The 263654-nt window shown below is 59.6% G+C and overlaps 25 protein-coding genes and 1 long non-coding RNA gene across 57 annotated transcripts in view; 14 read left to right on the top strand and 12 right to left on the bottom strand.

Moving 5' to 3' along the window:
• Positions 1–1417: 1417 nt before the first annotated feature.
• On the bottom strand, positions 1418–34943 carry CTNND1 (catenin delta 1). Of its 18 annotated transcripts, none has more exons than XM_068944468.1 (21): positions 34713–34846; positions 18844–18962; positions 17664–17976; positions 16438–16509; positions 15985–16143; positions 15250–15782; positions 10810–11273; positions 10515–10698; positions 10101–10218; positions 9391–9544; positions 8971–8988; positions 8651–8719; positions 6922–7049; positions 5653–5803; positions 5201–5393; positions 4972–5086; positions 4162–4249; positions 3751–3798; positions 3522–3619; positions 3286–3357; positions 1418–3078 (listed from the first exon to the last, which is right to left on the bottom strand). In XM_068944468.1, the coding sequence occupies exons 3-21, from the start codon at positions 17856–17858 to the stop codon at positions 3070–3072; spliced, it is 2868 nt and encodes a 955-aa protein (XP_068800569.1). In that variant the 5' UTR covers positions 17859–17976; positions 18844–18962; positions 34713–34846; the 3' UTR covers positions 1418–3069. The 18 variants fall into 18 exon arrangements, with proteins under 18 accessions (XP_068800569.1, XP_068800568.1, XP_068800567.1 ...); XM_068944467.1 differs by having other exon boundaries at positions 1418–3081; XM_068944466.1 differs by having other exon boundaries at positions 3286–3360.
• Positions 34944–37223: 2280 nt separating this feature from the next.
• Positions 37224–45415, top strand: BTBD18 (BTB domain containing 18). Its single transcript, XM_068944095.1, has 6 exons — positions 37224–37529; positions 38432–38684; positions 39239–43554; positions 44110–44368; positions 44504–45050; positions 45133–45415. The coding sequence occupies exons 4-6, from the start codon at positions 44239–44241 to the stop codon at positions 45413–45415; spliced, it is 960 nt and encodes a 319-aa protein (XP_068800196.1). The 5' UTR covers positions 37224–37529; positions 38432–38684; positions 39239–43554; positions 44110–44238.
• Positions 45416–45521: 106 nt separating this feature from the next.
• Positions 45522–47802, bottom strand: SELENOH (selenoprotein H). The gene is made up of 4 exons (XM_068944483.1): positions 47672–47802; positions 47356–47490; positions 45997–46142; positions 45522–45886 (listed from the first exon to the last, which is right to left on the bottom strand). The coding sequence occupies exons 2-4, from the start codon at positions 47487–47489 to the stop codon at positions 45786–45788; spliced, it is 381 nt and encodes a 126-aa protein (XP_068800584.1). The 5' UTR covers position 47490; positions 47672–47802; the 3' UTR covers positions 45522–45785.
• A 364-nt stretch (positions 47803–48166) lies between these two features.
• On the bottom strand, positions 48167–50785 carry TMX2 (thioredoxin related transmembrane protein 2). The gene is made up of 8 exons (XM_068944480.1): positions 50432–50785; positions 49973–50033; positions 49682–49795; positions 49341–49417; positions 49137–49243; positions 48992–49057; positions 48737–48866; positions 48167–48543 (listed from the first exon to the last, which is right to left on the bottom strand). Exons 1-8 carry the CDS (start codon positions 50768–50770, stop codon positions 48397–48399), a joined length of 1041 nt encoding a protein of 346 aa, XP_068800581.1. The 5' UTR covers positions 50771–50785; the 3' UTR covers positions 48167–48396.
• Positions 50786–50939: 154 nt separating this feature from the next.
• On the top strand, positions 50940–53457 carry MED19 (mediator complex subunit 19). The gene is made up of 5 exons (XM_068944481.1): positions 50940–51157; positions 51499–51755; positions 51865–51961; positions 52050–52144; positions 52372–53457. The coding sequence occupies exons 1-5, from the start codon at positions 50959–50961 to the stop codon at positions 52438–52440; spliced, it is 717 nt and encodes a 238-aa protein (XP_068800582.1). The 5' UTR covers positions 50940–50958; the 3' UTR covers positions 52441–53457.
• Positions 53428–78055, bottom strand: ZDHHC5 (zinc finger DHHC-type palmitoyltransferase 5). Of its 2 annotated transcripts, XM_068944478.1 has the most exons (12): positions 77916–78055; positions 69267–70666; positions 60597–60718; positions 59958–60115; positions 59608–59780; positions 59379–59481; positions 58702–58793; positions 58452–58584; positions 57890–58013; positions 56671–56783; positions 55550–56445; positions 53428–55086 (listed from the first exon to the last, which is right to left on the bottom strand). In XM_068944478.1, exons 2-12 carry the CDS (start codon positions 69368–69370, stop codon positions 54921–54923), a joined length of 2184 nt encoding a protein of 727 aa, XP_068800579.1. In that variant the 5' UTR covers positions 69371–70666; positions 77916–78055; the 3' UTR covers positions 53428–54920. The 2 variants fall into 2 exon arrangements, with proteins under 2 accessions (XP_068800579.1, XP_068800580.1); XM_068944479.1 differs by lacking the exons at positions 69267–70666; positions 77916–78055 and adding an exon at positions 63677–63787.
• An 837-nt stretch (positions 78056–78892) lies between these two features.
• Positions 78893–82247, bottom strand: CLP1 (cleavage factor polyribonucleotide kinase subunit 1). The gene is made up of 3 exons (XM_068944484.1): positions 82089–82247; positions 81040–81656; positions 78893–79866 (listed from the first exon to the last, which is right to left on the bottom strand). The coding sequence occupies exons 2-3, from the start codon at positions 81643–81645 to the stop codon at positions 79195–79197; spliced, it is 1278 nt and encodes a 425-aa protein (XP_068800585.1). The 5' UTR covers positions 81646–81656; positions 82089–82247; the 3' UTR covers positions 78893–79194.
• A 912-nt stretch (positions 82248–83159) lies between these two features.
• SERPING1 (serpin family G member 1) lies at positions 83160–89141 on the bottom strand. Its single transcript, XM_068944485.1, has 8 exons — positions 88988–89141; positions 88756–88825; positions 88090–88642; positions 87036–87173; positions 86728–86931; positions 85811–85953; positions 85114–85333; positions 83160–84081 (listed from the first exon to the last, which is right to left on the bottom strand). Exons 2-8 carry the CDS (start codon positions 88813–88815, stop codon positions 83831–83833), a joined length of 1569 nt encoding a protein of 522 aa, XP_068800586.1. The 5' UTR covers positions 88816–88825; positions 88988–89141; the 3' UTR covers positions 83160–83830.
• Positions 89142–90881: 1740 nt separating this feature from the next.
• UBE2L6 (ubiquitin conjugating enzyme E2 L6) lies at positions 90882–92607 on the top strand. Its single transcript, XM_068944486.1, has 4 exons — positions 90882–90984; positions 91352–91441; positions 92045–92231; positions 92318–92607. Exons 1-4 carry the CDS (start codon positions 90958–90960, stop codon positions 92482–92484), a joined length of 471 nt encoding a protein of 156 aa, XP_068800587.1. The 5' UTR covers positions 90882–90957; the 3' UTR covers positions 92485–92607.
• Positions 92608–92647: 40 nt separating this feature from the next.
• Positions 92648–96333, bottom strand: SMTNL1 (smoothelin like 1). Its single transcript, XM_068944096.1, has 6 exons — positions 95166–96333; positions 94635–94668; positions 93999–94097; positions 93165–93267; positions 92931–93082; positions 92648–92846 (listed from the first exon to the last, which is right to left on the bottom strand). The coding sequence occupies exons 1-6, from the start codon at positions 96331–96333 to the stop codon at positions 92702–92704; spliced, it is 1701 nt and encodes a 566-aa protein (XP_068800197.1). The 3' UTR covers positions 92648–92701.
• A 2356-nt stretch (positions 96334–98689) lies between these two features.
• On the top strand, positions 98690–99777 carry TIMM10 (translocase of inner mitochondrial membrane 10). Its single transcript, XM_068944488.1, has 2 exons — positions 98690–98867; positions 99506–99777. The coding sequence occupies exons 1-2, from the start codon at positions 98797–98799 to the stop codon at positions 99705–99707; spliced, it is 273 nt and encodes a 90-aa protein (XP_068800589.1). The 5' UTR covers positions 98690–98796; the 3' UTR covers positions 99708–99777.
• A 1203-nt stretch (positions 99778–100980) lies between these two features.
• RTN4RL2 (reticulon 4 receptor like 2) lies at positions 100981–106075 on the bottom strand. The gene is made up of 3 exons (XM_068944487.1): positions 105972–106075; positions 103198–103682; positions 100981–101881 (listed from the first exon to the last, which is right to left on the bottom strand). Exons 1-3 carry the CDS (start codon positions 106003–106005, stop codon positions 101144–101146), a joined length of 1257 nt encoding a protein of 418 aa, XP_068800588.1. The 5' UTR covers positions 106006–106075; the 3' UTR covers positions 100981–101143.
• Positions 106076–108284: 2209 nt separating this feature from the next.
• Positions 108285–120382, top strand: SLC43A3 (solute carrier family 43 member 3). 3 transcript variants are annotated; one of them, XM_068944489.1, is made up of 13 exons: positions 108285–108326; positions 111715–111933; positions 113775–113904; positions 114455–114501; positions 114602–114678; positions 114786–114878; positions 116025–116164; positions 116252–116379; positions 117023–117178; positions 117302–117406; positions 117494–117680; positions 117754–117877; positions 120133–120382. In XM_068944489.1, exons 2-13 carry the CDS (start codon positions 111732–111734, stop codon positions 120286–120288), a joined length of 1545 nt encoding a protein of 514 aa, XP_068800590.1. In that variant the 5' UTR covers positions 108285–108326; positions 111715–111731; the 3' UTR covers positions 120289–120382. The 3 variants fall into 3 exon arrangements, with proteins under 3 accessions (XP_068800590.1, XP_068800591.1, XP_068800592.1); XM_068944490.1 differs by lacking the exon at positions 108285–108326 and adding an exon at positions 111222–111458; XM_068944491.1 differs by lacking the exon at positions 108285–108326 and having other exon boundaries at positions 111644–111933; positions 117767–117877; positions 120133–120380.
• Positions 120383–123153: 2771 nt separating this feature from the next.
• PRG2 (proteoglycan 2, pro eosinophil major basic protein) lies at positions 123154–125917 on the top strand. Its single transcript, XM_068944052.1, has 5 exons — positions 123154–123315; positions 123399–123565; positions 123653–123787; positions 124404–124515; positions 125740–125917. Exons 1-5 carry the CDS (start codon positions 123183–123185, stop codon positions 125796–125798), a joined length of 606 nt encoding a protein of 201 aa, XP_068800153.1. The 5' UTR covers positions 123154–123182; the 3' UTR covers positions 125799–125917.
• Positions 125918–128053: 2136 nt separating this feature from the next.
• P2RX3 (purinergic receptor P2X 3) lies at positions 128054–132684 on the bottom strand. 3 transcript variants are annotated; one of them, XM_068944497.1, is made up of 12 exons: positions 132488–132684; positions 131259–131394; positions 131086–131178; positions 130900–130969; positions 130695–130791; positions 130532–130609; positions 130282–130423; positions 129525–129652; positions 129360–129453; positions 129192–129257; positions 128413–128448; positions 128054–128298 (listed from the first exon to the last, which is right to left on the bottom strand). In XM_068944497.1, exons 1-12 carry the CDS (start codon positions 132625–132627, stop codon positions 128203–128205), a joined length of 1176 nt encoding a protein of 391 aa, XP_068800598.1. In that variant the 5' UTR covers positions 132628–132684; the 3' UTR covers positions 128054–128202. The 3 variants fall into 3 exon arrangements, with proteins under 3 accessions (XP_068800598.1, XP_068800596.1, XP_068800597.1); XM_068944495.1 differs by having other exon boundaries at positions 128413–128490; XM_068944496.1 differs by having other exon boundaries at positions 128413–128490; positions 130695–130788; positions 131086–131157; positions 132488–132681.
• Positions 132685–133857: 1173 nt separating this feature from the next.
• Positions 133858–143032, top strand: SSRP1 (structure specific recognition protein 1). The gene is made up of 17 exons (XM_068944493.1): positions 133858–133941; positions 134752–134948; positions 135617–135802; positions 136188–136293; positions 137025–137215; positions 137299–137529; positions 137625–137728; positions 137951–138079; positions 138494–138715; positions 138915–138987; positions 139534–139672; positions 139833–139878; positions 140639–140762; positions 141298–141468; positions 141836–141927; positions 142104–142287; positions 142659–143032. Exons 2-17 carry the CDS (start codon positions 134895–134897, stop codon positions 142725–142727), a joined length of 2121 nt encoding a protein of 706 aa, XP_068800594.1. The 5' UTR covers positions 133858–133941; positions 134752–134894; the 3' UTR covers positions 142728–143032.
• Positions 143033–145032: 2000 nt separating this feature from the next.
• On the top strand, positions 145033–158108 carry TNKS1BP1 (tankyrase 1 binding protein 1). The gene is made up of 12 exons (XM_068944492.1): positions 145033–145172; positions 146005–146148; positions 146354–146999; positions 147827–147899; positions 148882–150222; positions 150783–153109; positions 154411–154765; positions 155040–155172; positions 155323–155465; positions 155706–155872; positions 157320–157395; positions 157720–158108. Exons 2-11 carry the CDS (start codon positions 146052–146054, stop codon positions 157378–157380), a joined length of 5343 nt encoding a protein of 1780 aa, XP_068800593.1. The 5' UTR covers positions 145033–145172; positions 146005–146051; the 3' UTR covers positions 157381–157395; positions 157720–158108.
• Positions 158109–158235: 127 nt separating this feature from the next.
• LOC138067302 (uncharacterized) lies at positions 158236–159566 on the top strand. The gene is made up of 3 exons (XR_011141179.1): positions 158236–158330; positions 158533–158600; positions 158885–159566. It is a non-coding gene; the product is annotated as an uncharacterized lncRNA (long non-coding RNA).
• Positions 159567–159896: 330 nt separating this feature from the next.
• Positions 159897–161285, top strand: APLNR (apelin receptor). Its single transcript, XM_068944053.1, has one exon. It carries the CDS (start codon positions 159992–159994, stop codon positions 161117–161119), a length of 1128 nt encoding a protein of 375 aa, XP_068800154.1. The 5' UTR covers positions 159897–159991; the 3' UTR covers positions 161120–161285.
• A 4255-nt stretch (positions 161286–165540) lies between these two features.
• On the bottom strand, positions 165541–168788 carry LRRC55 (leucine rich repeat containing 55). Of its 2 annotated transcripts, XM_068944502.1 has the most exons (3): positions 168695–168788; positions 167497–168340; positions 165541–166587 (listed from the first exon to the last, which is right to left on the bottom strand). In XM_068944502.1, exons 2-3 carry the CDS (start codon positions 168101–168103, stop codon positions 166352–166354), a joined length of 843 nt encoding a protein of 280 aa, XP_068800603.1. In that variant the 5' UTR covers positions 168104–168340; positions 168695–168788; the 3' UTR covers positions 165541–166351. The 2 variants fall into 2 exon arrangements, with proteins under 2 accessions (XP_068800603.1, XP_068800602.1); XM_068944501.1 differs by lacking the exon at positions 168695–168788 and having other exon boundaries at positions 167497–168543.
• Positions 168789–172922: 4134 nt separating this feature from the next.
• NLRP6 (NLR family pyrin domain containing 6) lies at positions 172923–182432 on the top strand. 2 transcript variants are annotated; one of them, XM_068944498.1, is made up of 10 exons: positions 172923–173241; positions 173477–173515; positions 173820–175542; positions 176257–176346; positions 176689–176862; positions 178542–178712; positions 179039–179209; positions 179892–180062; positions 180742–180912; positions 181771–182432. In XM_068944498.1, exons 1-10 carry the CDS (start codon positions 172923–172925, stop codon positions 181859–181861), a joined length of 3120 nt encoding a protein of 1039 aa, XP_068800599.1. In that variant the 3' UTR covers positions 181862–182432. The 2 variants fall into 2 exon arrangements, with proteins under 2 accessions (XP_068800599.1, XP_068800600.1); XM_068944499.1 differs by lacking the exon at positions 179039–179209 and having other exon boundaries at positions 181771–182420.
• A 5809-nt stretch (positions 182433–188241) lies between these two features.
• On the bottom strand, positions 188242–206442 carry LOC104149775 (inner centromere protein A). The gene is made up of 19 exons (XM_068944500.1): positions 206099–206442; positions 205660–205773; positions 202239–202975; positions 201004–201055; positions 200251–200284; positions 198941–199040; positions 198114–198204; positions 196871–197006; positions 196660–196794; positions 196021–196032; positions 195284–195393; positions 194757–194868; positions 193236–193346; positions 192756–192886; positions 192473–192551; positions 191392–191499; positions 191022–191132; positions 189160–189316; positions 188242–188576 (listed from the first exon to the last, which is right to left on the bottom strand). The coding sequence occupies exons 1-19, from the start codon at positions 206233–206235 to the stop codon at positions 188371–188373; spliced, it is 2673 nt and encodes an 890-aa protein (XP_068800601.1). The 5' UTR covers positions 206236–206442; the 3' UTR covers positions 188242–188370.
• Positions 206443–206685: 243 nt separating this feature from the next.
• On the top strand, positions 206686–223759 carry INCENP (inner centromere protein). Of its 6 annotated transcripts, XM_068944504.1 has the most exons (18): positions 206687–207073; positions 207210–207323; positions 208187–208977; positions 210984–211035; positions 211171–211204; positions 213549–213627; positions 214205–214256; positions 214590–214707; positions 214795–214929; positions 215211–215320; positions 215709–215829; positions 216558–216680; positions 217291–217463; positions 217733–217823; positions 219304–219417; positions 220556–220715; positions 221452–221699; positions 221923–223759. In XM_068944504.1, the coding sequence occupies exons 1-17, from the start codon at positions 206937–206939 to the stop codon at positions 221664–221666; spliced, it is 2619 nt and encodes an 872-aa protein (XP_068800605.1). In that variant the 5' UTR covers positions 206687–206936; the 3' UTR covers positions 221667–221699; positions 221923–223759. The 6 variants fall into 6 exon arrangements, with proteins under 6 accessions (XP_068800607.1, XP_068800608.1, XP_068800605.1 ...); XM_068944506.1 differs by lacking the exon at positions 221923–223759 and having other exon boundaries at positions 206686–207073; positions 217733–217808; positions 221452–221804; XM_068944507.1 differs by lacking the exon at positions 221923–223759 and having other exon boundaries at positions 206686–207073; positions 217733–217808; positions 219307–219417; positions 221452–221804.
• Positions 223760–246922: 23163 nt separating this feature from the next.
• SCGB1D2 (secretoglobin family 1D member 2) lies at positions 246923–249328 on the top strand. The gene is made up of 3 exons (XM_068944054.1): positions 246923–247107; positions 248079–248263; positions 249074–249328. The coding sequence occupies exons 1-3, from the start codon at positions 247053–247055 to the stop codon at positions 249095–249097; spliced, it is 264 nt and encodes an 87-aa protein (XP_068800155.1). The 5' UTR covers positions 246923–247052; the 3' UTR covers positions 249098–249328.
• Positions 249329–250421: 1093 nt separating this feature from the next.
• Positions 250422–258904, top strand: CIMAP1A (ciliary microtubule associated protein 1A). The gene is made up of 7 exons (XM_068944055.1): positions 250422–250775; positions 252734–252860; positions 253411–253611; positions 254047–254148; positions 255314–255435; positions 256880–257020; positions 258309–258904. The coding sequence occupies exons 2-7, from the start codon at positions 252755–252757 to the stop codon at positions 258393–258395; spliced, it is 759 nt and encodes a 252-aa protein (XP_068800156.1). The 5' UTR covers positions 250422–250775; positions 252734–252754; the 3' UTR covers positions 258396–258904.
• A 1148-nt stretch (positions 258905–260052) lies between these two features.
• BET1L (Bet1 golgi vesicular membrane trafficking protein like) overlaps positions 260053–263654 on the bottom strand; it is a 6969-nt gene continuing 3367 nt past the window's right edge. For all 3 annotated transcript variants that reach the window (XM_068944511.1, XM_068944510.1, XM_068944512.1), the window contains exon 4: positions 260053–262358. In XM_068944511.1, the coding sequence (XP_068800612.1) occupies positions 262191–262358 (168 nt within the window). In that variant the 3' untranslated portion in view covers positions 260053–262190. The remainder of the gene's footprint in view (positions 262359–263654) is intronic.

The following is a 263654-nucleotide window of genomic DNA, read 5'->3' on the forward strand; positions in this document are numbered from 1 at the left end:
TCTCCGCCATCGGGCCGCTTTTTGGACAAAGCAAACCTGGCCGTGCTGGTCCACGGCACCTTCGCAGCTGCCTCTGGGCGTCAAAAAATGGGGGCTTCTGCAGGACGCCCCAATCTCTGCCCACCCGCGGGCAAAAACCCCCAAAACCCTGAGTGACGCAAACCCCAGAGGAAGCGAGGCTGGAGCAGAAGCGAAAGCACGTGCGCGGCCCGGCCTCTGCCGCTGTCTCCCCGCGCTACCGCCCTGCTCGTCCGCTATGGGCGACTTGGGTAAGCGAAGCCCCTCTCGAGGGGGCGGCCAGGGGGCCCGAGCTGTCACCGAAAACGGCCTTGCAAAGAGCGCTGGGAGGCGGGAAAGGAGCTGCGCCGGGGCCGGGGGCCGTCGGCAGCCCCGGGACAGCGAGCGAGGAGACGGGCTGCAGACACGCTGCAAGGAAGGTGCGAGGACGTCCCTTCGTCCCCCCATCCCCAGCATCGTCCCTTTGTCCAGACACCTCCAGCACTGTCCCCCTGTCTAGACATCGTCCCTTCATCCTCCCACCCCCAGCGTTGTCCCTTCATTCAGCCATCCCCACCATCGTCCATTTATCCCCCCACCCCCAGCATTGTCCCCCCATCCAGCCATCCCCAGCATTGTCCCTTTGTCCCCCCGTCCCCAGCATCATCCCCCCCAGCCCGACAGCCCCGGCCCCCCTCTCCCTGCTGTCAGCCAAGGAATAAAACGCCCGGCTCTGCCTCTGCTCCCCTTGCCGCCGCCTTCGGGGGCGAACGCGCCGGCCGCCCCCTCCACCGGGCTCGCGGCCGGCTTCGGGCTCCCCCCAGGAGAGCTCGGAGGGCCGCACCGAGGCCGCAGCCCGCCCAAATATTACCCCCCTTCCACGGAGACACGGTTCAGATGGGGACGTGGCTGGTGTCCAGCCGCCATCCCGGCTCTGCGCTTCCCCCCGGGGTGCGGGGCACGGCCCTGCTTTCGGGAAGGCGCCAGGGCAAAAAGGTTGCGGCGCAGGGCCGCAGCAGCACCCCCTCGCCTCGACCGGTTGTTGGGATTCCTTCCCCTTTTTACACCTACTTTTAGGTAAAAGCAAGCCGAGCAAATGGGGATTTGCGTGACCTTTTTTTAAACATGGGCGGGGGGGGAAAAAAAACCACAGTCCAGCCCAAGAAAGCGGCGGGTGCAGAGCGGCGTCTTCTACAGCAAAGCCCGAGCAGGTGCCCCTTCGAACGGGAGCGCCAAGAGAAAAGCCGCTTCATCAAACCTAAGTAAAATTTAAAGAAACCAAAAACCCCCCTAAGAACTAAAAGATAAAAAACAGTCCTGGGTCCCCAAAAGCCCGGGCCCCGCAGACGGGGGCTGCGGTGGCCCCAAGGGAGCGCCGTACCGCCCGCCTTCTTTCAGCACCCAGCAACAGCAACTCGCCCACACTTTAAAAACTTTATTTATATAAAAAAATCATTTTGTTTTAAAAGCGTTACAAGAGTGTGCACAGGAATCAGACAACGAACAGCAGGTTCCCCCCCCGGCTCCCCCGCTTGCCCCCGGCAGAGCCGGAGGGGGGCGGAGGAAGGAAGGGGGAAGCTTTCTTTTTGGTTCATCTGGAATTAAAAATTAGAGGGGGGGGGGGAAGAAGAGGAATTAGTGTTTTACATACGTAAGAAACAAAAAGACGAGTTAGACCCCAGAACAAAACCAAGCCGAGGCGAGAGGGGGCCGGAGCCGGGGAGCGAGAGGCACAGATTGCGCCCGCTGCAGCCTGCTCCCTCTCTGTGCAGCGGGTGCAGGCCCACGGGGAGGGGGGGGGGTGTCCCCCCCCTCAGCTTGAACTACAGACCAGGGAAGGGCTCCAGTTTGCAGCTTGGCAAGGAGGCTTCCAGTTGCACAGGGAGAAAAGAAGATGGCAGCACTCCGGTTCCCAGCAGCGCTGCAGCCAGTTCAGGCCGGCAGCGGGGAAGGGAAGCGCTGGGCCCTGCCGGGAGCCTAACAACCACCCCCTCGGCCCAGCTAAGCCGGACAGTACGATTCAAAGAGCTATTTCACAGTGGCAGAGAAAGGCACGTGTCGAGAGAAAGGGAGAGGGGCGCCGGGGGATGAAACGGGGTGGGGGGGAGCGCGGCTCGCCACCTTGGCGCCCCTGCCAGCACCCGCTCCAGTACTTCGCTCAGTCCCTAAGAAACCTCTCCACCCCCAAAAGCCCTGCCGCGTCCCTTCCTTCCGCAAGGACCTACCTGGCCTCCCCCCCCTGCCAGCCCGGGGAGACCCCATCTTGCTCCCACACTGACCGTCTTCCCACATTAGGATCCCTCCTCATTCAGCCAGCCAAGTTGGGGGGGGGGGGGGCTGGCGACCCCGTCCAGACCTCTCTGCTCCCCCCACCGCAGAGCGAGGCTGCCGGGTCAGAACCCGATTTCCCCTTCCCGCACCCCTAAAAACCTCATCTAGAGCAAAGCAAGAGAAGTTATTGCTGTTTCTCCTTCCCCAACAACTCCAGCCCCCGCCTTGCCCAAACCGCCCCCCCAACGCCGCTGCCAGGGAGGGATGCTCCAAGTCGTCCCCGCAGCCTTGGCTGAAGGGCGATCCCGCACAAAAACACATCCCGGAGGCAACAAAAAGAAGTTGCTGGGGGGGAAGGTCTCAGTCCCTGTGCCCGACGCGGGCCGGGCCGACGTCTCTCCGGGCGGAGGGCAGGCACGGGAGAGAAGGCAGTTCCTGGTGAAGGCAGAGAGGCGGAGGCGTTTCGCAGCGTGCACGCCGGCCGATGCGGCGCAGTCAGGCAGCAGAGTTTACTCCCTGGAGGAAGGAGGCGGCGGAGGACAGGGAAGGAGGAAGAAATATCGATAGAGACGTCCCAGAAGAGGGAGGTGCAGCTGTCTAGAGGAGGCAGAGCGGCCTGGGCTGCCCCCACCCCAGCAGGGACCAGGCCCAGTCATTTGGCTGGCTAGTTGGCACAAACAGTCCAGCAAAAAAACCAAAAATAAGACAAGGTAAAAATCAGTCCATTCCACCACGAAGAGTTATTTTATATATATATATAATATATTATCAACCCAAACTGAGTGGAGGCAGGGACGGCAGCTAGATCTTCTGCTGTGGAGAAAGAGGGAGAGACGTTAGCATGCCCAGAGCGCGAGCAAGCGGAGACACGTGAGCCCGGCCGCTGCTGGATGGAGGCGGCGATTGGAGGCAGCAACGTTCAGAGCAGAATTTGGCTGGCCAAAGCACCCCTAATTGAGAGAGCGCAGCAGGATCTGTCAACGCTGTTCAGATTGGGCAGGGCACTGCGGGACATACCGACACGGGGTAAGACATGGCAACGTCCTCCTCCGCCTCCTCTACCTCAGGCTGCGATTCCTGCCCCTCCTCCTGCTGCAGACACACGGGGGTTAGTAGGGGTGATGGAGCAAGTGGGGGGTTAGTTGCGGGAGCCCAGTTCTCCCCTCCTCCTGGCCAGCCAGGACCAGTGTTGTCCCCCTGAACCCTCCCCCCCTGCCCAGTCCGCTCTTCTCTCGTTAGGAGGAGCCTCTCACCATCAACGGTGCTGCCTTCACCGGCTCCATATCTCCAAGGTCACCGGATCGGTCCAACGTCCTGCTGTGGTCCCTCTCGTTGAGTGTGGAATAGTTGTCTGGAGCAGGACAGCGGACAGTCAGATCGCACCACCTCGACGGGAGCCTGCATCCTCCCCAAAGAGGAGAGCTCTGCCCCTTCCTGGCACACCGAGCAGGCGAAACGCCCCTCCTCCAGCCCCTCTCCTACCTGGTCCCATGTTGCTCATCTGGATCTCCTCCCGGGAGGATTTCTTGTCTACAAGGATGGGAGAACAGCAGGTCAGACACTGCCCTGCAGCCACGAGTGGCGCGGGGCCGCTGCTTCCCTCAGCCGGCTGAGACCAGACTGAGCTGCCAACTCGACCTGCACCGCTGCCCCAAAAGGTGTTACAGGACTTATGTAAGCTCTGGCCATCATTTCTAGCAGCGAGAAACCATCTGAAGGCCAGGCCGACAGCTTTGGGTTAAGTAGCCACAGCTTCCAAGAAGGCCAGGGAGTGGGGAGCAGGGAGGGGAGGAAGGCTGGCAGTTCTGGGTAACCACAAGCTAGGAGAAGATAGTGGGGACAGGTAGATGTTCCCATGGCCTGGGGCACCCTTGCCAAAAGGAGGACGCGTACCTGCTTTTTGGTTTCGGTCAATGAGAGGCAAGGTGCTGTCATCAAAAGAGTTGCCACCCTGGGTCCGAGAGGTGTTGCTTAGGTTCACCTGGAGTACCAGACAGCAACTGCTCACACAGGGGCAGATACCCCTTCTCCATCACGACATGCAGCCCCTTCCAGTCCCCCCCCCTCCAAAAAGTCAGGATGGACCCAGGAACACCCTCCTCCCACAGCCCAGGAGCAAGGGCTGAAGCAATCAGGGGGTGCTCTGGACCCTCTAAGGCCTGGCAGGCCAGAGGCAGCCTGGTGGAGCAGGGTTTGATTTGGATGCTGAACTTCTCCTCCTCCCTAAAGGGTTCAAGTAGCTAGTTTTACTGCTCTCATGTGCACCCACAACACCCACATGAAAAGGCAGAGCTGGACCGGGGCTGGGTCATAGCAGCACCCAGCCTTTATGAGGCAGGGACGGTCCCAGCTTTTGGGGAAGAAACGGAGCGCTGAGCACCCTGATTTCCAGCACTGCCACAACAGCATTAACTCTGCAAGCTTCCCTGGCTGCAGATCTGAATGCTCACGTGTGGGCCAAGGGGCTGAACAGCTCTGCAGACCATTTCTTCCTCAGCAAAGACTTTTCCCCTGCCAGCCATCCCCTGGGTAGCAGCAGACAGGACAATTTCAAGCGACTCCAGTCCCCTCCCCAGTGAGAGATTAAGGAGGCAAAAATCCAGCACTGCTGGGAACAGAGCTCAAGGGGCACCCTTCTCCCTGTAGCACTGATCCCACCCACCGCCCCAGCCAGCAACAGGGTGCTTGCAACCATCCCCATACCTGGAAATCGGACTTCTTCCAGCCTTCCTTCTCCAGTGGCTTCCGCAGTTCTTTATAGCCCCAGACTGTCTGCAAGACGAGGGCAGCAGCTCGGACTTCTCTCTCCGAGCGGTTCCTAGAAAGAGGCAAGGGAAGAGATGTTTGGCAATACCCTCAAGCCTTGAGGGAGCCTCTGGGAAAGCCAAGGGAAGAAAACCTCCTTCTCTGCCCCTCACACCACAGAGCCTACCCCGATTTGTTGATCAGCACCAACTTCTCAATCCCCTGCGTTTCCCGCAGCTTCTTGGCCGCCTCAAGGTTGTCCACTATGACTTCATTGATGGTGCTGAGGATTGACACTACTGTGTCCTCAGAAAGGTTTTTGGCTGGCGTCTGCTGGCCTCCAGGCAGGTTCTTCACTAGGTTGGGGATAGCATGTTTACCTGAGAAGGGGAAAGAGTTAGGCACGAGCAGGAGAATTAGAAATAGCCAACAGCTTCGGCACTTTTCCTCAATGGAGTCCATCACGTGCCACTCTGGGAGAGGAGCAATAGATAGATAGATCCTGGGTCAATGCTGGCTGATGCCAGGCCCACATACTTCAACTGCCCAGGATGTAGAGAGAAGAGGTTCCTGCCTGCCCCAGGGAGACAGGGAAAGCGTGACCAGCCCTCGCCACACCAGGCCCTCCACAGCCCTCACCTATCAGCTCTTTGTTACGCAAGTCGACAGCCAGGTTGCGCAGGGCTCCGGACGCAGCTTTCACAACGCGCTCGCTGTCGTTGGTCAGGAGGTCGGCAATGGCGGAGAGCCCCTTCTCCTGGCGAAGCGCTGAACGGATGCACCGTCCGTACTACAGGGGGGGAGAGAGGGTAGAGCGCCACGGTGTAACCTGGGCAGGCACAGCCTCTTTCTGCTCCTGGCAATGGGGATATGACTGGGAGCCGTGTAGCCCACCTTGATCTTCGCAAGAAGGATCCCTGGCTTCAGCCCAACAGGGAGAGAGACCATAAAGGCCCCATTCCTGCCCCAGGATGAAATATCTCATGTCTTAAGCAGGGTCACAAAGACATCATCCACACGAGAGCCGTTCCAAGCCTCTCCTAGGCCCAAACAGACCTGAGCCTGGTAACACAGCAAGCAGAGGGGCATGCAGGACTGAGCCTCGCTCTGGGGCACCCAAGGGACATATGTAGCACGGCAGTGCTAGACCCAAAGGGCACACCGTTCTGGCACTATCAGTCAGCCGTAATTCATGCTGTGGCCCATCAGCCCCGACGGGGGGAAGCTGGGCAGTAGATGCTCTGACAGACAGACAGCCACCTTATCCTCCCTGTGTGCACGGCCCTGCGCAGAGGTGGCTGCTTCAGGGCAAACCCAGAGGCTTGGCAAGCTGTAAGTTACTGGCACTGCACACTGCCAGGCCCAGATCACCTCAGCCATGTCTAAGCCCAAGCTTTGCGATTCCTTGTTCCCAGACCTGTAACCTGGTAAGCCCTGGGGGGTTATGTCTGAACAGGAAGGTGCCAATTCACAGCAGGGAGTCTGAGGTCAAAGCCCTCCTGCAGGCCAGGCAAGCAAGATTTCCCAGCCGGTCTCTTCATGCACGCAAGTGAGGGCTGAAGAGCAGGACCGTCCAGCACTAGGCATTAGCCTCAACCTTTCATTCCCTTCTCTCAGTCTAGACAGCTGAAGGAGTGACAGGGAACAGGCTGCAGGCAAGGAGACCTACGGGCAGTCCTCAGGAAAACAAAGCTGGCAGGGAGCACAGAGCCATTAACAGCACAGGAGACACGGCCCACATCTGAATCGTGCTGCTGAATGATGTCTTCTTGGGCGTGACGTCACGCACGACAAGTGGCCCTCTACAGCTCTGCCGGTACCTGAGGCTGCTGCCTCCCCGCTCCCCAAGGCCCCCTTTCCCTGCAAGGCCAATGAACTCGGACATGCCCACCTCCACGAGGCACTCACCGTCCAACGGCCAGCACACAGATTCTGAATGGCTCCTGCCGAAGCCTCTAAGATAGCTGGAGTCTTGCTTTCCTTTAACAGAGAGATGTATATCCGGACCACTTCTGGCTGGAAGAGTAGCTCATAGCCTGCCAAAGGGACACAAAGCAGGAGAAGTTACCCAAGGGCTCTGCCAGCACCGAGACCAAGCAACTGACTTGTTCAAAGGAGTCCCACCAGACACCCAAGGCCTGAAGCTTTTAGCCTAGAGGCTGGACGCTCAGCACACAGAGGCCAGACTGCCCCACGCTGCAGGAAAACCAGACCCCCAGCACCAGTCGGGGTCAGGCTGGAGGCTGTGCCTGCAGGCTCCAAGACGCACGGCGGCTCAGGAGAGGTTCTGGGCTGAGCCACGGCACTATCAGCAGCAGAACGTCCTCAATTTTAGTTTAACACCTGGCTAAGAGGTACCACATCCAGGCCAGGGCACGTACTGGGGCAGCAAGCTCAGCAGCTGGGCGCTGCGGTAGCAAAAGGCTCATCTGTTGCTCTCGGCACCAGTGGCAGCATCTCACGCTTGCACAGGAAGAAGGGGAAACACCCTGTGAGAGTGGCTGCTAAGGAACAGGCTGGAAGAGGCTTGGGTTCAGCTCGTCCTCACAGACTGAGGGCGCCAGGTCTCCGCAGGACCAGGTCTCTAGCAGGTAGACAGCAATAAGGCCTCCAAGCATCAACTCCTTTCCATGCAAATACATGCTGAGAAGTGGCTTCTAAAGCAGCGTTTTAGCTTGCTTCTCCCCTTCTCTAATCTACCGCCACTGCCCAGTGGCCAAGCAGAGATGGGGTCAAAGTTTGCAGCTGCGTGGCCAGATTTTCCATCTTGCTCTAGGAGTTTTGCATCCATCCTGACAGGTGACTCCTCCAGTTCCTCCACCGAGGCGGACGCCGATTCTTTCCCCACAGGGTGAAGCAGCTGCGAGCGTCTGATGGCACGCTTGCCGCACTACAAGACTCAAGTTGCACCAGCCACAACTCAGGTCAGCCTGGCAGGGGCACAGTTGCATATTCAAGCTGCTCACAAGGACAGGGAAGCTGAGGACGGACGTGAAACTCCTCCAGCGCAGGTCAATTCTTTGTATTCCTTAGAGGCCCCAGGGTCCTCCCAGGAAGCACAGGGTGTTTTGAGGCAAAGCACAGAGCCAAACTCAAGCCCTGGGCTCGAGTTTGCCCACTGCTCTGCCAGTGGGGAGGCACTTGTAGCCCTCAGAAGTTAGAAGTCTCTCCCCTGAAGGCTTCTCAGAATGATCCTTCCTCACATTTGTGTTGGAGAGCAGCATTTCCGGTTGTAAAGTCTTTCAGGACCAGAAGAGAAGCGCAGGCCAGGGAATAAGTCACCCCGAGAAGTCTACGACACGACAGAGAACTACCCTTCCCAAGGCTGCATCTCCATGCTGTTCCTCAGTCCAAGGCAACAGCTCCCTCAGCAGCCCTAGCAAACATCTTCAGGCAGCGCTGACCTCTGCCAAACACAAGAGGCCTCTTTCAGTAGGATCCACCTTCAAAGGTGCCTGTGGCAGAGCTAGTGTTTTAACAGGAACTTGGGCAACCAAAAACAGCACTTCCAAGTCTAACTTCCATCCATTTGGGAGGCTCACTTCAGTAGGAAGCCAACCCAGCCCTTCTCCAGGGCTGCTTGTGGAAAAGGAGGCCTGTGCACCTGAACCCTGCAAAGACGCACTAGGGAACGTACCTTTGGCTGGAGCTGTTCTTTTAGGGAAATCCACTGTATCGGCACCAAGGTCTTCTGGGGTTTTTTTACCTTCAAAGAGCAAGCACAGAGGCATAAGACACCTCTTCCCACCCATCTCAGCCCAATAGCTTATCGCCACCTGCTACAGGAACAAGCCCAGAGGCAAGGCGAAGCTAAGCTACCAGCATGCCCCAGGATGGGACGACAAGGGCACCACCATGGTGCAGGCAGCACATGCCCAACTGGGGTGGAACAGAGGAGACAGCTAGAGAAAGCACCCAATCAAACCACAGAAAAATTAAAACCAAGAGCACACTCACCTCTGGAGAACCATTCGTCTATTGGCGAAGCGGAGAGAAGGACAGGAGAGAGGGGAGGCAGGAGGAGAGAAGTGCCGACAGCATCATGGGGCAGATCATTTGGCAAGAAAGCAAAGGGAAGGGACAACACAGGAGAGAGGGGAAAGGTGTGGAGTTAGTAGAGATCCAGCCATCACCATCCCACCACCACAGAAACCCACCAGGAGACCATTAGCTTGTGTCACACGCTTTGGACGAGGCAAGCAGTAACTCCCAAAGCCAGGGGAGGCGCAAATCACCGCGTCTCCAGAGAAAGCTGCAATTTAGCCTTCACGCAAGAGATGCCAGAGTAGGAGCATAGAGACTCCACACCGCCCTCAAGCCCCGCTGAGGGGGACGTCCTTATCCCACCTCCCTCCACGCAGACACCATCCAACGAACCTTTGCCCTTCTTGGCACCAAAGCAGCTGGCAGCATGGGGCCCGGTGTTGTTGGCAGGGACCAAGGGTGTCTCCTGGTAGCGCTCAGCATGGGGGATCTCACGATGGACTTGGTAGGACAAGTTTCTCAGCAGGCACACGCAGTTCTCCACCAGCTAGAGAGAGCCAGAGAGTTTGGCTCAGAGCAGCACATGCTCACCCCACAGCTGCCTGAGTGAGGGCCACATCTTGACCATAGCTTACAACGCAGAGCTAGACCAAGCGGAGCTGAACTGGGGCCAGGCAGCTCCATCTCAGATGGATCTGAAGCAGACAGCGGTGGGTCAAGGCAAATTGGGAGCCGTGAGCCAGGAGATACCAGCGTGGGATAAGAGGATTGTTACACTCTCACTGGTGTATTCCTATTGCCCACTGCAGACTGACAGCTGGACTCGTCCAGATCAAACACCTTGGTCTCACCCCACAGAGCTTCTGTCTTCGCAAGAGGGTTTGAGAAAGATGAGAGCTTGGCTTGGGTTTTCCAGCTAGCCCTGTCACCTCAAAGTCTTCCTAGTCTAGGTGAAGCCCTGGACTCCCCCTCTCCATTCTTGGTCCTTCTTGAGAAGCCCACCTGCAGCCACCACCAACAGCAGAGAGCTGCTGGGGTTGGCTGACAAGGGCCAAGCGCTGCGGGCCCTGGTCCCACTCCGTCCACCACCCCCACCACGGTACCTTGCTGTCCGAGTCCTTCTGGCCGATCTCGGACTGGACGATGTAGATCAGGGCATCCACCAGCCCGTCACACTCCCGCAGCTTCCGACGGGCCTCGCTCCGCTCCGAGCTCACGTTCCTGGCAGGCAGGAGACACCAGTCATGGGCGAGACTGCTGCGGGCCAGAGAGCAGCAGCCCCCACCTGGCAGAGCTCCAACCTGAGGAAGATCCCTCTGGCTCCTCTCTACAGAGAGGAGCTTCTCCTTTGTCAAGGGCTGTGTCACCACTCGCCATCCTAGAGGAGCAGCTCCTCCACAGACAGCATGGTGGTCTCACAAGGCTACCGGAAGCCGCCACCTCCTGCTCTGGGAAGGAGGGTTACAGCAGCCCCAACCCGCGCCAGCTCTCAGTTGAGATCTAGTCCCCCCCCGTACCTAAGGCAGCCAGCGGTGTTAGTGAGCACAGACTCCCACTCGATATGGCGGGGTTTCGAGTCCTCATTGGGTTCCCGCTCCCAGCCTGAGCGGGGAATGACCACCTCATCAGTCAGGGCGTGCAGTGCATGATCCACAATGGCCATCTTGATGGAGTCGTGCGAGGACAGATTCCACAGCGTTCCTGCAATGCCACGCAAGGGAGGCGCTTGGTCAGACCACAAGGACGCAAAACCTGCACCGTTCGCCCCTCACCCAAAGGATCAGCCCCTCCTTCCCTCCCTGAAGCAGTTACCTGTGATAACCTCTGTGAGGTCCATGTCATGGGCCTTCCGCAACAGGCGCACCAGGGCAGGTACCCCATCGCAGTTCTTGATGGCAATCTTGTTGTCTTGGTCCTTGCCAAAGGAGATGTTCTTGAGGGCCCCGCAGGCCCCAAAATGCACCTCTTTCTTGGGGTGGTCCAGCAATCCCACCAGCACAGGAATGCCCTTCAGCTTGCGCACCTCCGTCTTCACCTTGTCATTGCGGTAGCAGAGGTGCTGCAGGTAGGCGGCCGCGTTGGACTTGACAGCGTCCAGCCGGAAACTCAGCATGGCTATTACCTCCGGCAGCTCCGGCTGGCGCCAGTTGCCTGGGGCCGGGGCTCCCTTACGTAGGCTGTCCAGACTAGCCAAGCTGCCCCGCTCATGCTGAGCCAAGGGGGCCCAGTAGTACCGGTCAGGGGCCACTTCGTCCACCAGCATGTCTTCGTAACTCCTAGGAGAGGGGACAGCCAGCGTCAGCACGAGCCCTAGACTTGCAGGGGATGCTGTGCCCTGCCTCAAGCCATCAGGAGACGGGATGGAGGCCAGGCTCCAGAGCAGTCTCGTGGCACCTTCCTGCTCCCCTTTGCAGCCGCACAGGAGCGTAGGCCCCAGCTGGAGTCTAGAGCCGGCACCTCCTTCCCTGCAGGAGCCTCCCCAGGACAGCTCGGGAAGCAGAAGATTCCCCAGCGGATGGGGACAGCCCTGGCAGCAGTTCTGCTCCCTTCCCACCCGCCCCACCCTGCTGGATTTGGCTTTGGTTCAAGACACACAATCCCAGTCTCCGCAGAAACTCTACAGAGGCATGACCCAGTCCCAAGGCTCGAGCAGCCCACATAAAGGCAAGAATAAATATTTGGGCTCGTGGCCACTAGAGGGCAAGTTCATACCACACCAAGGAGCCAGGACAAGTAACTAGAGAACTCCCCAGGGCTTCGGGCAGCTTAAAGTGCTTCATGCAAGCCAGCCTGTTACACCATCATTAAGTGGGTACAGCAAGAGAGCAGAGTCTGGTTTCAGGCCGTCCAGTTCTTTTGCTGCCCTGCCTGGCCTGGAACCAACACTGTACCCAGACATCTGAGCCGCCCCACCGCGGTCCAGGACACGCAAGCTGCTGCCTAACCCAACCGCTCTAAGTATTTCAGAGCGTCTGCCTCATCACATCTAGAGCAAAGACTTCCCCCAGGATGAGGCTCCGAAACGCGTTGCCTTCGGATGGCCAGCAACATGTCGGGGCTGCGTAACTGCACAGGAGACAGGCTTATCCAGGCATCAGGAGACACCCCTGGTGCCCCCGCACACACGCGTACACACTCAGAAGCCCTGCTACTTGCCTCATTTTTTGTCATCACTAGTAAGTCCGCCCGCTAAACATAATCTTTCCCCCATCCAGGCAGAGGAATGCGGCACTTTCCCCCAGAAGGGGGACGGGAGGGGATGCTGCTCTCAGACGGACAGGCCCCATTGCTGCAGTCGGATCTGAAGCCCCAGGGTGCTGCCGCAAAGCACTGCGGGGAGCCCAAGGTGAGCTAGCATCCTCCGCCTCCCACCTGCCCACCTTCACGTTCACCCTTTTCACACCAAGATCAGGTGTGGGAAGCTCCCTGCCACCAAGCAGGCAGGGCAAGTTGCTGTAAGGGCAGGTTCTGCTCCTTACACCAACCGCCCCTGCTACAGCCTGCGGTACGGGACTCGCCGAAAACCACGAGCCCTGGGGAGCAGCCACACCTCCGCGGTCAAGCCATCCTCAGGTGTTGCTGTACAGCTGGCCACACGGGGCTACTACGGTTGGTGGCAGCGTGCCGCTAGGCCAGCTTCAGGATGTCTCAACGGGGCGACGCGCCGGCCGCGCGGCCTGGCTACTCGGAGATGCTAAGGAGCGCGGCCTCTCCAGGGAGCTGCCCCGGCTGCTGCAGGGCGCTGCGCTCGACGCTTCACGCTGACCAGCGAGGCCGCCCCAGGCCGAGGCAGGAGCCAGACGCAGCCCATGACAGCCAGCACCACAAACAAGCCACCCGACACTTGTCAATGCGGCACGGGGTCAAAGTCAGCCAAGATTCAAGCGCCCCAACGGGGAGCTCCTGGCCAACAGCGAGGGCGAGTCGATGCCGGATCCCCTCCCCGGGCACCATCCAAGAGCAGATGGGGGTAGCAGAGATGGGTGAAGCATGTCCTCCGCTGTGGCTGGAGCTCCCTCCTACCTCCCGGGCAGGCAGGGAGCTCCGAGGAGAGCCACAGGAGAGGGACCCGCGCGCTCACGGCCGATCACAGCCGGCACGCGCTGCGCCTCTCGGCTCAACGGGCTCTTTCGTCTCCCGCGCGCCTGGCGAGCTGCCTCCCTGAAGGAAGTCATTAAGGGCCAGGCCCCTGCTCAAGACAAACATCTCGGAGGCAGGGGGGATGCTGATCTTGCCTGTTCCCATTCCTACAAACCAGGCGGCTGAGCGCGGATGGTAACTGAGAAGGCAGGGGCCAAGCCAAGCTCAACAGCGCCTGGATTCCACAGATTGCTGCAGCCGGTATCGGTCTGCGTGGGGAGGGAGAGCTCGGCTGCGGGGCCGCAGCGCGAGGGTCCTACCGAGGCCCCCCCCCCCCAATCTCCCGTATCCAGCAGTGTCCCTGCAGGACAAGGTGCAGGGCTCTTACTAGGGCTGCGCCCCGGCTGTCAGGCTGGGCTCAGAGACGGCTCCTTTTTCCCTCCTCAAACGTGCCCTGAGGATCCCGAACCCACCCCTGTACAGCTGTGGCTCTCCCCTATGCCTGGCTCCACCTCCAGCTCATCTAACTCCTTCCCTTGAAGGCCTGGAGGGAAGGCAGGAAGGCAAACGGCTGCCGCTCAGCCCAGCAGAGAGACCTTAGGGTCTCGAAAGCCGAGCCGTTCAGACCAAGCGATCCAGGGCAGGCTCCTGCCTCTGCACGCTGGACAGGACACGAACGCAGGGAAGGTTTGCAAGCCGGAGCCTTCCGTCTCGGCTGCACTCCTGCCTTTTGGCATTCGGTCCCCTCGGCAGCTCGAGGCTGGAGTAAAGCAGCCCTAAGTCAGGCACGCCTGCTTAACCCCTTCCGGCCAAGTTGCTCACGAAGGGACCAGCCGCGAAGGCCACGTGCTCCAAACTGCTAACGTTGGCATTTCAGAGCTGTTTGAGTCAGCGCAGGCGGCGGGGGCAGCTGCCTTGCCCTCTCCTCCAGCCGACACAAGCTTCGCGAGGCAAAGCAGGTTGGGGAATCAATCCGAGTGAATAACCGCCCAGACTGGTTCAACACAGCAGCAGAAACGCTTGTGCTGGCACAAGCCGAAAGGACGGACAAAGCTCCTCCTTTAGTGGCTGCAGCAGCCAAGAGCTACTGTGGATTTATAGTACGTGTCTGGAGACAGGCAGATCTCGGGCAGGGGCTGGTGAGCGCTGCCTTTCCCTAGGGTCTCTACCTCCTGCCTCTCTTTTATGCCCTAGGAGTTCAGGGAGCCTGTGATCAGCCTGTCCCGCCCTCCTCGGCACCATCGGGAGGCCCACATCCGTCCCAACGGCCCCCTCCCCACCTCTGGGATCCAGGCCTGCTCCCTTGCTGCGCTCCTACCACACCACCATCCAGCCGCCAGCCTCTCCCCAAACCTCACCCTGCCACAAAGGCGGCGAGCGGAGCAGGCTGGGAGGCTTAAATCAGCCGCGCTCATTTGTACGCAGGACGTTGCCGGTACAGCACACTAGCAGTCGCTGCCTGAGGCACGCAACATCCCAGAACATCGGCCAGCATCTCCGAAGGGGCAGCTAAAGGACCCCCGAGACCCTCCTCCTCCGGCATCCCTTGGGCAGCTGCAGCCTGGCAGGGCGGTGGCTCCGGCCGTCAAGCCGGAGGAGCCACCGATCACCCACAGCCAAATGAGGGGGAGAAGCTGCTCACTGCCAAACAGGTTGAGCAGCTTCTCCCGCCTTGCAACAGGGCTGCGCTGCAAGAACGCTCCCCGGGGCACCGCGGGGCTGAGCCTCGCTCGCCCCAGCCCTCAGCTCAGCACAAAGGCTCCTCCGGGGCTGCGACGCCCAGCCTGGATCAGGCGCTGTTCCCAGCGGTATAAACAAGCAGCAGGACGGATTTCGCGATGCCTGATCCCACCCAACTGCAGAGCGGCCACCTCCCTCCGGAGCCTGCCGTCCCACTGGCAGAACAAGTAGCGCAGGAGAGGGAAGAGCCTGGAGCTATGTCCAACCGCCCTGCGGAACTCCTTGCTGCAGGACGACCAGCTCAATTAGCGCCAAGTTTTAACCACCAATTAAACACACAATTAGGAGCGGATGCAAGTTTTCTCCTGCACGAGCCATAGGTGACTCAGTTCATGTACTGTCTCCACGATCCTCCTTTCTCTTGAAGAGGATGAAGTTGTAGGGACACCGTGCTAGTATTCCTCCACCCCCCCACACCTGGTCCCCCAATACCTGAGCCGACGCCGGGGGTCAGAAGGGGTCCCTGCCCGCCTGGCCGTGCCATAGTCAGACATAAGCCCGTAGTCCACGTCTTCGAAGCCCACGCTACGCTGGTCATCCTCCAGGCCGTACGGCTCAGGGTGGAAGTGGTTGAGGTCCATGTTGCTGCCCCCAACGCGCACTTGAGGCTGGGGGCCATAGACGTCCTGGCGGCTGGGGGCCCGGTAGGTGTCCATGGAGGGGCGGTAGCGCTCGTCGATGCGGGTGACACGGGACAGGCTGCCGTAGCTGTGATCGCTGCCTGGGTAGCCGTCCTCATAGGGGCGGCCATAGCCATCGGGGTAGTGGTAGTTGCGAGGGAGGGTGGCCGTGCCTGGCTGGCTCAAGTAGCCGCCAGGGCCCCCGTTGCCATTCTTGCGGAAGTTCCTGTCCATGGTCTGGACATAGTTGCTGGTGACTGGGGAGGTTTCCAAGGGTAACCCATCGGGTCCCACAGGGACCTGCTGGACTGTCCGGGTGGTCACGGTCTTCACCACTTTCTTCACCTAGAAGGATGGACATTGGGAATGCTCCAGTCAGGAAGCCCTGTCCCCCACCACCCCTGCGTCCCCAGATTCTACCCCCAGCCCTGCACCTTGCTCCAGTTTCACACCCCTTTCAGCTCGGGGCACGACGAGCTGGCAGTCATCACTGCCATAACAACCCAGCCAGAGCCCATGCCATCCATGCCCTGCCCCAGGCTTGTACCGTGGTCTCCGTGCGTCGGGTCGTCCCGTCGTCCGATGTCTCCACGGACACCACCGACATGGCCCCTTCTGGGTCCTCCTCCATGGTGTACGTCTCCTCCACGATCTGGCCTGGGTCCTGCATTCTGGGGATCGTGCTGTACAAGAGGTGGCTGTGGTCCTGAGGGAGCAGGAGGCGGCAGGCAGTCAGCCCCCACTGCCCTCCCTGGAGTCAGTGGCCAAGAGAGGAGGAGATCTCACCCACCAGGGAGCCTCGCTGTCCCTGCTCATGAAGGAAGATACCAACTTACCCCCACCCCAACCCTTCTAGGCCAGGGTGGCCGCATTTGGGTATCCATTTGGGTATCTCTCTCTCCAGACTAGGGTTGGGACACTGCCCCAAGCACCCCCCCGCCACGACCTTCCTCCCCCGGCAGGCAGGCTGCCTACAGCCAGAGGGCTCGGCTCCCCTTACCTGTGGCCCGTTGAGTTTCAGATCTGGGAACTTCTGCCTCTCCAGGTCAGCATCGCCCAAGAAACGGCCGTTCTGAAACGCACATCACCACAGCAGGCGGTTACTGGAGTGCTGCTCCTCTCTCTGCCAGGATCCTGTATATCCTCCCTCTCCTGTTAGCCCTAGGCCCTTGAGCAGGCCATCTCCAGCATCCTACCAAGACACCCAACACATGCCCCACATCTTGCTCCCAGAAGAAAAGAGCAAGCTCCCCAGAGGCTTGTGCAACACACAGCAAACCATCGCCCAGTCCAGCCTGGCCAAACATCAAAGGACGTACTGCTCAACCCACCCCAGCTCTCCCACGGCACCTACATCCAACTCGCACAGACATCCAGTCTCCTGACAGACAGGCCAAGAGCACTCCCCATTCCCCAACGCTGCCCTGAAGACCTTCCGCATCTCCTAACGCAGGAGCGTTGCAAGTCATATCCCAGAGGGGATACCTACTGGGAGAGCTGCTGAGGGAGCGGTGTGGATGCTCGGCAGCTGATCACAGACTGCTAGTTTGACTTGCTCACCCTCCCACCCCCATCTTTTCCTTCCCTGCCTGACCCGTACGTCTCTCCTAGCAGCATCACCTTTCACAATCAGAAAGTTGACCACCTTCTGCCCAGCACGGCATGCTAGCCTTCTGAGAGCCCCCCTCCCAAAAAGAGGGCCCAGAAAAGTGAGAACAGGAGACAGATCTCAAGTCAAGGCAGATGAAACCACATCTCAAGCCCTATAAAGGAAAGGAGCCTCTCCCAGCCCTGGTTTGGCTGTTTGGGGAATAATCTGAGACTCCAGGGACTCTCCACTGCCCCATGAGAGGAGGAAAACAGACACACACCCCCACAACTGTACACCAGCCCTTGCATTTCAGCCACCTTCCAAGAAGCCGAGCGCAGCGGGGAGAGAAGATGCCCAGGTACCAAATACAGATAAGCCTGCTGAAGTGCTCACAAAACTCCCCAGAAAAACTCTGGCTGCCAGGTAGATTTGCACGTCCCCAGATCACCTTCAGCTCCAGCACACGTACAGCACTGTCGGCCTTACAAGACCAACCTAGCCTTCCTCCGTATCACATATCCGAGGAGGGCTGAAGAAAAGGAGCCTGGCCCAGGGCTGCCCCCACTCAGGCAGCATCAACGCAGATGGGGGCTCCGGGAGCCGCCGCACCCGCCGCTGCCAAGGGGGTTTTTTACCTGGTGCCGCCGGGTGAGCGTGCCGTTGGCCAAGCCCGGGCCAGCGTCCTGCGGGGAGACCCGGACTCGTTCCAGCTGAGCCGACACATGGCGCCGTTCTTCCTCAAGCGCCCGGGTCAGCTTCTCGAACTGCGCCTCCTGCTCCTTGACAGAGGCAAGGATGCTGGCGGTCGACTCCACTTCCGAGTCGTCCATGGGTGACGGGTGCCCGGGATGGGCAGGGCGGGGGGCGCAGGGAGGCACAAGTGAAGGTGGCTTGGTGTCAGGGTGAGGGGAAGAAAAATAACCCAGAAGGGGGGAGCCACTCTCTTCACTGCACATGATTTGGGGAGAGGAAAGGAAGAGAGAAGAGGGGTCAGAAGAAATGGATTTCATTAAGACAGATTCTCAGAACAAGGAGGGGAAAAAAAAGTTCTTATGCCAATAACACCCACTTCCACCCACCAGAAATGCGGGAAGGGGGTCTTGGAGCAGCACAGCTCCAGGCGTGGCTCAAACAGCCCCCACTGGCATTTAAGCTTGGAGAAGCATCGTTTTGGCAGCAGAAGGGCCTGCACCCCCCACCACACCAAAGATAGGGGGTCAAGCCAGGTTCAGGAGAACTGTTATGTACTGAGGAGAACTGTTACTCCTCATAAGAGCCTTCCTCAGGCTGTGGGAAGTCTTCTCCTAGAAAGGGCCCCATGTAGCTGCTAGCAGGAGGGGAGGGCACATCCCAGACCTGGGCAGAGCATGGGACATCGTCCTGCAGAACGAGCACTAACCCAAACCCCACTGTTTCCTTTGGGGAAGGACAGAGGGAGATGGTTGTGTTATTCATTCCGCTCCCTCCTTGCCAGGAGGGGGAAAGTGAGCTGTAAAATGAAGGTTTGGGGGGGGGGGGGGGCGACACAGCCATGCTCCACAGCTCCCTTCTACCTAGGAGAGGGTAGAAAGTGGGACGGGATCCCCCCAAAGGGGACCCCGCAAGCCTCTTTGCCAGCTATCAAAACCCACCACCCTCCAGGTCCTGGCCAGGGCTCCCACAACGCTGCAGCCTTCCCAGGAGGCCTCTGGCCCACCCGTCTAGGGGCAGGCAGTGACTTGGAGCCCTCAGACATCCCCTCCCAAAAGAAAACAGCAAATAAGAGCACCACAATCAATGTTTTGACAGAGAGAGGCAATTTTGTTCCATACAGACCTGTCAGAGGAGGAGGTTCGGGTTTGATTGGCAAAGGCACAGGGCAGCCAGGTCTAGGCGCAGAGAGTCATGGGAGAAACAGCCCAGCCACCACAGTGAGGAAGCAGGAGGGAAGAGAGCTGCAGAGACAGCAGGAAAGTGGGGTCAAAAAAAAAAAATCACATGAGTGAACTTAAAACAGAAGGTAGGGAAGGGCACACTGAGATTTGGGCAAGGGGCTCGTCTCGGCAGCCAGTTCTCCCCCCTCGCCCCGAGCGATAGGGCTTTGTCCAGAGACGGCTGGCACGGTTGAAGACGCAGCACTGCGTTCTCGCAGCGGCCCCCCACCCCAGACACCTCGCTGACGGGTTAAACAGCCCAGGAGCAGAGGGGTGGGGTGGGCTCAGCCCTCAGCGCAGCACGGCTGAGTCCCGGCAAGCCTGCCAGAGGTTTTTCCCAAACTCATGCAGTCACGGCAGGCGTGTGGCAACTCGTCAGAGCCAGGCGGCCGGCACAGAAGCTGCTTTCCCACGCTCTCCGGCGCGGCATCGGCTCTGCCCGTTGCCCCAGCAGCGGCCGTAACGGCAACCGCAGGCCGGCACCGGGATCACACGCAGCATCGCCCTTCCAGCGGCCCTGCTCTCCCCGTGGCTCTTGGGACCCAGCCCACAGCAGACGCTGGTTCAGAGGAACTCAAAGCGGATATCGGCCTTCATTTCCCTATCTCAAATGAACCCGTAGCAAGCCCTTCTTGCAAAAGCCCCCGCCCCGCTCCCAGCGGGGAGCTCCTATCCGCGGCCCTAGCGCTCCCAAGGCTTCCCCCGGGCGCGCGCAGCACATCACCGCTCTGCCTTGGCTTTTATCAGACACCGTGGCACTGAGTCCAGGGGAGCGGGGTGGATTTTCTTCCATTTGCTTTGGAGGCTGCCTACAGCACACGTGAACATCTGGTCACCTCCACCCTGCAATCCACCTTCATCAATTAAAAAAAAAAAAAATCGTGCCCATGCTGTGCCCAGCAGAGATGAGGCCCTTGCTGCTCCAAGTTCTCACCTGCCCCATATATTCCCGGAGATCCTCTCTGCAGAGGAGGTTTGGTGCCACCCCAAGCAGTGCTGACACATCCCAACTCTCACCCTTGAGTCAAACAGTCCCCACCTTCGACAGGCATCCGTGCCACCAGAACAGGGATGCAGCTCCTCAGCCTTCAGGGACTCACTGAAGCTCGGTGACAGCCCACACCGACACGGGAGCAGGTCTGCAGGGCCGGACCCCATAGACTTTCCTGCAAAGAGGCTGCACTGGAAGCACCCACGCACCCAGGAGATCCAGCCAGCAAGGTGCTGGGGGCAAACTGCCCAGAGAGCCAGCCTGGTCCTTCTCCCCTAGAGGGGGCAGAACTCCTTGCCACATCTCAAGCTCCTCCAGCAGGTCAGAACAGTGCTACCATCCAGACCCTCTGTGGGAGCACTCAGAAGCCCAGCCAGGAGCCGCCTTGGCTTGTTCCGATTCGGGAGCATTCGTTTCCAGAACAGTATTTTTGCCAAGACCTTTAGAAGACGGAGAGACCGCCGGACCGAGAAGGAATCCTCTCCCCGAGATGCGACTGCCATACGGCTACACCGCCTCTCCACCCAACAGCTCCCTAGCGTCTCCTCGACCATCTCCAGCTCTCCACATGGAGGAGGTAGATTTTTTGGGGGTGCATGAGGACACAACACCAGCGTCCTGGCTTCAATCAGATGTAGCTTCGCATCTCGGCTCTTCCAGATCTTGCGAGCGGTCTCATTTGCGCGCGAGCAGCCTCAATACTGAGTAGGGACTGGCAGGGCTCGCCTCCGCAGAAAGGCATGTAGAAGAGAGGCAGCAAGGCCAGCAGATTCCTCCGGCCCTGTCTGGCTGCCAGGCAGGCCCCGCGCAGGCAGCGACACCTCCCCAGCCCCGGGTCCCCACCTCCGCGCGTCCCCTGGGAACGTGGAAGCTAACAATGAAACTCACGGGGCTGTTACGGGCCCCAGATAAGGGGCCAGAGCAGCCATGAGGCTGTTTCCTTCCCGTCCTTTGCACGGGGAGTAAACACACAGCAGCGAGGGGAAGCAATGGGACCAGTCCCTCACCCACTACCTCTCCCTGTACTGCCGCACTCACAAACGCCTCTCCAGCCCAGAGAGGGGGACACGCAGGGACACACGCAAGTCCCCCTTCTCCTTCTGGTCCCCAGGGGAGAGTAGAAAGCCTCTGGGAGGCGAGCCAGCCAAAAGGCTCTCAGCCTGCAGCTCTGCAGGCCCCTCAACGCCGGGGGATCCTCCGGAGTCTTTCCTCGGCCAGCCGAGGCTCTCTCCACAGCATCAGGCTGCTACCCGCGTTAAGCGGCACGGCTGACCCTCGGAGCACGCTGGAGCCTACCCCGCGCGCAGGCATGTCACTCCTGCCCTGCACAGTCGGCACAGCTCCGTCATCGCAGGCAAGAAGTGCCAGCAAGGAGCGAGGCAGGGCCAGAGGGCGCCGACAGTCCGAAGGGGCTCTTCCAGCTCTCCTCCTCAGGGCCTCTGCCATGAGGACGTGCCACCTACCTCCATTCTTATTCCAGCCATCTTGTCTTCATCGATTCAGGATTAAAGACTAATTACTATGAAGCAGTGCCAGGTCCAGAGAGGTTAGCGAGAGCTTTCCCCAACTCTGCCCACAGGCACACGCCAGCACAATCGCAGGCTGGAGCACAGCCTTCACCCTCACAGCTGGCTCACGCGCAAACCCCAAACAGCCACCTCCGCCTTACACCCTCCCAGCTGCAGAGGAGCTGCCCTAAATCCCCCCAGCCTGCCTCCTCTGGGCACACACGCCAGCGTTTCGAGACCCGCACGTAGCACAGTCCTTCACCACCTCCTCATGCCAGCTCAGGGCCCGGGCCCTCTTCAGCAGAAGAAACACAGGGAGAGGAGAGCCCCAGCTGCGCTGTCTGATCCCGCCAACCAACAAGCCGCCTGTGACAGCCCGAAGCCAAGTAAGCTGGATCCCGCAAGGCAGAGGGGGAAATTCCAGGGATCGTTCTGTGCTTGTGCCCTACCACCCCCCCACTTCCCCAGCCTCTGAAGATGCAACTACAGAGCATTTTTCCAGAGCCAGACCCTGACCATCTTTGAGGACAGCTACAAGCAAGCCTTTTCATCATGACAGAGGCACTTGCTGACACACCCGTTACTTAAAAACCCCAGCAAGCCAAAAATATTCTGGCTGGCTTGGTTCAGGGCAAAACAAAAAGCCTAGAGACAAACACACCCAGGGGCAGCTTCTGCCCCCAGGCAGAAAGAGCACCAGAGCATTTCTCCCGCTGCTATCAATAAGAGGGGACCCTGGTGACCAACAAAACCATCCAGAAAGCTTCATATCCGATTCACCTGGCCTTATCTTACCTCCCAACTTCCCTCCAACAGGATACACCCCTATGCTGAGCCCAGAGGTTTTGCGCTCAAGCGCATCTACAAGAGATGTCCAAGGTACGATGCCTTTGGGGTCTCTTCCCCTTGCTTCTAGGGAGGCAGGCTATGAGCTGATTTGCCTGCATAGAGCTTCCCACCAAAGCAACCCACAAAAGCCTTCCTGGGTAAACTAAAGGGTCATTAATAGCAAAAAAGCAAAAAAAAATCCCCCCCCCCCAACACACACACTTTTCACCCTGACCAAGCTGTCCAGAGCTCTTCCACTGGAGGCACCCTTAGCCATAGGGCATTCCCCCTAGCCCCCCTTCCTCTGTTTCTCACAGGGTTACCTTCCTCCAAGCCGAATCCCTTGCCTGGAAAAATAACTTTGAGGGCCAGACCACAGTTGTAGCCCATCTAGAGTTCCCACCGCACCATCCTCTGCTGGAGGATGGGAGTTCAAGCCTTGAAGTCTTCTCACCAAGAATGCTTCCCTGCTGGCCAGGGAGGAACCAGGATGGAGCCAGCAGCCAGGGAACCATACCCCAGGCCAGGGAGGACGGACAAGATCCTGCAGATAGGACGCAAATAGGAGGCTTGACAGGCAGCACCTGCCACAGCGAGCAGAGCACCAGCCACCTTGAGCAGGTAGCCCTCCGCTTGGGTCTTCACAAGAGCTGGTCCAGTCTTGAAGGCTGGTCCGCTCTTGAAGGCAGTCCTGCAACCAAAGCCTTCAGAGGGCTACTACCTGATGGCCCTGGGGTGCCTGTATTTAAACCACTCCCTCAGCACAGGGGATTTTGGACAAAGTCCAGCCCAAGCACCTCCAAAGCCAGAATCCACCTCCACTACGTTGGCCCAACCTAGCTCTGATGCATGAGGTGCTCCTAACAGCCCTCCGTCACTTGGTGAGAGGGCAAACGGAGCTGCGTCAGCTCCGACGGCTGTGTTTCAGCACCCCCTTCGCTTTCCTGCTTGTTCGTGTCACACCCCCCCCCAACACCTGTTAAGCACATGGCAAGGTCCATCACCACAGCAGGACAGCCACTCACAGCCCTCCTGCTGCTGTGAGACATGAGCCACGTCTCTGCAGGCCTCCCGGCAGCTGCGCTTAAGAGCACAGGACGGACATGGCCCCTCGCTGGGGTTCAGATCACACAGCTAGATGAGAAGTTGCTGGGACACAAGGAGATCAGGGGTCTCGGGCCAACTAGATGGACCTGATAGGCTGAAGGTTGAGAGAACTTGCTCCCACTCCAATACAATCCCCAGCATTTACTAGACAAGAAAAACAGCAAAATCACTCGAGTAATTAGCCTTGCCCCATCCATTTGAGGGACTCAAAGGAAAGCCAGCTGGCCGGTTGCCCGGCAGAAGGGAACATCAACAGCTCTCAGCTCCAGACCCCTGTCTTCTCTCAAGAGAGGGCAACAGATTCTCCAGGTTCCAGTTGCATATCCTGATGCACTTAGTAAAAACAGAAAGCCCATCAATAATTCAAGCCCGCAACTGTCCGAGCACTCGCAGTGCATTACACTTGCTTGCGCTGCACGGGTTCATATCCCTCCTAATTCACCACAGGCTCCTGGTCAGTCCAAATTAGCGAAAAAACAAATGAACCAACATCTTTGGCATCTTTCCACATCCCTGAGTGCAGAGCCAGGCTCACAAGCAGGCACAAATAAATCCTCAGACCTTACCCTGCCCAAGGGGGCAACGCTAACCCTAGCCAAGGCACAGAGAACCAGCATGGTAACAGGTAGAGAACTTGCAAGTCCAAGCTTTTCCCAGCCCCATCTTGCATGCTTCCACATTCAGTTCGGAGGAGCCCAGCAGTCTCATTTGAGCACATCCTCCATCCCCGCAGCAGCACAGAGGGCCCTACTGCACAGAAAGGCCACAGCAAAACCAGAGCAGTTGATCCAGAAGCTCCCAGGAAAGAGCTCCCAACTCCCCGTTAGGGGGAAAGAAGGCGAGTTTTGACCACACCTATTTCTCACCCACCGCCCCAGCAACGTGCCCGCATCTCACACCAACAGCTCTGACCGCAGACCAGCCCATTTGGGAGGAACCCACTCGCCTGGACAGGTGCATCTTGGCATGGAGGTTGTGCAAGCCAGGGGTGGGCTCAGGATCCTGGCCCGCTCTGTCCAAGCCCCACGAGCGCCAGCTCGAGGGGAGGAGGACACCGTCTCCTACCGAGAGGCAGCTACAACCACAAGACAATCTCTTAATCCCTCCTTGTGCATCCCTCAGTCCTGATCCTGCTTTGGTTGCTGTCTTCAGCTCCACGACCACCACCCCTCACGGCCCAACGGCCCTCCCTGAAGGCAGGTTATAGAAAACACATACGATGGACTTCGGACATGCTGGCGCGTGGCCAGACGGCCCTCCCAGCACGGGAAAGGCCTGCTCCTCGCAGGCGGGTCGGACACCGCCTGGGGCGCCTACCTGCGCTGGCACAACCCCACCCTGACCAGCCAAAAGCCAGGCCCAAACCACCGGGCCCTGGCAAGAGCTGGATGGGGGAAAACCATGAGGAGCGCCAGCCTTCGGCTGCAGCGGGAGGAGAGCCGCTCTCCTCCGACCGTCAAGCGCAACTAGTCCGACCGGCAGCGGGACTGCGGTCTGGTCTCTCTCGCCCTCCACCGTGATGAAGGCCACGTACCTAAATTAGGAAAGACTCCCTCCAGAGAGGGAGTTACCTGCGCGGATGCAAGCAAGGACACAACACCACACCTTATAAGGGAAAGGGCCAGCAGCCAAAGGAGGATGATAAGGAGGGAAGAGATAAGAGCCAGGGTGGGGCCCGCACACCAGACAGGAGGGGAGGAAGCAGACGCGGCCCCCACTCCCCGGAGAGAGCAGGGGCCCAAGAATGCGCTGATACAGATCAGGGCTGAAGGACAGGTCCGTACACAGCCAGCGGTTGGGAAACCACAGCAGGCCATCACCAGGGAAGGGACAGGCACCGCAGCCGGGGGACGCGGCAGGCGCTTGCTTGGCCGAGATCCCTAAAGCGGTGCCTTCTGCTACCCCAGCGGGTCAAAGAGTCGAGCTCTTCCCTCCATACCCCAACCGGGGCTGTCAGGGCTCCCTCCGAAGAAGGGGAAGTGGCCAAGCCGGGCTGGCAGGAGCAAGGAACAGCGTGGGGACGGCCACAGAGAGAAAGGCTCGTTGGGCTGGTATGTCAGCAATCCGGCTCCAGGGCAGCTGTCCTGCCGGGCGCTCAAAGCGGGGGCCTGTGCACACGCGAGGGGCTAGGGGGCCGTGCTGCAGGAGGAGCTCGCTCCCGGCCAGGCAGCGGCGAGCGCTCCAGGGGGGCCGACAGAGCTGCAAACTCTCCGGCCCAATCCCGCGGCCGGGGAAACACGGGCGGCCGGCAGGAAAGCCGTACCTGCGGAGATGGAGAGACGGAGAGAGATGGAGAGCCTCCCTCGGCGAGGACAAGCCGCCCTCCCAGCGGGCAGGCGGCCAGGCCACCGCGCTCTAGGCGGAGACACCATCCCCGCTCCCCAAGCGGGGCCGGGCGCACCCCCTCGTTCCTGCCAGCAGCACCCTAGCAGCCGGGTAGCACCAGGGGGTCCCCACCCCGGGGGAGACGCCAGCCTCCCCTCCCAGCGGGCACCAGCCCCACTAGTGGTTCACACTCCTAGCCCCCCTCCCCACTGCCCCAGGCACAGGAGTTTCACATGTTGGGAGCCCTTTAGCAGCACAAAGGCGGCTCTCTCTCCTCTGTGGGAATTTGCAGCTGAGCGGCTCTCCGGGGACAAAGGGATTTCACAGGCACATCCACAGCCGGCCGGCCTCCCTCCCTCCCCCCGGCGTTCCCGCTTCCTGTCCCAGTAGCGCCAGACCTCAGGGGCGCAGCAACAAACAAACACCAAGTGCCGGATTCCGGGAACGGGGCCAGCGCATTCCCGGGGCAGGCCGCGCTCCGGCGGCCGGCGGCCTCCCGCTTCACCGGGGCGGCTCCTGGGCGCCCCTGGGGGAGCAGCCTCCCCCCCCCCCCCCAAGCTCTGCCGCCCCAGCGGGGTTGCGGGGCAACTCGCCATCTCCTCGCCCGGCTGCGGGTGCAGCAGGCGCTTTGGACGAGACAGCCCCTGCGGGACCCCACGGCGGCATGCCGCAGCCACCTCTCTCCCTCCTGCAGCGTCCCTGGCCTTCACCCCGTCTCTCTCTCTCTCCCCCTCCGCCTCCCACTGCCGGGCTGAACTTTCCCATTCAGCCGCCCCTCTCCCGCGACGAAAGCAAACATCACCCCGGCGCTGCAGAGATAAGGGCCGTGCTAGCAGAGCCGAGGGAGCAAAGTCCCTCTCGCTTAAGCCTCCGAGGCCGCAGCGTCACAGGAGCTGCCTCCCGCCAAGCTCAGGCGGGAGGGGACGAGGGTACGGCAGAGGGGGGCGAAGCCCCACCAAACCCCGACCCCTCTGCCAAGGGTTCACATCTGCCGCCGGCCGCCCCCAAACCGAGCGGCCACAGCCCCGCGGCCGGCGCTGCCAGTCGTGTTAAGCCTCCCTCCGGCGGGCCGCAGGCACAAGCGCCCGCCGCTAGCGGCCACCCGGACGGCCCCTGCCCGTAAGGCCTGCGACGCGGACGACTCTGTGCCAGCCCGGCACGCCGGGTTTCACGCCCGCGTTCCTGTCGCGGGGCCCTCGCTCCATCCGCACGTCCCTCTTCCCATCAAAGCCACTTGAGATCATTTCTCCTTTCAGCGCTCGCGGCCAGGCTAGTACCGGGCCCAGCCCTCAGCTCTGCGCTCCTGGCACCTTCGAGGGCTGGCGGAAGCGCGAAGGCACGGGGGAACCGGGAGCATAGCGGGACGAACTGGGAATCAAACCAGCAGGCACGTGCGCCAGGTGGGAACCGCACCGCTCGACTCGTCCAGAGAGCACCCAGCCAGGGAACCGAGCCATCACGTTTTCCTCCCTCGGGAAGGGTTTAAGCCACCAAGCAAACAGCAGGAAGAGGGCAGGACCGCGCAGGGCCCCCTCCCACCATCCCACTGATCTCCCCATCCATCCCTGCCCAGACAAAGCAGGATGCTCCAGAGGCGGCTCCTGTCCCGTCCGTCCCCCCCCCACCGCCGAACCCAAACAGGGCGCCTTTTCCTCTCTGCCCGTCCCTCACCTGAGCCCTCAAGCCAGTCAAGTCACACACCTCGCCTCCCCACGCTGAGCAAACAGGCAGCTGGTGAAGTCATGTTTAGCATGGGAGCGGCAAGGAGGGAAGTCGCTGAGATTAAGCCGGGAAGCCTTCTCAGCGGGCAGGCGGCCCGAGGGGGCAGCCCAGGAGAAGCAGGGCCCCCTCCCCTCGGTCATCCCAGACTCCCTCGGCAGGTAGGGCAGCTGAGTCACAGCACCAGGCACCCAGGGGTGGCGAGGGAGCAGACGGGCCCGCGAAAAACGCCCGCCCCGATCGGCATGACCTCATCGGATGCCCCCGCTCTCTAATTGCATGTGCGCGTCTCCGCTCGGAGATGGATTTAGAGGGCCCTGACGAGAGGAATAATGAACGGGTAAAGGAAAGCCATAGGAGAAGCATCAGGCAAGAGCCAAGGACTGAATCACCCCTGGGGGATGGGAAAAGGGCTGCTGCCCTGTTCCAGGGCTGTAAAGGGGCAGCGGGAGGTCCCATACGGTGCTCCCGAGGCCCCTCGTCGCACCCGAGCGTACACGCGGGCTGCCACGACCCAGAGCCCACGCAGGACCAACGAGACAGCAGGCCAGGCCCACGCTGGGACAGGCAGCGGGACTTCATCCCCTCCCCAGCCTGCTGCTCGAACCCCTTCTCGGCGCCGCTCCCCCCCAACCCCGCTCGCTGGGGAGCGGCTTCCCAGGCTCCCGCGCAGGCCGAGGGGAAGGAAACCTGCGTTTCCTGCTGAGACGGGAAGTGACATCGTGACTTCCCTTTCCCGTAAGCTTCTAAACACAACGTCCTGCCAAGCACCGCTCCCACCCTGCACGCAGACGCCCTGGAACCAGGCCGGGAAGGCCAGGCGCAGGCACAGCCAGCCACCCCCCTCGCCGCCAGCCGGTCCAGGTAGGGCCAAGCAACAGCCACCCCGCCTCGGCCGGCCACGCCAGGGAGGAGGTCAGCGCTGCCCACCCAGGAGACCAGGTGTCCAGCCAGCTCTCCAAAGGAAGGAGGCAGCCGCACCGTCTCGCTGGGAAGCATCCTACCTCCAGGAAACACACCTGAGGACTTGCCGTCTGCAGTGGTAGCTCGCTCCTGCCCAGGGCAGGGAGCATCCTGTAAGCAGAGGGTGGAAGAAGCTGGATTCCCACCCCAGGGAGCCTCCCATGGGGACCTAGCTGTGGCCAGCAGACCCAGAAGATGAGCTTAACGTCCGTCCTCCCTCCCCCTCCAAGGGGGGGAAGGCAAAAGCACTGTGCTCCCTGCACAACATCCGCTCACCAAAGCCGCGAGCAAGGGTGTGCTGCTTGTCCCCAGCCTCCTCTCACCCATCTCGCCTGCTGGCTTTACACAGCTCTGCGGGACACAAGCATTCAAGCCTGCCTGCCGGCCAACAGGGAGACACTGGGTTACCCAGCACCGGGGGGTTTCCAAGGCTCAAGGAAGCAGGATGAAGACAGCCGCGGGTAGCCAAGCGCAGCTCTGCTCGGCAGGCAGTGCCGCAAACAGCCCTCATGCCATCAGGTTGCTTCCCAGCCTCGCTCCCTGGTCCCATCCACCTGCCACGCCGCCACAGCTCTCGCCTGGCTTGCCCAGGGCTGCTCCTCTCACTGCAAAACAAGGGGGAAAACGGAAAAGGGAAATGGTTTTCTACCCAAGCCAGTTGCTAAAGACAGAAGTAGCGCACGGACGGAGAGAGAGAGCAGGCTCCCTGCTTGCCAGTGTCCTTTTGGAGGGGAGCTACAGGATCCTGGGAGCTCCCTCCCGCAGGTAAGAGCGTCAAAGAGAAGACTCTCACAGAGGAGGGATGAGAGTTACAGAGCAGTCCTGGGGCAGGCCTTCCCACATCAGAAAGGATTTCTCCCAGAAACACCCCCAGGCTGTCCCCCTCCTCCCCTGTCAGATCCTGGCTAGCGCAAAGGACGGACGACACTTCTCTCCCCCCCTCCCCACGGGCCTCGAAGCGAGTCAGCCCGCCCGCAGCCAGAGGCGGGCAGGGCAAACAGCCGCGCATGCAGCAACATGCTCAGAAGAATGTGTTACCCCACTGGGCAAGGGGCCTGCCAGGAACATGCAAACACGACCAGTGACCCACCCTTCTAGGTCGGAAAAACTCGTCTTTGCAGTTCGACACGCTCCCTCCCGCCGATCGCGGCAACCCACACGCACAAGCTGCCCGGCTGGAGCAGCGCCACTGCCTCCCCCTTCCTACGGGGCCAGCAGGAGAGGTACTGAGAGCGCTGGAGGGGAAGCAGCGGAGAGATCCTGGAGCTATCCTCGGACAAGATCAGCCAGAGCACCACGTGAGACAGGGGTGAGAGGAAAACTCAGCTGAGGACAGAGAGACACCTTCCTCCTCCTGGCCAGGGTGGGAATCAGTTCTCCATATTCATCTACTCTGAGGCTATCCAACTCCTACACTAGGCCGCTCCACTCCCGAGAGGGAGCCCATCCCCCTCGCTCGCCCCAGGTAATCGCTCTCCTACCGAGGAGGTGCTCGTGCTGTTGCAAAAGCTGCACGAAACAGGAGAGCAACTCGCCTTGCTGCCTCCTTCCCCTCCCGTGTCCCAGCCGCCTTCCACCCCACCCCTGGGATCACACAGGCAACCCTTGCCTGCGCTCCCCACTCTCAAGGAAGTGGGGAACGCAGGTAAGACCCACGGAGCTTCCAGCTTTCTCTTGCTCAAGATGGGCCGGCAGCAGGAAACCAGTGAACTTTGAGCAGCGTTTGTTATAATTGAGGCCAACGCCCAGAGGAATAGGAGCAGTCGGGGTTGGGATGGAGACATGATAACAGCTCCTGCCCTTGCATGCGTGAACCCAGCAAACTGCCTCCGCCAAAGCCAACCCAGCCAGCGCCTGGTCCGGAACAGCAAGCCCTTGTACCAGTCCTGGAGTCGCAGCCATTTTAAGCTGGTGCTCAAGAGCTGCGCTGCCCCTCCAGCCGGACTGTAGGTTAGTTGTTCTCAGAGCATGCTCACTCCCATCTGCTCACCCAGCCCCTCAGGCCTCTGCCCCAGCACCTGCCCTCCCCAAGACCTGGCCTGGCTAATCTGCGGCTCCCAGTGCAGCTCCTCGCTATGCGATCAGCAGCAGGGCTGAGCGGGCATGTGACAGTGAGCAAGCCGTGTCCTGGCAGCAGGAGAAGCCATCAGAGAGGTCAGCTCCAGTCCCCACACCAGGGCACAGAGCAGCTACCAGAACTGCTTTCAGAGCTGCCTGTTCCCCCTGCTCCAGAAGGCTCACACGTAACTCCCAGCCCGGCACAGCTTGGGCCGGTCACACCCGGCCTGGACGACCCCTCAGGACTGTTTTGCTAAACATCAGAGGCCAGAGGCAGGATGCTCGTGTGCCTACCAGCTGCGCCGACAGCATTTCTCCAGCCCCAAAGGCACCCCTGCTTTCTGCCACACAGACAGGCCAGCGCTGTGGTTTCACAACAACTTTAGGCCAGCCTAGCTGGCAAAAGAAATCCTGCCCTCCCATCAGCTCGAGCACTGGAGCGACGAACCGGATCACTGTTAAGACGGGGGCGGGGGGGTGTGGAAAAAACACTTAGGACCCTGAGCCCCTGCTTGCACAAGCATTTTTGCAGTGGACAACAGACCAGAGCTCAACAGCGTCAAAGCACCGTGGCCCTGCAGCACAAGGTTATGGGAACAGGAACAAGGTCCCCGATATGAGCTGCTCCGCAGCAACTGCCCGCTCGTACCCTCCGTCCTCTCCGAGGGAAGCCTCTCCCTTGAAGGCAGAAGAAGCCCGCACAGAGGCTGCCTGCAGAGCAGCCGAGACTGTCTGTTCCCACCTCCGTCAGCCCAAACTCACGCGTCTGACCCTTCAGCACAGTGAGGACCCAGGGAGAACGGCCCGGACATCCCAGCACCTGACCGACGCTGCTCCGGGCTGGTGCGCGCACCAAGGCGGAGAGGATAGGCACCTTTCAAAGGGTTCATCTATCTTGGCACACCGCCTGGCAGCTTGTGCTACTTAGTCACTGATTTCCACCCCGCCACCCACATCCCGCAGCCACCCTGTCTCACCCCTCTACTCAGTGTGGTTTCGATATGGGGCCACAATGAGGAAGCGGTAGCACTAGTGGGGAAGCCTCTCTCCACCCCGTTTCCTCTATAGAGGAACGGGGACAGAGAGAAGTACTGAGCACTAGCAGGAGGATCACGTGGCACCCGCCACTGCCCTGAACCCCACTCAACATGCTGAGGTCATGTGAAAACACGAGAGAGTTCATTAAGCCACTGGTCAGCTGCCTCCATCAGTCCGTCCCCACGGACTAGTTACCAGGCAAGCTAGACCCAGGGACCTGCACACCTATGCTGAACCCACATAGCGCAGCACAAGCATCGGTTTGGGGGGGGGGGGGGAAAGCAAGGCAGATTAGCAACAGGCACAAGATAAGCAGGAGACCGATTGACTCATGATCCAAAGCTGCAACTATCAGCCTGCTGCTGGGAGTCCCCAGTACACTAGTTCTGAAAGAACAAGTTTCCTCCAAACAGCCTCTTAGGCCTGTACAAGAACAAAAGCTGAAGAGGAGGTTGTGGCCACCTTGGGAAACTCCAGGACTTTGGTCTAAAGCCTGCAAAGCCAGTCCCTTTCCAACAGCCTCGTGTTGAGACACATTCTTGCACTGTGTGCCAGAGGACGGTTTCCTCCACCAGCCAAGCCCTGTGTCGCACACAGAGCTCTGAAGCTGCCTGAATCACCCAACAGGTTTGGTTTTGTCACCTCATCCAGGCAACACCTGCTGCCTTTTATGGACCCAAACCAGCCTGGTGCTTCCGCCCCTCACTGTCAACAAGGCAGAAATAAGGAAAAACAACAATAGAGCAGGGATTAAGGGGTTTTTTTAGGCCAGGATAAAAGCTCTGCATATCCCTCAAGACAGTATCACCACAATCTTGAGTAAGGGCTCTGCGCTTGCCAGTAGTAAAAGGCCAGACAGTTATGATGGGTTGCTGGGAAGAGAAACCAAGAGATTTAACTAGGACTCTTCCCTAAGGCTACAGGCACCGGTAAACTATTTTGAGGACTCAGCCTTCCAGGCATGATCCAAGCTATGCTACGCTTCGCTGGGCGTCCTAAACCACCCCAATACAAACACAATGGATCGAGGTTTTATCTCCGTGTCAGAAGTTGAAGGAGGGAGAGAAAACAAGGGACGCTTGATTGCAGGCTGGGCTGAAGCATCTGCCTCGGACTCTTAGTCCGTCTTTAGGGAAGGGAGGATCTCGAGGGCTACCGAACCACAAAGATCTGGGCCTGACCTCAGAGTCAGACGGGAGGAGGCTCGCCCCTCCGCAGCAGCCCAGCGGAGCCCAGCAAAGCCGTCCAGCACGCTCCACTAAACAAGCCACTTTCATCCTCCCACCCCTTCCCGGAAGGCTCCTTGCAAAATTCCAACAACTGCTGCACATCGCGAAGGACAGTCATTTGCATGCAACCGAGTCCCAGCCAAGTTCAATCAAGTGTAAAAAAAACACACTCCTTAAGTGCATGAGTAAACAGTCAGAAACAAGTAAGAGAACCTGCCTCAAGTGCCGAGAGCAGGATGGTACAGACAAGGTAACTGGGGAAGCCGAAAACATCCCCCGTTAGGGCTCTTGCTGACATAGCTTTCCACAGCTCTCCTGCTGCACCAGGGAACCCTGCCTCCAGCCGAAAGCTGGGGCCACAGCAGGCCCCGGGGAGCCGTGACGCACAGAAGCATGCACTGCGGGCAGCAGGAGACAGGAGCGAGCCACCACCAAACACTGCGACTGTCCCCAGCTGCTCTCTCCTATCTCCCCACATCCAGAGCAGCGCCCCGGAGAAAAAGAGCAAGACACTGAAACAGAAACCTCAGACTCGAGCAGTAAACACCGGGTATGCGATTCCCACGGTACCTGGGTCCTGGTGGTGCTGAGCTTCAGTATTTCGCTCCCTGCCAAGCTGAGGACAAGCCTGTTTTCAACTCCACATCAAGTGCAGGGCAGCCAAGTAACACCACAGGCAGGACAACAGGTAAGAGACCAAGCAGCAGACGGCTGTACTTCACATACCACCACAACGAGCCACGTGCCTAGATGGTCTCAGATGTGCCCAGACTCTGCCCTCTCGCTTCCCAGCGGCCGGGCAGAAGAGCTCTGTGCAAGGCTGGGTGCCACAGCCCCAAGACAAGGGTGTCCAACTCTGCCGCGAGCACGCCACAGACTCTTTCCCAGGGGAAAGGATAATCCCGGCCCTCCAAAAAAAAAGCCCTGCTCACCCCGCCGTCTCAGGAGTCCCTGCTTTGTCACAGGCTTCGTGCAAGAGCTTGGGCACGGAGCCCTTCCCGGGGAGGGAGGCACCTCCAGGAGATCCACCCCTCTCGCTAACAATCAGAGGAAGCTTTGTTGTCCGGGCTCCCTCACTCAAAGCCCAGGGGCATAGCGGAGATGCCCAGCATCCCTTCTGCAAGGGAGGCAAGCGTGCCTGTGCCTCTCTCTCTCACCGCTGTCCGAGGGCCACCCAAACTTGATTGCGTTTACCCCAAGATAAGCCTCTCCTCCGCAACACTCCCAGAGCCCTCACGTTGCAAGAGAAAGGCAGTATCAGAGAAGGTTATCGACTCCTAGCACAAAAGGCAGCGGACGGTGGGGAGGGAGGAAGCAGATCTCTTGCTAAGTGACAGGGCGGCCAACGGGAGCTGAAGAAAAACAGCCTGCTGAGCCCGGGGCTCCGGGGAACTGACCGTGGCAGGGCTGTTCCCCACCTGGAAGCGTTTCGGTGTCACCTGCCAGCCAGGCGGACACGTCTGGTTTTTAAGATCAGAGCTGTTCTATTCAGGGGACCCGCTGCGGGAGAAGAGGGTGTGTGGGGGGGGGGGGTTGTGCTCCACCCCACATACTTGACCCTCCCTAGGCACAGAAGTCCCCTTCCCCGCGAGAACAAAGGCGCAGACAACCGAGATAGCGGCAGACAGGCGAGCAAGGCAGATAAGAGAGTTTCCAGCTCGCCAGGGCGCTCCCCCACCCCCCTGCCCCGCCGGCCCCGAGCCCTCCCACGCAGCTGCCAACGGCGCGGCGCAGCCCCGCCGCCCCCCGCCCACGAACGGGCCGGCGCGGCCCCCTCGCTGCCCGCACGGAGCGGGGCGGCGGCAGCCCCGGGGCGCTGGCACACGCGCGCCCTTTGTCTGCGGGCCGGGCAGCGGCGACACGCGCGACGCTCAGCCCCGCGGGGCCTTTGTGCCCCTCCCTGCCGCCCCCGGCGGCAGCCGGCCCCGCGGCGGCTGCTCCTTCCCCCCACCCCACCCCCGGCGCTGCCGGCCCCGCTCGCCCCGGCGGCGGCGGCGGGACTTACCGTGGCCGGTCCTCGGAGGAGGGTTGGGGGGGGGGGGGGAAGGAAGGGGCGGCGCGCTCCGCGGGGTCCCGCCGCGGCGGAGGCGGCGAGGAGACACGGGAGCGGCGGCAGGACCGGGCGGCGGCCCGGGTGCCCCGCCGGGCCGGGGGGAGCGGAGCCGGGAGCGGGCCGGGGCCGGCAGGGAGGGAGGGAGGGGGCAGCGGGGCCGGGCCGCGCCGTGCGCCCCGCGCCGCTCCCGCACCTAAAATGGAAGTTGCTCCGGCGGGGCGGGGCGGGGCGGGGCCGCGGGGCGGGGCCGCCCCCGCGCACGTCAGCGCGCCGCGAGCCAATGGCCGCCGCCCCCGGCGCCGCCCGGCCCGCCAATGGCCGCCGCCATTGTAAGGGGGTCCCGCCGCGGCGGGGTGGTAACAACGGGGAGGGGGGCGGGGGCTGCCTCAAGAGGGGGGATCCTGCCCCCAAGGAGGGGGGATCCTGCCCCCAAGGAGGGGGGGATCCAGCCCCCAAGGAGGGGGAAACCTGCCCCCAAGGAGGGGGGATCCTGCCCCCAAGGAGGGGGGGATCCAGCCCCCAAGGAGGGGGAAACCTGCCCCCAAGGAGGGGGGGATCCTGCCCCCAAGGGGGGGGGATCCTGCCCCCAAGGAGGGGGGGGATCCAGCCCCCAAGGAGGGGGGGATCCTGCCCCCAAGGAGGGGGGGATATCTGCCCCCAAGGAGGGGGGGATATCTGCCCCAAGGGGGGGGGGATCCTGCCCCCAAGGAGGGGGGAACCTGCCCCCAAGGAGGGGGGGATCCAGCCCCCAAGGAGGGGGGGATCCAGCCCCCAAGGAGGGGGGAACCTGCCCCCAAGGAGGGGGGAACCTGCCCCCAAGGAGGGGGAGGATCCTGCTCCCAAGGAGGGGGAGGATCCTGCTCCCAAGGAGGGGGGATATCTGCTCCCAAGGAGGGGGGAACCTGTCCCCAAGGAGGGGGGGATATCTGCCCCAAGGGGGGGGGATCCTGCTCCCAAGCAGGGGGATCCCTGCCCCCAAGGAGGGGGGGGGATCTTGCCCTAGGGGCTGTCTTTGCTCCTGGGGGGTGGATCTGCCCCCAGGAGGGTAGTTGCCCTTGGTAGGTTATCTGCCCCCAGGGGGGATCCTGCCCCCAGGACGGGACGTGCGCCAGGGGCGAAGAACTGCCCGGCGGAGGAGCTCTGTCCCTGGGAGGAAGAGCTGCCCCCAGGGCAGGGGGTCCGCCCCCGGGCACAGCAAGCTGCTCCCCGGGCTGGGGCTCTGCCCCCCGGCAGGAGCGGCAGGGCGAGGAGGTCTCTGGGCAAAGCCCTTCCCCACCTCGGCAGCTCCTTCGGGCAGAGCGGCAGCGGATCCCCCTCCCGGCCTGGCACGCGCCCACGGGCCCTGCGCGACGGCCCCGGGCCCTGCGGCGGGGAAGGAGCGTACGCGGCACCCGTGGGGCTCAGCCCTCCCCGGGCTGGGGGTGGAGGAAGAAACGCGACAGTAGTCGGGGGGGAACTCCCTGGACGTGGGGCGACGGAGAAGGGCGGCGAACCCGCCGTGGGAGGCGATACCCTTGCCCCCTCCGCGGAAAGCCCGCAAACGCTCGCGCGTGTGAAGCACCACCGCTACCCCTGCGGGCCGCCTCCGAAGCCCAGGGGATCATCGCAGGCCGAGCCTGTCTCCCATCCTGCCGCCGGACCCCCGTGCGCCCCCCCAGGCCCTGCTGCCCCTCCGGATTTGCGTGCGGCGGCGCCCTGCCCCATCGGCTTGCGCTCTGGCAGCCTGTGCGTCATGCTTGGCTCAGGAACGCTTCCAGGGGCTGCTCTTCCCATTAAAGTTTTCAGTTGTTTCTTACTCCATCCCAGCTCCTTTTGCCTCCCCCGCCAGCCGCTGCCTCCGTCCTGACAAAACTGAGAGTTTGAGAGCGATCCCGATAAGGCAAGATGTGGCTAGCAAGGGACTGACGCAGCCCGCGCCGGTAACGGGGGCTGCCTCGCCTGCGTGCGACCCCCTGAGACCGCGGGTGGAGGAACGCAGCCTGGGCGGCCGGGGCTAAACACCTCATCTAGACGTGGGTGACCTGAAGGCCCAGCACCAGCAGGCGCGTCCCCGGTAAGGGGAGCAGGGGCGGATTTCAGAAAGCCCCTTGCGTGGCCAAGGCCGTGTGGGCCGCCGAAGGACTGCAAACACAGGGAATGGCTGTTACGAGTCCCATCAAAGCAAAGATGAGATAAGCCATTGGGAAGGGGTCTAGTGGGGAAGGCGCGGGGTCTTCGCGCGCCGCTAAAGCAATCGCGCCTTTCACAGTAGACTTGGAAAGAATCAAACGCAAACAACAACCCAGCTAAATTAATCCTGCTTTGCCCCCTCTTCCAAGGTACTAAATCAAACAGTGTTGCAATCGCTGCTGGGTCACAGAAATAATACAAGGGGATCTGGGTAGATACAGAGAGCCGGGGCCGGAAGTAGCAACAGGAGATTTAATAATTACAGCTAACGCAGCTGGAGAAATACAATTCCGAAATGCCGTACTCCACAAAAGAGAGTTACTCAGCTTGGCAAGGAAGTGGCGCCACTTCCCAGGGCCCAGGCTCCGCCGCTGACACTATATGGGAGCTGATTCAGAGTCGAGGGTGTACTGATAGCTCAAATGGGAGACCGGCAGCCTCTTCTTTGCTGTAAGCACTCTCGCACGCGCACCTTTGTGCTCTTCCAGTAACGGAGATTTTCCCCTTTTTTAACAAAGGTCTGGAAGCGATGCAGAGCCTGCCTGTTTCCAGGTTAAGCGTCACTCACCTGAGAGAAGTCCTGATCCAGATCCCCCGAAGGTGACATTCATCCACCTTGTCTCTGGTTCTGGGCTGGCTGGATTCAGTGACTGGGGAGAATCCTGTCGGGTCCTGAGTGCCAAATTACTAGTAAGATAACGGCAGGAGGAAAAGAGTCGATTAAAGTCTTGGGTGGGGATGGGTGATTCTAGGAGTAAATATGCATAGCCTGGTTAAGCAAGGAGGAGGTGGGGGAGATGCGATAGCAGCCTGCAAATGTTTGAAGAAGGTAATCCCCCAGCCAGGGGTGGAGGTTGCCGAGGGTGCTGCAAAAAGGCCTAAGGAGGAGAAATGGGATTAAGTTAACGTGAAGGACACATTTAGAGAGATTATCAGGGCGGGCGGGGGACTCCCAAACCCTCCCTGACGTTACATCAATAAAACATTCTTCAACGTGCTGGCTGGAAAGAGAGCAGGGGCGGGGGGGGTTCAGGGATGGCGGGACCTCTGCCTCTCACAGACAGCAGGAGGTTTCTCTGTCCCACGGCACAGGCGAACTGAGACCTTCTTCCTGCGCCCCTTTCGTCCTCACCCCTGCCTGATCCTCGTCTCCCAAAATCGGGAAGACACGGCCCCCCTCAGCCCTGTGGCTTGAGTGAGAACTGCTCCTGGATCACGGCTAATCCCTCGCTGCCCTCCTCTTTTCCACGCGAGCCACTCGACGCGCTGGAAGAAGGCACTTTTGTGAGTTGGCTGGACTTGGCCAGGGAGTTCAAAGATACAACGGGAGGTACAACAGGCTCGCGGTGGGGCGCACGCGGGAGCCTGGCACGATCACACAAACCTTGTGCCTTCAGGAAGCCAGGCTTAAAAAGCCAGCCATGAAACCTACAGCATCGTTATGGTGGGAGTCACCAGATGGAGCTGTTCCACGTCAGCTCACAAATTATTTCAATCCACAGGTGGATTTCGAGCGTTGCCTCCAGTGCCCTTCTTTCACCCCATCGCTGTCCCAATTTGCCCAGGCTGCGTGACAGGGAGAGCTGGTCTCCTGACACGTCTCTGCCCCTCAGGGGAGCGGGTGGCCAAGAGCAGGGTGCTCAAACCGTGCTAGGCTTTGCCCCGGAGAAAAAGCATGAGGCACACACGCCGCGCGCCCCGACACGCGACAGGGGAGAGCGCGCGGCAGACGGCTGCCCCTGACACGGACGACAGGTAAGCGGCCACCAGCGCACAAAGCCTGGGGCGTCCTTCTGGCGTGCCTGATACACGGCTGCGTTGCTGCTGTTGCAATCAGCCCAGAAATTTAACAGCCTTTAGAGTCTTTGGAGAGTTTCTTCCAAAATTAAACAGTAGAAACGCACCATCGTGAACACACCTACGTTGGCTCTGAATTGCAGCTAGAGTCAGACCTCTTTGAGGCCCGAGTGAGTGCCTCTGTGGTCCTGAGGGCTGCAGGGCTGAACTGGACGGGGTCTAATAGGACATTTTCATCCCTACGTCCTGATTCAGGAGCGGCCTGGCAGCAGCCAGAACACCCAGTAATACGTGCTTACTTTTGAAGGCAGATTGAATCCTGATCCTCCGGCTTCGGCTCACCCAGCAGCAGATAATGCTCTTGTTTGAACAGAAGTACTGTGGCAGATGAGTCCCATCCCACCGCTTCCTGAGGAGGACAGAAGAGATGTGTCAGTAGCATGGGAAAACCTGCCCTCTTTTCACAGTAATTATGTGTAATAACATCTTACGCATCCCCTTTCATCCTACAGCGCTGTCAATGCCTTATCCAGACGAGACGCCCAGAAAACGCAGCTACCGCCGGAATAGAGCAAGACGACTTGTTTACAAGACAGACCACTGCTCCGCAGCAGCGGAGGGCAGGAGGAAGAGGAAGCTGCCGTCTCCAGGTCCAGCGCAGGCAGTTCAGAAAGGTGGCCTGCATTGTTCTAAATCAGGATAACGAGGCACTTCCGCGGCCCCTTTCCTATGGTAATCCCAACAGGTTGTTGTCTTCCCCCCCTGCAAAAGGGGAAGCGCGGCTGCGGGGAGGTTGAAACGACTCACCCGACTCACCCACCCGTCAGAAGCCCGCATTAAACAGGCGGAGGGAAGCCGCGGCTGCCTCAGCTTTTCAGCCCTAATTCTAACACGCCAGCCAAGAAAGCAACTCAGATTTCAGCCCAGTCCACCCCAACATCGCCCTGGAAGCTCCGCGTGCCCTGCATGGTGCTGAGCCAGAGGCTGAGCGCGGTACCTGCATCCCTCCCGCCTGCCTCCTGCTGTGCCAGGCCTCCTGTTAACCTCTGAAACCTGACCTAGCTGCACCCTGCTGCGCTTCTGGACCATCAAGTTCCTGTTACATCTTTCGCTCAGATGTCTGAATGACTGAAGCACGCGCAGAAATCTCCTTCCCTCCCAGGCCTGCAGCGTTCGGTCGCTGTTTACAGTCTCTTCTTCTTCCTCTCTCCACCTCTAGCCCTTTCCTCGCAATAGACCCCAGCCCTCACCTCTCCTTTCCGGGGCAGAAGCAGCAAAATCAGAGAAACCGCCCGAAAACGGGAAACAAGAGGCAGCTCCTGCACTGTAGAGTCTAGCAAGGAAAGCAAAAGGGGCCATCACTGGAAGATAATCACAACTGTGAGACCCAGGCTAAGAATTTTTTTTCTCTTAAGGAAATCAGGAGCCCAGCATCTCCTGATTTGAAGGGTATAGGAGACATGGGAAAGACGCCCCTTGTCCTGTGGAGATGCCTCTCTCCCCATCGACTGCAGAGGGAGCCCGGATAACCAGTTAATGCTTAGGCCTTGTCCAGACGGAGATACCGTCCCTTCCCCTCCCCTCCCCTCCGAGTCCCAGGAGGAGATAAACGCAGCTCGACTCCCCCGAGCCACCCAGGGCTCTGCCAAGCCACAGGCCGCAGATGGGCGCATGAGAGGGCACAGGCCCCACAGTTCCGGCCCAGCAAAGCAAAGACCTGGCTGGGGCACACCAACATGCTCTCCCGAGCCTTGTTCCTGCCGTTTTCGCCGCGTAGACAGCAAAGCTTAAGAAGGAAAGAAGGCATTGCTGTAGACCTGGATCTCATCAGGGTCTGGCTTTGGGCATAGGTGGGGTGCCTGCCTGCTCCCACGAGTGGGGGACTGCTCCTGCATCCCACAGTTTAGGTACAACCCCAGATAATTAACTTTTGGACACCCAAAGGAAAGAATCAGTCTTAAAACATTTTGCTGGCATGGCGATGAGAGTTAGAGTCGAGTATTTTTAGCCAGGGATTCTGGCTGAAAGCGTGGCCTTGGGGATAAAGGGAGAGGAGGCCATGGGACAAAAGGGTGTTGGCGCTTTTTCCAGCATAGATTATTTGGCTTTGGGTACTGGTAAAAGTTACACTAATAAAAGGCCTCTTTTGTGTGCAGGCTGTATCTACAATGGGAGTGTTTGCTGGTATTGCCGGATCATATATCAGTAACTTTTTAAGGGCAGACAAGGCCATCGGAGAGGAGGGAGAGGTAGCACCGTGGCTGTTGGGGTCGGAGTTTCGCAGCGGCGAGGCTCTGAGGACTTTTGCATGACGGGGATTAGCCCTGCGGCCTTTGCGAAATACCAAAAACGCCTCAAACCAAAGGGCCCGTCACCTGTGCTGGACCCAGGATTTTCTGTCGCCGCCTGAAAGCGGCTCTGTTGGCACGTCAGGCCAGAGCGCCCTTCTGAGTCACGCAGGCGGCGAATAACGAGCGCGATTCAAAGGCAGCCCGTTCTGCTGGCAGGCCCGAAGGGTACTGCGCCCGGTCCCCCGGCGCCCTGACCGCTTCACACGCTCTCCTTCTGCCACGGGAAACATGCCTTCCCTTTTTGCCCGCTGCGACTGCCGGGCTTCGCTTCCCAGTCGCTATCACGAGACACACGGGACAGCTTTCGGGGCCGTTGAGGTCTGTCTCTGCAGGACGCCGGGACGCCCTCGTCCACGGCACACCCCGAGGGGCTGTGCCCGGTTCCACGTGAAGGACGTTCTCTGCGGGCAGGGGAGGCTTGCACAGGAAGAGCGGACTCTGCCCTTTAACGCTTTGCTTTCCCGATCCCTGGCCAGCAGCAGCGTGAACGGGAGGTCGCGCAGGAGCCGCTTACCACAGCGCGAGCATAACTACCACCTCTGAAGCCAGGAGCCTGTCCCTCCCGCGGCGTCCGCGGCCTAACCTCTGTCAGACCGTGAGGCCTCAGAGCCTCCCAAGCCTCGGGGACGTACCACGCACGGGCAAAACAGGGCAGCCGCTAAGCCGCACGCTCCGTCTCCCTTTGTGGCCGTACAGGTGCCTGGGGTTCGGCTTAGACTGAGGACAGCAAGTCCTGTCTCCGGGCCAGCAAGGGGCACGCAGCGAAGATTCACCCATCGCCAAACAATCAGGATTTTGCCTCACCTGCTGATCAGTCGCTCGGTCGCAGGGGGAAGCCTCTCTGATATCAGCGCTTTGGAATTTTTTAATTTAACTTTGCGTTGGCTCGCTTTCTTTCACTTGACTTCTCTGGCCTGCTCGGCTCACCCAGCTGAAAAGCAATTTCCAGCGTTAACGTCCCCCCGATCGCCAGCTCCTGATCAGAGCATCTGCTTATAAGTCAAGCCTGGCTGGAGAAGGAGTTTTCTCTCGGTTCCTCTGCCGTTCCCCACTGAATGAACTCCCCCTCTCTTTACTCTGCAATCTCAGCATGGTTGGGGCATGACGTAAAAAACTATGAAGCAGCGGGGAAGGCTGGACTGCTAAGCATACCCTAAAACCACTCGTATGTTCTCTTTCGGGCTGCGGAGGCTGCTTTTCCAAACTCCACAGCCACGCTGAGCATCTCTTCAGCACACCGCTGGCGAGCCAGGTCCTGGGATCGCAGCTGGCGACGCGCCACGGAGGTCTCCACAGGGATTTCCCAGGGATGGGGATCAAGACGGGCGGGGGACGAAGTGGACCCGCGGACCGATTACCACGCTGAGAATCAACAGGCAGATTTAAAAAACAGAGTGAGCAGAGTCAAGCTCTGGAATCCACATACACGCACCTAAATCCGTAACTTTTTTAGCCGTATCCTTTTGCTCCCAATGAATTCGAGCTTTCCAAGCAACAACTGCGATTATTATAATTCCAAGAGCTTGCAGGGGGCGGGGAGGAAACATCTTCTGTACTTTTCTTCTATTTTTATGAGCACATGATAGCACTTTGATACAAAATTACGTGTTTCACTGCTTCCCTTGGTATTTACAGCCTCAGTCAAAGCCACCCGAGGTCAGCGGAAAGGCTGCCACTAACCTCAGTAGCCTCTGGCCCAGACCCACAACCAGTCACTTTCCTCCTTGGTTGGCATCTGCTCTGCACACAGCAAAGATTGAGAAAAGCACCCTCACATGTCGAAACACATGAAAAGCCATCTGCAAAGCCACAGAAAACATTAGGGGATGACACTGCATTTAACTAGTTGCAAAAAACTTTGTAGATTAAAAATCTACAGTGTTGTTTAGACTCTCATTCTTCTTTAGCTCTTAAAATTTCCACCCACTTTGGTTGTTTGTAAGAGCGGCTAATAACTCCAGGCAATCGGGCTGGGATTACTCTAACTGTTGTTCCTGTGTGCGGAGTGACTGACGCAGATGTTTCTACAATGGATGCTTTATAAACTGACAAAACACATTTCAAATCCTGTAAGCAGGCAGCGTCGCTTGCACGAAGGCTGGTTTCCGAAATACCCACCATCAATCCTCCCCTTTTTGCCCAGCGTTTGTGTGCGGCTCCGTCTTCCTCACAGGCGTCAGGAAACCGTGAAAACGCCACGTCTCACGCACAAGGCCACAACGCGTTTTCTAAGCCCAAAGCAAAGCTCCGAGCGGGGCGCCGACCGAGCGGACGCACGACCAGTTGTAGCGCCGCCACGCCGGGAAGAGCTTCTTGGCAAACAGCAGGCCCTCATCCCAGTTATTTCTCTCTTGTCCGCGGTGCTTAAACCCCTTAGCGACAGGGCTGAAGATCCAACACGGCGAGACAACGCGGCGCGCCCTTGAAAAGGCCTTCGCCTCAGGGAGGCCGCCGTAAGCCACAGAGGCCTGGGACGGGTATTTCCCTCAGCAACACCCCCCCTCCCCCCACCAGAAAGGAGCCGCTCCGGCCACTCTGGCACCTGCAGTCACGACTCCGCCAGCCGTGGGCCCCCGCGGGGCGGCAGAGAGGGAGGGAAAGGCGGAAGGCGGCGCGGCGCCATGTCGCGAGCAGCGGCGCCATGTCGCGAGCAACGGCCGTCGTCGCCGTCCGCCGGCGGTGGCACCGCCCTCCCTCGAGGAGTTCCCGCCAGAAGCGGAAGCCGCGCTGGGATTGGCTGGCGGGGCGGGCCAATGGCGGGGCGGTTGCTGGGCAGGTTCCCTCGCGGGGAACGTTCTGGGGAGGGGCGGGGCGGGGCGGAGTGAGGCGCGCACGCGCGTGGGCACGCGGGCGCGGGCAGGCGCCGCCCGCCCCGCTTCCTCCCTCCTCCCACTCGGCACTTCCGCCCGCGTGGGTGCGTGGCGGGCGGGCGAGGCCGGGAGCCGGGGGGCCACCCACGCGGGCCTGCCCCTCGCAGGGCGCCGCCGTGGGCGCCTCGCCCCCCCACGCAGCGCTCCTCTCTGCACCCCCAGCTGCAGCGCGTCCACCAACGCCACCGCGGAGGCCGCCGCGAGGAGGGCGAGAACCCCCCCCCCGCCCCCACGAGGAAGGCCCACGGGTGACACGCCGCCGCCACCCGCTCCCTCGCGGCAGGGGCGCCCATGGGCTCGCCGGCGGCCGGGCCGCGGCTGCTGTACCGCAGCTCCCGCCTGCTGCGCGCCGCCTTCCTCCAGCTGCACCGGCAGCAGCAGCGGGCCGACGTCTTCTGCGACGTGCTGCTGCAAGCGGAAGGTGAGCGAGCCGGAGGGACCGCCGCCGCCCCCTTCCCCCCCACCCCAAATCACCCCCCCCCTCCTCGGCCGGAGCGGGACCGGCGCAGAGCGGGGTGGGCAGGGGGGCTGCCACGGGCCCGCCGTTGCTTTGCAGGCCAAGCGGTGCCGGCTCACTGCTGCGTCCTGTCCGTGTGCAGCCCCTTCTTCATGGAGCGGTTGGCTGCGGAGCTGCCGCCCCGGGGTCGCAGGGTGGTGCTGGAGCTGACCGGCTTGAAGATCGGGGCGCTGCGCAAGCTGGTGGATTTCCTCTACACGGCCGAGCTGGAGGCGTCGCGGGAGGAGGCGCAGGAGGTGCTGGCGGCCGCCCGGCAGCTCCGCGTGGCCGAGCTCGAGTCGCTGCAGCTGAAAGGCGGCCGGTTGGTGAAACCCGGCCCCAGCTGGCGGCTCGACCGCGGTTGCTTGCGGACCCCCCGACCCGCCTCCCCGGGGGGCTGCGGGAAGCCGGCCGGCGCTCCGCCGCAGGGGCAGACCCCACCGGTGACCAAGCGAGCCGGCTGCCCCGGTCCCGTGGGGCCCGTCAAGCTCAGGAAGGCGGTGAGCCGCGGTTGCTGGGAGGTGGTGCAGGAGGAGAGGTGCCCGCCGGGGCCGCGTCCCGCCGGGCTGGAGCCGGAGACGCCGGCGGGGGGCGACGCCGAACCCCGGCCCGGCCCGGCCCGGCCCGGCCCCCGCCGTGGGGCAGCCGCCCGCCGGCCGGCGCTCTCTGCCCCGCGCCCACCGCCCCAGGAAACCGGCGCGGGTGCCCCCCGCCGCCAGGCAAAGCCGCGAGCCAGCGGGGGCCCGGGACCCCCTGCAGCGGGACCCGCCGCAGCGGGACCCCCCGAAGGGCCGGGGGCTACCGAGCCAGCCTAAAAGGGGCGACCCGGCCGGCGGGGGGCCGCCGACCGGCCCCGGGGGGGCCGAGGCGGAGGAGATCGACGTGGGCGCCACCGAGCCCCGCTTGCCCCCCGGCGCTGTCTGCGTCCGGCCCAGCCCGTCCTCCGAGTCGGACGTGGATGTCCTGAGTTAGGGGCGCCCCGAGGCATCGCCCCGCTGCGGGGGGGGGGGGGGTTACGAGGGCAGCAGCGGGACTCGCGTTTCGTTGGAAATAAAGAAAAAAGCGTTGGAGCGGCGAGCGCTGTCCGCGTGCCCCTGCAGCAGGAAAGGCAGCCGCGCCGCGGGGAGGTGGCACAGATTTATTGCGAGACGACCCAAAACGCGACAAACCGCCATCGGGATGGGGGGGGGGAAGCATCGGCGAGCAGAGCGCAGGGGTGCTAGCGACGGGACGGGGTGGGGAGCTGCGGCGTCAGAGACGAGACTGGGGCCGGCCGGCCGGGGCCCCCCCACTTCATCGCGCCTCCTCATGGACGCTCCCCCCGGTTCCTCGCCGCTGGCCTCTAGGCCAGGCTGCTCTTCAGGGCCTCCACCACGGCGGCGGGCTGCGGGAACTTGAGCGTGCGGGGCGGCCCCTTGCCGATGCCGCTCCACAGCTCCACGGCTGCGGGCGACAAGGGGGTCGGGGTCAGCGCCGGGGGGGGGGGGGGGGGAAGCCCCCGGCCCGCCCGACGTGTCCCCCCCACCCGCCCACCCGCCCCCGTCCCCGCTCACTGCTGCCGTCCTCCTTCACCAGGGACACCTCGAAGCTGTTCCGGCGCGGCGGCGCGGGGTTGATCTCCACGGCCAGGTGGGCCACGGCCCCCCGCAGGGCTTCGCTCACCGCCGCCGCCTTGCGCCCGAACACCCGTCAGCTCTTGCTGCGGGGGGGGGGGGGGGGGTTACGGTGGTGGGAGGGTGGTGGGCAGCACCCCCCTGCCCAGCAGCCGCCCGTCCAGCACACCCCCCTCGCCCAGCAGCCCCCATCCAGCACACCCCCCTCGCCCAGCAGCCCCCATCCAGCACACCCCCCGCACCCAGCATCCCCCCTCCCCTCGCCCAGCAGCCCCCATCCAGCACACCCCCCTCACCCAGCAGCCCCCATCCAGCACACCCCCTCCACCCAGCAGCCCCCCTCCCCTCGCCCAGCAGCCCCCATCCAGCACACCCCCCCCACCCAGCAGCCCCCCTCCCCTCGCCCAGCAGCCCCCATCCAGCACACCCCCCTCGCCCAGCAGCCCCCATCCAGCACACCCCCTCCACCCAGCAGCCCCCCTCCCCTCGCCCAGCAGCCCCCATCCAGCACACCCCCCCCACCCAGCAGCCCCCCTCCCCTCGCCCAGCAGCCCCCATCCAGCACACCCCCCTCGCCCAGCAGCCCCCATCCAGCACACCCCCCTCGCCCAGCAGCCCCCCCACCCAGCAGCCCCCCTCCCCTCACCCAGCAGCCCCCATCCAGCACACCCCCTCCACCCAGCAGCCCCCCTCCCCTCGCCCAGCAGCCCCTATCCAGCACACCCCCCTCACCCAGCAGCCCCCATCCAGCACACCCCCTCCACCCAGCAGCCCCCCTCCCCTCGCCCAGCAGCCCCCATCCAGCACACCCCCCTCGCCCAGCAGCCCCCATCCAGCACACCCCCTCCACCCAGCAGCCCCCCTCCCCTCGCCCAGCAGCCCCCATCCAGCACACCCCCTCCACCCAGCAGCCCCCATCCAGCACACCCCCCTCACCCAGCAGCCCCCATCCAGCACACCCCCCCCACCCAGCAGCCCCCCTCCCCTCGCGCAGCAGCCCCCATCCAGCACACCCCCCTCGCCCAGCAGCCCCCATCCAGCACACCCCCCTCGCCCAGCAGCCCCCCCACCCAGCAGCCCCCCTCCCCTCGCCCAGCAGCCCCCATCCAGCACACCCCCCCCACCCAGCAGCCCCCCTCCCCTCGCGCAGCAGCCCCCATCCAGCACACCCCCCTCGCGCAGCAGCCCCCATCCAGCCCCCCTCCCCTCGCCCAGCAGCCCCCATCCAGCAGCCCCCCTCCCCTCGCCCCGCACCCCCCCCCCGCCCAGCAGCCCCGGCGGCCTGGGCGCAGCGCTCACCAGTGCTCGATGACCACGCGGGGGCCGCTCCCCCCGGGGCCGCCCCGGACCCGCTTCTGCGGCGCATCCGCTTCCTCCTCTGCCCGGACCTCGGTCGCCTCCGGGGCGCCGCGCTTCTTGCGCCGGGGAGCCATGCTGGGGAGAGCCGGGGCGGGCTGAGCGCCGGGGGGGCCCCGCCGGGCGGATAGCAAGGGAGGAGGAGCCCCGGGAGCGGGCCGCGGCTGGGGGGGGGGGGGGGGGCGAGGTTCCCCCCCACCCGAGGAAGGCCGGGGACCCCCCGGGGGCGGGGAGGGGAGAGCCGCGGAGCCGCCGCTACCTGCCGCGCTGCTCTGCGCCGCGCCGAGCCGGGCCGGGCACGTGGCGGGGCGCGGGGAACCGCTGCGGGCTGAGCCACCGGCACCGCCGCCGGCGGGGGGAACACGGGGCAGAGCGGCGCGGCGCAGCCCGCCGGTGCGAGCGGGCCGCCGCGGCCCCCCCCGCCGCACGGCGGCCGGACACTCCGTCACCGCTCGCCCGCTTCACCGCCCGCGGGCACCCCGGGGCGAGGGGGGGAATTTGGGGGGGGGTTGGAGCAACCCCCCCCCATGGGGCACAGTGGTTCCGCCCGCTCCCCCCGCCCCCTTCCCGCGGTTATGTAGCCAGCGCGGAAGGCGCAGCCAATCACGACGCGGCAGCCGCGGCGTGGCCAAGCCCCTCAGCGCCCACGTGATTTCCCCCCCCCCCCACGCACACCGGGGAGCGGTCCCCTCCCGCCGCCGCCGCCGCCGCCGCCGCCGCCGCCGCCGCCGCCGCGCAGCACAGGGACACGGCGGGGCGCTGCGGGCGTTTATTGACAGCCATGAGGATGAGCGTTCACCGGTGCGGGGCGGCTCTGCCCCGCCGCCTCCCAGCCCCCGCGGGCACGGGGCCGGGGCGCCTCGTACCGGGCCCCACACCCCACTGCACCGGGCGGCCGCGGTGACCCCCTGGGTGGCGCGGGGTGCAGGTCCCTCCTGCAACTTGGGGGGTGAGGGGGGGGGGCAACAGCAGCGTTGTCAGCTTCTACTTGTCCTTCTTGGTCTCCCCGTTGGCCAGGCCGGCGGCCGCCTGCGCCTCGGGCGCCTCCTCGGGCCCCTCATCCCGCGGCTTCGACTGCTTCTTGGCTTTGTGGTAGAGCTCGTTGAGGTTGAACTCCCTGATCACGTTCTCCTGCAGCCCAGATGGGCCGGGTGTCAGCACCCGCCAGCATCTCCCACACCTTCCTCCCCCCCCCCCCCCCCCCACAGCCCCGAGTGCCCTTCCCGCAGTGCTGGGAGCCACCAGCCACCTCCGGGGCCGGGTGCTGAACCGCGTCGTGCCCCAGAGGCTGGAGGACGCCAAGGGCTGGAAGGTCTCCACCCACCTCTGAGAAGGTCCAGGACACGGCTCGACCTTTCTTATCGATCTGTGGGCGACGCATGGTCTCCGTCCCGCCCTGGAAGAGGATGAGGGTGGGCAGCTGCTTGGTGAGGGGCGAGGTGCTGACTTTATACCTGCGGGAGGCGGACGGTGAGCCTGCGGGAGCTGCAGGGGCCCGGGGGCCCCCCAGACGTTCCCCCTTCTGCCCGGATAGGGGCTCTGCTGATGGGGGCCGTCCCCTTCCCCCGTCCCCGCAGACCTGGTGCTGACGTCCGTGTACCGGCCCACATCCACCTTCCCGAAGTGCAGCCCCGAGCAGTTGTACCTGGCGGAGAGACGCAGCTGAGAGCGCCGAGCATGACTGTGTCTCCCCCCCGCCCCAAACCCTGGTGGGCGCCGCTCACTTGAGAGAGAGGTCGGCGAAGATGGGGGCGAAGGACTGGCACTCGCTGGACCAGTTGGCGAAGAACTCGATGATCCAGGTCACCCGCTTGTCTCGTTCCAGCTCCTCCTGCCGCACGGGGTCACGGCTTGGCGGGGCGCGGCGGGGCGCAGCGCCCCCTCCGGCGCCGCCGTGCCCCGGCCCGGCCCGCAGAGGACATACTCACGTCTATGGTCTTGTCGTTGAAATACTTGATGTACTCGGGACCCATGTAGAGGGGCGGCTTGCAGGTCATCAGGAACACTGTAACGACAGCGCCCGTGAACCCGCTGCCTGGACGGGCCTGTTCCCGCAGGGAAGAGGCCCTTACCCTCACCCACACACCCGTTGCCCCCCGCCCCGAAAGCGGCCAAGAGAGCCAGGCTCGGTTCAGGATGAGGTTCCTCTTTCCCCGGACTACCCCTCTGGGCCTGTACGGAGGAGCGCTATGGACACCCTGTGCTCGGGGCAAGCGGAGCCGGGGGGCACCGCTGCGGCCCCTGGTGCCCCCATCCCCGCGGGTCTCACCTATGCACAGCGTGAGGTAGAGCAGGCCCATGCGGATGTCGAGACGGAAGAAGAGGATGGCGTTGGCCACTTTGCTGAACATGAAGATGTTGCCGATGTGCTGCTCCACAGTGACTGGGGGAGAGGGGTGAGAGCCAGGGCCAGATTCCCCCATCCCCTCTCAGCCGCCACTCCCCGAACTCCCCCCCTTCCTCTGGCTCCTACTCCATCCAGCTCTGCAGGGGATGGTCCACAAGCAGGCCCTGCCCCGCAGCCCCCCGCGCCCACCCAACAACGCAGGCCCCGACTCACTGGAGCGGCGGTTCTTCATCATCACGATGGCACTGAGGAACATGAGGATCTCCACCTCCCGCTGGGCACAGGAGAGAGGAGGTGAGCAGGAGGCACCCACCAGACCCTGCGGCCCTACCGCCCGCCCAGAGCCAGGGCGCTCCCAGCCCAGCCTGCCACAGGGACCTGGCGGCTGTGCCCCCCGCCACCGCTGCTCCCCCGTGCCATCCCTCAGCTCCTCTCCCTCCCGAGCACCGAGAGGCGGCCTGCGAGCACAGCCAGGAAAGGGGGCCGCCGTCCCCGAGGCGCTCAGGGAGCCCCCAAGCGGCGGGCCGGGGCTGGCAGAGCACTGCCGGCGGGCGCCAGGCCCGGCCCTCCCTCGGCAGCGCCGGGGAGCCGCGAGGAGAGCGGGCCCGGGGGCAGGAAGGACGTCGGGGACAGGCGGGACACGGGGCTCGGGCGGGCGGCAGCCCGCCTCACCCAGTCAAAGTCGCAGGGGTTGCCGTCCTCCCGCTGCGAGGGCAGGCCGCGGCAGAGCGGCGGCAGCTTGCGGACGAGCAGGAAGGCGGTGGCGAGCAGCGCCGAGAGCGGGTAGTAGGGCCGCGCCAGCCAGCGGCACAGCGCCGGCATCGAGTACAGCAGCGCCAGCAGCGGCGCCACCACCGCCATCTTCCCTCCGCTCGCCGCCGAGCTCTGCCGGCCACCGTACGGCCGGAGCGGGGCTCTTCTTATTGGGCCGGCCTCCTGCTCGTCAGCGGTGGGCGGGGCTCCTCCGCCGCTGGCCAATGGCGCGGCCCCGCTGCCAAGCTCTTCCGACATCCAGCCGCAGAAGGCGGGGAGGCGGCCAATCAGGATACTCGGTCCGCGCCGCACGTAGCAACGGGGGGGAAGGGGCGGGCCGTAGGCAGCGTTCAACCAATCTAAGCCGAGTGCCTGGGGCGCGGCTCTCCCCCCATAGGGTGGGGCGGTGCGGCCAGCCCGCCCCCGGCGCGGGGCACGCTGGGAGCATGGAGAATTTCTCGGCGCTCTTCGGCGGGGCCGAGCCGCCGCCCGCCGCCGCCGCCGCCGCGCTGGGCTTCGGACCGGCCAAGGCGGCGGGGCCCGGGGCCGGGCCGCCCCCCGCCGCCGCCGCGCCGCCGCCCGGCGAGGACGCGGCCCGCAAGGCCGCCGCCGCCGGCCCCTTCTACCTGCTGCGGGAGCTGCCAGGTACGGGGCGGGGCTCGCGGGGCGCTCCGCCAATCAACGCGCGGGAGGCGGGCGCCGCCCGCGATAGGCGGGGCGCTCCGCCAATTGGCCGCGCGGAAGCGGCACCGGGCTTCCGGAGGGGGGTAACGGACAGCGCGGTGGGCCAATAAGGTGCGGGGGGGGGAGAGGGAGAACGAGGCGCAAACTGACAGCCCGGCCGGCTAATGGGATGCAAGAGGAGGGGCGGGGCTGAGCGGCGCACCACCCAATAGGGGAAGGGCGCGGGACTGGGGCCTCGCAGAGGTATCCCATAGTGCTTTGCCCTGGCTCCCGCCAACATGGACGGCGGTGGGGGCGGGCAGGCACCACGGAGCTGACGGGCAGCACCAACCTCATCACGCACTACAACCTGGAGCACGCCTACAACAAGTTCTGCGGCAAGAAGGTGAAGGAGAAACTCAGCAACTTCCTCCCCGACCTGCCGGGCATGATCGACCTGCCCGGCTCCCACGACAACAGCAGCCTGCGCTCCCTCATCGAGAAGCCCCCCATCTGCGGCAGCTCCTTCACCCCCCTCACCGGCACCATGCTCACCGGCTTCCGCCTCCACGCCGGCCCGGTGAGCCCCGGCGCTGCCAGGCCCAGAGGCAGCGCGGAGGGAGGGAGGGAGGGAGGCCTGGCGCGGGCTGACGGGCCCCCTCGCCCTCTCTGTCTCTCTCTCTGGGCAGCTGCCGGAGCAGTGCCGGCTCATGCACATCCAGCCGCCCAAGAAGAAGAACAAGCACAAGCACAAGCAGAGCCGCACCCAGGATCCCGTCCCCCCGGGTAAGGGACGCGCCTGGCTCCCGCAGCACCCCTCACCACGAGAAGCCCGCTGGGCACCCCACTGACCCAGCTCTCTCCCTTCCTTCAGAAACCCCCTCGGACTCTGACCACAAGAAGAAAAAGAAGAAAAAAGAGGAGGATCCTGAGCGGAAGAGGAAGAAGAAGGAAAAGAAGAAAAAGAAGGTAGGTGGGGAGAGCCAGGCTCTCACCCACGGCCCCTGTGGGCCCAGGCCCTCCCCGCGCGCCCCCCCAGGAGCTGCCTGGCCCCGGGAGCTGCCGAGCAGCCCTTCCCCGGGCCGCTGATCAGCAGGAGGTTGGAGGGGGCTGAGTGACGCTGGGAGGGCGCCGGTGGCGGGCGGGCTCCGCTCGGGGCTCACGGGGACGCGTGTGCCTCTGTCCCTCCTTGCCAGAACCGGCACAGCCCGGAGCACCCGGGCGTGGGCAGCTCCCAGGCCAGCAGCAGCAGCAGCCTGCGGTGAGGCGTCCGCTCCGTGGATCTCCCAGCCGACGGGAACGGCCTCAGCTCACCCGAGACGGACTCGTCCCTCCTGCCGGGCTCGGTGGGGGCACTCGGGCTGGCCTGTCCCCCCGGCGGAGAGGACGTCCCCAAAGCACCCACGTGCGCTTCCTGCGGAGGGCAGGAGTCACGGACTCCGCTGGAACCGCTGTGGGGAGTTGCTGCCTGTGGCCTTTTATACCAAAACAACGCGGTGCATCGGGCTCTCTTTTTTTATTCACTTTTTAATTAAAAAGGCTCTGCTCCGAGGAGGGGCTGGTGACTGTGGCTGCTGCCACCGTCGGCCCTTGTGCCAGGGCGCGGAGCGGACACGTGGGGCGTGAGTGAGCGGTGCTGCCTTAGGGAGCAGGCGTGGGGGGGAAACTGAGGCAGAAGGGGGAGGGGGGAGCCCGGGGCAGGATCTGACTGCCGGGAAAGAGGGGTCCTACCTTGGCTGCGGCTGCTCAGCTGAATACAGAACCCCTCCACTCCGCTGAGCGGCGCTTCGCTGAGGACAGCGGCGACCCCGGCGAGGTGCCGAGGCCGGCAGCGAGCCCCAGGGCAGGTGTCGCAGCGCTGGAAGCGCCGGCCAGCTGCGACAGCGGCCGAGGAGCGGCCGTAGGGCGTCCCTTCGGTCCCCGAAGCGGCTCAGGCTCCTGCGCGACTGTGCCCTGGAAGCCGCTTACGTCGGACACCCGAGAAGCCCGACTCGGCCCCTTGACAAAACGCTGACCTGTGGCGGGAGCGGAGTTTGCCCACGGGCGCCCGTCCTCAAATCGGGGTAATCCCTACGGTGAGGGCGGCCCGGCCCGGAGGCACTACACCTTAGCGCTGCTGGGCTTGGGGGCCCCTCGCTGCTCTGCTGCGGCCCAGCTTTCTCTCCCCCTTGCGCGGTGGGAGGGAAAGGTGAGCCGCAGGAGGGGCCCCTCTATCCCTGGATGCTAAACAAAGCACACGCGTGGCTCCTGCGATGGCTCATTAAATCTCCTTTTATTCCTCATTTTAAAATGGCTAATTAAAAAAAAAAAAAAATCCAATGGCTCTGCAGAGGCCACAGGAGACATATTGCCGTAGAGAAAGAGTCGAGTAGTGCCTAAAGTTTCACTGCACCTGCACAAGTTGGGTAGCCCTTTGGGGGGGGGGGGAGGTGATGGGGGAGCGCTGGACTCCTCGGCTGCTTTTTTTTGGCATGGGATGAGAAAAATATTGCTTTACGGGGCTGTGCCCCGCTGGCCTTCCTCTTTCCCCGAACGGAAATTAAAAACAACCGTGTGACAGCGAGGAAAACTCTTAACGGACCTGACAAAACAAGACTAAAAGGAAAAAAAAAAAACCTGGGGAAACATTTAAAAAAAAAAAAAACAGCTAAAACCATGAGCGCGGCCAGGCTGGTGAGCACAAGGGTTTCTGTCCAGGGCCCTGGCCTCTGCGCGAGCCTGGCGCCCCGCGGGCCTGCCCGGCGCGTGAGCTCACCCTTCGCTTGGGAGAGCAGCGCAGTAGGCAGCAGCCTCAGCCCGTCCTCATCCTCCTCCTCCTCCCCAGGTGGGAGAGGAGCTCGAGCACCTGAGGCTTAAAAAGGAAAGAAAAAGAGGATAGCCCTCACCTAAAAGCACCTCGGCATCAGGCCAGCGCGGCCTTCGCCCTTCGCGGCAACCCCGGCGCGGCGCGGCGCGGCCCGCCCGCGGCCCTCCGTTCGTCCCCTCCTCGGCCAGGAGGGCGAGCGGGGGACGCGCCGAACCACAGGCACCGCTTCTCTGCCGACAAACGCCACGGTCCGCCCCAGTCCCTCCTCCCGCTCGGGAGGAGAAGAGGGAAGGAGTAGTTTCCTCCTCTCCCTGGGTAAAATATATAATTTCTTCTTCTTTTTTTTTTTTTTAATATTTATATTTATATATATATATAGATATTTATATATACACACACCTGGTAACTCAGAAAGAGGAAAAAAAATAGAATCCGTAACAATAATAATAAAAAAAAGTATTCTGGTTTAAAAACAATCCATTCCTACCACGCTAGGCGAGCGATTGATTGCACAAGGCCCACAAGTGGCTGGCCCAGCTGAGACGGTGCCGGGGCGCGAGGCGGCGGGACAGGGCACCCGCCTCCCCCCGGGGCGGCCGCCGTGAGCCCCCGGCCCCCACGGCAGCGCTCGCGCCGGCTGCAGTCCCTCGGCGGGGCGGAGGACGAGCGGCCCCCCGGCTCGGTTGTGTGTGTGTGTGTGTGTGTGTGTGTGTCGCAGCCCCCAAGTCCCGGGGAGGGGCGTAAAAAGAAAAAGCTCTGGGGCTCTCGGCCCGTCTCCCTTTGCCCACCTCCCCCTTTCCCCCCCCTCCTCCGCCCGGAAGCGGGTCGGAGTCTAAAAAAGCGTCCGTGCACGTGGGAGCCGGGGGCACCCGGTGCCCGCCGCGGCCTTTTGGTACGCGCCGGGGAGGAGGTGAGCGGGGAAGAGCGGCTCTGCCCCCCTCATACAGAGATCTCGTACGTGGTCCCCCCCACGCCGGAGACCTTCTTGACTCCTCCGCGGGTCGGGCTGCTCAGGGGCACCGGCCCCGGGCTGGGGGCGGCCGGGCCCAGGCTCTTGGGCTGCCCGTTGGACTTGCTGTAGGCTGTTCTCATCTGCACCTCGTCCCTAGGAAAGGAAGGACACAGCGGCGTGAAAAAAGAGGGGGGCGTGCGTGCCGGGGTTGGGGGGGGGACAGGGGCGACGAGGAGGAAGGGACGGCACTTTCCCACGCTCCAGCTTCCACCCGAGGGGACGCCTCCCACAACAGCCCTGCCCTCGCCGGGGACGCGCGGCGCCCCTCGAGCTGCCCCAAGAGCCTGGAGGGGCGCGCGAGGTTGCCCGCGGACGCCCGGGAGTGGCAACGGCTCTTCCCCGGGGAGGGGAAGGGTTTCGGTCGCTCCGGCGCGAGGGGCGCTTCTCAGGCAGCCACCCTCGCTCTCGCCGGCGCGTGCTGGGACGGAGGGCGGGCAGGGAAGGCGGCGGGCGCCGGCAGAGGCCGGGAAGAGGCCGGAGTCGCCCAAGGAGGGCCGCCCCGTGCGGAGTCGGGGCAACGCTTTACAGCGGCGAGGCGGGCGGCGCTGGTACTTACTTTGGTGCCAGTAACGGCTGCAAGGCCACCTCCTCCGTCTCGGGGACGCCGGCCTGAGACGCTGGTTTTTGGCTGCTGTAAGACACGGATTTGCCCAGGTGGGGGGCGGCGGCGGCGGGCTGGTCGGGGGAGCCCAGCGAGCGCACGCGCAGCGCGTGGGGGGGCTCGGGCTTGCCGAAGCGGGGGGGGGCCGGGCGGGTGAGCGGGTTCTTGCCCAGAGGCGAACGCTTCGAATCGTCCGAGGAAGAGCTGGTGCGGGGAGCGTTGCTGGAACCCGGCGTCGACTGGATGCCCGAGTCGGCCAGCCCCGCGTCGTCCTCCCTGCCCGGCGGCCCCGGGGCGGGCGGCTGCTGCAGCAGCTTCTCCCGCTCCTGAATGGAAGCCACGATGTGACGGGAGAGATTGTCATAGCGCACGGGCGAGGGCTCGCGGGGCGGCGCGTGCTTGGGGGAGACGGCGCTGGTGAAACGGCCGTGCAGGTCGGTCTCTCGCTGCTGGGCGATGCGGGCCGAGAGGAAAGGCGAGGTGTAACCCATCGGCGGGTCGGGCTCCGGGCCGGCCTGCACCGACTCGAAGTCGGGGCTGTCGGAGGGCGTGAGCAGGCTGTCGTACGACAGGCTCCCGTTGCGCGTCTGGTTCACCAGGCTCTTGTAGGAGGTGGAGGTGGTGCCCTCCGAGCGGATGGACTGCAGGTGGCCCATCTCGAAGCCCGTGCCCTGGGCTGACTTGAGGCTGGAGGAGCGGGAGCCGCTGGACAGCGGATCGAAGTGAAAGCTCTTGCCGAAGGTGGGCGAGCGGAAGCTCTCGGGCTCCAGGCTCGGCTCCGAGCGGTAGCTGGGCTTGCGGCTGCTCTCGCAGATGGAGTTGGGCTCCTTGAGGCTGTTCACTCGGCTCAGCTGAGGGAAGGGAAGCGGCACCGTCGCTCACGGAAAGGCACACACCTCCCCAAGCTCTCAGCGCCCACCCAACCACCCCGACTCTCCCCCGCCAGGGAGTTTCTCCCTCTCCAGAAAGCCACGGGCAGGAACTCGGCAGCATCCCCTCGAGGGCCAGCTCTCCCGGACGCAGGACAGAGCCCAGCCCGCCCCTCGGCGCGGGGCCGGCCCCGGGCGCAGCGTTACCTTGGCGCTGGTGGAGTGAGGCAGGGCAGCGGAGCTGCTGCTGCTGCTGTAGCCGGGGCGGTACTTGTACATGGTGGGAGTCGGAGGGCTGTCCTTGCCTAGCAAGCTGCTGTCTGCAGGCAGCGGAGGGGGGAAAAAAAGAGAGAAAGACGCTCGCACGTGCACCGCGGCTGCTCCCCGAGGCTGCGCGGAGGACGAAACGCTACGCGCTGCCCTCCCCTCCCTTCCCCAAAAACGGGCTCCGAGCCGGGGGGGTGCACACACACACCACAGGGGCCGAGAAAGAGGGACGGGCTCAAGGAGAGGCGCACCGGGGATGGATGAAACGGGGCAGGATGGCAGCGGTGGGAGGAAACGTGTCCTCAACGCAACGTGTTTCAGGTAAGCGCTTCCCTGTCCCTGTGCGGCTTGATTTCCGGCCCTGCAGAGGTCCCGGCCCAGGCTGGGTGACCCCCAAGGGTCCGGGGAGGGGGGCTGCACCGCACAGAGGTGGCGGAGGAAGAGCCGGGCGGCAGCCTGCCCTGGCAGCCCACGGACGGGCTGGCTGGTCCGTCTCACTCACGCAAACGTGGCGGCCGTTCTCCGGGGAGCCGGGGCCAGGCAGCGCCGAGCCCCAGCACGGAGCGCCGGGGACAGGGGACACCGAGAGCTGCGGGCCCCACGGACCTACTGCGGGAAGCCGCCCACTTCCAAGCTCTGCCCTTCACATCCCACTTGCACATCCCACGCAGGCGTCTCCGAGCACCGTTTGGCTGGCGCTCAGGGAAGCGGGGAAAGCAAGTCACGTGGGCTTCAAGAAACGCGCTCTTTGCCACCAAGCCAGGCCTCCCCTTCCTCTGCCTCCTTCGCTCGGGCCGCGCTCCTGCGCCTGCCTACAGCACGGCAGCCGGCAAGCCTGCCCCTCGCGGGCCGCCGCAGCTCACAGCGACTCCGGACGAGCACCGCGCTGCTGAGAAACGACCGAGGAGCCCAAACAGTGCCGGCTTGGCCTCTCCCACGGAGCAGAGCCTGCTGTAAACATCCCACAGCCTTCTCCAAGCACAGGGCCACGTACGCCAGCCCAGAGACGCAGGCACGTCCTGCCCCGTGATGCAGCGGCGCCGATGTGCTTCGGGTCTGCCCGGCAGCCTGCTCTGCCAACGGCTCGGGCTCCTGTCTGCCTGGCACAGGCCTGGGCTCCCTCCCAGCGGCTGCCTGGGACCCTGCATGCCTTCCTTACCCTCGTTGGTGGCCAGGGTTAAGTGTGTCCTCAGGCCCGTGTAGCGGCTGAGGTCTGGCTTAGGTGGGGGTGGTGGCTCGGCATCAGCAGACTGGCTCTCCGTCACCTCGAGGCTTCCTTTGGACTGCAGAGACAAAGCGCAGAGGCAGGATCAGAGGGGAGGGGTGCGGGTGGCCAAGGCCTCAGCCCTCCCCTCGGCGGGCAGTGGCGTTTCGTGGGCTCTCGCTGCCCTCCGGGGCCATCCGACGTACTGAGCGCTTGAACGCGGCGCAGGTGCTGGGAAGCGCTGAGGAAAGGGGACCTCCAAACAACGCTGCGAGGTGGGGAGGACAGGACGGGGAAGGGCGACGGAGGGTGCAAAGCCTCATGCGGTCACGGCCGCATGGGGGGGGGGGACACAACACGGCTTCCGTCCCGTGGGGACACACAGAGCAGGACGACACGGAGGGGGACGGGGGAGCACAACAAGGCCCACTCGGTTCTTTACTCACGGATGATGGCTCGCCCCCCCGGGCTCCTCGGGGGGCCCAGCACGGGGAGCGCTAATCTCCCCCTTCCTCACCTTTGTCCTCTTCAGCTCGGTCTGGATACCATTGTCCATGATCTTGACAGCAATCTGACCATCTGACACCTCGGGCCGCAAGAAGGGGGGTCTCACCAGCACCGTCTGCTCGGCCTTCGGGCGCCCAAGGTACCTAGCGAAACCCAGGGAGAGAGGGGGGAGGAATATCAAGGCCTGGAGCTCAGCACGGGGCTGTCTGGCCGGAGGTGGCAGGGCCGAGGGTGGCCCCGCTGCGCTGCGCCAGGCTTACCTGGGGGCCGGGGAGCTGCAGAGGACCCGGCTGACGTTCTTACAGCAACCGTTGGTGAAGGGGTTGACGCCACCGCGGAACTTGCCCGTCACCTGCGGGACAGGTTGCACGTTTAGTGGTGGTGGAAGGGACCTCAGGAGGTCTCTGGGCTGAGCTCCTGCCCAAAGCAAGGCCGGTCAGAGCAGGTCGCTTAGGTTTCTCCGGTTGAGCTACAAATATCGCCAAGGATGCAGAGTCCCTCCTTTTTGAGCCCCTGTTCCAGCGCTTGGCTACCCTTGTACGGGAAAAGATTTTCCTAATGTCTAACAGCAAGTTTCCTTGTTTTCAAATTGTGCCTGTTGCCTCTTGCCACCTCCGAGAAGAGCCTGGCTCCATCTTCTCTACAACCACCCATCCCATGGAGGACAGCAGCAGTAAGATCCCCCTTTGCGTTCTCTTCTCCAGGTCACACAGACCCGGCTCACAGCCTCTCCCCAGCAAGTGCTTCAGCCCCCACCCATCTTGGGGGCCTTCGCTGGACTCAGTCCAGTCTGTCCATGTTCATCTTCTACCGGGAAGCCCCCAACTAGACACAGTATCCAGGTGTGGTCCTACGAGCGTCGAAGATGGGCTGCAGCAGGAGGAAGGCCCATACCAAACATGGGCTGAGCAGCCCCACATCGCCCCAGTACACGTACCTGTTCGTTGGTAGTACGGCCCCTCGCCACGAGCACCACGTGGAAACCCGTAAGGCCAGCGACAGGAATGAAGAACAAGCCGGCCACGCACATCACGGCCATACTGCCAGCAGGCAACTAAGGAAAAGCCACAGCTCTGCTCCGCAGCGCACCATCCCCAGCCCCGCCGATCACCTCCCCCTTAGACCCCCTCCCGCAGCCCCACCAAGCTGGGAGCGCAAGAGGATACGTGACTGCCATGCGGACTCCGGAGAGCTCCTCCACCTGGTAGAGGACGTAGAGCAGGCCAAAGCCAAACACGCCCATGATGTGCGTGGTGAGTGACAGCAGGAAGAGGAAGAAGTAACGGTAGTTGCGTCGCCCAATGCAGTTGTTCACCCAGGGGCAGTGATGATCAAACTCCTGTCGGCGAGGAGAAGACACAGTGAGGGGCTTGGCTGGGGGTGCTTCTTCCCTGCATCATGTATTTTGGGACTAGCGCTTAAACTTTATGCGGCAGCCTGCACAGGCCTGGCACGGCACAGGGACCCGCTGTCAGCTCGGGGGTGAGCAGAGACCCGGCCCACCGCGGTTCCTCACCTCCACACAGTTGTCGCAGACGCTGCAGTGGGAGCAGCGTGGCGGCCGGTAGAAGCGGCAGGTCGCACACCACTTCATGCGCACCTGAATGCCCCTGATCTCCACCGTCTTGTAAAGCGGAGCTCGGAAGTCGTCCTCCTTGTCCTCGTCTTCCTCAGCTACCGGGGGAAAACACCAGCGACGCGTCAGGGCGTGGGGGAAGGTGACATCCGACCGCAGCCAGCCCCCTACCCTGCTGAGCTGGAGATCCCCAGCCGTGCTCTCCTCTGTCACCATCCCAGGCAAACACCAGGCCTGGGGACCGGCCAGGGACCATGGAATACAGGCAGACCAGGAGAGATTCTCCCAGGCCCTGTCCCACCACCGCAACACCCGCCTGAGCACCAGGTACCCAGTACGGGACGTCGGAGTTTATGCTCCTTTTGCCACCTGACCCACAAGGCTGGATATCGATCCCAACCAACCTTCCCTGCAGCGTGTGTCACAATCTGACCCCACGTGGGCAGGGCAAGGTGGGTTCTCCCCAAGCCCTCTGGGATCAGGCCGCGCTAGGGTCCATGCTCTTCACGCAACGGAAGGCGGGGAGAGCGGAAGGAGCTAGCTCTACCCTCGACACCTCGCGAGCTGAGCGACACTCACCTCGTGGGAATATGCCTGGGTCCATGAAGGTGGCCATGCTGAAGTTGGCCAGCACGAAGAGGAAGACGACAGCATTGTAGATGGGAATGACTGGGGAGACGTACAGGCTGAGCCCCGGGCACCTGCCGACACAAACGCAGAGCTGGTGAGACACTCAAACCTCGCTCTACTTGCGGCTCTCGCCCTTCGCGTAGCCTCCCAGCTTGCCCCGCTCTCGCGGAGCCCGAGCTCGGACGGTGCCCTCAGAGCCACCACCCTCCGCACCCCGTCCCCTCTCCCAGCGCCCGGCCCAGCGGGGATGAAAGGCAGGGCGCGGACGTGCCCGACGCCGGGCAGAGCCGTCCCGGCCGCGCTCGGCGCCGCTCCAGACTGGAAGCCCGCACTCCACGCTCTGGCCAGGTGGGTCGTATTTCCCACCCTGGCACTCGAGCCGGGCAGTCCTGCGGCTGAAAAAACACAGGGTAACGCTGGAAAATTCCCAACGTGCGGCTATTTGCCTTTCCCCGCTCCCGCGGCCCCCTCTTCTCCAGCGCGGCCGGAGCGAGGGCAGGAGCCGCAGCGCTCGGCGGCGAGGACAGGCCGAGCCAGCCCGACTGGCGGCGTCACGCAGCCAGCGAGGTCGGCGACCTCGGCGCGCTGCCGCGACGGCCCGGGGGACGAAAAGGAGGGCGCTTGCTCCTCGCGCCGGCCACGAGCCGCCCGGGCTTCGGCTTGGATTTGTCCCACCAGCAAGCACCCGCGGCAGACGGCGCCCCACAAGCGCGGGGTTCACGGCCCACCCCGCCGCGGCGGCCGGGCGGCTCGTCGGAGCCTCGTGCGACCTGTCGGTGCCCGGCTGGGGAGCAGGCCGGGAGGCACCCGAACGTCCTCGCAAGGGAGGCCAGCCCTGGCCTGGAGGCTTCTCCGGCCACTGCCCTCCGGAGGGGAAAGGGAAGAGGAGGCAGCGGGAGGGGGCTCCGAGGAGGGCGCAGCTCCGACCCACACTTCGCTCAGCAAGCAACGCCGTAAGCCAGGATTTAAAGCGCAGCGGCAGCGTAGGGAAGGCGTCGAGCGGGTTGGCAAAACTACCCGCCGCGGAGCGGGGACAGGATCCCTCGCAGGGACGAGGGGATTTTCTCAGGGCGAAACCAGTGACAGCTCCGATACCTGCAGAGCCACTCCTGCTCCCCACGTCCACAGACGTCTCCCGCGGCACGCAGCGACCCCCGGCACCAGGCCGGCCGGCCGGCTGCTCTGCCGCGGGCCCAACACGGCGGCCGGGGGAATCACCACCCTCGCTCCCTGCCCCGGCAGGACGCAGGCCCGAGACAGCGGGCTTCCCCCTCGAAGGCGCCAGCGTAATACCCTAATCTGCTTTGCTGCTGGGAGTTTAATCCCGCAGATCTAGGACAGCATCTGTCCCTCTCTTCCCTCCCGGCGCCAGAGCCACCCGTGATAAACACGGATGGATTCAGGCAGCAAGAGCAGAGGGGGCAGAGCGCAGCGCTCGCCGAACAAGGGCGGCATATGGTGCCAGCGCTGTAATCCCCCGCGGCCCCCGAGCAGGTAACAGCGCGCAGCGGCCCCGTCGCCTCCTCCATCGCCACCCGCTGCAGCTCAGCTAGGTAGAGGCCAGCCGTCTTCGGCCTCTCCCCGGCAAGGGTCACGCCGACGGGGCCGGGCCACCCAGCCAGGGCTCCCAGAGCAGCCCGCGGCCGGCCCGAGCCCGTCGCCAGAGGCTCGATTTGCAGGGCACCCTGGGCGACGTCTCCCCAGCTCGACCCAGCCGGGAGAGCGTCTCCCCGGCGCTTCACCAAGAGCTCCGCGGGGCAAGCAAGGGCTCCTTTACAACCCGCACGGCGCCAGCCGGGCCGCCTCGGCCTCCTCCGCCACCTCCTCCGGGGTAGCGCCGGGCACGGCTGGGACGGACCGACGAGGAGGAGACCCCTCCGCCGCGCGAGGTAGCGGGCAGAGCGGTGCCCCTTTGAGAAGAAGGAGCCGGGAGGAACGTCCCCCTTTACCTTGGGATTAAGCGGAGAAAGTCGAGTCCTGCTGCTTCAGGTCTTCCCGGGACTCGGCACCGTGCACGGCAGCCCCGGGCCCTCTCCTGGCGCAGGGAAGCGGCGGCGGCTTTGGCAGCCGGGGCGAGCCCGGCAGGGCTCCCGCAGCCCCCAGCTACCCCCTCGGCAGCGAAAGGAGGGCAGCAAGGGGGGTCCGCTCATGCCCTGCGCTCCCCCGCCACCGCTCGGAGGCCAGGGCGCTAACGCTGAGCAGCTTCCCAAGGGCCCAGGCTCTACAGCTTCAGAGAAGGGGGGAAGATTCGTTAGCTGCCCCCGTCTCTCGGTCTCGGGAGGACCGGATACTGTATTTACTTCCCTGCCTGGTCTCGCCATGCGGCGGCCGCTTTTGGGGGGGGGGGGGGGAGGGAGGGAGGGGGTCCGGACCCCACGTCGCTGAGCTGAGCGCCTCGACGGGACAGGAGCCTCCGAGGCTCTGCTCTCGGCTGAGCTGCGGAGACAGGAGGGGCAGAGGGGAGACTGCTGGACGAAGAGGGGCTTGGGAAAAGCCACTCCAAAAACCCCGAGCAAGGAGCTCCTCTCGCTAGGAAAGCGCAACGCAGCCCAGTTCTTTACTTGAAAGGGATGGAGAGGAGCCAGGGAGACCCAGTCAAGCCTACACCACCGCAACGAGGGAAAGGCCAAAAGCAAGGCTGAGCCAAACACGCAGCCCAGATCCTCGAAAGACGGACCCTGGCGAGGCAGGAGAGCCGGACAGAGCTGCCTCAACGGAGGCCAGCGCAGAGGAAAAGCTCTGCAGCAGATAGAGCACAAGCAGACTCGGACACCTCAGCACCGAGAAGGAAGCGACCGCATCTTTAAAAGAGAGACCAACGATAGCAGGTCAAAAGGAGAAGACCTGCCTGAGGACATCGAGGCAGCACGATCTCCCCGTTTCAGCCCAGCTCGGCTCCGAGGGGCTGCGTGGTGAGAGCTGCCGAGGGCTCGCTCCTCGCTGCCGCCTCCGAACGGAGCCTCGAGCCTCCGCTTCGAGCGGGCACGAGCCTCAAGGCAGGGCCGCGATCATTCGGAGAGCAAACCTACCAGACAAACGCCGCAGTTTGATGGGAGACTGAACTTGAGCCGTCGGAAAGGAGACCTGATTGGAGAAGCTGGTGGAGCACCTCGGGGCCGGCTTACACCCCTGTCCTTATCAGGTCTTGCTAGATGCTTGCAACCGGACAGGCAAGCTGCCAGAGGCTGTTCTGCGCAGAGTGAACTTTATACCCCGAACAACAGGCCGGGGATGCAAAGCCAGCCCAGGCGGGGATTTCGGGAACCGGGCCAGGCAATACCCCATCCCACGTGCACAACACCCTGCCCGGAGACCGCAGGGAACCACAGCTTGTGACGCTAGCCTCTGACCGAGCGCTCCCAGGTCCCAAGCACGGTGCTGGAGGTCCGGTTCCCCGCTCGCCTGCCGCTCCCAAACGCGGCAGCCAGCGGACGCCGAGCTGCTGCCCTCCCTCCTACCCCGTCGCAGGCACCTGCCCTCCGGAGACCCCACCGCCAGGAGCTGGGCGCCCAGCCCGGGGCTCCACGCGAGGCACCGAGCCCTCTCCTGGGAAGCAGGAATCCTCACGCCTTACAGACCCCACACGTCACTCGAGCCAAGCGGCCCGCTGGCGTTCGTGCTCGCACGGCCCCAACCGCTGGGGAGTCTCCTCCCCGGCACCGAAGCCGCCCCACGGGAGGCGAGACAGCCCTACGGCGGACACGCGGTGTGTAGCCGATCCCCGAGGGGAAACCTCGCTATAAGAGGCGGCAACGCACGCCTGCCTGTCGCCCTCCCGGGCGGACGCAGCACGGAGCTGCGTGTCCTGCCTCAACGCCAAGGACTAGCTAAGGGAGCGCAGCCTCCTCCTCCTCCTCCTCCTCCTCCTCTGCAAGCTAGGTGAGGAGGAGGCAGGCTCTTCGCCATCGTGGCCACGCAAGTCCCGGAGCGCCCATCAAGCGCGCTCTCCAAATTCAGATGCCAAACACACCCGTTTCTGGAAGAGCTGTCGAGACTTGTCCCTGGCAGCACATGAAAGCAATCATGGAAACTCAGCAGTCCCAGCCTGCCAGGCAAACTGAGTCACGTCTTGATCCGAGACACAGGGGTTCTGCCACTAGTCGCACCGGGAAAAGGCCACTGCTCTCCAGCCTGGGCTACCGAATGGTTTCCCCGGCACGGCAGGCCAGAGACAGCGCAGGCTCAGAGCCACCCCCAGCCCCTCTTGCCCCCGGCCGGTGCCAGATCACTCCACCTGCCCCCGCCGGGAAGGAAGTTGGCCCCGAGGACACCGTTCCCCCACCCTGCCTGCACCGCTGGACTCCGACCTGCCACGGCGAGCGACGAGGAGCAGGCGCCGTGCCAGGGACACGTTCACCTGCCTGACCCTCGGCAGAAGGGGCGGACTCGCGGCCTTTGCAGCTCTCTCGACGGCCTTGCTGCAAAACAACCTCTGCTCGCCGTGCCGGTGCCACAAGTTCGGGTCCAACGGCGACCAAGTGCTCCACGGTGTGCCAGAGCCACCACCGACGCCAGGGACCGGCAAATCCTACCTTGGTATCCCTCTCCTCTTACCTGTCTCTTCTCTCTCTTCCATCAGCTCTGGAAAGAGGTGGAAGCTCCTTTCCTGGACAGAGCCCTTGAGAGAGAAGTACGCGTCCCTGAGCCTTCCTCGGTGGCAGGACAGCTAGGAGGAGTGCAGGGGAGTCTGTGCGCCTTCTACCACCTTCCTGAATAAAGCGCAGCACCGGGAGCTCACAAAACCTCGGGGGAGCCTGCAAGACGCTTCGCTTTGCGGTCAGATGGCAAGATCCACGCAGCAAAGGGGGAACTCCCACTTCGCACCTAGCCAGCGCGTTTATACCGCTCAGCGCCCAAAAGAAGAGGGCGGTAGGGTGACAGCAAGAGACAGCAGCAGCAGCTGCTTGTATACAGACCCAAAAGCCATCGCAGCCTGTTAGGGAAGTGGGGAGCCACACTGAAGAGCCACCACGCAGCACCGGGGAGAGCAAGAGTCTTGAGACGAACACAAAGGAGAGGCCAATTCACAAGGAAAGAGATGCAGGAAGGGACAAACTGACCCAAAAGGGGGTTCCCAGGGTTAAAACCACACGTGTTCAAGACGCTAACAAATGAGAGGCTCGTTCTTCCTTCCAGAGGGTGAACCGGGAACGTTCCCCTTTCCTGCTTTCACACTCAATCCAACGCTCGCTCAGTAAAACCAACCTTCGCTCACTTCAACTGCCACCGTGTTTCGCAGCATCTCCTAATTAATCAATTAAATGGAGTTCTTGGCCCAGGGCTGTAAATCCTGGGCCAGTCTGGACAGACCAAAAGGAAGGCGCCCAGCTGATACGCTAGAAATAACACCTCAGAAAGAGACGTGCAACTACAGAGCCTTTCAAGGAGCTCATACGTGGCTATAGCAAACCCAGGCTAACCTCAACCTGGCGACGAAGGAGCCCCGCGGGAGCTATCACATAGAGCCCTCTGCCTCTCCCTGGTTTAACAACGCGCATTTAACCTCCCAAAGTACATGCGTCAGGCCCAACGCCAACAACGTAACCCTCAGAAAACGTGCCAGGCGCTGCAAGCGCTTCTGGAGGGGGCTGGGCTCGCTTTCATGTGAGCCTACAGACTACGGAGAGGCGTCAAGCTGCTCGCAGCCGCTGCGCTGCACCGTCACCTCCGGAAAACGCGAGACGGGGGAAGAGGGACGCAGCAGTTCCCAGGAGATCAGTTCTCCGGGTCTCCAGCAAGAGGCAGAACTCGTTTGTAGCTTCGGATGTTCCTTCCGTTGCCGTTCCGGTAGCTACACAGAAAAAGGCCCCAGGAGAATTTTAAAGCCAGGGAGTAATGCAAATTCCCTTCTCCCCTCCCCAGGCAACCCGCGCTGTGTTTTGCCGCTCTGCTGGAGATTGGATTTAGTGTTTTAAAGTAGGTTAAATAACATCCACTGACCTACAATTAAAGCAGCTCTGCCCAGGTGTTCCCGCTCTGAACAAACCTGCTCAACGGCACACGCGTTTGATCACATCAGCGCCGCGCGCCGCGCTGATAAGCGGCTCCTATCGGGCTCCTGGCTGACGTGAGAGCTCGCCGCTGGATACCGCAGGCTCGACAACAGCGGCGGCGGAGATGGGTTTGGCGGGGGTCGGGCGGCTCCTGCTATTCCCATCACGACAGAAAACAGAGGCGCGCTTGCTAGGCCGAGCACGGGGCGTCACGCGCGGCACCCCTGCGGGGACGTCACCCGCCCCCTTCCCTTCTCCTCCAGCTGCCCCGGACTGGTGGCACCGAGGCAGTTACTTCGTACAGGCGTTTGACAGCCCACAGCAGCAAAACCTCCAGCCCCGCGAGCCCTCGAAGCCGACAGCAACGCCCGTCTGATAACTGCTCTGTATCTTGGCACCGGCGCTGGCGCAGGCTCCTGAACGACACCACCAGCTGCCTCCCGTCACTGGAAGCAGTAAATCAAACCAGCTCTGGCCTTTAGTCATCAAATTACCTTTTTATTGCCCGGTTGCTGCCACGCGTTAAAGCTGCAGTGACCTTCCAGCCGCCGACAGCTTCATCGGACGGCGCGGCAGCCCGTCCTGCCCTTCTCTCTCCGCTTGCGAACGGAGCAGCTGCTGCGCTGCGGCCTCCTCCCCGGAGCTGCCTCCCACGGCTCGCTCCTCGCCAGCTAATCCCCACGGCTCCGGCAGGCAGCTTCAGGCGCTAAAACCCTTCAGCAGGGAAAGCTCTCGCCAGGTGAAGGTGCTCCGCCAGAGCGAGCCGCGTTAGGAGGGCGGAGAAGGACGCTCGGCCCGGAAACGCGCCTCCCTCCCTGCCCGGTGAGGACCCCTCGGGGAAGAGCCCGAGGTCACCAGCGGGAAGAGAAAGCGAAGCAGGGAGGCACTTGAGCAGGGAGGGGATAAAGGAGCTGGCCTCATCTTCTGCCTCCCCCTGGAGAGGCTCCGAAAGGACACGGCGCGCCCGCCGCGGCCTCGGGCCACCCGCCTTCGGTGCGCTTGTGAAGCCTGAGCACCCTCTCCAAGTAGGCTGCGCGCCGCAAGCACTTCCCCTCTCCGCAGGGTTGGGGCGGGAGAAAGCCTAACTTCTGGACGGGACGAGGAAAGAGAGATCGAGGCTCCAGAAGAAAAGCCCAGCCGAGGCCGGCTGCGCCCCACTGCAGGGATGCAGGCAACCGTTGCCTTCCTCTGCCCGGCCCGGCCCAGCGGCCGCGACGCCGGCGCGTGCGCCCCTAGGCCAGCAGCCAGCACGTCTCGGCGCTGGCCCAACGATCCCAACGCTTCTCAAACCCTTTGGACGTTGTCACCATCAAGCCCTCCGAAGGCGTTAATACTGAGCGACGCCTCCCTGTCTTAGGGATCTCTCCGCTTTCCCCGCCGTAACACACCCCCCCAATTCGATCCAACTCCTGGGAGCGCATTGCTATCCCGCAGGATTTGGCGGCTGGTCCCAGTTGCTGCGCTCCGGCATTCCTGCCCGGGGTGACGTTCGGCAGGGCCGTGCCGCTCCCCGGGAGCGGCGCGCGGCACACGCAGGCCTGCCGCTCGAGCGCAGGTCCCGCTGCGATCACACCGGCGTGGAGCGCACCCCGCCGCGGTGCTCTCCCGAAACACGAGCGGCTTGCGCAAGCCGCCTCTTCTCCCGGCGCCTCGAGGTCCTTCTCCCCCCACCTGCCACCAGACCAGAACTGGCTCAACTCTGTCCTGAATGAGTATTCATAAGCTATTTGCCACACTGGAAGGGAAAAGAAGTTGAAGTGGCAACAGCCTCACCCCTCCCTCTTCTAGCCCGGGGAGATGCCTACAGCATGGCCTGGCCCTTTCCATTTTACACCCTGGCTTTTCCCTACTTGCCACCTGATGTGACCCCAAGTGTCTGCCTTGGGGCCCTGGTGACTCACAGGCAGGTCAGTTCCTTCAGGTCCTCTCCAGAAACATCAGCCCCCTCGCGTTTCATAAGGACAAGGCTGAGATCAACGGCAGTGAAAGACCCACGCAGGGGGTGGGGGGGCAAAGTGCTTCTCCTTGAACTTTCCTCTGCGGCTCACAAGTCAGTGCAGAAACTCGAAAAGTAACACGCAGCCCGCCCCAGTCCACCAAGCCACTTGGGTTGGCTCCAAAGGAGAAAATTCTGCATGTGACTTGTCACATACAGGTCGCAAACTAATTCCTAGCCTGGCTGATTTGTGACAGAATTGCCAGTAAGACAAGTAAGTTGTGAGTTATGGAAATATTCAAAAACAGGAGAAAACAGGCTGCCAGGAACCAGAGTTGAGCGATGGCAAGGTGCCTTGCTGGGATTCACTGTGTCCCATTTCCTCTGGCTCACCTCACGGGAAAACCAAGTGAAACAGGCCAAGCTCAGCTGAGCTTGAATTGCCGCTAAGGACCACAGGGCTATTCTGGTGCTTTAAAACCCCCAGTGCACCCTTCAGCGTCCAGAATACGCCATCCCTCCCGTTATTATGGCAGTCCTGAGACGAAGCTAGAGCTCCTCTGTCAAATAACCACCACGCGGTCTCTGCCTCACCCCCCAGCCTTGACCACAAGTCACCGCATCGAGGGGGTTAGGACCCCACTTCTCGCATCGCCCTCCCCCTTCTTTGGTTGAGTAGCCGGGACTCACGTGAAGGCAAAGAAGAGGGTGGTGGCTCCCACTAGGAAGATGGCAGCAGCTGAGACTGGGACGTATTTGCTGGGTTTGAACCTCTTTCCAGATGCTGCTGGCATGTTGGAGCTCTGGTGGGGGATCCGCTCTGCAGCATAGCCCAGGCCCAGCTGGAGTCAGAACAAACACGAAAAGGGGAGGGGAGACGGAAGGGGGTAAACCACTGCCCAACTTCCTAAATTACTCTTTGAGCGAGTTCTGAACAGAGCAGACAGTCTGCAGGAGTCCACCACGGTCTCTGGAGTGAGAAGCCCAAGAGCGCAGCCAGAAGAATCCACGCTATTCTCTGCCCTCCAAGCGTTTGAGGGCGCGGGGAAGGAGATTTAAAAACGTTAAAAACTCAGAACGGAGAACTGGATTTGGATTTAAAACAACCGTTGGGGTAGGAATGCTGAGAGCTCTTAAGAGCTTCCCTCAGTCAGGCAACAGCCTGCAAGAAGCAGGTCCCCACGAAGCTTATGGTGGCACCCAGACTTCAAAGAGAAGGCAAGCGTTTCTAGGCTAGGGCGACGGGAAGGTGACGAGCAAAACTTGCAGCACTGTGAGATGAGGAGCTGGGTGCACCTTCCCACCCAGCAAGCACCCTGGGAACGAGCAAGATATCGGTAGACTTCTTGCAAAAAGCCACTCCGGAGGTCTCAAGGAAGCCACTTCTCCTTTTTGATCTGCCCTTTGATATCCAGCAGTCCCCTCCGGTTGCTGCACAGGAGGAGGGGGTTGCAAGCAATCTGCCCAGCTTCCTTGCAAAGCTCTGCTGCCTCCTCCTCCTCCTCCCCCTCGCCGAAGGCAGTTGCAGAAACACTCTCCCTGATTTCACCAGGATCTGGGACTGGCTGGCTGGCGGTGGCTGTTTAATTTTATTTATTTCTCTCTTGACTGTTAAAGCCGAGTAACAGCTGGTGCAAGGTTTGAGCTGTAAATCCTTTCTTTGCAAGGGGGGCTGGAGGGGAAGGTCCAGTGGAATGTGCGTTTTCGTCCTCTTCCTACTTGTTCCTCTCTCCTGACCCTCTAGGCCTTTCAGCGGGCTGAGTCTTCACTCGGTTGTTATGAATCAACATGAATTTCATCAAAGCTTGTCTGTAGCAACCATCTCTAAGAAGCACAGGGTAGGTTAAGTGAGGGATCCGGAGGAGAGTTTTTCAAGGAGCACTTTTACAACCCCCCAAGACAACCGATGACGGAAACTAGGCCTGTCTCGTCCATGGTCTGAGGGGTGCGGAGGGAGATCTCAGTCTGTTCCAAGGTGCTCCATTTTTTCCTCCCCTCCCCTGAATAAAATTGTTCCTCATTAATCCATTGGTTTTAAAAACATCTACATAAAAACATTAAAACCTGGCATCTGGAACGCCACACCTCACCTAGAAAAAAAAAACAAACAAAAATAATTCAAATTAGCAAGGCAAGAGAAGAGAAACAGTCACGTTACGTACTAGAATAACACAGAGCTCCCCAGGACACCGAGCATGCATTTATTCAAGGAGGGGAAACGCAGCCTGGCAGATTTCAAACCACGTTCGCAAGTCGGGAGATGCTGATTTCCAAGCCCAGCTCTGACACAGATCGACGCCGCAGCCCCGGGCACATCACCTAACATCAGCGTCCCTTTTCACATCTGCAAAACTGGAGTAATGACCGCCCCGTGGAGGCTGTCATTAGCTACGGGATCCTCCGCTGCAGTCTGCCGTCTCACTTCCCATCCTCAAGGCCCTTTACACGCGCGCGGCGGGGAAGGCGCTGAGCACTCTCGGCGAGCGCCATCCCCTACTCCGCGCGGAGAAAACCAAGCCAAATAACCTGCCCGAGACCGCGGAAGAAATCTGTGCTGAGCCCGGAGCACGATGAGGGACCCTAAGACTCCTCGGCCAACGCTCGTACCTTTCCGCAGTAATAACTCAAGTCCTAACGCCGCGAAACGCCTGCTCCCTTGAGGCGAAGGGACTAATCAGAGGCTTAGAGGCTTAATGTGAGGGTGGAGGCTGAAAAAGGAAAAGATAGCCAGGAATCTCGTCCCCTTCCCCCTCGAGGGTGCAAGACGAGCAAGGCCCGTGGAAAACGCCAACCTCTTGACTGGACAAGGTGCTTGTAGCTCTGGACAAAGGAGAGCTCAGTTCGCACCAGACAGCCCTGTTTTATGCTGCCTCTGAGAGCATGTCACCCTTGATTGATCGTGAGGGTGTAGGAGGGTGGGACAGATTACTTCAATACAGAAAACGGGGAAAAACAAACCTTCCTGAAAACGCAGGCAGGAGGCTGCAACCTGCCCCAAACTCCAAGCGCCCGTGAACCCATCACAGCTCAGGAACAAGCTGGACATAGATTATATTTCATCGATTATTGTTGTTATAGCAACTTTGCCTCGGCTCCAACTTCATTTGTCATACGTTCTCCACTTCGCTGCCTCCTTGTTTCGGCACGAAGCCTCCATTACGTTACAGATCCAAATACAGGGCCCCAACGACTTGTTCACTTTTTCACTCCGGTTTTGCCCTCTTTTGCTCCTCAAAGTTTTTTTCTTAGGGGTGGACAGGGAAAACTTAGTGCCCACTAAAACATTCACAAAGGTTGAGAGAACTGCAGCCCAAAATTCAAGGCGCGTTTAATGACCGGAATATATTCCAATTAAATCAGTTCAGTCACAAAACAAGGCGGCAGTCCCTCGGGCTGACTAATCAAGAAACCTCTCCCACTGCAGAGGAGCTCTGCCTTTGCAGAAACTAAGCTGCTCTTTTAAAACCAAGTTTTCAGCCCTTGTGACTAAAAGGAAACCTGGCATAACGCGACGGTGTTGTACTGATGTTCCTGAATCTGCAGGCAGAAAGCTCCAGTTTCACCTCGCCGGCAGCCCTCGACTCTGGCAAGTTTAAGAGTAAAACCAGCAAAAATAGGCATTTTCCCTGCCAGGAGCAGGGCTCCCCGGTAAGCAGGTGCTCCACAGCTTCACTCGAGCATCTCCTAAATACAATTCTGGGTTGCGACAACCCACAACACAAATGAGGCAACCTTAACTTTCGGGGAAAAGGCCAACCTCTCCCAAAGACAACCACTCCTGTGCTATCAGAAAGTAATTTTAATCTGAAGTAACTGCTGCTCTATTACAGATGGAGAGTTATTCTAGCAATAGGTTACTCTGAAGTTTAAAGATGACATCACTGCTAATTACTTCAGCAGAAACAAGCTGCTAACATGCTCATCTGCTGTAACAGAACATCCCAGGCCTTTGAAAAGTGCCTCCATAAAAACAAAGCCACACCTCAAATTCAAACACACTAGCAAACTTGAGAAGTTTTTCCTTTAATATTCCCCCACTGGAGATCCTCCCCTTTTCCATCGCTTTCCTTATGCAATGCAGTTAGTATTCTCCTCGATCAAGACAGATGTTTCCCAAAACCACTTCCCCCCGGAAAGCCAGGCTGCCTTCCCCAGACCCTGTCTCAGGGCGACCCAGGTCCTGCTCAATTCTGCCTGCGTCGTTACCAAGCCCCACTTAACGAGAGGTGCAGGAAATGAAGCCAAGTGCTCTTCATACTGGGCGATTCAGCACGTTCTGGCGTTCGCAAAGGTCCACGCGCCTTTGCAAGCAACACCTCAGTGAGGGGCGACACCACTATCATCCCCAGCTCCTAGCTGCCTTCACCCAAGAATAAACCCACAACTCAACGACCCAACGAAACGTCCCTTCGCTCGTCACGCCCAGCTTCCAAAGCCATTACACGACTCAGACTCCCTCCCCAAGCCCCGTGCTGAGCTGGTCCCCTCTGGAGCCCACCAGCACCATTCACCAGTCCGCTACGGAAACCACCCTCCCGCAAAGGCCCGATCAGATCGGCGCTGCAGACGTACCGCGCGCAGCCTGTCGAGCCCACAAGCCAAAAGCGGGAAACCGAATCCAGGACGCCTGCATGTCCTGACCATGAGGCAACAGGTCTCATCCTCTGACAGTTGGGATTATTCAGATCACTGAAGCACTTTGCAGCTGTACCGTCAGGGGTGCAGCAAGGCATCGCATGCTAAAGTGCCTGCTGCGCAGTTGCCAAGGTATCTTTTCCCTTCTTTTTAGGCAGGGAGAAGAGAGTAAAAACTATCTGGCTCACTTAAACCCGACTATCCTTGCCATTTAACCTGGCGTCAAGGAGAAACACGAGCTACGCGCAAAACCCACCCCCAACTTCAAACAAATTCTTCTGATTTGGGCCACGTTCACATTGATTCTCCCAAATACATGGTCTCTCACTTAGCCTCCTCTTTCCGCAATGTTGCCACCCGCCTACCTCTGGTCCCTCTCCCTTCTTTCCAGACCCTCTCTCTTACTTTGTCCCTACCCATGAAGGCCCGCTCACAGACTTCCCTGCTCTAAAAAGTCCCTACCGCAACTTGCTTACCTGAGAAGTACAAGCGCTCTGCTCCTGTCTCCGACTCTCTTCCCTCCGCCACTTCCAGCCCAACGACTCCTCCTTTCCACGCTTCTCTGGACCTGCCCTCAACTCAGCCCCACGCCTTTCTCCTCCCAATCAAGCTTCCCTGGGTTTGTGTGTCACTGATCGCTCCCTTTTCCTTCCCCTTTGGGAATTCTGGCTGCTCTTCCCATCTTGGCACCCCTTTTCTAGGGTATCTTTGCCTTGCTCCTCTACGTTCAGCACCTCCAGAGCACGAGTCCGGGCTTCTCTCACCCCTACGGACTCAGCCAGCACCAACAGAAAGTTCCCAAACAAACCACTCCCTTGTTCCCGCTCTCCGGTCCCACAGCGAGCCTTAGCACCTGACAGCGTCTCATCTGCTCTCTGATGTTTTTCCAATACTTCAGTTTTCCAGCGGCAACCCTTTTTCCAGGCTCGCCACCACGCCGTTTGCTCTACTCCCGCTCTGTGTCCACGTTCTTTTTTCCAGGCTCGTGGGTTCCCCTCTACCAATATGAGGGGGCTGCTTCTGCCTTCTCTCAAGTCCACTGCCGGGCACTTTATCGTTTCCACATTTTCTCCCTCAGGACATTTCAAGTGCAACTGCTGTCACCTTCCATTTCTCTTTCAGTCCGAATCTCCTTTTCTTCGGTTAAGGTCCTGTATAGTCTCTGATTTCCTCTTTTTCCAGCACCTGCATCTTGAAGCTCTGCACTCTTTCTTTCCTTCCTCCTGTTCTCTCCACCCTGCTTTACTCAGTCCGCTGCAAGCCCCGTCTCTCCTCGACTCACAGTTTTCTCTAGCAACGCCTCTGCATGTAGCCGGTAGAGTTGCTGTGGTTCAACCTTTCTGAAGCATCAGACAGGACAAGAAACACGCTTCACCACGCTCTTCCCATCTTCGTCGGGTTAGGGAAAACATCCATAACCATCTCACAACGTTCTCTTGCTTACTTCAATTACTGTCGATAACCACTGCAGTTCCTCAAAGTCCTGCTACCCCGGAAGGAAGGAACATGCACATTAACATTACAGACTTCCCTTAAACACGCCGCCTTTCATTACTGCCTGAGGAAAGGAGCGAGCTCCATCTCAGTTACTAGTCCCCAGACATGTGTCACTTCACCAGCCATAACCGTCATCCCCAGCTACCTACTTACTCCAAACCAGTCCAACTGAGTTTCCATAGCACAGGTCAAACAGAAACAATTCCTTCCATGTGATGCAATTCCCAGGCAGGGCAGATCCAGGATCACAGGAAGACAAGATGTGCTCTACCTGTTCCCATTGTGTTTTGATTAACTACACCTAGGAGTTACTCAGAGAGGCCAACTCCAGGGCTAGTTGCTCTCTATCGTCCTGAGCCTCGGTACCCTCAACCTTTCACAGCTAAAACCAAGCGAGGCGGCCAGCCCGACGTCGCAGACTCCCCCGTTTTGGCACAGAATCCTTGATTGATGCTTACACCAAAGCAGAAGAGAGTTGCACAATCAGCTCTCGTCTACCACTGATATTTAAGAACTGTCAGAATCAGGAGAGAGAGCAAGAGCGTTCTTAAACCTGCCAACTGAATCAGACCAAATGTCTCACTCTGCAGACTATCAACAGGAGAACACCACTTTTCTCTGCGACCTTCCCTGTCTTCCAGCAAGGAGAGGCACTGATGAGATCTGAAATACGTCCCAGCCAGGACCCACTCTGTCATTTCAATCACAGAACCTGGAGAGTGAGAAGAAGTCAAAGACAAGTATCTTTTTAACATGGACGACACAACTGGATTTCGGTAACAGAGATGCATACCACAACTTAAAATCAAAAGCAAAAATATTCTTGCATTGATAAGAGTTTAACGTCAGACAGCTGGATGCTACGTGGAAAGGTAAATATTAACATTCCCATAGCAACATGAAGCTGCACGGCTTCCCCATATACAACAATTTTCTTATCATCTGTATCGTGGTAATACTGGACTACAGAAGTCAGGCCCTCTTGCGCTCAGCACTGTACAGAAACGTGAGCCCCCCGCCTCAAAGAGACTATTTGGTGACGTTTTCCTGCGTTTAATTCGCAAGGAGAATATACAGTCACGCTGTGTGCTTTCATTGTGGGGAAATTAGGAAACCCGTCTAGAACTAAACTTCCATGGCTTCCCTCATGTTTTCAGGCAAATAGCCTAAGTTTTGCATTATTGCATTTTTGTGCAGTTAGGTGTCCCATTTTCTTCTAAAGGGGAGTAAGAAAACAGAAGAGGGACAAATATTTTCTTCCAGAGAACAGCTAACGAAGCCAGCATCCACTCAGTACTTATCTCCTGGCCTGGCTTATACCACTCCCGTTCTTTTTCTTCTGTCCATCTTACAGTGATTTACACAGGATTAGCCCCGTTTTACAGACAAAGCAGGGAAGTAGGATGCCTCTATGCCTTCAACGCATCCACATCTCATTCAGCGTATCACAGCGAGCAAGGACTAAAGCCCAGCTCTCTTGCCATTGTGTTATCAGAAGCAACCGTCAGGGACTGAAACAATGGGCACAGCAATAGAGGTGTGAATTTCCCAAAATAGGCCTTGTCTAAAATAGGAGTTAAAGGTCTCCTGTTAGACCCAGTCAGCTTCGTTTAATTATCACTGTCACAGCCTCTAGTCAAGGCTACCTCCTACCTCAGAAACCAACAGGAATTAAAGCCCCCTGCTAAAAAACAATTGCTGTCTCGACTGGAAGGCAGAGAAGGTGATAATTAGATTAAGCCTGCTAAGTTGATCCAAGATCAACTCTCCTCATTTGGATCTAGACGAGGCTCTAGTCATATTTTATACCCCAGAAAAACTCCAGGAGCATCAAGGGTAGAAAGCGTGCTTCCCTAAATGCCCCATTTGGGATATATGATGGAGTGAAAACTAGAACTCCTAGAGGAAACCGCTTCCTACGAAGTCACCAGTAAGGCAACGCTATAAACGCAAAAGAAGTCCCTCTTTCCTGCATCAGCAAGATGGGCGGGAGGGCGGAGATTTGGGGGTTTTAATCTCATCTAAGGGAGATGCCACCAAACACACAGAGGCAACAAATTGAGCTTTACACATCTCACATCCATCCTTTAAAACTTCCGAGTAAAAGTCAGGTTGAACACTGGCCAACGCAACCTATTACACCACCAAAAACCACAGAACGTAACGTGGAAACGTGTTTTGAGGCGTAACTCGGATTTAGACAAGGCAGCAGCACACAGAACAGGGCGCTGTCAGAGCCTGAGGTTTTAACTTCTGGCCACTGGCAGGCCACGAGAATCAGAACACGTAAGTCCAGACACCAGGCTGTCAGAAAATAAAGTTGTAGAGACTTTATCAAAGGTATTAGGGCTACTGGCAGCGAGGACGGTCCCAGTTAGAGGACAGCAAACGTGTCCTGGAACGGAAAACTTTCACACGGACGCAACTGTTCCACCCGCTCAGCCAGGAAGGAGTCACTCACAGAATAACGCTGCCTACTTCGAGGGCTGTAACCACGACGGCTCCTAAAGCAGAGGGATCGAAAAGCAAAAGCAACCGATCCCAGCACGGAAGGACAACGAACGACGACCTCCGCCTATCCAGGGGCGAGCTCCGGACGCAGGCAACGGGGGAAACGAAGCCGCTGGCAGGTGCACGTACGCCCGCCGCCCCCAGCCTCTCAAACACCAGCGCTCCCCATCCTCCAGGCCCGCAGGACTCGCGGCGCTACCGCACCCACGGCAGGGCCACCGGCGCGGCCCAGCAATCCCCCCCCCCAACACCCCCAACCCCGGCCGTGGGGGGGGGGGGGGCAACACCTGCCCTTGCAGAGGGCAGCTGGGGGGAGGTGAGGGGAGAAGGGGCTTCAGGCGGGGAGCCCGGGGGGGAAGGCACCGGCGGTCACCGCTGGCCCAGCAGGAAGGCGACATCTTAGCCAGGAGCAGAAGGAAGCAGAGTTCCTGTTAAGGAGGTGCTGCCTTAACCCGCCGGGCCGTTAAGCAGGGGCAGGGGGGACGGCGGAGCGGGCAGGGCCGCCGCCGCCGCCGCCACGGGGGACCGGCTCCGCGGGGGCACAGCCGGCCGGAACCGGCGGAGGGAACCGCCTCGGGCTGCCGCCCCCCCGCCCCCCCCCTCCCCGGGGCCGGGCACACGGCGGGCGAGGCCGGAGGAAAGCGGGGGGAGCGGGGGAAGGGGCCCGGAGGCGGCCGGGGGCCCGCTGTGACTCACCGGGCGGCGCGGCGCGGCCCGGCCCGGCCCGGAGGCGGCTGGGAAGGGCCGCGCGCAACGCTGCCGGCCACGAACCGTCGCGGCGCTCGGCGGCCGGCCACGACGTCACGGGGGCCGCGCCTGCGCACCGGCCGGAAACCGGGCCCCGGCGGCGGCGGCGGCGGTGGCGGCGGCAGCGTCGCGCGCGCCCCCGCCCGCCACACCTCATTGGGCCGCGCGCCGCGGGGAACCGCCTGGAAGTAGGCGAGGGGGGAGAGCGGCGCGCATGCGCGCGGGTGGGAGGAAGAGGGGGGGAAGGTGGTGGTGGGAGGCGGTGCGCATGCGTCGGGAGGGGGTGGGCGGGCGCATGCGCGGAACGTACCACCCTCGCGGCGGGTGGCGGCGCGCACTGCGCAGCTGCGGGGGGGGCCGCCGCTCCTCCCCCGCCGCGGCCCGTGGCACAGCCCGGGAGGGGGGGCGCCCCCCCCATGGCACAACCGAGGGGTCGGTGGTCGCCGTGTCCCCCGCCTCCAGCTCCCCCCCCTCCCCGTGCTCCGGGGGCACCACTGGCCTCACAGGCGCAGGGTCCACACCCGGGGTGGGCAGGGGACCCCCTGCCCGAAGGCAGCCCCGGGGTCTGGGTGCCCCCCGGGTGCCCCGTCTGCCCCTGAGGCAGGGGGCTGCTCCCCCTCTTTGGGGGGGGGGTCTCCCTCCTACCCGGGTCATTAAAGACAGCAGGCCACGGGGGTGAGGGTCATGTTCTTCTACGCTCCCCCCCCTCCCCGCAGAGCTCAGGGGAGTAAGTCGGAGAGGAAAGACATGGCTTCTGCTCCCACCGTCTCCCCAGCCTCAGCTTCCCCCACCAAAGCCTCTCTCTGTTTTATCAGCAGCGCAGGATTCCCATCGCTCGGCCTTGAGCTGCTCTTCTCCTTACCTGCCCCCTCCGCTTTGCCCCACTGCTGAGGCACCGGGACAAAAGTTCACAGGGCACGGAAAAGCAAAAGGCTAGGAAATTTAATAACAAAAGTTATAAAAGGATATTAAAAAAAAGATCGAGCAGCGAGCCTCTTGTATGAGAGGGCTCAGCAGTGCTCGCTGGCACGTGAGAAGGGGAGAAGTGGCCAGACTTCGGGGCCAGAAACCTGCTGGATGAAGAAGAAAGGACACAGGCAAGCAGACAACTTCCAGCCGCGCAGGATGACCCAGCTGGCAGATGTTTCCTTGCTCCCCTGGAAGTCTGAGGTGTGGGGCTGCCCCCTCTGTTTCTCCCGTCTCCGAGGAGACTCCCTATTTTCTGCTTCTACTTCAGATCCATGAAGCGAATGTCCATGATGAGGAGGAAGTTCTTGGGCAGCGGGCGAGGGGCAGGCGACAGCACGGTGAAGACCTGGCGCTCCAGGTCCACGCCGGTGACCACGATGAAGCCGGCCACGCTCGTCTCCGAGATGTTGTCGTCGGGGCTGTCGGCCATGCTGACGCTCAGCAGGTGGTGCACCATGTCCCGCCCCGGCGTCACCGGCACCAGCTTGAGCTGGTTGTCCTCCTGCGACATGCCCAGGGGGAGGCAGGAGTCCGGGATGGTGGGAGCCCCCACCTTGTAGATCTTGACGTCAGAGAACTTGACGTCAAAGGCGTGGGGGTAGAAGCAACCCCGGAAGCCGTAGAAATACTCCCTGATGCGGTCGTCTCGGCACTCCCGCCGGAAGTCCTTGGAGCGCTCCACCACCCCACCGGATTTGGGGAGCAGCACCGTGCGCACAAAGTGGGGCAGGTCCCTCTTCAGCTCGTTGTAGAGCCGCTCTTGGTCCAGCACCACCACCACGTCCACCTCGAAGGCAGAGGCGGCGTGCACCAGCGCCTGGTACCCCGAGCCCTTCACCCAGCCGCACGTGTTGATGACGCAGCCGCTTACCGACGCTCGGCGGTTCACTTCACACCGCTGGTTGAAGACGTCTGCCAGGCGGGATGTGATCTGTGAGGAAGAAAGGGCAGAAATATTAGGACAGAGAGATCTCTTCGGGCACGCCAGGAGCTGAATCCCCCTTCCACCTGTACCCCCTTCTCAGGGCTGCTGCCATTAGGAGCCCCGGAGCAGACAAGATGGCAACACCTTCTCTGGCAGAGGAGGAACAGGGAGGAGACGGGATCCGTTGCTGCTCTGCACTCTGACCCCTCCACGCTTTCCCCAGCTGGGCTACCACAGTATTTCAGCATCCCAGATATCTCCCCTGCTGTGCTTACGCTTGCCGCCTCCTTTGAGATCCTCAAAGCCACAGCACGTGAGTAGGACCACATTGGTCCTGACTGGGTAAAAGGCTCAGGGGAGCAACTGAGAAGCTTCTATCCCCAAACAGCAAGAGACATTGGCAATGACAGACACTTTTTTTTTTTTTTTTTAAAGGAGGACATGTGAGCCTGGTCACCTTCTGCAGTCCATTTCTACCCAGCTCCCCATGCAGCTGTAGGGATGGTAGAAAGTACATCTCTGCCCACCCTTTTTCACATCTATTTATGGGCCTGCTGTCCACGAATGCATTAAGTCCCTCTTGACCCCGCCGATTCTGTCTGCCTCCGCAGCCTGCTGTGACAGCTGTGTACAGAAGAGCTTGTTTTTATTTGCTCTAAACCAATTTCCAGCTGGTTTCATCGGACGTCCCGTATTTCCTCTGTTGCAAGCTGCGGTGACTAACAGTTCCCCGTTTGGCTCACCTAGCAGCTGTACGATTTTGTAAACCCGTCAGACTCCCTCAGCCCTCTCCTCTCTGGACTGAAAGGCTGCGGCCTTCTTAGTCTCTCCTAACACAGCTACTCCATCCCCTTGATACAGTTACGCCTCTCTGCACCTTCTCAAACTTCACAACGTCTTTCTTGAGCAGGAGCGCCCGGAAGCAGGCACGACACTGAAGCGCACCATGGTTTTACGTAGCAGCAAAACAGATCAGAGTCTCCCAGAATAAGTAAGGCGGAAGGGAGCTCTAGCCCTAGCCCTAGCCCTGCCCCAAACAGGGCTGACTACCAAGCCAGATCAGGTTGCTCAGGGTTTAACCTGCAAAAGCCTCCAAAAGCGGTGCAGCCCCGTGCCCGGGCCCTACCGCAGGGCTGCACCGTTCCCAGACCCCCCCCCGGGCCCCCCCCCCATACTCACCTTATTGTACAGCTTGATGTTGGTGCCAGGCGTGGTGGAGCCGAAGTGATAAACCAGCGGGGCCTGCAGGGAGAAGCCCTCCTCCACGTCGGCAGGGCGCTCAATGTAGAGGGCCCCCATGGTGCCGGGGATGGAGACGGAGCCCTGGCCCACGTCCAGCTCCACAAAGGTGGGCCGGCGCCCCAGGCGCACGGCGTAGTTCAGCAGCAGGCGGCACACGGTCGACTTGCCCACGTCCGTGGGGCCCACCACCATGACGCGGGGCCCCCGCTCGTCCTCGCGCTCCGCCTGCCGGCGCATCTGCTCCAGGGCCGTGTGGGTGTTGAGGTAGAGCAGCATGGGGGTGTCCTTGGAGACGTAGGCCACCTCGGTGCGCCCGCTGAGCTGCACGGTGCAGCCGTGCCAGGTGAAGACGGCCACCTTGGCGCCGGCGTCGAAGGTGAACTTCTTGTTGCGGGTGAGCTCGGTGCCGAAGACCTCTGCCATGCCGGTGAGCAGCTCCAGCTGCACCGTCTGCGAGGCCTCCACCTCGAACCGCAACTCCGTCTCCCGCTCCAGCTCGAACTTGGCCACCTGCTTCTTCTCGTCGCCGCCATCGTCCGCCATCGCTTGGCCCTCTGCGGGGCAGCGCAGGCTGTCAGCGGCGGGGCACGGCAGCTCCTTCCCCAGCCCTGCTGGGGGAGCTGCCCCTGCTCCTTCCCCCCACCCAGCCCCAGCTCTGCCCGCACCACCTCAGCGTCCCCGACCCTCCTCCAGCCGGATTTGGGAATCCCTGGCCCGCTCCGGGGGGGGGTCCTCGGCCCATTTAGGGGGCCCCTGCCCGACTCGCGGGTCTCCAGCCTGCTCCAGGGGACCCCAGTCCACTTAGGGGGCCCCGACTCGCCTTGCGAGTCCCCGGCCCGCTCCAGGGGGCCCCCAGGCTTCCCCCGGCCCGCTCCAGGGGGTCCCCGCCCCAACCCCGGCCCGGCTCGGGGGTCTCGCCCTGCCCCAGGCGCGGGGGGGGGGGCACCCCCGTGGCCGGCCCGGCGCCTCCCCCCCCACCCTCTTACCGGGGCGCTCGCGGAGCCGGCGCACTTCCGGCCCCCGCGGGGGGGCGTCTCTAGGCCGCGCCGGAAGTGAGGTCACGCGGGCGACCCCGCGCCGGACCCATGAGGGGGCAAGTCGGAGGGGGCGTTGCCAGGGCACCCGCGCGCGGCGCCTCCTGGGTGACGCGTCCCCCTCGGCGGCCGCGCGGCCCCCTTCCCCCCCAGCGCGCAGGCGCGGCGGCGCGCGGCGCCCCCTGGGAGACGTAGTCCAGGGCGCTGCCCCGCGGGGGCCGATCGCGCTCCCGGCTCATTTGCATATATTTGCATGTCAGGCTTGGGACCTCCCCCTCCCCGCGCGCGCCGTGCGTCACGCGTTCTTTGGCATGCCATTTGCATCTCCTTAGAACGTGCCCGCGGCCCCGTGGGAAAGGCGCCGGGCTCATCTGCATCTCATTTGCATGCCATTTGCATGCCGCCCTCCCTTCCCTGCCCCGGGTCTCATCTGCATTTGATTTGCGTGCGGCCGGGGCGTGGGGTCCCGCCAGCGCCGCGGGGCCATCGGGCGCGCGGTGACGTCATGGCACGGGGTGACGTCATAGCGCGGGCGGTGACGTCAGGGGGACCGTGATTCCGACCCCTCCCCCCCCGCCGCCGGGACGAGACGGTGAGCACGGGGCCCCGGGAGGCCGTCCGCTTTCACCTCCCCCCCCCCAACCCACACACCCACTGCTGTGATGAGCTGGGCCGGTCTCAGCTGGTGGCGGCAGCAGGGTAGGGGGGTAACAGCCGGGGGGGGGGATGCAGGAGGGCGATGGGTGCTGGGCACGGTGCTCCCCGTTTGACCCCCGCCCCTTTTTTTGTTGTTGTTGCTGCAAGACCACCCTGGGCTGGAAATCCGTGATGAGTGCCGCCCCCCCACCCCACCCCCCGAGCCCACCAGCTCCCCGAAAAGCTGTCCCACCGGCGCTCATGGCGCCTCTCCCCGTCCCACATGGTGAAGGAGAAGGGCTGGGAGTGAGGACCCGGCGGCGTCACCCCCCACCCCGGCCCACCCCGGCCCACCCTTGTACCAGGAATAAAGGCTTTTTTTCTAGGAAAGCGCCAGGCGTGCGTGGCCCCCGGGGCTCTGCGCCTTTATTGGGGCTGGGCAGGGAAATGGAGGCCCTGGGGGGGGAGGGAGGGAGGAAGGGGAGGAGGAGGGTGGGAAGGGGAGGAGGGAGGGGAGGAGGAGGAGGGTGGGAAGGAGGGAGGAAGGAGGGAAAGAAGGAGGGAGAGGAGGAAGGGGAGGAGGGAGGGGAGGAGGTAGGAAGAAAGGGAGAGAGAAGGGGAAGGAGGCAGGTGGGAAGGAGGGAGGGAAGGAGGAAGAAAGGGAGAGAAGGAAGGAGGAGGGTGGGAAGGGGGGAGGGAAGGAAGGCGGTGGGGAGGTGGGAATGGAGTAAGGAGGGAGGGAAGGAAAGGAGGGAGGGGAAGAAAGAGGGTAGGAAGGAGGCAGAGGAGGAGGGAGGGAGGAAGGAGGGAGGCAGGGAGGGAAGGGGGCAGAGGAGGAGGGAGGGAGGGAAGGGGCAGAGGAGGAGGAAGGGAGGAGGAAGGGAGGGAAGGAGGCAGAGGAGGAGGGAGGGAGGAAGGTAAAGAGGAGGGAGAGGAGGAGGAGGGTAGGAAGGAGGCAGAGGAGGAGGGCGGGAGGGAGGAAGGAGGCAGGGAAGCGGCGGGCAGGAGGGCCGGCCACGGGCGCCGGAGGAACCGGGTGCCGGTGGGGGGGACGGGCGTCAGGGCCGGGGGTCGCTGAGGCGGCCCATGAAGAGGGGGAGCCGGCGCGCGTCGTCCCACAGCACGAAGAGGAAGGGCCGCAGGGCCTCGAGGACGTGGGCGGTGCGGGCCAGCGAGGTGGCCACGGCGGCCGCCGCCTCCACGCCGGCCTCGTCCAGCGCCAGCACGGCCCGGTGCCGCGCCGTGTCCACCGCCACCGCCTGCCCCCGCGCCAGCCCGCACAGCTCCGCGTCCAGGAACAGCCCGTAGTCTGCGGGGACGGGCGTCAGGCGGCGCCGCGCGGCGGGGGGACCCCGGGGGACCCAGGGGCACAGGGACACCGGGGAGCGCAGGAGGATACTGGGGAACCTGGGGACTCCGGGGGCACTGGGGACACCGGGGGGGGGGGGACACATGGGGCACCCGGGGACACCGGGGATGCTGGGGACACACCAAGATGCCAGGAGGCACTGGGGAAACCAGGGATACTGGGAGCACTGAGGACACCAGGTTGCTGGGGGACAGCAAGGGAAACCTGGGACGTTGTGGGCCCTGGGGGACATCAGTGGACACTGGGGTGCTGGGGGACATTGGGCCACCAGGAATACTGAGGGCACACCATGGGCACTGGAAGACATCAAGAGATAGAAGAGTCGGGGGGGGAACATTGGGGGCACCAGGGTGCTGAGGGACACCATGGGCACTGGAGGACATCAAGAGATAGAAGAGTCGAGGGGGGACATTGGGGGCACCAGGGTGCTGAGAGACACCATGGGCACTGGAGGACATCAAGAGATAGAAGAGTCGAGGGGGGACATTGGGGGCACCAGGGTGCTGAGAGACACCATGGGCACTGGAGGACATCAAGAGATAGAAGAGTTGGGGAGGGGGGAACATTGGGGGCATCAGGGTGGTGAGGGACACCATGGGCACTGGAGGACATCAAGAGATAGAAGAGTCGGGGGGGCATCGTGGGCACTAGGGGACATCAAGGGACAGGAGGGCTTGGGGGGGACGCTGTGGGCACCAAGGAACCCTGGGACACGGAGGGTCTCTGTGGGCCACCAAGGAGCACCAAGGGGGGATGAGGACAAGGGGGGCCCCAGGGACAGGGGAGGGGGCAGCTGCACGGGGCCATGCAGGGTCAAGGGCCTGGGAGGTGCCAGCCCCCTCCTGGAGGGGGCATCACTTCCTGCACAGGGTGTGATGTCATGCCGGGCTAATTCCTGCACGGGAAGTGATGTCATGCCTCCCCCCCCCAGAAAATAATGACCCCTCGCAGGTTGGGGGGGGTCATACTCACCCATCTCATGGACGATGGCCATGACGTCCTGGGAGAGGTCGAGGCGGAAGCGGGGCAGGGCCAGCACGGTGGCCCGGGGCGGGATGGCGGCCGCCTTGTGCAGGAGGGCGAGGAAGGCGGCGGGGCTGAGCGCCCGCTCCAGCGCCTCCAGCGCCCCCAGGGCGCCCTGCGGCAGCAGCAGCACCAGGCTCAGGCCCTGGCTCAGCTGGAGCCGCCCCACCTGCGGGAGGGATGGACGTCAGCGCTGGCGTCCCCCAGCAGCAGTGCGGTGCTCTGCAAGGGGGCGGCCGGCCGTGGCCGCTGCCTGCCCCGCGGGCTGCTACAGGCAGCCAAGTCATGACCCAGCATGGCTGCTAGTTGGCTCTATGGGAAGTGAGGTCATGACCCAGCATGGCTGCTAGTTGGCTCCACAGGAAGTGAGGTCATGACCCAGCATGGCTGCTGCTGCTGGGCTCTATGGGAAGTGAGGTCATGACCCAGCATGGCTGCTGCTGCTGGGCTCTATGGGAAGTGAGGTCATGACCCAGCATGGCTGCTGCTATACTCCACAAGAAGTGAGGTCACAACCCAGAATGGCCCCTGCTTGGCTCCTTAGGAAATGAGGTCATAACCTAGCATGGCCGCTGCTTGGTTCTGCAGGAAATGAGGTCACGGCCCAGCATGGCTGCTGCAGGCCCTGCGGGAGGCGAGGCCATACCTGGGCCCGCAGGCTGGGCTCGATGAAGGAGGTCACGGGGTACTTCTTGCTGGTCATGGTGGGGACGAGAACGGACGGGCGCCCTGGGCGCAGGAAGGGCTGCGGCATGGTGTCCTTGACCTGGAACGGCGTCTGCCACTTGCCTGTGGGGACAGGGCGGCCACGGGAGGCTGCGGGGGCGCCCGCGGGGGGCTCCCAGGGCGGGGGGCTCCTTGTTGGACCTCCGCGCCACCGAGGACACTTGCCGCGCACGGGCCGCAGCTCGCCCAAGGCCAGGCTCTAGGGTGGATGCCAGGGCCAATGGCAGAGCCAAGCCCCGGAGCAGGTCCCAGGGCAGGTCCCAGAGCAGATTCCCAGAGGAGGTTCCAGGGAAGGTCCCCAGGGCAGATCCCAAGGCTAAGCCCCAGAGCAGGTCCCAGAGCAGATTCCCAGAGCAGGTCCCAGGGCAGATCCCAAGGCAGGTACCAGAGCAGGTCACAAAGTAGATCCCCAGGGCAGATCCCAGGGCAGATCCCAAGGCCAATCCCCAGAGCAGGTCCCAGGACAGGTCCCAGGGCAGGTCCCAGAGGAGACTCCCGGAGGAGGTCCCAGGGCAGATCCAAGACCAAGCCCCAGAGCAGGTCCCAGGGCAGGTCCCAGGGCAGGTCCCAGAGCAGACTCCCAGAGGAGGTCCCAGGGCAGATCCCAGGGCAGGTCCCAGAGCAGACTCCCGGAGGAGGTCCCAGGGCAGATCCAAGACCAAGCCCCAGAGCAGGTCCCAGGGCAGGTCCCAGAGGAGGTTCCCAGGGCAGATCCCAAGGCTGATCCCCAGAGCAGGTCCCAGGGTAGATCCCAGAGGAGGTTCCCAGGGCAGGTCCCGGGGCAGGTCCCGGGGCAGGTCCCAGGGCAGGTCCCGGGAGTGGCAGGCCAGGCCGTACCCTGGAAGTAGACAGCGCTGAGCAGCACCAGCTGGGGGTCGGGGGGCAGCTCGTCGAGGAGGCGCGGCAGGCGCCCCTGGGTGGCATCGCGCACCCACTTGTTGATGCGCAGCAGGTCGAGGCTCTCGTTGCCGCTCAGCACCCAGGGCCGGGCCTCGTAGAAGCGCCACGACTCGTTCAGGAAGCGGGAGGTGAGGTGCAGCTCTGCCACGGGCGGCGCGTCAGCCTCTGCCTCGGTTTCCCCGTCCCACCCTGAGGACGTGCGCCCGGTGCCTCCTGGCACCCCGGGCACCTCGAGCAGGGCTCACCTTTGTGGTGGAAGATCTGCGAGGCGGAGAGGAGGCCCGGGGACTTGGTGAGCTGGCGGAGGGAGCGGTGCACGCAGGGCAGCTCTGGCGGGTAGGCCAGCACGGCGCCCAGGCGCTCCTGGGTCTCACCGCGGGCGCCTGCGGGCACATGCTGGGCTCAGCACCCCATGCGTTGGCGCGGGCGTCACAGCCGTCTGCGCGCATACGAGTTTGCGGCAGTCGGGCATGCACGTAACGGCGCTGTGCGGGCATGGGGTGCCACACGCTGACGCCTGGTGGTCGTGCACCCGAGTCACTCGCGCGGGTGGCCGTGAGCGTGCTTGCTGCGGTGCCCATAGCAGCGCCCGTGGTGGTGCCCATAGCAGTGCCCATAGCAGGGCCCGTAGCAGTGCCCCATAGCAGTGCCCATTGTGGTCACCACAGCAGTGCCCATAGCAGAGCCCGTGGTGGTGCCCGTGGTGGTACCCGTGGTGGTGCCCATAGCAGTGCCCATGGTGGTGCCCACAGCAGCACGCATAGCAGTGCCCATAGCAGTGCCCATGGCAGTGCCCACAAACTCATATGTAGCTGTTCCCATGGTGGTGCCCACAGTGGTGCCCGTGGTGGTGCCCATAGCGGTGCCCACAGCGGTGCCCATAGCGGTGCCCACAGCGGTGCCCATAGCAGTGCTCATTGCCATCACCATAGCCGTGCCCGTTGTGGTCACTATAGCAGTGCCCATAGCAGTGCCCATAGCAGTGCTTATTGCCATCACCATAGTTGTGCCCATGGTGGTCACCATAGCAGTGCCCATGGTGGTGCCCACAGTGGTGCCCATGGTGGTGCCCACAGCAGTGCCCACAGTGGTACCCATAGCAGTGCTCATTGCCATCACCATAGCCGTGTCCATGGTGGTCACTATAGCAGCGCCCATGGTGGTGCCCATCACAGTGCTCGTAGCAGTACCCCACAGCGGTGCCCATTGTGGTCACCATAGCAGTGCCCACAGTGGTGCCCACAGTGGTGCCCATTGCAGTGCTTGTAGCAGTGAGCGTGGCATTGCCCTGCCCCTCACCCAGCAGGAGGTGTGACAGCGCCAAGGCCACGTTGATGGGTGAGAAGAGCAGGTTGGAGCCAGGGTCGGTGGCCTCTGCCATCCGCTGGTAGAAGCGCAGGGCAAAGGTGCTCAGCGCCTCAGCCACCGCAGCTGTCTGTGCCCCTGTGGGTGCCCCACAGGCCTCAGCCGGCTCCTCGTCCCCTGGGCACGGTGGGGCAGTCGTGCCTGGGGCGCTGGTGGGCCCCTCCGTGGTTGTGGGCACAGGTGCTGCTGTGGTCCTGCTGGCCAGGGTGACTGCATCCTCGGGCGGCCCCTCCGGCTCCGTGGGGCTGGGGTGGGTGCTTGCTGGCCCCGTGGCCCCCTCTGTGCCCGGGCTGGGACTCTCCGTGACGTTGAGGGCTGCAGCCAAGCTGGGCACCGTTTCGGGGTGGGCTTTGGTCCCAGGTAGAGGTGGGCTTGTCGTCCCAGTGTCCTCCTCTGTGCCCGGGCGGTCGGCAGGGGGTGGCACCAGCTGCACCGGCTGCAGTTTGGTCAGCTTCAGCCCTTGGGGAGAGGCCTCCAGCACAGGGCCCTGGGTGCAGAGACCCTGGGTGAGGGTGGTCAGGGGTCCCTGGGTGCAGACACCCCAGGTGAGGGTAGGCAAGGGGGCCCAGGGTGCCCCTGTGTCCGCAGGGCAGCACTTACCGGGGTGACGGATGCTGCGGCCACAGCGGCCAAGCACGCCAAGGGCAGCCAGAGCTTCATGGTGGACGTCCTGGTGGGTAACACAGGTCAGGGTCCAGCTGGACACCCTGGGGGGCCCAGCACCACCCACGGGGACTCAGCAACCCCTGCTCCCCGTCCCCAGCATCCCCCCTCCCCCTTCCCAGGGAGGTTGGGGCAGGGGCAGGAGGAGGAGGACCCCCCCCGGGCCCACCTAAGTGCCCGGCAGCAGGTCAGGTCCCTGTGTGTCCGCCCGGGAGCAGAGGGGAACTGGCCTGACGAACTGGCCAGACGCGGCCCAATGTGGTTAAAGATTAAGGAGGGCGGGTGGCCGCCGAGGCTTCCTGTAAATCAGCCGGTCTGGCAGCATGGGGGGGTGCTTGGGGGCCGGGCCACGGGGTGGGCCAGGAGGCGGTGCCTGCATCAGGGTGCACCCCCCCCCTTCCAGCCCTTCCCGTTACCCAGCTTGGCTCTCCCTCCACTGCTCAGCGCTGGGTGCTGGAGGACCCACCCTCTTGGGTAGGCTTCCTTTGGGAGTGGGGTGGGGCAGGCTAGCCACTCAACTGCCCCAGCTCTATGGCCCTGTGGTGACAAGTAGTGCCTGATAGCTGCTGTGTCTTCACGCCGCTGGGGATGATCCAGCAGAAGGCCTGCTCACACTTCTACAGCACCTCTGGTCGCTCCAGGAGAGTCTGGCCCCTCTTTGGCTCATCTCTATGATCCCGTGGCAAGGGCATGAACCCTTGTGCCGTAGCGCCCCAGGCCCGGAGCTGAGGTTGTTTCCTCCAGGCTGGCTTCCTTGCCCCCAGGCAAGCTGGGGTGTCCCTCGGCAGCGGATCTGACCCCCAACCGGAGTGTTGGCCCTAGGGAAGCGATGAGGGTGAAGCTGGAGGAGAAGAGCTCCCTCAGTGCCCTGGCCGTGGGGCTGACCCCCAGCACGGGCCCAGAAGAGGCCAGGCCAGCAGCAGGGTCAACACCCTCCTTGTGCTGCAAAACAGCACACTGGCGGGGGGTGGCGGTGGGATGGGACCCACGTGAAGACGCTTCGGGGAGTGTCTGGGGGGCACCGCTGAGCAGGGGTGGGAACCAGCATCCCCAAGCTTTCCCTGCCAACTGCCAGCCCCTTGGCCCCCTGCCCCACCACTTGAGGGGCCACATGTGGTCTGGCTACTCAACCTCTCCTCTCTGTGGTCCCAGGCAAGGTGTTTGGGGGATTGAGCCCCCTAACTGCCCTCCCACCCCCACGTAAGACAGCCCAGCTGGCTGCCTCTGGGCACCGGTGAGATATGGGGCATGTGGGGCTGTAACTGCCTGGCTTCCCCAGCCTGGTGGGAGCAGGCAGGTTCCCCTAACCCCGCTTCTCTGCAGCCGTGCAGCTGGGGTCAGCCTTGGGCCTTCAACCCTGCTGGAGCTTTGGGGCTTAGGGCTACCTGGGGCATGTCTGGCCCCTTGGTTCCAATCGCTATGGCCTGAGGGTGGCCAAGGGCATGTCTGGTCCCTCAGTGTCCCCTCCTCCAACTCTATGGCTCGCAGGGGGATCAAGAGCACATCTAGTCCCCCAATACCTACCTCTGCAGTCCCGAGGGAAACAAACACCTCTAGCCCCACAACCCTGATCACCATGGCCCCCCAAGGAGGCCAAAGGCATGTCTGGCCTTTTAATCCCTGACTATCTCCATGGCCCCCAGGGAGTCTGAAGGCCTATCTGGCCCCTCACCCCACCCATCTCCATGGCCCCCAGGGAGCCTGAAGGCCTATCTGGCCCCTCACCCCACCCATCTCCATGGCCCCCAGGGAGCCTGAAGGCCTATCTGGCCCCTCAACGCACCCATCTCCATGGCCCCCAGGGAGTCTGAAGGCCTATCTGGCCCCTCAACGCACCCATCTCCATGGCCCCCCAGGGAGTCTGAAGGCCTATCTGGCCCCTCACCCCACCCATCTCCATGGCCCCCAGGGAGGTCTGGCCCCTCAACGCACCCATCTCCATGGCCCCCCAGGGAGCCTGAAGGCCTGTCTGGCCCCCCAACCCACCCATCTCCATGGCCCCCCAGGGAGCCTGAAGGCCTGTCTGGCCCCGCCCCCACTAGGCCCCACCCCACCCTGCGGGGGCGTGGCCTGCACGGAGCCCCTCCCCGGGACAGGAGCAGCTGCAGCACCCCAACCAGGCTGGACACGGTCTTGGACATGGCTGGGAGCAGGAGGCTGGCCAAGGTGGGCGGGGGGCGCCGGGACGGGGCGCCGGGGGGCAGGCCCAGCGGTGCCCCGGGGGGCCGGCTCTGGGATGTGGGGGTCGGTTCGGGGGTGCGGCGGTAGCTCCGCTGGGGGGTGCCGGTGCCAGCAGCGGGCTGAGGGGCGCAGGTAGCGGGGTGCGGGGGGCGGGGGGGGACCAGGAGTGCCGGTACCGGCGGTGCCGGTAGCGGGGGGCCGGTACCGCGTCCCAACCCGGCGGCGGGCGAGCTCCAGTTTCGGTTCTCCGACGGGACCTCCCCGCCGGAGGGGCGGGGCCGGGAGGTGCCCCGCCCCCGAGGGGGCGTGTCCTCCGCGGAGGCCCCGCCCCCCTGACGCGTGCCGCCCGCAGGAGCTGGAGGAGGCGCGGCGGTGGGAAGGGGCGTGCGAGCTGGGCCCGCTGGGGGGCAGCGTGCTGCGCTGGGGGGGGCTGCTGCTGCCCGTGAGTGCGGGCCGGGGGGCGCTGGGGGGGATCCCCGGGGGGGGCTGGGGGAGCTGGGGGGGATGACCAGGGGGTGCCCTGGGGGGAGGCTGGGGGTGCTGGGGGGGATCCCCGGGGGGTGCCCTGGGGGGGGCTGGGGGGGATCCCTCGGGGGGTGCCCTGGGGGGGCTGGGGGCGCTGGGGGGGGATCCCCGGGGGGGCTGGGGGTGCTGGGGGGGATCCCCGGGGGGGGCTGGGGGAGCTGGGGGGGATGACCAGGGGGTGCCCTGGGGGGAGGCTGGGGGTGCTGGGGGGGATCCCTTGGGGTGTGCCCGGGGGGGGCTGGGGGCACTGGGGGGGATCCCTCGGGGGGTGCCCAGGGGGGGCTGGGGGCGCTGGGGGGGATCCCTCGGGGGGTCTCCTGGGGGCAGGGTGGGGGCTCTGGGTGGAGGATCTCCTCTGAGGGTGGGGGCACAGAGGGGGGACCCTCGGGGGGGGCTGAGGGGGTGGGCTGAAGGTCCTGGACACGGGGTGCCCACCTTGCTGGGGGGGGGCCCTCCCTTGCACTGCCCCGGGGGCAGGGCACGGTGTGGGGCTGAGGTGCCCCCCCCCTTGCCACGGCAGAACAACCCCCCCTACAACGTGGGCGCCTTCCGCTTCGAGCTCGCCTTCTCCCCGCATTACCCCCTGGTGCCCCCCAGCGTCACCTTCCGGACCCAGATCTACCATCCCGGCGTGGACCAGCAGGGCCGCGTGTGCCAGCCCCTCACCACCACCGAGCACTGGTCGCCCACCACCCGCGCCCTCCACGGTGGGTACCACGCGCCGGCCGGGCTGGGGGGACACGCGGGGCGCACCCCTCCGTTCCTGCGCTGACACCCCCCCTAATTCCCGCAGTGCTCCAGGACCTGCTGCTGCTGGTGGACAGCCTGGACCTCCAGCGCGTGCTGCGGGAGGACCTGGCCCGCGAGCTGGCCGCCGACCCCGAGCTCTTCCGGCGCAAGGCGGAGGAGCACGCCCGCCTCCACAGCAAGCAGCGCCCCGCTGCCGCTGCCCCCCGCTGAGCCCCCTCCCCAACCCGAGGGCACCACCTCGGCACCCTCCCTGCCCAGGCTGGTCCCGGCGCAGGCATCGCTCCGTGGGACCTCGCCAACGTAAGCCGAGAAATAAAGTCCTTCCCGGCGTGCCGTGATGGGCCAACAAAGCCTTTACTGGGGGGGCAAAGGAGGGGAGAAAGCGCTGGGGTGGGGGGCGCCCACCGGGCGGCGCTGGGAGCAGCCCTCAGCGCTTCTTGGTCTTCACCAGCCCCTTGGCCACCAGGCTGCGGTAGAGTTCCTGCACGTAGGTGTAGACGCACTTGGCGTCGGGCACCTTCAGCCTCACCATGTCGTCCACCTCCAGCAGCGGGGCGCAGTCGGCCCGGTCCCTGCGGCAGGGGCAGCCGTGGGGCGGGTGCCGAGGGGCGGCTGTGGGGCCGGGGTTTGGTGGTGGTGGTGGGACGGACACTCACTGCGCGGTGGCGAAGGCCAGGGTGAAGTTCTCGCGGCGGTTGTGGGGCACCAAGCTGGCGTAGTCGAAGGCGTCGGGGAAGAAGCTGTGGATGAGGGCGCAGAAGGCCAGGCCCGTGCCCCAGCTCCCCGAAAAGTTCTGGATGTCGACGTGCTGCCGGGGCAGGTGGGGGGGAACGTCACGGCTCGGCCCCGCGCGCGCCCCCACCCCGCCGCCCCCCCCGCCGCCCGCTCACCTCGTAGCCGCGGGTCCTGGCGCGGCACCACTCCAGCAGCATGGCCTTCACCGTGTTGGCGCCCCCCACGCGCTTCAGGTGGGGGGCCGGGCCCGTGGCCGCCCTGGGGCCGGGGGGCCATGGGGCTGGGTGCTGTGGGGCCGGGCGACCCTCCTCGCCGCCCCGTCGCTCCCCCAGTACCTCCCATTGGCCCGTTCGCCCCTCCCCAGTATCTCCCTGTTGGCCCATCCCTCCCCCAATATCTCCCCATTGGCCCATCCCTCTCCCAGTACCTCCCCACTGGCCCATTTCTCCCCCTCTGGCTCTCCCCAGGGGCTCCCCATTGGCCCATGGTCCTCCAGTATCTCCCCATTGGTCCATGGCTCCCCCCAGTATGGCTTCCCGTTGGCCCATTGCTCTGCCCATATCCCCCCATTGGCCCATTTCCGCCCTCCCTAGGTGCTCCCCATTGGTCCATCGTCCCCCAGTATCTCCCCATTGGTCCATGGCTCCCCCCAGTATGGCTTCCCATTGGCCCATCGCTCTCCCCATATCCCCCCATTGGCCCATTTCCACCCTCCCTAGGTGCTCCCCATTGGCCCATGGTCCCCCCGGCGGCTCCCCATTGGCCCATGGCTCCCCCCAGCGTGGTTTCCCGTTGGCCCATGGCTCCCCCAGTATCTCCCCATTGGCCTGTTGCCCCCTCAACAGTGATTCCCCATTGGCCAACTGTTGCCCCCAGGTGCCTCCCCATTGGCCCAGCGCTCAGCCACGGTGCCCCCCCATTGGCCGGCAGCCCCCCCGGCGGCTCCCCATTGGTGCCCCGTGGGCCCCCCGCACCCCAGCCCCACTCACCCTCCGAACTTCTCCAGGATGGCGCTGCGCCCCTGCGCCCGGGTGCCCACCGGCACCCGCCCCCCGACCCGGTGCCCCGGCGCCCCCCCGGCTGCCCCCCTGTGGGCACAGAGCCAGCGTGGGGTGGGGGGCATGGGGCGGGGGGACCAGGGGTGATAGCCAGGGGGTATGGCAGGGGGATGCCAGCCATGGGGCATGGGGCCATGGGGTGCAGGTCATGGGGTGGCAGCCGTGGGGTGGCAGCCGTTGGGCATGGGGCCATGGGGCGCAGGCCATGGGGTGGCAGCTGTGGGGTGGCAGCTGTCGGGCATGGGGCCATGGGACACAGGCCATGGGGTAGCAGCCGTGGGGTGGCAGCTGTCAGGCATGGGGCCATGGGGCGCAGGCTGTGGGGTGGCAGCTGTGGGGCACAGGTCATGGGGTGGCAGCCGTGGGGTGGCAGCCGTCGGGCATGGGGCCATGGGGTGCCAGCCATGGGGCACAGGCCGTGGGATGGTGGCCGTGTGGCTTGGGGTCACGGGGCGCAGGCCATGGGGTGCCAGGCGTGGGGCAGCCAGGTCGCGGGGTGCAGGTGCTGGGCATGGGTGCCGCGGTTGGGGGGGTGGGGGGCAGCCGGGGGGCCCGGCCCACGCTCACCTCTGCCGGCCCCCCGAGCCCGCGACGGCGCCAGCTGTGGGGAGAGCAGAGGGGTCGGGGGCGCCCGGGGGGGGGAACGGGGCAGCTCTAGGGCATCCCGGGGGGATGTGGGAGCTATAGGGCATCCCGGGGGAGATGGGGGTCCCGGGGGGGTGGAACGGGGCAGCTATAGGAGATCCTGGGGGAACGGGGGTCCTGGGTGGGCAGGTGGGTTGGGGCAGCTATAGGGGATCCCAGGGGGATGGCAGAGCTATAGGGGACCCCGGGGGCATGGGGCAGCTATAGGGCATCCCAGGGGGACAGGGGAACTATAGGGGATCCCAGGGGGATAGCGGAGCTATAGGGGATCCCAGGGGCATGGGGCAGCTATAGGGGATCCTATAGGGGGATGGTAGAGCTATAGGGGACCCCTGGGGGCGTGGGGCAGCTATAGGGGATCCCAGGGGGGTGGTGGAGCTATAGGGGACCCCTGGGGGGGATCGTACGGGGCCCCCGGAGGTGCGGTGCCCTCCCTGGCAGCCCGGCACTCACCGGTGGGGGCGGTGGGGGCCGCAGGAGAGGTGGGCGACACGGGGGACGCCGGGGGGGACGTGGGGCTGGCGGGCCCGAACTCGGGCCACAGCTCGTCGTCCTCGTCCTGCTGCCACGTGGGGCCCTGCTGGCCCGGGGGGGGCTCGGCCGCCGCCCCGGCCCCCCGCTGCGCTGCCCCGGCCTCCATCCCAGCCCCGGCCTCCCTCCCCGCAGCCTCTGCTGTCCCGGCCTCCCTCCCAGCAGCCTCTGCTGTCCCGGCCTCGCTCCCAGCAGCCTCTGCTGTCCTGGCCTCGCTCCCAGCAGCCTCTGCTCCTTTAGCCTCCCTCCCAGCAGCCTCTGCTGTCCCGGCCTCGCTCCCAGCAGCCTCTGCTCCTTTAGCCTCCCTCCCAGCAGCCTCTGCTGCCTCGGCCTCCCTCCCAGCAGCCTCTGCTCCCTTCGCCTCGCTCCCAGCAGCCTCTGCTCCTTTAGCCTCCCTCCCAGCAGCCTCTGCTGTCCCGGCCTCGCTCCCAGCAGCCTCTGCTCCTTTAGCCTCCCTCCCAGCAGCCTCTGCTGCCTCGGCCTCCCTCCCAGCAGCCTCTGCTCCCTTCGCCTCGCTCCCAGCAGCCTCTGCTCCTTTAGCCTCCCTCCCAGCAGCCTCTGCTGCCTCGGCCTCGCTCCCAGCAGCCTCTGCTCCTTTAGCCTCGCTCCCAGCAGCCTCTGCTCCTTTAGCCTCCCTCCCAGCAGCCTCTGCTCCATTCGCCTTGCTCCCAGCAGCCTCTGCTGCCTCGGCCTCCCTCCCAGCAGCCTCTGCTCCCTTCGCCTCGCTCCCAGCAGCCTCTGCTCCTTTAGCCTCCCTCCCAGGATCCTTTGCTGCCTCAGCCTCACTCCCAGCAGCCTCTGCTCCCTTCGCCTCCCTCCCAGCAGCCTCTGCTGCCCCGGCCTCCCTCCCAGCAGCCTCTGCTGCCTTCACCTCACTCCCAGCAGCCTCTGCTGCCTCGGCCTCGCTCCCAGGATCCTTTGCTGCCTCGGCCTTGCCCCCCGCCACCCCATCCGCCCCCGCCGTGGGCCCCCCCGCAGCAGTGCCCCCCTCCTGCCCCTCAGGCCCCCCCCCCGCAGCAGGCGGCAGCGCCGTGGGGCAGGCGGGGGGCTCGGGGGCAGCGGGCGGCCGGGCAGCTCCCTCGGGCTCCATGTCTGCGACGGCAGCACCGGGGGGGCCGTGCCAGGGGGCTGAGCGGGGCGAAAAGCCCCGGCCAGGTGCCTTCCCCCGTGGCACCCCACGGCGGGCCCCGCCCCACGGCCCCCAGCCCCAAGCGGTGCCCCACAGCAGCCCCCATGCCACAACCCCCAGCCCCATGCAGTGCCCCACAGTGGCCCCAGACCCCCAGCCCCAAGCAGTGCCCCACAGCAGCCCCTGCCTCACGGCCCCAAGTGGTGCCCCACAGCAGCCCCCACCCCACGGCCCCAAGTGGTGCCCAAAGGCAGCCCCTGCCCCACAGCCCCAAGCGGCGCCCCCCCGGTAGCCCCTGCCCCACGGCCCCAAGCGATGCCCCACAGCAGCCCCTGCCCCATGGCCCCAAGCAGTGCCCCATGGCAGCCCCTGCTCCATAGCTCCCAGCCCCAAGCAGTGCCCCACAGCAGCCCCTGCCCTACAGCCCCAAGCGGCACCCCATGGCAGCCCCTGCCCCCCGGCCCCAAGCGGTGCCCCCCAGCAGCCCCCACCCCCCGGCCCCAAGCGGTGCCCCACGGCAGCCCCCACCCCCCGGCCCCAAGCGGTGCCCCATGGCAGCCCCCACCCCACAGCCCCAAGCGGTGCCCCACGGCAGCCCCCACCCCACAGCCCCAAGCAGTGCCCCATGGCAGCCCCCACCCCACGGCCCCCAGCCCCCAGCGGTGCCCCCCGGCCGCTGCCCTCAGTGCCCCCCACTGCCGGCCCCACTCACCGGTGCTGGCGCCGCGGCCGGCCCCACTCGCTGCCTATTTTTACCCGGCGGAACAGGTGCCCCTTTCATGCAGGCCGGGGGGGGGCCGGGCTGGGGCCCGCGGGGACAGGCAGGGACATGGGGCACGCGGGGGGACAGGCGTGCGGGGAGCTGGCCGGGCCCGGGGTCGCCCACGCGGGCCCGGGACAGGGACGTGGCGGGGGCGCCCGGCTGCGGGGACACAGGGACGAAGGGACGAGGTGGGGGGGGCAGGCGCGTACGGGGGACAGGGGGGACAAGGGGGGATGAGGGGGACAGGGACCACCCCCCATACAGAGCCATGGGGACATAGGGGGTCATGGGGGAATGGGGGGGGGGACAGGAACCCTCCCACAGGGCCGTGGGGACATGGGGGGACAGGGACCCCCCCCCAGGGCCATGGGGACATGGCGGACATGGGGGGACAGGGACCCCCCCCCAGGGCCATGGGGACAAGGGGGGACAGGGAACTCCCCCCAGGGCCATGGGGACAAGGGGGGACAGGGACCCCCCCCCAGGGCCATGGGGACATGGCGGACATGGGGGGACAGGGACCCCCCCCAGGGCCATGGGGACAAGGGGGGACAGGGAACTCCCCACAGGGCCATGGGGACAAGGGGGGACAGGGAACTCCCCCCAGGGCCATGGGGACATGGGGGACATGGGGGGACAGGGACCCCCCCCAGGGCCATGGGGACAAGGGGGGACAGGGACCCCCCCCAGGGCCATGGGGACATGGCGGACATGGGGGGACAGGGAACTCCCCACAGGGCCATGGGGACATGGGGGGACAGGGACCCCCCCCCCAGGGCCATGGGGACAAGGGGGGACAGGGAACTCCCCCCAGGGCCATGGGGACATGGCGGACATGGGGGGACAGGGAACTCCCCACAGGGCCATGGGGACAAGGGGGAACAGGGACCCCCCCAGGGCCATGGGGACATGGCGGACATGGGGGGACAGGGACCTCCCCCCAGGGCCATGGGGACACACGGGGATGGGGGGTACAGGAACCCCCCCCCTGCAAGGCCATGGGGACTCGGGGGGACAGGGGAGGACAGGGAACCCCCCCACAGGGTCATAGGGACATGGGGGACATGGGAGGGACAGGGACACCCCCATAGAGCCATGCAGAAGGGGGGACATGAGGGGACCCCCCATGGGGCCGTGGGGACGCAAGGGGACGGGGGGGGACTGAGACCCCCCACAGGACCGTGGGGACACAGAGGGGACGGGGGGGGACTGAGACCCCCCCCCACGGGGCCGGGGGGGGCCGGGGCTCCCCGGACAGGCCCACGGGGCCGGGAGGACTCCGCGGAGGGGGCGGGGCCCAGCCGCGAGGGGGCGGGGCGCGCCTTCGCCAATCCCGCCCGCTGCTGCTCTGGCTCCGCCCCCTTCGGCGGGCAGCGCGAGCGTCCTCTCTATCCGCCGCCCTCACCGTCCCCCCCCCCCCGCCCCGCAACCCCGCTCCCTCTCTATGGCTGCCCCGCGCCGTCCCGCCCCCTCCTCCCGGCCCGCCCTATCCGCGTTGGGGGCTGAGCCCCTGCCCTCTCCGCGCCTGGCTCCTATTGGCTCCGCCGCGAGGCGGGGCGGTCCCGTGCCGGGGCGGAAGCGCGCGCGCGCGCCCCCACGTGGTTCCGGCCGGCAGCCGCCGCCGCCGCGGGGTGGTCGTGCCCGTGCCCGTGCCCGGCGCCATGGACCCGATGCGGGCCCAGCAGCTGGCGGCCGAGCTGGAGGTGGACATGATGGCCGACATGTACAACCGGTGGGGACCAGCGGGGCACTGGGCGGCGCTGGGGGACAGGGGGAGGAGCCCGGGGCTGGGGGGGCGTTGGGGGGTGCTGGGGGGCACGGGGGGTATTGGGGGGCTGGGGGTGGCTGGGGGAATGGGGGGCGCTAGGGGGCACGGGGGGCATTGGGCTGGGGGGTGCTGGGTGCTGTGGGACATTGGGGGTGCTGGGGGGCATGGGGGGTGTTGGGGAACATTGGGGGTGCTGGGGGGCATTGGGGGGCTGGGGGGTGCTGGGTGCTGTGGGACATTGGGGGTGCTGGGGGGCATGGGGGGGCTGGGGGGTGCTGGGTGCTGTGGGACGTTGGGGGGTGCTGGGGGGCATGGGGGGTGCCGAGGGCTGTGGGACACTGGGGGGTGTTGGGGTGCTGTGGGACATTGGGGGGGGTATGGGGGGCATTGGGGTGCTAGGGGGCACGGGGGGTGCTGGGGGGCATTGGGGGTGCCGTGGAACATTGAGGGGTGCTGGGGGGCATGGGGGACACTGGGGGGCATTGGAGGGTACTGGGGGGCACGGGAGGTGCTGAGGGCTGTGGGACATTGGGAGGTACTTTAGGGGGTGCCGGGAGGCGCTGGGGGCTCGGGGGACGCCCGGGTGACGGGTGCCGGCGCAGGATGACCCACGCGTGCCACCGGAAGTGCGTGCCCCCCCACTACAAGGACGCCGAGCTGTCCAAGGGCGAGAGCGTGTGCCTGGACCGCTGCGTGGCCAAGTACCTCGACGTCCACGAGAGGATGGGCAAGAAGCTGACGGAGCTGTCGCTGCAGGACGAGGAGCTCCTCAAGCGCATGCAGCAGGGCTCCGGCACCGCCTGAGCCGCCGGTGGGACACCCGCCCGGGACACCCTCTCCCCGCCACCCCAATAAACCCAGGTGTTTCGGAGCACCCTCGGCTCGCCGCGGCGTCACTCCGGGACGCGGGTACCACTGCAGGGCAGCGAGGCTCGGAGCCGGGGCGGCGGCGGGGGGATTCGCTTGTGGCTCGCAGGGGGTCGTGCGCACCCCAGCCGGGGGGGTGGCAGGGGAAGAGGTCTTTTCCTCGACCCCCTGAATCGGGATGAGCGGTGGTGCTGCCCTGGCTGTCCCCTGCTGTCCCCTGCTGTGTCCTTGCAGGGTGCACCCCTGGGTGCCCCCGCCCCGCCCCGGGCCCAGCCCTTATAATCCCCGGGATTAGGCAGAGCTGGCCTGAGCCCCATAATCCCCCGTAGGGTGGGCGCAGGGCGCTGTCTGAGCCGGCCCCGCTGGCCTGCAGGGACAGCCGGAGAGAGACACCCCCTGGGGACACCTGCGGGGACAGGCGCAGGGACAGCCGGAGAGAGACACCCCCTGGGGACACCCGGAAAGAGACACCACCCAGGGACACCTGCACAGAAGCAGCCCAGAGGTGCGTGTGTGCACACACACCGGGGGACACAGGCAGGGACACCCCCAGGGACAGCCAGAGAGAGACAGCCCAGGGACACCCCCATGGGGACACCTGCACGAAGGCACCCTGGAGACACACGCGTGCACCAGAGACAGCCGGAGAGAGACACCCCAGAGACACAGGCATAAGGGACAGCCGGAGAGAGACAGCCCAGGGATGCTTGGACCCCCACAGGGACAGCTGGAGAGAGCCCAGGGACACCCGCCCGGAGACACCCTAGAGACACACGCACTCACACCGGCACAGCCGCACAGGCACAGCCGCACGGGGACACCCCAGAGACGGGTGCATACACCCGTGCAGAGGGACGCCTGCACAGAGCCGTCCCGAAGACCGAGCCGCGTGCCCCCGCCTGCCGCAAACACTCGGACAGGGACAGCCGGAGAGGGCACGAGACACCCCAGCGACACACACACGGCCGCCGCGCCGGAGGCAGGGGGTGCGCGCTCGTGCCCCGCCGTCCCCGGGGGCTCCTCCGGACCACGGAGGTCGGGGCGCCGGCACGCACCGCGTCTCACGTTACACCCCGCCGCGCCGGGAATAGCAGCGGTGCCGGCGGCGGGGGGGCATCAATATTTCACGAGGAGAAAGACGTGACCTGGAAAAGCTCCGGCGGTGCCCGGCCCCCCCCCACCACCGCCGCCGCCAGCCGAGGCGCCGCTCTCCCAAAATAAGACCATTTTTAATAAATAATCTCCAACCTTTTCGGTTCCCGAGGTGGGGGGGGGGGGGTCACTCAGGAGCAAAGGCAGGGGGGTGCTCGCAGTCCTGGGGGGGCCCCCCGGCCCACTCGCACCGCCGGCAGGTCCCGGGAGGGGGGGGGCGCTCAGATTTGGGGCAGCAGCAGCAGCAGGGGCAGCAGGGCGGCGGGTCGGGGGGCCGGGGCGGGCGAGGGTAAGGGGGCGCAAGGGGAGCGGGGGCAGCGGCCGGCCGCTTCGGCGGGGGTCCCGTAACCCCCCCAGTAGTCGCTGGGGTGCGGCCGGGTTTGGGGACCCCGGAGGTCGTGGGGGGGCAGGTCGCGGTAGAAAGCGGAGGGCGGCGCGGCCGGCAGGGTGCCGGGGCGCCCCGGCGGACCCCCGTCGGCGGCGGCACCCTCTCCTTCCTCCTCCTCCTCCTCCTCCTCCTCGTCGTCGGCGCGGGGCGGGGGGCAGCCGTCGAAGTCGGCGGGGCGCAGGTGCCGCAGGTCGGTGCCGCGGCGCCGCGGGGGGCTGGCGCAGAGGACGGCCGAGCTCGAGACGCGGGTGCGGCGGAACCAGGCCCAGAGCGGGCGCGCGCGGCAGTCGCAGGCCCAGGGGTTGGCGTTGAGGCGGAGGAACTGGAGGGCGGGCAAGGCGGCCAGCGGGTCCCCCGGCAGCGCCGCCAGGCTGTTGTTGAACAGGTAGAGGATGGTGAGGCGGGCCAGGCCGCGGAAAGCGCGCCGGTGCACGGCGGCCAGGCGGTTGGCGTGCAGCAGCAGGCGGTCCAGGCTCGCCAGCCCCCGGAAGACGCCCTCCGACAGCGCCCGCACCCGGTTGCCGTGTAGGAAGAGGTGGCTCAGGTTGGCCAGGTCGGCGAAGAGGTCGTCCTGCGGGGGGGGGGGGGGTGACGGCGGTGACGGTCCCATGGGTGTCTCTTGTCACCCTGCCTCGTGCATCCTACCCCATGGGTGTCCGCCCCCTGCATCCCTACTCCATGCACCCTGCTCCATGGGTGTCCCCCTGCATCCTGGTCCTTGTCCCACGGGTGTCTCTTGTCACCCTGCCTCGTGCATCCTATGCCTTGGGTGTCCCCCTGCATCCTGGTCCTTGTCCCATGGGTGTCTCTTGTCTCCCCGCCTCGTGCATCCCACCCCATGGGTGTCCCCCTGCATCCTGGTCCTTGTCCCACAGGTGTCCCTTGTCTCCCTGCCTTGTGCATCCCACCCCATGGGTGTCCCCCTGCATCCTGGTCCTTGTCCCACGGGTGTCCCTTGTCTCCCTGCCTTGTGCATCCCACCCCATGGGTGTCCCCCTGCATCCTGGTCCTTGTCCCACGGGTGTCCCTTGTCTCCCTGCCTTGTGCATCCCACCCCATGGGTGTCCCCCTGCATCCTGGTCCTTGTCCCACAGGTGTCCCTTGTCTCCCTGCCTTGTGCATCCCACCCCATGGGTGTCCCCCTGCATCCTGGTCCTTGTCCCACGGGTGTCTCTTGTCTCCCCGCCTCGTGCATCCCACCCCATGGGTGTCCCCCTGCATCCTGGTCCTTGTCCCACAGGTGTCCCTTGTCTCCCTGCCTTGTGCATCCCACCCCATGGGTGTCCCCCTGCATCCTGGTCCTTGTCCCACAGGTGTCCCTTGTCTCCCTGCCTTGTGCATCCCACCCCATGGGTGTCCCCCTGCATCCTGGTCCTTGTCCCACGGGTGTCCCTTGTCTCCCTGCCTTGTGCATCCCACCCCATGGGTGTCCCCCTGCATCCCTGCCCTCATCCCATGGGTGTCTCTTGTCACCCTGCCTCATGCATCCTATGCCATGGGTGTCCCCATGCATCCTGGTCCTTGTCCTACGGGTGTCTTTTGTCACCCTGCCTTGTGCATCCCACCCCATGGGTGTCTCCCTGCATCCCTACCTCATGCACCCTGCCCCACGGGCACCCCCCCTGCATCCACACCTTTGTCCCACGGGTGCCCCTTGTCACCTTGCCCCATGCAGCCTGCCCCATGGCCATCACTGTTCTTGTCCCATGGGCGTCTCTTGTCACCCTGCCCCATGGGCATCCCCCTGCCACCTTGTCCTTGCTCCAGGGGCATCCCTCGTCACCCTGGCCAGAGGACCCCTTAGAGCTCCTCGCCCGACCCCGCCGGTGGCTTTCCCGCCCACCCCGTGGGCATGTCCCCCATCCGCAGCCGTCCCCGGGGCCGCACCTGCAGGTAGAGCAGCCCGTTCTCCTGCAGGTAGAGGTACTGGAGGCTGTGGAGGCCGCGGAAGATGGCGCTGGGCAGGCTGGCCAGCTGGCACCGGTAGAGGTGCAGGGCCTGGAGGCGCCGGAGGCCGTGGAAGGTGTCGGGCGCCAGGGCCCGGAGGTGCGGGTTGTCGCCCAGGTCGAGCTCCTCGAGGGCGGGCAGGTGGCGGAAGGTGCCCGGCTGGATGGAGGAGATGTTGTTGGAGTAGAGCCAGAGGGTGACGGTGCTGGGCCCGAAGGTGCCGGCCCGCAGCGCCCCGATGACGTTGTTCTGCAGGAAGAGGCGGCGGGCGCCGGGCGGCAGCCCCGCGGGCACCGCGGAGAAGTTGTTGGCCTGGCAGCTGACGGTGGGCGGCGAGACGTAGCAGGTGCAGAGCGCGGGGCAGGCGGGCGCCCCGCCGGGCACCCACGCCAGCGCCGCCAGGAGCAGGGCCGCCAGGCGCCGGCCTGCGGGCACAGGGCGCGGGGCGTCAGCCCGGGGGCACGGCCGCCAGCCCCCGGCCGCTGCGGCCCCCTCCTCTCCCCCCGCCGCGTGCCCCGTCCCAGCGCAGGGTCCCCGAGGGCATCGACTGCCCCGGGGGCTTGCAGCACCCCAGGGAGTCTCCTGGGGCTGAGGGCACCCTATAGGGCTGAGCACCCCAAGGAGCCCCCCAGGGCACAGACCACCCCGTGGCACTGTGCACCCCAAGGAGCCCCCTGGGGCTAGGGGCACCCTGTAGGGCTAAGCACCCCAAGAAGCCCTCCAGGGCACAGACCACCCCATGGCACTGTGCACCCCAAGGAGCCCCCTGGGGCCGAGGGCACCCTATAGGGTTGAGCACCCCAAGGAGCACTCCGGGGCTAAGCACACCCTATAGGGCTGAGCACCCCAAGGAGCCCCCCAGGACCGAGGGCACCCTGTAGGGCTGAGCACCCCAGGGAGCCCTCCAGGGCACGGACCACCTTGTGGGGCTGGGCACCCCAAGGAGCCCCCTGGGGCTGAGGGCATCCTGTAGGGCTGAGCACCCCAAGGAGCCCCCTGGAGCTGAGGGCACCCTATAGGGCTGAGCACCCCAGGGAGCCCTCCAGGGCATGGACCACCTTGTGGGGCTGGGCACCCCAAGGAGCCCCCTGGGGCTAGGAGCACCCTGTAGGGCTGAGCACCCCAGGGAGCCCTCCAGGGCACGGACCACCTTGTGGGGCTGGGCACCCCAAGGAGCCCCCTGGGGCTAGGAGCACCCTGTAGGGCTGAGCACCCCAGGGAGCCCTCCAGGGCACGGACCACCTTGTGGGGCTGAGCACCCCAAGGAGCCCCCTGGGACCGAGGGCACCCTGTAGGGCTGAGCACCCCAGGGAGCCCTCCAGGGCACGGACCACCCCGTGGCACTGTGCACCCCAAGGAGCCCCCTGAGTCTGAGGGCACCCTATAGGGCTAAGCACCCCAAGGAGCCCCCCAGGACCGAGGGCACCCTTTTGGGGTGAGCACCCCAAGGAGCCCCCTGGGGCACTGACTCCCCCCACCTTGGGCCATGCACCCAGAGGAGCCCCCAGAGCTGCAACTGCCCCATAGCGCTGTGCCCCCCAAGGAGCCCCCCAAGGGCCTTGACACCCCACAGGGGCACCCTCCCTGCAGCCCTGCCGAGGGCACTGCCCCCCCCTCCAAGCCCCTGGGGGAGGGGGGTCCGTGGGGAGCCCCCGGGGCTGCAACCACCCCAGAGCACCCCAAGGACCCTCCGGGGTGCTGACCAGCCCTTAGGGCCACGCTCTCGCGGGGAGAGTCGGCAACCCCCTCTTCCCCCCCCCCACCCCACCCCGCGGCGGGGCCGGCCCACGTGCGCGCGTGCCGCGGGCCACGTGCGGGGCGGCGCACGCGTGGGCGCGGGCTGACGCGCTCGCCCGGTGACACGCGCCGCCGCCGCCGCCGTTCCTGTTGTTCGCACCGCCGCCTCCGCCCCCCCCGCCCCCCCCTCCGCGCGCGCGCGCGCGAGCCCCCACCCCCGCCGCGAGCGCGCGTGGGGAAGGGAAAGAGGAAGGAAGCGGGGCGCGCCCTGCCCCGCCGCTGCAACCCGAGCGCTTCATCCATAATTCAAGCCGGGCGGCCTGGCCCGGTGCCGGCGGTGGGGGGGGGAGGCTCCGAGCTCCCTTCTCCTCCCCCCCCCGCGGCGTGGGGCGGGGAAGGAGAGAGGGGGGGGTGCGAGGAGCCGCTGGCGCCGCCCCCCTCCCCCGGCGCGCCCCCCCCCCGCGCCCCCCTCCCGCGCCCCATCTGTCACTCCCCCTCGCCGCGGGCTGACTCAGTTTGGCGCTGAAGTCACCGGCTCCCGGGCCCGCTCCCCGTGCCAACCGGCCCCCAACACCCCCCCCCCCCACAAGCCGCCACCGTCCCGCTCCGCTCCCGTAGCGGTTCCAGGCACCGCACCTTCCCCCCCGCGGCTGCGCACCCCGGCACCTCCGCGACCCCCCCTCCTCCAACCGACCGTGCCCATCACCGTGGCATCGGGCAGCCTCGCACACGGGATGCTCCCCCCCCCACCCCCAACTCCTCAACCACCGCAGGTTGGCACCGGGCACCCCCCCCGAGGCCCCGTTAAGGCAGGCTGTGCAGCGGAGCACCCACGGCCCCACGTTAGGTGCCGCCGTGCGCCCCGAGGTGTCCTCGGGCACCCGACGGCTTCCCCGGGCCGCCCCACGGCGGGCGGCTCCGCAGCCCGGCTCCCCCCCGGGTCCCGGTGCCGGTGCCGGTGCCGGGCCCGCGCCTACCTTGGGGCAGGTCCCGAGCCGTCCGGGGCAGCATGGCGGGGGCGGGCGGGCGCTGCCCACCGGGGCCGGGACGGGGGCTCAGGCTCTGCCCGCCGCCCGGGCGCTCATGGCCGGTGCCGGGGGGGCTGCGCGCCCCGTTACCCCCCCGCTGCGCCGCCGCCGGGAGCAGCCGCCGCCGCCGCGAGGCATGGCCCGGCCCGGCACGGGTGGGCCCGGCACGGGTGGGCCCGGCACGGCGCTGCCCGCGGCTCCCGGAGGGTCTGAGCCCTGCCCGGCGCCGCGCCTTATCCCGGGGCGGCCGCGCTCCGCCCCCCGCCGCCGGCCCCGCCGCTTAACCCTTCCCGGGCCGGACCGGACCGCTGCGTCCCACGGCGCTGCCCGCCGCCGGGGTGCCCACGGGGAGCACGGCACCCACCGGGGCACGCGCTGAGCCGGGTGGGGCCGCCCGCTGGGGGACTCGGTGTGCGGTGCTCACGCTGGGCGCGGGGCGGCCGGGAGGATCGCCACGCGGGACGCGGAAGCCACGTGGGGTTGACTGCCGGCCACGCGCGACTCAGGGGGCGGTACCCGTACGGACGTGGGAATCACCGAGGGGGTGCCCACGGAGGACACGGGACCCTCTGGCAGCGGCCCCTTAGGCACGTGGGAAACACCAGGAGCTGCCCACCGGAGACATGGCGACCCGCTTGCGGGGCTGCAAGCCTGCACTACGGAGGGAGACGCCCACGGGGCAGAGGTGCCCACCCGGGATCTGGGGACTCGCACAGGGGCACCGTGCGTGGCAGCTACCCACACGGCTACGGGGAAGCACGGCGGGGGGGAGCTGCCCGCGGGGAAGCACGAGTGGACCGCATGGGGGCTGTGCACGCGGGGCGCAGGGCGGCGCCCCACGCGGGGATGGGCGCCCCACGCGGGACCGCGGCACCGCGCGGAAAGCCGGCTGGGCCACGTGGCCGGCGGGGCGCTGTCCATGGTGCTGGCTGCCGGCTCCACCCGAGGCGGCGGGGCGTCCCGCGTGGGTGCGGGACTGCGGCGCCCCCGGGCGGCGGCGGCGATGGGCCGGGGAGGGCTGCGCGGGTCCGTGCCAGGCTGCGGCGGCACAATCTGGCAGCCGGTTTGTTTGCGGTGCTGCCTCCGGCGCGGCTCCCGGTGAGCGAAATATCACAAGCTGGAGAGACAGACGCCGGCGGGGAGCGGTGGGCGTCGCGGGCGGCACCGGGCTGACTCAGGGGCCGCCATCCGCTCGCTGCCCCGTCGAGGCCTCCCGGGCGGCCGGGGGTCCCCAGCGCCCCGGGTCCTCGGCCCCCGGCGTCGAGCTGCGCCCGCTCGGTGCCACCCTCCTGCGCTTCCCTCCTACCCTATAGGCCCCATACGCCTGCCAGCCTCGGGGGGTGCCGGGCCGCCCTCCCCAAGGGTGCGGCCAACACCCTGTGCTCTGCCCGCCCGGGTGCCGGCTGGAGAGGGGCCCCCCGCTCCACGGGGGGTATCCGGAGAGAGGCCAGGCAGGGGGGCCCTGATGGGGATAGATGGACGGAGACGTAGGGGCAGAGCCGGGCGGCGTTGGGTGGGTTGACGGGGCGGGTGGAGGAGGACAGCTGGAACAGCGAGGAGACGGACGGACGGACGGACGGGTGGGTGCACGGAGGGACGGGCGGGCGGACAGCCGGAGGGAAGAGCGGATGGGCGAAGGGGCAGGTGAACGGGTGCGGGGAGGGCTGGGGGTGGCGGGCGAGGGTGGCTGGAGAGGGCCATGGAAGGGCAGAGCGGGAGGACGGAGGGGCAGGAGGGCGAAGAGAAGACGGGCAGGTGGTTGGATGGAGGGGGAGGACGGACGGAGGGCTAGACGCAACGGGCGAGAGAACGGATGGGCTTGTGACTGGAGGGGGACAGATGGATGGATGGGTGGACGGGCAGACGGACGGGTGGATGGGTGAGCAGATGAACGGCTGGGTGGCGGGGTGGGGACGGCGCCGGGGCTGGGTGCGTGGACGGGTGAAGGGATGAATGGGGAGCGGGCGGCTGGGGGGCAGGCGGAGGAGCCCGGGGAGCTGCAGAGGCGGGTGGGCGGACGGGACGGGGACCTGCGGGGCGGCACGGGGGAGGCAGTCGGGACAGCGATGCCAAAGCCGGGGCGGCGGAGCGGGGCAGCCCCCCTCGGGGGAAGGCCTAGGCGCCGGGCGAGGACCGGCAGGGCCGGGGCCGGGGCCGGGCGCGGGGGGGGGCGGCAGCGGGATGCTGCTGGGCTGCCGCTGCCGGGGCTGGCCCGGGGCTTCCGCGGCCCTGGCGCGTCGGGGGCGGGTCGCCGCCGCTCCGCCTCCCACGACCAAGGACGGAGCGGGTGCTGCCGGGCTGGCGGTGAGTGCGCTTCCCGCGCCGAGCCGGGCCGCGCCGGGCCGGGCCGAGCCGAGCCGAGCCGAGCGGAGCCGAGCGGATCCGAGCCGGGCCGAACCGAGCCGGGCCGAGCCGAGCGGAGCCGAGCCGGGCCGAGCCGGGCCGAGCCGAGCCGAGCCGAGCGGAGCCGAGCCGGGCCGAACCGAGCCGAGCCGAGCGGAGCCGAGCGGCGCGCCGCGGCGGGCTGAGCCGAACCGGGGCGGGGTCCGGCCCGGCCCGGCCCACCGCCGGCCCCGGTGCCGCCGAGCCGAGCCGGGCGGCACCGCGCCGCCGCATCCCCGAGCCCACGTGCGGGGCCCTGGGCGGGCGAGGCGTTGGCCGGGCCCGGGGAGGCGGGCGCGGAGCTCCGGCCTGGCCCACGCGGGTGGGGGAGGCGGGGGGGGGTCACTCGCGGCGGCGGGCTCAGCCGGCCGGGGAGGGGGGAGCTGCGATGGGCGCCGGGGGGCTGCGGTGTGGGGGGCCGCGACTGGGGCAGGAAGGAGAGCTGCTATGCAGGGCGAGACGGGGGCTGGCGTATAGGGTGACTCAGGGGCTGGGCTATAGGGTGACTCAGGGAGCTGGGCTATAGGTAGCCAGGGGGCTGGAATATAGGGTGACTCAGGGAGCTGGGCTATAGGTAGCCAGGGGGCTGGAATATAGGGTGACTCAGGGAGCTGGGCTATAGGTAGCCAGGAGGCTGGGCTATAGGTAGCCAGGGAGCTGGGCTATAGGTAGCCAGGAGGCTGGGATATAGGGTGACTCAGGGGGCTGGGCTATAGGTAGCCAGGGGGCTGGGATATAGGGTGATCTGGCGGCTGGGATATCAGATGTCCAGGGGGCTGGGATATAATGTGACCAGGGAGCTGGGATAGTGGATGTCCAGGGAGCTGGGCTATAGGGCGACCCAGGGGCTGGGCTATAGGGTGACCCAGTGGGCTGGGCTATAGGGTGACCCAGGGGCTGGGATATAGGTGGCCAGGGGGCTGAGACTTGGGGACGATGGCACACTGGGCAATTGGGCTGTGTCGGAGGTGGGGGGGGGTTCATAGCGCGCTGAGCCATGGGGCTGCGTCCTGGGGGCCGTGGGGCTGCGACGTGGGGGCTGCGGCAGGCCGGGCCGCGGCGACATCCTCCCCCCAGCGCAGGCAGCCGCAGGCACGCTGGGGTCCGGTGCCCACCTCCGGGCCGGGTGACCCCTCGCCTGGGAATCGGGCTGTGCAGCCCCGGCTGCTGCCGTGCCCTCCCCGGGTTCCTGTCGCAACTTCCTCCTCTTCCTCTTCCCCCTCCTCCTCCTTCTGAGTGCCCCACCGCAACCGTCGTCAGCGCAGCGTGCCCCGGCAGGGCCTCGCTCGCCCGCCCCGCGTGCCGCATCAGCGCTTCGGCACCGGCTCCTGCCGCCCTTGCGTCCCTGCCCGAGGGCGCCCGTGCCCGCCTGCTCGGCGGCGGGGCAGGGAGGGCGCCGAGGTCCCCCCGCGCCTTGTGCGAGGCGGCTCGCCGGGGCGAGGAGGGGGCCCGAGCCCAACCCCGTAGCAGACACCGGAGAATCCCCCCCCCAGCTCCCCCGGGAGCCGGCCGAGAGCAGCCAACCGTCCTCAAGGGTGACAGGCCTCCCCCCCCCGGGGAAACAGCCACGCTCTCCTTCAAATTAATCATTACAATCAACAAGCCTGCGGGAGCCGGAGTGAGTCCGGCCCCCTCCCGGACGCCTGGGTCCCTTCTGGGGTGGGGGTGCAGGGGGCTGATCGTCTGGCTCCAGGGCTGTCCTATCTGTCCCTGCCCTGTCCCCTGCCCCCAGGTCGCCTGGTCTGGGGGTCTCAGCGTGGGGAGCCTGCGAGGGAGGGCTGTGCTGCTCTCCGTGCTGTGTGCCGAGCTGGCGAGACCTCAGGCTGCTCGGCCTCGGCCGTGGCTCAGCCCTAGCCCACGGGTGTCTCCAGGTGTCTGCAGTGGTCCTGGGTGGGTGATGCTACCATGGGGTGTCTGCAGCAGTCCCACGTGGATGACACCACCGAGGGGTATCTGCAACAGTCCTGGGTGGGTGACAGCACTGTGGGGTGTCTACAACAGTCCTGAGCAGGTGACACCACCGAGGGGTGTCTGCAACAGCCCTGGGTGGGTGACACCATGTGGGGTGTCTGCAACAGTCCCGGGTGGGTGACACCACTGAGGGGTGTCTCCAACAGTCCTGGGCAGGTGACACCGCTGTGGGCTGTCTGCAACAGTCCTGGGTGGGTGACACCACTGAGGGGGCATCAGCAGCAGTCCCGGGTGGGTGACACCACCGAGGGGCGTCTGCAGCAGTCCTGGGTGGGTGACAGCACTGTGGGGTGTCTGCAGCAGTCCCGGGTGGGTGACACCACCGAGGGGTGTCTGCAGCAGTCCCGGGCGGGTGACACCGCTGTGGGCTGTCTGCAGCAGTCCCGGGTGGGTGACACCACCGAGGGGCGTCAGCAGCAGTCCCGGGTGGGTGACACCGCTGTGGGCTGTCTGCAGCAGTCCCGGGTGGGTGACACCACCGAGGGGCGTCAGCAGCAGTCCCGGGTGGGTGACACCGCTGTGGGGTGTCTGCAACAGTCCCGGGTGGGTGACACCACCGAGGGGCGTCTGCAGCAGTCCTGGGTGGGTGACAGCACTGTGGGGTGTCTGCAGCAGTCCCGGATGGGTGACACCACCGAGGGGTGTCTCCGGCAGTCCTGGGTGGGTGACAGCACTGTGGGGTTTCTGCAGCAGTCCCGGATGGGTGACACCACCGAGGGGTGTCTGCAACAGTCCTGGGCAGGTGACACCGCTGTGGGGTGTCTGCGGCAGTCCCGGATGGGTGACACCACCGAGGGGTGTCTCCGGCAGTCCTGGGTGGGTGACAGCACTGTGGGGTGTCTGCAGCAGTCCCGGGCGGGTGACACCACCGAGGGGTGTCTCCGGCAGTCCCAGGCGGGTGACGCTGGCTGCGCCCCAGGAGCCCGGCAGCAGCTCCCGCCGCCCCGGACCGGGTGCCACCGGGTGCCACCCACCTGGGCCGAGGTGCCCGGGCCCCCGGGCGTCACCTCCGGCCTCGGACGGACGTACGGCACCGTCTGGCCCCGCTGCCCGGGTTAATCTTTAGCCGCTCAGCCGACCCAGGCATGTTTGTCTTCCCGGCCGGGCTGGTAATGAGGCTTCATTAGCAGCCATGAAAAGGCGGCGGGAGAGCATGCGAGCGCGGGAAGCGGAGGGGGGGGACACGCCGGCGGGCAGCGGGGCCGATGCCCGGCCGGGCGCCGGGGAGGCGGCGTGACGCGGGGACGATAAGGGTCGGCCCGGCGGGGGCGAGCGGTGTGTGCGCGGGGGAGATTAGCGGCCCGGCTGACCGGCGTGCCGTTTTTTGCCTGCCCGGCAGGCGCGGGGCCCGCCGGCATGGCGGTGGCGGCGGCGGCGGGCGCGGGGCTGCCCAAGCGCCTGGCCACCCTGCTGTCGGGGCTGCTGGAGTGCGGCGCCTTCTGCGGCGTCATCTTCGGCTGGGCCTCCCTCGTCTTCGTGCTCAAGGAGCTGGGCTACTTCCAGGAGCTGTGCCAGCCCACCGCCAGCCCCGGCCCCAACGGCACCGCCGCCCTCCTCGGTAGGACCCCCCCCCTCCCCGTCCCCTGTCCCGTCACCTCCCTGTCCCCCTGACCCCAGGGCCGCCGGCTCCGTCCCGCGGTCGCCCCGTGGTGCCCCCCTGGTCATGCTGCTGGTGGCCAGGTGCTGTGCCTGTGGCCCGGGAAGCCACGGCGGTGCTGTCCCTTGGTCCGGCTGTCCTGCACCTGTGTCCCTGCTGTCTCAGTGGCCCGTGATCCCCCATGTCCCTGCTGTCCTGCACCTCCCTGTCCCCACTGTCCTGGTGGCCTGTGATCCCCCATGTCCCTGCTGTCCTGGTGGCCCATGATCCCTCATGTCCCCGCTGTCCTGCACCTCCCTGTCCCCACTGTCCTGGTGGCCTGTGATCCCCCATGTCCCTGCTGTCCTGCACCTCTGTCCCGGTGGCCCGTGATCCCCCATGTCCCTGCTGTCCTGCACCTCCCTGTCCCCGCTGTCCCGGTGGCCTGTGATCCCCCATGTCCCTGCTGTCCTGCACCTCCCTGTCCCCACTGTCCTGGTGGCCTGTGATCCCCCATGTCCCTGCTGTCCTGGTGGCCTGTGATCCCCCATGTCCCTGCTGTCCTGCACCTCTGTCCCGCTGGCCCGTGATCCCCCATGTCCCTGCTGTCCTGCACCTCCCTGTCCCCGCTGTCCTGGTGGCCTGTGATCCCCCATGTCCCTGCTGTCCTGCACCTCTGTCCCTGCTATCCCAGTAGCCCGTGATCCCTCATGTCCCTGCTGTCCTGCACCTCCCTGTCCTCACTGTCCTGGTGGCCTGTGATCCCCCATGTCCCTGCTGTCCTGCACCTCTGTCCCTGCTATCCCAGTAGCCCGTGATCCCTCATGTCCCTGCTGTCCTGCACCTCCCTGTCCTCACTGTCCTGGTGGCCTGTGATCCCCCATGACCCTGCTGTCCTGCACCTCTGTCCTGGTGGCCTGTGATCCCCCATGTCCCTGCTGTCCTGGTGGCCCATGATCCCCCATGTCCCTGCTGTCCTGCACCTCCCTGTCCCCGCTGTCCTGGTGGCCTGTGATCCCCCATGTCCCTGCTGTCCTGGTGGCCCATGATCCCCCATGTCCCTGCTGTCCTGCACCTCCCTGTCCCCGCTGTCCTGGTGGCCTGTGATCCCCCATGTCCCTGCTGTCCTGGTGGCCCATGATCCCCCATGTCCCTGCTGTCCTGCACCTCCCTGTCCCCAATGTCCCGGTGGCCTGTGATCCCCATGTCCCTGCTGACTTGCACCTCTGTCCCTGCTGTCCTGGTGGTCCGTGATCCCCCATGTCCCCACTGTCCCGGTGGCCTGTGATCCCCATGTCCCTGCTGTCCTGCATCTCTGTCCCCGCTGTCCCAGTGGCCTGTGATCCCCCATGTCCCTGCTGTCCTGCACCTCTGTCCCTGCTATCCCAGTAGCCCGTGATCCCTCATGTCGCTGCTGTCCTGCACCTCTGTCCCCACTGTCCCGGTGGCCTGTGATCCCTCATGTTGCTGCTGTCCTGCACCTCTGTCCCCGCTGTCCTAGTAGCCCGTGATCCCCCATGTCCCTGCTGTCCTGCACCTCCCTGTCCTCGCTGTCCTGGTGGCCTATGATCCCCCATGTCCTTGCTGTCCCGGTGGCCTGTGATCCCCCATGTCCCTGCTGTCCTGCACCTCTGTCCCGGTGGCCCATGATCTCTCATGACCCTGCTGTCCCAGTGGCCCGTGATCCCTCATGTCGCTGCTGTCCTGCACCTCTGTCCCTGCTGTCCCAGTGGCCCGTGCTCCCCCATGTCCCTGCTGCCTCGGTGCCCTGTGATGCCCCGTGGCCCCGGTGTCCCCGTGTCCTGCTGACGGCCGCCTTGCAGACTGCAGCGGGCAGGATGAGCAGTTCTCCCTCATCTTCACCATCGGCTCCTTCATGAACAACTTCATGACCTTCCCCATGGGCTACATCTTCGACCGCTTCGGCACCACCGTGGCCCGCTTGATCGCCATGTGAGCGGGCAGGGGACCGGGGCCGCCCGCGGGAGCCTGGCCGGGTCCTTTATCAGGGTGCTGGTGGGGGCCAGGTGCCGTTATCGGGGCTGGGGACCTTATCGGGACGTCCAGGCTGGGTGGGACCAGGAGGGCGCTGCCCACCCCGGGGGTGCGCTCATGTCGGCCCAGGGCCCCAGCGCTGCGCCAGGGGGCTTGTCCATGTCCCCTGCTGCAGCCTGTCCTGGCACCCGTGTCCCGGTGTCCCCAATGGCTCTGGCATGTCTGGGGGACAGGGGGGTGCCAGGGCCAACCCATGTGCAGCACCTCCCCTGCCCCCACGGACCCACCATGCTCTCTGGCCTTCCTGATGTCCCCAGGGACCCCCTAATCTGAGGGTCCCCAATGTCCCTAGGGTCCCACAGATGCCCCATGCCCGTAGGGTGCTATTGGGGGGGTACCATGAGATATCAGGGTACAGGGGTGAGAGAGGTGCCAGTGGGGCAGGCCAGGCGCGGTGGCACCCGCGTGTCACCACGTCCCGCGCATCACCACCGCCCGCGTCTTGCAGCTCCCTCTACACCAGCGGCACCCTGCTCGTCGCCTTCTCCACACCAGGTGAGACCCCCGTGGGTGACCTCCCCGCCCCCGCCCTGCTGGGGTGCCCCCCGGCACCCCTCGGCTCCAGGGCTTCCCCCGCTGACCCCTACGTCCCCAGGCTCCGCCGTGCTGCTCTTCCCAGCCATGTCGCTGCTGTCGGTGGGCGGCATCCTCCTCATCCTCACCAACATGCAGGTGAGGGGCACGGGCAGCTCTGCCCCCCCCGCCCCCCAAAGCCGGGGTGCCCTGCTGGCCCCCCGCACTGGGGCCACTCATGTTGGGGGGGGGTCTCGCCACGCCAGGTGGGCAACCTCTTTGGGAAGTACCGCTCCATCGTCATCACGCTCTACAACGGGGCCTTCGACTCCTCGTCCGCCGTGTTCCTCATCATCAAGGTGGGCAAGGACTGAGGTCAGCGGGGGACGCGGTGGGGGACGCGGCGGGGGACGCGGCTGGGGACACAGACTGGGGCATGGCGGGGGACATGGATTGGGACATGGCTGGGGGACACGGCTGGGGACACGGACTGGGGCGTGTCTGGTGACACAGCTGGGGACACAGCTGGGGACATGTCTGGGGACACGGCTGGGGATATGGCTGGGGATACAACTGGGACATGGATTGGGACACGGCTGGGACACAACTGGGGACATGGCTGGGGACACGGCTGGAGGACCTAGTTGGGGCTGCGGCTGGGACACAACTGGGGACATGGCTGGGGACATGGCTGGGGACACAGCTTGGGACATGGCTGGAGGACCTAGTTGGGGCCACGGCTGGGACACAACTGGGGACATGGCTGGGGACACAGCTGGGGACACGGTTGGGGACATGGCTGAGGACACAGCTGGGGACACGGCTGGGGACACGGCTGGGGACACAGCTGGGGACACAACTGGGGACATGGCTGAGGACACAGCTGGGGACACAGCTGGGGACACAGCTGGGGACACGGTTGGGGACATGGCTGGGGACACGGCTGGGGACACGGCTGGGGACACAGCTGGGGACACAACTGGGGACATGGCTTAGGACACAGCTGGGGACACGGCTGGAGGACCTAGTTGGGGCCGCGGCTGGGACACAACTGGGGACATGGCTGGAGACATGGCTGAGGACACAGCTGGGGACACAGCTGGGGACATGGCTGGGGACACAGCTGGGGACACAACTGGGGACATGGCTGAGGACACAGCTGGGGACACGGTTGGGGACATGGCTGGGACACAACTGGGGACATGGCTGGGGACACGGCTGGGGACACAGCTGGGGACATGGCTGGAGGACCTAGTTGGGGCCACAGCTGGGCCACAGCTGGAGACATGGCTGGGGACACGGCTGGAGGACCTAGTTAGGGCTGCGGCGGGGGCATGGCTGGGGACACAGCTGGGGACATGGCTGGGGACACGGCTGGAGGACCTGGTTGGGGCCGCGGCTGGAGGTGGGGGCGGGCCGGGCTGAGGTGGGCAAGGCGGTGCAGCGCGGCCGTGGCGGCGGGGGCGGTGGCCCGCCCTGCCCCGCGCCAGCCCCGGTGTCCCCAGGTGCTGTTCGAGCGCGGGCTGTCCCTGCGGGCCATGTTCCTCTTCATGGCGGGCTGCAGCGCCTGGCACCTGCTGCGCACCCTCTTCCTCATGCCGCGGCGGCGCGTCCCCTACCCGCTGCCCCCCGCCTACGACTACGGGTAAGGGGCCGGGGGCGCCCGGGGGCGGCCGTGCCCCGCCGCCAGGTGACGGCGCGACGGCGCGCTGACGGCCCCCGGTGCCGGCAGGCTCCGGTGCCACCGGCGGTCCCGCTCGTACCGCACCTACGAGGAGAAGCGGCCGCCGGGCGACGGCGGCGCCGAGGACGTCCCGCTGGAGCCGGGCCTCGAGCCCACCGAGCCTTGCAGCCCCCGAGGTGCGGGGGGGCGGGGCTGCCGCGGGGGGCGGGGCTACGGCGGGGGGCGGGGCGCAGGGGGGGCCAAGGAGAGGGTGGGTGAGCTGGGACAGAGCTGGGGAGGGGGGCGTGTCCCGAACAGGGGCGGGGCCGGTGAAGGCTAAGGGGCGGGGCTAGGTCAATACGGCGTGGGTGCTGCTAGAGGGTGGGCGTGGCTATGCAAATACGGAGCGGGTGTTAATAGAGGGTGGGCGAGGCTGTGTAAATGCAGCGCGGGGGGTCGCTCAGAGGGTGGGCGTGGCCATGCAAATGAGGCACGGGCGTCCCTTGGAGGGTGGGCGTGGCTATGTAAACGCGATGCGGGGTGTTAACAGAGGGTGGGCGTGGCTAGGCAAACACAGCACGGGTGTTGATAGTGGGTGGGCGTGGCTATGCAAAGGCAGCGCGGGAGTGACTCGGGGGTGGGCGTGGCTATGCAAATGTGGCGCGGGAGCGACCGGGGGTGGGCGTGGTTATGTAAATAAAGCACGGGTGTTACCCGGTGGGGAGGGGCATGGGCGCAGCTATGTAAATTGTGGGCGTGTCCCTGACGGTGGGCGTGGCCGAGGCGGTGTTGGGGGCGTGGCCAGCACTGAGCCCCTCCCACCCCGCACCCCCTGGGCAGGTGGCTCCAGCGAGGCGTCCTTCAGGTCCTGCGTGTGCTCGGGGCTCTTCGCCTGGCACGTGACCTGGCTCTCCACCATGCAGCTGCGCCACTACCTCTTCATCGGCACCCTCAACCCGCTGCTGGAGCACCTGGCCCACTCGGACACCGGGCTGGGTACGGGCCGGGGTGGGGGGTGGGGGTGGACGCGCACGGCCCCCCCGCCCCACTCTGGCCTGCACCTCCGGCCCCCCCACCCCGCCGTGGGGCAGCAGCCGCTCTGACCCGTGCCTCCCGCAGTGAGCGTCTACACCAACGCCTTCGCCTTCACCCAGCTCTGCGGCGTGCTCTGCGCCCCCTGGAACGGCCTCATCCTCGACCGCCACAAGCGGGGCAAGGCCGACGGTGAGCGCCGGCGCCGGATGGGGTCCGGGGCGCCCCGACCCGCCACGGCGCCCTGATCCCCTCCCCAACCCCGCTTGCACCCCGCAGGAGCCCCGGACCCGCTGGCTGACCTGCGGGCGTCCGTGCTGTCGTTGGCGGTGACGGTGATGCAGTGCCTGCTGTTCTCCATCTGTGCCGCCGTGCCCGTGCTGCCCGTGCAGTTCGCCACCTTCGCCCTCCAGGTGCTCAGCCGCTCCTTCCTCTACGGGGGCAACGCCGCCTTCCTGGCCATCGCGTGAGTCCACAGGGCGGCGGGGTGGGGGGTGGTGGGGGGCGGCGGCGGCGGCGGGGCTGACGCGGTGCCGCAGGTTCCCCCCGCAGCACTTCGGGAAGCTCTACGGGCTGGCCATGGCCCTGTCGGCGCTGGTGGCCCTGCTGCAGTACCCCTGCTTCGCCCTGGTGCAGGGGCCGCTCCAGGGGAACCCCTTCTACGTGAGTGCCCGGCCCCACGGCGGCACAGGGTGGGGGGTGCTGTCCGTGCTGGGATGAGGGTGCTGGCCCATGGTGGGTTGGGGGTGCTGGCCCATGGTGGGATGGAGGTGCTGCCCCATGGTGTAGGAGGGTGCCCGGACCCATGGTATTGGAGGGTGCTGACCCATGGTGGAAGGGGTGCTGGCCCCATGGTGGGATGGAAGTGCTGGCCCATGGTGTAGGAGGGTGTCTGGCCCCATGGTGTTGGAGGGTGCTGCCCCGTGATGGAAGGGGTGCTGCCCCATGGTGGGATGGAGGTGCTGGCCCATGGTGGGTTGGGGGTGCTGCCCCATGGTGGGATGGAGGTGCTGCCCCATGGTGTAGGAGGGTGCCCGGACCCATGGTATTGGAGGGTGCTGACCCATGGTGGAAGGGGTGCTGGCCCCATGGTGGGATGGAGGTGCTGCCCCATGGTGGGATGGAGGTGCTGGCCCATGGTGCTGGAGGGGCTGCCCCATGGTGTAGGAGGGTGTCTGGCCCCATGGTGTTGGAGGGTGCTGCCCCGTGATGGAAGGGGTGCTGCCCCGTGATGGAAGGGGTACTGGCTCATGGTGGGATGGAGGTGCTGGCCCATGGTGGGTTGGGGGTGCTGGCCCATGGTGGGAAGGGGATGTTGTCCATGGTGTTGGGGAGTGCTGCCCATGGTGGAAGAGGTGCTGCCCCATGGTGGGATGGAGGTGCTGGCCCATGGTGGGTTGGGGGTGCTGCCCCATGGTGGGAGAGATGCTGCCCGTGGTGGAAGGGATGCTGCCCCATGGTGGGATGGAGGTGCTGGCCCATGGTGGGTTGGGGGTGCTGCCCCATGGTGGGAGAGATGCTGGCCCATGGTGGAAGGGATGCTGCCCCATGGTGGGATGGAGGTGCTGGCCTATGGTGGGTTGGGGGTGCTGGCCCATGGTGGGAAGGGGATGTTGTCCATGGTGTTGGGGGGTGCTGGCCCATGGTGTTGGAGGGTGCTGACCCATGGTGGAAGGGATGCTGGCCCATGGTGGGATGGAAGTGCTGGCCCATGGTGGGAAGGGGATGTTGTCCATGGTGTTGGGGAGTGCTGCCCATGGTGGAAGAGGTGCTGCCCCATGGTGGGATGGAGGTGCTGGCCCATGGTGGGTTGGGGGTGCTGCCCCATGGTGGGAGAGATGCTGCCCGTGGTGGAAGGGATGCTGCCCCATGGTGGGATGGAGGTGCTGGCCCATGGTGGGTTGGGGGTGCTGCCCCATGGTGGGAGAGATGCTGGCCCATGGTGGAAGGGATGCTGCCCCATGGTGGGATGGAGGTGCTGGCCCATGGTGGGTTGGAGGTGCTGCCCCATGGTGGGAGAGATGCTGGCCCATGGTGGAAGGGATGCTGCCCCATGGTGGGATGGAGGTGCTGGCCCATGGTGGGTTGGGGGTGCTGGCCCATGGTGGGAAGGGGATGTTGTCCATGGTGTTGGGGGGTGCTGGCCCATGGTGTTGGAGGGTGCTGACCCATGGTGGAAGGGATGCTGGCCCATGGTGGGATGGGGATGTTGTCCATGGTGTTGGGGAGTGCTGCCCATGGTGGAAGAGGTGCTGGCCCATGGTGGGTTGGGGGTGCTGCCCCATGGTGGAAGGGATGCTGCCTTGTGGAGGGATAGGGGTGCTGCCCCATGGTGGGATGGAGGTGCTGGCCCATGGTGGGTTGGGGGTGCTGGCCCATGGTGGGAAGGGGATGTTGTCCATGGTGTTGGGGAGTGCTGCCCCATGGTGGAAGAGGTGCTGCCCCATGGTGGGTTGGGGGTGCTGCCCCATGGTGGGAGAGATGCTGCCCATGGTGGAAGGGATGCTGCCCCATGGTGGGATGGGGGTGCTGTCCCATGGTGGAAGGGATGCTGCCTTGTGGAGGGATAGGGGTGCTGCCCCATGGTGGGATGGAGGTGCTGGCCCATGGTGGGTTGGGGGTGCTGGCCCATGGTGGGAAGGGGATGTTGTCCATGGTGTTGGGGAGTGCTGCCCCATGGTGGAAGAGGTGCTGCCCCATGATGGGAAGGGGGTGCTGCCCCATGGTGGGATGGGGGTGCTGCCCCATGCCGGGAGGTCCTGCCCCACGGCAGGAGGGTGCTCCTGCACCCTTGCACAGGGGCCGTGCCCCGCTGCGGGCCCTTGCTGGGGGTGGGGGGCAGCTTGGGGGCTGCCCAGAGGGTGGGCGGGGGGCACGCGGCGCCCTGACGCGGCCCGCCGTGCCCCCCCCCCCCCCAGGTGAACGTGGGGCTCATCGCCGTGGTGCTGCTGGCCTTCGGCAGCCCCGTGGCCGTGGCCCGCGAGTGCCGGCGGCGGGCCGAGGAGCTGGGTGCTGCCGGCACCCCGCTGGCGGCCCCCCCGGGCGCCGGCAACCGCCGCCAGGCGTCGGGCTGAGCCGCCGGCACCCGCTGGGCGCCTTCCCCACCGCGCTCGGGGGTCCGGCGGGGAGCGGGCGGGGGGTGCCAATAAAGACGCTGGTCGAGCAGACGCCCGCTGCTCTTTCGCCCGCGCCGCCGGGGATTCACCGGGGTCTCGTATAGGGCTGTGCATCCCCCCCCCGGCACTGCCGCCGCTGCCCCCCCCAGCTCTCCCAGTGCCCCCACTGTGCCCGTTGTTTTCCCTCCCCGTGCCCACCCAGTGCCCGCTGTGCCCCCTCCCAGTGCCTCCAGTGCCCCCAGTCCCCATTGCCCCCCTTCCTGTGCCCTCCCAGTGCCCGCTGTGCCTCCTCCCAGTGCCCCCAGTGCCTGCTGTGCCACCTTCCAGTGCCCTCCCAGTGCCCCCAGTGCCCTTAGTGCTCACTGCGCCCCCTCCCAGTGCTCCCCAGTGCCCCCAGTCCCCACTGAGCCCCCTCCCAGTGCCCTCCCAGTGCCCCTAGTGCCCACTGTGCCCCCTCCCAGTGCCTCAGTCCCCATGGCACCCCCTCCCCATGCCCTCCCAGTGCTCCCACTGCCCACTGTGCCTCCTCCCAGTGCCCCCAGTGCCTGCTGCGTCCCCTCCCCATGCCCTCCCAGTGCCGCAGTCCCCATTGCACCCCCTCCCAGTGCCCCCTGTCCACACTGCGCCCCCTCCCAGTGCCGCAGTCCCCATTGCACCCCCTCCCCATGCCCTACCAGTGCCCCCAGTGCCCCCAGTCCCCATTGCCCCCCAGTGCCCCCTGGCCCCCTGCCCGCCCCCGGCCGGCTCCTGGCCGCGGGGGCTGCGGGTGGCGTCGGCGGGGGGCCAGGCGGCAGGGCTGCCCGGGCGCCCAGCTGGCGCAGTGCCAGGGGCGGGGGTCCTGCCAGCGCCAGCCCCCGCGCCCCTCCTGCCGGCAGGGCCACCCCGTCACCCCGGGGTCACCCTGGTGTCACCCCCGGGCCCCCCCCCCCGGGGCGGGTCAGGGCGCCGAGGCCGAGCGGGCGGCGGGTGCGGGGCTGCGCTGGGGCCCTCTGCCCCCCCCAGGGTCACCCCCACGGCCCTTGTGCCCCCCAGGGTCACCCCGTGTCCCTCTGTCCCCCCCCAGGGTCACCCCACGTCCCTCTGCCCCCCCCAAGGTCACCCCCACGGCCCTTGTGCCCCTCCAGGGTCACCCCATGTCCCTCTGCCCCCCCCCAGGGACACCCCCACGTCCCTCTGCCCCCCCCAGGGTCACCCCGTGTCCCTCTGCCCCCCCCAGGGTCACCCCCACGGCCCTTGTGCCCCCCCAGGGTCACCCCCATGTCCCTCTGCCCCCCCAGGGCACCCCCACGACCCCCTCCCCCTGCCTCCTGTCCCCCCCCCAGGTCCCCGAACTGCTCGGCCCCCCCCACCCCCCAGACCACCCGGGGCCGCTCTCGGGACCCCTGTCACCGCTGCGCCCACCCCGCGGTCCCCGTCCCTCACCCGCAGGACGCGCCGGCCCTTGGAGCAGCAGCAGCGGGGTTCGGGGGTGGGCACGGGCGCGGGGGGCCCGATACGATCTCCCGCTGCGTTGCCCAAGGCCGTTTCCCTCTAACGGGTGGCCGTTGGCCCACAGATGCTATCGCCCGCCGCGGCCCCCCCCCGCTCACCCCCCCCCCAACCAACCCCGGCACCCTCCGGGACCCCCGGCTGCACCCAGCCCGGGGCCGTGGGGCAGGGCGGCGGGTGGCGCAAGCCTGCGGCCGGCCCACGTGCCAGGGCCACCCGGCTTATAAGGGCCACCGCGGGCAGAGCCCCGCAGCCCCCAGGTGAGGGACGGGGACGGTGGGGTGGGCCCCGCGGCCCCCTCCCCAACCCCGGCAGCCCCGCCTGGGTGGGGGACGGGGGTGGCCCCGAGGGGGGCACCCGTGGGTCTGGGTCTGCCGCCGGGACGGAGGGCGCAAGGGTGGCACGGAGCGGGTGGCAGGGGGACCTCGAGGGACATGGGGCGAGTGGCCCCGGGGGCGCAAGGGTGGCACGGAGCGGGTGGCAGGGGGACCACGAGGGACATGGGGCGGGTGGCCCCGGGGGGCGCAAGGGTGGCACGGAGCGGGTGGCAGGGGGACCTCGGGGGACATGGGGCGGGTGGCCCCGGGGGGCGCAAGGGTGGCACGGAGCGGGTGGCAGGGGGACCACGAGGGACATGGGGCGGGTGGCCCCGGGGGGCGCAAGGGTGGCACGGAGCGGGTGGCAGGGGGACCACGAGGGACATGGGGCGGGTGGCCCCGGGGGTGCAAGGGTGGCACGGAGCGGGCGGCAGGGGGACCTCGGGGGACATGGGGCGGGTGGCCCCGGGGGTGCAAGGGTGGCACGGAGTGGGTGGCAGGGGGACCTCGGGGGACATGGGGCGGGTGGCCCCGGGGGGCGCAAGGGTGGCACGGAGCGGGTGGCAGGGGGACCACGAGGGACATGGGGCGGGTGGCCCCGGGGGGTGCAAGGGTGGCACGGAGCGGGTGGCAGGGGGACCACGAGGGACATGGGGCGGGTGGCCCCGGGGGGCGCAAGGGTGGCACGGAGCGGGTGGCAGGGGGACCACGAGGGACATGGGGCGGGTGGCCCCGGGGGCGCAAGGGTGGCACGGAGCGGGTGGCAGGGGGACCACGAGGGACATGGGGCGGGTGGCCCCGGGGGCGCAAGGGTGGCACGGAGCGGGTGGCAGGGGGACCTCGGGGGACATGGGGCGGGTGGCCCCGGGGGTGCAAGGGTGGCACGGAGCGGGTGGCAGGGGGACTTCGGGGGACATGGGGCGGGTGGCCCCGGGGGCGCAAGGGTGGCACGGAGCGGGTGGCAGGGGGACCTCGGGGGACATGGGGCGGGTGGCCCCGGGGGCGCAAGGGTGGCACGGAGCGGGTGGCAGGGGGACCTCGGGGGACATGGGGCGGGTGGCCCGGTGGCCCGGTCCCCATCTACGCCCGCCTGTCCCCAGCGCTGCCACCGCCGCCACCATGCAGCCCTGGCTGCTCCTCGCCGCGGCCCTGCTGAGCGCCGCCAGCGCCCGCCACCCGGGTGAGTGCCCACGCCGCTGCCCGCCGGCGCAGCGCCGCCGGGGTCCCCTGCGCCGGCCGCCGCCGTCACCCCTGTGCCCGCAGCCCCCGAGCCGGCCCTGGCAGCGCCGGCGGCCCCCGCGGCCGAGGTGGGCGACGAGCTCTGGTGCCCGCGGGACAACGAGACGGCGAGGCTGAGCCTGCCGGCGGCCGCCGGCACCTACCGCTACGCGGTGGTGGTGCGCCGGTGCAAGACCTTCCGCGGCGCCCAGGTGGGTCCCGGGGGGGGGGGGCCGGGTTGGGGGGGGACGATGGGGACGACGACCCGCCGGCGCTGAGCCCCTCGCCCCGCTCGGCAGGACGTGTGCCGCCGGTGCTACCGCGGGCAGCTGGCCTCCATCCACAGCTACAGCAGGAACGTGTGCCTGCGGCGCGCCCTGCGCGCCAGCACCAACCGCGGCCAGGCCTGGATCGGGGCCGTCACCAGGCCCCGGGTAATGAGACCCCCCCCCCCGCCCCAAATCCCGGCCTGGCACCCGCCACCCCTGGCCGGCACCCGTAACCCCACTTGTGCCCACCCCGGGGGTCCCAACCCTGCCCCGCTGCTCCTCTGCCCACCCCGGGGGTCCCAATCCTGCCCGCTGCCCCCTGTGCCCACCTTGGGGGTCCCAACCCTGCCTGCTGCCCCCCTGCCCACCCTGGGGGTCCCAACCCTGCCCTGCTGCCCCACTTGTGCCCACCTCGAGGGTCCCAACCCTGCCTGCTGCCCCCTGTGCCCACCCTGGGGGTCCCAACCCTGCCTGCTGCCCCCCTGCCCACCCTGGGGGTCCCAACCCTGCCCTGCTGCCCCCTGTGCCCACCCTGGGGGCCTCAGCCCTGCCCACTGCCCCTGTGCCCACCCTGGGGGTCCCAGTCCTGCCCACTGCCCCTCTGCCCACCTTGGGGGTCCCAACCCTGCCCCGCTGCCCCCCTGCCCACCCCGGGGGTCTCAGCCCTGCCCGCTGCCCCCCTGCCCACCCCAGGGGTCCCAGCCCGGCCCTGCTGCCCCCTGCCCCCCCCGGGGGTCCCAGGGCGGCGGTGCGGGGGGTGACGGGCGGCCGGCGGGCGCAGGGCCGGAGCGTGTACTGCCGGTGGGTGGACTGCTCGGCGTGGAACTACGCGCACTGGCTCCGCGGCTACCCCCTGCTCTCGGGCACCTTCTGCACCTCCCTCTGCAGCGCCAGTCAGTGGGGCCGGGGCGGGCGGGGGGCTGCTGCTTGGGGGGTGCGGGCTGCAACCTGGGGCTTTGGCGGCTGCAAGTTGGGGGGCTGCGGGCTGCAAGTTGGGGGGCTGGGGGCTGCTGCTTGGAGCTTTGGGGGATGCAAATTGGGGGCTGCGGGCTGCAGCTTGGGGGGCTGGGGGCTGCAACCTGGGGGGCTGGGGGATGCAAGTTGGGGGACTGGGGGCTGCAACCTGGGGGGCTGCGGGCTGCAACCTGGAGGCTGCGGGCTGCAACCTGGGGCTTTGGGGGCTGCAGCTTGGGGGGCTGCGGGCTGCTGCTTGGGGCTGCAGGCTGCAACTTGGGGGTCTGGGGGCTGCAACCTGGGGCTTTGGGGGCTGCTGCTTGGGGGGCTGCGGGCTGCAACTTGGGGCTGCAGGCTGCAACTTGGGGGTCTGGGGGCTGCAACCTGGGGCTTTGGGGGCTGCAACTTGGGGGTCTGAGGGCTGCAGCTTGGAGTTTTGGGGGCTGCAGCTTGGGGGCCTGAGGGCTGCAACCTGGGGGGCTGGGGCTTCAACTTGGGGGGCTGCAGGCTGCAACCTGGGGGGCAGGGGCTGCAGCTTGAGGGGCTGCAGGCTGCAAGCCGGGGCTTTGGGGGCTGCAACTTGGGGGGCTGGGGGCTGCAACTTGGAGCTTTGGGGGATGCAAATTGGGGGCTGCGGGCTGCAGCTTGGGGGGCTGGGGGCTGCAACCTGTGGGGCTGGGGGATGCAAGTTGGGGGACTGGGGGCTGCAACCTGGGGGGCTGCGGGCTGCAACCTGGAGGCTGCGGGCTGCAACCTGGGGCTTTGGGGGCTGCAGCTTGGGGGGCTGCGGGCTGCTGCTTGGGGGGCTGCGGGCTGCAACTTGGGGCTGCAGGCTGCAACTTGGGGGTCTGGGGGCTGCAACCTGGGGCTTTGGGGGCTGCAACTTGGGGGTCTGAGGGCTGCAGCTTGGGGTTTTGGGGGCTGCAGCTTGGGGGCCTGAGGGCTGCAACCTGGGGGGCTGGGGCTTCAACTTGGGGGGCTGCAGGCTGCAACCTGGGGGGCAGGGGCTGCAGCTTGAGGGGCTGCAGGCTGCAAGCCGGGGCTTTGGGGGCTGCAGCTTGGGGGGCTGGGGGGGGTCAGGTACGTGGGGGTCAGGGGCTGGCGGCCGGCGGTGGGGCTGTGGGGCGGGCCGGGGGGCGGCACTGACCCCCGTCGCCCCCCAGACGGGCGCTGGAGGAGCGTGCGCTGCCGCGTGAAGCTGCCCTTCATCTGCGAGTACTGAGGGGTTCAGCCCCCCGGCCCGGGCGGGGGGCCCAGCTCGGCGGCGGGGGGGTCCCCGGCCCCCCGCCTGCCCCACGGTGAGGGGCAGCGCCCCGCTCCCCCCCAGGCCCCAATAAAGTGTCAGCGTTCAGCACCTGCGTCCCAGTGGGAACCTCGCGCGCCCCTCGCGGCGTCCGGCCGCCAGCCCCACGGCCACCTCCGGGAGGGCCACCCGGACCCCCGCTGCTGCCCCCGGACCCCACGCCCCAATCCTGCCCCGCAGACACCCCCCATGCCCCCCACCCACACGCAGGCCGCACACGGGAGGGTGCCGAGAGCCGAAGGTTTATTGGGGGCCGGGCTGGGGGTGCTGCCGCCGCCGCCGTGGGGCAGGGAGGGGGACGGGGGGCAGCGCAGAGGTGGGGACCCTCAGGGATGGGGACAGTGGGGCAGAGCCGGGACCCCCAAGGATGGGAGCTGGGGGACAGTGGGGCAGAGCCGGGACCCCTGGGGACAGGAGCTGGGGACAGTGGGGCAGAGCTGGGACCCCCAAGGATGGGAGCTGGGGGACAGTGGGGCAGAGCCGGGACCCCCAGGGAGGGGGACAGTGGGGCAGAGCTGGGACCCCCAAGGATGGGAGCTGGGGGACAGTGGGGCAGAGCCGGGACCCCCAGGGAGGGGGACAGTGGGGCAGAGCTGGGACCCCCAAGGATGGGAGCTGGGGGACAGTGGGGCAGAGCCGGGACCCCTGGGGACAGGAGCTGGGGACAGTGGGGCAGAGCCGGGACCCCCAAGGATGGGAGCTGGGGGACAGTGGGGCAGAGCCGGGACCCGCAGGGAGGGGGACAGTGGGGCAGAGCCGGGACCCCCAAGGATGGGAGCTGGGGGACAGTGGGGCAGAGCCAGGACCCCCAAGGATGGGGACAGTGAGGCAGAGCTGGGACCCCCGGGGAAGGATGGGTGCTGGGGACAGTGGGGCAGAGCCGGGACCCCCAGGGAGGGGGACAGTGGGGCAGAGCTGGGACCCCCGGGGAAGGATGGGTGCTGGGGACAGTGGGGCAGAGCCGGGACCCCCAAGGATGGGTGCTGGGGGACAGTGGGGCAGAGCTGGGACCCCCAAGGATGGGAGCTGGGGGACAGTGGGGCAGAGCCGGGACCCCTGGGGACAGGAGCTGGGGACAGTGGGGCAGAGCCGGGACCCCCAAGGATGGGAGCTGGGGGACAGTGGGGCAGAGCCGGGACCCCCAAGGATGGGGACAGTGGGGCAGAGCTGGGACCCCCGGGGAAGGATGGGTGCTGGGGACAGTGGGGCAGAGCCGGGACCCCCAAGGATGGGAGCTGGGGGACAGTGGGGCAGAGCCGGGACCCCCAAGGATGGGGACAGTGGGGCAGAGCTGGGACCCCCGGGGAAGGATGGGTGCTGGGGACAGTGGGGCAGAGCCGGGACCCCCAAGGAAGGGAGCTGGGGGACAGTGGGGCAGAGCCGGGACCCCTGGGGACAGGAGCTGGGGACAGTGGGGCAGAGCTGGGACCCCCAAGGATGGGAGCTGGGGGACAGTGGGGCAGAGCCGGGACCCCCAGGGAGGGGGACAGTGGGGCAGAGCCGGGACCCCCAAGGATGGGAGCTGGGGGACAGTGGGGCAGAGCCGGGACCCCCAGGGAGGGGGACAGTGGGGCAGAGCCGGGACCCCCAAGGATGGGAGCTGGGGGACAGTGGGGCAGAGCCAGGACCCCCGGGGAGGGGGACAGTGGGGCAGAGCTGGGACCCCCAGGGAAGGATGGGAGCTGGGGGACAGTGGGGCAGAGCCGGGACCCCTGGGGACAGGAGCTGGGGACAGTGGGGCAGAGCTGGGACCCCCAAGGATGGGAGCTGGGGGACAGTGGGGCAGAGCCGGGACCCCTGGGGACAGGAGCTGGGGACAGTGGGGCAGAGCCGGGACCCCCAAGGATGGGAGCTGGGGGACAGTGGGGCAGAGCCGGGACCCGCAGGGAGGGGGACAGTGGGGCAGAGCCGGGACCCCCAAGGATGGGAGCTGGGGGACAGTGGGGCAGAGCTGGGACCCCCAAGGATGGGAGCTGGGGGACAGTGGGGCAGAGCCGGGACCCCCAAGGATGGGGACAGTGGGGCAGAGCTGGGACCCCCGGGGAAGGATGGGTGCTGGGGACAGTGGGGCAGAGCCGGGACCCCCAAGGATGGGAGCTGGGGGACAGTGGGGCAGAGCCGGGACCCCCAGGGAGGGGGACAGTGGGGCAGAGCCGGGACCCCCAAGGATGGGAGCTGGGGGACAGTGGGGCAGAGCCAGGACCCCCGGGGAGGGGCACCAGGGACAGCCCCCTGCCACCATCCCCACGCGGACAAAGCTGCCGTGGGGCCCGCAGGTGGTGGGGGGCCACGGCAGTGGGGCGCTGCCCCACGGCGCGGGGGGCTAGAGGCTGACGGTGGCCGCGTCGGTGGAGCCCATCTCGCCGCCCCCCGGCGCCGTGGGGCCGGCCGAACGCCGGGGCGGGCTGGCCTCCGGCACCTGTGGGGCAGGGCAGGCTGCTGCGGGGTGCTGCCCCACGGCACCCGAGGGCCCCAGCAGCCCCCCGCCCGGCCCAGCCCCACGGCGCCCCGGGCCCCCTGCCCCACGCCTCACCTCCTCGAACTTGCGGGCCTTGTAGTGCTCAGCACCCTTGAGGAAGTGCAGCAGGATGAGATCGCAGAGCACCGAGCCCTGCGGGGCACGGCGGCGCTGGGGGGCGGCCGGGGGGCCGGGGGGCCTGCTGCCCCACGGCGACCCCAGCCCCCTGCCCGCCACCTGGGGACGGACTGGGCCACCATCCCCAGCGCCGTGGGGCTCGGCCGCAGCCCCTTCCCCACCGCTGTGGGGCTCGGGTGCAGCCCCTTGCCCACTGCAGCCCCTTCCCCAGTGCCGTGGGGCTCAGCCACAGCCCCTTCCCCACCACTATGGGCCCCACTGCAGCCCCTTCCCCACTGCAGCCCCTTCCCCAGCGCTATGGGGCCCCACTGCAGCCCCTTGCCCACTGCAGCCCCTTCCCCACCACTGTGGGGCTTGGCTGCAGCCCCTTCCCCACTGCAGCCCCTTCCCACCACTACGGGGCCCCGCTGCAGCCCCTTGCCCACTGCAGCCCCTTCCCCAGCGCTATGGGGCCCCACTGCAGCCCCTTCCCCACCGCAGCCCCTTCCCCACCGCTGTGGGGCTCGGCTGCAGCCCCTTGCCCACTGCAGCCCCTTCCCCACCACTGTGGGGCTTGGCTGCAGCCCCTTCCCCACTGCAGCCCCTTCCCACCACTACGGGGCCCCGCTGCAGCCCCTTGCCCACTGCAGCCCCTTCCCCAGTGCTATGGGGCCCCACTGCAGCCCCTTCCCCACCGCAGCCCCTTCCCCAGCGCCATGGCCCGCCGCCCCGCTCACCACGCCGACGGAGGTGCACGCCGCCACCACGTTGACGAGGGTCGGGACGATGCTGAATTTCCCAGCCTGGCGGGGGGACAGGAGTCGAGGAGGTCCGTCAGTCCCGGGGGGCGGGCAGCACCCCCCCCCACGCCCTGCACCCACCCCCCCCGCCAGCGGACTACGTACGCTGCCGTACACCAGGACGTCGAAGCGGATGCCGAAGGCCTTGGTCAGGCAGCGGCGCTCGGTACCGTCGGGCCGGCGGTAGTAGCGAGCTGACCTGTAGCCGGGCGAAGCGGCCGTCACCGGTGGGGTGGGAGCAGCATCCCCCCCCTGCCCAAACCCCACAACCTGAAGTTGTAGCCGGTGGCGGTGGTGGCGGCGCCGTCCAGGCGGCTGAAGGAGTAACGGGGCAAGCAGCGCTCCCATGGCTGGTCCAGGTCGCACTCCCAGCCGATCTTGATGGCCAGCACGCCGCCCTGCGGCCCCCGGCGGCCGGCGTTCAGCCATGGGGCAGCCCCCCACCCCAGCACCGTGGGGCACCCGGTGGCGGTGGTTGGTTGGTTGGGTGGTGGTTGGTTGGGTGGGTGGTGGTGGTTGGGTGGTGGTGGTGGTTGGGTGGTGGTGGTTGGGTGGTGGTGGTTGGTTGGTTGGGTGGTGGTGGTTGGGTGGTGGTGGTGGTTGGGTGGTGGTGGTTGGTTGGTTGGGTGGTGGTTGGTTGGGTGGTGGTGGTGGTTGGGTGGTGGTGGTTGGTTGGGTGGGTGGTGGTTGGTTGGGTGGGTGGTGGTGGTTGGGTGGTGGTTGGTTGGTTGGGTGGTGGTGGTTGGGTGGTGGTGGTGGTTGGGTGGTGGTGGTAGTTGGGTGGTGGCTGGTTGGGTGGGTGGTGGTTGGTTGGGTGGTGGTTGGTTGGTTGGGTGGTGGTGGTTGGGTGGTGGTGGTGGTTGGGTGGTGGTGGTTGGTTGGGTGGTGGGTGGTTGGGTGGGTGGTGGTTGGTTGGTTGGGTGGTGGTGGTGGTTGGGTGGTGGTGGTTGGTTGGTTGGGTGGTGGTTGGTTGGGTGGTGGTGGTGGTTGGGTGGCGGTGGTTGGTTGGGTGGTGGTGGTTGCTCACCGTGGTGGCCAACGTGCCGAAGTCCTGGCCGGCCCAGCGGGCCACATCGCCCAGGCGCAGGACGGGGCAGAGGGGCCGCCGGGCCGGATGGAAGCGGCAGCGGCTCAGCTCGCCCGCCGGGGCGTCCGGTGGCAGGTTGGCCCTGCCCGGGGAGGGGGTAATGGTGGTGGTGGTGGTGAGGGGGGACGAGGATGGGGACAAAATGGCGGGGGGAGATCCCCCGTCCCCCACCATCCCCTCCCCGTCTCACTTCTCGAAGCCGAAGAGCGGGAAGCGGACGCTGTTCTTGACCAAGAGGGTGAAGTTTTCGGCCTCCAGCATGACGGGTCTGCAGGGGGGTGGGGGCAGCGAGAGGGTGACACCAGCCGGTGGTCGCGGGCTCCCCCCCCCAGCCCCGTCCCCGTTCCGCTCACGCCTCCACGGTGTCCACCTCCGGCGGGCACCAGCCCCGGATCTCGCAGCTCCGCCGTGTCCCGTTGTAGCGCACGCAGCGCCCCGTCAGCACCCCTGCTGGGGTTGGGGTTGGGGTTGGGCACCCATCAGTGTGGCGAGCGCATCGGGGCTCAGCCACTTCCGGCTTTTTTTTTTGGGGGGGGGGGGAGTGGTGTATGGGCTTACCGCTCCCCGTGGCGGCGGGGCTGTCCTTCGGGCAGTCGCTGTCGGCGGTGCAGCGGTACCTGGCGTCGCTCTGCGCCGGCGGGCGGTGAGGCGGTGCGGGGACACCCCGCCATTGCGGTGGTGGTGGTGGGGGGGAGGGGTCTGCCCCGCTCAACACCCCCGTCCCCATCCCCGGCACCCCCTCACCTCCGGGCACAGCCCCTGCTCCTGGTTCTCCGTCACGATCCGCTTGGTGATGACCACGAACACCGAGGTGCCCTGGGGACGCGCCGGCAGTGGCTGGGTGGGATCGATGGTGGGGGGGGGGGACACCAAGGTAGGGGCCCAGGCGTCCGGGCCCTGGCGGCCCTGCCCCTTACCTGGGGGGGGGTGACGTAGTCGGCCGTGTCCAGCACCCGGCCGGCGTACTTGCCGACGCCTTTGACTTTGGTCACCACCGAGGACTCGATGACGGTGTCGCGCACCTGGTAGGCTTTTTCGTGCAGGAACACCCAGCTGGGCCGACCCCCGGCCGGGTGAGCGGCGGCGGCCGCACGGCCCCTGCCCGCCCTACAGCCCGCCCTACAGCCCGCCCCGACCGGTGCCCAACCCCTCCCCAGGTCACCCGCAGCCCACCCGAAGCTCCCGGAGTCCACGGACACCCGGGGGCCACCAGACCAACTGACTGACCGACTGCCAGTCCTCCAACAGCCGTTCAGTAGTGGTAGCACGGCCCCTGCCCGCCCTACAGCCTGCCCCGACTGGCACCCGACCCTCCCCGGGTCACCCACAGCCCACCCAAAGCTCCTGGAGTCCACGGACACCCAGGGGCCACCAGACCAACTGACTGACCGACTGCCAGTCCAACAGCTGTTCAGCACCCTGCTGGCACCCTCCAGAGAATTTGCCGTGAGAGGCACCCAGAGAGAGGACTGGGCGCTGGGGGTTAAATACCCCCCTCCTCGCCCACCGGCTGTACTGGGCTGGGGCACCTCAGTCACAGTCGGGTGAAGGGCACCCAGGACCGCCGTGGGGTCAGGCACGGAGTAACCGGGTTGGAGGGGAGCGGGGCAGGACACCCGCTCGCCGTCACCCGCTCTGGCGCGCTGGTGCCCCTCGTCACCCTGTCACCCGCACTGATGCACGCGCTGTTCTTGTCCCTCTGTTCGCCACCCGCGCTGCCACAGCTGCCCCCCTGCCATGGGCGCGCGCTCTCCCTGGCTGTCACCCGTGCCGGCACACCCGACCGACGTCCCCGTCCCCCCCGCCCACACCCTTGCCCATCCTCTTGCCGCCACCTGCGCCGGTCGCTCCTCCGTCCTGTCACCCGCGCAGGGCGCTCTCCGCTCCTGGGTGACTGACTCTGCCAGTCACCCGCACCCGCTCCGTGCACCACCGCGCGCCGACCCCCTCCTCGGTCGCACCGCCGGCCGGCTCGTCACCCGTGCCGCCCCCTCCCCCCGGGGGGGAGGTCACTGTGCTGCTGTCACCCGCTCCCAGCCCCTCGGCCGTCAGCCGCGGCACCCCCGTCCACCCCGGGGAGGGGGCCAGAGGGGTGACGCTTGGCTCCGGCGGTGGTGGTTGGAGGTGGGGGGGGGAGGTCGCTCACCCGAGGAAGTAGGAGAGGATGAGGAGCTGCACGGCCCGGTTGACGGCGCCCACCACCCAGCTCTTCACCACCACCGACTTGGTGGTCTCGTAGGCGAAGAAGGCGGCCAGCCAGCGGGGGCCGGGCGGCGGGGCCGCCATCGGGGTTGGGGGCGGAGTGGGGGGGGGCGCGAGCCGGGCCGCTGGGGCGCCCCGGGCGGCGGCGAGGGGCCGGACGGCGGGCGGAGGCACGGCCCAGTCCCGTCCGTCTGTCCGTCCGTCTGTCCGTCCGTCTGTCTGTCCGTCTGTCTGTCTGTCTGTCCGTCTATCTCTCCGTCCGTCCGTCTGTCTGTCCGTCCGTCTGTCCGTCTGTCTGTCCGTCCGTCTGTCCGTCTGTCTGTCTGTCTGTCCGTCTATCTCTCCGTCCGTCCGTCTGTCTGTCCGTCCGTCTGTCCGTCTGTCTGTCCGTCCGTCTGTCCGTCTGTCTGTCTGTCTGTCCGTCTATCTCTCCGTCCGTCCGTCTGGCTGGCCGTCCGTCTGTCCGTCTGTCTGTCCGTCCGTCCGTCCGTCTGTCTGTCTGTCTGTCCGTCCGTCTGTCCGTCTATCTGTCCGTCCGTCTGTCTGTCTGTCTGTCCGTCCGTCTGTCCATCTCTCTGCTCTGGCTCCCCGTCTCCGCCCCGGCGCCCTGCTGGGAAGGAGGCGGGGGGGGGCGCTGGCAGGGTGCCCGGGTACGGCTGTGGGGAGCGGGGTGGGGGGGTGGGGGGGAGGCATGTTTGGGGTGTGTGGATAACCTGTCCCCCCCCTCCCTCCCCTCGAGTTTGGGGAGGGGCTCGTTGTGGCGGTGCCTCGTTTTGGGGGTGTCCCTGTGGAGGGGGGGTCTCGTTTTAGGGGTACCTCTCTGGGGGGGGCTCGTTTTGGGGGTCCCGTTTTCGGGGTGCCCCTGTGTGTGGGGGGGGTCCCGTTTTGGGGGTCCCGTGTTGGGGGGGCCCCTGTGGGGGGGGCCTTTGGGGGGTGTGGTGCCCCGTACTGACGTCACCACCCCCCCGGCCGCCGCGGTGACGTCACGGGGCTGACCCCCCGCCGCCAGCCAATGGGGGCAGGGCTGCCCGCCCGCCCGCCCGGCAGCGGCGCCCCCGCCCTGCCGGAGTCCGCCCGCTCTCTATGGTGGCAGGTGAGGGAGCGCCGCAGGTGAGGCCGCAGGGAGCGGCTAGTCTAGCCCCCGCCTCCCCGACATCTCTATGGCGGGGGGCGGCGAGGAAAGGCGCGGGGGCGCCCCGTCCTCTCTAGCCGCAGTCCTCCGCGCTGTCCATGGTCCCGGCCCGCGCGGGCAGCGCGAGGTCCTCCCCCGCCCCGACGGTGGCGCCTAGAGCGGCCGCGCCGCCGCGCCTCTCTATGGCGGAAGTGGGGGCTGGTTCCGGCGGCGGCGGCGGCGGCGGCTGGCGGGGGGGGGGGGAGGAGGAGGAGGCTCCGCGCGAGGTTCGTGTTGCGCAGGCGGGAAAAGTGGCCGCGGTGCGGGGGGGGGGGGGGGGGGGGGGGACAAGGGGCCGGGATGGGGGGGGCAGGGGCCTTGGGGGGGGTACGGGGGTTGGGGGGCCCGGGAGGCGGGTCTGGGGGTGGGGGGGGGGGCTAGGGGCGGCGGAGCTCGGTGGGGGGGAGGGGCCCGGGGGGGGTACGGGGGGCCCGGGAGGCGGGTGGGAGGGGAAGGTTTTTTGGGGGGGGGGGGAACCTGAGGGCAGGGTTGTGCCTCTGGGGCATTTTGGGGCGCGGGGCAGAGGGAGGCGGTTTGGGGTGGCAGGGGACGGAGGGAGGGGCAGGGGAAGGCCCGCGGGGGGGCGAGGGGGTGGGAGTTTGGGGCCGGAAGGGCTGGCGGGGGCTCGGGCGGCTTGGAGGGAGCTTCAGAGGTGTTGGCGGGTGCTGGGGGAAGGGAGAACAGGCCAGGAGAGTTGGGGGGTTGTCCGGTCGCCCCGTGGCAGCTCCCGCTGGACTGTGCGTCCCCCCCCCCCCCCCCAAAATGGGTCAGGCAGCTTGCCCAGGGACCGGGGGGTCGGACGCGGGGGTGTAGGCAAGGCTAGCTGGGGTTGGGGGGCGGGAGCAGGTGGAGAGGGACAGCTCTGGGGGTGGGGGTGCCGGGAGCGAGCCTCGTTCCTCAGCTTTTCGGCTCTCTGTGCTCCCGTCTGTCTGGACCGCGTGAGCTTCTCCTCGGCAGAGGAGCCTTTCTTGTCCCGAGGGGTTCGAACTCAAGGTGTCTCCTTGCCGTGCTCTGCTCACCCTCTTCTCCTCCCCCAGCGCTTCGTTGTTCAGACGTTGTCCTCGCCTGCCACCCGACCAGGGCATGCCGGGCTGAGGAGGGAAGTGAAAGACTCGCTGTTCTCGGCGTCCTCCCTCTCTGAAAATCCAGGCGCCGCAGCTTTCTCGGCCCCGAAGCCGCCATGGCCGACACGCTGGAGTTCAACGAGATATACCAGGAGGTCAAGGGATCCATGGTGAGAGCGCTGGGCAGCAGTCTGCCCGGGAAGGGCTCCCTGCGGTTGTGGCAGGAGTGTCTTGCAGGGCCACACGCTCGCCAAAGCTTTGCGTTGCTTGCTGCGTCTCTGGGGCCGGAGACGAGCAGGTGACACGTCAATGCGAGATGTGGCCTCGTAGATGTAACGCTTCAAACGCTTCAGGCGCTTCGCTGTGCACTGGGGTGTGGGCCCCTACGTCTCTTTCGCTGCCTTGTCCTGGCAGAGAGCGCTTGGCGGATCTCGACCGGAAACCAGAGCGGCGGCGCCTCGTTTCCAGGGCTGAAGTGTTTTGGAGCCCCCATCAATAGGGGCTTTTAGCGCCTGCCTGTTGTGCAGCTAGCGAGGTTGTGGTTGGGAACGCTTCCAGGAGCAGGGGTGCCACTGGTAAATGCTGTAGCTACTTTGAGAGGCGTGCGCGTTGTACATTAACCCGTGCAAAGAGCACGTGGAGGACTAAAGCCGGGGAGGTGTTGAAGGGAGTCCTCTTGTTTCACCTAGAAGGATTGGGCAGCCGTCTGTTCCGTGCCAAGGGAGGCAGTTCCCTGCTCCAGGGCCTGAGGGCTGTGTCTCCCTTGGGCTGCCCCCCTCTCCGCGGGTGTGAGTGCGGGGTGAGCTGTGCCCCGCCTCACGCCCGCCTCTCCCGTCAGAACGATGGTCGGCTGCGCCTGAGCCGCCAGGGCGTGATCTTCAAGAACAGCAAGACGGGGAAGGTGGACAACATCCAGGCGTCGGAGCTGGCGGAGGGCGTGTGGCGACGCGTGGCGCTCGGTCACGGCCTCAAGCTGCTCACCAAGAACGGCCACGTCTACAAATACGATGGTTTCCGGGAATCGGTGAGCCCCCAAGCCCCGTTGTCTCTGACCTCTCCTTGTCTCTGACTGATGGCTGAGCCGTGCTGCGTGCATGCCCACACATGCACTGCACAAGCCCTTCAAAACATGGAGTGCGCTTTTTTTTTTTCTCTTCCCTAAAACTGTCCCTTTTCTTGTGGGCTTGTTCTGCAGCCTCTTTGCTTGTTCCGTATCTAGCTTTGCTGCTTGTGAGCCTTGCAGTGCCAATCTCCTTCCTCTTAAGAACAACTCTGACCCCTGTTTTTCTTGCTCCTCCTTTTGTGTGTGGGACTCTGTCCTGGTTATGCGTTCTGGGCAGTGCCCATGAGCACCTGGTAGCTTCTGACAGACACTCACTGTTTTTTTCCTGCTTCTCACCCTGGCCCAGGAGTTTGACAAGCTCTCAGATTTCTTCAAGGCCCACTACCGCCTGGAACTGGCGGAGAAGGACCTGTGCGTGAAGGGTTGGAACTGGGGGACGGTGAGGTTTGGAGGTGAGTTGTGGCGAGCTAGGAACAGCCCAGTGACTCTGGGCTACTGCAGAAAGGGGATCTGTGCTGGGTGCAGACAGGACCTCCCATGCCAAGGTGGTGGAGCTAGGGCGGTATCCAGTAGCTGGGGACAGTTTCCCGTTCCACCAGCACGGTTGTTCGCGCAGTACTTGGCTGTTAACAGCTTCCGATGTTGTTCTGGGCATCTGCAGCTACCTGCTTCCTGAGGGACGTCCTCGGGTAGAGCGTGGGTGTAAGTTATCCTAGGGAAGTAAGAAATAGATGCAGGCCCTAAATCCCAGGGGAAGGTTTCTACAGGCAAAGGACGCTCAGTGTAAAATAAAGGACTGTGGGAGGGGTAAGTGTCTGCCAGTGCCTGCCACTTCCTGGGGTGGGAGCTGATGGAGGCTCCCCCAAGGCTTGACACCAGGGGAAGAAGGGAACAGATAGTTCCCTGGTTTTTGCATGTGTTCAATCTTTTTCTCCTGGGCCTGTGGCTGGCCGTAGCTGGAAGGAGAAAACTGGGCAGATTGCGCAGTAAGTATGGAGATGAAGAGGGGAAGCGTTGCCGGAGTCTGGGAGAAAATCGAGGCTGCTGCTGGAGAGGGGCTCTAGGATCAGACCCCCTTGGGTCTGCCCAGCAGTGTGGGCCTTAGATTCTTATCCCTGCATTGCAGAGCAGTAGTTTTGATCTTCTCGTAACTGGCTGCATCTCCCCTCCCCACCTCCTGTAGGACAGCTTCTCTCCTTTGACATCGGAGAGCAGCCGGTGTTTGAGATCCCCCTAAGCAACGTGTCTCAGTGCACGACAGGCAAGAACGAGGTGACGCTGGAGTTCCACCAGAACGATGATGCCGAGGTCTCGCTCATGGAGGTTCGCTTCTACGTGCCCCCTACCCAGGAGGACGGCGTCGACCCTGTGGAGGTGAGTGCGGGACCGAGGGGAGAGCAGAGGGGGCAGCTGGGTGTCCTCACCTGGTGCCTGACCTCAACGCCCTTGCCTTGCAGGCCTTCGCTCAGAACGTCCTCTCCAAGGCGGACGTGATCCAGGCCACTGGGGATGCCATCTGCATTTTCCGGGAACTGCAGTGCTTGACGCCTCGCGGGCGATATGACATCCGTATCTATCCCACCTTCTTGCATCTCCACGGCAAGACCTTTGACTACAAGATCCCCTATACTACTGTGTTGCGCCTCTTCCTGCTCCCGCACAAGGACCAGCGGCAGATGTTCTTCGTGGTGAGGAGGGGATGAGGGGTCTCCCTTCCCCCAGGGAAGGGTGACGAGTGTCGGGTTTGGGGGCTCTCGGCTTCTCACCTCCTTTTCTCTTTCAGATCAGCCTGGACCCCCCGATAAAGCAAGGCCAGACCCGCTACCACTTCCTGATCCTGCTCTTCTCCAAGGATGAAGATATTTCACTGACCCTCAACATGAACGAGTGAGTTCCTCTCCTGCCAGGCAACCCCCCCTGGACCCCACCTGGATCTGGGGGCTCGAGGGAGCTGGGAGGGAGGTAACAATCCCCCCGTTCCCATGCTGGAGCTGGTCAGGGGCATCTAGCCCCTGGGGCTCCTGAGTTGGTCTCCCTGTTTGCCTGCTAAGGGCTCCTTGGAGCCTGAGCTCCCTGTTCTCACCATTGCCCTCTCTTTTCGCCGTGCAGGGAGGAGGTGGAGAAACGCTTCGAGGGGCGGCTCACCAAGAACATGTCGGGCTCCCTCTACGAGATGGTCAGCCGGGTCATGAAGGCACTGGTGAATCGCAAGATCACTGTTCCCGGCAACTTCCAGGGGTGAGGCGTGCTGCTGCCAGGGAAGAAGGGGGCGTTGCTGCCTCTGACTGTGGGCGGTGAGACCTGGGGTCTTTCCCCTCTAGGAGCGGGCGTGGAGAAGGGGGATGATGCCAAGTGTGGCTTGTCCTCTCTAGGATAGGAGATGCTTGTTATTTTATGGATATGTTTTTTGTAATCTCAAACGCTATCTGTCTGAGATCTCTCCCAGACTCTGACAGCAGAACTTGCCCCTCCTTTTCTCTCCCGTTCCTGTGATCAAGGAGAAGGGACTTTGCGAGATTTGAGGCTCACACTGGGGGAGCAGCTGATGGACTTGTCTGGGCTGCCGAGATCCTCGGTCTCGCTCTGGGGGGGCGTGCACAGGGAAGGTGTTTGTTCTCTGCTGGCATAACGCGGTTGTATTTGCCCTCACAGACACTCTGGGGCGCAGTGCATCACCTGCTCCTACAAGGCCAGCTCGGGGCTTCTCTACCCGCTGGAGCGCGGCTTCATCTACGTGCACAAGCCACCCGTTCACATCCGCTTCGATGAGATCTCCTTCGTCAACTTTGCCCGTGGGACGACCACCACCCGCTCCTTTGACTTTGAGATTGAGACCAAGCAGGGCACGCAGTACACCTTCAGCAGCATAGAGAGGTGGGCGCAGGACGCGTGGCAGGGTGTCGCTGGACCCTCTCGGCTGCTCTTTGCGCTGCCCCCGTGTCCTCCATGTCAGTCACGTGTTACACCCTCACCAGTGTGGAGAGGTGATCTGTGTTTCTGGCATGCACCATACAGACATGGGTGCTGGCACCCCGATTCCCACTTGTCCCTGACGGCCCTGTCTCTCCTGCAGGGAGGAGTACGGGAAGCTCTTTGACTTCGTCAATGCCAAGAAGCTGAACATCAAGAACCGAGGCCTCAAGGAGGTACCCGCAGAGGAGGGCCGGTTCCCTGTGCCCTGCTGGAACTGCTGGCCTGCAGGATGGGGTGGGGAGAGAGCTGGGGGCTTTCTTCCATCCAAAATTTTGCTGCTTTTTCCTTTTTTTTTTCTTTTTTTTTTTTTCACCTCTCTTTTCTCTCCTTGCCCTTGTAGAGGAAAAAGGTCCGTGCGATATCCCTTCCTCTTTCTCCTCCTCTTCCTCCTCCTGGTGCAGGTTTCCTCTGCATGGCTGTGGTGATCCATGACTAATCCCAGTAACTCCGGCATGATTTGTGAGAGGGGCCCCCACCTAACTCAGTTAACACTCCAGGGGTGCCTTTTTTGCTCCCCTCCCTTGATTCTTGGTGGGGAGAAGGAGGGGACGTGATGGGTGTCTCCTCCTCCCCTCCCAACCTGGCCCATGCATGCGTGTGGGGGCCTGCCCAGGGGCTGTGCGCGCCCAGGAGCATGCCAGGAGTTGTAGTTTCCAGAGGTGGTGTGCGTATAGGTGAGGGGAGAACAGAGAGCGGCCCTCACTCCATCTCTCCCACAGGGTATGAAGCAGAGCTATGACGAATATGCTGACTCAGACGAAGACCAGCACGATGCCTACTTGGAGAGGATGAAGGAGGAGGGCAAGATCCGGGAAGAGAATGCCAACGACAGCAGCGACGGCTCTGGGGAGGAGACTGGTGAGGGCTGAGGCTGGGTATGCGTGAGGGACTGCCTGGGAGTCTGTCTCTGGTGCTCCCTCTGTCAAGTCCTGCCCTGGGGGGTTACTGCCATCCCCTTCCTGCTGGGCTGTCTGTCCTTGCCTTGCTGTAAGCTGACCCCTGCAATCTCTCCTTCCAGATGAGTCATTTAACCCTGGAGAAGAAGATGACGACGTGGCTGAAGAGTGAGTAGAGGCTGGGCGGGAGCCTGTCTTGGGGTGGCTTTTGGAAGCTGCTGTTTGTGAGGGTCACGTTGGGGGCAGTGGTGGTGAGGGGCTGCGTGAACATTAGGGAATGCACTAGATACAGCAAATCCTGCTCTAGCAATCCCTTGCCCTAAAATCTTGAGAAGCGGGTGCAGTTTTGGGCTCTCTACCTCCTTATTGGTATCATAAGACACACAAGAGTTAGAGAAAGGTGAGGGGAATGATAATATGTATGGATTAGCTTCTGGAGGAGGCCTGCTTGAGAAGGCCTTGGCTCTTCAGGCTGGAAAAGCGAGAACAGCAGGAGGAGAGTGGGGTAGAAGTCCATATAATGCTGATTGGTGGGAGAGGGTGGATGAGAATCGCAGTTGCCCTGTAGGAGCTAAGGGGCATCATGGGTGCTAGTGGGAGCCAGGTTCAAAGATCCAAGGTGGATCTTTGTGTAGTTCAGCTCTAGAGCCCCTTCCTGTGGGGTGCTGGGAACGGAACGCCTGAAGCTTACAGGAATTCAGAAAATGACCAGCTGTGTTCATGGAAGAAAATTCTATTAACGGTTGTTAAGCATGTACACAAGAGCTTCAGCTCAGGAAGTCGCTGAACCACAGGCTGCTGGAGGCTGGGAAAGTTCAGGGGCGAGTCTTACTGTTTGCTCATCGTTGCTCTATCTCCCCCACTTTGTGCTTCATCTCGTTTGGGTTGGGGTCTTGAGCTGTTCCTAAAGCCGAGTTTCTGCACGCAGATTTGACAGCAATGCCTCGGCTAGCTCTTCCAGCGGTGACGGTGACAGCGACCGGGACGAGAAGAAGCCAGCCAAGAAGGCCAAGATTGTCAAAGACCGCAAGCCCCGCAAGAAGCAGTTGGAGGTGAGAGGCTGCTGCTGGTGGGATAGTGAAGAGCAGGACCTGGCGTCCCTGGAGCGTGGATTGCTGTTCCCTGTTGGGAGCAACACCAGGAGAGATCTGGGTCCCGGGACATCAACTGAGCTGCTTCGCTTCAGCCTGTTTCTGCTGCAGGCTGATCTGGTCCCACCACCTCCCCGTGCTTTGCCCTAGTGGGGTCAGTTGTCCAAACCTGGCTCCTCTGCCTTCAGCAGACTGTTATTCATCCTGCAGATGAGTCTGGGTTGAGTCCCTTCCAAAGGGTTTGCGGTGCCTGTGCCTGGCAGGTCCTTTTGATTTTTGGACACCTTGTCTCCAGCAACCTGCCCAGTGGGTGCTTTGAGTTGTTGGAGGCGTGGCCTGACAACCCGTTTCCCCCGACGGTGTAGTGGTGGGCTGAATTACCGGTGGGATATAGGAGGCACGCTGAGACCTAGCCCTTTGTCTTGGGGCAGCCCTGAAGTCTTTAGTGAATAGCGTTGCACGAGGCTTTCATGCTTGTTCTCTCCCTCCTTCCCAGAGCAAGAAAGGGAAAGACCCCAATGCTCCTAAGAGGCCGATGTCAGCTTACATGCTCTGGCTGAACGCCAACCGCGAGAAGATCAAGTCAGACCATCCTGGCATCAGCATCACAGACTTGTCTAAGAAGGCTGGGGAGCTCTGGAAAGCCATGTCCAAGGAGAAGAAAGAGGTTAGGCACACAACGAGGAGGAATTTGCGAGGGGCACCTGGGTTGCTCTGCTGGTGGGGGGAGCTGATCCATGTCTAGGAGGGAGAGGCTGGACGTTAGGAAGGAAGCGTGGCAGGCCCTTGGTTGGTCTCAGGAACCTAGCACTCCATAAACAGGAGGTTAGAAAAGAAGCGTTGCAGTGCGGAGGTGATGTCTTTGGGTTGGGCAACTGCTGGGCGGGCACAGTCTTGACCGAGGTGGTGAGCTGTGTGGTGGGAGTGCTGGTGCGCTGCGGGTGGGGACAGTGTTGGACTCTGGCGGTGCAGATGATGGTGGTGGAGGACTGGATGCGGGAGAAGGCGTTGCCAACATTGTGCTCTGGCTGCAGGAATGGGATCGTAAGGCAGAAGACGCCAGGAGGGACTATGAGAAGGCCATGAAGGAGTACAGTGTGGGCAGCAAGTCAGAAAGCTCCAAGACGTGAGTGGGCTGAGCGGAGAGGGCTGGTAGGGGGAGGTGGCAGGGCTTTGCGTCTCTGAAATCTGTCTGTTGTCCAGCCATCGGGGTGCCTGGGGTTGGGGTGCGTGGGGGCAGTATCCTTGGCTGCGGGCTGTCAGCAAGGCAACGCTTCTCTCCCTTCTACCCTCCCAACACAGGGAGCGGTCTAAAAAGAAGAAGAAGAAGCAGGAGAAGCAGATGAAGGGGAAAGCAGAGAAGAAAGGTGCAGCCTCCAAGTCTTTGTCCTCCACCAAGTCCCCTGCCAAGAATTTGAGTGAGAGCTTCAAGAGCAAGGAGTTTGTCTCCAGTGATGAGAGCTCCTCTGGAGAGAGCAAGAAGGAGGTATGGCTCTTCCACTTCTGTTGGCAGGCTTGGGTCCTCTGCCCCATCTTCTCTATGGTGCGCTCCGGTCATCTCTTTGGGAATGGTACACCCGTCCCACCTCTACAGGGAGCGCACCCCTCTGGTACGTCTTGTCTGTTGTTCGCTCATCTCATCCCTGTGGGAGTGGCCCCTCTGGCCCGTCTTTATGCTACGCGCAGGCGGCCCCTACGGGTCCCATGGTGGAGGACGCGCGGGCTCGGTGCTGTTGACGCCTCTGCCTGTTCCCAAGGGACAGCAAAGCCCCCCGCCATCACCCCGACCCACCTCGGAGAGGCAGGTGAACAGGAGCTGCCGAGGTACCGCTGTCCTAACGTCCTCTCTTGCCACAGGACTCGGAGGAGGAGGGAGTTGCCAGCCTGCCCCCCAGCTCGGAAGATTCTGTGTCCGGCTCGGATTAGCCCCGTCCCTGCCGTTTCCAGGCTGGTTCCCAGGTCAGCGAGAGGACTGGGACGGGCCGGCCCGCGTCAGGGGCCCAGATCTTGGGCTACAGCCGGCTCTGAACCCACCTTGCCTCGACTTTGAGTCCTCCTGCCCGTACCGCCGGGGGCAGGGAGACGCAAGAGCAGGGTAGGCAAGCCCTCTCCCCTCAGTGCCTGGTTGGGGGAGCGAGACCCCATCACAAGGAGGCCCAGGAGGGGCCTCAGTCTCACCTCAGCCCTGTTTCTCACCAATTTATTTTTTTTAAATACTCGGGTTTGTTTCAGTCTCTCTCTCTCTTTTTTTTTTTTTTTTTTTTTGTATTTTGGGTCCGTTCACGTGGCAAATCAGATTGAATAAAAAAACCCCACCGAGGGAGTGAGTGTGGGTGCGGAGCCGGGGGAGGCAGAGGGAGCAGGGTGGGCTCCTTCTTCCTTCCCCCCACAGCGGCACCCCGGGGCCGGGTTGTGCCGCGGCTGCTTCCTCGCAGCTGCAGCCGGCAGGGGTCGAGCTCCGTTTTGTCCTTGAAACGGGGCCAGAGGCTGAGCTCACTCCCTGCCCGTCCATTAGCAGCCCCGAGCCCCTCCTTCGGCCTCCCTAATTCCGTTAAGGAGCCATCAGGCTCCTAATGGAGGCCCCACGGTCGATCCTGATGCAATTCAGCGGAAAGCATGGGGCCCAGGGCTCCTCCACTCCCCGACGCGGGGTGGGGTGTGGGGGGGTGCTACAGCCGGCCGCTCTGGGCCTCGCGTCCCCCCACGGAGGGTCGGGGATGGCGCCGAGTGCTTGCACGGCCGCCCCAGCCCCTCTTGGCCCCTGGCTCCGCTGCAGAGGTCGGGGGCTGATCCGATTAGCGCCTCTTCTCCGGGGCCATCCATTACCGTCTCTCCGCTCGACCTGTTGCGGCCGCTTCCCGGTCTAGGCTGTAATTCAATCGCAGCGGGCTGTGCGGGGACGGGGCGAGGCCCTCACCGCATGCTTATTTACCAGCACCGCTGCGCTGCCGCGCGCGCTACCCTCGCGGCCAGGGGAGCCGGCTGGTTGCAGGGAGAGCGGGGTGTTGCAGGCCGGCTGTGTGCTGCCGCTGGGTGTGAGGGGGCTGACCCGAGAGTGTGGCTGTAGTTGGAGGGAGAGGGGGAGGGTGGCCGTGGGGCAGGTGGCTGTCCCGCGGGGTGGGGGGGCTGCGACTGGAGCCCACCCAGGGTCCGGGTGGAGGTAGCACACCAGAACCCTGGCCCAGAGGGTCACTCTCTATGGTACGGACAGGTGGGCAGGAGGCCCTTCTAGCCCCATTCTCTATGGCACGTACCACCCTGCTCGCCAGCCCCCACCAGGGTGTAGGCGCAAGCTGGGGGTCGGCAGCCCCCCCCCCCGCCGACCCCCCCCTCTTTTATGGCGCCGGCGGCTGCTCCACCCCCGCCCCATAGTGCCCTCGGCTTGGGGAGGGGGAGAGGCAGAGGGCCCCTCTGGCCGCCATCTCTATGGCAGCCGGGCGGCGGCTCCGGCCCTTCCTCCCGGCGGCACACGCGGGCGGGAGGCGGTGGCGGCCACGCGGCGCCGCGGCCGCTCTAGCCCCGCCGCGCTCTATGGCGGGGCGGGTGACGTCGCGGGCGGGGCGGGGCGGGGCGGGGCGGGCGCGCGCTCATGAATATGCAGCGCGGCGGCGGCGGCGGGTGAGCGCGGGCGGGGACGGCGGCGGCGGCGACGGCGACGAGGGGGGGGGCGACGGGGGGGGTGAGCGGAGCCGCGCCGGGCACCTCCCGGTAGGGACGGGGAGGAGGAAGGGGGGGGAGCGAGCGGTACCGGTGGGGTGGGGTCGGGTGGGGCGGAGCCTCCCCCCCCCCCCGGGGAGCTGCGGGACCCCCGGGGGCTACGGGAGCGGGGGGAGCCCCGGGAGGCCGTGCTTACCCCCCCCCCACCGGGCCCGCTAGCCCGGCCCTAGTGGCCCCTACGAGGGCAAATCGAGCAGGGGCTGCGTTGCCAAGGCGACGGGAGCAGGCCGCAGCCGGGGTGGGGGGAGCGGGGCGCTGGGGGCCGATGGTTTCCAGATGTGTGTGTGTGTGTTTGTCCGTGTTCCCCCCCCCCCCCCGGCTCTGGGGGGCCCGCAGCGAGGAGGAGGGGGCGGCCGAGCCCAAAAAATCTGGCGATGGGGGTCCCCCCCCACCTCACCCCAGCCATCCCACCGCCCAGGGCGCGGAGGGGAGGGCAGCGCAGGGCTGGGAGGAGGAGGAGGAGGAGGCAGCAGCAGCGAGAGCGAAGCTGAGCGAGTTTTTCCTGTCCCCGCAGCCTTCGTGAGTCACTCACGCGAGCTCCGGCCAACGCCAGCGCCATCCCCGTGCCAGCCTGGGGGCCGCCTCCCTCTGCGGACCTGCCCCGAGTCCCCCTGCTCCCCGTCCCAGCCCGGACATGAGGCCGCTGCGGGGAAGGTGAGTGTGGCCCCCCCCCCCCCCCAAACTGGCCCAGCCGGCAGGAGGGGTGGGACGGGTTGGCAGCGCGCGGCGGAGGCCCCGTGTTTGCAGGGTGTGCTACCGGCAACCCGGGGCTTGGCGCTGAGAGGGTTGGCCTGGGCGCAGCGTGGGTTCGGCGTGCTGCGGAGGCCGTTGGCACGGCGCCCCGGGGCAGCCGATAAAGGCTGACCGATGGTTGGCACGCTCGCCGGGTGTTGGTAGCGGCGGAGGGTAGGCCTGGCATCTCAGAGGGGGGCTTGGTACAGACTGATTGGGGCTGGCATGCTATATGCAGGCGGGTGTAGCGTCTGGGGGGTTGCCACAGGCTAACTCAGGCTTGGCACGGGGTGCGGGAGCTTGCTGCAAGTTCATCGAGGGTGACACGCTGCACGTGGGTTGGTACAAGCTGCCTGGGGGTGGCACATGGGCTGGGCGGGGGGGGTCAGTGCAGCGTCTAGGGGGTTGGTACAAATTAGTTGGGGGCTGGCATCGTATTTTGGGGTTGGTACAGGTTAACGGGGGGATGTCGTGCTGTGTGTGGGTTGGCACAGTGTTTGGGGGGGGGTTGGGACAGGTGACTGAGGAACTGGCATGGCCTTTGGGGACAGACTTGGGGTTGCCGCAACATTTGGGGTTACGGCCCTGTGCCACGGTTGGTACGAGCGAGCTGGGGCTTGGGGGCAAAGGCTGGTACGGGTGAACAAGAGGGTTGGCGGGGTGACAGTGGGGTTCCTTGGGTGCGGGTCCCACGGACATCAGAGCCCAGAAAGGCGATACGAGCGCCTTCCTCGCAACACCTCTCTCTCCCCAGGGGCTGACCGCGCACCGAGTCTGCTGAGCCTCAGCCCACGTTTCGCCATGGCCTCCCAGCCTCAGCCCCTGCGCCCCCCGTTGCCCTGCGCCTCCGCCAAAGGCAACGGGGGGGCCGGGCTGGCAGCAGGCAGCCCCGAGAAAGGTACGTCCCCCCACGCAGAGAAACGGGGTTTGGGGGAGGCCAGTCCAGTCTGCAGCGGGCCTTTCCCCTCTGCGGGGGCCAGGGCAGGGGAGGAGGACGGGATCCAGGCTCCCGTCCAAGGTCTACCCGCGAGAGGAGTTTGCTGCTCTCGGCTCAGAGTAGTAACTTCTCCCACACGCTGTTTTTCTCCTCGTGTCTCTCACAGGCAACGCTCGCCCCAAACCGCCTGTCCGGCCCAAACCTCGTGTGCTGCCCAAGCCAGCTGTGCCTGCCAAACCTTGCCTCCCGCACCCCCCGCCGGGGCCGCGCCACCCTCGCCCCGAGCTGCCCTCAGCCGAGAAGATCAACCGCTTGGCGGGGCCCAAGCCGTACACCGGGGGCGGCTCCGGAGGGGCCCTCAAACGCCCTTCCTTCAGCCTCAAGTCGCCCGAGACCCCCAACGGGAAGGGGCTCCCGTCCCCTCCGCTTTCAGCTGCTGGGGACGTGGGTTCGACCCCCGCTGATGAGCTCCCCCCGGCCCCGCTGACACCCTCTCGCAAAGGCCCGGCTCCCTTCAAGGTAACGCCGGTGCCGGTGGCAGCCAAGCTGGAGCGATTCCCTGGCACCACCGTGGAAGAGATCCTGGCCAAGATGGACAGCAAGGAGGGTCCGGGAAGCCCCGACCGGGCCCGGCTCTCTCCTTTTTGCCCCGATGTCCCCTCTCGCTTCGGGTCCAAGACCTTCACCGCCTTCCGGAGACGCCCCAGCGGGGAGGCGGATGGAGACGCCCCCGGTGAAGCCCACCAGGCACCCCAGCCCGCTGGGGGTGAGCTGGGCACGGGGGATGACGGTTGTCCGATCCCCGAGATGAGGTGAGCGGCCGGGGCCGAGTCCCTGGGGGCGAGAGGGCCACGGGGAAGGGGTACGACGCTCTGAACGGTGCCGGAGACGGAGTAACGGGGATCGGAAGAGAGCTGAGGTCTGGTTCCCAGCACGAGGATCGTGTTTCTCCTAACCAGACAGTGCCTTGAGCTGCCTTCGTGGGAAGGTTGGGTCACCCACGACAGCTCTGGGTGGTTTTATTAAAACCACAGGAACGGGCTGTCCCAGTTGAGGAACTGCTTCCACGCTTGCAACCCTCTAAGGGCTGGGACCCGAGCCAGCCGGCCATCCCGCTGCCCGAAACAGGGGCCTCCCTGACAGCGCGAATAACAGGGGTTGCTACCCCTGGGAAGTGCTCCCTTTTTCCCACCCTTGCTGTTTTTTCTCCTGCCTGCCTACGCCGAGGCAGAGAGAGCCTGGATCTGCGGGACTCCTGGGTGCAGGACGTCCTGGTTGGGAGCCAGCGCTTGGCTGCGCTCCTCAAAGCTGGGCACCTCCGGGAACCTATTTAAATCCCGAGTGTGAGAAACTTGTTCTCCAAAGGACAGAAACTTTCCAGAAAGGGGATTGCTGCTGATATTTTTTCCTCCTCTCCGCTGCAGTCCAAAAAAAAATTCCTGATGATTCAGTGCCTGTTTCGGGCACTGCTTGGAGCGGGTTTTGGGCCTGTTGTGCTTCACCCGCTCGCTGCTTGACCCCTTCCTCCTGCGGGCAGAGCCGGACGGTTTGGGGCCGGGAGGTGCGGCGGCTGGCGGACGGGAGAGGAGAGCAGAGGCGTGCGAGGGATTTATCCCTTTTCCTTGTTTCTCTTTGGCAGCGGCTCCCCCCCAGCCGGCCCGAGCTGTGCCGGGGACCCCCGCGGACGCTGGAGGCCGCCTTCCCCCCCTGACGTGAGTTCTCGCCTCGCTCTCCGGCGTCGCGGCGGCTCCGCTCCTGGGCTCTCTCCTTCGGGGCTCTCCTGTCTCCTCCGGGGCTCCCTCTGTGCGGGGTGCGTGTCTCTCCTTCCTCCTTCGGGCGAACCGAGGTGTCCCGCGCTGTGCCCCCCGGCTCTCGTACTGGGGGGCCAGGCCCGGGTAGCCGGGGCCAGGCTCTTACGGCGTTGGGGGGAGAGGGGGGTTAGAGGGGGCTCGGCTGCCCCAACCCGCTGGGGACAGGGAGCAGCCGTGAGTCACCGGCACGGCGGGGATTTGGTGACCTGGCAGGTATGTGGTGGGGCAGGCCAGGCCCTTTCGGGCTCCCTGCCAACCCCTTCCTCTGCCCGTGCCCGGGGTGGTGCCAGTGCCCTGGGGCTCACGGTGACGCTAAGGGTGGACACGTCAGGCGTGGGCGCCCGGGTCCCCCCCCCCTACCCCCAGGCCCGGAGAAATAACTCCGCAGGTGCTGGCCGGGACTGGCCCCCCTCTCCCGGGTGCCCAGCTGCCCGGTGGGGTTGGGGGCGATTTTTACTTATTTTTACTTCCTCCTGCTTCAGTTCTTCCTCTCTGTTTCTATCAGTCTCCGAGCGTGCTACAGAGGGTGGGGGCTGCTGGGGGGGGGGGGGCCGGGGGCAAGAGGTAGGGGCCGGATCAGGGCTCCGGGCATTGCCATGCCCTGTGCGGCAGGGCGAGGAGCGGAGACGAGCGCCGCTGAGAAACTGGGAGCTGCCTGGGCTGAGTCACGCAGGAAGCAGCCCTGATGCTGCCAGGAAGCGTGGGCACCTCCTGCCTTGGGGTTTGGGGAAGGGGGTGGCCTGAGGGGTGGCACCGGTGCCTAAAATCAGGGCTGGCCCCCCTACACTGGGAGAAGGGGGCTGGGATCTGGGGGGTGGGAAGCCTGTGAGGTTCCTGCTGAGTGACTTGCCTCCCCCCCCCCCCTTCCCTGCTCTTTCTACAGCTCTCCTCTCTCCAGCCAGGCACCCTCGGACCCCCTGGCTCCCCCAGGCCCCCCGCCTGCCCGGCCCCGGCTCCAGGAGCTCCTTTCCGGCCTGCCGAGCTCTCTGCCTCGGCCCCTGGCTCTCCCGATGCCCCTCCGGAGCTCCTGGCCCCCGACTCCGCCACCCTGGCCCCCGGCTCGCCCGAATCCCCCGCTCAGCCTCCAGCCGAGGTCTCGGCCGCCTCCATCCAGGCCCCGGGAGCTCCCTCCTCCGTGGCCGACCCCCGGCTCGGCGTCTCCCGTCCCCCTGGCTCCCCGCACACTCCCAGCGAGGGATCGCCTGACACCGCCAGCCCCCCAACTCCGGGCACTCCCGAACTGCCCCCTAGAGTCACTTGCTCCCCTGGCTCTCCTGAGGCTGTCGCTGGGTCCCCAGGTCCGCCCAGCCCGGACCCTGAGCCCCCTGCTAGAGTCTCTCGTCCCCCCGGCTCTCCGGAGGGACCCGATGACTCCCCGGTGTCCCAGGGGTCCCCTGACGACTCCCGGGGTCCTGATTTCGACCCTCCGTCCCTTTCCAGAGACTCGGGGCTCCGGCGCTCTTCGGAAGGGGTGTTACAGCCTCCGACCCAAGGGCAGGGCATGGGGCAGCTGGGGGGCTCCCTGAGCGCCCTGCCCCGTCCCGGGGACCCGCCGTCGGAGCGGTCGCTGGGCAGCGAGTCCGGCTGGAGCCTCTCCCAGTCCTTTGAGTGGACGTTCCCGTCGCGGGCCGCCCCGCGGGGTGCCAAGCGGCTCGGTTCCCCACCTAGGTCGCCCATCCGGGAGACGCCCGACTCGGGGCTCTCCGAAGAGGGCGAGTCGGATGGGGAGGGTCCGTCCCCTTGCCCCCCAGGTTCCCAGGGGGACAGCGGATCCGAAGAGCCCAGTCCCGAGGTGGCCAGGAGCCGGGGAGCGGAGGGGGATCTGTGCCCGGGGGGTCCCGTGGCTCAGCGAGAGGCCGAGGCCTCCACGGAGGAGGAGGAGGAGGAGGAAGTGCGGGATGGCGTCGCGCTCTGCTCCCCGCTCTACGTGTCGGAGCCCGACCGGGACCCGGCTGAAGCTGAGCCCCCAGCCCAGCCCTGCCTCCTCCGCGAGGCCGTCCCGCAGGATACGGCCTCGGAGGCCGACTCGGCCGGGGAGCCGGCGCAAGCGAGCGGCCGCCTAATAAATCTGCAAGGCCCCGGTGGGCCGGGCCAGGCCGAAGGATGCGCCGAGACCTCGAAAGGCCCCGATCCCCACGCCGACCCGGGCTGGCTGACGGAGCTGCTGGCGTCACCCGTGAGCCGCGGCGCGGGGCACGGCCCTCCGGACGCGGAGGGGCCGGAGGTGAGACGCGCGGCTCCGCGGCGGGAAGGGTTAACGCCTCTCTCCGTCTCCGTGCCGGGCCGTCTCCGGCAGGGCCGGGCTTTGCAAGGGAGTACGCGGAGCAGTGGGACGGGTCGGCCGGAGGCTGAGCCGGCGCGCGCCGTGCCGGCAGGGAGAGCCGGGGTGGGGTCGGGCGGCAAGAGCTGCCGGAGCCGCGTGCGCCCGCGCGCGCACAGGGCCCGCTGCGGAGCCATGGCCGGCGAGTCGGCGACCACGGCCGTCCTCCGGAAGCTGCTGGCCAACCTGGAGCTGCGGGACGAGTCGGGGAGGGCTCGGCACGCGCGGGCCTGGGGCGGGCGCTGGGAAAGCACGGCCGCTGTGAGTACTCCCGAGCCGGCCGGCTCGCAGCTCCCGGCCTGGGCAGCGCCTGGGAGAGGACCGGCAGCGGCATCTGCCCGCTCCTCGGGAACGGGGGCTCAGCCCCTGGGGTTTGTGCATCTGAGGACACCCCCCTCCCCTTTTCTGACGTGTCCTCCCCCATGTTTCTCCCCCCCTCCCCCTGACCCTGTCCCCCCACCCAGGACCTGCTCGGCTGGTCGCGGAAGGACCTGCGCAGTGAGTTCGGCATCGGCGGGTCTCACCAAGCTGGCACCTTTGATTGGACCCGTGAAGCTGCGGCCGGCAAGAGAGATTGGCCCGGTGAGACAGAGCAGGACCGGGAATTTGGCACCAAGTCGAGCTGGGACAGCACCCGCGGTGTCAGTGACGCGGACCGGCAGGATGGGGCCTTCGGCACTGCCGAAAGGGACTGGGGCAGCGACTACAGAGGGCCGGAGCTGATGGGGGAAATGAGACTGGGCCACAGCGACTGGTCCAGCTCCCGCGGCGCTAGCGAAAGCTGCCTGCAGGATCAAGACTTCGATGCCGGCAAACCCAAGTGGGGCACCGGCTACGGCTTGGCCAGTGCTGGCAGCAGAGAGGAGATCGGCCCCGGGAAGGCTGACTGGAGCCGGACCTACGGCGGGGGCCACGGCCAGCAGCAGGACAAGGAGCTGAGCTCCAGGCAGCCTAGTTGGGCTGGCAGATACAGCTCTGGGGACGCGGAGACCCAGGACGGGGACGTCACACCTGCTTGGGCTGGCGAGTATGGCACTGGTGACGCAGAAATCAAGGACAGGGAGATCACCCCAGACTGGGCCAGTAACTACAGCAAGAGGGACGCCGAGACCAAGGGTGAGGATTTTACGCTGGGCTGGGCTGGCAGATCCAGCACTGGGGACACTGGGACCGCAGAGAAGGAGATCGAGGACAGGGAGATCACCCCAGACTGGGCCAGTAACTACAGCAAGAGGGACGCCGAGACCAAGGGTGAGGATTTTACGCTGGGCTGGGCTGGCAGATCCAGCACTGGGGACACTGGGACTGCAGAGAAGGAGATCGAGGACAGGGAGATCACCCCAGACTGGGCCAGTAACTACAGCAAGAGGGACGCCGAGACCAAGGGTGAGGATTTTACGCTGGGCTGGGCTGGCAGATCCAGCACTGGGGACACTGGGACCCCGGAGAAGGAGTTTTGCCCCAACAGGCCAGCCTGGGACAGCAAATACAACACTAAGGACATGGAGAGCCAGGACAGGGAGTTCAGCCCCAGCAGACCAACGTGGGATAGCAAATACAGTGCCAGGGATATGGAGAGCCAGGACAGGGAGTTCAGCCCTAGCCGACCAGCCTGGCCTGGTGAGTACAGCGCCAGGGATATGGAGAGCCAGGACAGGGAGTTTAGCCCCAGCAGACCAGCTGAGGCCAGCAAATACAGCGCCAAGGAGATGGAGAGCCAGGACAGGGAGTTTAGCCCCAGCAGACCAGCCTGGGATAGCAAATACAGCCCCAGGGACATGGAAAGCCAGGACAGGGAGTTCAGCCCCAGCCGACCAGCCTGGGCTGATGAATACGGCCCCAGGGACGTGGAGACGCAGCACAGGGAGTTTAGCCCCAGCAGACCAGCTGAGGCCAGCGAATACAGCCCCAGGGGCATGGAGAGCCAGGACAGGGAGTTCAGCCCCAGCCGACCAGCCTGGGATAGCGAATACGGCCCCAGGGATATGGAGACGCAGCACAGGGAGTTCAGCCCCAGCAGACCAGCCTGGGCCAGTGACTACAGCTCTACAACCTCCCAAAAGGAAGATAGAGAGTTCAGTGCCGGCCGGCTGAGCTGGGCTGATGAACGCAGCGTTGGCCAAACCGAGCCAGCAAATGCTTTCGGTGTCGGAAAAGGAGACTTGCCTGGGGCCCGTGCCCCTGATCACCCAGCTCGAGAGCCTGGCTGGAGCAGCTCCGACAAGCAGGAGAGCGGTGCTATCGGTAGCAGGGACTGGGGTGAAGAGCTCGGCCTTGGCGGAGCTGAGCGCCAGAACCAATTCGGCATCATCGGGACAGACCGGGTGCCGGATCCCTCCAGGGTTGGAGCTTCGTCGGACAGCCCGGCACCCTGGGCCAGTGAAATTAGGTCCAGGGACCTGCAGGAGCCCCCGGAGCCCAGAGAAACACTAAGAGACTGGCACAGGGATCTCTCCTTCAGCGGCTTGGATGCCACCAGCCGACTGGGCCCCGGTGACACCGACGGGGAAGGACCGGGCCAAACAGCCTGGGATCAAGGCCCAGGCAGCTTGCCTGTCCCCAGCAGCTCTGCCCTGCGCAGGGAGGCTGGAGTGGAGGAACCAGATTGGAGCCAAGACCTCAGCGAAGCCGGCTGGAGCATGGAGCTGTGCGAGCCCCCGGCCGAGGCCGGGGAGACAGAGGCCGGGCGCCAGGAGTGGGCTAGTGCGTTTGGTGCCCGGTGCGCAGCCCAGAGCCGGGACTTCGGTGCCGCGGAGCAGAGCCGGGGAGCCAGCACCAGCTTGGAGGACGGGTAAGGAGGGGGCTGGCGGTGGGGGGGATCCTTTGTCCCTCGGGGTCGTGACGCGGGGTGGCTTGGAGCTTGCTGCCCGCCCCGTGCTGGCATCGCGCCACCCCTCGCCCGTAGCCGGGAGACCTGCTGCCTCCGGCCCTGGGCTGCCGGAGCTCTTCTTCCCCAGCCTCCGAATTTCCCTTCCGGCCCTACAACTTGAGCGGGAGCCTTGTGAGGGCCTGGGTTTCAACTTGTCCCAGCAGGATCTGCCGTCAGGGTTTCCAGGAGGGGATGATGCCTTTGGGAAGTGCTGTGCTGGTCTCCTTCTGACGCACAAAGATTGGGGGGCTTACGGTGTTCCCTCTGCCTCCCGAGGAGGTGGCAGAGTTGTCGCCGGGCCCTTATCTTCCCCTGCCAAGACGCGGGAATGCCATAACCTGATTTCAGCCAAATTTAAGGGCTTGGGGGTTTCCCAAAATGATACGTTCATGCAGTTTGTGGGAATTTAAGGATCCCAGGAGACAGGGACAGAAAGCCCCAGCCTGGTTCAACCTGTTATTAGACAGCGGAGAACCCCCACCCACTGCCTTGGGAACCGCGCGGTTTCCTGCTGCGAGCACCTTCCGTCGCCCAAGGGAAGGGGAGGGAGAGACGAGTTTCCTCCCCTGGCTCAGGAGGATTTATGGTTCCTCCAGGAATTGCTACCTTTCCTTGGCTGGACCCCACGTCGCACCTCCCTTCCCCGCCCCTGTGAGCACCTCTGCCCTGGGGACGTTTTTTCGGCAGGTGGCTGATCTCAGCCTGCCTCCTCCTGCCCCTTGGGGCCCCTGGGTCACCTCCCACCAGTGCCTGGGACTGGCGTCCTCCTGGCTGTCTCCTGGGGGCCGGGGACCGCCTTTGGGGGTCTCACCCCTCTCTCTGCACCTTTGCCCCGTAAAACCTGATGGGGAGAGGTGGCCTGAGCCCTCTGCGGGTTTGGTGCTCTCGGTACCCTCCCCAGCCCCCAAATTCTCTGCCAACCCTTGGGAAGGGGGTTTGGGAGAACTTCCCAGAGGTGCCACCCCCTTGGTGGGATTCTGCCCCAGGCCTTGGCAGATGACACCCTAGGGGAAGGGGAAGGTCCCAGACACCTGGGCTCTGTCCCCAGCTCTGTCCCCAAGTCAGTGGGAGCAGTGTTTGACTCTCCCCGTGCCTCAGTTTCCCCAGGAGGGTGCTGGGAAGCAGTCGAAGGCTCATGGAGGTGAGGTTCAGGGCAGGGGAAGGGCTGGCGTGAAACTGGAGCTGGAGGGACTGTGGGCTCATCGTCTTGTCTCCCCGAGCAGAAGCCCCGCAGGCACCCGTCTCTCGGACCGCAGCCCCGTGCTGGGGGATGCTCTGGCCGACCCCCTGTCCGCCGCGTCCCCCCTGGACGAGCCGCCAACCCTGCTCCAGAGACGCAGCTCCACGGACGAGCGGGACCTGCCCGAGCTGGCCCCTGCCCCGCAGAGCCCCAGGGCCTCCTCTCCGCTGCTGGAGGCTGCCGGCGGGACCCTGCCGGAGATGGAGAGCCAAGAGGCCCCCTCGGACCACCCGGATGGGAAGAGGCCACCAAGCTGGGAGGAGGAACGGCTGTCCTGGGACGCTCCTCAGCCCGAGGGACCCGAGGATCTCTCCGGGCAGGACTTCACCTTCCTGGAGGTGAGTGGGGAGAGGGCAGCATCCGGCCCCCTCGTAAGCCCTGGGGGAGCCCAGCGGTCAGGGAGACGCTTGCCGTGAGCTGTTCTTGTCCCTCTCTTCCTGGAGAGGCAGGCCGCAGGTTTGGGGCCCCGCTGTGCTGTTGGGAGCCGGCCGCCTTTCCCTTCCCAGCATGTGCTGTGGGGGCCCGTAGGCACCCTGGGCTGGCCTGGTCGGTGGGGTGCAGGCCCTGGGGCTCTCCAGCGCTCGCCGCTGACTTCTCGCGGGGGCTTTGCAGGACACGGAGATCCTGGACAGCACCATGTACCGGAGCAAGGCCCAGCTGGGTCGCAAACGGGGGCACCGGGCGCCCGCCCTGCGCCCCGGGGCCGCCGCGGAGGGCGACAGCTGGATCTTCCAGGACTCGACAGGTGAGAGCCCGCGGGACGGTGACGGCGGGAGGGCGACCGCGTGGCTGTAGGTCCGCGGCGCGGGTCTGCAGGCAGCCTGCGCGGGGGGCCGCGGCGTGACCTCGGCGTCGCTCTCTCGTGGTGACGCCGTGCCCCGCGTCCTCCCCGCAGAGCCCCGCGCAGCCCGCGCGGCGGCGGCCTCTGACGACGACGAGGCAGCGGAAGAACCCAAGAGCCGCCGGGCCCGAGCGTCCCCGTCCGGCAAGGGGGTCAAGGTGCCACTCTTCCCTGGTCTGAACGCGTCCGCCCTCAAGGTGAGGCTCGCTGGGACCCCAAGCGAGCAGGGGGGACGTGTGCCGGCTGGGCGGTGCGGCGATCTCTGCCCTCTTGGGAGGGGAGGATTTAGGGGCTTAGCGAGGGGAGGGGAAACTGAGGCAGGCTGCGAGTGCAGGGGTGGCTGGCGCTGGGAGGGGTGGGGGAGGATGCGATGGGAGGTTTGGGGGAGGGCGCCGCGTGCCTGATTTCACCCCCCCCCCCCTCCCCGACACCCCCAGGCCAAGCTGAGGGGCCGGAACCGCTCCGCCGAGGAGGGGGCGCAGCCGGGGGACGGCAAGGCGACCCCCGGCAAGGACCCCCACGTGCAACGCTCCAAGTCCTGCAAGATCCCCAGCTTGAGCGGGAAACCCCTGGCGCTGCCCCCCAAGCCGGAGAAATCCTCAGGGTGAGTGGGGGGGGGGCGCGGGGAGGGTCGCGGTGAGCAAGGGGGTTGTTAACGCTTGGGGGGGGGGGCTCTTGGCTGGGAGGAAGATGGGGACCTGGTTTGGGGGGGGGGACTGTGGTGATGGGTGTGTGTGTTTGGGGCAGGGGAATTGGGTGGCTAGAGGGGGCGTGCGCAGCAGTGGGGGGTTGTTACCGCCTGTCCGCACCCCTGTGCGACTGTTGGAGGTGTTTGTGTTTGCCCCGGGGGTGTCGGTGAGCTGATGTGCCTGTGTGTTTTGGGGCAGGTGAGGCTGCCGCTGTGGTTGTGAGGGTGTCGCGGGGGGGGGGTGTTATCCAGTTAGGTGCCTTGGCGAGGGCTGTAGCTGGGGATACATAGGTGCTTGGAGCAGCGCTGAGCGCGTGGGTTTTTTCAGGGGCACAAGGGTGTTGGGGGTGTTTTAGAGGGGTAAAGGGATGTTGGTGGGTGCAGGGGGGTTGGGGGTGTCAGGGGGCTGCTGGCAAGGCTGGTGGTTGCTGATATGCGGAGGTGCTGCCGGAGCATCAAAGCTGTTGGCAGTATCGGTAGGGTGTTAGAGCACAGCGGGACGGCAGCTCGGAGGTCTCAGCAGAGCGGCGGGTGTGAAGGGGCATTTGGTAGGGTGTTAGAGCACAGTGGGATGGTGGTGTTGGAGGTCTCAGCGGAGCGGCGGGTGCAAAGGGGCGTTTGGTAGGGTGTTAGAGCACAGCGGGACGGCGGTGTTGGAGGTCTCAGCGGAGCGGCGGGTGCGAAGGGGCATCGGGGGACGCTGGAGGTGCTGGTGGAGATGCGAGGGTGTCTGCGGGGTGTCAGGGGTGAGGAGGGCGGTGTGAGCATAGGGGAGCGTTGGGGGCAGTGGGGCGTCGGGGGGTTGCGGGGTGTCCGGAGGAGTTGGCCTGACATTGGGATGCGGAGGTCTCGGCAGGGTGTCGACGGGCGCGCGGCGGTCTCGGAGGAGCTTTGGGCAGCCGGGCAGCGTCGGTGGGCCGTCGGGGACCGCGTTGGAGCACCGCAGCCGCCGGCGCCGCCGAAGCCCGCGCTCGGGCTCGCAGGCTGGGCCGGGAGCTTTGCTGGGCCCGGCTTTCCCAGGGCCGGTTGCCTGGGAGAGCCTGGCCGCTCCACCCTAAACAGAGCTTGGGCCAAAGCCCTTAAAGACGCAGCCGGCGGCGCGGGTCGGGTGGCCCCAGTCCCGCTCGCTCGCTTCCTGCTCTCCCGCCTGACGCTGATCCCTGCGGAGAACAGGGAGCAGCCGGAGTGGGGGCGGCCCCCTCTTTGCAGGCACCTGCCGCGGCCCCGGATCGGGGACCCTGGGGGTTTGGGAGATGCACCCAGCAGAGCGAATGTTTCGGGGAGGTGGGCGGGTGGGGCGGACAGACGGACTTGTGCCGCCGCTGTAGCGCTGCCTAATCCTGCCCCGCTCGGGTCCTCCCAGGTCAGACGCTTCCCCGCCCCACTGGCTGCAAGCGCTGAAGCTGAAGAAGAAGAAATCTTGAGCCGGATCGGACAGGGTGAGCGCGGGGCGGGCGGCGAAGAGGCCGCGGCCCGAGCTTGGGTTTGTGTCAGGCCCCGAAACCTCGCCAGGGCCGGGCTCTCCCCCTCCAGTCCCCCCACCAGGGCCGGGCCTAGCCAGGTCGGCTCCCTCGCCGCCTCTCCGGCCTCGGGGGGCTGCGCCTGTCCCGTGGCGGCCCGGGCGCCCTGCACCCTCGCAGGCCCCGCAGCGCCGGCCCTCCTGCCGGGGGGATCCCCTCGGGGTGGGGTGGGTTGGGGGGCCGGAGGGGGTCTGCCTGCCGCTCTGGCTCAGCCGCCTGACCGCCCGCTGTTGTTTCTTGCAGGCTCGCTCTGCTGCCAGCGCGTCCCCGGGAGGCTGACGGCCGGGCGGCCCAGGGTCCGGCCCGCGGCGGGACAGACGGACGGACACACACACACACACACACTCACATCTATGCACTTTGTACAACGCTCGCAGGGTTCCCCCCCCCCACCCCGGCCCCAAGTTGCTTCCTTCCCCCTCGGCCCCTTGGGCTCGTCCCCCCTTCCTTTGGCCGCCCTGTCCTGGTCCCCTGGGGGGCTGGAGGGGGGGGGGGGCCACGCGCCCCCCCCTCCCACTCCCCCCCCCCCCCGCCCCAGCTCTTTTATCGCCCTCCAAACAAAGAGCAACAGGTCAATGTTTTGGTGCCACTTCGACAAGACAATAAAACATTTTTGGTTGGTTCGTGGCGGGGGGGGGCTCTGCTTCTTCTCCGAGCGCCCGTGTCCCCGGAGGGGGGGGGTAGGGACCGCCACCAGGAGGAGCTCTCGGCCCTCCTATGGCCGCAGCAGGGACAGCTCGGCCCTGCGCTGTCCCCGCGTCCCCCAGCCACCGTCCCGCCGGCTGCGACGCTCTTCCCCGGCCGACCAGCCTACGCCTCCTTCGGCCCGACGTTAGGTCCCCCGACGCCCGGAGGTGACTTTGGCCCGGCCCGACGGGTTAAACGCCGTCAGCCGGGACGGGCCGGGAAGTCCGGCCACCCGCCGCCCTCCCGCTAGCCGCCCCGGGCGAGACCCCCGAGGAGCGGAGCCCCCCCGGGGGGGCTCTTTTCCCGAGACGGGAAGCCGGAGTTTGATGTTGTTTTTTTGGTCCCCCCCCCCCCCCCCCCCCGGCAAAGCTTTGGCGGAAGAAGGGAGCGACAGCTGGAGAGATGCAGCCGAGGAGCTGTTCCTTCCCTGCTAGGATGTGAGTAACTCCGGCCGCCTCCAGAGGAAGCCGCCGAATCCCCGGGGCCGAGGGGCAGCCGAGCGCTGCCCTTCCTGGCTGGCAGAGCATCCCCGGGCCGGGGGGGGGGGGACATCGCCGGGCCGGGGACGCTTCGCGCCGTCCCGCTCGCCGGCCGCCCGCGGTTGGCGTTCAGAGCGCTCGTCGTTAGACCGCCTGCCTGGCGCTTGGCGGTCGTGCCGAGGGGCTTCGTTAGCGGTCTTCTCCTCCCCCCCCCCCGCCCCCGTTTTTATTCCCTTTACTAGCTACGGCGCCGAAGCAGCGTGCGCTGGGCCGCCGCGCGGCTCCCTCGGCCCGGCCGTGCGTGCGCCGAGTTTTCTGCCGTTGAGCGGCCGCGGCGACGCGCTGCTGCCGCCTTGCAGCCCGCCGTTACAGGGTTAACTCCTGGCCTTGCGCGCGGTTCCCGCTGTCCCAGGTAATTAGAATAATTCATTAGTCGTTTTCCCCCTCTCCCACCCGGCTGCACACTCGATTAACCCCCCCCCCCCACCAGCGCTTTGGGTGGTTTTCCTCCCTCTCAATCCCCTTTTTTTTTGTTGCTGGGGGGGGGGTTTACAGCTGGCGCATCCCCCCCCCCCGCCACCCTCTGCCTGGAAACTCTCCCCCGCCACCTCCAATTCCCTGATCCCATCAGGGAGCTGCCGAGGCTCCTTTTCATCCCCTATCTGCCGCCTTTGCTCCGCTCCGGGCGTCCTGCTTGATTGCATCCCGGCCGGGTGCCCCCCACCCACCCCGGCTCGGCAGCCGCCCCAGCGCAGCGCCTTTGGCCCTGTGTCCCTGCTTGCATCCCCCCGCTTGCACCCCCTGCTTGCACCCTGCTAGCACCCCCCCCTTGCACCCCTCCAGGCCCGTTTGGGGGGGGGGGTCACCCTTCCCGCAGCCCGTTCCCCTTTCCGCCGGCGCAGTCCCGCACCCGCCGTTTTTTTTCCCCTCCAGACGGCGCTCGGCGTGGTCCCGCACTGCTTCCGAAAATCAACCCCCCCCCCCAAAAAAAAAAAAAATCCCCCCTCCCCAAAAAAGCCAGCAGCGGGGCAACGCTGGCACCCAGCTCATGGGCTCCCCCCCCCCCCACCAGGAGGGGCTGGGGGCGCCGGGACCTTCATCAAGGTGCGCAGCAGCGGGGGGGGGGGGCGGGCAAAGGCCAGGCCCTGAATTTCCCAGGGGGGGCGGCAGCAGGAGGAAGAGGAGGAGGAGGAGGAGGAGGAGGGCCGGGTGGGCAGCGGCGAGGGGAGGGGAAGGGGTGGGAGCTCGGTGGGATTCGTGGGCCCTGGGGCTGGGCCGGGCTCAGAGGAGCCGGCGGCGGCGGCGGTGGCAGCGAGGGCCGGGGATGAGCTGAGCGGCCGGCGGGCGGCATGGAGGAGGTGACGGACGCCTACGCCTACGGCGACAACCAGAGCGAGTGCGAGTACGCCGAGTGGGGCCCCTCGCCGGCCCTGCTGCCCGCCATCTACCTGCTGGTCTTCCTGCTGGGCACGGCGGGCAACGGCCTGGTCCTCTGGACCGTCTTCAAGGGGGGCCGCGAGCGGCGCCGCTCGGCCGACACCTTCATCGCCAACCTGGCGGCCGCCGACCTGGCCTTCGTGGCCACGCTGCCCCTCTGGGCCGCCTACGCCTGCCTGGGCTACCACTGGCCCTTCGGCACGGCCGCCTGCAAGGTCAGCAGCTACCTGGTCTTCGTCAACATGTACGCCAGCGTCTTCTGCCTGACGGGCCTCAGCTTCGACCGCTACCTGGCCATCGTGCGGCCCATGGCCACGGCCAAGCTGCGCTCGCGGGTGAGCGGGCTGGTGGCCACGGCCGCCCTGTGGGCGCTGGCCGCCCTGCTGGCGCTGCCGGCCATGGTGCTGCGGCGGGCGGCCGCCCTGGCCGGCGACGGCAAGGTCACCTGCTACATGGACTACGCCGGCGTGGCGGCGCCGGGCACGGAGAGCGCCTGGGAGGTGGGGTTGGGGCTGTCGTCCACGGCGCTGGGCTTCGCGGCCCCCTTCGGCGTCATGCTCACCTGCTACTTCTTCATCGGCCGCACGGTGGCCAGCCACTTCGGGCGCGAGCGGGGCGAGGGGGGCCCGCGCGAGCGCCGCCGCCGCCTGCTCACCATCATCGCCGTGCTGGTGGCCACCTTCGGCGCCTGCTGGCTGCCCTTCCACCTGGTCAAGACCGTCTACGGCCTCATGGACCTGGAGGTGCTGCCCTGGTCGTGCGCCTTGCACGCCTTCCTGCACAACCTGCACCCCTACTGCACCTGCGTGGCCTACGCCAACAGCTGCCTCAACCCCTTCCTCTACGCCTTCCTCGACCCCCGCTTCCGCCGCGCCTGCGCCCCCCTCCTCTGCCGCTGCCACCGCCGCTGCCGCCGGCCTCCCGCGCCCGACAAGTCCGCCAGCTACTCCTCGGGTCCCGGCAAGGCGGCCGACGCGGCGGCGGCGGCGGCGGCCGGCAAGCTCGAGCCCGCCACGCAGGAGACGCTCTTCCGCGGCTGAGGCGAGCGCCGGCCAGCCCCTCGCCCCGGCCTCGGGCCTGCCGGCAGTCCCGTGTATGGGGAAGGGGAAAGTTGGGGGGGGGGGGAAGCGCGGCGCCCCCCCCCCCCCCCCCCCCCCGGCCGGGGACCCACGCCGCGGCTTTGCTGGCGAATAAACGGAGTTTTGGTAACCGAAAGGCGCAGGATGCGGCCAGTTCCCTCGCTGGGGAGCCTGTGGTGGGGGGGGGGGTGTTGTGCTGGGGGTTGTGTGCATGCACGTGTGTGTGTGTGTTTGTTGCACGGGCGGTTGTGTGCATGCACATGTGTGCGTGTGTTGCACTGGGGGTTGCACGTGTGTGTGTATGTGTTGTGCTGGGGGTTGCGTGTGTGTGTGTTGCGCTGGGGGTTGTGTGCATGCACACGTGTGTTTGTGTGTGTGTATGCTGCACTGGTGGGGGTTGCACGCATGCACACATTGTGTGTGTGTGTTGTGCTGGGGGGGTTGTGTGCATGCACGTGTGTGTGTGTGTGTGTGTTGCACTGCGGGGGGTTGCATGCATGCACGTGTGTGTGTTGCACTGGAGGGTTGCATGTCTGTGTGTGTGTTGTGCTGGGTGTTGTGTGCATGCGTGTGTGTGTGTGCGCGGCACTGGGGGTTGCATTCATGCACGTGTGTGGTATGTGTGCATGTGTTGCACTGGGGGGGTTCATGCATGTGTGTGTGTGTGTGTGTGTGTGTGTTGCGCTGGGGGTTGTGTGCATGCACATGTGTGTGTGTTGTGCTAGGGGTTGCATTCATGCACACTGTGTGTATTGTGCTGGAGGGGGTTGCACACGTGTGTGTGTGGGGGGGGACACTGGCGGGGGGGGTTGTGTGCATGCACACCTCTGCATGTGTGTGTGTTGTGCTGGGGGGGTTGTGTGCATGCACGTGTGTGTGTGTGTGTGTGTGTGTGTGTGTGTGTGTTGTGTTGAGGATTGCATGCATGCACACGTGTGTGTGTTGCGCTGGGGGGGGCGGGGTTGCCCACGCGCGTGCATTGCACCACGGGGCGCCCAGCGGGCTTCGGCCGGGTGCCGCCGTCGCGCCGCGGCGGTGGCAGGGACCTGGCCGCGCGGCGGGCACCCGGCGCTGCCCAAGCCCGCAGCCCGCCCGCGCCAGCCGGCCGTCTCCTTGCTGGGCCACGGGGCGCACGGCCGGCGGGTTCAGCCCTCTTTTCGTGCGTGCGTGTCCTTGCTGAAGCCACCAAGATGTTTGCGCGGCAGCCGGGGAGGGGACGGGGACTTCCTGGCGGTGGCTCTAAATAACCGTGGGCCCCGTTGGCTTCTTCCCGTCGGGCGGTTTGCTCGCGCTGCCACTGTCCTGTCTCTCGGCCCTTTGTTCCCGCTTGGAAAGGATGCGGCACCGCTTCCCTTCGTGTTACCGGGGGGGGGGGGGGGGGTGGCACGGTTTTACCCTTCCTCCCTTGCCGTGACCTAATTTTTTGTTGCATCCAGCGGAGGCAAATTCACGGCCCCCTCGGGGACCGCTCCGGCCCTTTGTCTTAATTAACCGGGGGGGGGGACGACGACGACGACCCGGTGATGCTTTGGCACCTTTCCCGGCCGCCGCGATGCCCGAGCCCATCGGCGAGATGGGGAGAGCAAGACGCACCGAGGTGCTAAAGCGGGGGGGGGGGGGGGGCAGCTCGGCCGGAGCCTTGGGGGGGACGGACGGACGGAGGGACGGAGGGACGGACGGCGATGGCGTTGCCGGCGGCCCCGCGGGGAAGCGGCCGGCGGGCGCCGCGCCAGCAGCCGCTGACTTTCTATCCGGCTTGCAGAGATTTCCCTTTCCCTTGGCGGAGGGAAACGTTAAAGCCGGGGGGGGGGGGTGTCTTGGGGCTGGGGGGGGGGGATGCTGCTGGGATTTTTTGGGGGGGGGAGAGGCCGGAGCACCCGTCGGAAGGAGATAAGGGCGGCGGTGCTTTCCGGAGGGGGAAAGGAGAGCGGCTGCGGGGGGGGGGATGCTTCCCGCCGGCGGCACGACGGACACGTCGGACCCCCCCAGCCCCGGGCCAGCGGGCCGAGGAGCCCCCCGAAACGGCCACGCGGAGCCAGGATGCGCCAGACTCCGGCTCGGCTTTGCTTTTTTTTGGGGGGGGGGGGGAAATACCCCCCCCCCCCCGCGCCCCATCACCGGCTGCGCTTTGCATCCGGACGCCCAGGGAGGCCGCGGCGGGCGCCGTTCGCACCTCTCCCCCCGCCCAAAGCAAATGGTCGGGGTGGAGGGGGGGGGACGAGCTGCCGAAAAGCGGGGTCTGGGGGGCGGGCAAGGGGGCCGGCAGGGGGCTCGGGGGGGGGCCTTAAGGCGAGGCGGTTTGGGGGCGCAGGGTGACCCGGCGCTGACCCAGGCCGCCATCTGGGTTGTCCCCCCCCCCCCGTCCTCGTCCTTGTCCCCCTCCCGGTCGGGGCCACCCGGGACCCGGAGCTGCTGCCGGAGGAGGAATAACAGGAAACGTCGGCGAGGCGACAAGGCGGCTAATGCCTTCTGCAGGCTGCGGGCCGGCCGGGCCCCCCCCGGCCCCCCGGCCCCCCCCGGCCGCCTTCCCCTTCCCGGCCGGGCTGGGCCCTTCCGGCCGCCGAGGGAAACTGAGGCACGGCGCCGGCAGGAGGAGCGAAAGACAGACGGAGAAGCAGAAGAGCCGGAGCAAGGGAAGAGCAAAAAGGAAAAGAAACGGGGGGGGGGGAAGAGAAGGAGAGGAGGGAAAGAGAGAAGGGCAGAAAGAAAAAAAAAAAGGGGAGGAGAGAGAAAAAAAAGAGAACGCAAGAGGAAAGGGAGAAGGAAAAGAAATGTGGAGACGCACAGGGAAAAAGAGAAAAGGGGAGAGGGAAGGGAAAGGGAAAAGAAAGGAAGAAAAAAGAAGGAAGGAAGGAAAGAAGAGAGAAACAAAGGAAAGAGAAAAAGAAAAAGGAAAAAGGAAAAGAAAAAGGAAAAGGAAGAAAAAAGAAAGAAAAAGGAAAAGGAAAAGAAACAGAAAAAGAAACAAAAAAAAAAGAAAAAGAAAAAAGAAAAAAAAAGAAAAAGGAAAAAGAAAAAGAAAAAGAAAAAAGAAAAAGAAAAAAGGAAAAGGAAAAGAGAAATAAAAAGAAAGAAAAAGAAAAAGAAAGAAAAAGAAGAAGAAGAAGAAGAAGAAAAAGAAAAAGAAAAAGAAAAAGAAAAAGAAAAAGAAAAAGAGAAAGAAAGGGAAAAGAAAGGGAAAAGGAAGAAGAACAAGAGGAGGAGGAGGAGGAGGAGGGGGAGGAGGAGACAGGCGCCGGCGGCGCCCGCACACGGCGGCCTGCCCGGCGAGCGGCGGCCCCGCGGGACCCCCCGGCCCGGCCCCCCGCGGCGGGGGAGCCCGCAGCCGCCCCTCCCTGCCCGCTGCCCCGCCGTGCCGGCCGGCCCCGACCAAATGGTCTGAGGCACCAAGGCGCCAGCCGAGAAACGCCGCGGGCCCTCGCCTCGGCCGCGGCGCCGGGGCTCAGCCTCGCCCTGGGTGCCACCTCGCCGCGGGCGCAACCTCACCACGGGTGCCACGGCACTGTGGGGTGCAACCCACCACGGGTGCAACCTCGCCGTGGTGCCACCTCACTGTGGGTGCAACCTCGCCAGGGGTACAATCCCACCACAGGGTGCAACCATAGCTGGGTACCACCTCACCGTGGGTGCAACCTCGCCAGGGGTACAATCCCACCACAGGGTGCAACCATAGCTGGGTACCACCTCACCGTGGGTGCAACCTCGCCAGGGGTACAATCCCACCCTGGGTGCAACCGTAGCTGGGTGCCACCTCACCATGGGTGCAACATCACCATGGGTATAATCCCACCCTGGGTGCAATCTCAGGTGGATGCAGCCTCGCCAGGGGTACAATCCCAGCCTGGGTGCAACCTCGCCACGGGTGCCATCTCACCATGGGTGCAACCTCACCATGGGTGCAACCTTGCCACGGCTAAAATCCCACCCTAGGTGCAAACGTAGATGGATGCAACTTCACCACGGGTGCAACATCACTGTGGGGTGCAACCTCACCATGGACACAACCTCGCCATGGTGCAACCTCACCATGGGGATAGTCCCACCCTGGGTGCAACCTCAGGTGGATGCAACCTCGCCGTGAGTGCCACCTCACCATGGGTACAACCTTGCCATGGATACAATCCCACCCTAGGTGCAACCACGGATGGATGCAAGCTCGCCATGGATGCAACCTCGCCGTGGGTGCCACCTCCCCACAGCAGCACTGGGTCACCCTGAGTGAGTGGGCTGGCAGCCTGAGCAAGGCGGTGCCCCACAGGGGCTTGCCATGGGGACCATAATGGGAGACGCCGGGCCCTGGGAGATGCTCGGCGGCTGGGCAGCCCGGTGCCCGCGGTGGCGGTGGAGCCGCCGAGCCGGCGCGTTGTCGCTCTTTTCCTGTTTTCCAAGCTTTTTTTTTTTGGGGGGGGGAGGGGGGGCTGGATTGTAAACCACACGCGCGGCTCTGCTTGGACCCCACCGGAAACGCGGCAGTGGTGGTGGGGGGGGAAAATAAAATAACTGGCGGGACAACCCTCGTCTCACCGGCGACGGCAGCTTTCACCCTCGCTCCGGTTTCCCGGCGTCCTCGCTCGGAAAAAGGGAAGCGGGCGACCTGAGCGCCGGCGGGAACTGAGGCCCGGCGCAACTCGACGCGCGTGTGGCCGCGGCCCCGGCGCCCGGTCCCGGGTGAGGGAGGGCTGCAGCAGGGCGGCAAGGGGCTGAGCCCAGGGGAGAACGCGTGGGCGGGCGAGGAAGCCGTCGCGGCAGGACGGAGGGGTTGTTCGCTTTTCTTGGCTTTTGTTTTTTTTTTGTTTTTTTTTTGTTTTTTTGGGGTGTTTTTATCCCGTTCTCAGTCCGTTTCTGAGGTTCGTTCACCTCCTGGCTTTCTTCGGCAAAGATTTTTCGGCAAATCTGCTGCGCTCCTCAAGCCAGGCAAAGTCTCCAAAGCCAAAGGCCAGGGGCCGGGGGAGAGTCGCCTGCCCGACTCGGTGCCACCACGCCACTGTCACGAGCGCTGCCGGGTCTCAGCCGGAGTTAGGGGTGCCAGGCTCTGCTTTTTGGGGGAGGGTGTTTGGGGGGGGGAGAGGAGAGAGCAGGGCGACGGAGCAGCTCGTGACGGCAGCGAGGGGCAAGGCGGCCGAGCGGGAGCCGATCGGTCACCGAGGCTTCCTCGCCGGAGGCAGCGGTGGGACCGGCCAGCGCCGTCCGTACCTAGATCTCCTCGTCCTCGCTGGCTTTGCTCCAGCGGTGGCAGCAGTTGGCCGTGATGCCCAGCAGGAAGTTGGTGGCCACCGAGGCGATGGAGACCACGAAGCCCACGAAGGCGATGAAGAGATAGTCGTCCAGCGTCAAGGTGAGGTGGCAGGCCTTGAAGCTCTCCTCCGTCAAGGAGAAGAGCAGGGCGCCTTCCACTTCGGGTGGTGCCCGGCACTCGGCCAGCTGTGAATCTGCAACGCGGGGTGGGGAGCCGGCGCTGGGATGCGGCCCTTCCTTGAGCCCTCCTGAACCGATCTCCTCGAGGTCTTCCTCCATGCGCCCTCCCGAACCGATCTCCTCAAGGTCTTCCTCCATGCGCCCTCCCGAACTGATCTCCTCGAGGTCTTCCTCCATGCACCCTCCCGAACCGATCTCCTCAAGGTCTTCCTCCATGCACCCTCCCAAACTGATCTCCTCGAGGTCTTCCTCCATGCGCCCTCCCAAACTGATCTCCTCAAGGTCTTCCTCCATGCACCCTCCCAAACTGATCTCCTCAAGGTCTTCCTCCATGCACCCTCCCAAACTGATCTCCTCGAGGTCTTCCTCCATGCACCCTCCCAAACTGATCTCCTCAAGGTCTTCCTCCATGCACCCTCCCAAACTGATCTCCTCAAGGTCTTCCTCCATGCGCCCTCCCGAACTGATCTCCTCAAGGTCTTCCTCCATGCACCCTCCCAAACTGATCTCCTCGGGGTCTTCCTCCATGCTGGGCGCCCAGCCCCGCTGCCTTCCCCCACTCCCCCCCACCCAACCAAGCCCAACTCCGGCTTGGAGATGGCCACCATCACCACCGCCACCACCACCGCCACCACTGCCACCGCCACCACCACTGCCACCACCACCACCACCGCCGCCACCACCACTGCCACCACCACCACGGCCACCACCACTGCCACCACCACGACTGCCACCACCACCGCCACCACTGCCACCACCACTGCCACCACCACCACCACCACCACCATGGCCACCACCACGGCCACCACGGCCACCACGGCCACCACCACCGCCACCACTGCCACCACCGCCACCACTGCCACCACCACCGCTGCCACCACCACCGCCACTGCCGCCACCGCCGCCGCCGCCGGGGCGCCTACCTGAGCTGCAGCGTTGGACGCGGCTCCTCAGCCACTTGAGGAAGGGCTCCATGGTGCAGCCGCACACCCAAGGGTTGCCGCCGATCTGCAAGCTGACCAGACCCGGCAACCCTTCGAGGGCCTCCAAGCTGAGGGCGGCCAAGGCGCCGTAGCTGAGGTCGAGGTCCCGCAGCTGAGCCAGACCCCGGAAAGCCTGCGGGTGCACGCGGCGTAAACCCGGGTTGTGGCTGAGGTCGAGGCGCACCAAGGCGCCGGCCTCCAGGAACGTGTCGGCGGCCACGTGGCTGAAGTTGTTGTAGCTGAGGTCGAGGTGGGCCAGGCGGCGGGCGGCCAGGAAGAGGCCGGCGGGCAGGTCGGCCAACGAGTTGTTCCTCAGGTCGAGCACGCGCAGCTCGGCGTAGCAGGCCAGGTAGCCCGGCGGGATGCTGGCGATGCGGTTGTGGGCCAAGCTGAGGTTGCCCGTGTCCAACGGCAGCTCGGGCGGCACCGAGAAGAGCCGCCGCTCGCTGCAGTCCACCGCTTGGCCGCGGCACGCGCACGGCGCCGGGCAGCCGGCGCCCGCCGCCACCGCCGCCGCCGCCACCGCCAACCAGGGGCTCAGCAGCATGACGCCGCCGGCCCCGCTCAGCGCCCGCCGGGCGCCATGCCGGGGTGGTGGTGGTGGTGGTGAACGTCAACGCGGGCCGGGCCGGGCCGAGAGGACGGGGCTGCCGGCGGCCATGCCGGGGGGCCCGACGGGCTCGAAGCCTCTCGCGTCGTCCGCCTACCGAGGCGACGAGCGGCCGGCCGGCCACATGCCGAAGGTCGGGGTGAATCCCGCCGGCTCGGGTGGGTTTGCGGCCGCCTAACGCCGGGAGAGGAAAACGCGACACGTGGCGGAGGCGGCGGCCCTCCCGCTTCAGGCCCGAAAACCGGCCTGCCCGACCCCGCCGACCTTGAAGGGCGGGTGCTCGGGGTGTTGGGGGGGAGACGGAGGCACCCAGTTCCCCCCCCTCCACCCCCCCAAAAACCATGGTGGCCTCCCTTGTGCTCACCCACCTCACCCATCCGCCCTGCTCCATCCTTTCCCCCCCCCACACCTTCTCCATCACCAGTTCCCCCCCTAGGCCAACCATCTCCTTCCCCCCCCCCCAAAAAAAAAAATAAATAAACAAACCCGCCTTTGCGCCCACCCTCCGCCTCCATCGGGGCGACATACTCACGCGCCGGCACCCGCGGGCGCCCCGGCCGCCGCAGGCCGGGAAGTTGGGTGCGCGGCGGCGGCGTCTCGCTCCCGCAGCGGCGGCGAAGGATGCTGCCGAGCCCCGGCCGGGCGAGCGGGGCTTTTCCCCACCTCCTCCCTTCCTCCCTTCCCTCCTCCTCCTCCTCCTCCTCCTCCTCCCTTGTCTCTCTTTCTCTCTCTGCTTTCTTTTTTTTTTTTTTTTCCTGGAGGGCCCAGATACTGACGTTTTCGGTGTCTCTTAGCAACTGCCTCCACATCTCTGAGCAACAGGAGAGCGGGATGCGGGAGCCGAGCGGCGGCGGCGGCGGCCGAGGGCACCGAGACCCCCCTGGGGTGGTGGGGGGGAACAGCCGCTCTGCCACCCTGCCCTTTTCATTAGCACCCCCTCATCCCCCCCCTTCCCCAACCGCTGGCCCCCTTCCCCTCCCCAGGCTCTTTTTTTTTGTTTTTTCTCACGGCTCTTTTGGGCCGAGCGGCCGAAATCCTGCTCTGGCCAAGCCCTGGGGTTACAGCCGCCCCGGAGGGGAGGATTCGCCGGGGGCTGCTGGTATATCGTGACCGGCGGCGGCGGCATCATGTTTCGGGAGGGGAGCAAAGCGCCGAGGCGAGAAGACGAGCGGTCGTCTCCATCCGCCTCTCGTCCTGCCTTCGAGCCTCGGGGCGGGGGGGGGGCACAGAGATCCACCGCAACCCCGCCGAGTGACGAGCCAGGTCTGGGGGGGGTCTCTGCAGGAGAGAGGGGCTGAGGCCTGGGCTCCTGAGCCGTGGGTGCGGGTCCAGGGGCGGGCTGCTCGGGGCAGTTACGGCCCTCGGGGAGTTCCCCACCGTTTCGGCTAAGGCACGGCTCCCTGTGGCCCCCGTTACAGGCTGCCGTCAGCACCGCACAGCGCCCCGAAGCAGCTGGGAAAAAATTCAGCGCTTGAGGGCAGGGGAAGAGCTGGAGGACGAGCGCTTCGAAACATCATGAGGCCTCTTCTGGCTCTCGCCGCCGAACACGCAAGAGGTCTCACCAGCGCCAGGCTTTTGCAGTCGAGGCACTCCCTGGGGGAATAGCAGGGGACAGGGATGCTCTGGGACAGGGATACCAGGGGACAGGGATGCTCTGGGATACGGATGCTCTGCAACAGAGATGCTCTGGGACAGGGATGCTCTGGGATACGGATGCCTGGGACAGGGATGCTCTGGGATACGGATGCTCTGGGACAGGGATGCCTGGGACAGGGATGCTCTGGGATACGGATGCTCTGGGATACGGATGCCTGGGACAGGGATGCCTGGGACAGGGATGCCTGGGACAGGGATGCTCTGGGATACGGATGCTCTGGCATACGGATGCCTGGGACAGGGATGCCTGGGACAGGGATGCCTGGGACAGGGATGCTCTGGGATACGGATGCTCTGGCTGCTGGAGGAAGGAGGCTGGCAGGAACGGGGGCCATGACTTAGCGTCACGGCTGGGAACAACCTGGTTTCGTTTTAGCCTGCCGGCGAGGGGCCCAACCACCTCTCCTGCCCCGGCGCGAGCAGCACCTGCCAAACCGCACGCACGACTTTCTGCCGATGAGCAGGAAGTACATAGGAAGGGCAATCGGCAAAAGCCACAAAACCATCTCAGAGGATGCTTCGGGGCCATGAACCCGGCAGAGCTCCTGTTCGGGCAGCAGGTCGGTGCTGCCGGCCCCGGGCTGGGAGCAAAGCCCCTTCCTGGGGCTGCTGGGCTGATCGCAACGGGCTCTGGGAAACATTTTTGTCAGACGGCCCGGCCCGAGCCCCTCCTGGAGCGACAGGGAGGAGGAGAGCAGCCTGCAGGGCGCAGCCACCTCCAGGACCCTCCTTTGCAGCGGCCAGATGTGGCCACTTCCCTGCAAGGTGTCCCCTGGCCTGGGGGCCAGGACATTCAATTACTACGATACCGTAATAAAAACGCTGTTGAGGATCGACTATCTTTCTTTTTTGGAGTCTCCAGCATCATGCTAAAAGTACTAGGCCGGCGCTTTACAAATATACTAAGTTATTTCTCCGCTCCCTCTGTTCCCACTAACGAACTTGCACCAACCTGAATGCCAGCACTGCAAAGACTGGTAAAACTCAAGAGAAAGCGGAGCTTGCGAGGCGCTTGTCAGCGCCGCTTACAAAGGACGCTGTTTTGGGTTTCTTTCCATACGAAATACATTTTTCGCTTGTAATTATGAGTGGCAGAAAGCCAAAAGCCAAACCTGTTTTCGGATTTGAACATAGCGCGTTCATGCCAAGGTGAGGTTTTACCCTTTTAAACGCTTTGCAATCAGTTCAGCAGCTTTTGCTCGTGTCGGACTTGCCTTGGCGGGGCAAGGGGCACGGCCTCGGTAAGGACACGCGCGGTTTTCCGACAACTCTAGTTTTTAATCTACGAAATGTATTAAAATAAACAGGTTTTGCACAAGGATGGGAGCTCTGCGTGGGGCACCGCCGGCCTCAGTTTCCCTTCACACCCTGCACTTTCTGCATCTGCTGCAGAGCCGCTCGGGGCGGGGGGGGGGGGGTGAGGGGGGCCGTTTTGGCAACTTCACTTGCAGAATTAGTATTTTCTGCGTGTTTCGGCACGCGTGTTGCCTGGGGTGCCAGATGCACTTTCCTGGGCGGTGCCACAGCTCCCACGCGCCGCAGGGGCCTCGCTCGGGCCGGCGGATGCTCCCCGGGGAAGGGCAGGCACCCACCCGTGCCCACCGCCGGGGCCACCTGCGAGGCCCCGGCGGAAGCGCGTTCGTACATTTTGACGGCTCGTTTGACACCGCCATGCCAACAGACCCATGCGTTGATAAAAGAGTGTTTGCCTGCAGCTATTTTTTGCAAATAGCTCGGGGGGGGGGCTGCATTTAGCCTGGATTTAGCCTCCCAGGCTGCTCTTTGCCCCAGCCCTTTCCTCAACCTACCCAGCTCTCTTGACAGCAGCTCTGGGAGATCCCGTTAGCTTTGCAGGTCTTATCATCCCTATGGCAGCGTTTGCTGAAGCTACCTGAGACTTTGAAGCTTTCCGTTCCCCCAAAACTCCTGTGATGTGACCGGTTTCCCCAGATCAGGGGGTAAATGTGCCTAAAGGAAAAGAGGAAATGAGAAGGCAGTGACAGCATGGGAAAAGGCAAATTCTCACCAGATAAGTAAGTGTCACCTAAGCGATAATGAGGTCTGCTGGGCTGCTAGAAAGAGAGGCTGGTGGCAAAGAGCGAGCAAAGCACCCCTGAGAACCTTGCAAAACCCAAGCGCGTTTTCACGCGCGGAGAAAACGCACGAGAGCCGGTCTCACAGCTCGGCAAGGGGTGCCAAAACGCGCTGGTGACCCCCAAGGAGGCAGGAGAGCAGTAACGCCTCCTCCTAGGCGCTGTCCGGGCCGCCGCAACGCGGCCAGACACCGCAAGGGGTGTCGAGGCTCGCTGGCCTCAGCCTCCTCGGAGGGCTCTGTGCCTTCAGCTGTTTGTTGCAACCCGAGAAGGAAGCCAGCCATAAAAGGAGAAAAAAAGAGACTCAGAAAAGATGTGAAGAGCAAGAGTTAACAGCAACCTGAGAGGAGAGGAAACAGACCCGTGTTTTGAAAGCAAAAGCCTGCCCTTACGGGAAATCAGAGCACTTTTGCAGCTCACCAGACTCAGGTGCTCCTTCGCGACGAAAGCCCTCGGCAGCCCTCAGCGCTGCACGGTGAGTCCCATGGGTTGCTCTCCTGGCGGGAACGCTGCTCTCCTGGTGGAGACACTGCTCTCCTGGTGGGGACATGGGTCTCCTGGTGGGGACACTGCTCTCCTGGTAGGGACGCTGCTTTCCTGGTGGGGACATGGCTCTGCTGCTGGGGACGCTGCTTTCCTCATGGGGACACGGCTCTCCCGGTGGGGACATGACTGTCCTGGTGGGGACACGGCTCTCCTGGTGGCTGCACAGGGCCGTGAGAGCCTGGGTGGGTGCAGGTCTGCAGAGTGGAGCTGCAGGGGCTCACGTGGCTGTGGAGGCTGCCTTGCAGGCACCACCGTAGGTGCTCGCTGCTCGGGGCGCACTTCTCAGGGTGGGATCAGCGTCCCGCAGCACCCACCGCGCTCTCCAGGGGGTGGCAGCGGGAGAGCTGCAGGCGCGATGGCAACACCGGCACAGCAGGGCTGGCAGCACGTCTGCGAAGCCCACCGCGGCCAAGGCGATGGCCTCAACCCTCCTTTCCCCGTCAGAGGCGCTGGGTCTCCCCATGGGGCTGCTCAGCAGCAAGAGCAGCACCTCCAGCAGAGGCAGCTTCCAGGGCATTGCTGGGGAGCTGCTGTTCAACGCCCTGGAAAAGCTGTCGGAGATGGATTTTAAAAGATTTCGGGATGTGCTGGCGCACGGAGACCTCCAGGGCCAACGCTGCATTCCCTGGGGGCGGCTGCAGAAAGCCGACCGGACCGACACGAAAAACCTCATGCTGCGTTTCTACGGTGGAGACGCCGCCCTGAACGTCGCTGAGGCCGTGCTGGAGCAGATCCATCTCCGCGACACTGCAGCCTGGCTCCGGGAAGAGAGAGAGAAAGGTGGGAAAGCTGAGGCTGGGCTCCTTCAGCAGGAGCCTCCCCTGGATTTGGGTGCCCGAAGGGGAAAACCTGCCTGGGGAAGGGGGCTGAAAAGCAGTCGGGGGGCCCAGGAGGAGCAGCGCAGCCCGGGCTCTGCAGAGACGTCGTCCCTCCCTGCTGTGCCCGGGGGCTTGGGGGAACCTGGTGGGGGTCTTCAGTGCCAACTACTAATGGCTCCCTGCAATTTCTCTTCCAGCCCTGAGGCGCGCTGCCTTCTCAAGTTCGTCGGTATCAGGTAGGCACCGTCGTGGCAGGCGTGCGGGGTGCTGGTGCCACTGGCATCGGCAGCCCTGGGGTGCTGAGGTTGGGGGGGAACCGGCATCAAACTGGGTCTGCAGGCCCCTCGCCTGAGCATCGCCCGGAGGAGGTGGTGGTCAGCCCTCCTGAGTGACCAGGAGGGCTTTGCCATGAGAAGGGTTGTACAGGATGCGGGGCGACACGAAACCTGCATTTTTCTGTTATGGCGTTTTCATCAGAAGATTGACAGACATCATGTGAAATGTTTCCTGAAACTCTGATGTGGCCTGTCACCATTTCAGATTATAAGAAGAATTACAAAAAGGATATCCGCAACGCTTACAGCAGAATGAAGGACCGAAATGCCCGTGTCGGTGATAAAGTGAGCCTGAACCACAGGTACTCAAAGCTTGTGATCGTCAATAAACACCGAGACGAAGAGCAGCGGGAACATGAGATCATGGCCATGGGCCGGAGGCACACAGAGATCATGAAGGAGCAAGCCAACTCCTCTGTCACTGTAGACGACCTTTTTAAGCCCAGCCCGGATGGGTGGACCCCCAAGGTCGTAGTGCTCCTGGGAGCTGCAGGCATCGGGAAGACGATGACTGCCAGGAAAATCATGTTGGACTGGGCGTCAGACAAGGTGTTTGTGGAGTTTGACTATGTTTTCTACATACACTGCCGGGAGGGCAACCTTCTCACCAGCGAGGCGAGCGTGGAAGACCTGATCTCCAGGTGCTGTCCCAGCGGCTTTCCCCCACTCACCGAGATGCTGAAGAACCCAGAGAAGCTCCTGTTTGTGATCGACGGCTTTGATGAGCTGCGCTTTTCCTTTGATCGGCCTCAGGCCGACCTGTGCTCCCAGCCCTGGGAGAAGAGGCCAGTGGACATCATCCTGAGCAGCCTGTTTCGGAAAACAGTTCTCCATGATTGCTCGCTGCTCATCACCACGCGGCCAGCCGCACTGCAGAAACTCAGCAAGTGCCTGGAGTGCGAGCGCCACGTGGAAATTCTCGGCTTTTCTGAGGCAGAGAGGAAGGAGTATTTCCACAAGTTTTTTGAAAACAGGGAGCAGGCGGCCACAGCCTTTCAGTTTGTCCGAGGGAACGAAACGCTCTTCACCATGTGCCTCGTGCCCATCATGTGCTGGATTATCTGTACTGTCATGAAGCAACAGCTCAGCAGAAAGAGGGATCTCACGCAAAGCACGAAGACCATGACGGGAATCTATATTCTCTACCTCTCCGCGCTGCTCAGCTCGCTGAGCAGCGAGTTGAAGCAGAGCATGCCCGAGGTGCTGCGGAGGCTGTGCTCCCTGGCTGCTGATGGGGTCTGGAAGCAAAAAGTCCTGTTTACGGAGGAGGAGGTGCATGAGTACGCGCTGGAAGACAGAAAGGTCCTCCCGCTCCTCCTCAATGAGCACACCTTCCACAAAGACATCGACTGCATCAGCACCTACAGCTTTATCCACCTCAGCTTCCAGGAGTTTTTCGCTGCTCTCTTTTATCTACTTGAAGATGAAGGAGAAGCACAGATGCTTCCAGCTGATCCTACGAGGGATGTGAACAAATTGCTAGAGAACTACAGCAACTCGAGGAACTACTTCATGTTAACTGTGCGGTTCCTGTTTGGTCTCTTAAATGAGGAACGAAGAAATACTCTGCAGAAGGAAACTGGGTGTAAAATTTCACCAAAGATTACGCAAAAATTACTCACATGGCTTCAGGAAAGCCAAAAAAATGCCTTAGCTGTTCTTACGCAGGAGACCACAGTGATTCGGGAGCTGGAGCTCTGCCAGTGCTTATATGAAATCCAAGACGAGCGTTTTGTGACAACTGCTTTGGATCATTTCACAGGAATGTACTTCCGAGGAGTCAATCTTAACCAATTTGATCAAATTGTCCTTTCGTTCACTATAAAAAACTTCCCCAGACTGGAGTCACTTGATCTGGGACATTGCTCCTTTATATGGGACGACCCCAAGGATTACACAGGCCTGCAGCCGGCAAAGCAGATGTATCCGTATGTAAGACCCTGAGTCGCAAACTGGCAAACTCCCTTCGAGCTGAAACACTTTTGATAACTCAGGAAAGGCCAGATGAGCCGTCCTAAAGCCAGGCTCCCCTCCTGCCACTCAGTGCCCTGGGTGGGAGCTGCCTGGGGCTACATTTGACCATTTTGGACCTTTGCAAGGGTGGGGGGGGCTCTTCCGAGGTGCAGGGATTTCCGGGTCAGAGAGTCTTCCTGCAAGCAGCACAAACACCGGACTCTCTGTGCACAGCAAGGCAACGAAATCAGCCACAATCTTCGGTTTCTTGGTGCTAACCTCTTTCCCATAGCAGTTCGGGGGAGGAGCTCACACTGTTCAAAGCTGCCTGCCGTGCGCCCTCGGTGATGCGGGGCTGCCTGCTCCTTTTCCTCCCCTCCCGGTGTGTCGGCACCAGGTAGCACTTGAGGCAGGGAAAGCCCCGGGCAGGGCAGGGGTTGGCGCAGGCACCTCTATATCCTTCTGGGGCAGAGCTGTGCAGGACCCATTGCGCGCCCAGCTGAGAGACGCTGCCGAACCAGCCAGCCTGAGCTGACGGCTGCCGCCGGCAGCGCTGCTGGCTGCGACTCTGCCAGAAGCCACCTGTAGGGCCTTGCCACAGGTGCAAGGGGCTACTTCTACAGCCGTGAACTCGAAATGCAATCGGTGGCCAAGGAGCAACATTCAAAGCATCTCTTCTTTGTTTTTAGGGAAAAACAGCAGGAGGAGGGAAAGGAGTCACCCATCCACCTGCTTTGCCAAGCCTTGGAAAAGTCAGGCTGTGAATTAAAGACATTAAGGTAATAGCTCTTTCCTGTCAGGCCAAAAGGGAAAACAAGCAAACTCCAGTCTTTTTACCGCACGGGGTGAGAGTTGCATCTTAGCGGAGTTGTTGAGGGCAGGTTGCTGGTGCCAGCCAGCCAGGACTTCCTGCTGCGCCGGGAGGATAACCCCACTCCACTGCGATGTGTGGCACGGCGGGACAGGCTGTTCTCGTGCTTCCCGGGGGCCATCCCTGAAAAGCAACCCAGTTTCTGGACGTTTTCAGTGGTGGCCATCTCGAAGAGCGGTCGGCCGGTGCTTCCTTGGGTCAGGGAAGCTGCGCTGAGCCCTGTGGCTCCTCTCTGCCTGTCTCTTTGCAGGTTTGATCAGTGTCAACTCACAGGTGCCTGCTGCAGGGCTCTCGCCCCTGTCCTCAGAGCAAAAACCACCCTGATGGAGCTGGACCTGGGTGGGAACAAAGAGCTGAGCGATAGAGGCGTGAAGCTGCTGTGCGAGGGCCTGAACCACGCCGCCTGCCAGGTGCAGACACTGCGGTAAGGGATGCCGCGCTCCTCCGCGCACCTCCCCGGCTGCCCCGTGGGTGATGGGACGTGCAGCTGGGGCCGACACGAGTGCCCAGCTCCGGGTCACCGCTTGCCCCGTGCCCGGTCTGCCCGGTGGTGCGGCAGGAAGGGTCTGCACCTTACCTGAAAGGCTGCAGGACCATTTCTCTCTTCTCCTTACGAGGCAGGATGGGGGAGAAAAAAAAGAAATGAGAAACAGCCAGTCACTCGTGCTGCCTTTGCTGAAGATAGCTTGAGACAAGACAGACCTATTTCCCAAAGGGTCCTGCCCCTTATTATTGCATTTCCTGTTAACATAATTTGCTTCCACATTTTTAAAATGAGTCTCCTATGAGGCGACGCCGAGGTTGGCCCGAGGGTTCAGATTTCATCTGCCTAGACATTTTATGTGCAATGAATAAATGCACATCATCAACGGTTTCGAAACGTAAAGAAAAAAAGGACCAGTTTTACTAGAACACAGTAGGAAAGGAGGAGGTATAACCCATGTCAAGTGCCTAGGTCAGACAAAAAAGTTATAGCAGGGGTCTTCGTTACTGTCTCTGCTGTCTCCTTGTTAGGGTCTGGCTATCTCTGTCCCCCTCCTCGCCCCCCAGGCACTTTCTCCGCAGGCCGCAGGTGTTTTCAGGCCCCAGTGAGCCCAGGCAGCGGCAGGGCAGGCCGTGCACCGTCGAGAAACATACACCTGCAGAAGGTGCATGCATCTGGCGGACCACCAGCCTTCTCGGGGAACGGATGAACCAGCCCGTAGTGGTGTCCACCTTTTTCTTTCAGTATAGATTTAGGCTGGGCAATTAGCTTGGAGGGAATCTCTCTGAGACCTCAGAAGCACGGTGGATTAATCATGCCCATTCTGGCAAGAGGGTTTGTCCTCAGACTTTTACTCCAGGGCTGAACGGACACACTTTGGTTGGCTCATCCTGCCACGCCTGCAATACAGCATAATGCGATTGCTGCTGGGTATGTATTGCCTTGTGGCTGCATGTTGGCATTTCGTGACTTACAGTTTGGACATTTGCATTGTATTTCTCACTTTGGAGGGAGTTTGAGGTGTTTTCAGCATTGTTGCCCCCGGGGCCTTTGGAACAAGGAAATTCAACAGTAAATGGTTAACTGCATGTTCCTGCACAATGTGTGCCTGCCTTTGAAGAGGGATCTGCCGAGGCAGCCGACAGCAAGGTGTCCCCCTCTCTTGTCCAACGCAATATCCCCCTTTAGTGCCAGAGACACTGCAGGAGCCACTTCCGCACCCACAGGCAGCCTGGGGTCAGAAGCACCATGAGCTTCAGCCTTACAGGTTTTTGCTTCTTTATATGAACTGAGCATATTTTTCACCTTCTGTTTGCCTGGGGCCCTTTTCTCAGCATTAGGGGAGGGAGGTGACACTGTAGGCTGGCCTTGTTTCTCTTTCCGAAGTGATGGCGTGACAGAAGATGCAGTGGAGGGCTCAAAGGGGAAGGTCCTTTGGTCGGGGGCAGAGGAATTGTTGTCATTTTTAGCTGAAATGGCTGCTAAGTCGCATGCTCTGACCTGCCACACGGAGGACTGACGCCAGTGGGCCGGGAGGCGGAAAGGCTCAGTGGCAGCGACGAAGCGCCCGCAAGGGTCTCTGCGCGGCCAGGTAGCCCCACCTCTCATCTCTCCCGCAGGATGGGCTGTTGCAACCTCACGGCCGCCAGCTGCAAGGACCTCGCCGCTGTGCTCGGTGCCACGCCGAGCCTGGCCCACCTCGACCTAAGCGACAATCCCCTGGGCGACGGCGGTGTGCAGGAGCTGTGCAGGGGACTAACGCAACCCAGCTGCAGGGTGCAGAAGCTCTGGTACAGGGCGCCGGGCTCATGGGCTTGCTCCGTGGGGATGGCTCTTCCCAGTGGGAAATTTTAGGGCAAGGATGAAGCCCACAAGGGCAGTGGGGGCCACGCGACTGGGTGCGTAGGGTGCTGCTCTGGGAATCATCATCCCTTGCTGTGCCTGGGTAAGCGAGCCTGCCGTGTTGCATCGCTCCCTGCCTGCCTTAGCTGCACTACTAATAAATCAGCGTGACCATATCTTCGGGTTCATAAAGCGGTCAGTGATGTTCGGAGATGAGCTGCCAGGGGATAAAGCTTCGCGTAGGCATGGCATTCACCCCGTGTCCCCCGCACAGGCTGTGGCGGTGCTGCCTGACAGGGGTGGGCTGCAGGGCTCTCGCCACGGTGCTTCGCGCAAACTCGAACCTGACGGAGCTGCACCTGGGGGACAACAAGCTGGGGGACAGAGGCGTGCGGCGGCTGTGCGAGAGCCTGCAGGATGCCGCCTGCCGGGTGCAGACGCTGAGGTGAGGGGCTCCCCCGGGTGCTCCCCGAGGGCCGTGAGTCGTGGGCACCGTCGGGTGGGCACCAAGAACCTCTGCAGGCAGGATGTCCACAAGTTAAAAATATAAAGCAATTACCATCTAGCATGCAGGAGGTGGCAAGGATTTCATGCACTCCTAGGCATACAATAGTACGCTCGCTGCCCTCCTAAGACACCTAAACAGTGCTTGCTGGCCAGGCATGCATCTGTCAGCAGGGGAAAGGTTTACCTGCTGGGATGCTGTCTTTCACCAGCTCCTTCAGCACTGACAACTCCAGTTTTCCCATTCAGATTGTATACCCTTCTGTGCTGATCTTTTTGCCTCGTGAGCTACTAACGAGCCCTATCTCAGCAGTCCTACGAACACAGGCAGTGGAAAGCCAGGCAGGGGAAACGGCTGCAGCAGGCTTGCAAAGCGCGAGCGGGTGGCAGCGCCTGCCCTGCCAGCAGAGGGGTAACACTCTGTAAAAGCGGGTTGGGTGGCATTTCCCAGGGTTTGGGCAATGTCTCCCTCACCTGCACAGCTATGCAGCCCTGGGAAAAGGTGCCCAGACTCGGCAGGTGGAGGCATTGCCCGTGCCGATCGGTGGGGAGCCGGCATGATGGGTCGCCGGAGCAGCTATGACAATGCCACCTGTGGCTTTTCTCCGTGTGTCCCTGCACAGGCTGTGGCGGTGCTGCCTGACAGAGGTGGGCTGCAGGGCTCTCGCCACGGTGCTTCGCATGAACCCGAACTTGACAGAGCTGCACCTGGGGGACAACGAGCTGGGGAATGCAGGTGTGCGGCAGCTGTGCGAGAGCCTGCGGGATGCTGCCTGCCGGGTGCAGATACTGAGGTGAGGGGCTCCCCTGGGTGCTCCGTAGGTGCAGTGAGCCACTGGGGCCAGGAGAATGCTCTTTGCAAGGACCAGCCACTACTCACCTGTGCTTCCCCTGACGGGTCTACCTCCGGCCGGTCACTGTTCCTCCCCAGGGCATGGGCATCCTTGGGTGGGCACCAAGAGCCTCTGAAAGCAAGGTGTTCGCAGCTTAAAAATAGAAGGAAATAATTTACTGGCTAGCATTTGGAAGAGATAGCTAGGATCTAATGCACTCCTAGGCTCACCACCCCAGTTGGGATGTGGCATCTACCAAAATTTTCAGGTGTATGTAGCTAGACGTTTTCCCCGTAAAGACCCCCCGATAATATTTCATGGCTCTGAGAAAAAATCACAGGGTATCCCAGTCAAAGGAAGGCCAAATTCTGCTCATGCCCATCTGGAGAGATGCTCCTTGTCCTGGGGAGATTATCTCCAGCCTGGAGCAAAGCTCTGGGGCAAGTTCCCCTGCAAGCTCCTTCCAGGCACATGGAGGATCAGAAGGTGACTGGGAACCTCCAGGTGCTGCCTCCTCGCTGGCCCAAGGGGGATGCGTAGGCAGCGAGAGTGAGGTTTCTGACTGCGAAGGACAGCACGTGCTAGCGCAGCTAGGAGACCCCCCCCCCCCCTTGCCATTCCCCAAATGTCTCTCTGGCAGCCTGTGGCAGTGCCGGCTCACTGAAGCTTGCTGCGCGGACCTCTTCACCATGCTCACTGCCAGCCAGAGCCTGGTGCACCTGGACCTGAGCGAGAATGACCTGGGAGACAGCAGTGTGCAGCTGCTCTGCGAGGGGCTCAGACAACCCACCTGCCTCCTGCAGAAACTGTGGTAAGGGACATTCGGCTCTGAAGCTGGGAGACGGCTCCCTGCGGGGAAGGGGACAAACCAAGCACGACGTGGGCCTCCAGCCCCCACCCCGCCATGTCAGTGCTCCTGGGTGTTCCCAACCTGCCCCAGGAGGCAGCAAAGTGTTTTCTGCAAAGCTATTGCTGCTCTATTCACCCTTTTCTGCAGCCTTGGTACCAGGGGCCAAACACACCTTGGGTGCTGAGCAGTTCAATGGGGAGAGCATTGCACTGGCAGCTGGAGCTGGCACCGCCTCCTGCCAGCTAGCAGGCACCGGCCGTGTTATTCCCCTCTCAGATCCACCGGCTGCTCATTTCTGGAATTAGCATGATTATAGCTGCCTCCTTTCTAAAGTGCTCGGTAACGTTTCAGGAGAAACTGCTAAGGCAGGAAGATGGTTGGATGCGTCTTATCTGCCCTCATGGAGGCAGAGATGGTTATTTCCCACGATTGCACCCTTCTCGCCTCCAGTGTGGTGGGCAGAGGCAAGGCAGGGGATGGCTGTGCCAGCAGAGGGGAGGAGCAGGATGCCCAGCTCCAGCTGCCGGGGCAGGACCCTGCCGGGACTGGGCTCAGCAGCACCAGCGGGGTCAGGGCTGTATCGTGCCTTGGCTGAGCTGTGGTTACCCAGTGGAGAGGGCTGTGTGGATTAGCCTCCGCCTCAGTTTCCCCTGTGCTCTGTGCTTGCTGAAGCAGAAGAAGCTGGCTAAGACAGAAAGCACCAGAAAATAACGCTGGCTGCTTTTTTATCCTTTTCTGTTTCCGGCTGTGCATTGCTGTGGCCAACAGGCATCAGTGGGGGCAGATGTAACCATTCCTCTTTCCTTCTCCTCTCCAAAGGTTGAAGAAAACTGGATTAAGTAAAGAAATGCTGCAGAATCTGGCTGCTCTAAAAGAAATAAAGCCCAATCTAAATATAGGATACATTTGACGAGCAGGACTCCATTCGACAAGGGGCTCTGGCACAGTGGCTCACTGACTGCACTTACACATGGGTTAAGAGGGGATCAGGAGCCTGGGAGATGTTTCCTCAACTTATTAGAGGTCCTTTTAATGCTGAAAGTACTTTTCAACATGTAGGGCCAGGGTCTGGCTGCACAGCCTCAGGGCTGACCCTCCTGAGGAGGGATTATCACTTGTTCATGCAGATGGTAACTCCTTCCAGGTCCTGTGCAGGTGGGAAGGGAACAGAGTGCTGAGGAAACTAGTGTAAGGGTGTAGGAAACTGGGATGAAGCAATGGATGAGCGTGTGCAACTTCCATTTCTGGACCCATACTGTTAGGAGTGCCCCAATGAACAAGCCTTGGATAAAGAGATTTTTCTTCACCTCCCATGGTTCATTCACTGTGACTTGTATAATTGATGAAGGTTTTCGTACTTCTGTCTGATTCCGTAACTCCCAGGAAGGTCTTCTCATGTCCTTTATGGATGTATACTTATTGTAGAGAATGACTATGTTGGTTATACTAATGTCAAATAAAGATCCTGTCCCAGGAATGTCTTCTCGCTGTGACATTTCCGTTCCTTCCTGCAGTCAGGGGCAATGCCCCAGGACACTCTGCCAGGGCCCAGTACAGGGCTGCCTGCAGGCAGCAGGGCTAGCAGCTCCCCCCTTCAGGCACTGGCAGGGGGAAGGCAGAAGAGATGGGACAACACTGGGGCTGCCTGCTCTCCCCCTGCAGAGCTGCTCTCCTCCACCCTGTCTCTCCTGGAAGGAGTCAGGCCAGGCTGCTAGAAGAAAACACTTTCTAGAGCCTGTTGCAGTCAGCCCAGCAGTGCTGCGGAGGACTTTGCTCTATGCCGAGGGCCAGTGGCACGGGCCTGCTGCCTAAACGGGGGCCCACATGGGGAACCAGCTCTCCCAGGGTCCCACTGCTGCCTGGCAGGGCTCTGCCAGCTTCTCAGCCCAGCCACATCTGCCAAAACTGCTTCACGGCTTTTGTCAATTGCCCTTCCCAGAGCGAGAACGCTCCGGCAGCAACTGTGGTTTTGGCAGGGGCCCTCCTGTGAACTTCCTGCTTACAGGCAGAAAGCTGTGGCTCTGGTTTGGCAGGTGCTGCTTGTGCTGGTGCGGTGGAGATGGTTGGGGCCTTTGTCAGCAGGCTGAAACAAAACCAAGTCATTCCCAGCCATGATCTTAACTCACAGCCCCTGTTCCCTCCAACCTCCTGCTCCCACTGCCAGCAAACCTCATTTGTGCAGCCAGGCACCTATAGCTCTCTCTCTCGCTAAAAGAGTGCTTGACCTTCATCTCCCTCGTCTTGTCAGGCACAGAAGTCATTGCCTCCTTGGCTACGTCTGAGGAGGCAACTCACTAGGCTAGCGTATGAGGGATGGAAGCTGGCTGGCAGGGAACAACCTGTGTCTCTGCTAGGGAGCTAGCTCAGACCCCTGCAAGGAGAGCTGTGTGCAAACCTGCCACCTGGGACCAGGCTCTGGCTCCTGAGCAGCACAGGGAGATTGTCTTGGAGAGGCCCATTGGCCCACCCGGGGCATGCCAGAACAGCACTTGAGGGATTGAGCAGGGTAGCCAGTCACGCTGCGGTTCTTGGATCTGGTCCCAGGGCTGGTTACCTCCGTAGCTCGAGCCTGAGATTGAAGTCTCGTCCTCATCGCTAGTGCTTATATCCTTTGCCATCAACTCATCAGCCTCTTTCATCCTTGCGTCATCTTGACGTTGTCTCACCATCGTCTTTGTGTCATCTCATCGACTCACCAGCATTGTCATCATCTTTGTGTCATCTCATCATCATCATCTCATCCTTGATTTAGCAGTATCCTCATCTTGTCATCATCTTTGCATTGTCTCATCGTCACCATCAACTCATCAGCATCTTCTTCTCACCACGGTCTTGTCATCAGCTCGTCATTGTGTGATCATCATCTCACTGTCATCCTTATCTTGTCATCATCTGATTGTCATCTAGTCATTCTCATTGTCTGATCATCATATCATCATCATCTCATTGTAGACTCACCAGCATCACTGACTCATCAACATTGTTGTCTTGCCAGCATCCCCTTTTTGTCACTGTCATTTTGTCATTATCCTCTTCATTGTCTTATCATCATCCTCGTCTTGGTGGTAGCATCTTCTTGTCGCGTTCATATCGTGATCATCATCGTCTCACCGTTCTCCTCATCTCATCTCCTTGTCTTCTCATTGTCCTTGTCTCATCATTGACTCACCATCTGGTTTTGTCATCACCTGATGAACTCACTGTCTTATCATCATCGTCTCAGTGTTGTTTCTTTGTCGTCTGGTTCTCATCATCACCTCAACACCTTTGCATTGTCATCTTGTCCCATCGTTATCTTGACATCTTTGCAACGTCATCCTGTGCCAAAGTCACCTCACCTTGTCAACATCTCTTCGTCATCTTTTTGGCGTTGTCTCAATTTTTTCATGCTGTCTCATCATCTTTTTGACTTCATCTTATGAACATCTCCTTATCATCTGGTCTTTTTACTATTATCTCGTCTCATTTAGTGTTGTCTCATTTTCTCAAAGTCATCTCATCAACATCTTGTTATCTTGTTTTTAGTCATTTTCTAAAATTTAGTTTTTTGGGCATCCTATCATCATTTTTTCACTGTTGTCTCATCGACATCTTAAAATGATGAGACTCGTTTGTGACATTTTTGACGTTGTCGCCTTATCTTTTTGTCTCGTTATTCCTCTGGCATAGTCTAATCTGATCTTGTCTCGTTATTACATCATCATCTGGTCTGTTTGTTATTTCATTATCATCTTGTTTCATCTTTATCTCATTCTCAACTTCACTGATCTCCCACTGTCTTTGACTTGTCTCATCTATGTGGTCCTTGACCCATCTTGCTGTCACTGTTGACACAGCCTATTGTCATCTCAACACTGCCACCCTCTTGTCATCAATTCATTCCCTTGTTGTCTCATCACCACGTTGTCGTCAGCACTGTCTCTTCGTCATCCTCTCTTCATCAACTTATCATCATCAGCTTGTCATCATCTTTTTTTTTTTTTTCATGTCACCCTCTGGTCTTGTCACCATCTGATCTCACCATCATTTTCTCACAATTTCATTGTCAAATCTCACCCCTCTCTTGGTATACGATCTTTTCTGGTGTCATCTTCCTAGTGTTAAATCATGAGTCTTTTCAGTGCTGTCTCATCACCTTTTTGACATCATCTTTCCAACATCGTGTCTTTATCTGGTCTTTTTGGCTTCATCTTGACATTTTTTTCAGCATTGTCTCATTAATTTCATCATCGTCTGGTCTTTCTGGTACTGTTGCGTTGTCCTTTTGGCATTATGTCATCTGGTCTCATCATCATCCGATGTCCTCATCACCTCATCATCATTGTCTTGTCGTCATCTTGCTGTTTCATCTCATCGACTGCAACTCATACCGTTATTGATTCTTCATCATCACCATCTCCTCGTCATCGCATCACTCTCTTGTCGTGTCTCCATCTCAACGCATTGGTGCCTTGTCTCATGGCCTTGTTATTGTCTCGTCATCTCACCAATGTATCATTGTCTGGTCTTTGGGGCATCATCTCATGATTTCATCATCTTTTTGACTTTATCTCATCAACATCTCTTTAACGCTGCCTCATTGTCTTTTTCACGTTTTCTCATTGTCTTTATGGTATAGTGCCATCGTGTTTTTGACACCATCTCATTGCCTTATTGACATCATCTCATCAGCCTCTTGTCATCTGGTCTTTCAGGTGTTATGTTTCTAGCATCATCTGGTCAGCATCTCATTGACATCTGGTCTTTTCAGCATCTTCTCATCATCAGCATTATATCATCTAGTCTCTCTTTCATTTGATTGTCTCATCATTTGGTCATTGTCCAGTCTTTTTGTTGTTTCAGGATTATCCAGTCTTGTCTTTATCATCATCTTGTCGTGTCATATCATCGCTCTCTCGTTCTCATTTCTCTCTCACTGGTAAGGTCTCTCAGGCCTTTAGGCTTAGAGACAGGATTGAAGGAGAATAGGAACCAGCAGAAAAAGAGCACCGAGTCAAGTAGCTTTTGAGAAACACTGACCGACGCAAGTTCATGGGACAAGGCAGGATGCATCTGAGAGTGCTCTTATCTTTGCTTTGCACAGACACTCACAGGCATAGAATAATCAATTCATTGGTATCTTTTGCAAATAGTAATGCTCACATAGGGAATCAAATCTCTTTAATAGAATGATCAGTTGCTGTCCAGATAATGACAAGAATCTCTGCTGCAACTGCCCTTGAGACAATATCTTCAGTTGGATTGGGTAAGAGTCTTGTAACTGTTGTACCGTGAATTCTTAAAAACTAGCTAGGCTGTGGTCCTATGCAACCACATGCTTAATGCATGCTTGACACTGATAAGGCACCTGAAGGGCGCGCGCTGGCCAGCCAGCCAGGCAACAGTCAGCCTCCTAAGCTCCCTAGAAAGAGCCCTGAGCACATCCCACGTTGGTGTTTTCTCTCACAAATCCTTGAGCTTCTGATGAACCCATCTTAAGAAGCCTACTGCATCTGTAATTGTACCTTCCCCCTGAGGCTTGATCACAACTCAGTAATATTTCTCTGCTGAACAAAAGCTGTGCAGCGGGGCCTGATCCAGGCTATACCTTGGTTCCTTGCAACATAGGCAGCTTGAACCCCTTGGAGAAGGGTGAAGGTTGTAGGGAGGGTTACAGAGAGAGGGGTTTAGGCACAAGAGAGAGTCTGGACCAAAGAACAGCAGTTGCCACCAGGGTAGCGGCTGAAGAGGAACCACAGAGGGCACAGGATGGGGTAGAGGAGCCCCTGCAACAAGTGTGAAGGAAGAAGTCACTGAAGCACTTCCCCTCCTGCAAGTTAAGAGATGGTGCCCAGTCCTAGGCACTCACCTCCTCTTCCAGGAGCCAAAACAGCAGCCGGTGCGGGCCAGGCTGCCAGAGCCAGTATGAGTAGGAAGAGAGCCAGGAGCAGCATGAAGAGAGGGCCAGGCAGAGAGCAGAGCGGGACAGGGCTGGCAAGAGCTGCCAGCAGCCAGTGGGGAGCACACAGCTACCGAGCAGCCAGAGGAGTACAGAGCTGCTCACAGAGAAACCATGCCACTGGATCCACTCAGCATCACGAGGCTTTGCCCTCACGGAGACTGAAACAGCCCAGGAAGGAACACGGCCCAGTGCTGAGGGCAGCGCAGGGGGAAGCACTAGCTGGGCTACAATCCCTAGGGAAGAGGACGCCACCCCCTGCCCCTCAGAGAAAGTAAATAACCACAGCTCTGTAGCTGCTTGCTTGGGGCAAGAGGGAGCCCAGAGCAACACACCATGTCACCTAATGTGAGACTTAGTGCAGAAAGACTATGCTCACGTACTTGCTAAGACAAAACACAGGGGAAAATGAAAAAAGAGGAAGGAAGGGTTATTAAAACAAATGTGGGATTTGGCTTTGACTCAGGGACTTTCCCTTTTCATCTAAACGCCTTCCTCATTGCTCCTGTCAGCAGGGTTTGGAGAGTGAGCTGAATTGCTCTTTGAACACCACTGACTGCATTGGCTAGCCCCCCAGGAGCTGTAAGGGTAGCTGACACACACAGTGCGCATACGCCTCTGTTCCTCTATGGCTCTGCAGGGCCCTGGGACCCGCTCCTGCCGCCCCAGTGTGCTTCAGCAGTCACCAGGCAACAGCTTCCCAGGGCCTCAGGTAGCTGCTGGATGCACTGCAGGAGCCAGGAGATGCCTACGGCCACCAAGCACGCTCCAGGGTGTGTATGTGCAAGCATGTGGGTGTGGGTGCCACTGGGCAGGTGATGTGAACACAGCCCTACAGAAGTCACTTCCTTGCTTACTCTTTCAAAGCCACAGCTTTTAAATAGATCTGCATCCGGCCCAAGCGAGGCTGCAGAACTTAGCCTAGGTTCTGTTTTTCCATTAGAAAAAACAAGCAGTGACAATACATTTAGCTTACATTTTTTCTAGCTGAAGGAAAAAGGGTTTCTGGTTCAGAGTAACAAGAGGTGCGAATGACCCATGGTTGGAAGCACAAATACTTGCATGTAAAAGCATCATTAGTGCATAAACCCTGCATAGAATGGATTATGAAAACATTACACGCACACGTTGATTTTAAGAATCAACGATTTCACAGCTTTCTAGGTTTAGATTCTGCAAATAACCTGACAGACTAAGTCAGGGGCAATACCGTGTCTTCAAATGTCTGTACCGTCACTTGCAGAAACCACAGCCATCGATCTCAAAGCACACCAACTACAGCTGTCCAGAAATAGCATAGCAGCACAGTGGTACGGAAAAAGAGAAAGATGAACGCTGATGAGGGAGCGTTTAGGGCAACAGGACTTTATTTAATATTTTTATTTTCATATAAAATAAAGGATTAAAATTTGAAATATGCTGTATGCTAGGAAAACAAACTGATATGCCATATAGAGAGAAGAGACACACTTAGCCTTTTCTCAGTTTTTGAAGATGCAAGACGTGCCACATGCAGGTTTTGTCCCAGGTGGGGAATGCCAAACTGCTGAGCTGGTGCGTTTGAAGTATCGAGGCTTGTTCTTGCCAAAAATATCCTCCAGTTTAGGGCTTGCAATTAACCCAAAGAGCTGGTCAACATTCACTGGGTGATAGTACTGGTGTAAAATAGCTTGATTAAGCTGAAACCCTATAAAAACAACCATATCAGGGAAGTAGACTCATAACTAAGCTCTCAGCGCTCTGCTTAAGGAACCCTTCCCCTTAGAACTCCCAGAACTGTTACCCTTCTCATTCCATGCCTGAAAAAACTTAAAACCTGTGTAGAAAGTGAGATTAATACAGTCTTCCTGCTCACTGCAAAGCTCTGCACACCTTCACACAGAACCCAGCCTGAAGATGGGGGTATCAACAGTGCTCATCGCTCATTTTTAAGTCAGTTCTTTGCACTAGAAGCATCCCAAATCCACTACCCCTTGGTTTCCTTCAGGAGAGTGGGCTACCTTATTGCAGTGAGCTTCTTTGGATCCAGACACGGGCACAGAGGACTTGGGTTTAACTTCAACACAACAGCGTGTGCAAGAAAACAACATGTGCAAGAAAACAGCGCCAGTCCCCCTCATCACTCAAAGTCAGCAGCTGCCAGCACTGCTGAAGACTTGCACACTCCCAGGCTGCGCTTCAGGGAAGCTGAAATTGCACTGAGAGGATCTGGAAAGCTCCACCTTCCTAGAGGAGGAATTAAAGCAAGCAGAACCAAACTCTGCACCTACCATCAGCCCAGGCAGGGACAGGCTTCCGGGGTTCATTCTCATCATCTGTGGAGTCGTCACTGTTCAGATCCATCCCATAATTATTTTCACTTACTTTGGGGGACCTGGACCCCTTGGAGCCCTTTGGTGGCCCTAAGCAGGATGTGGAGATAGATTTCTGAAACCACAGAGAAAACATTCATTAGAGCCAAAAGCACTGCCTTGCAGTCCCTGACAGGAGGGGGCTGGGCTTGCCAGGGGGCTGCAGCCAGGCCTGCGCAGTCTGACCCTTTGTGGGTGCCTCAAGGCTCTGGCAATAGCAGACAAACAGACTGTCTCAAGACCCCAGTTTTCACAGAAGGAGGCTGTTAAGGTGTCTAAGCAATGCCTGCACAAGGAGGACGAATCACGAGTCAGAGGTAAGTTCCCAGAGCTATATGCTGCGCAATGAACTTTACCCTAGAGGGAAGGTGGCCTGAAACGAGCTGACAGTAGAATTTGAGCAGATGCATCACATTTGCACTCTTTTTCATCCCCGGCTCAAAAACAGAGCCAGAAGAGTCACACATTTGTGCATGGGAAGCCTTTGACCTACGCACTAACTGGAATATATGTAATATTCCTACTTGGCAGATAATTTGGGCTGAGGTTTCCAGTAAAACCCAGCTGTGCTCAAATCCCTCTTGGCCCTTTTGCCGATCCCTGCTTTGAAACCACAGCCTCCCTGAAAGCCAACAAGCAGTGCAGGACTGTGTACTGCAGCAGGGACTGCAAACAGCAAAACTGAAACAGCTCCTTGCCCACCACACAGCTTCCAAGCTGTAAGGAAAAGCCAGCCAGTACCCTGCCATGAAAAAGCCAGGACTCCATTTTACTTTAAAGCTGCAGGTCAGAAGAGCACAAGGCAAAGCTCGGAGGGACCTCCTGGATTTGTGGTGGGGAACAGGGACGACTAGATGACCTGACAGTCATCTGTAGTACAGACGGGCTTAGGGGTGCTGACCAGAGGACAGACCAGGAAGGCAACCCTAATTCTGCGGTGTTCTTAACATTCAGTCTAATACAGGAACAAGGGAATGCAGAGAAAGTCCACACACATTTGTATATAGGCAAAGAACTGTCATGGTGCTCGGCTGCTTTATCAGTCTTTTTAACCCCTTTCCCCTTCTCTGTTTCTTGAAGAAAAGCCTTAGATGCATCTCTAGGTACGCTGCTTTTTCATGCGTGGGTCCCCCACTCAAATTCTTCCACGTGTTTCATGACAGATCTGGTTTTCGTTCTCTAAAGCTCTGACTTAAGCCACAGAACGGAGAACTCCAGCAGGAAGAGGTGCCAGTCAGTCGCAGGGCAAGAGAGTCCAGGAAGGGGAGCGTGACAGAAGCAGTACTCAGGGCTGTTTGGTTCTTGGAGCAGCCTTTTCCCCCCCACCCTTCCAGTTTTCATGCCCGAGTGGCTCCAATTCAAGCCTCCTTCTGAGGAGGCAAGCAGCTCAAGAGCCAGATTTAACAGGGAGGCCTGAATCAGCGTTGCTACCGTGCCACTACCGGTGCCACTACCGGTGCTGCAGGCTAACCTGGACGCCTCATGATGTGCTGCCATCATGTGGTGATTTCCTAACATCTTTTCAAAGACGAAGCATTTTGCTTTTCCTTCAGGTTCCCCTGTACCGAGCACTCAGCCAAGTGCCCAAAAAGGACTTCCCCAGCCTCACTCTGCAAAGGCTCCTGCTGAAATCCTCTAGTGTAGGCTGCTGGGGTTTATCTCCTGCTCCTCTCCTCCATCACTGCCTATTAACAAATCCGCAGGCTGACGCCAACGCACAGAAGCCAGTTAGGCACCACAGACCTGTTTTATTCGAGGGTTCTGCTGGAATCCAGCCTCACCTTTACAGTTTTGCTCAGCCATGTGCTGGAAGCAGCAGTCATCAGTTCTGGTTGCTTGCTTTTTTTCTCCTCTCCCATATGCAGCTGAGGCTCCTGCAGACTGTCTTCCTCCTGTTAAGATATAAGAACCAAGACATTCCTCATTCATGTTCACTCAAGGAAAACAACCAGACTACCTCTGGAATTGAGCCATATTTTCTGGGGCTCCTTGCCTCCCATGCCTGTCACTCTCCTCTTTCACAGAAAGATCTTAGAGGATTTTGTTTAATAACATCAAAAAAATCTTGTTACAGACCAAGAGTCACACAGATAGAGGGACTCCTGTCTTTGCTCAGATTCTATCAGCAAACTTTCCAGAACCCACACTCACCTTTACCACTTTGAGCCGTGTATTAGAAGCCGTGGCAATGAATTCTGGTTGCTTGCCTCTCGTCTCCTGCCCAGGCAGCTGGTACAGGTCTTTTGGGCTCTCTTCCTCCTATTAAAGAGCACCAAAGTTTTTCACTGCATAAATTCCTTATTCAGCAAACCACTTTATCCAGGAATTTTCTTCTTCCACTCTCCTCTCCTCAGGAGGGAAAGGCAGGGCATAGCTAACAGGAGAGCCAGAGCTGCAGTTGCTCTGAATTACATTCAGCTTCTCTTATCTGGAAGAGCTTTGTCACGTCTCACTCCAACCCAGTTGCTGGCAGCACATGAGGAATTCAGACCTTCATTAAAATTATATAGGAAGAAATAGGTGTTCGAAAGTCATCGGCCTAGTGAATAAGAGCGCTGAGAATACAGAAGGAAGAATTTATACTTAACATGGATAGCGTTTGGGGGGTTGATTTTTTACTGAGAAAGAAGAAAGGCAAAAAAAAAGAGATTGTGTTAATTTGTTAGGAGCAGAAAGAACATGTACTGTGATATTTTGAGACAAGCAGCTTTGACTAAGGCATAACGTTCTTTCCTAACCTTGTGCGCAAAGTGCAAATGAGGTTATGTGAGCCATGATACCTGAAGTTTTGTTATGGGGATCACACGATCCCTATACAGTAAACAGATGTGGAAATTAGTAAAAGATGTTTTTAAAGCACCAGTGAATGTTTTTTGGAGCTGTTCCTCAAAGTGCCATTGTATGGCTGTCATTCATCTTGTTTCTGCAATACTAAGGCTACAAGGCTGAGAAAGCTCACTCGTTAACAAAAACCAATTAACTCTGATCTTAGCAATAGCGTTAACTCATTCTTGCACAAAATCCAACTCCTTACAATAACATCATGTTTGGCTGGTTGTTGGATTACATTACATTCATTCCTCTAAACAATTTAACAGTTAATTTTAAAACCTTAAACAGTAAGATAGGGCTTGGAGAACAAGCCCGAAGGGGGGGAAAAAAAAACCCAAGTATTCTAGTCCTCACTGGCCTCCAAGAGAGGAGTCATTGCAAGACCACTTCAACTCCCCACCTTTATGTTTTCTCCAGTAAACACTGCCAACTCCAGCTGTGGTGGGGGGGCCTTCTCCTTCCCTCGTTGTTTGTAATCCCTGGGGAACAAAACTTTAGTTTAGTCAAGAGGAAAGTACCCACCATCCCCTGCACTCTCAGCTTCTTACTTCAGCACCCCAAACCTTTGGTAAAGCCAAACACTCACACCAGTCTCCCAGTTTCAGCAGTACTATTATCTCCTGCTTTGCCCTGCCTGTTGCCGAGTCCCCCTGCCCCCAGGGCAGGGTCAGGCTAAGTCATACCTCTCCTTCACTTGTTCCACCTGGCGCTGCTCTACGAGATTCTTTAGCTCCAAGACTTTCTTCCCCTTTTCTTTCACTTCATCCTCTCTCCTTTTCTGCAGGAGTTCCTGCTGCTCAAATTCATCTTCCTCCTGAAAAAGGAAACCCTTGTAACCCTCCAACTCAAGCGGGGAAAGATGGGAAGATTTGAGGCAAGCGATTTGAGACAGCCTGTACTTGTTTTATCTCAACCTTACCTTTCACGGCTGCCCACCAGTTGGGCAGCCTTCCCTTTCTGCCCCCATAGTTACCCTTGTACGTGACCCCATCATCCAACTTGCTAGACAGAGATCTTGCATCACTGATGTTCTCATTCCCCCAAATCCCTGCAACTCCTGGCAGCAGTCTGTCTTCCTCCCACAAAGCAGAACAGTGCAGGTTCCCCGCTACTCCTTTTTTTTTTTTTTCCTGCATGCAGGAGGGACCCAGTGTTGCTCTTACCATCCTCAGCGCCTTCTGTTTCCGTGCATCAGCTTCTCCAGCCTTCTTCGATAGCTTCTTCTTGCTCCTTTCCTCTACCGCTTTCTCTTCCCGCACTTGTGAGAGACGCACCTGAGAAAGCCACACAGCTCTGCTCCATGGCCTTTTCCACAAGGGGGAACTGGGAGACCTTCTAAAGTTTGAGGCCTGTGCTCTTAATCAGGTCTTAGTCAGACCGAGAACCCAACACCCAAAGTGCATACGGGCATTGGATTTAGCACCAGCCTCGTGCAGCAAGTCCACCACTTACTACGGGTCACGTGAAGAGGTGCCCATCACCTGGAGTGACTGGAGAAAAAGAGCACAGACAATTACCCAGCCCCAAAATACATGCTCCAACTTTTAAGTGATTCTCTGCAGAACAGGGGGACCTAGCAAAACCGTCGTTTCCATTTTGCCTGCAGCGCTGCTCTCTACTGACTGAGCTGAACTGCACTATGAATGGAGAACATGAAGGCTGGCTGAGTCACAGAGACAAGTTTCCTTTACCTGAGCTGTCTGTCCCAGTAAAAGCGTTAGCATGTGCACAGCAGTAGATTAGCCAGGGCTGTGTGTACTTTTGACTGCTCAGGTTTTGGGAAAGGCTGAAAGGAGCACTGGGTCCTTCGTTTTCTAAAGCTGACCCTTCCAAAGATCACTTTAGCCCCTTCCCAAAACGAGCAAAAGCTCTAGAGCCCATCAATTCTAATCCTTTTGAAAGGGAAGGGGTTGTTCACAAGCGGACACCATCCTTCGCCCGAGGGCTCGTTCCCTCTGCCCTGAGCCAACATCAGTGTTTCAAGCTGCTGCTGGGACTCCAGGTCAGTCACAGCCTCCCTCAATCCTGCAGAAGCTGCACTGGTGTACAAAAGCAGCAGCAGACATCGTCCACGTGCAGCCGGCCACGTCTGATCCTAGCACGCTCTACATCTTCCACCTGCCCTCAAAACAGAGGGAGGCAAGGCTTTAAAAGGAAGCACAATCCAAATACGCACAGAGCCACCAACATGTCTAACAGTCAGGAGCTTCCCTTAGTTGCCTGGTAGCTATTCTTTCCTGCCACACTTCTGCAACCCCCTACAAGCACTGCGGCCTTGCTGCGTGGCTATCGCTTCGTGCGACTGACTCACTTGCTCTAAGTGTGTTGCGGCTGAATAATGCCGTCTCACCTGCAGTGCCGGTTCACAAGACACACAGACAAGAGATGCTGCCACATTCCTTGAATGCGGAGCACCATCAACACTGCAGGTCAGAACAGGAATATTTAGAGCCACTGCAGAGGTTTGAGAACACATAGCCTCCTCTTACCAAGCAGAGGATCTCAAGAGTCTGTTTTAGAGGCAGGCTTACCCACCACCTGATTAGTCACCGTCAGCAGCAACCCTGTGCTTGCACTTATTACACCTGTGACAAACTAGTGGCCTGTTTGCACCCTCTCAGTCTCACTGCTCACCAGGAGCAGACATCATTGTCCCGATTGGTCTGAAGCTTGCTCAGGCTTACCTTTTCATCATTCTGCAAGATCTTCTGTTCCATCCGCTTTTTCTTTTCTTCTTCTATTTGTTCCACCCGCTCCCGAGCCTGCAGCGCCTTCCTTAGACGCTCTTCCCTCTTCCTGGGCAACACATGTGCAAGAGGGGCTTCTTAGCTTTGTCTGCTCTGGCATAGAGGATGATGCAAGGCACAAGGACTTGCCATGGTAACTGGGGCTCGTGGCTCATTCTCTAGCATGGGAGCTTTCTAGTACCATGCGGCAACCATCATTTTGCTCGACTTGCTTTGACTGAGCCTAGCCTAAGCTCACACCCGGACTACGTTCAGCAGACATCAGTAGGTGCTTTGCACCGATGCCGTTCTTTCTGCGGCTAGCCGTGAGCAGTGGTGCCCAGGGAGCATCACTTGCAGAACGGTCCTTCCAAGTGGGAGGCAAAGAGGACAATACAAGAGTGCTGTCTGCCTGGCAGGAAAGGCCTCCAAAACAATTCTGTGCTAAACCATGGAAGGAGCAGGAGGTAAGAGACCCAACTCACTGTTTCATTTCTGCCTGCCGCCGTCTCTTTTCCTCCTCCACTTTCTTTTTCCTCTGTTCCTCAGCCTCCTGCTTCTTCCTGAGGCTTTCTAGTCTCTGCCGCTCCTTCTCCTGGAGGGAGATGAGTTCATACTATACCAATTGCTGGGGCCTGTTTCTACTCTCAGGCTGCTTGTGCACAGGCAGCTAGAGGCTAGGCAGCCTGCTAAACAAAGAAGTCACTGTCAGAGCTATAGTCACCCACTCACTGGAACGGGAGGTGAATATTAGGGAAGAGAGAGTGCAGGTCTGGCAACAATGCTTATTCAACTACAGCAGAAGAGTCATCTGGTTTGGGAGGGAAACATCTTAGCCCTTCAGCGTAACCTACTGTGGAGGATCTGTTCAGGCAAGGAAATCAGCCAGCACACCGCTGCAGTAGATGATCTGTAGCAAACATTTCCTGTCTGGGACAGTGGTACCTATACCAGCAGTGGGGAGAATAGGAAGAGAAGGTGCCCAGCGCAAGTAGTCTTGGGCCTAAAGGCCAAAAGGTTTCTTAGCAGTTCCCAGTGCCAGAACACCTGCAAAGAGATCCTGCCACCTCACCACCGGCCTGGCCAGTTTACATTCTTGGGGAGAGAACAGAAGGGCTCCAGGGATGCCCGTGCAAGGGGAAAGAGATACCAGTGCCTGTGATGCAAGAAGTACAGCCCTTACAATTTTCCAGCCCCTGTGGTTAAGGGTATCAGTACTTACGACAAAGTCTCCCTGTGGAGAGAGGGAGAAAGAGAGAGAGAGAGAAGGAGACAGAGAAGGGGAAAAAAAGAAGGGGAAAAAAAGACATGCAATAGCGATTAAGGCTTTGGAAACAATACTAGCACCCCCCTTCACAGGGCACCAAGCCTGTTCGCAGCAGCAGTTCCTGACCAGCATGTGGACAGGAAACCCACTACCAGACACCACACTGCCTGTATCCCAGCCCAGCAGCAGCCAAGTACGCTGCACAAAAGAGCAGATGCCCACTGCACAGAGAAGAGCTTTCCATTTCCTCAGGATTCAATAGTCCCACAACACAAGATGTTTCTGCTGACCATAGACAGCAGAAATCTCAGCAGACCAGCTGAGATTTCTCTGCATCTGACAACGGTTTGAGGATTGGTGCTAAAAAATAAGTCAGTGACAGTGTTTGTGGACAACAGCCTCCCTCCCTGGGGAGGCTGAAGTAGGACGTGTGAGGCCAATTTGTTATTAGGAGTTGCACTGATCCATGATAGCAGACAGAACCCACAATGTGTTTATGTGTTTCTAAGCAAACAGTCCCTCCTGCCACTCCCCAAAACTTGACACCTGCCCCCCCCTTCCAGCTCTGCAAGGCAAGGTGGGACTCTGACACACCTTAAGATCAGGTCGGGTGGGAGTGTTGCGTTTGATGAAATTCCTTATGATGCCCCCACGTCCTGTGGACCCCGGGCTCGCGAGTAGCTGGTTTCTCTGAACAGCTTGCAAAAAGTTTTTCAATGGACGAACAACCTAAGAGGAAAGGACAGAGGCAAGTCAGTAACCGCCAGGGAAAGGCTGGCAAAGGAGGACTACGGCACCCACTCACCTTGCTAGCTGGAGAGGCAGAAGATGCAGTCTGGTTTGCAGAATTCAGACACTTGTCATCCAAAGGGGAAAGGGCACGACCCCCTTGCTGCTGCCCGTCCCACATAACACCCATTGCTTGCTTATAGCTTCTCGTCCTGATGGCATTAGGAAGAGGCACGTTAGGTGGCCATCACCAGCCTAAGCAAACACATTCCCCAGCCTTGCCAAAAGCATTTACTTCCACGGTTCGCTCCGCCTGGTTGTTGCCACCAGAGGACCTGAGCCTCCTACAGACTCACCAGCCCAGTCTGTGGCGAACCATCCACTCAGAACAGAGGACAGGAAAGGCACGTGACAGCTTGGCAGAGGAACAGCCAACTTCCAGAGCAGTAATACACCACATCACACCCACACTCCCACTCCCCACTCTGATTCCCAGCAAGCAAGAGATCTTTGTTACATCCGGTATTAACGAGAAGGACATAAACCACCTAGGCTAGACAGCCTAGCACACCTCACTGACAGGGTTTCATTTGCCTTATAGATGCTTCAGACACGCAGGTTTACCCGTGTCAGAACCATCTCCGCTTGCATCCTGACTCCAGGGAAAAAACAGGGGACACTGCTTCATGGCACAGCCTGCGCTCAATGCAGCTGCACTTCGGAGGAAGGCTGCCCAGCTTGACCATCGCACAGTGCGGAGCATCCACAGGAGAACAGAGGTTACTGCTACTCCCCTTCCTACCCACTGCCTGCAGCAAATTCACCCTGGCAAAACCCAAAGGGACAGGAGATTGAGGACAAAGCTAAAGGTAGCAGAAATCTCACACAAAACACTAATAACACAGGCAGTGAGGAAGTCAGGTATTCCAGACACTTGCACCACACAAAAATAAACAGATGAGTCATCTACTGGTGTTGCCTTCCAAAACCACTCCCAAGCCACCCCTTTAAGTACCACCCAGAGAATCACATTTAAGCTGCGAGTTAACAGCGCTTTCCTAGCCAACTTTGCTGTTTTGTACGTAACCTGAAGCGTCTGCTCTCCAAGCCAGGATCCGAGTCTAGCCCTAAACAAGGCTCAAGAAGCCATAAGGAAAGCCCAAAACACAAAGATTTGACCAAAGCAGATTTCAAAATTACATTGAGGGGGTGGGAGGAGGAGAGACAGGCAAAGCTTTCAACCAAGTCACTTAAAAGGCCAGGTCTAAGTCCTTCCAGACCACCCCAGCTCATTCCTCCTCCCTGCAAATGCCTCCTACCAGATGCGTGAGGGTTTCTCCTGGAACTCAGCACTGTGGGGTTGCTCCTGGTTCTCCTTTTGGGATTCGCTATTTGTATTTACATAGCTTCCTGTGGGGGAGGGGGGGGGGAAACCAAAAACTGTAGTTAGCACCATATACAAGGCATCCTGCAGCAAAGGTCTGACTCTTATCTCCAGCTCTCGCGTGCCGAGCCCCACAGAACGAAACTGTACTGAGAAAGGAGAAACTCTGACGACACGACTGCCTTATATGCTAGTGCTGTATATGTACCTTGCACGCATCCTTCTGAATAGGCACAACTTATCTCACCAAAAAGACTCTTGCTACTTTCTTCTACTCCAGCTACAGCTTCTTAAGGGATTATGCAATTTCCATAGGAAATAAACAAAAAGCTTAAAGATCTCTCTCTCTTTGCTTTGAGAGGCATCAAATAAAGAGGACCTGTAATCCCTTACACTATGTAAGCTCAAGGAGGGAGAGGGATGTCAAGGTGCTGTAACACAACATTCCGCTACCTGGAAGACTTCAGGCCTACCAGTAATCTCCTTCAAAAATGTCCCTACTCATTCATTACGCTCAGCGATGTCTGACTAGAAAACATCTGTTTCAAGGCTTGGACGTATTTACAAGAGGTCCTTGCTTGATCCAATAGCATAGATGTTGTGCTCTCTGGAGATCAAGTGTCTCTGAATAATAACCTTGATTGATCAGAGGTAGTTTTGTTTCCACGCAAGTCCCAGCTTTTCCACAAACTCTCATATTGACCCTGTGGCTTGTATGTATGTGGCTTCACGAAAAGGCAAGCAAGACCAGATCAACGTTACCTTCATTATTCCCTCTTTGCTGCTCAGGGGGAGGGAAGTGCTGTGCAGGAGGGCTGGCAGCTTGCATACTCTTGCTTGAAGCAAGGAAGTTTTCAGGAATCTGTAGGAGAAGGAAAGAGGCATTCTTTTAGCATGGTTCCTCCAAAGGAACAAGGCTACCATGAACCTTGCTGCCCTGGAAAAGCCAGCCACGTCTGACCATACTCCTGCTGCTAGGCCAGGGATCGCTCCTCTGTCAGAGCTGTGCTGCATATATGTCAACTGGCTGACTCATTTCAGTGACAAGGATCTGCTCATAAAACACCAGCCTCTGCAGGAAAGACGACATTTGCTCAGCACTTCTCTCACAGAGCAGGATACTTCACTTTGCTCAACCTGGACTCTGAAGTCGATGCACTTCAAGGGTGACAGGCAGCTTCTACGCACCTTGGAGATAGTGATTTTCAAACTACAGATACCTGAGTCTTAAAAGAAAGATAAGTCTGTTCAAAGTGTCTCAGGTTATGACACCATTAGGAACTTTAGATACCCCTAAGGTACGTTCACAGCAGTACAAAGAACAAGGTCACCGCAGCACAGCATCCTACTGTGTTACCAGGCTGCCTGCGTGTGCATACAGTTCACGCCTTCCCCTACTCGCTAAGTGGACATCAGCTACTGCTGCCCGTTCCCCCTGCCCTGGACACTTCTGAACTGCACCAGGGAGCTCATCTCAGACAGAGCCAGCCTCTCTGCTGGGTTAACTCTCACCTAAGCTGGATCAAGACATTTCTGCCAGCTCAAAGGAAGGGATGGGTTCCTTTGTCTTGGTAGCACTACTGGCTTACGCTAGCTTCATGTGCACGTAGCCTCACTGGCCAAGCAAAGCACCTTAACTTGAACTGTCCTCCTGATTTTTGTAGCTCAAACCAGCCACGCAGCAAAGACAAGCTAAGAACACACACACAATCAATCACCATGCCCAGCTGACAGGCAAAAGCACACTAAAACCTAGGAACCTGGCCAAGCTCCTCCAAACAGTCCATCTTTAAGAGGCCTTACCAAGGTACAAAAGGTCTCTGACCACCAGGAGCCAGTGAGCTAACCGGCTGAACTAGCTGTCCAAACGATAGAGGAGCCGCGCTGTCCAACTCAGCAGCGCCTTCATTTAAGGTGAAGAGATGTGACAGAATAATCCTTCGGCCACGTTTTCCGCTTCCATGGCAAAGCGTCCAACTGCTCAGCAAAAGGTGTTAACTCAGGAGCTGGCAGGCAAGATTACGTACGGGCAGCCAGCAGGTGAGCTGCTTGGGAGCACAAGACAGACTTACCTTTTCACTTTGGGGGTTCAGTTCCAGTTCAGGTCTGTAAAAAGAAGGGCCGTTTTAATTATTTCAATTGCCTCTGAAATAGACAAAAACACTACTTTGCCCTTGGGGCCTCTCTAAGATGACAACAATCAGAAGAGTGAGTTACAAGTAAAAGTACAACGGCGCTAACACACTGGAGCCAAGGAAATACAGGCAAGTGCAAGTATTTCCAAGGAGAGGCACAAGCCTGTTTCAGCGAGGCCAAACACGGGCGGCGCAATAAATTCTGATGGACCATTGCTTTGCATGGCTGAGCAACGCACTAGTGAGGTTTGTCCCCTTCTGCAGGGCTTTCATATAGTAGGCAAAAAGGATGCTCCATGAGCCTCAGTTTCATCTGTCCCTTCAAGTCATATCACAGGCTAATTTCCAGTGCCACAGGGCATCCAGAGGCCGGTAACCGCCAGTAATCCCACAAAAGAATTCACATGGCTTCAGCCAACACCAGGCAGAGGCATTTCTATCAGCCTCCCAGGCCTTCTGGCATAGGGCTGGACTCTGCAGCGATCAACCTCACTGTACTCCAAACGTTCTTCTGACAAGGAAGGGCTGTGCCTAACACAAACTTTGAATATCGACCAGCCCCAAGTGACACCATCACCCAAAACAGTCAATTAAAATAAATCTCAGATCTGTAACATAGCAGTGACCCATATGGGTTCCCTGACAGGTTTGCTGTGGCTTCTTCCTGCCTGCTTTACAGGGTGACCTCACCTCATGCTGCTGCTCATATCATCTTCCACAAATACCTCCGCGGAGCTTTGACCTGAGGGAGAAAAGCACACGCAACATTAACTAACTTGGGAATTTCACTCTGAGGCTTCCCAACAGCAGCCACTCGCGTGTGGTAGAGCTCAGAGCCCAGGTCTCTGGGCAGGCTCCTTCCAGGGAACATAATGATTGCGCATCTCAGCTTTCCACACCAGCTCTGCCACCCTCCTTCGGGTGTCACTGTCAAACTGCTGTAGGCTGGGAAGGCACAGAACTGAAAGAGCACCTCCTCTGTCTGCAGACTGCTCCAGCTACACAAACATGCTCGTGCCTGTGTCACACAGACATCATTTCAAAGTCAACTGACTTCTGCTTCTGCCTCCCTACACAGTCTTATGCAGAGGTTTGGTGGATTTTGGCTGATTTCACCCTCCCCCCCCGCCCATAACACCACTTAGCTGAAACTGTTATAACAAATGCCCACATGCAGCGTGACTCAAAGCTGACAAAACTAAATACCAAAGGCATTAGTGCCTTATTAGAAGCTAGTCTGTCTTCAGAAGCAATGATTTCGAAAAGTCCGAACAGCAAAACCTCCCAAGGAGCAGCGAGGGCACGGAATATTGGCTATTCAGTGCTACCAAGAATAGCCTGAATCTCCAAATTTTGTTTCCTCAGATGATTGTGCTGTTTGGTTCTCAGTCCCATTACTCTATCTTCACCCAAAAAGACATTTAAGCTCCTTTGCCAATTTCAGCCAAATCTCGTAGAGTGGAGACATTCAGTCTCTGCAGTGATTTTTTTTAAGAGTTGGCAGAAGGCACTTGGATTAAAGCCCCTCCCAAGGGAATGCAATAGCCTGCTCAGATCAACCTGTTAAGTGGCCAAACTGCACACATAGCTAGAACAAGTCAGATCGCATTTTCCTTTTCCCCTCTCACTTTTTCGGCCATCTGCAGACTATGGGAAGCAGCCTCCAGTCCCCATGCCCCTGCAGGTGGGCCCCTCACTCACTACAGCAAAGCAGACAAAGCACAGCCCGAGACTTGGTCTGACAGCAAGTGAGGGCCTCAAGATCACACCCTAAACAAGTGGAAGCCATGAGGCCTATTGCTGAGGAGACCAGGAGCCAGAGATGTTAATACAGATGAGCAGCTCCACAGCTGCCTGCTCCCCACATCAAAGCTGAAAAGCTGATTTGGCCAAACCAGCATACTCAACAGTGGAAAGGAACTTACAGCTCACTCTGCTGGAGGCAGAGGATGATTCTCGAGCTGCTGCCTTCTTTGAAATGGCCCTGCTGATAGATCTCCGGATCATGCTCTCTCTTTTGCTGGCCAGTGAATATTTTTCTGCCAAGGAGGACCTACAGCCTTTGTGGGGGCCACCCACAAAGCTTCGGCGCCCAGAGCAACGGCGTGTTTTGGCTCTCATAGCGGTCATTTTGTTGTCAGAGTCCCGGAAAAGCACGTTTTCTAGGCCTTGAGGAGACCACTTTCCTTGGTCTGTGGCAGGATCTCCATTTCTAGCAGCCTTGGGAGTGGAGGTACTTGCTCCTCTTCCGGGGGTCTCTTCCCCCTCCCTTGCTGTCTGGCCACCAGGGACCACAGTGACAGATGACACATCAGGCAGCTCAGTAACTCCAGCCCCCGTGGGCAATCGCTCTCCTGCGACAGCCTTACCGGCCCCACGTCCTATATTGGCCCTGTCTCCCTTCCCTAACTCGACCTGAGGGAAGTCGCTACAATCCATTTTTGCCACTGGAACTTGCGCTTCTGCTGGCCATTTCCCAGTCAGCGCCACTGGCGGTGCTGGAAGCTCTGTTTTAACCCTGGCCTGAGACCCTACTGCAGGGTCGGGTGTGGACACCTCTTCCCCCAGACTGCTGGGGTTCGGGGGTTGCTCTTTGCTGTGGCGTTTCTGGCAACCTGGCTTGGAAGACACTAGCTTGACGCTGCTTCTCCTTCTGGACAACCTTAGATAAAAACAATAACGTTATCAAGTGATGCAGAAATCTCCCACTCCCAAATGATTTTGGAGCAAAGAGGAGACAAATTTCAAAATGAGCCGACTGGCTTCCTCCCTCTGCCCCCTCCTCCCCCCCTTTTATCACAGTTCAATCAACCATGTGAGCTCCCAGATGTGCTCTGGCAGGTTTAGCTGCAACAATTCAGAAGTTACTGCTCCCCACAGCCTGCAAGATGTTTTTACTTGATGTTACCGTTCTGTGCCATAGGACATATATAGTCTTACTGCAACCATGCCCGCTTTCAGCCTGGCATGCTGGATTTACTCACAAATAAAGGTTGTATCACATGGACGTAAACTGCAGCGGTTGAGGTACCGGGACGCTCACTGCTCTGTGCACAGAGTAACCCTCAGCCCCAGCTGGGGCTGACATTAGGGGACAGTATGTTCAGACAGGTACAACTTAACCCATCCTGTTTGCCCTGAACAAAATACACACAGCACAACCAGACAGGAAGGAATTTTGGGCTGAAGATTCGCAGGAACGTTTATACAACTCAGTCTCCCAGGATCAATTTTACGTGGAAATCTCCCCAGTAAATCTCGCCTAGGAACAGCAGGTTACCCTGCTCTCTAGCAGACTGCCCAGCGTAAAACAGATAAGCACTGGGGAGGCAGGGGCCCAAGCACTGAGACAACATTCACTGCTCTACATGCAGAGTTTGCAATCAGCTTGGGAAACAGCGATGTCGCAACACATGCGGTATCTGACAGCGCAATCCAGAGGAAGACAGCAAAAATGTACATGTATAGTTACGACTCTAAGAAGTTTCTTAAGTTATTGTAATTTAAGGGGAAAAAATATCAGGCTCAGTAACTCTCTCCGGCTATGTTGCTTCAGTTAATCCTGACTAGTTACGCAGAGGCTTGGGGAACTCCGGCAATGAAATCCCGCTCGCCTGCACTGAGTCGCCAAGAGAGGACAGAACCATGCATTTGATCAGCAAGTTGAGGAGATCAGCTGGACCAATATAAAAAGCAAAGGACGATTTCAGCACAATCAAAAGAAAGAAAGCCTCCAGCGCCAAATAAACCCAGTGATAGTTACATAAAGGGTGGAGATCAGAAAAAACACAACAGAGAGCTAACATGAAAGTGCACGTCAGGTGGAAAACGTGGCTAAGAAAGCCCACTGTGTCATAACCTAGCTAAATTAACAAGGCTTCATGGTCACTGGTGGAAAACCGGCAGTGACTTGTCCTGCAACCAATATTCAAACTGATACCTGCTGCCCTCAGTCCACTCTTGGGCTCTTAAATTTCTTATTTTGACCTCTAGCAAAAAGGAGCGACTGTTAAGTGGGAAATCTGAAGTTAAAAACGCACAAAGAAATGTGTTAAAAAAAAAAAAAGACATACTGAGCAGAACAGAGAGCAATGGAAAAACAGTCGCCTGACCCCACAGGATATAGTGCAAAGGGCTGAACTTCAGTATGAACTTCCTGTTGGCAAATGATCACCATCCTTTTAGGCATTTTGTCCTATCAGGAGGAGAGCTTTTGCAAAACTAACTTTAAACGAGGAGAAACGTATGGAAGATTTGTCTTCTTTAGAGGAGCAATCCAGCTGCCACATTTGACTTGGAAACTAACAGGATGTTTTAAGAGCTCTCCCCATTTAGATCTTCAACATTTTCCTCTCCTGCCCTCCTTAACCACACGCATGCATGAACTTCCCACGCTTCCTTACTATTCTTGCTCTTCTCCCCATCCTCCATGTCTTGTTTTTGACAATCTTACAGTTCTAACCCTTCCTGCCCAACTCCTGTGGGCTTTTTCACCATGGTTATCAAATTCTCAGTGCCTTACAACCACAAACAGCTTACTAATGCCTGTCGGATCAGTAGGTTTTGGTCACACTGCAGTGATTGTCTCCGTGTCTACTCTCAGATCATAGCACACTCTTCCCTGAGGGGAAGGTTACCTTAATTACCTTGCCACAGACCAGGAGATGGGCAGACGTACAGCTAGTTACTACAAAGCAGTGGCATCAGGCAAGCTATTTAGCATCAAAGCCATCCCCGATTATACCTGCAGTTAAATCTTGCCCAACATCATCTTGCCTCTGCATCCATTTGCAGACAACTGTCGTCGAGAGGACGGTTCCCTCACCCCCCAAGATAAGCAGGTCTTCCATATAGTAAGTTTTAGTTTGTTTTCTAGTGACTGATATGACAGAGGAGACAAGGCATTTTTGTACATATTCGGTAACAAGTTCCATTCACAGGTTCTCAGGCACCAATACAAAGATTCAGGGTGTGAACACCAGGAGCGACCTCAGGCCACAAGGCATGCTGGAAAAATCAAGTAACCTAACAAAAAACCCCAAACAAATGAGAAAATAGAGACAAACATTTATTATTCTTTGTTTCTAACCAGAAAAAAAGGAAAGTGAAGGAAACCCAGCAACTGTCTTCCAAACATTCACAACAAACACATAAAGTTGACCTATTTTGGAACTAGATAGGTCATATCTAAGTATATTTATTAACTCAGGAAAATAAACTAGCTTTTTTTTTGGGGGGGGGGGTTACAATTCAATTTGTTCCACCCTTAAAAGTTTATTTTTCATTTCCTATTTGCTGAAGGTTACAGCCACGCAGCAGAGCCAGAACATGAACCGACCCACCTACCTCCTCCTGGTTGGCTCCTTGCTTTCATCTTTGAGAGAGGAGGACTGCCTTTTCTTGGGACGCCTCCTCTGCGACGGCGTTTTGGGCACTAACTCAGGTTCGGCCCCAAAGTTGCTGTTGGGCAGGCAAACGCAAGAAAGACAAGATGGCCTTCCCCTCCCTTGCTCCCCACCCGCCAACCAGGCCATCCGCAAAGTAACACACGCTCAAGGAGGCCAGCTGGGTGAGAAACAGGTGAACGAGGTGCAACAGCCACCAAGGTCCCAAACAGAGGCACACAACACACCAAACCACTTGGCAACACTACTTTCCTCACAGCAGGCCACCAGGGCACGTGGATTAAGCTTACAGGAGGAGAACGGAAGCTGAAAGTGCTGAGAACAGGGAGCTTTTTTTTTTAGGAGAGGGAAAAGAGGCCAGCTCCGAGGGCAGCCCCTACCTATCCAGCAGCCTCATGCCCTGCTCCTCAGCCTGCTGCAGCCAGGCCAAGTGCTTGTGCTTGGCGTCGTGGAGGAACCTGGAGAGCCTCTGCCCACACACCTCCAGCAGCCGCCTGGGGCCATCAGCCTCCGCCATGGCCTGCCTAAAACACAGCAGGGCAGGGGGGGGAAAAGGCACTGGCACCCCAAAGCCAGAACAGGCCCGCCACACTCCTCCTCAGAGCCCAGGCACGAGGGCAAGGCCGAGGCGCCCTGAGGAGCCCGGCCTCGACGCCGAGGAGACCCAACCGCCTCCCTCCCGCCCTCCCTGAGGGGAGGCAGCTCCCGCCCAGGCACAGGCCGCGCCTCACCGCATAACGCCCTCTCACAACCACAGCCCTTCCCCCCTCTCACCCACCTCCGCGCTGAGGTCATCACGGCCTGCGCCAATCAGAGCGCACGTCCCACCCCCCCCGCCCAGCCTCTTATTGGCGGTCGCCTCTGCCCATCACTTCCACCTCTCCCTCCCCCCCCCCTTTAAAGCCGCGCAGCCGCCTCGACTCCTTCCCTCCCTTTTCGCTTTTTAGGCGGAGTCCTCCACGACCACAGATGTCGGCGCCCAGAAGGGCTCGGCTGTTGAGCGCGCCTGCGCCGCCAGCCAATAGGAAGGGCGGGCTCGGGGCGGCGCGCAGGCGATAGGCCGGCGGGGCGGTGACGCCGGCGGGGCGGTGGGCGAGCGTTAGGTTTGAATTCCAGGCGCGCGGCGCGGCGGGAAGGCGGAGCCGGAGCTGGATTCGGGCCGGGCCGGGCCGGGCCGCGCGCGGGTGACGGGCGGTTGGGGCGGGGGCGGCTGAGGCGATGGCGGCGGCCACGGGCCCGGCGCAGCTGTTGGCCCTGTGTAACCGGCGGCTGGCGGAGTTACTACGGCAGGTGGACGACACCGACCTGGTGTGGCTGCGCGAGATCCGCGATGAGGCCGCTAGGATGTTCAGCAGGTACCTTCCTCCCCTCTTCCCCCCCCCCCCCCCGCCGCCTTCCCTCACGCACCGGACCGTTAGGCGCCGTTAACGGTCTCTCCCCGCACTGCCCTTCCGTCTCTCTTCCCCCCCCTCCCCCCCCCCCCCCGTGCAGCCACTACAGCGACGAGCCGGAGCTGATGCCCAAGACGCCGTCGCAGCGGAACCGGCAGAAGAGGAAGCGCCTGTCCGTCCTGCAGGACGAGACCCAGGAGCCGAGCAGGAAGAGGTAAGCCTGGCCCCGGCCGCCCCTGGGTGCTCAGGAAGCGCCCCCGAGCTCGTCCCCTCGTTGCCCGCGGCCCTCACGGCAAGGAAGACCCCCGCTTCCAGCCGGCCGGACCCCCCCTCACCCCCCCAACCCTTTCCTCGCTGGTGGAAAGCCCGAGGCGAGAAGCTGTGAGGTCGGTGCTGCCTGGGCTCCAGAAAGTCCTAAGCGAAAAGCAATTGCTTGAGAAAGATCCATCGAAGGAAGCCTGAAGACACGAGGAAGCTTCTGAAAACCTGGGAAAACTTGCTCGAGAAATGAAGATCGCACAAAAGCGGTCTCCTCCCCACGCTTTTTCCTTTAATACTTGCTCCTTTGTACTTGTATCAACTATGTTGCATTCCAAAGCTCTTATTAACCTAGTGGTCTAAGCATGTTATAACATCAAGGTTCTCAGATAACAATGCACTGTGTAAGTATCCTGACTTTTGTCACTCAGTTTCTTTTTATATCTCTACCTTTCATCTTCCTCTGGCTCTCTCTTCCCTCAAATGGTTGTGTCATTTTAGTTACTTTCTGTGTATGTTGAGCTCTTGTATTGGCTCTTGCACATCTTTTAGCTTTGTTGCCCTGCACGTTCCAATTTATCTCAGGAAGTGCTTCAAGCCCTGCGCTATTTCTAGCGTGTGCTATACAGAACACTAGTAAATTGCTGTACAGACACCCCACAAATACAGATGTAAACAAAGTGTTTTTATTTACTACGTTCCCCATCAGAAAACAGCTGTATCTAACCTGCAAATGAATGGCTACCGGGCTGCTTTGGTAGGAATTTTGGGTCTATTCCTGAATCCGGTTCCAGTCTAACGCCCCGTTTCTGTTGTTAGATTATCTAGACGGCGGAAAAGCAGTATCAAACCAGTAACCTCCAAGCGATATTCTCAAAGACTCCAAAACAAAGAAACCTTGGAACTAATCAGGGTTGTGGCTGAAGAAATCTCCCCATCTCAGCAGTGGACAAGATCCCAGACTGCAACACCTGCTAAGTGCTCAGAGATCCCTACTGAGAAGAAGCCTTCTGTCCAGCCAATAGAAGGGAAGATTCCTTTAGTAGAAATTGGTGTCAAAGATCGCATCAGTGCAGAGTTACACCTGCAGAAGAGCGCATCTAAATCAGCAGAGAAGGTCTCTACAACCATCCTCTTGAGCCCGAATGATGATTCTCCAAAGGAAAGCAGTGCTGCAGAATTGCAGCCTGTGCCTGCAGCCTCTGTGCTGGTGGTTCCTCATACCCCTGAGGCAAAAGATGCAGGAGAAAGGGGCGCTTCTAAGTTGAAGACAGCAAATGCAGCTGATACTATGGTCGTGGTAAATGAAGAGGCTAAGGCGGAGGAGGTAGATGTCTCCGCTCAGGTGCCAGAGCGTAATGAGGGGTCTGAAAAGGAGCTTCCCCAGTGTATAAGGGATAGCCCAGGGACTCCTACGGGCTCTAGGTTGAGCCGTCGCTCTGTGCGCAGAAGTCTGATGGGTAGACCTTCCATGATTCGCAGGACCTCGTTGGCAGAGAAGTACTCCCTAGCCAGCAAAAGGGAAAGCATGATCCGGAAATCTATCAACAGGACAATGGTCAAGAGGAAGGCAGCTCGAAAGTCGTCTGTGTCCTCCAGTCGCGTGAACTGTAAGTTTGAATGTTTCCAAAAAAGTTTGCTTTGCACCATTCCTACTTACTTTGTTGCTCTGCTGCTTTCTCCTGCTGAAGAATTACAGAGCTAGTTCTTCCCCCTGGGTGCAGCAGCTGATCTTCCTAGGTTAGACAAACATTCGGTTAAATGTGAGGGTTCAAGGTGGCTTTGTAGAAACCTATCTGTATAGAGAACCCTTTGACGAGTTAACTGAGCTAACTAATAACTTGTGGCCTACAGATTCAGCCTTGTATATCGTGTGGGAGAATGGTCTTAATGTCTTCTAAGTTTCTGTGGTGGCTGCTTGCAAAGTTAAAGAGGAAGCCAGCGGATGGAGCTCTTAAGCAGCTACTAGCAGCGACCGCCCCTTAAGAGGGATATGGGCTCTGACAAAGGCTTGCATGTTTTCTGGGAAACAAGGTAGCTATATTTTATGAATCTGCTGCTCTTTAAACAGAATCTGGCTGCTAGCTCTAGAGCCTCTGTTTTGAGAAGGAAATTTTGAGACTGAACTCTGTAAATCCATTACAAAAGTTTGGAGGACTTCTAAGTTGCAGTAGAGACGGATTTCTGTGAAGAACATAAACTGACTTAAATGTTCCGATTCAATTGCTTTAAATGATTTAAATGCTCTTGCTACTGAATGCAATCATTGGATTTACTGCAGGAAAACCAAGTGATGGATATCACCTCTCTTGAGCTGAGCAACAGGCAACAAATAAGTGACTATTAAATGGTGAACTAATAAATGGCTCCTGAAATGCAGATGATGGAAGAGAGGTCTTCTGTGCAGTTCAGGGTGTTGGAAGTTCAGGAGAGACTGGCTCTTTCTTTTGCATGGCATACTTGGTTTTTAAGGGTAGTACAGCTGAAAGAATGTTACTGCAACGTTTTAATCTACTGTGTGCTCGCTGTGTGGGATTTGCGCTGTATAAAACTGAAGTTTCTTGCAGTGTTGTCCTTATACAGCAAAAACTGGATATATTTGGACAAACGCTTTAATATTTTTCTTTATACCAACTCAGCTGTTCTATCTGAATGGTTCCCTGTGTTGGTAACAGGGTAATGCAGAGTTCTGTGCAAGCTTCTGACCCTGCACTGAGGGCTCCCTAAGTAAAAAGGAGACTGTAGGGACAGTGTTCTCAGCTCTGATTTTGATGAAGAGGCACTAAAGTAGTTTTATCTACCTGGTCCTCAAGTCTTCATCATTGGGATTATCTGAGAGGCTTAAGGAGGACTTTATTTCTTCCCTCTATTAGCAAAACCTGGAAAGACTTTTCTGCCCAGCCTAAAGTCCTGGATGTAAGGAGAATAACTGGGATGTTTCGGGCAGCTCCGGTCAAGCTAGTTAATGTCTGAAAGTCCAAAGCATGTGACCATTGCGTAGGTGTTAAGTAACTTCACAGTATGTCTATTGTCTCTGCTTCAGGTCACTCTGGATGTGTCTACGGCATGCGTGTTTGTATTTCTTTTGATAATGTCTCTGATGGAAGCATGGGAGCCCTGATACAGCACGTTCCATGCTTGCACACGGTGACTGCAATGCCTGTGCTTGTTTACTCCGCTAAGATGGAGGCTGCATCTCCTTCTTAATCATTAATAGTGGTTTCCAGCCTTTGCTGGTGCTTAAAAGCTAGAGACTGTTGAGCCAGCTGGAATACTTAGCAGGAAGCAGCACTCTAACTGTAAATAATGCTGGCTTTTTGACTACTGCTGGCGTCTGGATACGGTCCTGCAAAATGAGTCTGAACCCAGACTTAGTCACTCTTAATGTAAGCGCATGGAATATCAATTTGAACTCATCTATAATTGAAAACATCTGTTTTCCTATTAAAATTGTAGGCAATGTTTTCTCTAGTGCCACTTAAGTTTTCCTTACTTGTAGCAGCATGCATTTGAATTGCAGGGCAATAACCCAGGAGGCAGAGCAAACGCCTCTACGAAAGTCTTGAATGAGTCCTGGCCTGTACATTACAGCTTTGGCGGTTTTCTTTCTGTTCAGGTCCCAGCTCTGGAGAGGTGCCAGCAGATGAAGAAACAGTTGTCAAAACCGGGTGAGACTACCTTGAGAGATGCTTTTAGCCTAAATATCATGGTTGGAGGCTTTTTTCAGTGTCATTTTTGATTAAAAAATGCACTGTTTGCTGATAACTGTTAAATGCCTTTTCTCTCTTTTTTTTTTTTCCTAGGCCTCATTCTGGACCTTGTACCCCCTCAAAGTTGGTAAGATTTGAGCAGAAGTTAAAAACATTTCTGTTTTGTGACTTGTGACTAAAATGTGTTGAATATATGTTTATTATTGGGGGATTGGAGGGCCTCCAAACACAGCCAAGATCAGTCAACAAGGCGCATGGCTGTATAAAGGAATGAATAAAGAATAAATTGAATAAAAAAGCTAAGAGCAGTTGGCTGCTGAGTTCTAATCTTGAATACATACATGAGCCTGTTTATAGCCTTCCTGCTTCCAGAGACAGACTAGAGAAAGTTTGATATTGTCAAGTCAATCACAGTGTTCCAAAACCAGTATGTGATCACAATGTTCCAAAATTGGTAAAACAAAAACTAGAAAAGCTTTATCTGGGAGAATGAATGAGCCCGTGTGACTCGAGGCTTATTTTGGATAGAAGTTGAGGTCTCCTGTCAGTATCATATTGCAAGCTAAGATGCTGCAAAGCTAAGGCTACCTGAAATTAGAAAATAGCATTCTTTTTGTCATCTTACATAAACATACATAAACATACATTTTAGGAATATAAACAGTTATAACGCCACCAAATTCCGACCTTGGTATTGCTGGTATTCAGAGCAGGGGCCTGCTTTCTGGCTAGAGATAAACTGTATGAAAATTCAGCCTTGACTCTTTATCCATGCAGGTAAATAACCTTACTGAAATTTAAAAAAAGGTTTTAGTTGCCCAGAGTTTGGACATTATTACCATCTTGGTATTTTAAAAGGTTCTTTTGACCTTTTCATTAGTTCTGCAGAATATATAAAGCTTGTCAGTTTGTGTTAAGGTGACCACAGAAATCTGCAAATATCATTCAAGCCAAAACATCTTCCTCCACAATTCTCACTGGCCTCGAGAGGAAGAAATCCCAGGATTATGTCAGGGTTTTGTCCAGAATCGTATTAATTCAGTCTTTGGTTATTGAAAGCGATGGAGCTCTCTGGCCTTAGCGCTCCTGTAAGGAAGGACAGCCTTGTACATACTTTTTTAGCTGTGCTTTTCTACTGTCTGCAAAGGTTCAAATAAATGCAGTTCTTCCAGTGGCCGTGGAGTTTAGCTTGTCTGAGTTACACTCGTGGAAAAGCTTAAAGTGAAAATGTGAAGTGGGAGGGGGAATCTAATTGCTCTGCAGGTATGTGAACAGGACCAATCCTTTGTTTCTGTACCCTGATGCATTTATAAATTCAATCTTTCTAGTCTGCATAGTGTGTTTGGTCTGTCCTTGACCTTCGTATTGTATTTCTGTGCCGCTGCTGTTGGGAGTAAAACCTTGTAACCCACCCTGTTATTAGCCTGGGCCGCTAGGTTACTTTATCCTGTCTATCGATAGTTTTCTTGGCAAACCAGACGTGGTTTGGTTCCTGCCACAGACTTTTGGGAATTGAGTAACTTGAAAATGCAGTGGCTCAGCAGCCTCTTCAAAACAGAAAATGAGTTTGTCCGTAGGAAGGGATAAAGACAACACCTGTATACGTGCTGTTACCTAAAAGTCTGCTTTTTCTCAGGCCTGTTATCCAAGTTATTCAGATCATATGCTTCTGTTGGCCTACAAGATGCTTTCTGCTACTGTGCTATACTTACTATGAGAGTCTCTATACTTGGGGTGAGACTCTGTCCTTCTCAGCTGCTTCCTTAGTTTCCATGCTTTTTTCCTTCTCTTCCCACCTCTGTTGTGGCTGCTAGCCTAGCTGCTGGTCAAGGTGGGGTGGGTGGGGGGTCTTGATACTTTCAGTGGAATTGATGCTTGTATTGCTAGCAAAGTGCAGGTTTCAAAAGCCGTTGCTGGCTCTTCTGTAGCCATATGAAACCGTTATTACAACTGAGGTAACTTCATACCAGTGTAAGCGCAGAGAAGCCAAATAGCAGTAACATATTACATTAGTAACAGAAATAGATAAATTGAGGAAATGAGCTGTTTGTAGTTGCTGTCTCCCTGCTTGTCCATCTGTTGTTGCTAAGTAAAATGAGTTGTGCCTGATTCTTTGCCAGAAATCCAGCAACCACAAGCCGGTTTCTATCTTGAAAAGCTCTGTCCTTAATGGCTTATGAGTTTGCTTGTTCAGTCTGAGTAGCAAATCCCTCATTGTGGACATTCGTGTTCTGTTAAAATCTGTGCTTCTAGTGATGACGTGACAGCAAGGAGTTTACTAAGATGGTGTCCTGAAATGCCTTTCCTGGCCAGAGGTTAGGACTTAACTCTGGGTACTGGTGCAGTTATTTTCTAGTATGTATTCTCTGACAATGTTAGAGTGTCTAAATCAGTATGACATCGTGGTTTGAAACAGTAATTGGCTGTTTTTGTGTGAGGATTGTGCCAAAACCTATTTGCTTTTTCTACAGAATCTCCAAAGTCCAAGAATGTCACTTCGCGCTCGGAACGTTAACAGAAATGAACAGCTGCAGGAGACTCGCAGCAAAGGTAACTTCCAGAGGCCTCTTTCCAGCAGAATTTTAAAAGTAGTCCTGGCTTTGGGAGACTGGAAAGTCTGAGAGATGAGCTACTTCATTTGAGAGCCTGATCCGGTTCAATAGGAAAGACTAATCTGATCTTTGACAAGCAAGGTTTTGTTTAAAGAGGATAAGAACTAGAAATTCTGTGCTGGAGTTGTCTTTTCTGCCCTGGGAAGCACATGGAAGTAGGCTGTGATGTAATGAAGCTGGAGGGATATGTTATCGAGTTTATGGGAGGCCTGGTTGAATGCAGAAACAAGCAGTTCCTCTGAATTTGTACAGAACATCACAGCATTGTATTAATGCAAACTGCATAACACAGATGACTTCAGACAGCTTTGCTTTATGCTTTGTACTCTTAGGTTTGAATGGTGCTGTGTGGTTATTTGCTGAAAGCAAGTAAGGTCCTGCTATGCATAATTCATGGCAGCTTTTTTGCTGTTTAGCCAGGACAGAGCGAGCTGCTAAATCTGTCCGCTTTCAAAGCGGTGCTGGAATGGAATTTTTTTGGCTAGAACTAACTGAGTACCTATGTTTTCTTTCAGAAAGCAACTTAAATAAGAATGGGGAAACCCAGGAACCACCCCAGAGCGCCAGGTATATTCATAGAATCGTTCAGGTCAGGAAGGGGCCTCTGGAGCTCGCTCTCTTGTTCCCTGCTCAAAGCAGGATCAACACTGAAACATTGTTAAATGGCTTCCGTGTTTTGTCACGATGAAATTTTTGCAATAAGTTCTCTCTGCCTGTAATGAAAAGAAGATTTAATTTGTATCTTCTATCATATTAGAAAAAAATTCTTGGATAACTACTTGAGTATACAAGATGAAATTTCTTTTAAGCTAGAATGGTTTTGCATGACCTCTTTTTAACCCTGACTTTGGCATTAAGGAGGGTTTGCCATGTATGATGATCAATGTTGTTTTCACGTAGGAGGAAGCCAAGTTACAAAAGAGCTGTGGATCAACGTTACGACAATCAGCAAGCAGAAGATGGAGGGCTTTCTCCTCTGAGAAGAAAGACCCCATCCCCTCCCTGTCCGGCCAGCAAAGTAAGATGCTTGTATACCTGATGCACTGCACCTAAACCTCTTGATCCTCTGGAGACTAAGCAGGCATGTTTGGCGTTCTTCTCTCAGGTTGTACGTCCTTTCAAAACGTTTTTGCACACTGTGCAGAAGAACCAACTCCTCATGACCCCGAGCTCTGTGGGAAGAAATGGTGTAATGAAATCTTTTATAAGGTACAACACTCCTCTCCAGACTGACCCTAAGGTAAGACGAGACTCTAAGTCCATAGGCTAGTAGATGATGGGCTGGTGGGTCCCCTTGCTCTTCAAGATTAGCACTGCTGCCTCGTTTGTCATTGCATCTCTTCCCAAACATGTATGACCGTATCACAGGCTACTTGAGCTCTTTTTCAGGCTTATTACCTCCCTTGGCTGTGGCTGCAGCTGCAGTTCCTTGGTGTTGTCTCTGGGTCTGTAATTGTCTGAGAGATTGGGGTAGAAAGAAGTCCTCGCAGCTGAGTATAATCACTTTTCAATCCACCCCAGGAAAAGGAGAGGCAAAAGCTAGAAACTCTGAGGAAAAAGCAAGAGGCTGAGGAGCTGAGAAAACAGAAATTGGAAGAAGAAAAAAGACGGCGACTAGAAGAGGCAAAGCTGTGAGTATATGCTTTCTGCCTTGTCCAAAGTGCTCCCTCTGGGCTTTTAGGTCCTTGCATCCAGGCCACTTGTCTTGCGGATTCCATACATCTGGCAAAAATTCTTGTTAGCTTGCTCTCACGCTGCTAAGGCAGTATTTGTTCTGTTAGTGTCTACCTGGGATGCTGCTAAGAGGTTTAACTTTTTCACCTGATTGCTGCTTCAGATTTTTGCCTTAGGTCCTCTCAGATGAAGCTTAAAAATGTTGTTAATATTTAAACTAGTGGCCTGCTTAGGTCATTGAATTTCATGCTGCCCAAGAGCTTTGTTTGGCTTGTACTTGAGTTGCAAGGTCTGTGGAAGGAACTCCTCTAGGCTACATTGATAAAGTCATGCTGTGTCCTCCAGGAAACGTGAGGAGCGTCTGCGCAAAGTATTGCAAGCCCGGGAACGGGCAGAGCAAATGGAGGAAGAGAGGAAAAGGCGCATTGAGCAGAAGCTAGCTCTGTTTGATGAGAAGACTGAGAAGGTGAGACCCAATGTACTTGCAGAGTTTATTCTGGAGAGCCAAGAACCCATTGAGGTAAATTATGCCATGCTAGTGTGCGTTCCAGAAGAAGAGAAACAGGCTGATGAGATCCAGAGGATGAACTGGAAAATGTTTGAATAAAGATCTTTCCACAAGTCTGGCATTCAGTGAGTTTGAGCTGCTGTATTTGCCTTGGTTACAGCTAATAGCAGATTAAAAGCTTTGTTTTCCAGAATTATTAATCTAAATGGGATGTGTTTAGGCTGCCTTTATTTACCTGAAGTTCTTTTCCCATCTGACTAGTAGGTGAACAGGTGAAAATAAGCATACTTCCTCCAGACTTCCTTGTATCTGCAGTTTTCAGACAACTTGCAATGGGACCGTAGCAACTGGTGGTCTGCCTTCAGTACCTCTATGTGCTTTACTTAGGTTATGCTTCTTGGAATGTATTCGGATGGTTTTTGTTGTAATAGAGGTAAAAATATCAGAACAGAATCTTAAGCCTTCCTGTGGAGATTCAAAGGAAGGTTATTTCCCTAACTATTACTGTTTAAAAATAATGTGCGGGCTTCATTGACTCCTGGTGGCAAAGAGAGGGGGGGAAGTCTTTGCTTCATAAGTGGGTGGGAGCTCTTCATCTTTGTGATTTACTGCCGTGGTACTTCACGTGCACAGAGAACTGTCCCATCTGAGACTCAGGTATTCAACCAGATGTCTGTGTGTCTTAGGTGCGGGAAGAAAGGTTGGCAGAAGAAAAAATCAAAAAGAAAGCAGCTGCCAAGAAAATGGAAGATGCAGAGGCCCGGCGCAAGCATGATGAAGAGGCCAGAAAACAAAAAGCACTGCAGCAGGTCTGTCCTTGGGGCTTGTGTGTTAATGTCCCTGTGGCCTATCATCCCACATGCAATTAGAATGGCTGTGATCCGCTGCAGTTTTTGTAAGCGAAGAGGCTAGCAACAATATTAATACTAAGCAACTGAGTAAGAGTTGTGCTTCTGGAGAGGAAATAGGCTCTGTCCTTAAAGCTCTCTGCAGTGCCGTACTTCCTTTTGCCATATGGCGTGAGCCGCTATCGATGACTGCGAGCCAAACTTCTGCAATCCTGGACAGGTTCTTACTAAAGAACTTAAATTTGTGAATCGGCAAGTATTAGGTTTCTCAGTTAAGGAGAAGCAGGGTTATGTGGGAAGAAGTAACATAGCTTAATCTGTCACCTCTGCTGCACGTGGAGAGAGATCCAGGGCACGGTGGCCATCGGGCAGGCCCTTTGGGGATGTAGTGGACAGGGTAAGGCCAGCATCATGAAAAGATGATGTAGCTACCTCGAAAGCGTATACTCTACCCATCAGTCATGTGTTTCACTGCTGTAGTGATAGGTGCTGAAGATTGGGTCAAAAAAGTTTTGTTCTGGAACCTGTTCCTGTACCATGTGGGGTGCGTAATTTGTCCTGTGCTTACCAGGAGGAGGAGGAACGTCGGCACAGAGAGCTAATGCAGAAGAAGAAGGAAGAAGAGCAGGAACGTGCTAGGAAGATCGCTGAGCAGAGGCAAGCGGAACAGGAGAGAGAGAAGCAGTTGGCTGCAGAGAGAGAGCTTGAAAGGAAGAAGGAACAGGAGAGGATCCAGGCAGAAAAGTAAGATAACATCCATTCATGTACTAAATTTTGTGCCAGGACTTTGAAGAGAAGCACTACTGAAAAGTCCTAGCAGAGAAGAGCTGTTCTGTGCTGTTAGCGCAGCTCTGGGTAATGAGCTGCCAGGGAGAAGTTCTGGGCCTGATAATGTAGCAAGTACAGTGGGGAGTGCCCTGAAAAGCTGCAACAGGGGCTTGCTGCAGGCCCCGTGGATGGGGGAATACCACTGTGTAGTTTTGAGTGTGATGGTCTGTTACTTTGGTTCTCAGGCAACGTGAACAGCAGGAGAAGGCTGCTCGCCTACAGAAGGAGGTGCTGGCTGCTAAAGAACAGCTTCAAAAGGAGGTAGAGAAGAAAGAAGTAAGGAAACTCTGTTTCTCAGTAGATACTTACAGCCAGGTGGATCTGACTTCAGTAACCATTACTGTTAACAGCTTCATAGCTCAGCTGCTTCTGAGAACCCTGATGACTTCTGGGCTTAAGTTAACAAAAGGTGCTTTTATCTGTAGGCTCTGCTCTCTGTCCATTTCAGAATGTGGTGCTCGCTCCCCTGAGGTGGCAGCAGTGCAAGAAGAGAGGACAGATACTGCACATGTCAAATGAAATGGAAGTTTGTGGCTCTCCCCCCCCCCCCCCTTTCTGTGCCCAGGTGTATCTGCGCCTCTCTTGATATCGAGCAATAAATAAGCCCAGACTTTTTAGAAGCAACATCTTAATTTGATACTTGTGCCATTTGCTTCAGAAACACAAGTAAAGACTTTAAACCTTGTCAGATTATTTCCTGTAATGGTTAGGACAGCACAGAATAACTAAGCAGGCTTTTTTGCTTGTGGTATTAAAGAATACTGATGCTTTGGCAATCCATGCTGTTTGAATAAAGCCACTGCAGCTGGCCACACTGAGGCTTTGCTCGAATAGCAAAATGTGCTTTCACCTGAACAGAGACTACTAGCCCACCAGTTGCTCAAGTAACTTTTGGAATGCCCCTTTTCTAGGATTTGCACACAACTGATGGGATTTTGCAGCAGTCTCTGCTATTTGAACTGTTGCTTTTTTGATTTTATAAAAGATCTGGGAGAGTTCACACTTCTATTTCAAGATGGTTCCAAAGAGGGAGCAGAAAGCATAGCTGGAAACTGTCCAGCCTTTGCATTAGGTCATTGCTACTCCACCTGATGGAGCTGTGGTGTTAGCACACTGACAGCAGATGTCTGACTGCCTTCAGGGAGCCGAGCCCCTTGATGGGGAGCCTGGTGTGCCCAGCAAGCCTCGCTTTGTCAGTTAGCTGCATGAAGTTGACAGGCAGCTGGTGGGAGACCTGTGTGCAGTTAAGACTGGGTGGAATTTATCCCACTTGACTTTAGATGTTTACCATTTGAGTTAGCAACCTCTTGGCTTCCTCTGCATTCAAAAAGAAAAAATAAGCCCTTTTAGGGTGAGATTCCTTTGACCTGCTCTGGATGGTTCCTGTAGGATGGGATGACTTGGCCTCTTAAAAAGGCCATTCGTTAGTCTAAGCTAGCTCTCTAGACTAGATCAGGTGGTTTCTGATCTTTATATCCTAAAGATCAAGTCAATAACTAGTTTTTCAAAGCATAAGATTCTTCACTTTACAAGAGGAAGACAACTAATGTTCTTCAGTGGGAAGATCAATGAGTTATTATTTATAGAAATGTGCTATGTTGTGAGCATACAACTGCTGCATTTTTACTGTCTGTACTGTGTTCAGACTTGCAATTGGATGTTTAGATTGCTTTGCAGGTCAAATGGATTCCTCCTTTAGCGGAATAGCTTAGTTAATTAGGTTAAACTTAATTCATCTGTGACCTGGGCTTGCCAGCAGGAGGAGCAGTGGCTAGCAGAGATGAAGAGGCAGGAGCAAGAAGAGAAGACACTGCCAGAGGAACAAAAGGCTAAAGATGTAGCCCAAACACAGCACCTAGAAAAGAAAGAGGTAATTCTGCTCTCTCTGGTGGAATTTCTTTAAGGGATCACATCAGAGAACTTTGATTCCAGCACTGATGTGCTGTTACCATGGGCAGTTTTACCGTATGTTTTTTCATGCCCCTTCAATGAGGAAGAGATTCTGTAAACTTTTACCCTGGTTATCTGAGGCTGACTCCAGGTGACCTTGAGTAAATGACTCGGAAGGGAAAAGGAGGGAAGGGAAACAACAAGTGTTTTTCAGGGTTTTCTGTTTGTCAGTACAAGGGGTGTCTGTTATCCTTTGCTTCTCTAAATTTCTTCTGTTTGAACGCTGACCCCCACAAACGTCAGAGATGTTTAAATAGCGATGTCTTAAGTTCAGAGATAGAAGCAGCCACAGGATGGCAGTAGAGTCTGTGGGCCAATATTGCGTTGGTGCAGTGATATGGCTTGAGGTGGTCTTGGAAGTGAACGTTCTTGTTTGGAGCATTTAAGACAAATACATGGCTCTTTATTCTACCTTCTTGCAAAGCGATGTATTGTAATCTTTAAATGCAAAAATAGTGAAATATGATTTTCATAGCCTGTTTTCATGACTGTTTATAGGGAGCGAAACCGTTCCCAGCTTTCTAGAGACACTTATCCCTCTTCTTAAGGCCCGACTTACGTTTGGTGGCTGGTGAAATGTGTAGTTCTAACTTTTCATCTTTTCTGCATTTTTCTTTGACTCTTTCTGCATTTCACTCAGTCATGTTGCTCCTATCAAAATTACAATAAGTTTATCCTGAGCTGATACATGCTATAGTGCATGTTCTGTAAACAAGACCACGAGTTTTAGTTGCAGAATAGTTGAAGAAGGACATTGCCGAGTTACAGCTTTGAGGATGTAACAATTTCATTTAAGCCTTGCTTGTATCAAGGGGAACTGCTATGTCTGTATTAGATGGAAGTATTGCTGGCTTGTCCATGTCGTACATAGCTGCATAAGCAGTCTAATTAAACAGGAGAAGGACACATCAGAACTTTAGAACATTGGGTTTTGCAATTAGTGGATAAAGAAAGAGGTGGAATACTGAGGTATTTTAGTTTAAGTGTCCCGTTACAACTCTGGAGTGTAGTGCTATGCTATTGTGTCTAACAACTGTTGAAACATATTCATCTTTTAGAATTCACCTGTGTGCAATTCATACCAGATGACTCCCCAGGCCCTGAAAGGTCCTAAGCCTCCCAAGATAAATCCAAACAACTATGGAATGGACCTGAATAGTGATGACTCTACAGACGACGAAAGTCAGCCTCGAAAGCCCATTCCTGCCTGGGCTAGTGGTATGTGTCAGCAGGTTGAAGTTTGTCTTGAGTTTCCAGCAGTCCCTGTTGTAGCTCAGCTCCAACTGATAATAAGACTTGGTGTAAGATTTTTGCCTAGTTCCTCCTACTTGCGCACTGCGCAATTAGAGGCACTAACCTGTGGCAGTGTGGGTGGAGCGTTGAGCCAAGGAGTCCTCTGTGACTCGCGACCTTCATGGGACGTTTCTGGGAGGGACAGTACTCTTAAATTGTCAACTGTGCTGCTAGTGTCCTTGTGCCAGTAGAAGTGGAAGAATTTTCTGAACTAGTGCTCTGGCCTTGAGCTTGCTTGACACTGGCTTCAAAAGCAACACCAGTGTCTCGACGACACAGGCCGAGTTTCAGACCTGCTGTTATCCTGGTTCTGAAATAGTCAGTTCCACTGTTATTTCATGTTCCACCTACTCAGGGGAGCTTAAAAAGTTGTGTGGAAACTAATTGTGTCTGCAGGAGGAAAAGCTGCAAGACCTTGCCTCTTGTAAACTTCAGGTCCCGGACAGAAATTGGTACATGCAATATTCACCCTCCAAGTGATCTCTCTTGAAGCCTGAGGCATTAGCGGTGTGCCTTAAGGCACCAAATATTACAGGAGTTTCTCCTGTCCCACTCCTTATATGAGTAGTAATGAGAGGAGGAGGGACGCAGCACATACAAACAGCATACACAGCTATTTCAGTTAAAAAAAAAAAATTAACGGTAGCTTCTGTTTCTTCAGGGAATCAGCTTAGCCAAGCTGTAATCCGCCAGTACTACAACCCTCCCAACGTTGATGCGCTCTTTGGGGCGATTGCGAGCCCTAAGCTGGAGGACATCTTTTACAAAAGCAAACCACGCTACTTCAAGCGCACAAGCTCTGCTGTCTGGAATTCCCCACCGTTTGCAGGTGCCAAATCAGTTCTAGGTCTGCCATACAGCCTGAAAAAGTACTGAGGTGGGCAGTGGCTGTCTCCTGTGGAACAGCAGGTATGCATTTCTGTCCCTCTAGGCGAGGAAGGAGGTTACTATTTGGTGTCTGTAAATCCTTAGGTATTAGCGTTGAATAAATGCCAGCTTTTACTGGGCCTTTTACATTTTCTGTTTTGGGGGTTTATTTTCTCACTGCTCGGCAAAACCAAACTTTCGGGAGATCTTGCTGCTGAAAGATGCATCTCCTTTTAACCTTAGCCTGAAGTTAGGAAATGTTTAGACCTTTAGGTTATCCGAACTCATCACCTTGAGCAACGTGATCCTCCCGTCTTCAGCCAAGCAGGCCTGGTAGCTGCTGCTGGCTGTAGAGGAAGGTTGTACGCCAGTACTGTTCCTGCCCGCCTCGAGGCTCAAACCAGAGTACTTGTACAGCTAAGGACCACTGCACGCATCTTGGGTAGAATCCAGATATGTGCTACTGAACTGCTCCAAGAACAACATACTAGCAAGTATGGTGTTCATCTGCAAATTGCAAAGATAATTTGATTGATTTTTCACGAATAGACTTTATGCCAACTTCAAGTGTGATTGTATGGATAAGCTGTATCAATAATGATGTTTGTCACAGCTCTGGGAAATTACTGTGAGAATTTATCTCCTATTGAACCTCTCTTTAACTGTTGGAGGAAGACCCTCTGTGTAACTGTCTCCAGAAAAATCTAGACTAGCGCAAGCAGGCTTTGTTCTAGGCTTCTTTGAAAGAAATTATACAAAAGTTCTGATACTCTTTTTTTCCAATTTCATGTTTTTGGCACAAATTGGGCTGAAGTGATGAGTTTAGCTTTAACCCCTGGCTTGCTCTTTCCTCCCCTGTGCCTATTTCATTTACTCAGCATCAAAGGTGGCTTTATTTTTAGGCCTCTATTTTGCACTTCACATATTCCATAAGACAGTGTCAGATGGAGTATTATCAAAACCCATTTCCTCTTAACAGCAAAATCTCAGCTCAGAATTTCAGCTCCAAAATCACTTGCTATTTTGGTCGCTCTTTCTACACCTAATTCACAAATGGCACTGAGACTTGTGCATTCTCTGCAATGAGCTCCTTTATAAAAAGAAACTAGAGGTTTCACTAGAGCACTACTTGCTGGAAGATTTTTAAAGGAAACAGTTGCATTATTTCTCTAGGTTGTTGTGGAAATGTCTCGCACAGGGGTGGCCTATCTAGTTCTTAACCTTATCTTCATCTTTTTCTTGAGGCTTGATTTGTTTTACAGTTGGACAAATAAGTTCATGGTTGCAATTTTAGCAGGCAAAAGACAAATGACTGCCTTTTTATGTACATATAACTACAGTCATTAAAAAAAGCTGTACTGGAGACTACAATACGTGAGGAAACTGCACCTTCCCTTGTGTATGTAGTTAATGGACTGTTTTCAAGAAAATGTTTTTAAAATGGTGTGGGTTTCTATATGTCAAAATACATCAACCGCTAAATGCCCTGCTATTGATCAGTGTATATCTGTGAGGTGACTGTATTTCATAGATGCTCTATATATTGAATTTTGTACTACTATCTTAAAATGAACATAGAACCTTTTTGTAAGAAAGCTTACTGAAATGGCAGAAACGCCTTGAGCGTTGAATGCCTTTTGAATGTTTGACAGTAGTCTGATAAAAGTCAGTTAAACTATCTCCTCTGGACTTCTCTTCCGGACTCTTCATAGTTTCTTACTGAGGACACCTGCAGTATTTTGGAACCTGCCCTTTGGGTTGCTTGGGCACAGTTTTTTTAAATTAGGAGTGTTTTACCTAGGGAGAACTTCAGAATTTCTTATCTAATAGAAAAGGTGCATGCTGTGGTAACCCTGTAGAATTTGCGGACTAGTTTACTGTTCTTTTCCTTCTGGAAACTGGAAAAGAGACAGTGTGGCGTGCTGATTTATTCCCAGAAATCTTTGCTAAGAAGTAGATGACTTCAGTTTGAACTAACATATCCCTTGTAACTCGCCTCTCTTGCTGTCTCAGTTGGAAAATAATCAGAATTGCTGCCACCAGATGGAGCAGAAACTTCACTCCCATAGAGTATGGGGCCAGAATGTTGATATTAAGGAAACAAAACCTAAGAAAAATCCTAGGCAATTCCAACTAATACTTTTTTTTTTTTAAGAAAGCTATTTTGGCTCTTGATTTCGAATATTTTTTTTAGTTTTGATTCCTAGTTGCCCCATCAGCCTTTTTGGAGCTCTAAGTGCACGTGCTTCCTAGTGGGTGTGCAGATCAGTAAGACTCTATTTCTACAGGACATGTGTCAGCCATGACAGCATTGCACAAATTTGAAATCCAATCGTAAGAGAAGGCAATTTTCTTCCTATATCTACTTAGACTATTAACATTATGTACCTCCACTTTGTCCCTTCTTATTCTTCTCTACCTTATGTCACGCCATTCGTATTTTCTTGCACTGAACTTGCTCCTCTGCTTTAATGCCCTGAGCCAGGCGTGTCCCAGCATTTTTTTTTTGCACTGCGCTCACCCTCCTTGGAGGCAATGTTCTGAGCATCTTGCCTGCGGACAGCTTCAGCAAATATTACAAAAACGCGTTTTAGAAGCTAGTCCTGAGTGAAGACAATTTTAACCATAAGACGACGGCTATTCCTCTCCTGTCCGAGACAGGACCCTGGTTAGACGCAGAGCTTTTTTTCCCCCCTCTTTAAATTGGCTTCCATGTTCTGTTGCCTGTTATTCTGTTATCCAACTGTTCTAGAAATCGGAAGTGACAGAACGGCAAGGTCCACCTAGCCTGTCACTGCAGCTAGTGACCGGCTGATACCTAGAAGAGTGTAAGAACAGGACAAGTATAAAGCAGCGTTTCCCAAATGCATTCACTTGGCCACAAGTAATTTGCAATACTTTATTAAAAAAATTAAAAAAATTGCAGGGTGAAGGATCTGGGTACCCACAGAATGGTCACAGAATGGCTTGTCCCAGGGTGTCTCTTGGGTAGGGCTCAGCTCTGTGGGTCTATGCAAATCCAGGGCCTCCAAGAACTGTACTTCTGTAGCTGCTAGTAAATTAGTTTGGCTATAATAACCTGACTGGCCTCCTAGTCCATCTGACCTTAGGATATTTGTTAAAAGACCTGGGAAACAATGACCCTAATTGAGCAGCCTCCTCTGAACAGCTGTTGACAGAAAGCACTCCCTAAATAGCCTAGGGGCTTAGAAGAGGCAGGTAGGCCATATTTGCATAGAGGATTATACAGAAGGTATAAATACAGGGAAGGTAAATAGTACTTCCCCTCACAGGACTGAGGGACAGGGGTTTAGGCAATCTGTCCTCGGTTTAATGTCCTAGGGTCTAAGGAACGTAAGTGCCCTTGAGATACTGGAATCTTTCCCAGGACCCATCAGGTTATTCCTGAGTTATTGACAAGGCCTCAAAACAAAGTCCAAAAAAAAAAAAGTTGGTGTTGTCATTAGCAAAGTGTTAGATACCTTCCTGAACAAGGAGTCCTGACAACTCGCAAAGCCAAACAAAAAATTTAGAGGGCAAATTCCTGGCTGCCAAGTGAAAAGCTGTTTCCAGTCATCAAGGACTAATTGAGCTTGGTAACAATGGTAAACTCTATAACTGTGATTTTTGCCATTACTACTTTGCAATGATGAAAGACTCAAAATTCTCATAGGAGTAAAATGGTTTAGGGATGACCCTTTTTTATACCACTAGCTTCAGCAAAACTACCTGTTTTGCTCCGTCAGAGTCAGCAGATGCTTTAGGGTCATTTTTTATAGTAAGTAGAAGGGGACTTACTCCTGCAAACTTCAACTGCTATGCTTTTTAAAAAAAAAAAAAAAAAAGAGCGACTAGTCCCTCTGAGCTGAGATGTCGCAGTTCAGCTTTGCTAAGAACAAGGAAAAAGAAAATGGAAAAGCCCTTCTCTCCCCTTATCCAGTCTTCTCAGTAGTACATGGACTAGGACCCTGACCCAGGGCCTCTCAACATGTTCCCAGGATCTCTGACACTTCAAAGCATTTCCTTCAGGTTTGTTTTTTGGTGGGATTCCAAGCCAGGTGGCATGCCTGGTCCAATTTGGGTTTAGAGGTGCTGAAACTCTAGCAAGACAATTAATTTCAAAGGACTAGTGCTATTCAAAAATCATTTCAAGTGGGCATGAGATTTTTGGCACCCCAGACAAAGCCTTAGTGAGATTCAGTTCCCTTTGCCCCTGCCCGTATACAGTTACAGCTTGCTTTGGCCTTCTCTTTTCTATATTAAGTGTTTAAGTGTCCTTTATCCATTGAATTAAAATAAGGCTAGTGTATGTAGCCTTTGTGCAACTGGAGTTCCCCGTGACCGTTCTTTGTGGCTGACGCCTTTCTCAGTTCTCCTTCCTTGGAGGCTGTGGCAGTGTCTGGGTCTCTCAGCCCTGTCCAAGGTAGCCTCTTAACTGTGCAGCACAAAACCATCAGCTGGCAACTGGACAGGCGTGAAGAGGCTGTGATTGTGATGGAAGTGGGCCAAGGTCAGGAGCATTTGGAGAAAATGGAGCCCTATTTAACCTTCCTTGGTTTTGTTTGAATTAGTTCTAGTGAGTGAAGATTGAGATGATAGGTATGTTTACTGTAGAACAGAAAAAGGGATGCGAGTCTGCTGGTGGAATGGAAAGAGCTCAAAGGGCTGCTGGAAGGTGTCTGGGGTGAAAGCTGGGCCGAAGCATGCAGGCCTCGGGTAGAGGGCGTTGCAGGGGGCCTGGTTCAGGGGCTGCGTTCCCTCAGTAGGGTGGGCAGAGGAGCCTGGGGAGAAAGCAACTGTTGCAATGGCAGCGGGAAGAAGTACTGCACCCCCTGGTGCAATCGGCCTCTCTGATTTCCACTTGTAACTTTCCATTTCCAAATGCCATGAGGTTTCTCCATCTCACCTGCTGCTACCTTTGGGTCCAGCTGGCCGACTGTCCTCCAAAGCAACTGTTTGCATTGCACAAAACATTGACTCCCAGAACAACAAACAAATGAACAATCCCTGTGTGGCAGCCCAAGCCAAATCCTGCTGCTACTTGCCCTGAGAACGCCGTGTTTCTTGCACAGCTTTCTGCGCACCTTTTATCCGAAGATGCTTGCTAGTAAGATGGTTGTAGGTTTTTGCTTGTGTCCTGTAAGGATGTTTTTCCTAATGCCTGCAATGTCTGACTTGCCTCAGTCCCTTTTGGTTCTCACTCTCTGATTGTAACAAGGATCATGTATTTGCCTGTGTATCTTTAGCAGGAGGCTGTTGCCTATAGTCATTCCTGATGCCTTTTTGCCACTCTGTTCTAGGCGAGGTAGGTTTGCCCCCAGTCCTTTATGCTGCTTGAATAATTCCTGACAGCAACCTTCTGTACTTTTTGAACAGCTCATGCTACCTAATAATGAACTCGGAGCGGGGACATGGACTATTGTTGCACGTTACGGCTTAACAGAAAGGAAAAGAAAGCACCAAGTCTGAGTTCTCTGTGGAAGTTCTCCGTTTGTGCTCCATCCCTGCCACACGCAAACTGGTCAGGAGGGTTGGAGGGAACAGCTTTGTTTCCAATCAACTCTATAGCAAGCCTCACTAGTTATAGAAAGTGCAGAATGTGTCTAGACGGCCAAGTTAGGTATGTGCTCAGTGCAAGGATCTTGACAAGACCTTGGCTCAGCTGTGGCTTGAGCCTTGGCTCCCACAAAGAGATGTGGTTTCAGAGCTACCTTCTAGATGCGGCTTCAACCCCCACCTGACATGGTTCTCTGTAGCTACTGTGCTGCCTTCTTGTGCTCAGAGGCATCGGGTAAGACTAGCATTTCCCAGCTTGTGAACTGCAGGGAGTTAGTAGTCTCAGGATGCCAGGAAGCAGTCTGCAAAATGGTTGCAGAAGAGTAGAAATTACATGTGTGTGGAAACGAAATGAGAAGAAATGAAAGCTCATTTGGTGCTAAGAGAACCACGAAAGCAACGCTGCCAGGAACACTCCATAAGGTTTGGAGTTTTGGGGGAGTGGGAGGGGTGTGTTTATATATGTATGTGTATGTATGTTTGTATGTTTTTCCCTTCCTGAGTAGGTTAGATTGTCCTGGGACTATAAAATGTGTGGAAACTGCACAAATGCCTGCTCTGCTCAGTCTGGACTCTCTGCCATGGCAGTAAAACCCTGCAGGTGAGGTCTGGCTCAGTTTGGAGTTTTCCCCCACTCCAGGCCTCTTCAGTGCTGCAGAGGAAACAACAGCTTTATTTCCAGGGAGCATCCCACGGGCTATATAGAAGTAAGGAAGATTTCTAGAAATGAAAATGAATGATGTAGAGGTGGAGTGTTTATAAATCTTGCTGATACCGAAGGTCTCTCTTACTGCATTTATTCCAACTCATACTGCTCGCTCAGCCCAGAGATGGGAGAGCTCTGCACAAATCAGGGGTTGGCCCAACCATTTGAAGCAAACTCTCCCACCAGACTCTGTCCTGGCCTAATCTGACGAACCCTAACGTCACACGCTAAAGATGACGAAAACCCACAAAGGGGAATTGCAGTGGTTGTGGTGTAAAAGCAAACTTGGTTCTGTACTAACCTGTTGTAAGACAGGCTGGTGGTTAAATCTTTCAACAGCTGGATCATGAATGAGAATTAAACAGTTGAGTTGAGATTTTCATCTGCCTCCTTTCTAGATTGTCCAGCCTGCATCTGCCAGGAGATGGGACTCAACAAAATACCTTTCAGCCCCTGCTGTTGCATGCTCCAGAATGAGTGGGCCTTGAGATTTCAACAGCAATTTGTTAAAGCTTATCTGTGCCCTAATATTAGGAACACATGAAAATAGCTGTCTCGGTCACATCGAGCCATTAAATTTTCAGGCTGTCGTCTCTTTCTACCAGACACGGAAAAAGAGGTATGTTATTAAACTCACCCAGTCATCTCTGATTCAGAAATGAGGTCTGGTTTAAAAGATTCCCCAGAAATAGAAAATGCAGGTGTATCCCCATAATGTAATTGCAAGCACTGGTGAAGTGGGCTCAGCTATGCAATGTTTCTCTGGGCCTCCCAACCTGGAAAATGTCCCTAATCAGCAGCGGCGCAAGCCTGCAGAGAAGAGGGGGCAAAGCCAGAGAGCTGGCATCCCCTGTCTGATGCTACTGGGCTCCTGCTGGCAGCGTGTCAGTAAGTGCTTTTATGAAGTAGGGACCTGTACCTGCACCCTCTCTAAATCTCAAGGTTTATTCGTGCTTGGAAAGAGTAAACTCAAGGCGACAGGGGCTATCAAAAAAGCGTAAGATGCTGCTCCATCTCTGGGCAAGAGAAAAAAGAGCCAGGAACTGACGTAGCAGTGAAGCCCGGTGTCAGGAGTGCTCCCCAGCAGCTGGGAACGCGTGAAGCGCTTTGGCTGTGCACAAACATCTTGATGTTAGAGCAGCGTTGCGAGGGCAGCCCCGTTTACAGACTACCCCCCCCCCCCCCAGCCACAGGGCTTCTTCACTGCGGAGACGCAGCCCTCTGCATCCGCCCTGGTTTCGTCTGCTTCGCGGTGGTGCTGTCACCAAAGCATCCAACTCCTCGCTTTTCAGCCTCCGCCAAGATCTGTGCAGCGTTGCTCGAAACCACTGCCACGCACCTCGCCGGCTCCCATGTGGGATATGCGGGCTCTGCCGCTCCTCACCTGAGTGAGAAGGGTATGATGACAGGTAGGCGAATAAATCGTGTAAGAAGCAAATGTTCTTACGCCCACAAGGAGAGTGATAAAGTTACCTCAGTTAAAAGTGCAAAGCCCGAGGTAGAGCAGGACAGCCTATGGATGCAAGGTACGATTTTGTATCGCCCATAGGGTGCTTTTAGTATCTTCATTCCTGTGTAAGATGCACTGGCTGAGGTTCTGCACAGCAGTGGTTGCAAGCAGCTCACCAAACGGCTTGGACGTAACAGCGTTCGCTCCTGCTCACGCAACAGGAAGCATGTGTCAGAGCTGCCCTGCTTCTTGATCAAACTGGCTCCCTGGCAGTATAGTAGCCAACAGAGGGCTCCCATGACCTTCACTAGCAGGGCACAAGCGATGGGGAAGACAAGGAAATTCGATGCAAGGATTGCGTGGATTCAGAAGAAATGCGTGGTAGGTGACGATATGAAAATCATTGCCAAATATCAGGAAGGAGAATCAAAGGAAACAACTGGTTGCAGGGGAAAAAGAGAAAACGCCACTGGCCAAGAGCAAAGGGCCCTGTGAGTGCTTGGCGGGACGTCCCGCCTTGGCCAGTGCTGCTTTGGTCACGCTGTTAACGCACCAATGATGCCGAGATTCGTTTGCTGAGGGTGGAAGATGCCTCGTGGCTCTGCTCGTCCTCCTGGCACGCTCCTTGGTTAGGGGCTTTGTGGGGTCAGAGCAAAGGCTGGATCATAAGGCGGATGCTAAGCCCCAGCATTTTCATATCCTTTCTTCCTCCCGGTCCTTGGTTCTTCATCTCCTCTGCGCACGCAGCCGGAGACGCCAGGTTGCCCTGAGCTTGCGCCCTGACGCATGGGCCTTGCTCCAAAGCACATAGGGGGAGCTTTTCAGCCAAGTTTGGCCCCAGACTTTATCTTTGGATTGTTCAGGGATTAGCCCAAAAATATTGTTGTTAATTAAATTGGGTTCTAGTGACCCAATCATTGACAATGTTGTTTGTAGTAGGAAAACAAGGAAAACAAACACTTTCAAGCAAATCCCCAAATGGCATTAAGTAGCTTGGAGTGTAAATCCAGATTGGTGGTCTTTGCCAAGGGATACGTGTTTCCAAATGCTGTTTCCTACCTCCAGGGCCACCATGCACCTTCTCGAGGACTCTAGAAGCTTATTTTCAACCAAACTTTTTTTTCATCTTTTGGGGAGAGTTTTCTTCTCTTTTGTCGAGGTACTGGGGAACAGGAAAGCTGATTTTTTTTGTAATCTCCCCTTAGTTAGAGCACTGAGCCCCTCAACAACAGAGGTGCTCAGCGCTTATGGCACAGGAATAAGTTGACTGACTTCAAGGCTTGAGAAACAAGCCTGACAGTTTATGGTGTTTCCAAATTTCTCGTGACCCACTGGTCTATCCCACCATGGCAACACACTGTGTCTCTGCAGCCCAGATGCTACAGTATCACCGCCACAACCAGCCGCAATATTTCGATCCAAAGAGTCAGCTTCCATCCCCAGGAGTCCCTCAACTTAAATCACCTGTTTTAAGTCACAGTTACAGCAGGTCTCCCCTGCGTTAAAGAAAAATGGGGTTCCCAGCCCACTGCCAACGCTTTCCAGAGGTGCGTCTGCGAGCTGCTGCGTGAACACGGCTGTCCCTGACCTCGGGGTGCTCCCGTGCGCCCTGCAATCAGCGTGTTTCATGAGCCAGCTTCCGTCCCCCAACTTTGATGTTGCTCCCCAAAATTCCCTCCCAACACTGTTCATCTTTTTTTTTTTTTTTTTCCAATTATGGCTGTATCTTTGCCCTTCTCTTTGCAACAAACCTGAGGCAGCCAGTTGATGATATCCATTGTAATCACAGGACGCTGCTTTTCACTGCCTACTAAACCGTGAATCCGCAGCAACCAGCGCAGATACATCAGTCATCCTGCTGTGGTTCTCTCTAAGTGGGTTTCAAAACCTTTCTAGTCACACCGTAGCTTTTGCTCCAGAGTGTTAATTGCCCGTTGTCTGGCTTCGATCCTTGCTTCCTCGTCCTCTCTCAGTACTTCCAGAAAAACCACCCGTGTTGCCTTTTCTTTCTAACGGGGCACATGAGCAGCTTGGAGTTTTGCTAGCACTTCCGTGACGTCTTTCCTCTCAGTTCACCTAGTTCAGACACGCTGAATTTCTTGTTGCTTTGGGATTTTACCGATCAGCTCCCCAAAAAGGGGAGAAACCAGTCACAAAGGTGCAAACACCCTCCTGATACGCTCCGTCCCGTTTGCCCGTGCAAACCTGCCACGGAAGCGAAACGGTCGTGCAAAGCGTGGAGACGCAGCTAGTCTTTTATCGCGCCCGGCAGGCAATATCTGGCTCCCACACGAGCAGCCCTGTCTCCAGACTGAGCTCTAGCCATAGCGGTGGAAGCACTAAGCAAATTCGCTCTGTGCTCTCATCCGCCTCGTCCTGGTGGAGCTGCCTACGGGCCTATCTCCACTGGTGTCGGTGGCCTGGGAATCACAGCGTTAGCTGCAGAGCTGTGATCGTCCTGACTTGGCACCTGCAACTGTTCTGCTAGTTCTGTTTTTTTGTTTTTTAATAGCAAGTTGCATAATAGAAGGCACAGCCCCTCCTTCAGGAGAGCCGTAGCTCCGTAGCCCGAAGCAGTCAGCAGAGGACACCCCACCAGATTTGAGAGAACTGCTTCTGCTTTATCGCTTCTAGGAGGAAGAGTCCTCCCGCTGTCGCTGTGGCGGGGAAGGCCACTTCCCTGTGTACAGCTGAGCAGGGAAGCAAACATGTTTCACGAATGGAGAAGGAAAAGGGGCATTGGCATCTTCTCTAAGTAAATACGCCCTGGCTGGGAAGGTAAGGCCATGTGACGGGCTCCTCCAGCGCTGAAGGAGGAGCACAGCTTGCTGCTTTGCATATAAAAGTGACGCCTGCACGTGAGGCTCCAAAACCGCTTGGCTGGTGTGAACCAAGGACTGAATGCAGCATAAGCGGCCGCTGCCACCATGAAGTTGACAGTTGTCTTTCTGCTGGTTGTCCTTGCGTCCTACAGCTGCTCTCGTAAGTATGACTTCCGTCAGGCGCAACCTTCCTGCCAACCTGTGAAACGCTCCAGACTTTAAATGCGAAGCAGTATTTTCCCCCCCGCAGCTGCTCTAGCATGATGAGTCTTGCAATGTTTTGTATATTCTGGGCCTGATAACCGCAGTCCGGCTATGATGGGCTCCACATTTAAGTAACCTCTAAAACGTTAATAGCCTGGAATAGTAGCCGTTTGCTCACTTTTAGCTAGTTAACGGTTTATTTTATAGACAGCCTCATTTATGTCTTGTAGAGCAAGAGGGGAATTCACTGAAGTGCAGAGAAGCAGTTACACGCGTAGGGTATAAGAAATGTCATTGCCAAGTACACCCACAGTTACATGCCACGGTGTCTACGGCCCCAGAGGACAGATGTTGCTGATCTATGGATTTTCAAGCCATGAAGTTACACATCTCTCCCCGTAAGCTTTGCTTACACCTGGACACTAATTTTGAAACGCGTTCCACCCAAGTATGTCAGGTCCGGAGAAACAGCCATTGGGAGCCGCGCTACATACTGCAGCTCTAATTGTCACCCGTTCATACCTGTTCTCATTTTTCTCCTTCCAGCATCTGCTGCTTGTGAAACTCTGCATGACTTTGTGGAGGCAGCTCTCTATGCCCCTGAAGACCAATACCTGGAGTACATTGCTCGCTTCTTACTTATTACCCCTTCAGTAAAAAAAGGTGCCCTTGAGCTCAAGTCATGCGCAGAAGGTCTCTCACCAGAAATGAAGGAGGCAAAACTAGCAGCGCTGGTAATTCGATCCTTTTTGTTTGTGTTTTTGTTCCTTGATTTCTCTTGAAGCTGTCTCAAGCCTATAGGCCCTTCAATGTTATTTTAATTTATAACCCAGTAGCTTAATACAGGCGAAAGTAATTTTGAAAGCACACCTGCTTGAGTTCCATCCATCTCTCATGGGAACTCAACGTCGTAACCGCCGACCTCGCGAGAGGGCTGCGCAAGCCCTTCGCTGTCCCGGCTGAAAGCCAGGAAGGGCTCGGTCCCTCCAGCGACCCCCTTCCCTGTTGCGCTCACGAGCCTGCACAGCGCGCGCACCCCAAGGAGGGAAACCAAGCCCTGCCCCACAGCAGGCTACAAGGGAGGAAGACTGCGGGTAAGGGACTTTTGAGAGGATAGCGAAGAAGGAAGCCTCAACTTGAAACTTAGAGTAGGTTTGTCGCGATCCCATGAAACAGGTTTGGGGAGCTCTCTGCCTTTTCGCAAAGTGCCGCGTGCTTTCCTCCCGTTTTCTTCTTCCACTGCTGCCAGCAGTGCAGGACACAGTATTGCTTCCCATCCCTGCATCACACTAACCCTTGCTTTCCAAGAGGAGAGGGTAAGGTACGTTCCCGACAGGACAAAAGAGAAGGTTTTCAGGCTTTCTCTCCCTCCCCCTGCCTACGCTTCCTCCGCATCGAAGAAGGCATCAAAGACTCATCAAGAATATGTACCTCCCATCTGCAAGGGTGATGTGGAGAGATGTCTAGCAGCAATGATTCATTGTGCAATTAGGAAGTAACTGCGGCCAAAAAGTGTAGGTCTCGATGCCTACGCTACTCTGCTGTTTGCTGTTTTCAGCTGAGCTGTGCTTTTCCAACAAACCCTGCAGAGATGATCTAACTGGCAGCTGAGTGGAAACGCCCCAGTTCTCACAACGCCTCAGACAATTTGATCAGTCCCAAAGGCTTTCCTTCTACGTTGTTGTATCTTGGGTTATCTTTGTAGTCATTGTTCTCACTTTTTTACAGGAAAATATAATAGAAAGCTGTGGAAGGCAAGACTAGTTCCTGGACCTTTCTTTGTGATGACTCCAGATGCTGACTGACCCCGAATGATCCATTTTCACTTTTTCCCCCTTTTTTTGGTCAAGAACTTTCACCCTCTTCCTGAATAGATAATCGTGTTATCTTAGAACCTGCAACCCTGTTTTCAAATCCCTTAAGTTTCCTGTTACAATAAAATAAAAGCAATTAATATCTTTGTTTGTGAACCTTCTTTTTTAAAGTGTCGGATTTGCAAATTGGCCTCGAGAACATCCTAACCAGCTGCCTAACTTGGCGAGACGGCTATATTTTCACATCTACAGCTATGAGGTGAAAAAGCACAATATCACTGCAGCTGTCATTCGATTATACTAAATTATGCACAATTAAGGGAACATATGAGTCATTCCTGAAGAAAAAAGTCTGATGGCTTATTATACAGCAAAAGCAAACCACGTAGTGTTCTCTCAAACCATTTGGAGCGCAAGAGAACATTGTTGGTAACATTAAGAGATAGAGTTGCTTATGCGCAGAATAAGAACACATTTAAAGCAAAAAATCCATGTAGGTTGAGTGTAACGCCTTTATCGGAGTGCCATGGCATCATTGTGCGTCTGTAATGAGAAAGGGGATATTTCTTGTCTCCATTCCAGGATGCAAATGAGAACAGGATGTGTCCCTGATGAAAGGATGTCCTCCCCTCCCATTCAGCCCAGACCTTGCCAGATCGCCTGACACTAATTCAGGCAAATCTGAAATTAAGTTTCCTCTCCAATACAATTATACATGTTCTTTGTTTAAAACCAGAACATGGAAAAAAAAAAATCCCCTTTTTTTTTTTTTCCCCTTCAAGGCGACCTTGGCCACTCCCAGTGGAATGAGGTCCAGGAATGCAAAAATCGGGACAACTTAGAGCCAGAACGGCTGGTGGTGGAAGCTCCCTGGAGCTTTTCAGGTTGGATTAAACTTGCAACTCAGAACCTGAACGACCAAGCGCTAAGGGTGGATTTAGCCTGCATCCCGGGAATCCTGCAGTGCTCTTTTGTCGTTTTGCTGTCAGGGAGCCAGAGCGTAACTGAGATCAAGAGCTGGGCCGGGTGGCCGCACCGTGCAGTCCCCCCTTAGGCTGCCTCTGGGAGTGAGGCTGTGAGAGGAGCAAAGTCTAAGCTCCAAATGTACAGCAGATGCTTTCTGAGGTCGTGTTTATTTGGTCGAGAGTCAAACATTTTTTAAAGAGTTCTGAAAGAAAAATGTCACCCTGCCCTATTGTGCCAAGTTCAACTCCATCTTGTTCCTCTGCAATGGGATCATCATTTGAGTTTTCTGTGGCCAACAGATATTTACAAGGAAAAATAGCAGTGGGAAAATACTACTTTTGGTTTTTTGTTTTTTTTTTTTAAGCATCATGAACAAGGAGGAGCATTAATAGTCAGTGGTTAATAAGATCTCCTGGGCTTCCCAGGGTGGCTCTTGCATCTCTCCTGTAGTCCTGCCGCACACAGTCTGCGGACAGGCTCTGCTTGCTAAAACATCAGGGCTTGCTCCTAGCTAAAGGGAATTCATTTTCTAAGCAGCTACAAAAATAAAAATCTTTTCCCCTTGCCTGGAGTTCTCTGCCAAGGAGCCCATGCCTACAACACATAGAAACGCCGAGGACTATCTGGCTTCCATCTGTGCTGTACCAATATGTGTTAACGTCTTATCCAAAACACACTGTGTTCGACCTTTCCTACGCAGCACTTTGTTCACTCTTTTCTGCAGGCATCCCAAAAATATACTGAGGGAGTTTTTCCTGTTCCCTAAGAATTTCTGACTTTCATATCGACCTGTTGGAGCCATTAGGTAGGAAGGCCGATGCAGAGAAGCCCTCAGTCTCCTAAACTACATTGCAGAATAACCTGAAGCAAATAGGCGCAGCAGGAAGGGGAAGGGTACAAAAGCAGCCTTTACGAAACCCTTCTGAACCAGGCATCTGAGCAAAGACAGAGCAGAAGAGTCTCCAACTGCCAATGCTTCATGCCCGAAGTTCAGGTGGGCAACAGCCGATCACGTTTGTCCAGATCTTACGACTGGTCCCCAAATTTGTCGCATAAAAGTCTGTGGTGGTCAGTGGCTTGAGCAGCATTAACCGGACACTGGCAGAAGAGGCAATGTGATATTTCCGACTCTTGCAGAAGGCTCCCGGTACGGTGACAGAAGAGGCAATGTGATATTTCCGACTCTTGCAGAAGGCTCCTGGTACGGTGAAAGCAATTCTGGTTCTCGAAAGAGGCCCGACAAATAAATAGGGTGGCTGTACGGCAAATTCAACACCTCCGCGGATAAAAGCAGACAGGGCCAGGAGCTTCCATGGCAGACCGTTGACAGCTACGCTCCTTGCACGCTTAACATTTTAAGACACGAGTATCCATCGAAAGCGGAAACTAAGGACAGCGGGACCACAGCATCAGTCTGGATTCGACCTGCCGTCTTTCAGGACCCCCACTGCTTCGCTGTGTTTTACTTGCCCGCAAATGTACTCCGAAACCCTCTGCCAAAAATCAGGGGGTACTAACAAAAGACCAAGCTAGGATATAAAGTTACTCAAGACCAATCAGATGAATCCGGAAGACATGTGCAGCGCAGGTACTTAAAGGAGTCAAGCAGTACGGCAGGAAAATCAGCATTTATTTCAAATGCTGTTGGTTGTATACGGAATATGCAATGCCTACGTAAGACCTCAGAGGCAGAGCGTGCTTTTCCAACGTTTGAAAACATTGCAGATAAATGATAACAAAAAACACAGTTTCACCTACGTAAATACAAGCCCCAGAGAAAAAGGGTGAACAAGTAGTGGAAATTAATTGCAACATCTAAATATACACATAATAAAGTGTTTAAAGTTTAGCTCTGACTATACTGTTGCCTTCATAAAGGGCTCAGTTTGACAGTAATCCCTCTGAGAATGTAAATATTGAAGAAAACCGATTGTAACATTGACCTAGACGGTTTGGGGTGGAGTTTCTGCCTGTTGGAAGAACAGGATGGTAAAAAAACGAACGAGGAGCTCCTAAGGAGTTTAGAAGCAAATCCACGTTATTGACTCTTCTCAGAACAACTTTTTTCCTCTCCCAGCGGACTGTTGGCCCTCAAGCTCTCTCTGAAGCTGTGGCTCAGAGGACTTTTTCAGGTTCAGCGCATATTGGAATTTCAGCTATGCAAATATTTGCTGCGTTTATTAGTTCCCTCTTTCTTCTTCCCCCTTTCCATAGGCACAATAAGTTGAGCTTGCCAACGCCATTCCTGAAGACGGTGGAAAAGTTTCAGTCCTTGCAACACTACGCCGTGCCCTTTCAAAGTCAGGGCTTGGATGTGTGAATCGTTAAAAAAGACCCCACACGTTTTATTGGCTGCAGCACAGTAATTTTTTTTCAGTGAAGATGTGGCTCTGCAAAAAAATCTATTGCTTTTTTCTTTCTCACAGCGGGGACGGGCTGAGCCTGTGGAACGTATTACTCGACAGCCACCAGCTGAAAGGCTAACTAGAAGAAGCGCTGCTCGTGACATGACCACCCGCTCGTATTAAACCTGCCAAACGCTTTCCTTTGTGGAGAGTACCTCTTAACGTTTCCATGAACGCAGCTTACCGGAAGCGTCCATGGGACTGATCACACCTCTCTGGATGGCCTTCCCCCATCCATCTTTGGGCTCTAGAGGGGTCCACACATGTGCCAGGAGCTCCTCCAGCCCTGCGAAGAGCAGGGGAAAGTGAGAATTGGTTGGGTTTCCCCCAAGCGGGTTGACTTAGCCCCAAATGGGCTGAGGAGCCTAGCAATCTCCTCCAGCTAGCAGAACTACGTCTGTAACTCAAGGCTTAGCCACCGGCGCTGAAGGTAGCTTCAGCTGGCCAACCGTTCTTTACTTTTTACCTTAAAAAAGTGTTTCACCTGTTTTAGTTTCAGCCAAGTGACACTGTAATGTTCCTCCAAAGATTATCAGCATTCCTCACTCTGCTGCCAGTTCAGAGTTTATGGAGGCAATGTCTCCGTGCCTCGACAGCAAGGCTGCCCGCTTGGCTGAGAAGCAGCTACAAAGCTATAGAGAAGGAGGGTTTCCAGCTATTGAAGATGTTCTTCCTTAATTGATGGTTATTTGCACTCATGCATCAGGTTGCTTTTTTTTTTTTTTTTTGTGGATGGCCGCTGATGGTGATGCTTAAAAAGACACGTTAGTCCCAGCTGTGATGAGAAGTGGCATTACAGAGGAGGAGAGGGGAACACAAGCGAACAATAATTGTACAAGCAAAGTGGCAGCGGTTCTGCACAAAATCAGCAGGCTGAAACAAAGGAGTTCAAAAGTGCCTTGAATAGCACAGCTTGAGGCCGATTTTTGCAGTTCGGCCGCTTGCGAGAACAGAACGATCTCACCTGGCCCGCTGGGCTTCAAAACCCGTACGCGCCACGTGTAACGTCAGCGTGGACTCTCGCTACCGGAGCGTGGCGTTCGCTGTGCCGGGTGCAACGAGGGCACTTAATGAAAACGGAGGTCACCACCATTTTTCATCTGTCCGCTTCCTAAACAATCATGGCCTGCGTCCAGTCGCCGTGAGGCTGCGTGACCTGCTGGGACCGTTCCCCGCAGCACTGCGTAACTCCCCACGTATATATATGTCTTAGCGCTTTGCATTCAGTCCCAAAGGAAGCTCGTTGCCTTTCACCGCTTAACACCCGGCGTACAGGCTCTCTCCACCATGAAGCTGACTGTTATTCTGCTCATCACCATCGTGCTTTGCAGCTCCCTTGGTAAGTTTTACCACTTACAGAAAAAAAGAGAGGATTTGGGGGATGGTTATTATTATTATTTTGTTCTAGACAATTTGTAGCTGCAACCCTACTGGCAGAAACAACGCCTCCGTGCTTCCCACTGAAGACTTCTGCAGGTAACAGGGAAATTTAGCTCTCTGGCCTCCAAAGGAAATACTAATCACTGCAACTTGTAGGTGGCCACTGAGGTTTGGGGTTTTTTTCTCACTTAGACGTTTAGGGCAGGGTTCACCTGACTAAATCTGGGCTCTAAAACACAACGATGACCAGTGCTCGATGAGTTGGCCCTGGGCTCTCCTTTGAGTCAACGGTTCGCCCTAAAGCCACTGGTGCCTCCGCTATGTTAGATGAGCTTCCCTGCCGGCTCCAAGGACCAGACCTCCGTGGGCTGGCCAGAGAGCCTAGGAGATGTATCTCAGACGTAGATGCTTGACCTTAGGCAAAATGAATCCCCCTGCCCCCAACTCCGGTATTTGATGGTGGGCAGCCACGACTCTGCCTCACTAACGTTACCTCCACGCTTGCCTCCTCGGCCCTGTGAAGGCGTCTCATCTGGGGCAACGCTGAAGCTGGAGTGCCGGAACATAGAAAGCAAAAACGGGTTAAAAAGGAAACCAGGGAGGTGAAAATGCGTATGAAAACAGAGGCAATGTTTTTGGAGCTGTCTGGGGCTTGGCGGGTGAAGGCACAGCCTGGTTAATTCCTCCAAAGTCGTTACCCAAGTGCGTAGTTGCTGGCAGTTAGGGTTAGAGAAACACTAGGCTGTCCGGGGGTTTGCCGTACATCGATTCGACAGTCGTCTAGATTATCTCATCAGATAAAGAAACTTAAAAAGTAGGTAGAGAATATGGATTTTTGTTAAAGTGATTCTCACGTCAGAGCTCATAAATTAAGAACAGGGGCCATAATACAAGAATTGAGCAGGCTGCCGAATTTCTTGGAGCGGTGATTAAACCGAGGCAGTTCCCACGGAGGGAGCACGGAGAGGGGATGAGATTAGCTGGGCAGCCCTGGAAGAAGAGCAGGGGGAGCAAAAGGAGCCGTTTTTGGCGGTACAAGACGGGCAGCAAGAGTTGGGCTTGAAGGGCAGAGACGTGAAGAGAGCAGCGACGTTTCCAGTCTCACCTGAAACGCTGGCCGATCCCGAGGCGGGAGGTAAAACGTCACGACCGCAGGCTGCAGACCACACGGCCGACCAGCGACGACACGCGCACAGATGGGAGAAGGGAGCTGGGAGGGTTGTTTTTTTTTTTTTTTTTTTTTGGCTAGCGGGGTAGAAAGCAGGGAACAACCTCAGGAAGCAAAGGTTTACGGAAGAGGCCGGGGGCAGGGGGGGGAGAAAAAACCCAGGAAGGAAGCCAGAGAAGAAGCTGGACGCAGGGAGAGAAGATAGCAGGGCTGAAGATCGGGGAGGAAATTTGGCTATTGCGGCGGAGGCGGGGGGGTGGCTAACGGGTAAGGTCGGCGATGTATGAGGAAAGCGAACCTGAAGGAGCGGGAGGTTTGTTCGCCGCTTTGTGTTTCGCGCTCCAGGTGCCGGCTGGGCTCACGAGGTTGTCCCTGGCTTCCTGCAGACCCTGCTCCAAGGCACTGCGGAGCAGCTGTACGCCGGGCCCATTTCTCAACGCAAACTCGACGATGTGACTAAAGCTGCTCTGACTGCGCTGAAGAAATGTATCGGCGAGCTCTCTCCCGAGCACGTCCAGGCCCTTCTCAATCTGCTGGTAATGAATTCTCGTTACTGTTCTCAAAACGAGCGATCATAACCGCGCGCAGCCTTGTGCCAGGTTCTGGACAAGGAGCATCCCCACGCTTTCCCTTCAGCGTGTCTCGGCCTCAGCGGAGGTTGGGGCGGCCAGGAAGAGCTGTCGTCACCCAGCTCTGCTTCCGACTCCCTCGACAGCCTCGGACGACCTTTTTGTCCCATCTATTAAAAGCAGGGGAGTCCTGCTGCAGAGGAAGCGCGTTCCTGCACAAAGCTGCCAAGCTCTTGGCAAAACCGTTGGGCAAAAGCTGGCCTCTGCAACGGCCACGCCGACTTTTCGCGTTGTCCGGCATTTCTGCGACCAGAGGCGCCGGGTGCCCCGCGGCTACACGGCACCGCTCGTCTTGCAGACGAACCATCAGAAGCCGATGGGTGGAAAACCATGTGAACGGGGAGAAAAGCAAAGCTGCACGTCCTCCAAAGAACTTGCCCTTCGACAAGCAAAGCTGACGACTTGCTTCATCCCTTTGATACCTATAAAACGTAGCAGTAAGAGGCAGGCAAGCTTGCTGGCGAGCAACGGGGCGACGCGAGCCAGAGCGGGGACCCTTTAACGTGACTGATGTGCTACGGGGACACCAGCTCCCCGGCGGCGGTGGGGGGGGGGGGGGGGAGGCACCTGCTCCCTGCAGGTGTATTACTAGGAATAAAGCCAAAAAGAAAAGCTGTAGGCGACAGCAAGCGAGATTCGAGCGTATGTGACACGCTTGCCCCCGGCTGGTGTTTGCACGCCGACCTCGCGAGCCCCCGCAGGTGGGAGGCTCGCTAAGCCTTTGTGTCCCCCCCCCCGACCCCGACGTCGGGCCAGAGGTTACGAGTTCGGCGTCTCAGCTCCCGTACCACGCGCACATCTGGCTCGTCCCCGCAGCTGTGTATTTTTAAAAGCTTGTCTGCATGCAAATATTACTTTCGAATTGGGATTTTCCAGTTCCACCGAAACTCCGTTGTTTTAAGAAAGCCCAGGCTGGGTCACTCACGCGGTGGGACTTCAGGCTGATCTTAGTTGCACCGGTTTTGGGTGAGTTCAGAGGAACTGCTTTCGATCTGCAAAGGGGAGAAATCAGGCTTAAGGCCCCACTTTCTAGCCGACCTGACGCTACAGGATTGAGGCCGAGGTCCCCAGGGGGACTGAAGAGCTCAGGTTGAGAGCTGGGACCACGGTCCTGGAGTTACTCCTGGAGCAACCGCCGCAGGTTTGAACAAACAGCTTGCTTCCAGCTGCCCTGGGAAGACGCGCCCTCAGGCCGGCTTTATTACTTCTTTAGCATGGCCTTCGCAAAACGCAAAATTTTTTTTTTTTTTTTAAATGCAATTTTTGTTCTTCGTTTCAGCTGATCGCAGCTAGGTAGCTTTAATTCCTCTCGCGGCCGGCAGGCAAGCGGGACGCAGGGTCAGCTGCTTGTGGCTTCGGTGAGAGCGCTGCGGGGTAAAAGCTCTGGGATTTAACTAACTCCCCGTTTAAGTCTTAACGTAACCGTCCCCACTTAAACCGTCTATTTTTTAAAACATGCCTGATGAGGCACGGATGCCAAGTTGCCTTTTTTGAAATGTCACACTCAAGAGCCAGGAACACAACACACAGCCAGATGGAAGTCTAATAAAGTTATTTCCGAAGACAAAATACCCTTGACCTACAGGATTCTTTTATTACATGAATCTCCGGGACTTCACTTATTTTCCTTCTGCTTCTCTCCGAAAGCATAGCCCATCTGACCAGCTGATTAAACTAACCTCATGCTGTCAACATACTCTCTGATCTTGCTGTTTCAAAAATTACATCGTGACGTGCACAGTCGTTTTAGGAGAACTTTGGCGTCCTACATTCACCGCTTTTGCTTTCTTTTTCAGAAACTCGTTCGGACAGAGGCTTAAAGGGGCAAAATCGTCCTTGGGATTTGGCAGTTTCACCCAGTCACTGATAACGCTTCACGCTGACTTCCAGTTGCTTCTATCCAAAGCCTCTGGGAAGACAACAACCACGAGCCCCAGAGCAAGCCAGGACACCGGTAGCCGCTTTTCCTGAACTCGCCGTGCTGAACCCTACACCCTGTCACCTTCCCGTGTACATCAGATCGCATTTCGCAGGAGGTCACTTCTAAGTTCTACAGAAAATTCAGATGATGCCTGGAAAATGATTTATGCCATCCGTTTTCATAAATAAAGGTCTTTGTTGTCCTTTTCACTGTTAGGGCAAAGCGGCATTTGTGTGGGTAAAGTCAAACCAACAACGTTACTAGAGCGATCCACCGCGCACACGTGCCGGGGGTCAGCAGTCCAACTCAGTGACCTGCGGGAAACAAGTCCTCAATCAAAGCAACTTTTCCCAGGCGCTGACCATCTTCATAATAACTGTAGTAGCTCTGCTAGCAAATGAGCCCAAATCTGCTGAGCATTGACTGAACATAGCCAGTAGCTTTGGACCCCACTCTTAGTCCTAGCACCTAGCATCCCTAAGAAGCCCACAGGCAGTCACCTGCAGGAGAAGTGATATTTCAGGGGCTGACTGCAGCAAAAACCTGAAAGCAAGCTGGGTGCCCAGTGATCCCCAAGGGAAACCGGGGCCGGCACCACGAGGGCACCTCACCCCAAAGCTCTCTGTCCCTTTGCAGCGGGGCCTCAGAGGAAAACATCACAGCAGGCAGTCTCCTCTTCTACATGCCCAAGGACATTGCTCCCTGGACGGCTTGTTGCACGTTTCCCCACTGCTTCCATTTCTCTTCAGCTTCAAGCTGCTAGATGTACTGAGTCCACCCGAACTCATAAGTAAGGTTACAGGGGCAGATAATTTCCTTTTTCTGGAACGAACCAATGTATCATCTCAATACAGCCCGCTCTGCAGGGAGGTGAGCCGGCGGACCGCACGGTTTTGCCCCAGCCGCCTGTGCCGTGGGGTCCACCCGCAGGGCTCTGGGTAGGGACCAAAGAGCGCGAGCAGAACCGTGTGTTACAGCCACGACACAGCCCTAAAAGCAGAGCTGTCCCAGCTGAGTTAACCCACAACCTGAACGTCTCAGGAGGACAGCGTGCAGCAAGGTGGACGTAGATGCGCGTTCCTCTGCAGCTCAGGTGGTCGGCACGGCTCCTCGTCTTTCAACAACAGGATCAAGCTCCGTGATGAGAGTGAGGAAAAGCAGCGTTTACTTATGACAAGGATACTGTTTTCCAAAACGGGTGCAGAAGCCACCCTGGCAAGAACGTAGCACGAGTTAAAAAAAAAAAACCTTCTTGGTTGAAGGCAAACATTGGCAGGGGCTGAGTCGTTTGTCGCTGCTGGCAGAGCACAGCCCCGACATTTCCAAGCAGAGTTTGTGCAACTGCAAAGTACAGCACGAAGGAAATCAGCGCTAGCAAACGGCCCAGGTCATGAGCGTTACCCATGACTTGTTAGTCACCGAGGGCAAGTAGATCCGACCAGCTAAGGAGGAAGGTGTGTGCCAAATGCAGAGGGCAGCTGGGCCCATGAGAACTTGCACGCTTTACGACAATGGCTGGAAGCAGCCAGGCTCATTGAGACCAAGCTGTGGTGCAACCTGCAAAGTCTTTTTGGCACAGATGAGCCCTTGAAAGTCCAGGGCCCTGCCACCTTGCTGAAGGATCACAGTAGGTCTTTCTGAAGACAGGTAGAGCCACTTGAATCCAGCTCTCCGCCAGTTGAGGCCAGTTATTTAAAAAAAAAAAAACCCTGGAGCTGCCTAGGAGCTGATTAGATAACCACCAATTAACTAGTATCACATTGAAGTATGCCGCCCATACGGCCTGTTACTGTTGCTACTAGCAGAAATAAATTAAAGTCAGCAAGTTCACCAAAAAGAGTGAAGGGTACGTCCATGTACTTCTCGGCAAACAGAGGAAGCAGTGAAATAAGAAACTCCTTATTTACTAAAAGCAATTCCTTCCAAATCAGCAGAACCGACTACAGTGCTGACCATTCCGGGAATCTGAAACATGGTGGTTGTTGGTGTTGCTGCTTTGTTAAAAACCAGAAAAACAGCTGAGACCCCCTGCTAGCCCTAAGCGACTCTTCCTCTCAGTGGTGCCCAGTGACAGGACGAGAGGCGATGGGCACAAACCGAAACTCAGGAAATTCCGTCTGAACATAAATTTGCTTGCTGTGAGGGTGGTTGGACGCTGGAACGGGTTGCCCAGAGAGGCTGTGGAGTCTCCATCCTTGGAAATAACACCTGACCGGACGTGGTCCAGGGCAACCCGCTCTAGGGGACCCTGCTTGAGCAGAGGGTTGGACCAGGTGGTCTCCAGAGGTCCCTGCCAACCTCCACTGTTCTGCAGTTCTATGAATCAGAACTAGATGTTTCTTCTCTGAAATCAAAAGTGAAAATAGACGTGGGAATAATAGAGTGGAATAGATAAAAGATGTATAAATCAATAGATTAAAGATGGTTTTTCAAAACCAAAGTGACTTAGGAATTGGGAATCTGCTCATACAGGACTTGTGTTCATAGGAAAGGACACCTTACGTGCACACGCTCTGTGTCCAGTTGATAATACTTCCAAAAAGAAGAGACCATTTTGCCACCAGTGTCACTGTGCACAAACGCATGGTGAATACAGGACAACGACCAGGGAAACCACCTTACGTTTGGCTCTGAAGGAAAAAGGCCAGCTGGCTCCTCTTTCTTGCTTAACCCAAAACCTAGAGATATTCTGCAATTAGCCCGTAAGGCCGCAGAGCCAGAATGAGACGTGAGAAGGACAGTTGCATGAGAAGATGAGACGGCCTGGGTCTCGGGAGAGCTCGGTTTAATTTTGGTATCTGCCACAGGAATTGGTTGTGTCCCGATTCATGCGTGCCTCCGTTCCCCCTGAAGAAGGGGTGATCATTCCCGGGCGAGGGTGTCTCTTAGGAATGATGAGCCCTGAGTAGGAACAGTTCTCAGAGGAGGATTCAAAATACTCCGATCCTGCAAGTAGTGGGAATTTTTAAAAAAAGAGCCCCTCCAGCATTTCTCGCAAAGCAAGGAAAATCAGCAAGAAATGCAATCCAAACCAAACATTGACAGTGGTACTTAAAGCCTTTGCGACTGGAGGTCAAAGGGGTATGCCAACGATTTCCTGCCAGTCAGACCCAGCTTAAAAAAAGAAGCAAGCCATCCTTGACATTTAGATTTTTGCATGGAAAGAACAAACACTCAAATATCTAACGAGTACAAGCCAAATCCGGATTACTGCTGCTCGCCAGTAAAATGTTTGCTTTAAGGACTCTATCCACACAGAGACCCTTTGGAGGAGGATTTTGACATTTTACAGTTTCTTTTCTTTTCTTTTCTTTTTTATGATAGTATCAGAACTGTTGGCAGGACAGAATTAGGCAAGCAGACAAACAAAAGGTGAGGAAACGTGGCTGAGGTTCACGATCTAGGAGAGCGTTAGTGCGAGAAAACCAATTTTGTCTTACCAAAGGTTTAAAGTTTTTTTCTCTGCCGATCGCCCTGTTTGCCCATCTCTCCCCTAAACTGTCCGGCGCTATCAAACCCGCCTGCGACACGTCCCTTCGTTCCTTCTGCGCAGACATACAGACCTTTTTGTGGAAGAACAGCTCCTTTTTGCATCTCCTAGTGACCACTTTGCGCAAAAAGGACTCTAGATTTTGGACCCGCCAGGCGTGCCGGCAGGTTTCGCCGCTGCTCCGTATTAAAAGCAGTGCTTTTACGTTCGCTTTCGCATCTGCGGCATAGGAAGGAGGGTTCGGGGTTCCTGCTCTGGCCAGATGGCGCGGCGGGACTTCTCCCCTTTCACACGCGAGCGCCCCAACTCTGGGCAAGCAGAGGAGAGGATGCTTGACAGCCAACCAGGATCCCTGCAACATTGGCCAAATTAGCTCCATCTAGGAAAAGAGGAAGGGGAGCCGCTCATTCTGGGTTGTTCGTTTCCTTAGGCTGTTTTGCGGTTTTCAGTGGTCCGCTATGTTTGCATGTTCCTACAGCTCATGCTAGCTGCAGGGTTTCTCGCCCAGGCGGCTGCTAGCCACTTCCCCTCCCCTTCCCCTGCCGGCCGGCATGTCGTTTGAAGTCTTCCCATCTCTCCGCACCCCGCTCTTTGAAACGCTGCGGATCGGCGGCGCGGCACCCCAGACCCCAGCTTACGCCTTCGCCTAGCAGGAAAGGGAGACGTGCCGCTCTTTCGGGGAGGATGTTGGCACCCTCCCACGGGTCCTGCCCACCAGGATCCTATGCTAATAAAGCAACGTGATCAGTCACGTAAGCTGGTGGGAGGAGGATCAGCCCCAGGTGTCTCTTATATATAGGAGAGCTCTGCACGCATGGCTCTAAAGCGATTTAAATTTATCTTCCAGGTTAATATCTGATATACGGTGAGCGGACATCTCCACAATGAGACCGGCACTGCTGTTAGTGCTGGCCACCCTGGCGGTTTTCTGCCACACGGGTAAGTACCGCTGTCTCTAACCCACCCCTCTGCTAATGAATCTGTACAAGAGACCTGCAAGGCTCGACCATGGTGATCTATGGTCATAAGGACCATCCTTTCCAATTCTTTTCCATTTGCTCTTCGGCCGTACCTAGCAGGCACCTGCTGAAGCTTTAAGAGCTTGAAAGCTACAGCTTCTGACAGCAGAAAGGTGGTCGGACATGTCGTGGCTCTGGCAGTGATGGACTGCAATGTAAACGCGAATGTAGGAACTACAGGTCTTAGGTCCTTTAGGGAATCGAGGGGGCTTTAAAAGGGCGCTTACCATCAGAAAGTTGGCCTGCTCTCCAAAGTAACGGAAGGGGGGAAAAAAAAATAGATTTCTTCCGTTCGACTCTTGAAGTTAAAATAAACCCAAAAACAAGACATAGGAAGACTCCTTACAATGAACCCCTCCTTCTCACTGCCTTTTCCATTTTGAATGTTACAGCATTCAAAAGAAAGCACTGTTTTAAAGCGCGGTCAAGAGTAAGACCTGCTGGGTGACAACGAGATCTCAAAAATACGGAGTGAGCTATTTGCTGACTGTCAAAACAAAGTGTCCAGTTTACAAAATTTAGATAAGGTGCCAGGTGCTTTCCACTTGCAAGCTATTTGACAAATTTGCCAATAGCCCAAACTCTCCTCCTCTAAACACATAGCTATATTTTAAACCAGCAGCACCAAAAAATTCTCCTGTGAAATTTCTCCCCGTAGACAACTTCCGAGTTAGTGATGCAGAGACAGTATCGCTGAGGGTTTCAAACAAGCTCAAGACCCCCAATAGCACAGTTACGCACTATGTCCAGTTGTCCTCGCTACAGGGCCTGCACAGGCGCTATAATACTGGAGCAGTAAAATAAGTCCTATAAATATTTTATTATGGTATTCAAACGAGTTTGGTTCCTTGCAACATTTCCCAGCTCGGTTCTTGTCTACTTTTATTCCAGCTACAGCTTTGGCTTGTCCAGAGATCTGGAATCTGGCCACGAAGTTTCTCTATGGGTCTGTTGAGGAGTACGTGGATGCCGTTTCTCCCTACACCACGACACCCGTTATGAAAGCAGCCGAGCTCCAGTTAAAGCAATGCGTGCAGGAGTCGGTCACAAATAAGCAAACTCTTACCCTGTTAGTGGTAAGTTCTCTCTTCTCACTGTCAAAGCTTTAGATTCAAAATATGAGGATGTGAGGTGGAAGAAGCTGGAAATGTTGCAAGCAGACCCCGTTTAAGCTGGCTGGATAAAGAAATGATGGTGGTGCATACGTTACAGAGGGAGAGTACGCACGCGGTATAATAAATATAAAACTTTAAACACCTCGATTGGGTTCAGCCAAACTTGGCAGCAAAGCGGAGGTCCCAAAGATGCTCAGTTTTTACAAGTTTCAGAGGAAAGAAATCCTACAGGGACCGATGGAAACCTGCGGTGTAAATTCAGAGGCGGTTAGATACCCGAGACCCCACGTAGGACAGAAACCTTACAAATGCTTCAAATATGCACTAAGACTTTGAAAACCAGGTTTTCTTAGTTCAGGTTCTCCAGGAGCTGCTTGTTTCCTTGTTATCCCCATCAGGGCTAAATCCTTCGGGTTTTAGCGGATTGCAACACTCCCGAGCTCTGAGAGAGGAGAAAGGAAAGGGAGGGAGAAGGAAAATCCTCTGGGGATGATAGACTTTTGGGAACTGGCTCTAGCTCCAAAGCCTTGATTCTTTCCTAAACGGCTGTGAGGACACAGTCCCCCATGTTGCCATTTCTTTGGCTACTTCTCACATGGATTTTCTTGCATTTTGCCAAGAAAAGGTTGTGACAAATTTTAGGTCAGGTGCCAGTCAAAACACTCATGATCAGAGAGGTTTAGCAGCTTCTTCAGCTTTAACAGGTTAAAAAAAAAAAATTATTCATATTTTTGTTCTTCTTGTAAACTTTGTTCTAAATCTTTGTTTCAGTCTCAGATACTCAGCAAATGCTAAAGGCACCATAATTCTAGGGGCGCCCTGTCCTTAAGGAGCTGGGAGGACATTAAACATCATCTGACACCTGCCGATACCCACCTGCTGACAGCGAAGACCTCCTCACCGAATATCTTCATTTGCTTCTTCTTCTCTCTGATTAGTGACTAATTACTCTAAATAATCTACCAACCTCATATGACATTTTCCTGTTGCTTGCACTTCATGTTTCAATAAACTAAATGCAATTCAGCTGTACGTTGGTCTTTTTAGATTAAAGACAGCGTTTGCTTTCAGAAATGATGTAGCAAAATCGCTTTCAACGTGAATAGTTTCATCCCTGCTGTCCCAGCTGGAGATTTGACTCAAACTTACAGTGGGGCAAAACCAATCCGTAAGCACAAGTCATAACATCTGGGCCAGATCCCCAGTCCAGCCTGTCCCATACCTCTCCCTTTGTACTCCTGTACTTAACTCCAACTGTAGGTACAAACACTTGCACCCTACAGATACAGCCAGAAGAATCAAGTTTGTTCGCATTGCTGCTCTGACTCCACCAGGGCGACTTTGGAAAAAGTCACTTCATCTCTCTCGGGGGGAATCTGTATTGAAAGCCTGGTCACCATAAACCCCCTGTACAGCTTGGAGGGACAGACGGGTGGACAGACATTCCTGCTGGAAGAGATTGGGAGCTTCTAAGGACTACCGTCCCCCTAACAGTCAAAGCAATCAAAATCTGAGCTTCTGCCTCCCAGCTTCCTTGTAACATCAAGATCCTGACACAGAGCTCTTGGTAAAGCCTCAAAAAAAACCCAGAGCATCACCGGAAAATCCACCACGATTAACTGTTCATATCAGGGCAGGGGGACCTCCCATCGCTGGCAACGCAGTTACAACTTCAGCGTAGGTTTATTCAAGCTTGGAAAAGGAGAGGGGTCGTTTCTGTTTCATTTGCTAAATAAGGTATGAAACCCTTTGTGCTTTCTCAGAATTCTTATTTCTGAGGAGGCCTTAAAAAAAATCACAATAATTTGACTTATCTATCTAGGAGAAATTTTAAAACGTGCTAGATCTGCAACTAATTCCCAACTTTCCTTGCACGACCTAGGAAACACACACAAGATAGCCTGCATGGCTTATTCCTGCCTCTTGGAAGAAGGCCTTTTGTGCAGCTGTTTGCCAGGACAAAGTCCTAAAGGGAGCACCGCAGTGGTATTTCTAAACCTTGCTAACTCATAGCTCCTAATAACAAACTCTGTTTACTAACACCAGGCACAAATCAGCCTTCCTGGTTTAAAAAAGTAGCCTAAGGGATATCCGGAAAATAAGAAACCTGACTAACGCTATACGCTCAAATGTACACACGACACAAGAATAAGGTGATGGTGGTAGGTTCGACGACCTTCAGGTCAGCCTTTGCCCCTTTGCATATCGGGACCTTGCAGACGTTCAAGCCTGTAGAGCGCTCTAGAACCGCCAGCCCCACGCTCTAGAACAGCTGCGCCGCCTGTGTGATGCAACCGTGCGTTTCCACGGCTGTTTCGCGTTCCCCTCCAAGGCCGTTTGGGAGAGGAAGCCCGCACCCGCCTTGCCAGGCTTTCATCGCTCCTCAAAACTCGCTGCAGCTGGCCACCGAGAGCAAGAAGAGCGGCAGCCGGCAGCGTCGGCCCATCCTGTTAGACTTCACCGGACAAGAAAGGTGAATTGTTTATGCTGTGTTTTAGGATAAGTGATTAGCTATGCTCTGCCTGACGGGAGTGTCATCACTCTGCTCAAAGTACTGCTATAACAGGAGAAATTATTTCAGATTGTTCTTTCTTGGCAGCCAGAACCCATGCTGCGGCAACGCTCCTTCTCCTTCCTCCTTTTAGAGGTAAAGCCAGCATACAGGGTGCTCAGAGCAAATTAACTAGGCAGGTCTGAGAGCAGCGCTGCTCAACTGGTCCTTAGATGCCCTTCCTGCTACACTGGACGGAAAAACATTACAGGAAATTTTCAGCTGATGAAAAAAATAATAACAATAATAGTTTTTTTTCCCCCCTAGCCCTCTTAACTCCAGGCGACTGAGGGGAGGAAGGGAAGGCACAAGACAGCAGCCTCACACAAATAATCCCCACGGGCTTGAGCGGTCCTCTCCGCTTTCAAGCGTTTGCAGGACCATGCTTTCTTCATTCCGTTCTCAGATTTCTGGAAGTCCGTGAAACCCACGGCGCGGGAGAGAAAAAGCGGTAGCCTCGTTTCGTCTGAATGCTCAGCGCCAATGCAGCTTACAGACTACAGGCAGCGCGTTTTGGCGTATCCTGCCGCGAAAAGTGCACGTGACGGCCCCAGGCGTAGACCCATGCGATGCTTTCTCCTCCCGCTGCTCCGCACGGGGGCCCCAACAGTGAGCTCACCGGAGCAGTTAGTTAAGCTTCATGAGCAAGACAAATAAGCAAAGCAGATGAGCATGCTAAGCCCTAAGCAGCAGTTTCGTACTACTAAACTGCTGAAGGAACACAGTCATAAGCCATATTTTGTTAGGCACAGTGCAAAACAGGACAAAAAAAAAAAGGCTGTTCCTAGACCCCCGGTCAATGTTAAGACAAGAGATGAAGGACCGCTGTAGAGGTGAACTGGGAAGAGGGCAGACAGTATCGGTGAGGACGACAGGCGGCAGGCTGAGCCCATCAGCTGGATACCCGCCGTCGTATTTTTGCTGGCAGAAAAGGGAAGCTGTAAGGGGCCAGTGTAATCCCACGAGCTTCCATCCCGCCTTGGAAGACACGGAGGCAAATACCCGGGAAGGGAGGCAGGGATTTAAAACTCAGACGTTAGGATCAGCAGCGATGCTCAAACCGTCTTTGGCTAAAGTCCCAGACTCCAACACACGGATGCGTTCAGGAATGGGCCTACAGCAGGAAACAAGTTTCTTTACTGCTGGCCGAGAAACGCGGGCGGCCCGGTGGGAGTGCAAGGCTTTTTTTCCCGGGACGCTCGCGCACGCTCGCGACTTCCGAAAACCGGCCCCGCTCACGCATCACCCCTAAACTAACCCGGCGTAGCACAGAAGCGAGGGGAGGCCTATCCTTGCCCTCGTACCTGCTCTTCCAGCACCTCTTCGACCCATCTTGCCGATTAGGAAAGGCTAGGAGGTGCGGCAGGATCTCCCCAGGGACGCGGCAGGATTGTTGTTAGGCGCTGCGTTACCGACGACCTACGGAAAAAGCAGCGGTACGTTGAGTATCACAGGAAGAGGGACCTTCCCAAGCACAACGCGATATTCCTGGGAGATACCGAGGGTGGGATTCAGTTGAATATTAAGGCACCGTTTAGAAAGACATTCAGCTGGCCAGCTAGGCGATGCTGAATCTCGGATGAGCCGAATTGCTGCCGGGGCTCCCCTGAACTGCTTAACTACCCCTTCCCCGAGTGCAATTGGAGGGTAGCCTACATTTAGGTGTCAAAATCTACCTGAATCTCGCCCCCCGCCCCCAGGCTGAGAAGCTGCCTTCAAGCACCCGGAGATTTTGACAGCCCATCGGTATTTCATTTCGAGACAGAACTCGGAGGACGCGGGACCCGGCAGAGAGTGTCTAATCGAAATGCAGAAGAAGAAATGGAATCCTGCCTCTTCCAAAAACGCCCGTCCGTAACTCTTTTTTCCTCTTTCCTTAGGCTTTGCAACCGCCCGCCACCATGTATAGAGCCTGGGTGGGGACCTGGAGACCCCATCGCCCGCGGGGCCCCGTAATGGCCCAGTTCACTAGCCCGGGACCCAAGTACTCAATCCCAGGGACAACAGGTAAAACAGCTATAAAGTCGTGCAGCGCTTTCAGTAAGTTAATGGTAAAAATCGGCTAAGAGACAATGTCAGTAATTTCATTTGTTATTAGGTAATTTAGTTCAATAACTCTAGCTCAATACAGCACCGCCACCTTCTACTTCGTTTGTGCAGCCGTCCTTTGCTACGGGTAGGAGGCTGCTGGTTTTTTAATCAGTAAAAGCAACTGAGAGGGCAGCATTTGCCATTGCTGGGAAATGCAAAAATCACCAAAGCGTGAGTTTCGGTAGCACCCATTCAGTGCCTCTCCAGCAAGAAGACAAGCCCTAAATCCCTATTATGAGAACAAGGCAGACCAAGACCAGATGCGTTTGCAGTCCTCCCGGGAGGCACGCAGGAGCTGCAATAAGCACGTGACAAGCTCAACGCACCCCCCTTTCTGCAAAATCGAAGGCAGCCCCATGTCCTGGAAGGGGATGTCACGAGGCCAACGGCTCAGACTACCCCAGTTACGAAAGAGCTTAAAATATAATTGCATGCAGGGCTCCTTTCACAGGCCTTTTCTCCCTAGGTTACCTGAAACACGATCCTACCAAAAAGCGAGCCCCTGCCTACACATGTAGCGGGGCAAAACCTCCTGTGAAAGAGGGCTGCTCTCCAGGCCCTTGCTACTACGTGGAGCCCTCCATGACCAGGACGGGCAAGTACACTGCTCCAGGATACGTTATGTGCGGCCGCCCCAAGGTGACCACGGAGACCACGCCTGGGCCAGGTGGGTGACGCTTCTCCAGCCGTTCGCTCAGACGAGGCACACGCGCCTTACCGCCGTCCGGCGTTTGCAGGGTACAAAGCAACCCAGCTTGCATCTCGCGTGAGCTCTAGATGTTTTCAAAGAGAAAACAAAGCCAGTTTGAACAGCGGTCAGTGAAATACAAGAAAAACTGCTGCCTAGGACCACAGGCCATGCACTTACGGGGGAACGATCCAGAGCCCTGACGTAATACGGGGCCTGCCAAGAGGAACGGCCATGCCGGACAAAGCAGCTGGGTGAAGAAAAACCCCCCTGCATGGCTATCACGTGGAGGAAAGGGCAGGAAGAGCTGGTCAACAGCTGCCAGTTCTGCAGGTGTCTCCTAGCAAAATTGCCTATTATTTGCCCTGAGAAGCCAGAATTTCACTGCTTTTGTCCTCTTCTCCCCTGCCCCAGGTGATTACTTCACAGAGAAGTCGGAAAAGCACATCTATAAATGTGCTCCCGCGCACTCCATGTCATTCAGGCACAAGACCATCGCGAAAGACATCTCTCCAGGTAAGCGAACGATGGCGAACAGGCACTTGCAGCCTAAGTGTCCTATAGCGAAAGTCTGGCGTTCAGCTTTTTACACCAGGCTGATTCAGCATCTACATAACAGGATGCAAGTGCTGCTTGACGAGCTTTATTTCTGTCTCATAGCTCTCTAACAGTATTTCTGCGTTTGCTGGGAAGACAGGCGTGACCAAACCTTTCGCATCGCAGCTTGACTTGCTCCGCAAGGGCAGAGCCAAAGCCTTGCTATGCAAATCCCACAACAAAGCTCTTCTGCAAAGAGCTTGTAGTCTAAACATAAGACAAGAGACGAGAAGTAAAAACCTATCGAAACAACGAGAAGCTCTAGGAAACGGTACTGGGCAGAATGATCACCCAGGACCTGAACACGGTGATGCCTCTGCGGCAAAGTCAAAAGTTTGTGCTGGCAGATGGACAAACCACGTACCTTTTAAAGCTGATGTCCGGAGGAGCAAGAAGCTATAGAGAAAAAAAAAAATCCACGTTTATACCAGGTGGTAGTGTGAAATTCATAGAATCAGTAGTAATCTCTACATCAAGGAGAGCTTTACTGTCAAAGGCCAGCTTTCAGGCAACTAGAAACCACATCAACTTATCCCCTACCCCCAAGGAGAAAAAAAAAAAAAAAAACCCTCAGTAAAACCACGTTCAAAATCCTGGGGCAGCAACCCTCGCACAGTGATGAGAGGCAATCTGACAGATCACGTCTGTGTTCCTATAGCTTCCCAGGACGCGTCGCAGGGATTGACTAAGGACCCACAAGAGGTCTTCTCGCTGGGTGCGAGCGCTCTCCACAAACGCTTGCTCTCCTCTCTGGGTCCCTAGGTCTAACGTACGCCTTTCCATTGGTACAAGCTATGCTGCAGGTTCTTGGGAAATTGGAGGGCGCAGGGTGGATGGTTTTAAACACAGCCTGTAAGATCCAGGAAGCCAGTTAAGGATTTCTTACTCCCGTTTCTTGCAGTCAAGGGGCCACCTCATCCCACGCGAGCGCTGGCAACTCAGCCTCGCGGGTGCCCGCTCGCTCAGTGCCACACAAGACCGAGGGATATGAAAGGGGGAGGACGTCCTTCCTGCTCCTCTGAGGCCTGATGTCTCCTCTGTCCCCTGAGGATTCACACACGCTCTCTTCCCATTCCTCCCGCAGGCCCCAACGCCTACACAGTCCCGAGGGTGATGGGACCGAACACAGCGTACACGACTGCCAGTCCGTGCTATTCCATGAAATGGAGGAATAAATTTGGTCTCTTTGAGGAAGACTTCTGCAAAGTGAGCTACGCTTCCACTTCTTTTTTGCATTAGCAACTGAAAGTTATCTGCTCGCTTCGTGGTGGATCCTCTCCTAACACGCAGCTCATTGTGGCATGAGCAAAACCAAATACTCCAGGTGCACGCTGGCAGGGTCACAAGGTTCCCCTGCCGTTACAGCAGGAGAGGGGAGGGTCTGCCTACCCCTGTGGTCCCTTGTTTTCTAAGAGGCCTCACTAACAGTTTTGATGATGCAAAGCTCCTTCAAGCTTTGCATTAAGCCTAGTCTTTGTACTTAGTCCCTGCGGGTTGAATGTGCGTTGCTGAATGCCACTGTAAAGAGCTGGAAAGGGCAATAATGAGGGTGGAGGGAAAGAAAAAATTCTCAAAGCAGTTACTGAAATGTATTTGAAGCAGAAAACCAAACCTATTATCACAGGTATCCACTCTGAGCTCGTCAGGAACAGGACTATGTATGCCAGGGGCCGTATAAACACACAAACAACAAAACCGCTGCCCATGCCTTAGCAAATTTGCAGTGCAAGCGGCTGCAGTGTTAAGAGCTACTGCTACATGCAGTCAGCAGCAAAACGTTAAACTCTAGCCTGCCTGCCATTACAAAATAATTTGCCTTACTGACTAAAGGGAGTCAAACCTCCGGACAAAATGTGAAGTATATTTTTCTAAGGTATACAGTGTTTGTAGATATTTGTATAACAAGGGTTTCACATTATGCCGCAGAGCATCAGCCGAAAGACCAGAGTTTTTTGGATAGGTAGTAAACACTCCTGTTTCACGTATCATTGGCAAGGCTTTGGGGTAGGCTTGTATGAAATACAATGTTAATCCTCAAGGAGGAAAAAGGGAATTGATGTTATGCAAACTTGTCCTCTGCAATAACAGTTTCTCAAGATAAAATACAACAAGGTTGTCAGAACTGTCACACTAAGAAGCATATTTCACAACCAGCAATAGTCTGTCAGTGAGTTATATTGGGAATGGAAGACATGGAATACACTGCCAACATGCAAAATGCTTTTATTGATAGGTTTTATATAATACAAACATTTTTTAATCTCCTATTTGAGAAAAGCCTTTAATTGCTAGCCTTACGTAAGAGCCAGGAAAGATCACGAGTTCCTGGTGTCCTGCCGCTGCACGTTTTAACTCCCATCTCTCTAAGTGACTGTCCGTTTGCGATCTGGCAGAGGGAGGAGGCTCAGAGAACAGATGGGAAATGCCTAATGGCATCTCTTACAGGAGATGACAGCTGCTGCAATACTGAAACGACATGTTGGATTCTTCTTTTTTTTGAGGGAAACAAAATTTGTTGTTGTTCAAATCGCTCAACTCTTCCAGTACCATCTATTTGTCCAGTTAGATGAACTAACGTAGCCCTCCTGGGAAACCAGGAGGGATAAACCCTTACCTTTTTTACCCAGCAACTCCACTGACTCTCTTACAGACGCCGGGGCCTGCTGCCTACCGGAAGACAGAATTGGATGTATATAAAACAAGAGCTCCCAAGTACACTATGAGAGCCCACAGTAAACCAATAGTAGATAAAACAGTAAAACCAGGGCCTGCAGACTACTACATAGGAAAGGTAAGGCAGCTGGCCATCTTCTCCTCCTTTTCAACAACCACCCTCCTCCCTTCTGCTCAGGCTTTTAGTAGTATCTTGTTAGTATCACAAACTGCAGGATCAGCTTGTTTTGAACAACCACAGCTGGCAAGCATCTTTTTACCGCTTTTTGGAAGGGACTGTGATGCTAAAAAAAGGAGAACTGGTACCAGTGGCGAGGATTAGATCCTTCAATACGTTGTCACGCGCGGACGTGAGAACTAGCAACTATCGTACTAGTCAGCAGGGAAGCACTGCTCCTAGTTTCGCGTTACTGTCTAGAAGCAACGTTGGAAGGAGTCAATATTAAACACAAAGAGCATGCACTATGAACGCGTTAAAACCTGTAAGCGCATAAGAAAGCTGAGGCCACTTAGCAAGCAGAACAAAGCTTCAGAAAAGCGTTGGGTAGAAACTTTTCCTTTTCAGAAAGGAAAAGCCTCCCGACTCTTTCCTAAGTGACTTAGAATTCGTAAAATCGGTCACAAAAAAGGAGCTCTTCATTGCACGACGCATACTGAAGACTTCCAGTAAGTACGTCACCCCATCCGATACTGTTTCATCACAAAATGAGACAAGCAGACACACGCACGTACTTTTTGCAATGCAGTGAAGATAAACTTGGAGGGGAGGGGAGATCTGGCACAGCCTGGCTTGAGCTGGCAGGCCTCCGAAGTTTCCAGTTGCGCTTTCCATATCAGCTGTAATGATAATTTTTTGGTCAATTTTGTGTTGAAAACAAGATCTTTTGTTTTAGTGTCCTTAAAAACCTAAGGAACGTACTTTAACTATCCCTAAACTATTTTTTCTTTTTCCTTCACGTTACTCCTCAAAAAAAGAGAAAGAAATGTCAATTGGTAATAGCAATAGAACGTTTCATAGCAGAAGGACGTTTTTAATGGTCTGCTAATAAATGAGGTTCAGAGTAAATGTGCTGCTGGGCTAGACACGGCTAGCTAGAAGTTTCATGGGGAACATACACCAATATACGATAAATGGCAAAGTCGCATAAATACACTTTCAAGTGACAGATTGTCATCACTGAACAGAAACCTGTTCTACTAGGACACCTGTGCTAGAAAGAGAGCCTCTAGAAACAATAAGACTATCTATGTTAAGGAAAAATAGCTCTCTTTTCGTCTACCGTTTATCACTAAAAACTAACCCCTGCTAGATGCGCCGTTTCACCAGGTTGCTACCACAGTTCAGGACAGGTCCAGAGCAGTGACGCCCCTTTGCCATTCACCTTTCTTCCTTTTCCCCCTTGCAGGTGACGCTGACCAAGGCGCAAGCCCCCGCAGTCACCTTTGGCATCCGACATTCAAAGTACATGACCCCTCTGATACTGGACAGCTGATCATCTCCGTGCAAGCTGCACTTGGAAACTGCACTTACTTGCCTGCATCATGTTGTTTCACGTTTTAAAAACCAAAGGATTTGGCACAGCTTCCCTCGGGCCTGCAGTTATCCACCTCCAGTCAATTAACTGCATTCTGCTAAGCAATTATGAGCACAGGAATTCAGAAGGCGATTACTCATGGTATCGCACCGCGTCCTGTTACTACCAAAGGACTTTTTGCATGCTTACTCCTATTCAAGTAGGAGGTGGCACTACTGGGCCCTCCTGACTGAATCTTACACGCTAACGCTGATGAACGCGACCGCTTGCACCCGGATCCTACTGACTGCAGGAATATTACCTCAACCCCCCACCTTAAAGACTTTCTGCTTCCTACTGATAAGATAACCTTTTGATGTGCGTTTAGACTTGCAGTGATCTCAGCTGCGTGGTTTTTGGGTTCTTTTTTGGCGTGTTAATTGTGGCATTAGCATTTGAGGAAAAATAAAATGTAAGAGTTATTCTGTACATAATGTGGCAATACAACTGAATTTGGCGATCCACCTTTAGATGGCACTACAGAACAGTATTTAAGAGAACAGTTTGGAACTGAATGCAAATTCTTGGTATGTTACAACTTTAACAAAACAAAGATTTTATTTATTCACCTAGAGCAGCAGGGGGGGAAACAAAGTCTGTTTTCCCTATTCAATTTTCACGCCTCAGCAAAACTTTGCTATATTAGAACTGTAGGAGAGCACCAAAATCAAAAGCATAACCAACGCCAAAGAGCTCCAGCAGCACGTATTCACCTGATTGTGCTAAACAAAATAGGCTTTGGATCCCAATTCCTCACTTAACCCTGGAAAAGTAGCGTTCCTCACCTCAAAGCAGAGCCCAGGCTGAGGGCAGACGCAGGCCATCCAGAGAGCAATCCCAGGAAAACACTGCCCCATGGAAACAGTGAAGTCCTTCCTACACACTCACACAGGAGAGCGGAGCATCTTTACGCCCCCATGTTGAGAGAGCCTGCTGCTCCTGGGGCTGCATTTGCTTCTCCCCCAAGGTGCAGCCTGAAACACTGTCCCTCTGCGTTCTCTCTTTTAATGGGCTGTGCCTAAAAGCCACAATCAAGTCCCCAAATTATTTACATTAAGGAAAAATAATGAAGGTGGTAACAAGTGGATTCCTGTCAGTCTGAAAAGACATTCTTCCTAATTTATACAGGTATACAAATATCTATACTGGAGGTTTGTGATTGACATAGAATACTGGACAGGAGTTCTGCTGTGAGCGTTTAATTGCTCTGTTTGTGAGTATTTTTTTTTTAAATCTGAATTTTGTCATTTCTAAACTCATACTTTTCTTGGATAGTGCATGTCCTTAGAACATTTAATGGTGTGCAAGATTCTAATTGTAACTGCCACTGTAAGTTTCGGAGGCTTAAACAAGGTTGTACAGTGCTAATGAATGACTGGCTACTTCTGAGCTAGTGCAGCTTTCGTCAGATCTCTGTATAGTTCATTGCACGTACACTGTTTCTTAAGATAACAATTACATTTGGCTCTGAGGCAGCAGGTTCTGTACAATTTAAATATAACAGAATGATCTGATCTTGGTTTTTAATCTTGCTAAGACATAAGCGCAAGAGGAAAAAAAAAAAAACACCTGGCCAGACTATTCTAAAAACATATTTTTATTTAGAACATAAAAAGCAAACCGAAACCGCCACTACTATGAAGACCAGGCTGTTTCAGAGGTCTCTCAGCAGAAGTGATCCACTTCAGAAAATCGAAACAAGAGTCCAGCGATTCACCCAAGCGATTCATCATTCTTCCAAGTGCAAAAAGAGTTTGGAACTGCCGCATCTTACCAGAGAAGCAGAAACAAAAACCAGAGAAAGTCGTTGCTGCCTCCTTTCCTACTCACCTTCACTGCCCCTTCTTCCCCAAACTTGGGAAGACGACACACAATCAAATTATGAAAGTACTCTGTTAAAAGTCTGATACAGTTTAAGCAAAGGACAGCACAGTCTGTTTAGATCTAGACCCAGTTTAGCCCAAGCAGAAAGGAATTCCTACAGATACAATGTCAAGGCCAAATGAAACATACAGGGACTGATGAATAAACACTTGTTAGAAAAAAAGATTGTAAAAGAGGAGGAAGTCTTTAGTCCTGGAGAGGTAGTCGTTACAGGAGGATGAGAGAACAAAATAAGCAAAGAATTCCAACAAGGAAAACCAGATCACATCAGCACGTGGTACAGAAAAGAGACTATATGAAACACAGTACCTTTGTACAGCTGCTTTGTATAGTAAAAGGTTTATATAATAGGTAGCGAGGGCTTCCTCTGAAAAGAGAAAGAGGTGGGTTTTGTTTGTTTCTTCTTCCAACAGGCCTAGTATTTTAAAAGTTACAGATCTTTCGCTATAATTAGAGATAGACTTAAATAACTCCGCTACGGAAGAATGCATATGGGGTAGTGTCGTAAGTGAGAGGCTGATCGGCCCACTGAAAGGAAAGGAGGGTGAAGGGAAGTTGGAGTTTCCAGGTGCGATACTCTCAGCCTTCTGAGACATAAGAGTTACGTGCCCTGCTTCAGGAGAGGAAATCTGGCATGCACTGCATGTTCATTGGGAACGACTGCTTTATAAACAAAACTCGTATGGATGTGCTTTCCCACACATCTCCCACAAACATTTCAGGCAGGAATCCCAGAAGCACAACGGACAGCACAGCAAGTTAGAGTTTCTTAGGTTACCATCTACTTAAATAAATACATCCACCAACCCTCAGGTCAAATCCTTCCCTGTCCTCCAACCATCACCTCAACAAGATGCAGTTTAACTTGTCCACAACCTCTATTTTTATTTGCGCAGTGTCTTTCCAAAGGGCTGTAGTACAGGGATACTGTAATAACGACAATAAACTGCATGAGGCCTGAAGCAAATGATCTTAAGACGACTGGAGGGGAAGTTGATATGGGAACTTTCATACAGCCTTAGCAGTCTACGGGAGTGTATTTTCAAGCGTGTGGAAAAACATTATACGTGTGCAAATAACAGCAACTTAAGGACTTTGGCCCTTCTTTTCCTGCAGTGTCTACCCTCAACTTCACCTAGAAGGATAATAAAGCCAAGCTATCACTCAGGTAAAGTCTTGCTCCTCTGCAACTCGTCACTGCAACAATTATAGTGTATCAGGGTCCAGATCTACCGCTGGTTGAATTTCAAAGCTGTACGAACTTAATTCCAGCCCAGTGACACCAATGATATTAATGTGCCTCCAAGTCAAGGTGAAACTGAGCCCGTGCATGAGCCGAGTGGCTAAGCTGGAATATAAGTCTCAAGTTCATACCTCCAAATCTCATAAATCAGCATCCTCAACTCTGCAGCTTCTGGACTTCTGCTCGTTTATTAAACTTCGGAGCACTGACAAATCTCTGAATTGTGTCTGACATAACTCTTCACAAGCCTAGTAGGGAATATCAGTAATGTGGGTAACACAAAAGCAGCCTTTGAAAATAGGCTGAAGGACACGGGCAACAAGGCAAGAGATGAAGGCTTAAGCATTAACAACATCAAAATCATTTTACATGTGAAAATCAGTTTAGATTGAAACATACTCATTTTACAAAGAGATGTCCAAGACCAGTCAGATCAATGACAGTAAGCTGAGGAACAGAAAAGTTATTTGGACTGTTTGGAATGCCTCAAAAACTCCACAACAGGGCAGACTGCAAAGGGCTTTGAATAAGTCCATCAATCGTCACATGATTTTTGGTCTGTAAAATTCCTGGCATGAAAACCATGCTCAAGTCCCTGCTTTCGACACGAGATAGTAGAGGATGAAGAAGACAACAATCAGTCCTGCAGAAACGTAACAGAGTAACTTGCGATTGTCCCTCCCTGACCGCGTCATGGTGGAGAAACGCTTCACGCTGCCAGTCAGCAGGCCGGTCACACTCATAAAATCTGAATCCTGAAGAAGAAAGAAAGGCAAAATGGAGACATTATAAACAAGAAAGGCTATTCCTGAAGAACTTCCCTTAGTGATTGAAAAACATTTGAATAGGTAGCTGCACAGTAACTGCCTATCTCCCCACACCCACAATCATGTTTCTCTCAGAAAGTTCTTTCACTCCTGTGCTCGGACTCCAGCAACAGCACCATTCCCACAGTGCTCAAACCAGTCACACAAGAGGGATAGGAAAAGTTCTACTCCAAATGCAAAAAAAGTTTCCTAACATGTTTTAAACTGTTGTAAAATCATCTCTTACTGCACTGTTTAATTGCACCTGTGCAGCTTATTCTGCCTGGAACAGCTTGTTAATGGCAACTCTACAAGTGAACACTTAATCCGAAGGAAATGTCTCTCCATGAAGTTAACGTCGATTCATAGCATGTTGGGACTAGCTCAGAAGTAGAGAAGAAGGTGCAATTCATTTCCCTTAGTTCTACTTTTTCTTTAGAATGGGATGGCATGCATGTAAAACTTTTTGTCAGATACCGGCAAACAACTGTCAAATTAATGCAGTTCAGTCATTTTAATTTTGACTCCTGGCCTGCTTTCCTTATTCATGCATTATTTGTAGCTTCTACTCATGTTTCTCCCGAAATCTTTGAAAAGCTCCCCTAACAGAAGCATAATTTCATGTTTATTTAGGACTTCTCCTTTAAGCTCTTTGCCATAACATCTTTTACTTTGATTCTCCAGTCGCCTTAATTTCCTGGCTGAGTTAAGTATCCATTTCAGATACTGCAACACTGTCACTGTGTGCTGCTATTAAGATTCCAGCTGAGCTCACATCTTTGACTCAATTGGCTTCAATGCCACAATTATCTTCTCTCCAGTCCACCTACCAGTTGTCAAAAATGCAGCATGTGCAGAAAAGTCTCTCAAAGCAGCAGTGTTACTGTGCTAACCTTCTTCTCAAATAGCTGTGTGGGATTCCCTTCCTCTCACAGTTCAGTTAATGAGTTATGTTTCTCCCAAAAAGCCTCAGCAGGTAAGCCCTCTGCTACTGCCTCTGCTACAAGTCTTTCCTCTGCAAGTGCTACATAACTTTTTAAGGTATTTCAATTTAGGTAACGCTGCAGAAACTAACAGTGCGACCTAAATATAGGAATATTTAATTTGATAGGGAAAATCTAGAGGCAAGAGAAACCTTACCTTGTTTTCTGACCTTAAATGATAATATATTTTCTAGGCACTAATATAGTAATCGGTCATCCTGGCCTTTCCCCACAGCACGGGGATTCTCCATCAGCAACCAAA

The sequence above is a fragment of the Struthio camelus genome, chromosome 5 (assembly GCF_040807025.1).
Source record: "Struthio camelus isolate bStrCam1 chromosome 5, bStrCam1.hap1, whole genome shotgun sequence".
NCBI classification, from domain to species: domain Eukaryota; kingdom Metazoa; phylum Chordata; class Aves; order Struthioniformes; family Struthionidae; genus Struthio; species Struthio camelus.

Bases quoted from the DNA above. Each gene is read 5' to 3' on its own strand.
- UBE2L6 (XM_068944486.1), top strand. From the start codon at position 90,958: ATGGCTGGGAGCAGGAGGCTGGCCAAG. The intron at 90,985-91,351 runs GTGGGCGGGGGG...TGCCGCCCGCAG, and splicing joins GGAGCAGGAGGCTGGCCAAG to GAGCTGGAGGAGGCGCGGCG. The intron at 92,232-92,317 runs GTGGGTACCACG...TAATTCCCGCAG, and splicing joins CACCACCCGCGCCCTCCACG to TGCTCCAGGACCTGCTGCTG.
- APLNR (XM_068944053.1), top strand. From the start codon at position 159,992: ATGGAGGAGGTGACGGACGCCTACGCCTACGGCGACAACCAGAGCGAG.
- PRG2 (XM_068944052.1), top strand. From the start codon at position 123,183: ATGGGGCGGGTGGCCCGGTGGCCCGGTCCCCATCTACGCCCGCCTGTC. The intron at 123,316-123,398 runs GTGAGTGCCCAC...CTGTGCCCGCAG, and splicing joins CGCCAGCGCCCGCCACCCGG to CCCCCGAGCCGGCCCTGGCA. The intron at 123,788-124,403 runs GTAATGAGACCC...CGGCGGGCGCAG, and splicing joins GGGCCGTCACCAGGCCCCGG to GGCCGGAGCGTGTACTGCCG.
- SLC43A3 (XM_068944489.1), top strand. From the start codon at position 111,732: ATGGCGGTGGCGGCGGCGGCGGGCGCGGGGCTGCCCAAGCGCCTGGCC. The intron at 113,905-114,454 runs GTGAGCGGGCAG...CGCGTCTTGCAG, and splicing joins GTGGCCCGCTTGATCGCCAT to CTCCCTCTACACCAGCGGCA. The intron at 117,878-120,132 runs GTGAGTGCCCGG...CCCCCCCCCCAG, and splicing joins TCCAGGGGAACCCCTTCTAC to GTGAACGTGGGGCTCATCGC.
- SERPING1 (XM_068944485.1), bottom strand. From the start codon at position 88,815: ATGAAGCTCTGGCTGCCCTTGGCGTGCTTGGCCGCTGTGGCCGCAGCA. The intron at 87,174-88,089 runs GTGAGGGGCAGG...ATGTGCCCGCAG, and splicing joins GCTGTCACACCTCCTGCTGG to GCGCCCGCGGTGAGACCCAG. The intron at 85,334-85,810 runs GTATGGCCTCGC...TCCCTCCCGCAG, and splicing joins AGCCCAGCCTGCGGGCCCAG to GTGGGGCGGCTCCAGCTGAG.
- RTN4RL2 (XM_068944487.1), bottom strand. From the start codon at position 106,005: ATGCTGCCCCGGACGGCTCGGGACCTGCCCCAAG. The intron at 103,683-105,971 runs GTAGGCGCGGGC...CTGTGCCCGCAG, and splicing joins GGCTCGGGACCTGCCCCAAG to GCCGGCGCCTGGCGGCCCTG. The intron at 101,882-103,197 runs GTGCGGCCCCGG...CCCCCCCCGCAG, and splicing joins ACGGGCTGCTCTACCTGCAG to GACGACCTCTTCGCCGACCT.
- CIMAP1A (XM_068944055.1), top strand. From the start codon at position 252,755: ATGTATAGAGCCTGGGTGGGGACCTGGAGACCCCATCGCCCGCGGGGC. The intron at 253,612-254,046 runs GTGGGTGACGCT...CCCCTGCCCCAG, and splicing joins GGAGACCACGCCTGGGCCAG to GTGATTACTTCACAGAGAAG. The intron at 257,021-258,308 runs GTAAGGCAGCTG...TCCCCCTTGCAG, and splicing joins CAGACTACTACATAGGAAAG to GTGACGCTGACCAAGGCGCA.
- TNKS1BP1 (XM_068944492.1), top strand. From the start codon at position 146,052: ATGGCCTCCCAGCCTCAGCCCCTGCGCCCCCCGTTGCCCTGCGCCTCC. The intron at 155,466-155,705 runs GTGAGGCTCGCT...CGACACCCCCAG, and splicing joins TGAACGCGTCCGCCCTCAAG to GCCAAGCTGAGGGGCCGGAA. The intron at 155,873-157,319 runs GTGAGTGGGGGG...GGGTCCTCCCAG, and splicing joins AAGCCGGAGAAATCCTCAGG to GTCAGACGCTTCCCCGCCCC.
- SMTNL1 (XM_068944096.1), bottom strand. From the start codon at position 96,333: ATGGAGCCCGAGGGAGCTGCCCGGCCGCCCGCTGCCCCCGAGCCCCCC. The intron at 94,098-94,634 runs GTGAGCGTGGGC...CTGTGCCCACAG, and splicing joins GGCTCGGGGGGCCGGCAGAG to GGGGGCAGCCGGGGGGGCGC. The intron at 92,847-92,930 runs GTGAGTGTCCGT...CCCCTGCCGCAG, and splicing joins CTGGCCTTCGCCACCGCGCA to GGACCGGGCCGACTGCGCCC.
- LOC104149775 (XM_068944500.1), bottom strand. From the start codon at position 206,235: ATGGCGGAGGCTGATGGCCCCAGGCGGCTGCTGGAGGTGTGTGGGCAG. The intron at 205,774-206,098 runs GTAGGGGCTGCC...CCTGCCCAACAG, and splicing joins GGCATGAGGCTGCTGGATAG to CAACTTTGGGGCCGAACCTG. The intron at 193,347-194,756 runs GTAAGCCTGAGC...TGGCTTTCTCAG, and splicing joins TCTTGCAGAATGATGAAAAG to GTGCGTCTCTCACAAGTGCG.
- LRRC55 (XM_068944502.1), bottom strand. From the start codon at position 168,103: ATGCTGCTGAGCCCCTGGTTGGCGGTGGCGGCGGCGGCGGTGGCGGCG. The intron at 166,588-167,496 runs GTAGGCGCCCCG...CCCGCGTTGCAG, and splicing joins CGTCCAACGCTGCAGCTCAG to ATTCACAGCTGGCCGAGTGC.
- CLP1 (XM_068944484.1), bottom strand. From the start codon at position 81,645: ATGGCGGACGATGGCGGCGACGAGAAGAAGCAGGTGGCCAAGTTCGAG. The intron at 79,867-81,039 runs GTGAGTATGGGG...TCTTCCTCACAG, and splicing joins ACATCAAGCTGTACAATAAG to ATCACATCCCGCCTGGCAGA.
- P2RX3 (XM_068944495.1), bottom strand. From the start codon at position 132,627: ATGGCGGCCCCGCCGCCCGGCCCCCGCTGGCTGGCCGCCTTCTTCGCC. The intron at 130,792-130,899 runs GTAAGCCCATAC...CCCCAACCCCAG, and splicing joins CCCCGCCGCCACGGGGAGCG to CAGGGGTGCTGACGGGGCGC. The intron at 130,610-130,694 runs GTGAGCGGAACG...ACCCCCCTGCAG, and splicing joins GAGGTGGACACCGTGGAGGC to ACCCGTCATGCTGGAGGCCG.
- SCGB1D2 (XM_068944054.1), top strand. From the start codon at position 247,053: ATGAGACCGGCACTGCTGTTAGTGCTGGCCACCCTGGCGGTTTTCTGC. The intron at 247,108-248,078 runs GTAAGTACCGCT...CTTTTATTCCAG, and splicing joins GGCGGTTTTCTGCCACACGG to CTACAGCTTTGGCTTGTCCA. The intron at 248,264-249,073 runs GTAAGTTCTCTC...TCTTTGTTTCAG, and splicing joins AAACTCTTACCCTGTTAGTG to TCTCAGATACTCAGCAAATG.
- BTBD18 (XM_068944095.1), top strand. From the start codon at position 44,239: ATGGGCTCGCCGGCGGCCGGGCCGCGGCTGCTGTACCGCAGCTCCCGC. The intron at 44,369-44,503 runs GTGAGCGAGCCG...GTTGCTTTGCAG, and splicing joins CGTGCTGCTGCAAGCGGAAG to GCCAAGCGGTGCCGGCTCAC. The intron at 45,051-45,132 runs GCCCGGCCCGGC...CCACCGCCCCAG, and splicing joins GGGGGCGACGCCGAACCCCG to GAAACCGGCGCGGGTGCCCC.
- TIMM10 (XM_068944488.1), top strand. From the start codon at position 98,797: ATGGACCCGATGCGGGCCCAGCAGCTGGCGGCCGAGCTGGAGGTGGAC. The intron at 98,868-99,505 runs GTGGGGACCAGC...GTGCCGGCGCAG, and splicing joins ATGGCCGACATGTACAACCG to GATGACCCACGCGTGCCACC.
- SSRP1 (XM_068944493.1), top strand. From the start codon at position 134,895: ATGGCCGACACGCTGGAGTTCAACGAGATATACCAGGAGGTCAAGGGA. The intron at 136,294-137,024 runs GTGAGTTGTGGC...CACCTCCTGTAG, and splicing joins GGGGACGGTGAGGTTTGGAG to GACAGCTTCTCTCCTTTGAC. The intron at 139,673-139,832 runs GTGAGGGCTGAG...CTCTCCTTCCAG, and splicing joins CGGCTCTGGGGAGGAGACTG to ATGAGTCATTTAACCCTGGA.
- NLRP6 (XM_068944498.1), top strand. From the start codon at position 172,923: ATGGGGCTGCTCAGCAGCAAGAGCAGCACCTCCAGCAGAGGCAGCTTC. The intron at 173,242-173,476 runs GTGGGAAAGCTG...TTTCTCTTCCAG, and splicing joins CCGGGAAGAGAGAGAGAAAG to CCCTGAGGCGCGCTGCCTTC. The intron at 176,347-176,688 runs GTAATAGCTCTT...GTCTCTTTGCAG, and splicing joins TGTGAATTAAAGACATTAAG to GTTTGATCAGTGTCAACTCA.
- TMX2 (XM_068944480.1), bottom strand. From the start codon at position 50,770: ATGTCGGAAGAGCTTGGCAGCGGGGCCGCGCCATTGGCCAGCGGCGGA. The intron at 49,244-49,340 runs GTGAGTATGTCC...CCCGTGCGGCAG, and splicing joins TCAACGACAAGACCATAGAC to GAGGAGCTGGAACGAGACAA. The intron at 48,867-48,991 runs GTCTGCGGGGAC...CGCCTCCCGCAG, and splicing joins TACACGGACGTCAGCACCAG to GTATAAAGTCAGCACCTCGC.
- MED19 (XM_068944481.1), top strand. From the start codon at position 50,959: ATGGAGAATTTCTCGGCGCTCTTCGGCGGGGCCGAGCCGCCGCCCGCC. The intron at 51,756-51,864 runs GTGAGCCCCGGC...CTCTCTGGGCAG, and splicing joins TCCGCCTCCACGCCGGCCCG to CTGCCGGAGCAGTGCCGGCT. The intron at 51,962-52,049 runs GTAAGGGACGCG...CCCTTCCTTCAG, and splicing joins CCAGGATCCCGTCCCCCCGG to AAACCCCCTCGGACTCTGAC.
- INCENP (XM_068944504.1), top strand. From the start codon at position 206,937: ATGGCGGCGGCCACGGGCCCGGCGCAGCTGTTGGCCCTGTGTAACCGG. The intron at 217,464-217,732 runs GTAAGATAACAT...TTTGGTTCTCAG, and splicing joins GAGAGGATCCAGGCAGAAAA to GCAACGTGAACAGCAGGAGA. The intron at 217,824-219,303 runs GTAAGGAAACTC...TGGGCTTGCCAG, and splicing joins AGGAGGTAGAGAAGAAAGAA to CAGGAGGAGCAGTGGCTAGC.
- ZDHHC5 (XM_068944478.1), bottom strand. From the start codon at position 69,370: ATGCCAGCAGCATCTGGAAAGAGGTTCAAACCCAGCAAATACGTCCCA. The intron at 58,794-59,378 runs GTACGTGTACTG...CCTGTCCCGCAG, and splicing joins GCCGTACTACCAACGAACAG to GTGACGGGCAAGTTCCGCGG. The intron at 58,014-58,451 runs GTGAGGAAGGGG...TTGTCTCTGCAG, and splicing joins CCGAGCTGAAGAGGACAAAG to TCCAAAGGAAGCCTCGAGGT.
- CTNND1 (XM_068944458.1), bottom strand. From the start codon at position 17,858: ATGGACGACTCGGAAGTGGAGTCGACCGCCAGCATCCTTGCCTCTGTC. The intron at 16,510-17,663 runs GTAAAAAACCCC...TGTGCGTTTCAG, and splicing joins CGCTCACCCGGCGGCACCAG to AACGGCCGTTTCTTGGGCGA. The intron at 10,219-10,514 runs GTACGGGGGGGG...CCTGCCTGCCAG, and splicing joins AACACCGCTGGCTGCCTTAG to GAACGTGAGCTCGGAGCGGA.